Source organism: Globicephala melas, chromosome 10 (assembly GCF_963455315.2).
Source record: "Globicephala melas chromosome 10, mGloMel1.2, whole genome shotgun sequence".
NCBI classification, from domain to species: Eukaryota; Metazoa; Chordata; class Mammalia; order Artiodactyla; family Delphinidae; genus Globicephala; species Globicephala melas.
The window spans coordinates 4,200,784-4,488,040 of record NC_083323.1 but is presented as its reverse complement, the minus strand read 5'-3'; the positions used below and the strand labels follow the sequence as shown (position 1 = coordinate 4,488,040).

The 287,257-nt window shown below is 46.8% G+C and overlaps 6 protein-coding genes across 14 annotated transcripts; 4 read left to right on the top strand and 2 right to left on the bottom strand.

The window, feature by feature from the left end:
- The first annotated feature begins 28,880 nt into the window (after positions 1–28,880).
- Positions 28,881–50,286, top strand: NUP50 (nucleoporin 50). The gene is made up of 8 exons (XM_030855667.3): positions 28,881–29,288; positions 34,225–34,303; positions 36,300–36,383; positions 40,078–40,264; positions 41,293–41,958; positions 43,948–44,029; positions 45,676–45,794; positions 46,797–50,286. Exons 2-8 carry the CDS (start codon positions 34,235–34,237, stop codon positions 46,997–46,999), a joined length of 1,410 nt encoding a protein of 469 aa, XP_030711527.1. The 5' UTR covers positions 28,881–29,288; positions 34,225–34,234; the 3' UTR covers positions 47,000–50,286.
- Positions 50,287–51,660: 1,374 nt separating this feature from the next.
- Positions 51,661–96,214, bottom strand: KIAA0930 (KIAA0930 ortholog). Of its 4 annotated transcripts, none has more exons than XR_009565385.1 (11): positions 96,060–96,214; positions 68,682–68,833; positions 64,888–65,013; positions 64,710–64,787; positions 64,301–64,402; positions 62,907–63,047; positions 62,133–62,327; positions 59,207–59,369; positions 57,912–58,070; positions 57,037–57,553; positions 51,661–55,324 (listed from the first exon to the last, which is right to left on the bottom strand). XR_009565385.1 is itself a non-coding variant. In XM_060305752.1 (10 exons), the coding sequence occupies exons 1-10, from the start codon at positions 96,121–96,123 to the stop codon at positions 57,513–57,515; spliced, it is 1,221 nt and encodes a 406-aa protein (XP_060161735.1). In that variant the 5' UTR covers positions 96,124–96,214; the 3' UTR covers positions 51,661–57,512. The 4 variants fall into 4 exon arrangements, 2 of the variants coding, with proteins under 2 accessions (XP_060161735.1, XP_060161736.1); XR_009565386.1 differs by having other exon boundaries at positions 51,661–53,854; XM_060305752.1 differs by having other exon boundaries at positions 51,661–57,553.
- Positions 96,215–123,452: 27,238 nt separating this feature from the next.
- On the top strand, positions 123,453–131,207 carry UPK3A (uroplakin 3A). 2 transcript variants are annotated; one of them, XM_030855386.2, is made up of 6 exons: positions 123,453–123,504; positions 124,457–124,612; positions 125,488–125,767; positions 127,292–127,374; positions 129,248–129,380; positions 131,048–131,207. In XM_030855386.2, exons 1-6 carry the CDS (start codon positions 123,453–123,455, stop codon positions 131,205–131,207), a joined length of 864 nt encoding a protein of 287 aa, XP_030711246.2. The 2 variants fall into 2 exon arrangements, with proteins under 2 accessions (XP_030711246.2, XP_030711247.1); XM_030855387.2 differs by lacking the exons at positions 125,488–125,767; positions 127,292–127,374.
- A 5,810-nt stretch (positions 131,208–137,017) lies between these two features.
- On the top strand, positions 137,018–164,063 carry FAM118A (family with sequence similarity 118 member A). Of its 5 annotated transcripts, none has more exons than XM_060305775.1 (9): positions 137,018–137,139; positions 147,869–147,995; positions 148,779–149,034; positions 152,123–152,344; positions 154,105–154,233; positions 155,415–155,700; positions 157,255–157,287; positions 159,153–159,236; positions 162,867–164,063. In XM_060305775.1, exons 2-9 carry the CDS (start codon positions 147,949–147,951, stop codon positions 162,884–162,886), a joined length of 1,077 nt encoding a protein of 358 aa, XP_060161758.1. In that variant the 5' UTR covers positions 137,018–137,139; positions 147,869–147,948; the 3' UTR covers positions 162,887–164,063. The 5 variants fall into 5 exon arrangements, with proteins under 5 accessions (XP_060161758.1, XP_030711524.1, XP_030711523.1 ...); XM_030855664.2 differs by lacking the exon at positions 137,018–137,139 and adding an exon at positions 137,722–138,005 and having other exon boundaries at positions 148,782–149,034; XM_030855663.2 differs by lacking the exon at positions 137,018–137,139 and adding an exon at positions 137,722–138,005.
- A 2,734-nt stretch (positions 164,064–166,797) lies between these two features.
- SMC1B (structural maintenance of chromosomes 1B) lies at positions 166,798–252,318 on the bottom strand. Its single transcript, XM_030855651.2, has 25 exons — positions 252,210–252,318; positions 233,888–234,076; positions 230,687–230,799; positions 230,393–230,596; positions 227,065–227,303; positions 225,107–225,365; positions 224,028–224,168; positions 214,383–214,465; positions 213,583–213,790; positions 210,835–211,020; positions 208,917–209,096; positions 202,649–202,795; positions 192,256–192,393; positions 191,843–191,959; positions 190,295–190,401; positions 183,926–184,067; positions 182,919–183,064; positions 181,002–181,155; positions 177,305–177,403; positions 175,298–175,454; positions 174,644–174,798; positions 173,503–173,654; positions 171,397–171,466; positions 168,248–168,358; positions 166,798–166,890 (listed from the first exon to the last, which is right to left on the bottom strand). Exons 1-25 carry the CDS (start codon positions 252,316–252,318, stop codon positions 166,798–166,800), a joined length of 3,699 nt encoding a protein of 1,232 aa, XP_030711511.1.
- A 342-nt stretch (positions 252,319–252,660) lies between these two features.
- Positions 252,661–263,110, top strand: RIBC2 (RIB43A domain with coiled-coils 2). The gene is made up of 7 exons (XM_030855385.2): positions 252,661–252,774; positions 253,575–253,656; positions 256,424–256,768; positions 257,802–257,920; positions 259,220–259,447; positions 261,671–261,837; positions 262,985–263,110. Exons 1-7 carry the CDS (start codon positions 252,661–252,663, stop codon positions 263,061–263,063), a joined length of 1,134 nt encoding a protein of 377 aa, XP_030711245.1. The 3' UTR covers positions 263,064–263,110.
- Positions 263,111–287,257: the final 24,147 nt, after the last annotated feature.

Genomic DNA, 287,257 nt, shown 5'->3' with positions numbered 1-287,257 from the left:
ACACGATCATCTCAACAAACACAGAAAAGGCATTTGACAAAATTTACTTTTTTATAAAGATGTTTGGCAAACTGAGAATAGAAAGGAACTTCCTCAACTTGATAAAAGTATCAGTGAAAAACCCACAGTTACATCACTCTTAATGATGAAAGGCTGAATCCCCCTAGAATTCCCTCAGGGTCAGGAACAAAACTGGGATGTTTTCCCTTGCTACTTCCTTTCAACATTTTTACTAGAAGTTCCAGGCAGGGAAATTAGGCAATAAAAAGAAATAAAAGCCATTCAGATTAGAAATGAAAGGGTATGGGACTTCCCTGGTGGTCCAGTGGTAAAGAATCCGCCTTACAATGCAGGGGATGCGGGTTCAATCCCTGGTCAGGGAACTAAGACCCCACATGCCAGGGGGCAACTAAGCCCGTGCACCGCAACTACTGAGCTCATGTGCCTCAACTAGAGAGCCCGTGTGCCGCAAACTACAGAGCCCAAGCGCTCTGAAACCCACACGCCACAACTACAGAGCCCATGCATCCTGGAGTCTGAGCACCACAACTAGAGAGAAGCCAGCGCACCACAACAAAGGGCCCACACGCTGCAACTCAAGATCCCTCATGCCTCAATGAAGATCCCGCGTGCTGCAACGAAGACCCGACACAGCCAGAAATAAATTAAATAATTATTTAATTTATTAAATCAAATAATAATTATTATTAATAATTTAAAATTATTATTTATTTATTAAATAAATAAATTATTATTTATTTGATTTATTTTTGGCTGTGTTGGGTCTTCGTTGCAGCACGTGGGCTTTTTTCTGGTTGTGGCAAGCGGGGGCTACACTTCATTGCGGTGCGAGGGCTTCTCATCGTGGTGGCTTCTCTTATTGCAGAGCACGGGCTCTAGGAGTGTGAGCTTCAGCAGTTGTGGCACATGAGCTCAGCAGTTGCAGCTTGTGGGTTCTAGAGTGCACGCTCAGTAGTTGTCGTGCACGGGCTTAGTTGCTCCACAGCATGTGGCATCTTCCCAGACCAGGGCTCGAACCTGTGTCCCCTGCATTGACAGGAGGATTCTTAACTACTGCACCACCAGGGAAGCCCAATAAATCTTTTTTTTCTTTTTTTAAAAAAAAAAGAAATGAAATGAAAGGGTAGAACTATTTGTATTCACAAACACGATCTTATATGTAGAAAATCCTAAGGAATCCACAAAAACTATTAGAACTAATAAACAAGTTCAGCAAAGCTACGGTATACGAGACGACTGTACAAAAGTCTACTGTATATCTATACACTACCAGTGAAAAATCTGAAAATGAGACAAAGACAATTGCAATTACAACAGCATCAATAAGAATAAAATCCTTAGGAAGAAACTTAACAAAAGACGTGTAAGGCTTGAACACTTCAAACTATGTAACATTGTTGGAAGAAATTAGAGAAGAGCTAAATAAATGGAAAATCAGCCGTACTCATGGATTGGAAGACTTAATACTATTAGAATGGCAACAGTCCCCATCCACAGAGTCAGCGGAATCCCTATCCAAAGTCCAGCTGGTGTAGAGGAAGACAGACAGCCGGGTGCTAAAGCCGCGCCAAGGGAAATGACTGGAATGCTGCTCGATGAAAGCAACAAGAAGGGGAAGTGATGGGAGCATAGTAGGTGATTAGTAAATGACCAATGAGTGAATGAATGAATACATGAAATCTTCTCTAGCTGCTTCGTGTAGCTCTTGCTGCATAACAACCACCCCAAAACTTATTGGCTTGAAACAATAACTATTTCTTTGTTTCTCATGGTCTGGGATTAACTAGAGCTCAGCTGAACAGTTCTTCTGCCAGGCTCCCTTGGCGTCTCTGATGGAGGCAGCTGCTGTCAGACGGCAGCAGGGGCTGAAACCTCTGCTGTGGCTTTTCCCATGTGTCCAGTGCCATGGCTGGGACAACCGGAAGGCTGGGTGGGCTCATCTGGGGCTCCCTCCTTCTCCTGTCAGTCCGTCTGTCTGTCTGTCTCTCCCTCTCTCCCCTTGTAGCCTCAGGGCTTCCGCCTCTCAAAGTGGCTTCTTCACATGGTCTCTCTGGGTAACTGGGCTTTTTACATGGCAGCTCAGGGCTCCCAAAAGTGCAAAAACATCTTTAAGGCTTAGACCCAGAATTGGTGCAGCATCCCTTGGGCCCCGCTGTATCGGTTAAAGTGAGTCACAGGGCCAGAGTGGGAGGGGCCCAGGCAGGGGGTGACTTCCAGGCGTGGGGTCCGTCGGAGCCATTGCTGGGACAAGCCACCACACCAGGCTCAATGTCAGTCCCCCAATCCCAACCACACCAGGCCCCTCTTTTTGCTACTTCTATCACCATCTTTATCAAAAGTAAACATCCACCTATAGCTAAGTACGTTTCACACACAAAAATAAATTGTCATGAGCCTCGCAGTCAGCATGATAAATGCCAAGCCGAGAATCCTGGGCCACCTCGATCCAGCAGCATCATTCTCGGAACCTCAGCACTCCTGCAGGTGCGAGAAGACAGAAATACAACATAGTTTGCCCATCTCATCCCCTCACGTGTCATAAGAACTTCAATAAAATAACGTAGCTAGCATTTCCCTGGCGGTCCAGTGGTTATGACTCCAGGCTTCCACTGCAGGGGGTGCGGGTTTGATCCCTGGTCAGGGAACTAAGATCCCATGTGCCGCGTGGTGCAGCCAAAAACAAACAAACAAACACAACAAAACAAACAATGTGGGTGAAGAATCTTTGGAAAAGCTTAGAGGACTGCACAGGTAGGTATTATGTGAAAAGAAAGTATATGAATATGTTAGCTCTGCATCTTCCTTTTTTAAAAGCCCATTTCTTTGGAGGGTCTGGCCCTCGAGGAGGATGCTGATTTATACACTGTCATGTTACTGTAAATATGAGAAGCTACAGGCTCTCATCAGCTGATTTAATGGGGTTCTTCTGTGCTGACGGCTGTTTATTTTTCTCAGTCCTTTTTGCTGCCATCAAGTCACCCTGCGTGAATACTGAATAAGTATTCGACCTCACTCTTGGGTTTGGTCTTCATGACTTAATGGGAAGCGTGGACAGACTCTGTCTCCAAAAGGAGACTTTTCTGAATCAACTACAACCACCCGTGGTCGCTGAGATAATTATTCAAGGAACAGCCTATTTACAAGGCAATCAGAACTGTACTTTAGGCTACGCTCGGAGGCAAAACAAAACAAAACAAGACAAAACAAAAAACTTTCTTGCTCAGGACACCATCATTACAGGGCTTAACAGGGAAAAATCTCAGGTTACAGGAAATAGACTTTTGATGTAGATTAATAAGAATAGTCATCTGAGATGCTCATGTATAAATAAACACAGTAAAAACCATGAATTCTTCTCATGACAGTTGTCACTCCACGACCAAAGATTTTCTGTCCTCTGGATGCTTGATTTGACTTAGTTTTTGCATAACAAACCCAAGGGTCTGTTTCTGAAAAATATCTATCTCCTGGGATTCAAGGGCCCTGAAAACATTGACCAATTTGGAAGACAGGTGTGGAGAGAGAAGTGTCAATGGACTGATGTATAGTGGCATCCTGAGAAGCCTCGAGATTCTCAGTAATTCTGGGAGAATGTTTCCTCAAGTGGTAGAATGGGGCTGCTCTCAAATGAAATGGCCATCCAGGCAGTAGATGCGTGTGCATCCCATGTAGTCCTCTGTCACCGTTCCCCAGACGGTACAGCAGCTTCCGAGCTCAGCTTCCTCTGTCACTCGTCTTATACTGCTCTTCAAGGCTGTTCACAGTCTGGCCTTTGCTGGTTCATGGGGCAAAAATAAAATGTTCCCCCGGGAATCCAGAGATAAGAGAAATGAGGCCGCTCTCCAAGATGTACCCTTGAACCCTTGGACGACGATAACACGAAGGATCTGCAGGAGCGATCAGGGGATTTCTAGAAATGTGAGACCCAAGATTTTGGAATATCCCCCCAAACTCCAATGGAGAAGTCCGGGCAGTGGTGTGCTGGTAAACGTTTAACAATGGGCTCTCTGGGAAGAAGTCCTGATCTGTAATATTTACAGCTTCCATGGCGTCAATGCTCCACCACGGCCAATGCAAGCTACTAACTCAAAATAATTGGCTGCAGATTCGGGAAGAGACACGCCCAGTAAGTTCTTGCAGGCCAGTACGAGCTGGCTTCAGCACAGCCCGAGTTCTCAGAGAGACGGGACTCGAATGTTGAGTGTAAGTTACTGAGCAGAAACCAAGTTAATCACATTTTACCCTGAAAATTCTGAAGGAATTCTGTGCAAACTAAAAGCATGGTGCGCATAGAAAAGAGAGAAACGGGGAGACCAAGGAGTCAATCAATGGTGCCTCCAGGGACAGGGTGCCAGTTCTAGGGCTTGAGCCACCCACCACGGAGCAGCCAGCCCTTGTCAGGCTGACCGCACTGGACTGGAAACATGCAACTCTACCCCCACCAGAATCTGATTCCACACTCATCAAGAACTTTCTGATGAAGATCTGTCTGTCCAGGGAGGGGAAGGCATGGGCTGCTGAGCAAGTGCCTTACGGAACAGTTTTATTTCTCATTTATTGTCAATTAAGTGACAAACTGGGATTGTAAAACATGTCTCCATTCACAATCTTTTATCACATCCTCACTGCTTTGGTGGCAGTGGTCTTCAGTGTGTCCCCAGCACCTTGAGACTGCCGGAAGCTCTGGGCAGCACTTCTGCCTCTGGGCTCCATGCCACGAATCATCAGTGCCCTGAAGGGAGAGGCAGAGACCATACCCTGGTTGCTTTGGTTACTCACCAACGCCTTCAAACAGGTGTCTGGTATTTTATCCAGCTCTTATGATTGCTCATGGTAGGAAGGTTGGGCTGTTATAAGTACCCTTCGTAGCCAGAAGTGGGACCCCCTGAAAACACCCCTTTCCATGTTTGATGACGTTTACCCATATTTCAAGATCCTGTTGAAAGGATACCTCCTCTTATTTCTACCCAGGAAGAATGGCTGCCTCGGGAGCTGCCAACAATAGCTACTCGCTCCCATTGTCCAAGGAAGGGAAGGGAAGCTGCCGTGGTGTGCTGACTTCTTCCAGCCGTGGGGAATTTCTCTTCGACTCCGTGGCAGCAGGTAGAGGGGATGAGGAACCTAGCAACAGGACCTGCCTTCAAAGTCAAGGTCCAAAAACGGGGTGGCCTCTGCTCTCCTGACATTTAGCTGCTCGAAATTAGACTGCGATCCGTATCAATGTTGCCACATGCCACGGGACACTGTGCTTCCTGACAGACGTGGACACGTTAATTAAGACAGCAAACGCTTGCACAGTGAAAAGGCAGCTCCAGGGTGCTTTCAACATGCAGACACTCAGGGGGAGTGGAAGAAATGACAGCTAGGAATCAGAGGCTCACAAAGGAGCAGCTCTATGAAAGACCATCACGTGGATTAGTGGAAGGCAACCAACAGCCTAACCACCGTCTGACTACCGGCTCCACTGATGAATGTGTTATTGTGAGAATGGTGATGCTTGCAAGGAGGTCTAAACGGTCTTACATTTTCAGAAATAACATAAAGATCATACGTCTGCTCAACATTCTTTTATAAACTCAAAGCATAGGATCCATTTTTTAAAAATCTTAGCGCAGTTGATGACTGGGCACCTTTTCCTTAGACTCTTTGGTACTGACAAAGGCGATACACAGCTTTAAAGGACTCCAAAAATGAAGAGTGATCATTCGCTGCTGTGATTATTCCCATCTGGTTTGATCTCGTTCTTTACTATTTTATACTTTCTCATTTTGAAGCTCTGCAGCTGTCCTTTGTAGGTTTGCGAGAACGATTTGCAAAGCTTTGGAAACGTTTACCTCATTTCCAATCCTAATTCCCTACATAATTCTGGGGCCTATTGCTCGCGGGACCCCTTGGGTTCCCCCATAGTCTTTGGGATGTACTATGCACAGCACGGGGAAGGAAGGCATGGGAGGAAACACTCCTTTGCTCTCTTGAAATGAGCATCCCTGCTTTGGGTGAGAGGAGCAAACTCAACACTGGTTGTGCTTTCCACGATTTTGCAGATAAATGTCCAAAGCGGCGGGGTTGGGACTTCCCTGGCGGTCCAGTGGTTAAGACTTTGCCTCCCAATGCAGGGGGTGTGGGTTCCATCTCTGGTAGGGGAGCTAGGATGCCTCACGGCCGGAAAACCAGGAACATAAAATCAGAGCAATAGTGTAACAAATTCAATACAGACTTTAAAAAATGGGCCACATCAAAAAAATCTTAAAAAAAAAAAAAAGACAAAGCTACTGGGTTGCCTTCCACTCTGGGAGCACTCCCTTACTGCTGAAAGAAACAAGGGAAGGTAGCTTCCTGGAAATAACAGGAGTGATGAGTAGCTGTTCTCTTAGGATAATGAAGCACATCGACCACTCTGTCATCCTTCTGCTGGACCGGACTTCAGCAAAGGCATCTTCCCGTCTGGCTAGTGAGCCTGACGTGGTTACCAGCCCATGCTGGCTGAAAGGCAGCTTCTCAGAGGCCAAGAAACATGGCTTTACCTATCCCTTTGTTTGGGTGATGGACGTCGGGTGACTGTTAAATATATAAATTATGAGAGAGGCATTGTTCTGACCAATAAAATAACGCCAGGGGCTTCCCCAAGCTACCTTGTGCTAGTTTAATCCACATACGGCTGCACAATGCCAAAAGTATCCCACTTTAAGCAAAATTTCTTATGATATTCAACCAAAGCATGTCTTTTAATATACAAAGAGTCAGTCAGGGATGCCTTTAAACAGCCAGCTCAACTCCACAATCCATCTAAGGTACATCTAAAGGTAGTAAACATCCAATTCAACATACAGATCTGTGGAAACAAGTGAGAGTCCCTGATTAAGAGCAGTTACTTACTATACAAATCATTCCTAAAGAAATGCCCGCTCTTGGAGGGTTTATGTTCTAAGTTGGCAAAGGGGAGGACAGAACATCATTTCCTTTATTTCCCCTCTGCTTCCTTGATGTGAAATTGTATGAAAGGGAATAGCTGTTTGTTGGAGTGAGGGGTGTGGTTATAAAAGAAGGCTCAAGTATGAGAAAAGAGTAGTGTGCCCTCTTGCAGCAAAGAGGATGGAGGAGCCCTGCAAGAGGTTTCTAGTCCAGCAAAAAGTTGTCCTGACACACTCCCACCAAAAATCCCAAAGTTCTAGATTAAATGTAAAAAGCGTCCTCTTAAATGCATGACTGGGCTTATGAAAAAGCAAAGGAAATTCTCAGATGCTAAAAACAAAGCAGGAACAGGGGTGCTGGGAGGAGAACCAGCCCTGAGGCCTGAGGCCAGCCCTGAGGCATCCTGTGTCAACTGTGGGAAAGAAGAGCTTCAGTTTTAGAAGACTAGTCTCAGGTGCGCACAAGGTGGGCATTTCCATCAGAAACCACTGAAAGTGTGAGCAAGAAAGAATCTGCCCTGAAAAGGGGTCAGTGAGGAAATGAGTCTGTCTCAGCTTCAACTCTGGGTGGAGGGGGAACGGCTGCCCTGAAAAATCTTAGCAGCAAACCAGTCCTCACACAGGTTTGTGGCTTCAGTTAACACTACTACCTGCATGGCCAGAAAAACGTCAAACTGAGAATTTCATCCAAAGTGGTCCCAGGTTGGTGGTGTACTCAGGAGCCTGACAGAATCAAACTAAAATCTTCACCCTCAAGCAAGTCCTCAAAGAATTCCCAGTGACAAGGCTTCAAGGATCTTGAACTTCTGATCAAAACACACACACACACACACACACACACACACACACACACACACACACAAAGATATAAGTCTCCATGAGAGAGAATGAGCAGATACAACATAGACTAGCAAAAGCTCCAGGTTTTGAAAATTATCAGTTACAAAACAGAAAAAAGTATATCCAACACAGTTAAAGAGAAAATTGAAAATATGAATAAAAATGAGAAACTATACAGAAAAAGACCATGCAGATTTGAAAAAGAATCAATTAAAACTTACAGAAATAAAAAGCATAAAACTTGAAATTAAAAACTCTATCAATCTGTTAAACAGCTCGTTAGACATAGGTGGAGAAATACTTAGTGAACAGGATGATACATCTAAAGAAATTACACAGAATACAATACAGACAGAAATAAAGATGGAAAATATAAGAAGTTGAGAAACAAGGAAGAGGGTCCAGAAGATGACAGAAGAATAGGGAAGAGAAAGTAGTTGATAATTTTCTTAATTTAATTAAAGAAATGAATTCTCAGATTTGAGATTCTCAGTGAATTCTAACCTGGGTTGTTTTTTTCTTTTAATCCATACTTTGAAATATCACTGTGAAACTGCAGAATACAAAAGACAAAAAGGTCTTTTCACCAAGTGTGAAAACAGAGGCCACTTGTAAAGGGACAATAATTAGACTGACAGCTGACTTCTGAACAGCAATAATATTGATAAAAGACAGAAGCCAGTGGAATGCTATCTTCTGAAAAAATAAATAACAGGATTGTACATAGTACGAAACCATCTCTCAAGAACAAGGACAAAATTAATTCAAACAAAATTGAGAAAGTTTTCCAGAAATATATCCTGTCAAAAGGAACAAATAAAAGATAATTTCAAGGGACCTCCCTGGTGGCGCAGTGGTTAAGAATCCGCCTGCCAATGCAGGGGACATGGGTTCGATCCCTGGTCCGGGAGGATCCCACATGCCACGGAGCAACTAAGCCCATGCGCCACAACTACTAAGCCTGCACTCTAGAGCCCGCGAACCACAACTACTGAGCCCACGTGCTGCAACTACTGAAGCCCATGCACCTAGAGCCCATGCTATGCAACAGGAGAAGCCGCTGCAATGGGAAGCCACACACTGCAACGAAGAGTAGCCGCTGCTCACCACAACTAGAGAAAACCCATGTGCAGCCAAAATAAATAAATTAATTAATTAATTAAAAAAAAAAAGGATAACTTCAAGAAGAAGGACAGTTATCCCAGAAGGAAAGTCTGAGATACAAGGAGTAAAGGTGAGCAAAGAGTATGGCAAATACTGAGGAAACCTTAACAAATTACTGTATAAAATAATAACAAAAATAACAATAACAGAAATTTGTTAAGGTTTTAAAGATCCCAATAAAAAGCATTTCCTTTCCATATATGGATTATGAATGGATTGTAAAACAAGAACGTACAAGAAGGCAGAGAGAAGGACAAAATTTTGCTTTTATTACCAACGAAACTAATGTTGGGAAATGTAGCTTACATCTGCAGGCAAATACATCTCATAATATTGAACCCTAGAATTAGGCCAACTTACCCAGCCAGTCACAGGCAGTTCCAGGTCTCCACAGCTGCACCCTCACCCTCCCTTCTGCCAAGTACATGGGAACCTGCCTCTGTAAGACTTACAGCTTGGAGGAAAAGAATCATATGTGTTCTTCCTGAAAACAACTCCCTCTCAAGAAAAGACAAGGCTACACATGCCTAGTTTCCCTTCCAAATTCACCCATTAGTTTAAGTCAGGCAGAGAAAGGCTAGAAGTGTCATGCTAGTGAATCTCTGTACACATAGAGGGAAACAGAAGGAGTAATGAATAAACCATACTACCGTACAATAAAGACTAATGTCAGAGAGAGAGGGGTAAAGCTAAAACACTCAACAACAACAAAAACACATAAGCTAAAAGGGAGGTGCCTGGAGTTAAAATGTTATAAGGTCCTTATATTATTTGGAAGGAAGCTAAATTTATTAAACTTAGACTTCAGAAAGTTAAATGTGCCTGTTAAAGTATTTCAAGGCTAAGTATTAAAAGAATAAAAACAAAGTTTACCCCTTTACAACAGCAGAAGGAAAATAATGGAATGAAAAAATAAACGAATTCCCAAGGATTTAAGAAAAGAGAATTTATTAATTTAAAAAGGAGGACAAATAGAAAACATAAAATAACATGCCATAATTAACTCTATACTAATTACAACAACAAATATGAGTGGACTAAACATTCTCATTAAAAGACAAGGATTGTCAGATTAGATATGAAAAGAAAAATTAATAATTTGTTGTTTCCAAGAAACTCACATAAAACATTAGGTCACAGAAAGGTTGAAAGTCAAGAATACAAAAATATGTACCACACAAATATTTACCAAAAGAAAACTCTATGTGTTAGTCAGAAAAATACAACTTTCATTTTAAAAATTACTATAAAACCCACGAGATGTCACTTTACACTCATGAGAATGCCTACTATCAAAAAAAAAAATCCGGAAAATAGAAGTGTTGGTGAGGGTGTGGATAAGTTGAACCCTTAGTACATTGCTTGTGATAATATAAAATGGTGCTGCCACTGTGGAAAACAGTATGGCAGTTACTCAAAAAATTAACTGGAATTACCATATGATCCAGCAGTTCCACTTCTGGGTCTATACAAAAAAAACCCCCAAAAACCTGAAAGCAGGGATTTGAACAGATATTTGTACACCCATGTTCATAGCAGCATTACTGACAACAGTCAAAACGTAGAAGCAACCAAAGTGTCCATGAGCAAATTAATGGGCAAACAAAATGTGGTCTATACATATAATGGAATATTATTCCACCTGAGAAAGGAAGGAAATTCTGACACATGCTACAAGATGGATGAACCTGGAAGATATTATGCTAGGCAAAATAAGCCAGACACAACAGGACAAATACTGTATGATCCCACTACATGAGGTACCTAGAGCAGTCAAATTCACAGAGACAGAAAGTAGAATGGTGGTTCCCAGGAGCTAAAGGGAGGGAGAAAAGGGGAATTATTGTTTAATGGTGACAGAGTTTCAGTTTTGCAAGATGAAAAAGTTCTGGAGATAAATGGTAGTGATGGTTGCAGAACAATGTACTTATGTCACTGACGTCTATACTCAAAAATGATAAAAATGGTAAATTTTATGTTATGTATGTTTAACTACTATGAAACAAGAAAGAAAATTGCTACAGATAGAGAGCTAATTTGGGAAGTTAAACACAAAGACGGAACAATTCTAAATTTGTGTGCATCTAGTAATATAGCTTCTAAAGATACAAAGCAAAAACTAAAATAATTACAAGGAGAAATTCACAAGTCAACCACCACATTTGGGAGATTCTAACATATCTTTTTCCATGACTGAATAAGCAAAGGAAAAATCCAGTAGAGAGATTCTATAGTTGAAAATCAAAATTAACAAACCTGAACTAAGGGACATATACAGAACAGTATACTCCGGAATACGCTCTCACATACACAGGCAGGAAACAGCTTCCGCTGTTTAAATATTATATTTAAAATAAGGCAATAACAATATATATTAATATAAATAGATAATTCTCTTTTTCATAAGGATAAAAACCCATCCACAAAATCTATATATTACTCTCCAGTCCTTCATACTTAAACATTCAATACAGTTCAACTTAATGTTCTATTTGTTCAAAACTATTAAATTTTTAAAAAAACTATACTAAGGTGTTTATAAAATGCTATAATAGCTCCTTGGAGACATGGTTGACTCTAGGGCTTGGGCAGAGAAAATAGGAGATAACCCTGGAGCATCTTGTAGTGCCAGAAAGAAAGGAAGTGTTCGAAAACAAATGCGGCACGTGGAACAAAAGAAAGCATGTGGTGTTGGATTACAACAAAAGTATAAAATAAATAGATATGAGTGCACACTGATATAAATAAATGATTGAATACAAAAAGGGGGAAGGAGAGACAAATCTTCCTTTCAGAAGGATTCCAAATAATATATGTAGATACTCCCCCCATAAAGAGGCGGCGCTTCACTTCCTAACCCCACCCCTTTGAGGATGACCTTAATGACTCTGTCCCAAAGAACAGAGCATTGGAAGAGGAAAACAGTAACTTCACAGTGGAAATGTCCGGCAGACACCACCTCAACCAAGTGATCAAATTTAACATCACAGTATTGTCATGTTGAAATCATGTACCTCTGAAATCATGGGAAAAGGAGGGCTTTTCATCTCTGTTTTGTATTCACCCCCAAAATCCCAAACACCAGTCTAAACATGAGGAAAACATCAGAGAGATTCGAATTGACGGATATCTACAAAATACTTGACCAGTACTCCTAACTGACTAAGTAATGACAAACAAGAACTATCACAGACCAGAGGAGACCAAGGGCCCATGACAGGTCGATGCAACATGGGATCCTTCATCGGATCCCGGAGCAGAAAAAGGATGCTAGTGAGAAAATGGTGAAATAGGAATAAAGTCTAGAGTATAGTTAATAGTAACGTACCAATGTTAATCTCTTAGTGGTAACAAGTGTGTCATGGTTATATGAGATGTAAGATTAGGGAAACTGGGGAAAGGGGATGAGTGAACTCTATTATCTTTGTAACTTTTCTATAAATCTAAAATTATTGCAAAATTTAAAGTTTATTTTTAAAAAATTTTATAATCTAATATTGTAGTATCAACTAGTAAACTGGTTTACATCTTTTTTTTTTTTTTTTTGCGCTACGCGGGCCTCTCACTGTTGTGGCCTCTCCCGTTGCGGAGCACAGGCTCCGGACGCGCAGGCTCAGCGGCCATGGCTCACAGCCCCAGCCGCTCCGTGGCATGTGGGATCTTCCCAGACCGGGGCACGAACCCGTGTCCCCTGCATCGGCAGGCGGACTCTCAACCACTGTGCCACCAAGGAAGCCCTGGTTTACATCTTAAATACATGTATTGTACAAAAGAAAAATTTCCAAAACTCCACTTGGCTAATTCCATGCAAATTAACACAAGGGAAGAAGTTGGTGGGGAAAGTGAAAATAAGATAACACTGAGTTTCACAAAATACTTTTATCTAAATAAAACAACAGTCAATTCTGAATAATCTTCCAGGTAAAGCTTTCCCAATTAGTAACCAAGCTGAATTTTTCTGTGTAAGAACTTCACTGTATGTCCCAATCTGCTCTTCCTCCCCCTCCCTGTCCAGTTCACTGATGTTTAGAAGTGGACATAGCTTGCCCTTTCAGAACTATCCGTGCCTTTGTTTTTGCAATTTCCTCTGTCTAATGCCATTCTGCTGCCCCTTCCCCACCTACCAGGTCCTTGTGTCTCCTTCAAGGTCCAGCCTACATATTCCCTCATCGATTTATTCATGACTTAGGAGGCTTTTGCAATAGTCCGGGTAGAAATGTTGGTGGCCTGGGCCAAGGTAATCATGGAGGTGGTGAGGAATGGCCTGTGCTCGAGCTCTCCAGAGAAACACCCAAGAAGATGTGTATAGTTCTCTGGTTGTCTAGTAGCCGGGGTTCACGAGTCCAGGAGTTAAGGGGTGGGAATGGCATCATTTACTATTACCCCTAGGGTCCTACTAGCAGAGATTTTTGCTTCCTATACCCGTGACCTATGTTCAGCTGGCTTTGAGGTCTTAGTTCCAAAGGGAGGACATGCTTCTACCAGTAGATGCAACAATGATTCCACTGAACGGAAGTTAAGACTGCCACCCAGTCTCTGAATTGACAGGCAAATAAGGGAGTTGCTGTGCTGGCTGGGGTGATTGACCCTGATCACCAAGGGGAAATTGGGTGTGTCTGGAATACGGGAGGTCACTTAGGGCATCTCTTAGTATTATCACGCCCTGTGATAAAAGCTGATGGAAAACTACAACAATCCAATTCAAGCAGGACTACTAATGGCCCAGACCCTCAGGAATGACAGTTTGGGTCCCCCCACCAGGCAGAGAACCACAACAAGCTAAGTGCTTGCTGAGGGCAAAGGAAATACAGAATGGGTAGTAGAAGAAGGTACTTAAAAATACCAATGACAGCCACGTGAAGAGTTACAGAAATGAGGACTGTGGCCGTCATGAGCATTTCTTCTTTCTCCAGAGAGGGATTTACTATAAGGAAATGGCTCACACAATTATGGAGACTGGCAAGTTCAAAATCTGCAGGGTAGGCCTGCAGGCTGGAGACCCAGGGAAGAGCTGATGTTGCAACTCAAGCCCAAAGGCCACCTGCAGGCAGAACTCCCTCTCCCTTGGGGGAGGTCAATCTTTTCCTTAAGGTCTTCAACTGATTGGATGAGGCCCACCCACATTAAGAAGGGTAATCTGCTTTATTCAAAATCAATTTATTTAAATGTTAATCTCATCTAAAAAAATGCCTTCACAGCAACATCTAGACTAGTGTTTGACCAAATACCTGGGTACCATTAGCCAAACTGACACATTAACCATCACGTGGTCAGATGGCGGATGTGCATAATTTGGAGAGCCAATGGGATGCATCTGCTGATTATATGTGGGGCCTGAGAGAAGGACAGGTTTTCTACAAATAGAGTTGCCACATGATCCAGCAGTCCCACTGCCAGGCACACACCCAGACAAAAATATAATTCGAAAAGGTACATGCACCCCAATGTTCATAGCAGCACTATTTACAATAGTCAAGACTTGGAAACAATGTAAACGTCCACTGACAGATGAATGGATAAAAATGATGTAGTATATATATACAATGGACTATTAGCCATAAAAAAGAATGAAATAATGCCATTGGCAGCAACATGGATGGGCCTAGAGATTATCATACCAAGCAAAGTAAGTCAGAAAGAGAAAGACAAATACCACATGATATCATTTATATATAGAATCTAAAATACAACACAAATGAACCTGTCTAAGAAACAGAAACAGACTCACAGACATAGAGAAGAGACTTGTGGTTGCCAAGGGGGAGAGGGTGGGGGAGGGAAGGATTGGGAGTTTGGGATTAGCAGATGCAAACTATTATATACTGAATGGATAAACAACAAGTACAGGGAACTATATTCAACAGCCTTTGAAAAACCATAATGGAAAAGAATATATATATGTATAACTGAGTCACTTTACTGTACAGCAGAAATTAACACAACATTGTAAATCAACTAAACTTCAATAACATTTTTAAAAAATAAAAAATAAATCAAGAAGGAGAGGTTTTTTCCCAAATACCTGGGGTTATGGAGATACCATTAACTGAGATGGGGAGACTGCAGGGGGCAGTAGACAAGGAGGTAGAGTCAAAGATGGAGATCAGGCTTTGGGGGTTCAGCCTTTGAAATCTGACATCCAGATAGAGATGTTGTGTAAGCAACTGGATATATGGAGCTGGAGTTCAGGGTAGAGGTTCAGGCTGGAAATTAGAGTCTCATATCATCATCTCTGTGAGCCTTTTGTAAGATTTCCCACACAGATTCCTAAATTAAAACAAGTCCTTTGTGCCCCAGTTTGGGATGCAGAAAGGAACTATAATTAAAAAACCAAGAAGGATTAAAACATAGAGAGGCCAGCTTTACAGAAGAAGCAGAGGGTTAACAGGCTGGATTATAAAGGTTGACAGGAACGTGCCAGCTGAAGCGATGCCAGAAGGAAAGTTAATGAATTGCCTTCGCTGAAAAGATGAGAATGACATTAAACCAGGATTGCCCTGGAAAACTGGTGATAGCTGGGCGCCTGGCATTCTGGCGAGTTGCTTTCCTGAGACGTGATTTATGAACAAGGGCCAGCACGTGATGTTGTCATGAAAAGCACACCCTCCAGAGTGGTTTCTCTGGGTTTTCATTTCAGTCCCACAATTTCTTTTAACCTAGAACGAGTAATTTAACTTCTCTGCACCTCTGTTCCTTCGGCTGTTAGATCAGAATCACATGGCTGCTCACTTCCTGGGCTGTTCTGAGAACTCAGCGCTATGACTGCGTGGCCCGGAGTCCATGCTCCATGAACATTAGCTCTGATCATGGTTACCTGTCTCCCCCACTTCTCTCTGACTCCAAGAGAGCCTTAGATTCGCTCTCACTTACCTCACCAGCTCATAGCCTAGTGTCTGGGAACAAGTATTTGTGGAGTTGAATTGATCAGAAAAGTGGCACCTTCCATAGCATGAAGGACGGCACTGTCACTACCCAGACTCACCTGTGCCCGCGAACATCCTCTCCTCCTTCCCTCCTGCTCTCCTGGGTTAAGCACCCCCGTGTGCCCTGGGTCCCAGCCCCTCTCACCTTCTCAAGAACTGCATTCTATTATCCGCCTCTCTTCTTTATTTTCAGCCTCTTCTTAGATCATTCCGCTCTGCATGTTAACATGCTCGGGACTCTTCTACTTTGAAAGACATTTAAAAAAATCACCCCTCCACCCCACTGCCCTCTCTGGCTATTTCCTGATCTCTGAGCTTCAGTTCTCAGCCAAACCTCTGTAAAGTAATGTACAGTGTCTCCGCTCCTCATTTCTCAAACCACTGCAAAGGGCTTCTACTCAAACTTCCCTTCTCCAAAATGGCTTCCTGCAGGGTCACCAATGACCAATGATTTTGCTAGATCCAGTAGATATTGTACAATCTTCATCTTACTTAACCTTTCAGCACATTCAAGACCCCTAACCATTCCCTCTTTCTTGAAATATTAGACACCTTCCCCTAGTTTTCTTCTTATATTTCGAGTTGACCGTCCTCAGCATCCCAGGCTGGCTCACCATCCAACTAGTGGTTTTTAATACAATGGAACTCCTCAAGAACACGCCTTCCTATATACAATGGAATACTACTCAGCCATAAAAAAGAATGAAATAGGGACTTCCCTGGTGGCACAGTGGATAAGAATCTGCCTGCCAATTCAGGGGACACGGGTTCGAGCCCTGGTCCAGGAAGAGCCCACTTGCCACGGAGCAACTAGGCCCATGCACCACAACTGCTGAGCCTATGCTCTAGAGCCCGTGAGCCACAACTACTGAAGGCCGTGTGCCTAGAGCCCATGCTCTGCAACAAGAGAAGCCCCTGCTCGCCCCAACTAGAGAACGCCCACGCGCATCAACAAAGACCCAACGCAGACAAAAATAAATAAAATTAAATCTTAAAAAAAAAAAAGAAAAAGAACTAAATAATGCCATTTGCAGCAATATGGATGGACCTAGAGATTATCATACTAAGTGAAGTAAATCAGACAAAGACAAGTATCATATGATATCAGTTATATGTGGAATCTAATAAAAATGATACAAATGAACTTATTTACAAAACAGAAACCGACTCACAGATCTTGCAATCAAACTTGTGGTTACCAAAGGGGAAACATGGGGGGACGTGATAAATTACGTCCCAGGAGACTGGGATTAACATATACCCACTAGTATATATAGAATAGATAACTAATAAGAACCTACTGTATAGGGGACTCTACTCAATACTCTGTAATGGCCTATATGGGAAAGGAATCTAAAAAAGACTGGATATACGTATATGTATAACTGATTCACTTCGCTGCACACCTGAAACTAACACAACATTGTAAGTCAACTATACTCCAATAAAATTTGGAGGAGAAGGGGCAGTGGGGTCCCGGCCAGTGGGGTCCCCCTCGCTTGTCTGTTCTGGGTCCTCCTCCAGGGCTCCTCCTTTCAAGGCCTCTGTATAGTGTCCTCGGGGGGCAGGGACAAAGCTCCACAGGCTGTGGGGTTTGCACAATGGACACTTATTCTCTCACAGTCTGGAGGCCAGAATCCGAGATCAAGGTGTGCACAGGGCAGGTTCCTTCTGCGGGCTCCGAGGGAGGCAGTTCCAGGCCTCTCCCCTGGTTTCTGGGGGTCTGCTGGCCATCTGGGGTGTTCACTGGCTTGAAGACTTATCTCCCTGATCTCTGCTCCATCTTCATGTGGCCTGCCTTCTCGCTGTGTACCTGTGTCCAAATTTCCTCTTTATATGGACGCCAGTCGTGTTCGATTAGGGGCTCACCCTACTCCAGTGTGACTGCATCTTAACTAATTACATCTGCGGCAACCCTATTCCCAAATAAGGTCACATTCGGAGCTCCTGGGGGTTAGGACTTCACCGTGAACTTTGAGGAGATGTCATCCAAAGCTCCCTGTTAGGAGTCTTTATGTCCCCCACCCGCCCACTCAGACCTCCCCTCACTGGTCCAGAGGGGTAGACTTCTGCTCTTCCCCCAGGAGGGGGTACTGAATGCCGCCCATCACTCACTGCTCCCTTCTTTCACTGGCAGGACCAGCAACGAGAGGACAGAGGACACTGGGCCTCATCTACCAGATGACGTTAATTCCTTCTCCCTCAGACCGCCGCTCTCCCCGCGCTGAACAAATCAGACCAGGCTGTGCTGGGTGCTGCCCCTCTGCCTGTGATGGGAGAGTCAGGGTTATGGTGGGAGGTGGGTCCACCAGCTCCAGTCCAGCGGCACCTGGAACTCTGCTCTTCCCAGGCTACTGGGCACTTGCGTGGCCCGTTAATAAAGCTGATACGTACCTTGGTTTTCAGTGGCTCCTTGTGACTCTGTTTCTCAGTTGGTTAGAATCTGACACATTTATTACTCAGTATATATTTAACGAATGGATTAAGCCTTGCTTTGAATACAAATGAGTGTCCGTGCATGCATGAGATTCCAGGGAAGCAGGCAGAGGAGAAAAGCGAGGCAGGAAGGGGGGGAAGGAGAAGAGAGGGAACACTAAGTATTTACCCCACACCTGGAATCCCCAGGAACCTGCAAGGCCTTAGAAATCACCTGCCTTATGGCTTTAGACACCAAGACTTTAAACTGTGATCGTAACACCCTCATCATGGCAGACCTCCCCGGCCTCAGGAGCTTCAGGGCTCTCACTCAAAACTGACCACGGCTTTCCCAGACTAGCTTTCATTTCCTCAACCTTGAGGGTCAGAATCGCCCAGCACCTCTCATCTTTTCCTCCGTCCCATCAAGGTCAGCAACGCTATCATAAACCAAGGACTGCTGTCTTTTCGCACCTGCTCTTTCGTAGTGAACTAAATCTACCCCGTCACACACACACACATCTCTCAGAATCGGAAGAAGAAAATAATCCTAAATAATCACTCCTAAAAGGAGTGTGAAAGAACTTTTTAAACTTCCTTTATAAATCACATTCCTTTCAGAGGGAGCCTCAGATACCTTCTGAGAGAGTGGGATATAAAGTAACTCAAGGAAAACTTTTTAATAACAGATTCTCCCAAATTTTTCTGAGGAAAGAAATGAGTATTTGTGAACAGTGTACAAAATGCCCAGAAATATGCAGGAGCCCTTTGTCTCAATGCTATGTGATCTCCCCAGCAACCCTTGGAAGCAGACAGTGGTGCCCCGTTTAAGAGCTGGATAAAATAATAAAAAGGGACTTGGGGAGATCAAGTGACTTCACTGTTAAGTGATAAAGTTGGAATGTGGGCTTAGCTCTGCCTCATGTTTTCAAGTGCATTGGGCTTTTCCCACTCTAGGAAAATTTCCTCAGCCCCATTTCCACGCAGACTCTGGTTAATAAACGTGTGTCACAGAAAGTCCTGGCCACAGCCTCGAAAAGAAAAGAGGGGTGTCGTTATATCAGCTCCACCTTCTCTGCCCACGGCTTCACAAAGAAGATGGCTTAATATGAGCGTAACGCTTTCGGCGAGAGTTATTCTACAGGAATGCAGGAAAGGCAAGGGCTGTCCATCCTTCACGTCTCTGGTATAGAATTAGAATGGTCCTCAGTGTCTCCTGCCCCCTCCAACGTAACATCCTCACTGAGAGAAAATTAAGGCCAAATGATTCTGGCCCAACATGAGTTTAGTGTCAAAGGAAGAGGACTTCGTTATATGAGACTCACGCTGACACTGTACTCATAGTAACAGGACAGAGTCCAGGCTGCAGAAACAAAGAGACTCTAACATAAAGGACAGTGTCTTAAAGAAAAGCTGATTGCCTTACCGCATAACAGGCCCAAGGTCCAGATGGTGAGCCAGGCCCTTTCCAGCTTGTTGCCGTGCTGGCTGCGGGCACGGTCTTCCTCCCGAGGTCAAAGCTGGGTGGTGAGCACATTCACGTTCCAGCTTGTGAGGAGGGAAAAGAGCTGCATTCCGGGCTGGGGCTCGTTGTCTATGTGGAAGATGACCTAGAAGTTGCACCATCGTCTCCGTGTGCATCCCTGCATTTGGGCACAAGGCCACACCAGCAACAAAGGAGACGGGCAGGGCCATCTCTCGCTGAGCCCCACGGCAGTCCATTCCTGCGGAAGACGGGGGAGCAGATTGTGGTGGCCAGCTAGCAAACTCTGCCGTGGTAACAGTCACAGCCCGCAGCTGTGCTCGGCTTCCCAGCTGTTAGTGCTTTCATACCCACCACTTCGTGTAATCGAGCAATGAACCTCTGAGTAGGTAACATGTACCTCATGTTATACATGAGAAGATGGGGCCAAAGGGTTAAGGGACTGGGGTAAGGTCTAAAAGTAGAGGGGGTTTTTTTTGTTGTTTTTTTGCGGTACGCGTGCCTCTCACTTTTGCGGCCTCTCCCGTTGCGGAGCACAGGCTCCGGACGCGCAGGCTCAGCGGCCATGGCCCACGGGCCCAGCCACTCCACGGCATGTGGGATCTTCCCGGACTGGGGCACGAACCCGTGTCCCCTGCATCGGCAGGTGGACTCTCAACCACTGCGCCACCAGGGAAGCCCTAACCGTGGAGTTTTAAAAGCATGATGAGAATGGACCCGTATGGTAGAGTCGAAAAGCAAAGCCTGTTCAGTTTGTTTTAGCCACATTTATTCAGCAATTAATAAGAACCACAGAACTGAGAAACAGGAAGGGAGGGTGGATCCGTGGCCTCAAAGGCTTCATGGCAGCTGGGAGAGTGAAACAGTATTCTCATACTGTGTGGTCATGAGGATTGCAGGACAGAAAGACCGACAGTGACATCCAAGGACAGAGGGGATCATTAGTACAGCAAAGACATTGGTGGTTTCTGGAGAGTAACAAAAACTAAATGCTTTTCCTACCGTGAGTGGGAGAAACAGTAACTCTAAAAGTCTCCAGTAGAAAATGGAGAAGAAGGGTGTTCACTGAGGAAAACTAAGGTAGTCAGAAGGAATTATGACTCTCTTACGCCCTGGCCTTATATTCTCCCATCCTACCTTTTATTCCAGCCAGTGCTGGTGCATCCTGCATGTGTACCCTGATGCAGGTGTACGCTGATGCAGGTATACCCTGATGCAGGTATACCCTGATGCAGGTGTATCCTGATGCTCCTGGCCACACTTCTGACCCAGGCATCTCTGGCGTTCTGCCCCAGGGTTGCCCTGACACTACAGTGCAGGACGCCTGCAGGAATCTGCCCAAAATTCATGCATCCACAGGCAAGAAGGCCTTGGCCATGGGGCGCAGCACCAACAGACAACTGCTCCCTCTCTGTCCCAGGTAGCACCGTCTGAGGCACATTCTACACACTGCTAGGTGGTACCGGAGGACCAAGCCTGTGATGGTTAATTTTATATGTCAGTTTGGAGAGCTTTTTGGATGAGATCAACATGAAAATGGTGAACTTTGGGTGAAGCAGAGTGCCCTCCACAGTATGGGTGGGCCCCATCCAATCAGTTGAAGTCTTAAAGGGAACAGGGACTGAACTCCCTGAAGCAGGAGGAGTTCTCCAGCACGACGCCCTCAGACTTTGTCTGCACCATCAGCTCTCCGGGGTCTCGAGCCCGCCGGCCAACGCTGCAGATTTTGGATTTCCCAGCCCCCATAATCGTGCGAGCCAATTCCTTATAGTAAATCTCTTGGTTCTAGTTCTCTGGAGAACCTGGTGAAGACAGAGCCCCAGCACCAGCTTGAGAATGCACTCTTGTATTGGTTTTCCTTTTTCCCTGTTATACTCCCCCAGTCTCTGGAATCACTCACTTTCCCCAATCAATTAGGTATGTGCATGCCCCTGTCCAGGCTTGCTTTCAGGGGGCTCCTCAGCCAGGATACAATGTTTGCATATGTATTCCTGAGGGTAATCGGTATACAAGCACATTTATAGCTCAAAGAGAGCCTTACGTGTTTGCTATTTCCCAGCATCACAAGACCTAGGACCCTGGCTGGGATGCTGAAGTGTGTTGGAACGAATGCTGCCGTGCTTCCCACCTCCCCAGGGAGACGGTGCTGCCCCCACCAAAGCACAGTATCTTTTGTGTGCCCTGCGTTGCTCAGCGTTTGGGAAGTGTGCAAAAGATGCTTGCTGCGCTGGACTGAATATTGTATTTTAAAATTTGCCTATGTGTTGTCATGATGTAGATACACTGTGCACCTGTTACTGTTCACATTGTATTATTTGATGAATCCAAATACAAAGGATTCGGCTGATAACTTCAGCTCTAGCATCACGTGGGCATGGATTCAAGCCTCCGTGCCTCCGCTAAGGGGCTGTGGCACAGCATGATCACTCTATAAAGAAATATACGTAAATTTTTCTGCTGAGAGAAATACATGTCCACCTATAATTACCTTCCCAGCTAAATGTCGATACAACAATGAGGAAGAGAAGAGGTTTGTTTTCTTCTGAAGAGCCTAAAAGAATACCACTATAAAGATTTTCACTGAAAGAAATACTACGGCATTTATTTCAGAAAGAAAAGATTTGAAAAAGAGATGTAAGAAAAAATGGTAGCAAAGTAATTCGTAACTAACTACGTGGCGACTCTAAATCAGCACCGACTGTTTAAAAACAACAGCAATAGTAAATAATTTGAAGAATATAAAAATGAGCTGGGGCTTCCCTGGTGGCGCAGTGGTTGAGAGTCTGCCTGCCGATGCAGGGGACACGGGTTTGTGCCCCGGTCCGGGAGGATCCAACATGCCGCAGAGCGGCTGAACCCGTGAGTCATGGCCGCTGAGCCTGCGCGTCTGGAGCCTGTGCTTCGCAACGGGAGAGGCCACAGCAGTGAGAAGCCCGCGTACCGCAAAAAAAAAAAAGAAAAAAAAAAGAGCTGTAAGTAAAATGATAGACGATAATGATATATAAGACAGGAGTGGGTATGTATTTGGATTAAAGCATTTAAAAGTCTTGGATTTGGACTTCCCTCGTGGCGCAGTGGTTGAGAATTCACCTGCCAATGCAGGGGACCTGGGTTCGAGCCCTGGCCCGGGAAGATCCCACATGCCGCTGAGCAACTAAGCCCACGCGCCACAACTACTAAGCCTGCGCTCTACAGCCCATGAGCCACAACTACTGAGCCCGTGTGCTGCAACTACTGAAGCCTGCATGCCTAGAGCCCGTGCTCTGCAAGAAGAGAAGCCACTGCAGTGAGAAGCCTGCACACCACAACGCATAGTCCCTGCTCGCCGCAACTACAGAAAGCCCACGTGCAGCAATGAAGACCCAACACAGCCAAAAATAAATAAATAAAATAAATAAATTTTTTTAAAAACAGATGCCAGAGAGAGATCTCTTTCCTTCTTTCTCTTGCTCTCTCTCCTTCTGCAGCACACCACACATCAAGGAAATGCCATGTGAGGACTTAGTGAGAAGGCGGCCATCTACAAGCCTCAAGAGACTTCTCAACTGGAACCCTACTAGGGCTTGATCTGGGATTTCCAACCTCCAGAATTGTGAGAAAATAAATGTGTGTAATTTAAGCCACCCAGCTCATTTTGTTACGGCAGCCTGAGCAGACAGATACACCACATTTGGCTCTAGACAGATGATGATGAATCAGACAAAGCCCTATGCTTTAGGGGCACACTGTCTACCAAGAAGAGACATCTCATGAAAATACATGATGAGTGCTTCCACCTCGGCCTGGGAGATCTGAAAGGCTCCATAGAGCACACATTTGAGCCAGGTTTTCAAAGAGGCCCGACCAGGAGAAGAAACAGCAATCCAGGCAGAGAGAACCCCCAGCAAGGTCCAAGAGACTTCAAAAGGCAGATGAATTTGGTGAACACTGAGAGGCTGGGGGGTATAGAGGGCATGACAGGGAACGCTGGAAGAGGCTGAAAAGATAGAGTGGGGCAAGATGTGAAGGTCCCTGAGGGCCAAAACCAAAGACTTTAAATTTCAATATAAGAAAATAGTTATGGGGGCTTCCCTGGTGGCGCAGTGGTTGAGAGTCCGCCTGCTGATGCAGGGGACACGGGTTCGTGCCCCAGTCCGGGAGGATCCCACATGCCGCGGGGCGGCTGGGCCCGTGAGCCATGGCCGCTGAGCCTGTGCATCCGGAGCCTGTGCTCCGCAGCGGGAGAGGCCACAACAGTGAGAGGCCCGCGTACCGCAAAAAAAAAAAAAAAAAAAAAAAAAGATAACAGCTCTAGAAAATTTAGCCATTAGTTTTCCTTTTGCATTGAAGCCTGAAATATGAAAATACAAGTCAATGGACTGCAACCTCCAGGACAAAATAAGTCAGGCATTGCACAAAGTCTCAGGAGAATCCAGCTGAATCCCAGTTTAACATTAATTTTTAATTTTGAAGCTAACTGTGTTGACATTGAGAAAAATGTAGTCTAGAACCTAGGAAAAGGCACAGGGATTCTCTGACCCATAAGTAACGTTTCAAAGAGCCTACTGGAAATCATAAGTCTAACTCATCATAAAACTGCTCCAGCTATAACATCACAGTTCTTTGCTTTTAGCTGGAATAACAAGAACCTGGTGAGATTATATTAGTTATGGTAAGGAGGCAAAAACCTCCGCATGTTGGTTACATTTCTGATTAGTAAAGGGAAACTGAATTATCATTTCACAAATACAATCTTTGATAGTAAACAAAATCTTTTAGAACAAGAATCCTATTCGAAAAAAATAATTAAAATCCTTTCAGTGTCTGAGGAGGGAAAACCTCCAAGGAACTTAAAAACAGGGGCTACTGTCTTAATAATAATGATCCATTTATACCGAGCCCTTACTGTGTGCCTTACATCAATGTTCTCCTTTAACGCTCACAACTCCATGAAGGCACTATTACCTTCAGCTTACAGATGAGGAAACTGAGCTCAGAGTTCAATAGCTTGTCTGAGGACACCCAACTGGTATGAGACATGTTTAAGAATCAAACTCAGGGCTTCCATGGTGGCAGCAGTGGTAAGAATCCGCCTGCCAATGCAGGGGACATGGGTTCGAGCCCTGGTCCGGGAAGATCCCACATGCCGTGGAGCAACTAAGCCCATGAGCCACGACTACTGAGCCTGCACTCTAGGGCCCACGAGCCACAACTACTGAAGCCCACGTGCCACGCTACTGAAGCCCACGCGCCTAGAGCCCGTGCTCCACAAGGAGAAGCCACGACAAATGAGAAGTCCGTGCACCGCAATGAAGAGTAGCCCCTGCTCTCTGCAGCTAGAGAAAACCCGCACACAGCAACGAAGACCCAACACAGCCAAAAATAAATAAATAAGTAAATAAATTAATTGATTAAAAAAAAAGAATCAAACTCAGGACAATTAACTCCAAAGCTTGTTCTTAATCACCATATTTCCTATTTTATTCATCTTCGTTCCTTCACTCGGTTGGATAACCTTTGCCTGCCCAACAACTAAAGGAGGCGGACTTTCCACTAGGTTCAAACTCGAGCAAGAGTCTGGGAGGAAAACAAGACTCTTGGTGCCTGTTAATACACACATCACCCACCAGACATCTGGCTCTCAGACCAGGTCTGGGGGAATGCGAATCTTCCAAGAACTCTGTGCATTCCTGGGGCACAACTATTGAAGAATTCCATGCTCTGTGATCTGGTAATGCTAACCCCAAATTCTTCATTCTGCTGCCTTTAGGACTTACCTTCTCTTGACTGTGGAGGTCGTTTTATCAGTATTCAACACCAAACTCACGAAGAACTGAAGAACAGGAAGAGAAAAGCAGTATACAACATTCTTTAAGGCAGTGCATGCTATCTGCCCATCTGTCCTAACCTTTTTTTCCTGTTCTTTAGGTACAACCTACTCTAGGACAGGGCACAGATATTGGTCAACAAATGACCCAAAATAAAGAGAACAGTGCAATTGCATTTCTGGATTCAAAGAGGTCACTTCAAACACAAAAGAGGTACCGATTTCTATTAGTTGGGATCTTCAGCCGGACCACTCCATGACAGCAGCCCCACTGCTGGGCTGATGATAGAAAAACACTTCCTTTTTCAATTCCTTAATATTAGGAGCACAGTGTGGTCCTATAGGCTTCCTGTTGTTGGATGTTTTCTGTTAAGTCCAAACAGAGAATGATTCCAATCTCAAGGTTCTCCACCTGAAACAAAGGCCAGGACACAGCTGGAATTCAACAAATGTTATCTTCCCATTTTCTTCATTAGGGTAAACTAGGCTTGAATTATCTGAGACGTTTGTGACTTGATCACAGTGGCAAAGCTGACACAATGGTGGTTCCCGTCATGGAACTCAAGCAGGAGAAAGGAATGCAAGATTACATTGCCATGAACTCATTCTGAATTAGGTTAAGAAGGGAAACTGATGCGTCTGGTTACTTATTGACTTAACGTAAAGATGAAAGTGACCTAACCTGGCAACCATAAAAATCCTCAGAGGTTAAGCAAATTCAAAGAGATTTTTGAAAGGTAGATTTCAGAAAAAAACTCGCTAATGCTCTTGGAGGACTATTTCGTAAAATGAATGACAAATGGAAGCTGAATTCAGTGGAGGTAGGGGTTGCATACAGACTGCCTTCATTCTCCTGAGTTATAGCCTGTTTAAAGCTGCCATTTTAGTAGAGCACTAAAGTCCACCACAGTTTTGTGCAAGTCAGCTAAAGTGCTATTGTGCTATTATATGCATAAGTCTTTATTTGCATTAGAAAGGCATCAATTATCTCATACTACAATATGTAATTAAGAAATAAATGTACCAGCTCAGCCTTACAAGATAAATAATAGATTACTGCAAGAATTAAAGTTGTGATTTTAACTAGCCACATTTCAATGTTGACTACAAGAAAGCCTAGCGCTACCTAAGCTGGGTCCTTTATGTAGTAAGGACCAGATATTATATAGCAAGTTGTCTAGTAATCACACTTGCCTGTGAAAAACAAAAATTACCATTCAGTTTCTAAGGCACTAATAAGTTTGGAATGAATGAGTTTCACACAGACAGAACCAAACATGAAGATTCACAAACTACTAGTCAGAAGGGAACCCAGAAATATCTGGGATAATGTCTCTCAGTGAAGAAAAATAAAAGGGGTTCATTCATTTGGTAACTAGTTGAATGCATAGCATGTACTAAGGATGGTTAGGCAGGAGGTGAGGCTGGGGGTTGGGAGGTGGAATATGGAGAAATGTGGCTGGTGAGGTTTAAGTGGTAAGGACTTAGAACAGCCAGTGTGACGTGTGGGAAAGCTGACCTGGGACAGCTGGAGGAGATGAGGGGCCACTTGTAACATCTGTGGAGTGTCCAGCAGTAGGCATTCCATGATTGTTGAAATGAACGATGGGCTGGAAGAGAGACCTGGGCTCTGGCCCTAGCTCTGCCACTAACCAACTGCATAGCTTTGCCAAGTCATGTATCATCCCGAAGGGTATTATGTCTCTTTTTGTAGGAAAAAAAACAAAAAAAAAACCACTTAAGAGCATGCCTCTGGAGATCTCTCTTTCTGTAATACACTGTCAGTCAACATTCTCTGACTAGTCATACGTACAGTTCGCACTCCATCCAATTTACAAGGACGGTGTGAAAGATACACAATAATACAGTTCCCTGGCTGGGTATTTATCACGTACATCCTCAGAAAAAGAACAAACACCTGGCAACAACTGTTTTGAATGTCTCATCCTAGGAGAAGTAAACATAATAGGGGTCACCTTTGTTCTTCTTTAAAGCCTTATGATGTGTAATCTAGTACATAGACAAGCAGTCTTTAACACGCTAGTCAGTCCATGGATAGGCTTTTAGGGAGGACTCACAAACACCCTGAAATTATGTGCAAACTGCTTTCCTACATGAATGTATGCACAAACTTTCTTTGCATTTTCAAGTAATCCATAAACCCTTCCTCCCAAAAGAGGTTAATAACCACTGCTCTAAGAATGTTTCTTTTATTTATTTATTCATTTATTTATTTTTATTTTGGGCCGTGTTGGGTCTTCGTTGCTGCGCGCAGGCTTTCTCTAGTTGCGGCGAGTGGAGCACGGGCTCTTGGCGCGCGGGTTTCAGGAGGTGTGGCGCGTGGGCTCAGTAGTTGCGGCTCACGGGCTCTAGAGCGCAGGCTCAGTAGTTGTGGCGCACAGGCTTAGTTGCTCCACGGCACGTGGGATCTTCCCCGACCAGGCCTCGACCCCGTGTCCCCTGCACTGGCAGGCGGATTCTTAACCACTGCGCCACCAGTAAAGTCCCAGAATGTTCTTTTTCTGAGGCAACTTTCCTGATGCGTTAATAATGGGTCAAATTCCCATAATGTCCTATTAACCGTTAGGCAAGGAGAGTTAAAGTTGAACCGCTTTGTACAGCTTAATCTATTAATGTACGTGATATCTGAGACGCTATACTGTAGTACTCAAATAAAAACACACGAACACAAATCCTGACACTGGACACATGTATTAGTCCCAGTTTTAAAATGTGTTTGCAGACTTCATCTTCGTTGACCCCGACTAGGTGTGCAAATGGCAAGTTACTTGGCCTCTAGGGAACCCACCACGGAAAACAAATACAAGGTGGCCGTGGAACGGCGGACGTGTCCGGTTTTCTCATCCACGCCCGCGGCCGTCCCTCCCGGCTCCGCAATCCCAGGACTTCCGAGCATCCGCAGCCGGCGCGTCGCGGACCCCCGGCGCCGAGTCCCGCCGTGACGCTACCCGAATTCACTCACGTCTCTGGGAGTCACGGCCTATCTCTCCTCAGCCCTCCAGCACCATACACGGACACCACGAGCCCCGGCCACACTGCCTGACTGACCCCGCTCTCCCTGGCGCCTCGCGACTCCCAGCCGCGCCCACCACCAGCAGCGACCGGCAAGCGGACGTCTCAAACGCTTACGGCCGCCGACACGTGACCAACGCGCGCTAAACCCTGCCGCCGGCACCCGTTGCCCTACAGGCCGGCGCGTGGAGTGCGCGCATGCGCGCGCGCATGCGTGAGAGGGGAGCGCTCCGGCGGCCGTTTTTTTAAAGCAGTTGGGCGCATGCGCTGCGTGACGCCCCGCTGCCGCCGTAGGAGGAGCTGCAAACCAAGGCTCCGGCGCACTTGCGTAGTAGCCAGACGCGGGCGTTTCTTTCCTCCCTTTTTTTCGAATTGGTCGTGAGGGGTAGATTCGAGTTAGAAAATGGCGGCGTGGGGCGTGTGGGCCGCCGTTCTCCCAACTGTTTCCTGCTGAACGGACGGCTCTCCCCCTCACTGCCCAACGCAGAGAGACGAGGTCCCCGAGGGACATGGTGTTTGAGTCTCAGGGCTTGCCGACCACCGAATCCTTCGAGGCTCTCAGAGCACCGGAAGCGACCGGGCGCCGCTTCAGACCCGAGCGCCGCGGCCGCGACCTCGTACCTGCTCGCCGCTACGCACCCGGGCTTCGCCGCACCCACAACCCAGCGAGGGCCGCGGCTGCCGCCGGCGAGGTGAGAGGCGGGCGGGCGGCGCGGTAGGGGCGGGGGCCGAGCGCGGAAGCCGGGGTGCGGGGCCCGGGTCTGGGAGGAGGAAGCCGGGATCCGGGTGCGGGACCCGGGCCTGGAATGGGGACCCTGGGAGGGAGGAGCTGGGTGCGGGCCCGACTTGGGTAAGGCCCGCCCGGGCTCAGGGCCCCTGCGGCCCTGGTGGAGGCAGGAGCCGGAGCGGGCAGGGACCGTCCTGGCGAGGCCCCCTCGGTTTATTTCCTAGCGGTTCCTCTCGGTACTCGTTTCTTTCTTTTAGCTCCTTCCACCACCTCCTTGGTCTGGCTTCACTTTCTTATTGCAGTCTCAGGCCACTGATCACCCGTTAGGCTGTCCAGTTAAGAAGCAGTGTTAGAGGGCTTCCCTGGTGGCGGTTGAGAGTCCGCCTGCCGATGCAGGGGACACGGGTTCGTGCCCCGGTCCGGGAGGATCCCACATGCCGCGGAGCGGCTGGGCCCGTGAGCCATGGCCGCTGAGCCTGCGCGTCCGGAGCCTGTGCTCCGCAACGGGAGGGGCCACAGCAGTGAGAGGCCCGCGTACTGCAAAAAAAAAAAAAGAAGCAGTGTTAGAGATTTCGTTTTTCCTTAGCGTTTCAGCCTCCGGGGTCCGGCCCCATGTTCCCTTTTTCCTCCGGGCATCACACCGTCGAGTATGTTCAAATCTGTTTCCATCTTAAAACTGATGTGGACTGAAGTTAAACCCCAAGGGTGGGGCAGCACCAGGTGGTAGAGATCGCATACCTCACTATGTCGGGCACAAATAACGTTTTCTCCAATTACCAAAAGTTTCAATTTGCTATCACAAGGTATGTTTCATACCTAGTAATCATTTCATAATTTGGTGCCTTTTAAACCACAAGCCCACATGTTTTTTAAGTTCTTCGTAATAGCACATAAGACTCTAGGTGCCAGACTTTGTGTTAAGTACTTTACAGGGATTTTTTTTCCTTTTTCTCTTCTGGCATAAAAAGAAGATTATTTTCTGAAGTATCATGCTTTGAAATAAAATATGGATTTGGTGACGTATTTTTTAAAGCCAGACTCATAATTCAGGTTAATTCTTTTCCCACACTACAGCTTTTAAGTTAGGAGAAGTAGTATTTTGTAGCCCTTGCTTCTAACAAAACTTGTTCCTTTAATAATATTTATTGAGTCCTTCCTCTGTTCCAGGCACTGTTCTAAACTAAGCTTTTTGTGTATCTCATTTAAATTTCACAACACCTCCCTGTTCTACAAATGAAGAAACTGAGGCACAAAAATTAAATAAAATTTGCCCAAGGTCTCCAGCAACAAAATGGCAAACCTGTATTCTAGCATTTTATAGTATTTTCTCAAATACATCGTGCCGCAGATCTCTGATTCTGCAACAGCCGGACCGTCAGCCATTGGGGGGGGCGGGTGGGGGAGTGGATTTGAGGTACATGAGTGAGTGAAACAAAGATACCTGCCCCTCTGGTTAGTCATTGATGGGATAAATATGGTGGAACAAGAAGCAGCTACATTAATTTAGGTTGTTTCAGTATGCCAGTTGTCTCTTCAGTTGTGGGTGTGAGTTAGGTGTTACAGTTTTACGCTTGTCACAGGTTTTGCAGTTTCACCTCCACCCCTTTTTGCCAGTTAATCTTAATACCTATTAAGTTATTAAGTTAATAGTTGATAGCAAAAAAATGCCTGTTTCAGATTCTCCCCTCTTCCGCCCTCTGGTGGAGGTGCTAGTTACTGAGTAGGAAAATGGCCCAAAAGAATCCATACAGAGACCTGGCCTCTGAACAGTTCAAGTTTAGTAAGGATTTATGTGGAAGGGTACCTTGTTTGTTTTCTGGATGACAAAGATTAATAGCAAAATTTGACCAAGTGTTTGGGAGGGAGGCATTAAAAAAGAGGATTTGCAGGTAATGAATGAAAATTACGTTAATTCTCATTTATGTTTTAGAATTTGGGACTTTAAAACCATTTATTCTGTAATCAGAAAGAAGCACTTGTAAAAGAAACATTGAGAGATTATTAGCAGAGTATTAAAAGCTGACAGGCCCTCTGTGATTACCTACCAGGGGGTCAGATTGTGGAGGACTTTGGAATGCCAGCATTTGAATTTTATTTTATAGATACTAACATGCAGTGGGTGATGTGTAAGTTTGTTCTTTTTTTTTTTTTGGCTGTGCTGCTGGGTCTTCGTTTCTCTGCGACGGCTTTCTCTAGTTGCGGCAAGCGGGGGCCACTCTTCATCACGGTGCGCGGCCTCACTATCGTGGCCTCTCCTGTTGTGGAGCACGGGCTCCAGACGCTCAGGCTCAGTAGTTGTGGCTCACGGGCCTAGTTGCTCCGTGGCATGTGGGATCCTCCCAGACCAGGGCTCGAACCCGTGTCCCCTGTATTGGCAGGCAGACTCTCAACCACTGCGCCACCAGATAAGCCCCCTGGCAGGAGTTCTTTAGACCCAACCGAGTTGTCAGTTACTTGCCGCGCAGTCTTAATTTGGATGTTTGGTGGTCATCTGGGTGGATCTTTTCAAGTCCGAAGAGATAGAGCAATAGGAGAATGAGCAAGACTGAGGGGGAAAAGCCTTGGCCTCAGTGCGCTTCTTCACGGCCAGAGAACCGGTCTCTGACAGATCCTGCAGGCGACGTCAGCTGCCACTTAACGGGCTACTCGAATCTCCATGGCTCAGGATAAGGCCCAGCCTCCCTTCAGAGGGGAGCCATAGCCCAGTAGGTGGATCGAGATTATGGCCTTGGAGGCCCTGCACTGGGTGCCGGAAAAGATGTTGCAGCAAAGAGAGTGGGGTGCGAGAGGATGGTCGCATCCCAAGTCATGTCTGCGTCCCTGGGATGGCCGCCCAGTGTGGGTTCTTGGCTTTGTGCAGGCAAGAATTCAAGAGCAAGACACAGTAGAGTGAAAGAAGGTTTATTCAGGGAGAAACACACTCCATAGACAGAGTGTGGGCCATCTTGGAAGGCAAGAGGCCTGTTGTGTAAGTTTGTATCTTAATGACCAGGAGGTTCTAGAAACTTACTCTGGTGGGTTGTGGTGTTGAGGGCAAAGGAGACTGGGGAAGGACTATAGGAAGGAAGCTAGGCTGGTTTTCAGGAATGCTGGCTAGTGTTCCAAACTAATCGATAAATTCCTGGGCAAGGTAAGTAGCAGAGGAAATGGAGTTTTTTGGTCCATTTAACTGGTAAGTTAGGGAAGAATCCAGCACAACACTCACAGTGGAGCTCTCCATTGATTGTTTCTGTTTTTAATAGCAAAGGATTTATGATCTTAGGATCACAAAATAAATTGGAAATTTTAAGGGATGGATACAAGTACCCACCTTGAATAAGTGCTCGTAGAGATAATACTGTCAATCCCTGACTCTTATTCCTCCCCGTAACACCATGGTTTTTAAGGAGTTGAACTGATGGCTTTTTTTTGTTTTATAAATTTATTTTATTTTTATTTTTAGCTGTGTTGGTCTTCGTTGCTGTGTGCAGGCTTTCTCTGGTTGCGGCGAGTGGGGGCTACTCTTCATTGCGGTGCCCGGGCTTCTCATTGTGGTGGCTTCTCTTGTTGTGGAGCACGGGCTCTAGGCGTGTGGGCTCAGTAGTTGTGGCTTGCGGGCTGTAGAGCGCAGGCTCAGTAGTTGTGGCTCACGGGCTGTAGAGCGCAGGCTCAGTAGTTGTGGCGCACAGGCTTAGTTGCTCCGCGGCATGTGGGATCTTCCCGGACCAGGGCTCGAACCCTTGTCTCCTGCATTGGCAGGTGGATTCTTAACCACTGCGCCACCAGGGAAGCCCTGATGGCTTATTTTTGAAGAGTTAAAAATTCTAGGAATGTTAACACATCCATATTAATCATATTTTAAACTTTTAAATGATGTCCTAGCTTAGAAATATGCAATTTGGGGTAATTAAATGTTCAATCTTGGGAAATAGATTACTGTCAACTTGTTTGTAGCCTAAAAATGAATAGAGATCTTCCTCAACATATGTTGGGGTTTCGTCACAATAAACCCATGGTAAGATGAAAATACTGTAAGTCGAAAATGCATTTAATACACCTACCCTACCGAACATCATAGCTCAGCCTACCTTAAATGTACTCAGAACACTTACATTAGCCTACAGTTGGGCAAAATCATCTAACATAAAGACTGTTTTATAGTAGTGTTGAATATCTCGTAATTTATTGAGTAGTGTACTGAAAATGAAAAACAGAACGACTGTATGGGTACAGAATGGTTGTAAGTGTATCGATTGTGATGGCGTGGCCGGCTGACTGGAAGCTGGGGCTTGCTGCCGCTGGCCAGCATCACAAGAGAATATCATACCGCCTATTGTTAGCCTGAGAAAAGATCAAAATCTGAAAGAAGGTTTCTACTCAATGCGTATTGCTTTCACACCATTGTAAACTTGAAAACTTGCAAGGCGAACCATTGTGTCAGGGACCGTCTGTACTCATGTTGGGAAGGTAATTCCAATACCTTCTTCAAATTCTTAACTAAGGTTGTACTTTATCATCCTTAAGAGAATTTTAAATATTAAAAATGTCTTGCTGTAGCAAGACTCTGTGTAAGTATAAGTTGCATGGAATAAGTTAGTTAAGTATTTGTTGGTTATTATTCAGTTCTTTAGATTTCTGATTTTTAAAAATCAGTGTTTCATTGTAATTTTTTCAAATGCAGTTGATTTAGTATATTGTTCACTGTGCCTTAGAGGACCTCACTGCCTCCTCCAGTAATCTTTATTGGATTCGTGACACTAGGAGCCCCACAGTGCTACAGAGTTCTCGTTAAAGCAGTGCCCACTGGTATCAGGAATGTTTTTATCTCATTTCATGCTAGAGTGAATTTTTAAAATTCTTTGTAAGAGTTAAATCATATTCTAGAAAAGTAAACTTACTACTTCTAATCTTTTTGCTTTTAGGTTCGAAAAAATGGCCAAAAGAATTGCCGAGAAGGAACTGACGGATAGGAATTGGGATCAAGAAGATGAAGCAGAAGAGGTAAGAAATAATTTCCCTAAGAATGATTTCCTTCTACTTCCAAATTTAAATTCATTTTGGGATTCCTCGTGAAGACTCTGGTAAAATTAAAAGGCCTTTTTAAGAACATCCAGAACTGGAAATAGTCTGGTTTCTTACGATCTGTACTTAGTCTAGAAATTGATGACATTTGGGTGTGCTTTTCCATTAGCAACTGTTCCCTAAATACTCTGCTCCTTTGTAGAAGCACCTTCCTCCTGAATTTCATGTAGCATTTCATTGGAGCATTCTAAACCCATGGTTTTAGCCCAGATTGAAGGGTGAGTGAACGATCTAGTCATAAACAGCCAGCACTAAGCACGTAAACTTAGTGCCAGCACTCAAACTTGAAAAGTGGTTCACCACCACTGTCTTAGTCTGCCATGCTCACAGTTTTAGATTTTAGAAGATTGAGGTCGCCTCCCTTACTGTAATGTAATGCTTCTTGGAGGCCCATTTTATTTCATATTCTTAAGACACTCCCCATCCCCCACCCCCCAACAATTGCGTTAATAGGAATAGAATTTAGATGGCCTAGTTTCTTTCCTAACAAAATAAAAATGGTCTTCCCTGAGGAAATCTTTTAATTTTTGTCTTACAAAGAATAGAACACAGCTGCATTTCTAAAGTGCCTCATCAGCAGTGTGATACTCCCAGGCCAGTTCACTAAGGAAATCTGCACGAAGTTAGCCTTTCCAGTTAGTAGACGTGTGCTAGGTTACAAAATAGGCGTATATTTTCAAGAGTTTGCAAAAGTGTTTCCAAGATAATTCTTAGGCTGCTGTTCTCCTTTTTTCTCAATCTGTTTCCTAATATTAATATTTTTTCCCTTACAAATATGTGTACTGGTATGTTTGGGGAAACCAAAATCACAAGTATGGGCTTTTAAAAGAGCTTTTAACAATTCTGACTGACTTGGTACTTTTTAAGCAAGTCTTTGGTAACTTTAGTTCTTTCCAGGTTTTAGGCCCAGTTACATTCTGGGCCTACCATATAATGATTTGTTTTGACATTAAAATACTTCAGGAATGAAAAAACTTCCATTTGGACAGATTCTAATGAAATGAGTGTGGAAGGACATTACATTTAATTTGGGTCAGGTGTAGCCAAATGGTCCCTTCTGTGGGTGTAGAGATCTCTTTAAGTTTAGCATTATCTGAAATAAGTACAGATGAGAACTTTTTACAGAAAATATTTTATGCCATTCCTCCAGGGTAAAAAGAAGGGTTGAAGTAAAGCGAAAGGTTTTCAGCAGGTTTCCAACAGGTTACTTAGAGTCCCAGTCTCAGTGGTGTTCTGGATCATGGGCAAATGGGCGAAGCTCTTCTTTAAAATAATATGTATTATGAACATAAAATTTATGTTTAAAAACCATAGCTGTAAGAGATTAGATTTGGGCATCTGGGTAATGTCTTTGACTATGTTTGACATATTCGAAGAATTGATCATGAACAGCTTTGCGCCAAAGTTTTGACGATCTTGGTCTTCTTAGAACTTTGATGTATGCGCTCTTGTCTCTGAATTGTGATAAAGTCTGGATTTGTAGTTTCTGGAAGGTTTCTGATTCACCTGACTAGCATTGGAATTCACAAGATACTAGACGTAAACTTTAACGTGCCCTCTCCATAATTTGTGTTACTTAAAAAGCAGAAGAAGGCTTCCCTGGTGGCGCAGTGGTTGAGAGTCCGCCTGCCGATGCAGGGGACACGAGTTCGTGCCCCGGTCCGGGAAGATCCCACATGCCGCGGAGTGGCTGGGCCCGTGAGCCATGGTCGCTGAGCCTGTATGTCCGGAGCCTGTGCTCTGCAACAGGAGACGCCACAGCAGTGAGAGGCCTGCGTACCGGAAAAAAAAACCAAACCAAAATAAAAAGAAACCAGAAGATATTGATCAGTTTGTCTGGTCTAGCTTTTTTGTTCAGCATTTTATCTCCTTTTTGGCCTTATCTTGTTGCTGATTAATTTGTACACTCCTGCAGGTGGGAACATTCTCGGTGGCCAGTGAGGAAGTCTTGAAGAATAGAGCCATAAAGAAAGCAAAGCGGAGGAATGTTGGATTTGAAGTGAGTGTTTTCTTACAGCTTCTGGTATTAAATGCTAACTTCATTTCTGAGCTGCAGAGTGTTTCCACCTCTGGGAGCAGTCAGATGAATAAATGCTTTTATTTTAATTACTGTCTTTTATGTAATCTATCAAGAATGTCTTTTTTTTTAATACATATAATGATTTTTCATTGTTAAGTTCATTATTACAAGATATTGAGTATAATTCCCTGTGTTGTACAGCAATTCCTTGGTTGGTTATCTATTTAATATATAGTAGTGTTGTATATATGTTAATCCCAAACTCGTAATTTATCCCTCCCCCCACCTTTCCCCTTTGGTAACCATAAGTTTGTTTTCTAAGTCTGTGAGTCATATTTCTGTTTTGTAGGGAAGTTCATTTGTATCATTGTTTTAGATTCCATATATAAGCGATATCATATTTGTCTTTCTCTGTTTGGCTTACTTCACTTACTGTGATATTCTCTAGGTCCATCCATGTTGCTGCAAATGGTATTATTTCATTCTTTTTTATGGCTGAGTAACATTCCATTGTGTATACATATACCACATCTTTATCCAGTCATCTGTCAGTGGACATTAGGGTTGCTTCCCTGTCTTGACTCTTGTAAAGAGTGCTGCAGTGAACATTAGGGTACAAGTATCTTTTCGAATTATATCAATAGTTTTGTCCGGATATGTGCCGAGGAGTGGGATTGTATGGTAGTTTTTAGTTTTTTTAAGTAACCTCCATACTGTTCGCCATAGTGGCTGCACAAATTTACATTCCCGCCAGCAGTGTAGGAGGGTTCCTTTTTCTCCACATTCTCCAGCATTTATTACTTGTAGACTTTTTGATGGTGGCCATTCTGACCGGCGTGAGGTGATACGTCATTGTATTGATAGTTTTGATTTGCATTTGTCTAATAATTAGCGATGTTGAACATTTTTTTATGTGCCTGTTGGCCATCTGTATGTCTTCTTTGGGGAAATGTCTGTTTAGATCTTATGCCCATTTTTTTATTGGGTTGTTAATAAATGCTTTTTTAAATGCCTAGTGCACCAAGAATTTGTGAAAATCCTTGGTGTAGACCATGGGAGATAGAAAAAGATAATAAATATAAGATCTGGGACTTCCCTGGTGGCACAGTGGTTAAGAATCCACCTGCCAGTGCAGGAGACACAGGTTCCAGCCCTGGTCCGGGAAGATCCCACATGCCACAGAGCAGCTAAGCCCATGCACCACAACTACCAAGCCTGCGCTCCAGAGCACGCGAGCCACAACCACTGAGCCCATGTGCCACAACTACTGAAGCCCACATGCCTAGAGCCCATGCTCCACAACAAGAGAAGCCCGCGCACCGCAGCAGAGTAGCCCCCGCTCACCACAACTAAAGGAAGCCCACGCACAGCAACAAAGACCCAACTCAGCCAAAAATAAATAAAATAAAATAAATAAATTTATATTAAAGAAGAAAAAATAAATAAATAAGTAAGTAAATAAATAAGAGATCTGTACCTTAAAGGGAACTTATCCAATTGCAGAAATAAGATACAGATGTAGACAAATTTGAGTTGAGTGACAGTATGAAGAGGGAAAAGAGTATAGCAGTAGGAAACAGGGGAAGTGGGTGTTGGAAGTAAGAAAGGAAAATGCAGGATATTCTCAGAGTGTTGTCTGCTCCCTAGGCTCGAGCTGTGGGTAGGCTGATACCTTTGAGAATAATAGAAGCGTCGCCCATTTTGTGTTTCCTTCTAGTGTAATATGGTATATTAAAATGTTTCATTCCTGTGTTCCGAAGGATAAAAGATGAGTTATAACTCGTGAACTGAAATCATGTGGTCAGTATTCAGCCATCACTCCTTGTTTAATAACTCTTCCCCAGTACAGTCCTCATCCCTCAAATAAATTCCAGACACGTGAGTGCTGTCCTGGTGACCTGGACATCTGTTGTCAGGCAGGAGAGGCTGGTTTGAACATCTTGGGTGGCATCCTCAGAATAAACCTATGGAACTGCATGTTCTGTGGTGGCTCTGTTCAGTTTTTCTTTATTCCGAGTTCTTTTCTGGCCTGATTTCATTCTTGAGACTGGCGACTGGCTGGATGGAGGTGTTGAGCCAAGTTACATTTGGTGGCTCTTTCATGAAGAAGATACCGGGGGGAGGGACAGCTTCATTAGGGAGGAGGTGATCGATTTTGTTTTAGAAATGTATTTCGGGACTTCCCTGGCAGTCTGGTGGTTAAGACTCCGCCTCTCAATTCAGGGGGTGCAGGTTCGAGCCCTGGTCGGGGAACTAAGATCCCACACGCCTCCAGGTGTGGCCAAAAAAATAAATAAATTGCACATCTTTTTTTTAACTTTTTAGTTTATATTGGGGTATAGCAAATTAACAATATTGTGACAGTTTCAAGTGCACAGCAAAGCGACTCACCCCATATCCATGTATCCATTCTCCCCCAAACTCTCCTGCCATCTGGGCTGCCATGCACATCTCTTAAAAAAAAAAGAAAAATGTATTTCAAGGGCCTGTGGTACATCCAAGTGGAGTTCTCTAGGAGACCACTAGGTGTACTGATTGGCCACTCAGAACAGGAAGTGGCGTAAGAGGTGGGTGCAGCTCTGAGAAATTTCCCCATCAAGGAGGTTGAAGCCAGGGGAAATGAGAAGAGGTCTAAGAGTGCAAACTCATGATGAAGAACGAGATGCCTAGGGGAGACAGGCTCAAGGAGGGACGGGCCAGCTGTGGACAAGTGACAGTGAAGAGGCAGAAACAGTGCAGACCACAGCCCAGGGGCAGAGAGCAGCGTTAGAATTTCATAAGGCATGCCAAACATTTCCAGAGCATCTTGGGTTAGAGATGGGAGAGAGCTACCAACAGCAGGATAGGTCTGCGAGAAAGACCTTGCTAAAGAAAGCAGAGAAAACCTTGGGAATAAAATGTTGCCTCTGGGGCACCCTGGCGCAGTAGTTGAGAGTCCGCCTGCCGATGCAGGGGACGCGGGATCGTGCCCCGGTCCGGGAAGATCCCACATGCCGCGGAGCGGCTGGGCCCGTGAGCTATGGCCACTGAGCCTGCGCGTCTGGAGCCTGTGCTCCGCAAAGGGAGAGGCCACAACAGTGAGAGGCCCGCCTACCGCAAAAAAAAAATGTTGCCTCTGGATTTCTCAACTAACGGAAAATCTAGAATTGGGACTCAGTCAACTTTGCAAGTTTCTGTATACTGAAAGCAGGCTGAAAGCAACAAAAGTTCTTAGGAAATTATAAGTAGTGGGTAAAGTACTTTTAGTTAACCTCACTTGATGTTTCTACAACTTCCTTAGGCAAAGGGTCTTTGAGTAGTATATGAAAAATCTTTCATTTGGGGTTTAGTTGTGTTGAGAATGTGTTTTTAGTTACAGTTCTGTGCCTCGGTGGTGAGTCCATCAATTTATTTGAATTAGTCTTTTTAACCTTTTATATCCTAAATATATTTTAAAAAATTATTTCACTGTAAATTACATGTATTCTTCCTGTTTTAGGAAGGCAGCTTCGGGCTGCAAAGCTGTCACGAGTAAAATCCATGTTCTGTTTCTGCTTGTGCTGGTAGTTTCCTTTAATGCTGGTTGCATAAGGATTCTGGGTACTGTTTAGCCAAGATAATACTGTCGTTCACTTGCTTATTTGGAGACAAAAAAGTAGAGTTATCTAACGTGTGCTCTTCCTTTATATTTCAGTCTGATGGTGGAGGGGCCTTTAAAGACTTCAAAGGTTTGGTCATACCTTCTGGAGGAGGAGGGTTTTCTGGGTTTGGTAATGGCGCTGAAGGGAAGCCTTTGGAAGGACTGTCAAACGGAAACAGCATCACTAGTGCCCCTCCCTTCTCCAGTGCAAGGACAGCGACCGAGACCAAGGCCACCTTTGGTGAGTAGGTTCTTCTCCCCCGAGTCACATCTGTGTAAAGATGATCTATGAAAAATAACTTTCAAAGATGTTTTTCTTGTACTTTTTCTGGGTCCTGAGGCTGTATGAGCAAAAACAGGGTAATGGTGAAAGGGATGGAAATTAGGGAGCTTTTGGCTCTTTACAGAGTAACTGAGTAGAGCACAGGCCAAAATAGACGTGGGTTCTGTTCTCAGTTCTGCCAGTTACCAGCTCTTGTGTGACCTCGGTGAAGTTCCTTAACCTTTGAGCCTCCAAATCTTCAACTGTGAAATGAGAATGACCTCAGAATCAACCTAAGGGTCAAAGGAGAAAAAGAAGCTCTTAGCAGACCCTCTGTAAAGGCCTCCCATCCCACCCCCTCATTCATTATAAATGTACCAAGAATTTCCTGTGTGCCACATACCTTACTGTTCCCAGTCTAGATTTATTTTGCCCAGGACATGTTGATTGCCTAATCCTGTTTTGAGGGGATTGGTCAAGAAGTCTTGGGATTAACAACAGAGAATGGGATCATGGGTTAAAATCTTTGGTTCTTAGAAATGATCCTGACTCATTGGATCATACTTAGCTAGTTATTCTAAGAGTATATACTGTTTCATTTAAATTAGGCAGAATGTTTAGTGTGATTAAGATAAGTACTTTCTATTAAGATTTTAACTGCATTAATATATGTTCCTCCTTACAACCTTGGGGATTAAGTTTTGTACTAACATAGTATTTTGACAGTTTTAGGTAAAAAAAGCCATCCTTTTGAAGGAAGAGATTATTTTAAAATTATAGCGGTTTAATGCAAGCATGTAAAAAATAGATATATTCATATATATGATGTTTGACTTGATTTTTGTAATAACTAGTTTCCAAATACTATATGTGCACATACTTCTTGAACTGTCACAAAAATGGGATACAGTAAAAGCACAAAATACGAAGACAGAGTGGTGTGAAAATCAAGATGACTTAACTAAATCAGCTTCTGAATAAATTCTTAAAACTGTAATTTCCTGTAGGGTCTGTTGCTGTAAATGGCCCTACCTCCTTGGTCGATAAAAAGATTTCAAATCCCAAAACTAATGGCGACAGTCAGCAGCCTGCCTCCTCTGGCCTTACCTCCAGTGCCGCCCGCCACAGGAATGCCTATCATAAGCAGTTGGCGGCCTTAAACTGCTCTGTTCGGGATTGGATTGTGAAGCACGTGAACACGAACCCGCTCTGTGATCTGACACCTATCTTTAAAGACTATGAGAAATATTTAGCAAGCATCGAACAGCAACATGGGAACAGTGGCAGCAGTAATTCTGAAGGTGAAACCAACAAAGTATCAGTTGAAACACAGCCTCCTTCCCTGTTTGGTTCAACAGAATTACAGCAAGAGTCAACATTTTTGTTTCACGGCAACAAAACTGAGGATACATCTGAAAAGAAGGTGGAGGCTGTGTCTGAAAAGAACAAGGACCCGTCACTAGGAGCAACAAGTGCCTCATTTAATTTCGGCAAGAAAATTGATAGTTCTGTTTTGGGCTCCTTAAACTCTGGCCCCTTGACTGGATTTTCATTTTCTTCTGGAAACTCCAGTTTATTTGGCAAAGATATTACCCAGAGTAAACCAGTTTCTTCACCATTTTCCACTAAAACGTTGGAGAGCCGAGCAGAAGGTGGCGGCAGCGACTGCAAAGGTAAACACAGAGTCAGCCCTGGAAGTCTTCTAGGTTTGTGGGAGTTCTGTATTTGGTGGGAAAAGTGTAGCCTTGTGCACGAGGTGGATCTGGATTCGCGTCACAACTCCATCATTTCCCCGACGTGAGTGTGATCCCGGACAGAGTTGATAAACTCCTTTGAGTCTGTCTCCTTATTCGTGAAATGGAGTAAGACCAATTTGGTAGGGTTATTTTAAGGATTAAGAGTATGAAAATAAAAATAATATAAAAACACCTGGCACAGTGACTTTGAAAATTATCAAATACTTGGCTTTCCATTAAAAAAATTGTATTTTATTGAAAAATTCATGATGGACGTTCACTGAATTGTTTGTTTTTAAGAGATTTGCTTATAAATAAATTCACACGGCAAAACCATACTCTACTCTAAAAAAGGTAGACTTCATAGCTGTGGGGGAACAAATTGACAGTGTTTTCCCAAGATGTGTCTGGATTGCAGCCACCTTTCTAGAAGTTTCTGTGGTGTGTCATGTTAGTGCCCCAAACCAGGCCTTAATCCCAGCCCCTCCACTCCCTATGTGGTTCTTAGCTCCCTGAAAAGAGGGGTTGTATCATAATCCCTCTTCACCACATGGTGGTTGTGAACAAACCGTGTGTATGTAGGCTCTTACTTATAAGCAGTTAAAAGTACGTCTCTCAGGCATCGGCATATTGATCCTCAAGAAGGAAAACTGCAGTTGCCAGTGGGCCGTTAAATACTATGTTTTCCTACCTGGAGGGAAACTCTCCTTATGTTGCCTTGCCCTCCTCACCTGTATCCTCAGGTAAGGGCCCTCCAGGGCAAAGCATAGAATAAAGAAGTCCCCTCTTCTCTGCCCTAAATACGACAGAGGGAGAGTCTGTCATAGTCACAGGGGCTCTGCCGCTTGTGGAAGGGATGTCGAGTTTGAATTAAGCCTCCGTCTCAGCAGGATGCCCCTCCACAAAGCACTTACTCCTTATCTTGCGGTTAACACATCTTACGCACAGGAAGACTTGGAGAGCTTGTTAAAATAACAGATGCCTGGGGCTTCCCTGGTGGCGCAGTGGTTGAGAGTCCGCCTGCCGATGCAGGGGACACGGGTTCGTGCCCCGGTCGGGGAAGATCCCACATGCCGCGGAGCGGCTGGGCCCGTGAGCCATGGCCGCTGAGCCTGCGCGTCCGGAGCCTGTGCTCCGCAACGGGAGAGGCCACAACAGTGAGAGGCCCACGTACCAAAAAAAAAGATGCCCGGGCCCCACGCTGGAGGGCCTAACTCAGGAGTGCCTTCTTAAAATCGAAATGAGCTTGTGACCTGAATTGTTTGAGCACCGGAACTGTTTTTCTTAGTCGCTAGTCAGTTTTATGCAGTTGCCTTCTCTTTAAGGGGATTGTAATTTGTGTCCAGCAGCGACTTAGCTCTCCCCTGAGGTTGAGGCACTGGAGTGAAGGGAAGTGCTGTTGGACTCAGCCCGGGAGGGTGCCCGTGGTACCAGCATGTCCAGGGGCGTGGTGGCCCAGACAGAGCTTAAGTTGCTTACAGTTGGCTTTGGACTAATTGCTCTGACAACTTGTCCTGTAAAGTTGTTATTTTCTCCATTGTCTTTGGTCATTGCTCTCATTGGTTATTCCTTGGCGTGATGCAGCTACAGTCACAGGAGCATTCGGGGATGAAAGTGTTGGAAGCCCATCTGAGATTTTTATTTCCCAGTGGGTAATCTGAGTATATGAGAGTGTTGACTGACTGTTTTCCTGTGTGAGTTTGCCTGTTCACTGAATACAAGCACAGACACTTGGATTCAAAGGCTTTCTGCAGAAATCCAGTGAGTGCCTCCTTATCCCCGCCCCCACACGATTAGATTGTGTTTCAGTTTCTGTATCAGCTTACATGGAATTTGTAGGTTGGGGGGGTAGGTAACGAACTTCTTTTGTCACATTTTCAAGCTCTTGATTTGACTCTTACTGAGTTAGTGTTGTTTTTATAAAAGGTGGAGACGAAGAAGAGAGTGATGAGCCCCCCAAAGTAGTAGTTACTGAAGTAAAAGAAGAAGATGCTTTTTACTCCAAAAAGTAAGTAACGGTCACGGGAATTCCACTTTTCAAAGACGTGGAAGGAGGCTTCTGGCTGGAGAGCGCAGGTGACATTGTCCCTGCAGCACTTACTGGGCGTCCCATCCTGGGCCAGGCTGTGCCCATTCTTTGAATTGGAACAAGGAAGAATTCTTAGCCTGTTTATTTAAAAATAACCGACTCTAAAAATTTCCTGCTGGGCGTATCCTACTCTTTTCTGTTAGTTTAGCTCTCTTCTGCTTTTCAGGTGCTTTAGAGACAGTCTTTTCTTTTTGATCTTCCTGCCCCAGTCTCATCTCATCATTCTCTCCCTTTTTCTCCTTTCTTCTCTTCCCCTCCTCCTTCCCCTACAAAGACAGTCACCTGGTGACTGATTTGAGGTTTGGTTTTACTTCTGCTCTTAAATTAGGTGGCATCTCGGATTCCTTCCTAGAGACACATTAACCTTCGTGGATTTTCTCACAGCCAAGAAGTTCTCCACAGCAGCCACTCCTTCCCGTTAAGGATGTGTAAATACTTATCTTTCCCTCAGTCATGAGAGCTGGTTTGGGCTTTTTGTTTTTTGTTTGTCTAATGAGAGCTGCTGATTTCAGTAGAAGGCTGAAGAGAAATTTTGAATTCTCTCTCAATGAAATTCGTGCTTTTTAACAAAGATATTTACTGAAAAACATTTGTGCCCTTTTAGAAGCTTCCCTGGATGTGTTTTTCTAATACAAACATTGCAGACTTAAGTCAGCAATTTTCATAGTGTGAATCACCAAATCCTGTGGGATTCCCAAATGTTGTTTATTTTTGAGAACTTTTAAAAGAAACCAGCAATTCCTTTTGCCTGTCTAAAGATTTAATTACACAGATGAGGTAAAAGAATGACCCTGACTTGAGATTTTTTTCCTTTTTTTTTTTTTTGTGTCTACACCGCACGGCTTGTGGGATCTTAGTTCCCCGACCAGGGATTGAACCCGGGCCCCAGCAGTGAAAGCGCCGTGTCCTAACCACTGGACCGCCAGGGGATTCCCAAGGGTTTTTTTCTAATCAGAGTAAATCAAAGGAACAGGCAGTAGTTTTGATTTGTTTATTAATAACCTAAGGAGATGTGTGACAGGAGGCTGGGGAAACATTTGACAGCATTATTTTAGGCCTTGCTTAGGCATGTTTTCCAGACTTATTTCAACATCTTGGGAGATCAAAAATTGAAGGAGTCCTGAAGAGAATTCAAAAATAAGAAGTAGGAAAGGGGGGTGGTGTTTGTGTGGCAGAGTGTGTGTTCTCTATTTGTTCCTCTTCTTTAAGGACCAGGTCAGTTCTTTTGAGCTCAGGGCCGAAGGAGCACGTCAGGGAGGTGTGGGATGCTTGGCTGTGATTTTGACTGACTTTTGAGAAAAGATGGTTTCAGAAGCGTTGTTAAAGAGTTGTATAGGACCCACTGTATAATAGAAAAAAATATGGAGGGACTCCAGCCTGTCTCACCAGATTCTCTTACCTGCCTGTGTCCAGACCTGATCTGGGTCAGTAGAAGGCTCTTCCTAAGCTTCCTCTGCTGTCATTTAATAACAGACTTCCACACAAGTGTGAACAGGGGCTGTTAGAAAACTGTGACTGTCGTGACCTGTCATTGAGTGTCTGATCATACCTATTTTTCTCTGTAGGTGTAAACTATTTTACAAGAAAGACAATGAATTTAAAGAGAAGGGTGTAGGCACTCTACATTTAAAACCTACGGCTAATCAGAAGACACAGCTCTTAGTGCGGGCAGACACCAATTTAGGTGGGTATCTTTCTTTTCAGGTGGTACAAAATAATCATAATCACATAGTATGTAAAAGCCCTTTGCTGATTTAGTCGAGATTTTCAGGTATATTAATGTGTTCTTTGGAACGGAATAGAGTTTGCTCAGGCCAAATTCGTCCTGTACTTACCGATTATAGATGTAGTCGAGTAGCAGGGCAGTCGTGTATAAGAAAACCTGGATGTACTGCAAGCTGTTGCCAAGGAATAGCTGAGATGGTCTGCATTTCCCTTTGTGCTATAGGCATGTGACTAAGAAGCTACGGTAAATCGGATGGTTCAGTAAACACACAAGGGAAATCAACTGTTTAAAGGAATCCTTTCTATGTACCAAATATTCATTAACTCGTTGCTGTCCACCCTTTACCCCATCCTCCAGCTTTACCCTTAAAACAGTCCTCTGAAAGGAAGAGGTAGTGGCTGGGCTCAGGGCGGGTCTAAGGGGAAGTCGTCGGTGGTGGCAGACTACACCAGACTGTGTCCTGGAAAGAAACTTGTGTGAGTCTTCTTTCCTGTGGACTTGACCAATTTGTGATACTATCATAGCAACATCACTCTCACCCTGTGAGCGGTGCTGGCCTCCGACAGAGCCGTTTTTCTGCTGACCGTTCTCTGTTCGAATGACATAGTGAAGCCTCCACGTCATGCTGGCGTGTTTTTTCTGCAGTGCAAGAAAGCACGGTGTGTTCTAAAGCGCTGCTGGTTTAGGGCTGCTGCCATGATTGTGGGAGACTTGGGGCAGGTGTGCAGAAGGTGGGTCTTCTCGGGGAGGCCCCGTCCACTTCCTGCCAGAGGCCCACGGTCCTCTCTCGGGAACACCGTGCTGGCATCGGGCAGGGAACTGTGGCCGTCCTTAGGACATCCCTGTGGCTCCATTAAGTATAAGTTGCTCCGGTGTTTCATGTTTAGCCTGTTAGAGCTGTAGTTTCACGGAACTATAGTTTATATATTTTGATGCGTCTTTCCCTGTGTTTAAATGCAGGCAACATACTGCTAAACGTTCTCATTCCGCCCAATATGCCGTGTACTCGCACAGGGAAGAACAATGTGCTTATTGTCTGCGTTCCAAACCCACCCATCGATGAGAAAAACGCCACCACCCCAGTTACCATGTTAATTCGGGTAAAAACAAGCGAGGATGCAGATGAGCTGCACAGAATTTTACAGGAGAAAAAGGATGCCTGAACACACTTCGGCTGAGGAGTTGTTGCCAAGTTGCTGCTTCCCCACCGCCCCCTAAACTTAGTTTTCTTGTCTTCCTACTTTGACATTCTAGGGCTTATAGATAACTTAAAAGTTTTGTGAGGAAGATTAATATGGCCAATAAAACCTTTAAAGTTAAGTGTCAAGAAACTGTATTCTCCCTTCTTAAGAACTGTCTAATGTGTGAAATACATTTGAAAGGAAATTTTTGGAAGATTTTTAATGTTCATTTATTAAACTAACCACAGGTGATTTCTTAATGGACTGAAATCAGGGTATCGATTAGATTTCCCAAAGGCTTTTCCGATCCAGGGGTTTGGGGTCAGCTGCCGCCACCGGCGCGGCTTCTCACGGCGGTGTGTCCAGAAGGGAGCTTGCCTGTAGCGGTCTTCTTTCTGGCGGGCTTGGCTGATGTGTGTCCACGTGAACCGTGCTGCCGTGCTGTGGCGGAGATGTTTCTTTGCTTTATTGTGTTATTTTACAGCTGAAATGTGAGCACTGAATGTTTGCCTTCAGCTTTTTCCGTGTGGACGCTGGCCTCTAACCCCATCGGCTGCTTTACTGTGATTCTGGAACTGCTGTTTCATTTTAAGCGGAAATGAGTAGCTTGTTCTTTGGTCTTGTAGGTTTATTCATGAGGTGCTCTTACTTCTGTTTCCCCCTGGAGACAAATGGGATGGGGGGGTTGCCAGGAATGAGATTTAAAAGCACAAATTTGTAGTTTGTAGACCCTTATAGAAAAGAAAGGGTTAAAGCATACAACGAAAGGAAGAGAATATGCTCTTGGTTATTTGTCCCATGGTGAACCCTATGGATCTAAAACCTAAACTTATTAAATCATAGGGGTTTTATTACACAGGAGCCGTGTGAACTAACCAGGAAACATGCAATAAGGAAAAGGAAGAGAAAACTGTGTGTAAATGTTGCCTTTAACTTTTAGACAGCAGTGTATTCTGCATTTGATACTGAAATTTCCATTTACTTTTTAAAAAGTAAGATACTCAGTATGTCCATTTGGAAGGGAGCCATGGGTACACACATGAATACCCACTTCTCCATAGCTGTCAGGTAACTAACACTAGGGTTCTTTGAAGACTCTGGTCATATGAACTAGAGGTAAAGTTCTAAATGTCCACTTTCATTCATTCCTCATGAATCCTTAATGCTGGTACCAGATGATCCTGTTGAAAGGCTCAGGGTCCGTGCCCGAGGGCTCACATGCGTATATTCTGATCTTCAGCACGTGATGTCTCTGACTTTAAAAAAAGTCAAAATCAGTGTAGATAGTACAGCTGCTTTTATTTAAAAAGAAAAAAAGCTTTAACTTTTAGAGGTACAGGAGGCGGGGAATCCATTTTGCGATGTGTCACTCTTAAGCACCTGAGGTCAGGTAGTCGCGCCAGTGCCTCGACACCTGCTCTGCAGCTCGCTGCCCAGTGTGCGACCTCGTCCGGACACTCACAGAGGGAGGCGCTCGCTGTCTTGGGCGGGGGTGGCATCACCCCGGGTGTGGCGTGAGGTTGGGGGGAGGGGCGGTCACCTCGCTCTTTCTTTTTACAACTGGGAGTATTCATGAGGAGTTTAGTCAGCTGGTGGTGGATGCTGTTAAAGTAACCCTGGCCCTGCCCTGTTGACCTTAGGGTTATCCAGCTGCTAACGGGCTGAGGAAATAAGGGGGACAGACCTCAGCAGGTCACAGCTTAGCTGCGCGTGCTCCTGGGTCCCACCAGAAAGTAAGGCTCACACACCTCGTCGGGGACCCTTCAGTGCATCCTTCCGCTTGGTTTTGCATGCGATGCGGAATGTTCACCAAAAATGGCATGAAAGTCATGATTGGATTAACTCTTCACACCCCCATCCACCCCCCCACCCTTGGGTAAAAATAGTTTGTCTTTTTAAATTGCTGGATATGTGTGGCTTTCTTTTTCCTAACATTCCCAGCAAGTTCTTGCTAAGACTGTACTGTTACAGTGAAGATTACAGGGGGAAATGTGATGTGCCCACCGTAAGTCAAAATGTGATATTTTCTTAAAATCACTCTTACTCTTTAGGAACTTGCCAGTCTCCACTTTAATTATGTATTAGTGTAAAAGAGCCTAATACGCGTATGTGGATTTCGCTGTAAACTCTAAGTCCCGGTATTGTTACTGGGGGAGGGGCTCCTTGGCCCCTGGAGGGCTTGCCTTTTCATCCCCTGTGTAACACCTCAGTTCTGCCCTGTGGGTTTAGATTTATTTTTAGCAAATTATTAGCAATTAGGCTTTAAAATGTTTAATGTGGACTAAAATTTTTGTCTTTAGTTTGAGAATCTAGAAAGAGTGTCATAAGTGTGGCCTAAAGGGTGTATATATCTTTAATTCTAAATCAGATTGTGTTATCTCTTGACAAACACTGAGTATCCCAGTGGCCTTTTTGTTTTTAAACCGCTGTTCGTTCATCTCCTTCTGAGCATTCCCATTAAGCAAAACATTGAATGTTACGTTGTGTGTAAACGTCTGCATTGTTAGAATTACAGGCTAAAACGCGTGTCCAGTTTTTAAAGTTTAGATTGTGTTTTCCATGGAAGGACAGGTCTGTTTATGGACTGATTTTCCTTAAAAGGATTATTGTTTTACAGTTTCAATTCTAAATTGTATTTTTGATATGCTGCATGCCAAAAAATATCTACCTGTTCTGGGGTAGAGCAAAAAAAGTAACATTCTACCTTACTGTTAAGAGTTCAGAACCAGTTTCACTGAGACAGCTCTTTTGGTTTAGGTTTAAAGGTAAACAAGTTGCTTGTTTTGAGCATTTGTCAGATACCCTTATACTTCAGAACAGTCCAAATGTAGGCGCAGTGCATTTGAAGGCTTTGCAGATTTCCAGACTAAAGGGCTTTACTCCCAAACCCCTAGGATCCATTCTCGTTCTGGAAGTGAGGGCTTTTCAGTAGAAACGGATTTGTCCAGCTGGTGACGGTGAGGAGCCCGTCAAAACCTTTCTTCGCACTCGGTGTTCTGAGCACAAGGCCTCTGTGTGTCGGTGGCGGGTGGCAGTGACGGTCCAGGCTGAGGCCTCTCTGTTTGATGCGGACAGAGCTATGGCAGAGGCAGGAAACTTCTCAGCAATCACATGGATAAATTGTTTGCTTTCTATTTTAAATCGGAAATCGTTCTCTAAAATACTTGAATCGTTGGACAATGTAATCTCAGTTTGTATTAGTTTTTGAATGATCCCATTGAGGAAGTGTATCAATCCATGAAATGTGAATAAATGGAAAGTAAACAGAATCACAGTGTTTGGCACTCTCTGTGTTCCTCTGTGCTGCACGTGGCCTTAGTACGAGGCAAGCGGCAAGCCAGCCGGCGGGGGAGGCAGCATGCAGAAGCGGCGCCTAGAAGAGGTGAGGAGAGACCCGGACCCTTTTATCATCAGCGCCCTTGGGCCAGATGAGACCAATTCCAGGCCATTCAGGAATTTGTCGGATTCACGTGTTTACAAACTAGAACGGGAATAACAGATCTTACGTTGGATAATGTGCAAAGCATTGCACTAGGGGCTTTGTATATATTCTCTGTTCAGTGCTTGCAGCAAACCTTCCAGACAGGGGCTCCTGGGTGGGCTTTCCAAAGAAACTGGAGTTGAGGCAGGCGAGGTTTCTCCCACAAGTGGAGTTGGGATCTGTGTCCAGGAGGACATTTAAAAACTAAGGATCAAAATGAAGGAAGAAATGTATTTTAAGTTTATGTTACTTTAAGTTTTTGGTGATTTAGAAAATCACTCTTAAGGCATTAACAGATTACATTGTAATATACCTTTGAAAGTTTTAGAATAAGGTTCATATCTTTAAAACGTTTCTGAGTTATTCAGCACTCAGCTGGTTTTTAAGAGGTGTCTCCTGGTAAAGAAAATATTATAAAGACTGAGTTACCCATCAAAATATTTTTCTTGAACTGACAACATCTGACGGAAACTGCTGAAGACACTAAGCGGGTAGGTACTGTGTAGAGGAGTGCATCTCCACTGCGCTGAATGGCCGGGCTGGAGCAGTGGGTCTGCAGTGTGGTCCGTGGGGGCGGCAGCGGCAACACCCAGGGACCTGTTAGAGATGCCAGCTCTGGGGCCCCACCCTACACCCACCCAGCCAGATCCTCGGGCAGGGGCCCAGGCATGTGTTCTGGTTTTTATTGAGGTATAATTCACATACTATAGAATTCACCCTTTTAACGTGCACAGTTCAGCTGTTTTTACTAGATTCAGAGTTGTGCAACCATCACCACCATCTAATTCCAGAATATTTCATCACCAGCCGTCTGGGTTTTAACAGGTGTTTCTGACACAAGTCAAATTTGAGCACAACTGGGCTACATCTGTGCTCTCTTATGACTTGTTTAAAGATAATCTATGAAACACCCTTTGGGCACATATTTCAGGAGGAAACTGATTATCACAGTTGCCAGGAACTATGCCAGCCTTTGTACGTGTCTCCAGCTTCACTGCATCTGGGAAGGTGGGTGGTGATTCTACTCTACAGTTCACAAAACCCTAAGGAGGTGCAGCTTGTCGAGGGGACAGAGCCACGCGGGCTCCCTCCAGTGTGACCTGAAGGTATGTATGTGCCCATTGAAGGACTGTGCTTCACTGGTTTCTGAAATTGGCTAAAATCCTTTAAACAAAATTGTTTATTTAAATTATAATCACTAAAGTTTACTAAAAACCATGGTATTTCAAACTGAGCAGTCTAATTGTTTTATTAAAGTCAGGTTCCAGGATGAAAGACCCTTAACCCACAAATAGGAAGGAAGTATCTTGTTAATAAGCCTGTTGGCTTACGTGGAGGCCAAGTCAGGAGGGAATTTAATGTTGCTGTGGGCAAAAGCAAAGACATCTTTTGTTTAATCATCCCCAGAACAAATATTTTTCCTTCCTCATATAAATTTTCCAGCTGTTCTGTCATTTTAACAATCGAGCACGAAGTACAGCATGTTTACACATCCAACACGTATATATACAGTGAACCGTGTTATTGTCTGGAGTCAGTTACTTTACACTTACCCCTTCTGCCGGTATAAAATTCCCAAAGGTCTTCCCTTCCAGTCAACATGTTTTTCCTAAGCCAGGGCATGACAGTAGTTCCTAGAAGTGCATCTAGGTCAGAATAAAAACGCAAACAGCAGCATAGCCCTCAAGAGTAAGCAGTGAACAGGAATGCAGTTACTGCAGGTATAGCTTCCAGGGTACAGACTGTCTCCCCACCTCTACTAATCAGGTGACTGTCTTAAAAGGACCTCCTCACTATTAACAACAAGGGGGCTGATGTGGGTGAGAAGGAAGTCACCTTTTTCACCTACTAAACTGCCTCCTTTCTAGGTGCTGTCTGTACGCCTTCCGAAGGACAGGCCACCCTTGGTGACGCCAGTTCAGAGAATCCTGGCTCCGGTGTTTCTGAGAGAGATGTGCTGTGATGACCTTTACTCTATTTCTAGATTTGTGGAAGTGTCCCTCGCAGACTGCCCCCCTTTTTGTTGTCATTTTCTATAACCTTCTACAGTGTCTTAGGCCTTACTTGTGCCCATCACCCTATGACGTAAGAGTGCACCTGACCACAGAAAGAAAAAGCCCACTGCCTGAGCAGTGCTTCCACCTGCAGGAACCGGAGTAGGAGGCTCTGGCAGAGTCAGCCTGAGGGGCTGTGAGCATCCTCGGTGTCAACCCGATGAACCGGGGCTGGGAGGCAACAGCCAGCCACGGTCCAAAGCCACCTTCCAGAAGACCAGTAGCTCATGCGAAGCCTGCCAGAACAGGAACTTGGGACTCCTTTTATTCTAGTCACTTTCCCACTTCTCCCAGGGCCTTTGCAGAGGTTCTCTGGCAAAGGCTTGGGAATTTTATAACTGACTTCACAGGGGCTGAGAGAGCTGACCCTGAAACAATCTCTGGTTTCATTTTGCAAATACAGCGTCTGACCAAACTGTAGCTGCTGGCTTCCAGACCCCTCGCTGACGCCCGGGCCTGCCAGAGCCAGGGTGTGAAAGCTCCAAAGGAAGTTTAAGACACCTCGGGGGGGAAATTAAGGTTCAATCAGTAAATTAGCACACTGCTGTAATATCTGTAATCTGAAACACCCACTGGAGAAAAAAACAGGTACAGATTCATCAGAGAAGAAATAAATAATACCCAACATGCAAATCAACTTTCAAAAGAAATGCAAAATCATAAAGCCCAGCTAGCAGCCGAACACAAACAACTGCTTAGAAATTATTTCTGTTGTATGTGGAAGATGGTTAATCCAGAAGCTGTTGACGGAGCTTATGGAAACAGCACTGCCAGCTAGATCCTAATATAGCCAATGTATGCCGTCCTGGTGTTTCTGCTAAAATATATTTTGTAGAAATCATTTTAGTTAGGCCTCAAAGTAGTGAAAAATCTCAACAGGTTTTCTTCGTAGGTTTACATATTCTCACACACAGAACTCGTTTGGAGACCATAAAAGATTGCTATTTACACCTAAATCGTCCAACCTTCTAGGAAGTGGGGACTAAAGACGACACTGGCAGCCGCTCAGCAGCATTGGAGCGTCGCTGTTGGTTTTCATCTACTGAGCTCAGGGCTGGAACCGCAGCCACGAAGATGCCCGCCTGCCCTGGGAAGAGTAGAAAACTACACACCAACGGCTCCACGCGGCTGGCTGCCTCTGCTTCTGAGGCTCTACCCGCTGTGGACTCTGAACCCAGCCCCAGGCCACTCGGTGTTCAAGTGATTTGGCTTCTGTGCGGTGTCCCGCGAGTTGTCCAGGGCTGTCTGTTCCCGGGGCTTAGACGAAGGGCTGCAGGATTCCTTCTCCGCTGAGGATCACGTCTGTCAGTGAACAGGAACAAAGGTAAGAAGCCCCGGTGCACCCATCACCCGACTCCCGGGGGACTGCTAACGCCTCCAGAGGCTACTTCCACTCCAGGTCCAGGGCCCGATGTCGGCCAGCATCACATCCCTGTCGGAGTCTGTGTCCCATTAGGGCGGTTATCTTTTTGAAGGGAAGTAATTCTGCTGTCTGATACACAGAAGAGAGAAAGCCTGCACAGGAATAATCAATGTACTGGCAAAAGACACTTGGTTTTGTAACTAAATTCCAGCTACGTTGGAAAACTGAACAGAATTATCAGAGTGAAACCTATCACCAAGGCGCATTAAAAAGTTGACAGTTTTATAGGTAAATCTATATTTTCAAGGTAACTCTTTGAAGAATTTTGGCCAGCAATTTAAAACCCCCTCATTACAATAATGTCGAATGTTGTTCAGAAGTCAGTCGTTAGAATGTACCAACTGCATAGGGACTTCCTCTGGAATGTCTTTTAAGAAATAGTTTTCACATCATTCTTCAAAAATCTCTACTGACTAGTTTGTCTGTGATTAAAACAGCAAAAATAGGTCCTGGTTCGATTCTAGCTAGATTCTTTGGAAAAAAAATCACATCAGGAACATGCCTGTCTGCCGTTACTATCATTGACAGAAACCTAATTGATTTCTGATGATTTGTTCACAGTCCTTGAGAAGCCCAAACGTTAGCAAGGCTCTGACTCGCCAGAAAACCCACGCTATCTCCAAGTTGACTGGCTTTAGAATGTTCTGCCCTTTCTTCTCTTTGACTACTTCTCTGTTACTTAAAAATAATATCCTTCTTTTGAAATAACAAACCTCAGCTGTTTGCACAGACAACTGAAAGTTCCTTCCATCAGACATCGGAATGGAGACTAAACACTTCCTGAACCTTCGGGTGCTGAAGGAGATGGAAACAGAGAAGACACGGGTCTGATTCTAAAAAGAAGATAACTTTCTTATTAATGTCCTAAAAAGCTTAGAGGTTACAGGTTTCTTCAAAGGAAAACTGCACTTTAATTCCAATTACCGTTTAAGAGATGTTCACGCGCGTTGGCTGTCCCCTCCTTATACAAGAGACAGGCATGTTCCCAGAAAACGAAAGATGGCCCTACAGGAAGTAAGATGTGTCAACACCAGGACGCCCTGGGATGTCGGGGCCTCAGTTCTGGCCCCGTCACTTGTCACTCTGTTACTGATGTCATTTGTGACTTTGAGAAAAGCAAAACTCAGAGTAACAGCTTACTGCCTAGTTACCAAGTGCCTCTAAGCATGTTTTAAATTCAGTGTCAGAAGTAGCCTCTGGAGGATTTAAGACTGAGAAAGGTCGATTCCACGGAACGTTCGTGCATCAGTCCTGGGGCAGCACGGTGTCGAGGCTCAGTGTCGACTGGGGCCAGACGCCTGGGTTGGGCTCCTGTTGTCCCAACCTCTCGTGTGTGGCTGCTCCCTCATCTGTAAGAAGGGGGTGATGACAAGCAGCTAAACGTTTAGCACGGTGCCTGCACACGCTAGGTGCTACCTAAGTTCACGCGCTTTACCAGTGAGGCGTGATCTCTAAGACCACTGTGGCCCGCATGTCTAAGCTCTGCAAAGCACGTTCACGCGTTCCTTGCAACTGGCCCTCAGTTACCCTTCGAGGCAGAACTTTCGTTTGAGGAGGAGCCGATTTCTGGCTCCAGTGTGGGCGGACCCTTCTCGGGCTCCTCCCCTATGAGAACGGGGAGGGCGGCTGCACTGCGCATGTGCGAAACGACCTCATCCCTCCGCGGCAGATACGTTAGGACTGCATTTCTCCCAAGAACTGAGCCAGTCTTCAGACCCCAGAAGACCAGGAAGAAAAGGAGCCTGAAGGAAAAGCTGTAATTCAGCTGCCTCGGACACAGACGTGGCTGCAGAGTTGGGCTCCCCAGAGAACACTCACCCGGCACCTGGGAACACCGGGCCAGGCTCACGGCTCCCTGAGGCGCTCTCTGCTCCAACACTCTGGGGCGTGACCTGACTCTGTGCTGCGCTAAGACAGTTTTGGAACGTGAAGCTGTGCGGGGAGCTGAGATGCAGCCGAGCACGAGCCGGGCGCTGTCAGAGAACGCAAGAACGTTCGCCCCGACCCCACCACTCACCTCCCCGGCCTGGTGACCAGGGTGTGGGGTAGGGTAAGCGTCCCGATGGTCTGCCACCTGACCTGAGCTGAGCTATGCAGGAGGGCTGGCCATCTCGCCCTGACCCGGTCGTGCACCGGAACCCTGGAGACTGCGGTGAGGTAGGTGGTATCAGCCCCATCGACAGGTGGGCAAACTGAGGCAGAATGAAATGCAGTAGCTCGCTTTTAATAACAGCATACAAAATCTGGAGAAGCCCCAAAGTAGTCCCCGGTTCCCGGAGCCCAACGCAGACCCTTAGAACGCGCAGAATGGAAACAGACGGGAAAACGCGCCCCTCCTCCTCTCCGTCTTCTGCCCCAGAGGCTCTCTAACCCTAGTACACCAGGAACCCTTCAAACACTCCTGAGGACGCAAGCAAAACAGAGCAGCAGAGACCCAGCTGACGGCTTATTCCCGTGGGCAGGGGAACGCTTCTCTTATCCAGGGGGCTCACGGTTCTCAGAAGAGCGCAATGTGTCACCACAGGTGGAAACCCCTCAAGCTGGGACGGGGCCTGACAAGCCACATGGAAGCCAGTTCCCCTTTGCCTCAGTGACTGGTCTGAGAAATGGGACCAGCACGCCCATTCAAAGGAAATACGCTCTAAGAAACCAGGGAAGATGAAACACCCTATCCCCTCCCCTGGCCCCAGAGGACGGAGGTTCTGCCTGGAACCTTCCTGGGAGAACGCAGACCCCTCCTCGCCCTTTGGCAGGGACCCCACCCTTCTCCTGCCCGGCTACCAAGCACTCTCTCCTGCCCTCAGAATCCAAATTCCGCAGGCCATGCCAGCGGAGGCGCAGATGGGGTGGCTGTCTCCAAGCTGGAGGTGTGTGTGTTGGTGATGCTCTTTGGCTGGAAGCAAAGGCCATTCTGGCAGGATGGGGGCCTGTCTGGAACCGGGCACGGGGTGAGGTATTCCCAGCCCAGGGCAAAACCATCAGACGGCCGTGTTCCCCGCTCCCCGTGGAAACCCATCTACAACCAGGAGTAAACGAGGGAGGACAGACGATCGGGACTAACTTGGATGCTGAAGGTCATCGGTACAGTGTCACAAAATCTGAAACCACTGTTCCTTAAGTGCTGACAGTCTGACACACTGCGTGCCCCCAGCCAGTGGTCTCTGCCTGCCGCCTGTCGGGATGCGTACATCGGGTCCGCAGGGCTGGACTCCCTCTGGATGCTGGCTGCTCCTCTGCTCTCTCTTATGCCTCTTGGCATCTCTGGTCCTCTTTGGGTGCAGAGGGTTCTCCAGAGACGGGCTGAGGGTGCCGGGTGGGTGGGCAGGAGCAGAGCCAGCGGGGAGGAGAACGAGGCACTTCAGTTTGGGCTGGTGTTGGTGGAGCTGGCCCTGGCCCCGGGAGTCGAGTGGTCCCGCCTGGCTCCGGCTGCGGCGCTGGGTGGTCCTGGAAGACCCCAGTGACGGTGGACAGGTAGGCACTTGGCAGCACTCCCAGGACTGGGCAGGGCTGGAGGCTCCGCGTGGGCCCCGCACACGGCTAGGTCATCAGGATGGGCTTCTGCCGTACTTCCAGGATGTCTAGGGCGGCGGGGAAGACGCGGGCGGTCACACCCCCAGTGCTCCATTTACGAAGGAAGCACGCCACGTCGTTCACGGGCGTTTTCTCTTCCAACCCTCGGGTGACTGCGGTGCTGTGACCACCCTCCGTGCAGACGGGGGACGAATGGGCTTGGAGCAGCTGCACCGCCTGGCGAGGCCACGGGGAACGGGGCTCACGCGGGGACTCTGGAGCCGCTGCCCGGCACTGCCCTGCGGCCCGTCAGTGACAGCTCTGCCTCCCCCTCGACTATAACGGGGTGGGCGCCAGGGCACGGCCCAAGGGGACACCTTCAGGGGCCATGGTTTTCCCAGAGGTCCCACACAAAGTCAAAATTACCTGTTAAAATCCGGTGCAGCGGCAAAGTGACGTAGGTTAAATGTGCATAAAGAAGGAAATTCCCGTCTGTTCGGTTCAGCTTCAGCCAGGACCCGACCAGGGAGCGCCCCGTGCCGGACAGGGACCGAGACCGCAGGTTGGTGGCATTGTGCAGGTCGGCTGGAGGGGAGAAGGCCGGTCAGGCCCAGGCGGCGGGGAGAACACCTCCCATTCCAGGTGGCGCCTCCCTGGCCCAGCTCGACCCTCTGCTGGGCGCCCCATCGCCCCTTCCTGCCTATCCAGCCCAATCCTACCCCTCAGGGCCCACCCCTCTGAGCCCTCCCTGACACCCCCTTCTCTGTCCTGGACAGTCTCCTCTGTGGGGTCTGGCGCATCGCCACACTGTGTCACTTCGCTGCTCCCCTCTGGTACTGTCTGTCACTGGGAGGCCATGGGGGTGAGGCTGGGATGACCTGTCACCATCAGCCTATCTACGGGTCGCCTGGGAAGGCAGGCTGGGGGCTACGAGTGCTTTCCTGCTGGTCCGGAAGTAAGCCGAGGTGAGGAAGGCGCTCGCCCAAGCTCACTCAAGAGCAGGTTGAGGCCGGTGCCGGCGTCTCCTGGCCCTGGCCAGGGTCTCGTCCAGCAGGCCCTCTGCCTCTGGGTCCTGCCAGTCAGGACCGTTCAACGCCACAGCCCAGCTCCTCCAGATGGCTTCCCGCTGCTCTTCTGACGAACACGGACCCGCCGCCCCGCCGCACGGCTGGCTGACGGCGGGGCCCACGTGCACAGAGGCAGCAGCGGGAAGGCGCAGGCCAGCCAGGAGACACTGCACACTGAGTGGCTGAGAACCAGGGCCTCTGCGACATCCGGGCCGAGACGCCCAGCGGGCTGCCAGACAGACGGGCCCGCGGGCTCGGGGAGGGCAGGTGAGCCCTGAGGGGACCGCACGGAACAAGGAGAGACCCTGAGGGATGCCCCCCCCTACCCGGGGTTCCAGAGCGACCTGAGAAGAAAAGCCAGGGAGGGAGGTGACAGCATGTGCACGCGGACCACGGAGCTCCCCTCACCCGGCAGGCGTTTCCCCCACCCGCTCGGCCGAACAGGCAGACCAGTGATGTCGGGAAGGCTCTGAACCCCTGAAATCAGTGCAGACTGCCAGCTGTGCCTCACACGCTGAGCGCTGAGAGCGCCGGGCTGGGGGCGCCTCTCGGTGGGCCTCTGTCTGTCTGTCCATGGCTCCATCCCCGCCCGGGACCGCCGGCCCTCTAACTGTGGATGGGGGAAGGAAGCAGCTTGGGGAGGGGCAGCGTCACCTCCCCCGTCATCCTCCCGGAAGAGTTCCTCGCTGTCGTTGGCCGAGTGAGACTTCTTCATCTCCGCCATCCGGCTGCGGGGCACCTTCCTCCTGAGGGACGGGGAGAAGAAGGCGGGCCGGTGGTTGCGCTCGGGCGTTGGGGGAGTGCTGAAGGAGGTCACCTGGGAACAAGGGGCGAGTCACCAGAGCGGCCCACCGACCCGGGGTCCCAGTGCCCACCCACCTCCCGCCTCGGACGACAAGGACACCCGCCCTGCTGGGGCCCAGCGGGTGCTGGCCTCCAGCGCTGCCCCGGGAGGGACCGGGCTGCCCTCCTGCGGGCCTCGAACGCCAGTCAGAGGGTCGTCAGAGCCCAAAGCAAGCCTGGCCGCTGATGCGGCTCAAGCACCCGCCACGGCACCGAACCTTCCCAACCTCCCACAACGGGAACCGGCATCAGCCCATCTGACAAAGAGGAAACTAAGGCGGGACAGCGACCCTGACGTGCCCGAGGTCACCCAGCAGGATGGTGGCCACACCGGGTTGCAACCCAGGTCTTCTGCCCCTAAGGCCATGCTCTTCACCCTGATTTCTTCTTTTGGCTACTATGTCCCATCCCCCCTCTCTCCCAGCATCCTTTCATAGACGTGCAGTGGCCAAGCGGTCCATGCTTCCATCTCCTCCTCTCCTCTCTTCCAGCCACACTGCCAGTCACCACCCATTCTCCACACCCACTCAGGGCAGCACTAAGGACAGACAGGCACGTGACAGTGGTCCCTGCCCTCAAGGAGCTCACAGTCTGCTGGGGGCAGGAGACCCAAAAGTGACAACCACAGACCGAATGTTGTTGTTGAGACAGAAAAACGGAAGCACAGGATACAGGGGAGCACAGAGGCAAAAGGAATCAACAGCCTGGGAAATCAGGAAAGGCTTCCCGGAGGAGATGCCGCTTGAGCTGGGTCTTGAAGGACGAGTAGGAGTTCGCTAGGTGAAGAAGGGGGGGAAGGGCGTTCCAGGCAGAGGGAACGTGGCCCATCTCCTCCCTCCTCCCCATGCAAACAAGAATCTGAGGAACAAGACGAGCTGGGACTGAGACTTCGGGAGCCCCATCAGCCTCCTCGTCACGGCTCCGACATCCACCAGAGTCCCGGCGGCCGCTGGGCTCCAGACGGTCCTCCCACAAGCCAGGGAAGGTTTTTAAAAGATAAAAAACAAACACCAGAAACCACAATACACACAGAGTCTGCATTTGTCATGCGCTGGTTACAAACGACCCCTCTGGAAAAGGGAGGGGACAAGCGACAGTGAGCACAGAGGTGGAGGGGGCCCGTGCAGTCCTGGGAGGTCAGGGCCTGCCACTGACAGCTGCGTGACCCTGGCAAGCCCCTCCCCTTGACCCCAGGCCTCCCTGCTACTATGGGCCAGGGACTTTCCCAGGCACCGTCTCCTTCACCCCCGCAGCCACCCGGAGCGAGAAAGATCATCACCCCCATTTGACAGATGGAAAATCAAGGCCCGGGCAGGTCTAGTAACCGATCTGTGGTCACTCGGCAAACAAGTGGCTGGAACGGGCACCCAGGTTTGTCCAGCCCAAGCCCAGGCCACGTCTTCACAAGGGGTTTCACATACACATTCGTTAGGGCCTCAGTGGGCAATTTAGGACCAAGGAGAAGAATAAACCTCCTTATCTCGACTGTAAACCCCCTCTATTCCCAAGACAACAGAGGCCCCTGCCTGGAATTCTCACCCATCATCACAAAAAAGAGCATTTATTGTTTCTGTTCTGCTTATAAAACACATTCATTGCAGAAACTTCAAAGCAAAAAAAAGACGTACAAAGAAGGAAAACCGCCATCTGACTACCTGGAGATGTGCAAGGTGAACGTAATTTTACAGAATTAGAAGTATTTCACATATGCGCTCCCCCGCCTAAGGCGCGCCCGCAGTGATGCGTGACTTACACGCTCAGGAGCCATTTTCCCAGGCAGACCAGACGCCGCCCCCACAGCGGCTGTGACCCGAGGGCCCCATCTGATGTTCAGCGGCTCCTCTGAGCCCCCAGCACCTCGGGAGGCAGGTGTTTTCACCCCGTTTCTGGATGAGCAAACTGAGGCTCAGGAGAAGAGACCTGTCCCAGTTCACGCAAGCAGCAGCACCTGGATTCCAGCCCCCCAGCAGCCCCTCTCCTGGAGGTGCCCCCAGTACCCTGTCTTCATCCAAGACGCCCAGCTCTGAGCTGCCCCCTCTGAAGACCCAACTGGGGCAAAGCAGCCAGCGGGCTGGAGACTTTCCCCTGCCTGAGCCCTGGGGCCCCCTGGAGGCTCTGCGAATAAAGCTGCCACTGACCTCAGCTTCCCACCCCTGGGGAAGGACAGTGGCTAGAAAGAGCAGGGCTCAAAGGCTCAGTGCTGTCACACGAGAGCCATGTGATCTAGGACAGGGCAAGTACATCAGGCAAGCCTGGGTCCCCAGGCCTGCAGACCCGAAAGCTCAGGCCCACCCACGGGCTGCTGGTGGCCTCCCAGCAGTTCAGGTGCACAACACCTTGTAAACAAGTGGCCCGGGCAGAGAGAAGAGCTAGGCGACCCCAGGGTCTCTGCGCTCTCCGGCTGATGCTGCTGGGGCAGGAGGGGAGGCTGGCTCCTCCTCACCCCTGGCTCACCCTCCGGGAAGGCCGGTCACGTGCCCACACTCACCCAGCAGGTCCAATGAGGCAGGCGCCAGAACCCTGGAGACGGAGCCCCGCCACAGCGGCAGCTCAGGGCCCAGGCGCTAACCTGCTGTGCGACCCTGGGCAAGTCACTTGCCCTCTCTGAACCTCGGCCTCCTCCCCAGAAGGCTGGGGATGATGACACCTACCTCACCGGGGGCTGTAAGGATCAGGGAGACGGTGGGAAGCAGATCTGAGGGACGGGAGGCCCCTCCCCGAGCTGCGCAGCCCTTACCCGCTCGTGCATGGGCGAAGCCGGGCTGGAGTCCTCTTCGGTCCCGCAGGGGGACGTGTCACCAGTGGACACACGGCTGACCGCCATCTCGGCGTGGCCCTTGCCCTGTGGCCCCTTCATGCGCACAAACTCCATGTTGTTGTACTTGTAGAAGCCAAAGGACATCTTCTGTGCCATGCGGGCAGCCACACTCACCTGCGGACGGGTGGGAGAGGGCCTGAGTCAGGCAGGTAGGGATGCCCGCTCCCTGGGGCCACGAGCAGCCCCTGAGGACTGCCAGCCCACCTCCAGGGGGACCGAGCCCCGGCTGACCTGGGCTCGCCCACGAGGCAGGGCAGTGCCGGGGCGCTAGGGATCCCTGGCTGATGCCGCTCTCAGCCCGATGACCATGCCCCACACAGGGCCAGCACAGGCCGGGAAGAGAGCCCCAGCCCAGTGGGACCTGAGACCACCTCCCCTGTCCCTTCCTCCCAGGCTCCAGAGAGAGGACGTCCTCAGGACAGTGCTCAGCTGCGGGAGAGCGGCCCGTCCACCTGGACTCCTCTCCCCTCAGTTCAGTCTAGCAGGGGCTAATCCCAGGAGGGTCTTCCCTCGGGGGCCGGAGTGGGCCGGAGTGGGCCGAGACGTGCTGTAGAGAGCACAACACAACCGCCTAAGGGGGCTCCGGGGGGCTGCGGCGCTCCGAGGAGGGGCAGGTACAGCTCCGAGCCGGGCGAGGGCAGAAGGGGGCCTGGGGGGCGCCTGCCCCTGGGCCCTGCACCGCCCTGCACTCACGCGGTTGTCGTACACCTTCTTGAGCGCCTCGTAGCGGATGGAGCCCTGAAAGATGACCCCTTGGAACGTGTTGGATTTGTCACTGGCCACCAGCTCCACACAGACCATCTCTCCTTCGCCCACGGTCATGTCGCTGAACACCTGGGGTGGGGCGCGAGGCAGAGACGGGTTCATCGCCTGCCAGCTGCCACCACCCAGCCGCAGCCCGGCTCCCAGCCCAGCACCCTCTCACTGGCCCAGGGCGGACTGCTCAGGAACTCCCACTTTGCAGGTGGGAACGCTGAGCCACAGATGTCAGGGTATTTGCTCAAGGCCCCCCGCGGCTCCACCAAGACCAGCACAGGAAGGCGGACAGGCTACCGCGGGGCGGGGGCAGCGTCTACAAGGGGGTGGGGTTGATAACGGTGACTCTGGGACCGGAAGAGGACGCACCCGCCCTGGCCACTGGAAGGACACTGCCCCCATCACTCTTCCTCATGCCAGGGAGTTAAACGGTCCACGGGAACCGTCTGGCCCGCTTTCTGGGATCTCCTCCACCCCAGCTGTGGGCACTCGGCCCACCCGCCCCGAGCTTCACGGCTCACGTGCAGGCACCAGCTCAGGCGCCCGATGGATGGACCGCCCGACCGCCAGGGTGGCCTGCAGGGGACTCCGCACCCCGCCCCTGCTCGAGTCACTGCTCCCGGGGGCCAGCGTACAGGCCGAGCTCTGAGGTCACACAGACTGAGGTTCAAATCTCAGCTCTGCCACGGATGAGCCGTGTGAGCCTGAGATGCCTCAACACACCAATCCAATCGAGAAGAGCCCTGAAACACAGGCCCCCTTCTTCCTGAGTCCTCCCAGGACCCCGATCCACTCCGGTGGGTACCGGCACCGCTGCCAGGGCCCCGACAGGGGAGAGTGGCTGGACAGGAGCTGGCAGGGTCGCAAGTGGGAAGCAGCTGGGTCCCGGGCACCCCACATTTCCCAGTCGAGTCACCTGCCTGGGCCCCAGTTTTCCCAACCTTAAAATAGAAGCTTGGTCCACATGACTTCTAGAGCCCCAGCCATCTTGGACATCCTAGGATCCCAAGGTGTGGAGGCCCTGATTCAGAGTTTAAGGGCCATAACAATGATTCCTCCCGCCTGGGAAGCACTCTCTGTAGGCATTTACGGCGCATTTTCCCATTATTCATGAGCTCTTTGACCTTTCAACTCTGATGCCCATTTTACAGATGAGAAAACGGAGGCTCTGAGCCAGGTGAACTCACTTGCCCCGAGTCAAACAGCAGGAAGAGCGCAACCCCAGCCCAGCGCCCACCGCCTTTCTGAAGGCGTGTGAGGCCTGAGGGAAAAGCGTCTCGTATTCCCTCGTATTCCCTGATGAGGGGGAGCTAGAGGGAGACAAAGCCCACCTCCTCGAAGCTGTCGATCATGAAGAAGATGTTGGGGTAGCTGATCTTGGATTCTTCCCCTTTGCTGTCCATGGGATGTTTACTGGGGGATGCGAACACTTGCTGAAAGAAAGGAGATGCGAAGGACTGAGTGTGGCCCCGGCCCTGCACCCAGACCAGGAGCCACTCAGTGGGGTGGAGTGTGCTGCCCAAGGCACAGGTCAACGCGGTCACACTACCCAGAGCCAGGCCACGCTCAAGGCTGCCACTTGGGAAGAAGCCGTCTGGGATGACTGGTTTAGCGCTCCTGAGCAGGACATAGGCCCCCGGGGGCTGAATGGACTTCTGGAGCCGGACGCTCACTTCGGGGCAGGGAAGGCAGCAGGAGGACTTGCCTCCCAAGTAAACACGGGGCAGCCAGAGGGCTCACCTGGGATTTCTTCTTATGGACGTGGATGTCCCCGCCATCAGTTCGTGTGCACACAGCACATGTCACCATGTAGTCCAGCTGGAAGAGAGCGCAGGACGGGGGTGTGGAGGGGTCTGCTGTCCCTCAGGGCCTTCTGACAGCCCCCCTCCTGGAGCCCTGCCCCGCGGCTCCCCTGTACCTTCTGCAGGATGAGGTTCAAGCAGACGCTCTCCTCCCAGTCGATGTCAGGGTCTCCGAGGCCCGGCAGCTTCTTGGAATCCCGCCGGTACACCTCCACCTCCACCTCGGGCTCGGCCTCAGCCAGCTGCGAGGCCCAGGGCAGAAGTGAGTCCCAGCCCCACGGGGGCGTCTTCTCCCTCACCACTGCACCCGCCAGGTGCTAACACAGACATGGACTCCTTACTCCTGGGCTCTCTAGCTATGCGACCCAGAGTTCACCAAGAACTCAGCCTCCAAGGTTGTCCCTCAGGCCCTGCAGTGGGTGGGGGGGGGGGGGTCCCAGCAACCTGTGCCGCCCACGCTGCTCTCCTCACCTCACCTACAGGCGGCCCGTCCACCCATCCACCCTCCACCACTGGCCTAGCGCAGGCAGCCCTGGGGTTGCTATGGTGACCGGGTACCGCTAGGCTGCAGGGCGAGGAGGGGGCCAGAGGCAGCCCGGGCTTGCCGCAGAGAACCCGCAGCGCGCAGGCGCTTCGGTAGGGCCCGCAGCACGCCTGCCAGGGGCTTGCCTTTCCGTTCTTTTGAGCAGTGCGGGCAGAGAAGCTGCCTGGGAGCGGCTGTGTGGTCTCCTCACTCCCCCTCCCTGCCCACCTCGCACCCCCAGGCCTGCGGGATCTCCCCACATCGCTGCCCGCCGGCTGCCTTCCAAACACTACTGGCAGATGTGACATGGCCCAGCCCGGCAGGGTGCCGTCGTACGTGCGCCTGACACGCCCCTCCCGCTCTGCGTGTGCCGGTCCCTCCACACGAATGTCCTCAGTCCACTGCCGTCCCCTCTCTCTGTCCTACAACATTCCGGCCAGGTGTCACCTCCTCCTCTTTGTGGGTCCCCAGACACCCGCACTCTTCCCACCATCACAGCACCGACGGCTCCACGTGCCACTGGCCACGCTGTCTGTCCATCCCAACAGACTGCGGGCTCCCCGAGGACCGGGCCAAGTCTGAGTCATTTTGTGCTCCCAGTGCTGGGAGAGAGGCATCTGTACAGAGCTCATGGCAGGTGTTCGATGGAACATTCCAGCACGTGAACAGCTAGACTGCCACACACTCCCATGGACTCAGGCTCCCCCCCGACCTCAACAGCCCCCAACCTTCAGGAGAGCTCGCACGTGGCCCCGGGCCTCCTGCTTCAAACTCCTCAGTCCTGAGTCCAGGGTTCTTTCCCCGCGAGAAAGAGACCATCGTCTGCCCATTCCTTTCGCCTCCCTGCCCGGCCACTCTGGGAACACGCAGACCTGACCTCTCCTTGTTCCCGCCTGCCCGCCTGGAGAATTCAAGGCCAAGTCAGGCTAAGAAAACCCTCCCTGACTAGAGCCGGGGCCTCTCCAGGCACCGAAATCCAAGGCACAGCTGAGAGTCTCAGATGTGCCCAGTCCTTACTGAAGCCTCTGGTCTCCCTGCCTTTGAGAAAACACCAAGATTTTGCAAAAAAAAAAAAAAAGTCATCTGTAATCTGGACCCCAGCAGATGCCAACAGGCCGGAGAGGCGGCGGACAGAAGTCGGAGCCCACAGCCCTGCTGCCTCCCGGCTGTCTGCCCCCAGGCAGATGCGCCCTGGCTCCAGTCTCCCCGCTGGCGAACCGTGGAGGGAGCTGTGCCGAGGACAGAGGACAGCGCGCCCATCATGGGAGTCGCCAGCTCCGAGGCACCCAAGACTCTCACCGCCCTCTGCCAGGGGACTCGTGTGGTCACATCGCCCAAACCTCTGGCCCCCCAGTTGTGTGCGACGGGATGGCCTTAACCCGGCCCCCTTTTCCAGGAGAGGCTGAGCCCTAGAGAGGAGCTGACTGGACTAGGTTACAAGGCCAGTCGGGGGAGACGATGCTGGACCGGAAGGGTGGGTGTGGTGACCGGGGACCTTGGGCCAGGCTCCCGAAGGCGCTCAGCTCAGGACCTCTCCACCCACACCTGCCCCCAAATTCCACCCCTCCATCCCTCCCAGGGCTCCCCCTGCCCACACTGAGTGCGGCTCGGGTCCCACCCAGCACCAAGGCCGTGCAGGCGAGGCCTGTGCCACAGCCTCTGGTCACCAGATCCAATGGCCCGTCCCCCTCTCGTCCTGCATCCCCACGCCTGCCCACTTCTGGAGCCCCCCACCTCTCCAGCCAGTCGCTCAACGTCTCCAGCTGGTCCCTCCCACATCAGGCTGGCTCAGGGCTCTGTCCTAGGCCTCTCTGTTACTCCCCCGAGGCTCCCTCCTCTTCCCATGCCATCTTGGTGCCCATGGTCCCAAATCAGCTCCTCCCTGACCTCTCTGCTCAGTTTCACACAGGAAACCCACTGCCTGGAAGACACCGCCATCTGGATGTCCCACGGGCACCTGCGACTCAACCCGTCCAACACCTGCCCTCCTCCTGTGTCCCCTCCAGATTCACCCCGGGCCCAAGCCAGAGACCGGGCTGCCAGGCCAAGTCTTCCCTCCGCCCCACATTCAATCACCTGAAGCCCTGCTAGTTAAGCCCACTTCCTGGGCCTTCCTCGGAGTTGACCCCACCCCGACACCCCTCCCTCCGCCCGGCTCGGCGCAGCACGGCAGCTCCTCACTTCTACTCTGACGCCCCCCAGCCCTTCCCCCACCTATGCCCGAGAGCCTGCCACATGGAACTCTGACCACGTCCCCTTCGTTGGTTTGTCAGGCTCAGTGGTTTCCCAGGGCTCTGGGGATAAAACCCAAATTCTGGTCACTGCAGTTGCCACACTGTGTTGGCGCCACGCGATGCACTTCAGGGTCCCAGTGCCCACTGGCCCCAGTGACAACGCGGCCACACAGCCAGCTGCTGCAGACACCAGATGGACACCAGAGGACCCCGGCCAACCCCTGGGCCTTCCTGCATGACACGCAGCCCGGCCAGACCAGCCATGCGGCCGCCGGCATTGCAAGCCACCATGCCTCCTCTGCAGCGGGTACCAGGCCTGTCCATCTGCAGAAAACCCATCACGCGTCAGGCTCAAAGAGCAGGCACACGGCAGGGGAGGCACCAGCCCCAGGTAACAAGCCCCGGCCCGGGGCTGCAGGCCCTGCGGTGGGCACGCTGCAAAGACCTGCCTCCACGGCCCTCCCGTTTCCGTGTATTTAAAGGGAAGCAACGTGTCTCCATGTTTGGCATCCAGGCTGCTTAAACATTTTACAAAACACCAAATAAAGCTTCTGAGAAACGTGCGAAGTCTGTTCGATCAACTGCTCTACACAAACTTAGCGGACGAAACACGTGAGGCGACTCATTCCACCTGTGAGCCCTCGGCTTCCTCTTCTGTAAAGCGGGGATAATAACCCCTGCCCTGCTGGGTCGCTGGGAAGACACAACGAGATCGGGAGGCAGAGAGCTCAGCACCGTGTCGGGTGCGTGGTGAGCGCTCAGGGACTGGTAGGCACAGCATCGTCACCAAGCCGGCTCAACTGCCCGCGGCCAGGGGTCAAAATCTTTGCTCCCCCATTTATTTACTAATTATGAGATGCTGGCCAAATCACCCAGCCTCTGTCCATGTTTCCTCCAAGGTACTACAGTGATGATAATCGCTGCTTTCCAGGGTCGTGGTGAAGATTAATAATGACGTCTATCTACACAAGCCCAGCGCATCCCGCCATCAGACGCGTGTGTGGCCATCCCTGCACAGTTCCTGAAGCCTGGCAGGTGCTAAATGAACACCATGTTCCCCTCTCGACTCGCACAAGGACTGCAGGGAAGCCCCTCTCTCACACCAAGAGCAGACCTCCAGGGAGACCTGGCTGGGCCCCGAGGGGCCACTCACCTTCCGCCCGTCGACGGCACCCTCGCTGCCCACGTACGCCAGCTTCCGGCGCACGTAGAAGAGCATGTCGTCCTGCCGCGGGGCCCACTTCTCCATGAAGTAGGTAGAGAACATCCAAGTCCAGAAGACGATGCGGTCATCCTTGAAGCACCCTGCACAGGGAGGCCAGAGAGGAGTGAGGAAGGATGGGTCAACCTGGCCCCAGCCCCGTGACCTTGGCCGGGCCCGGGCCCTGTCCCCCACCCCGCCCCCGATCTGTGTTTCTGGTCAGAAAGCAGCCAGGACTCTGTGATGTTCAGAGCCCCCTTTTCCCTCACACCCCACCACGGGGCACCCAAAGAGGCTCAAGGCCACGAGACCCCCCCCCATGGCACAGTGGACTCCAGCCTGTGGATGAATCAGCGGCTTCGGTGGGGAAGGAAAGACGGACTCAGAGGGAACGTCATGGGCAGGCTGTCTGGCTGGGAGCCGGAAGGGCTTAGGAGGGGAGATCTGTCAGGCAGGCACCTCCCTCCCCCCATCCCCACCCCAGGCTGCCGCAGCTCCCACGGAGAATGCGACTTAAAGGAACAGCTGCCCCTTTGCCAACCACGCTCAGCTGCAGGCAGGAAGCAGGGAGGACGTCCACCCTGCCCTCACCCTGGCGCCACGGAGCCTTTCGGCATGCCAGACTGACTGACTGCTTTTTATTACAAACAGGATTCCTTTATGATAAATCTTTACGGTACTCTTTCCCACACAAGGAGAAAAAGCCCACAGGCTCTGGTAGGAAGGACTGAGTTTCCACTCCAGCTCTGCACTTGCCACGTGACAGCGGGCAAGCATCACAGCCTCTCTGACCCCCAGGTTTCTGGGGGTGAACACAGACTGAGACCATGGGCATGGAGAGCCCGCGCCTGGCACAGGGTGGGACCCACAAAGGCGGGTGTCTAGACAGATCCGACAAAATTCCAAGATATGCTGCAGAGCTGTTTCTTAGAAACCCAAGATATTAAATTGCTCCTGGTTTCCTTCTCTTCTCCAGAAACTACTTTACCACCGTGACTGAGCCCTCGCACTTGGGTCCTGGAAGGACCTGACCTAACCCAACCTTGGAGGCGGGAACCTGGGGGCCGCTGATGCGGGGCTCTCCCTTGTCCTCACAGGCGGTACAGGGATTGGCCAGGCCCCCTGACTTGCAGCCCATGCCCCCTCCTCCGGGGAGTCGGCCATCAGGCTCTGGAAGACTGAGCCGCAGGCAGAAAACCCCAGCCTTTGCTTACATCACCATGACCAGAGACCCAGGCTCCACACCAGCTCCTGCCCTCTGCCCTCTGCAGGGCTGCCGCGGGCAGTCTGCAGCCCGCCCACTCCCACGCCCTGCCTGGCTCCCATGTGAGGGAAACAGAAGGGGCCTCATCAGTGAGGCGTCCAGGTCAGCGAGCCTGATTAAGACAAAGGCCACCCATCAGCCTTGGCGGCCAAGGCTGGGAGAGGCCGCAGGACTGACGGCCGCATCCGCGAGCTGGCAGGCAGCAGGTGGAATGTCGCCGCCGTCGCACCGTTCTGCATCACCGCCCCGACGTTCCTGCCACACCTTTACGACCGGCGACGCCCAGTTCACGCCCCTACAGGTCCCTACAAAACTAGGCAAAGGGGCCGTGTTATTCCAAACAAAACAGGAACTCTCCCGTGACTCTGTTTACTCTCAGCTCCCTCAGCCCAAAGCCCAGCAGAAGGCCGATCAGGCGAAATGCTCAGACTGCCCACGCGACTGCTTCCTGGTCCCGCGGAGGGTACAGAAGTGACAAGCAGTGGGTCAGGTCTCCAGTCCCCACCACTTGCCACAGTGAAGTACAAGTTCACCGTCAGCGTCACTCAGGGTCAAGCGCTGCCCCCCTCGGGTGGCACTCTCTTTTTATTCTGCAAGCAGAAGGAGCCTCGTGGTACCTCGGGCACCCAGATGGCTACGATTTGTTACACATTTGCCATGTTGAGTGAGCACCAGGTAGAGCTACGTAGATCATCTCACTAAACTCTGCCTGCATTCTGTTATGTCTACTGCCCCGTTTCACAGACGCAGCTGACTCTCAAGAGGTTAAAGAGGAGGCCAAGATCACAGAGTTAGAAACCGCCAAGTCCTCAGACCTGTCAGACCCCCGCGTTGACATTCTTGGAAAATGCTGGACCCAGATAATGAATGCAAAGCGCTTAGCAGGCAGCTGGCAACCCCGGGAGCGCGATGAGGGAGGGGTTCTGGGGTTGGGGGAGGATGCAGGGTTTGCATGCGGGAGTGGAGTGCTGGAGGTGGCACAAAGTACATGCCACCGTATTCTCTAGGATTCCACGTGCCGCCAGGCCTGGCCCAGTGGGGGCCACACAAGGGGTCCCATGTCCCTGCTTTAAATGCTGAAAAATCACTTTCTTCACAGCTCATCCCGCCCAGTTAGTGAGGGAGTCTGCAGGTCCCAAGAGTCTGAAGCAGACTGCCTGCCAGTACTTCCTCCTAACACGAAGGCTCAGCTCACACAGGGGCTGCTGGCACCCAGCCCGAAGGTCACCCCGGGCCGGCTGCCGGCCCCCCCACCCCGATGGGCCACTCCCAAACAACCTCTCAGAGGGAACCAGCCCACCCCCCGTACGCTTCCAGCCCACATGGCCATCAGAAAGTCCCCCTCACTGCCAGCTCCCCACCCGGGCTGCTGCCATCACCCCTAGAATGCACTGGTTGCCCCTTCCACTCCCATCCGACAGTCTGCCCTCCACGCCACAGCCACAGGATCTTTATTTAAAGATCGTTCCCTGCCCCCCTTAGAACCTTCCCAGGGAATTCGGAGTAAAACCCAAAGTTCTGAGAAAGCTCTCCAAGACAGCCCCTCCTCGCGCTGCTCACCAGCCCTGCTGGCCTCCTCCCCCTCCGATTCTCTGCCCCAGTGCCTTTGCACAGGCGTCTCCTTCCTGTCATTCCAGCTGCAGCTTAGACGACTCTCACCTCTTTAGAGAGCCTCTCTGGACACCACATTAAACGTGGCCCGAGGGGCTTCCCTGTCACAGCACCTTGTTTTACTGCCATCATCACCACTGGTGTTTCATATCGGTTTGCTGTCTGTCCCCCACTGCATGAAAGCAGCTCAGGAGGAGGGACTTGTGTGGATGACCATCAGATTCCAGTGCCCAGAGCAGAGCCAGGCACACAGCAGGCGCTCGATAAACGCTGTGTGAATAATGGGTTGTCCCAAGTTAACGGGAAGCAGGTTCAGTGAGGTGGGTGACTTGTCCAGGTGACCACAGCAGGGACGTGGCCCAGCCACTGTCCACCTGAGGCCTGGGTGCCCCACGCAGGACACAGGGCATGGACTTGCCACTTTATTTCAGTCGCAAGGGCCCTGACTTAGAAAGATCTTCCGAAGATGCCCCAAACACCACACGACACAAGGGCTGCAGCCCCCTCACTCAGCTCGCCCAGGCTCCACAGGCAGGTGGGCCTGTCGCGTGTGCTAAGAAGACCCCTGGGCGTCCAGACAGGGCCCACCCCGACCCCGCCTTTCTGAGCACCTGCAGCCCCTGTGCGCCCGGCAGGTGCAGGTTGGGAGACCCAGCACCAACACGCTCCGAAAGGCACAGGGGGGCTAGACGTTCGCTGTCAGCTGTGGACACCACACGGATGTTATCATCAGCGTAACTACTTCAGTACCAATGACAAACTCATTGTCATTGAGTAGGAAGAAACTCTACTCTCTCAGGGAAACCCCACGCACCTGCCTCTCTCACCCATGAGGTGGGGAGAGGCCTGCTAGAACCATTGCCAGGACCAGCCGTGGGCACCACACCCAGAGACGCTGGCGGAACAGACACGCAGACCACGGCCACACCCAGGACACCCAGTTTAAAGCCAGAAGAGAAATCGCAAAGGTCAAGAGCTGCCCCCGACCCGGAGCACTCAAAATTCCCCTTATGCCCAAGAGAAGCATGGCTGAAATCAACAGGAACATGAAAACCAGCGGAGGGAAATTCACAATAAATAACTAATGTCCATGTAATAAAGAATTCACGGGGCTTCTCTGGTGGCACAGTGGTTAAGAATCCACCTGCCAATGCAGGGGACACGGGTTTGAGCCCTGGTCCGGGAAGATCCCACATGCCGCGGAGCAGCTAAGCCCACGCGCCACAACTACTGAGCCTGCGCTCTAGAGCCTGCGAGCCACAACTACTGAGCTTGCGTCTCACAACTACTGAAGCCCGTGTGCCACAACTACTGAAGCCTGCGTGCCTAGAGCCCGTGCTCCACAACAAGAGAAGCCACTGCAATGAGAAGCCCGCGCACCGCAACGAAGAGTAGCCCCCGCTCGCTGCAGCTAGAGAAAAGCCCGCGCAGCAATGAAGACCCAATGCAGCCTAAATAAATAAACAAACCAAAAAAATAAAGAATTCACATCATAGCAAGTTATGAAAGAAAATGCCTAAGAGCCCAATAGATAAACGTGTAAAACACCAAAACAGGTAATTGCCAAAAAGGAAACATAACCACTTAACAAAAATGTGGGAAAATATAAATCGCACTAGTTTTTGAAAATTCACATTGAAAGAACAAGTTGTCCTTTTTTTTTTTTTTTTTTTTTGGCCACACCCCGCAGCCTGCAGGATCTTTGTTCCCCAACCAGGGATCGAATCCGGGACCTCGGCACTGAAAGCATGAAGTCTTAACCACTGGACCACCAGGGAATTCCCCAAGTTGTCATTTTTAAGAAGGCAAATTTGGTATTTTAAAAGTACCACTTAGGACTTCTCTGGTGGTGCAGTGGTTAAGAACCTGCCTGCCAATGCAGGGGATATGGGTTCAAGCCCTGGTCCGGGAAGATCCCACATGCCGCGGAGCAACTAAGCCCGTGTGCCACAACTACTGAGCCTGTGCTCTAGAGCCCGAGAGCCACAACTACTGAGTCCACATGCCACAACTACTGAAGCCCGTGTGCCACAACTATTGAAGCCCGCATGCCTAGAGCCCGTGCTCTGCAACAAGAGAAGCCACCGCAATGAGAAGCCCACACACCACAAGGAAGAGTAACCCCCGCTCGCTGCTACGAGACAAAGCCTGCACGCAGCAACGAAGACACAACGCAGCCAAAAACAATAAATAAATGAATAAATAATTTTAAAAAAAAAGAGTGCAAAAAGAAAAAAAAAATACCACTTAGGAAAACTGGCAGATTCGACAAAGTTAAACACATATTTACCAGTGATTCAGCCATTCCCAGGTACTTGCCCAAGAGAAATGAAGCATGTGTCTGGCACAGACACTGGTATACAAGTGTTCACAGACACTTTGTCCCTAGTAAACCCAAACTGGAAACCAGGAGGAGGTACACGTGAAACATGACGTAGCCACTCAATGTTCCTGGCAATGAGAACAAACTACTGATCCGCACTGCACTACGGATAAATCTCAAAATCATCATGCTGAGTGAACGTCAGGCATAGGAAAAGCTACACCTGAAAGGCCACGTTCACATGACGCTTCAGAAAAGGTACAACTACAGTGACAGAAAGCAGACTGGTAGTTGCCCCAAAACGTTCTGTTTCTGGTGGTGCTTTCACAACCATCAAAACTCATCCAATTACTTACTTTACACGGACACAGTTTATTTTACATAAATTATACTCCAATAAAGTTGCTAAAAAGTTACGACAGCCAAAGCTGGGAAGAGTACGTTGAACTGGGAGCTCTCATATATGGCTAGAGAACAAAAATCACTCTATCCTGTGTGAGAAGCAAGTGAGCATTTTCCTGCTTCTGTGAATCTATCTTACGGAAAAGAAAAAATAGGAGTAAAGTAAATAAATGCCTTTTGCAGAAAGACATTCCCTCTGTATCAATGAGAGCAAATAATATAACAACAATAATCATAATAATAAGGAAGGAGAAAAAGAAAGTAATGTTCTGTAATTACTGACATTTAATCTAGGTAAATTATGCTGTATGTACTAAACCTAATCTCCGTCAGTCTTTTAAAAGGATGCCTATGAAGACAAGTAGGTACATGGAAATGCGTGTAATACGTCTGGTGAAAGAGCGGAAGCTCAGGCTGTACACACTGACCACAACTACACATGTCACACGCCCGAAAGGCAGGAGCTGCTCTACCTCACAGGAAATATGTTTTCTTTTTTCTTTGTTTTTACTTTTAATATGTTGTGGGTTTTTTTGTTTTTTTTTTTTTGCGGTACGCGGGCCTCTCACTGCTGTGGCCTCTCCCGTTGCGGAGCACAGGCTCCGGACGCACAGGCTCAGCGGCCACAGCTCACGGGCCCAGCCGCTCCGCGGCATGTGGGATCCTCCCGGACCGGGGCACGAACCCGTGTCCCCTGCATCGGCAGGCAGACTCTCAACCACTGCGCCACCAGGGAAGCCCTACTTTTAATATTTGTAATAGTAAGATGACACCACTTTTTCCCATGAATGTACGACTTTTGATGAATGTCATAAGGCTCATTAAAGTGAGAGGAGGGGGACAGAGAAGGGACTCCCCACCTTCAGAGGGAGGAGAGGAGGGTGGGATAGGAGACAGTCCAAGTCCAGAAGCTAGGAAGGGTCAAGGTCACAGAGAGCGTCCAGACTCGTGGAAGCAGGTACAGAGTGTGGATCTACAGCCAGACATACCTGAGTTCAGGCCCTGACTCTCCTGGCCCCCAGCCAGGTGGCCACTGCACCCCTCTGGATCCCAGGAACTCCATCTGTCAGAGGGGTCTAACCTGCCACCCTCCCAGAACCAACAGTGAGGACGGGGGGCGGGGGGAGAGGCCAGTACGAAAGTCCTTTGTAAGCCGTAAAGTTCTGTCCACGTGTACATTCGGGGGGACCCTCTGCACTGCTGCTTCGTGTGTCCCTGTCGGCAGTGTGGCTCGCGCAGATGAGGTCATGGATCCCAAACCTGCCAGTGTCCCTAAACTACGCGGTGCAGTAACTGTGTGAACAGACACATGAGGGGTAACTGGACCCTTGTGTGGCCTGTGAAATCAGTACCAGCTTTTCCCAAGACCTGTCCAGCAAGAAATTCCCTGGGTCATAAACCCTGAGAGCCGCCAGTCCAACAGAGAGCTCCCTAATCTCCGTGATTCTCTCCGGCCCTGTCTCCCTGCCATCTGGCCACAGGGGCAAGTTTCCGGACCCCTGAATCCAGTGGATGACAGACTTATGGGAGAGACGCAGCCCCAGATGCTGAGCCACTCACTGGGGCAGCACCACGGACAGCTCCACGCCCCCAGGCGGCTCCCTGCTGGGCTGTGGGCCTTACAATCTTTTCTCATAATCCATGGTAGTTATGTTCTATAAGGCAGCCACAGACACTGAATTAGCAAATACCGAGCGGCTGCTCCGAGGGAGATACAGGGCTGAGCTCCTGCAAGTCTCTGGTTACAATTTCGTCCACCGATCAACATGTATAACCTTGTCTTACGTGTTTCTGTTTAAAGACACCTTATTTAATATATAGTTGGGTTATTAACATTGAACTCCAGGACACCAGCACTGTAACTCGTGCCTGAACGAAGCTTATCTACATGTATATTCTCCATAAGGCCCATCACAGCCTTCTCTTGCTTGAGACCATACAGCACTCCAGCTCTACGCTTGGGGCCACTTTAAACAGCAAAATCACCACCAAAAAGCACAAAAATGCAAGTACATGGCACTATATAGACCACAGAAATGGTGAGTTGAAACAAGGAGGCGTGGTGTCACCTTGCTCAACCTCAGCTGGGACCGTGCACCTACCTCGGGTGACTCAGAGTTTCCCACCACTCTGCACACGTCTGCGATTAACCACAAAAGCACCAAAAAAGTACTGGCGACTTCGGGGTTATGGATAAATTTCTGTTGAGTAGGTAAATCTGTAATACAGAATCCGTGAATAATGAGGATGGGCTGTATCAGAAAAACTGGTCTCTTCCAGCTCGAAATGGGACTACGGGGATCCAGCCACCTCCCCTGCCTGCAGTGAGTGACCTGCTTTCACAAGCCACCGGCTTTGAACTTCAGAACTGGGAGAGCCCTTTATAGACTAGTGAGTCTGGGGACGCACGGAAGAAGGCACGCAGCTGTGTGAGGAGAAGAACCCGCGCCTCCCACGCCCAGCTCCGTGCTCTACAACCACCCGGCCACAGATTCTCTACCTCATTCTGCATGACACTGAATGGGGGACGTAATTGTGCCAACAGCTCAACAGCACTGACAGTGATGACGGCTCACGTTTGCCCTGCACTCTACAGTTTATAAAGCCCTTTCACCTGTTACCTCTTCATGGCAACTTGATGAGGTGGGGATAACCTCAGTTTAGTTTAAAACCTCAGTCTTTGGTTTAAAAATAAGGCAGGGCGGGCTTCCCTGGTGGCGCAGTGGTTGAGAGTCCGCCTGCCGATGCAGGGGACACGGGTTCGTGCCCCTGGTCCGGGAAGATCCCACATGCCGCGGAGCGGCTGGGCCCGTGAGCCATGGCCGCTGAGCCTGTGCTCCGCAACGGGAGAGGCCACAACAGTGACAGGCCCGCGTACCGCAAAAAAATAAATAAATAAGGCAACTGAAGCTTGGGAATCCAGTGGCTCGACAGCATCTGGGGCTCAAACCCTGCCACTCATATTCTTTCCAAGGTCCCAGATGTAGGCATATGCACCTGAGTCTTCAGCAAGTCAATCTTTTTACAGTAGTGACGTCAAAGATCACTGATCACAGATCACCATGGCAAGCATAATAATAATAGAATATTCAAATCATAGAGGGAGCAATTCTAACTAATTTGATCTATTAATTTAACATGACCCAATAGAAAATGCCAAGAGAATGTTTTAAAATAAGAACAGCCAGGAAAATTCAGAGTGATGTGGGATCCTGATTCTTATCAGATATTAAAACATACTAGAAAGCTAAATCCTCGTGTCACCATCAACACAAACTACACAACCCTTCCGCGTTGCAAACAAAAAACCCACAGACTGCTGGCTGCCTGTCCTGCCACGTGGACGAGGTCAACTTGAAGGCTGGAAAAGGGCCAGAGAGAGTGGAGATAGGAGATGGAGACAGTGGGGCCACTCAAGTCCTTAGTATTGGGCATTCCTAGTCTTCTGGAGGCTTTAGTTTTCAACTCTTCCACAGATTGTTAGCCAAAAATTTTATTTTTTTAATTTTTTTTATTGAAGTATAGTTGATTTTACAAATTTGTAAAAAATTTACAAATTTTTTTATTGAAGTATAGTTTCCGGTGTACAGCAAAGTGATTCCGTTATATATACATGTACATATATACGTGTATATATTCTTTTTCAGATTCTTTTCCTATAGGTTATTACAAATACTGAGTATAGTTCCCTGTGCTATATAGTAGGTCCTTGTTGGTTATTTTACTTTTTTAAATTTTTAAAATTTTTTAAAATTTTTAAATTATTTATCTTATTTAGTTTTGGCTACGTTGGGTCTTAGTTGAAGCACGCAGGATCTTCGTTGAGTCACGCGGGATCTTTCGTTGCGGCACGCCGGCTCTTCATTGTGGTGCATGGGCTTCTCACTAGTTGTGGCATGCGGGTTTTCTCTTCTCTAGTTGTGGCATGCAGGCTCCAGGGCGCGTGGGCTCTGTAGTTGTGGCGCGCGAGTTCCAGAGCGCGTGGGCTCTGTAGTTTACAGCACACGGGCTCTAGTTGAGGCGCGTGGGCTTAGTAGTTGAGGCGCGTGGGCTCAGTAGTTGCGGCGCGCGGGCTTAGCTGCCCCGCGGCTTGTGGGATCTTAGTTACCCGACCAGGGATCGAACCCGCGTCCCCTGTACTGGAAGGCGGATTCTTAACCACTGGACAGGGAAGCCCCTTTGTTGGTTATTTTAATAAATTTCTTATTGTCTAAGCTACCATGGATTAGTTTCTTCACTTCTAACCCTAAGAAAGAACTCAAGAGTCACCCAACTTTAAGGAAACAAACCAAAAACCCTCCCTTAATCCCATACCACCTCTAGCTACTGTCTCACCAGAAGCTGTCTCCAGGGGAAAGTTTTCAGTCCTCTCTTACTTGGACAGATATGTTAATTTACAGATCTGTTAAATTCTACCACTGATTTTCGGTTTTGGTTTTTGCTTTCCTGCAGAACTCTCTGACTTCATCTCTGCATCGTTTCACTGATTCTACCTTTAAATGTACCTGGAAGCCAACCACTTCTCACAAACCACTCTGGCACCGGGGCCAAGCACCACCATCTCCTGCCTCTATTCCTGCCCAGCTCCCTAACTGGTCCCCATGCTTGAATCAGCTCTTGCCACGCCCCTGCTCTCAATCCTCCATGAGGCTGACGTCCTCACCTCCACTTGGCTCCTTTCTCAAACACCTACCTTCTCAGGGAGGCCTCCCCAAACCACCCTGTTTAAAATTGTAAATCCAACCCAACAGTCCCTACCCCACTTCCTGCTTTATCTTTCTCCATAGCACCTATCACTCTATAGCTCATATCTTTTTTACCTATCTTCTTTGCTCTCAGTCTTTCCTGAGTACTGGAGCCAGCAAACTTTTTCTGTTAAGGTCCAGATAGAAAATAGTTTAGGCTCTGCAGACCACACGGTCCTGTCTCAACTACAAAATCACCCACAGCGATACATAAAGAAATGGGCATGGCTATGTCCCAATAAAAGTTTATTTACCAAAAGAGGCAGCAGGCTGGAGGTGGCCTGGGGCCATCGTGCGCCAGCACCTGCCTTACTAGAACATATCTCTTTTAACAGAGCATTTTCCCTCTTTGATTGTTTTGTTCACTGCTGTACACTTAGCTCCTAGAATAGTATTTGGCCTATAGGAAACAATAAATATTGGCTAATTAAGTGAATAAATGAAATGAACCGAACGATTAATGAGAGCAAGGTGGTACTGGTACACAATTAGATCAATAGAACAGAATAGAAAGTACAAAAGCAGAATGAAAATACATGGTAATTTAGTTTATATAAATATTCATCCTTCCAATCAGTAGGATGAAGACAGTTCTTCAACAGGTGGTCTTGGAACAACTGGCCAGCTGAGGAAAAAGAATAAGGTTGGGCCCCTGGTCACGTCAAAACCGATTCCAAAAAAGAAAAACTTCTGATGCCAAAAGTAAAATCATAAGAAAACCAAGTAAACCTTGAGTGAATTCTTTATTCTCTCAGAAAGGGGAAAGCCTTTCTGAGTAGAACACAAAGGCTGTCAAAGAGAAGAATGATATTAAAAAAAAAAAAAGACAAAAATTAATAAAAGAAAAACAAAAAGAATGATAGATAAATCAAACAACAGAAGAAATTTCCATAGGAAAACACCCCCATACAACAGAAACAAAGGCAAAAACAACACCACACTGGAAAAATCACGGGATCTCTTAAATGAGGGTTAATTTTCTTAACAAATAAGTTTCATACACTGCATAATAAAATGAAACAGGACGGAAAGGCAAAGGGAGATATAAACGTCTTCTAAGACAGGAAACTATGCTCAGCTTCACACAATTAGAGACATGTAAATGAAAACTGAAAAATTCTATTTTTCACCTATCAGATGTGAAAAAAATCAAAACACCTGACAACATTCCGCGCTGAAGAGGGTGTGGAGAAATGGGGACTTCGTATCAGGCAGCAGGATAAGAAACTGATGAAATCTGTTAGGAGAGAGCTGGGCAACCAAACCACAGCTGCTTCTCCCTTTGACCCAGCAGCTCCTCCCCGAGGGGTTTTTCCTACAGTCTTCCACCTCCGGTGTAAGATTCTGTAATTCCTACAGCACTGCTTACAAAGTACTGGAATGGTCCCATCAACAGGAAAGTTAACTGAATAAATGAGAGATCATTCACAGAATGGGATACCGTGTAGCTTTCAAACACGAACTGAAGCAGCTCTATCTGCACCGCTAAGGAAAGATCTCTAGGGCAAATGAAGCGAGGGGAGATATGAGGGGCTAACAATATCAGAGGTTTTATATTCATATAAAAGTGAATCGTTCATAATGGCCCAAGTGCTTGTGGGGTGAGAGGCTGGGGCACTGGGATAATGGGACCCAACCCCCGGGGCTGTTAGGAGTTTTTAATTAGTTGATACCCTCGAAGCCCAACCAGGCTGCCACTGAGCTGGGGCCCAGGGTCAGCGAGTGTTATTTACATCATTGCCAGTATTATCACGGCCTCTGGAGAGAGACCAGGGAGGAGAAAGGCGTCTTGGCCTTTTGTCTATGACTCTTCTCAGACATTTGAATTTTGTGCCCTGACCATGTTTACCTATTCCAAGAGTAACAAACATTTTTAATCACAATGCAGTTACTTGGGAAAATGCTTATGATAGAAAGCTAAAGAAAAAAGAACAGCAAAAAACAAAGAGCAGGCCACAAAACTTGTACAGAACGCTTGAAGGAAGGAAATTGCTTTTTTAAAAACATGCCTAAGAAGAAAGACTGAAAGGAAGTTGAACCCAAACGTCCACAGTGGTTAGTGTCGAGAGTGGGGGAATTACAACGTTTTCCTGTTTTTCAAACATTCTGTAGTGTATCAATAATACGCTGTGCATCGAAACAGCACCAAGGACTCACCGTGTGCCAGGCACTGTGCTAACCACCGACCATCCTCACCTCGGCTGCAGCGGGTACTTGAACCCAGCCATCCACACCTTGCTTATGCCGAAGCAAGCGTTTACCGAGTGCCACCATTCAAGGCTGGGTGCTCAGTGCTGGGTGGGACGGGGACCAGAACCCAGCACGGACCCTGCCCACCTGGCGCTGAGCGGGAGGAAGCTTTTTATCAGCAACTCACACAGACAAGCAGGACGCTGCCTCGGGAGGGTCGGGAGGGCAGGCTGTGCTCCCTGAGCCTGCACGACGGGCGCCGCGCCTCGCTGGGGCGTCAGGAGCGTGCCCTGAGGAGGGGAGTTTCCTGCTGGGGGGTGGGAAGAGCATCCAAGGTCCTCCTGGTGAGGCCGAGATGGGAAAGGGTCCAGAGCCAGGATGCCACGTGGGAGTCCGAGCTGGAAAGGACGCGACCGCACAGGGCCTCCTGGCTGGGTTGCGGGCTTTGCGTTTATCCTCAGAGGACCGGGGAGCCCTGAAGGGTTTGAGACAGAGTCTCTCTGCTGTGGGGAGAAGGAAGGGGCAGAGGTATGACCCACGGCCTGTAGATGCCCGATGCCCAGCCCGTCCAAGGGCCACCTGGGCCAAGGGTCCCGAGAGGGACCTCCTGGGAGCCGCCTCGGCTCAGCCTGGCCCCTCCCAAAGGCTGGGGGGGGGTCAACTGGCCTCTTTGGGGAGAGTCCAAGGCAGCCCTTGGCCGCTTCCGCCCCCCGGCAGCCAGGGCAGCATGAATAGGCTTCTGTGGCCCCTCAATAGGCCTTTCATCAACTCGTGCCTCTCAGTGCCCCTCATGGGCTAGAGACCCTCCCTCAGGGCACAAAAGACAAAGAAGCTGCCCAGGGAGGCCCAGGGCTGCCCTGATGAGGCACTTGGATGGAGAAGTACTGGTCAGACGGGTCCCCACGTGAGCAATCCCACAGGCCAGGCCGGTCCTCCGCTCCAGCCTAAGGGAAGCACGGGGTCTCAAGGATGGCAAGGCGGCCGGGTCAGGAGAGCCCATCACCTGCCTGGCCCCCTTCTTCTCCAGGAAATAGTCGAGCCTCCTTCCCCAGATGAGCCAGGCCGTACAGACAGCCCCTCCAGTTTGCGCTGTGGTCCCCCATGCTGCAGCCCCTCCCTCCGCCCCTGACCAAACACCCTGCGCGTCCTCAGGCCACCCCACCCCTCACCATGGAATCTTCCTGGACCGAACCACGGCGCCCTAGGCCCGTCCCAACCTAGCCTGTGCAAGTCAGCTTGGCCATCACGTCCCTGGGGCCTGTTCCCACCACCCGCCCCACGCACCTCCTCTGACCCACCTGGGCCACTTTACCTCATTTGATCTTCACAAAGACCCTGTGAGATAATGTTGCTACCTTCATTTAACTGATGAGGAAATCGAGGCTCAAGGTTTGCTTCCCTCATCTGATGTCGCACTGCTGGCACGTGGCAGAGCCAGGCCACAGCCCAGGGCTGCCTTCTAAGCCTGCCACACGAACACACTGATGTGTCCCTTCCCACCACGACAAGGCACCTCACTGGCAGGGTGACCAGGTACCCACCACAGGGCAGGGCGACCAGGTACCCACCACAGGGCAGGGCCCACAGCGGGGAGTCAGTGAATGTTGAACAAACAACCGCATGACTGCACCCCAGTTTTCCAGTTTACTCAGCGAGCACCACGGCAGCTTTGAAACCCAAAGCCACTGTCCCTTCTCACAATATGCGCAATGTTGCGAAACCCTTAAAGTGCTCCTGCGGCCCTCAGGTCACCTCCAGGAGGCCCTCGGTCCTGCTTACCCAGCAAGATCACGATGGGAGCTGGCACTGGAATCCAAGTCGGTTCAGCACCCACTCTGAGCCTGCTCCGTGCCGGGCATCACCTGAGGCCCCAGGTGCAGTGAGAAACAAACCCTGACCCTGATCTCAAGGTCACTTTCTAGGGTGGGGCTTCAGTCCCCACGGCCCACAGTTCCCCAAAGCAATCCTCTGCGTTCTCCAGAACAGCAGTGCCTGCAAACCCGCAGCCCTGTGGCCACTTCGCTCCCCACCACCTCTTCCCAGGGGGCTTCGAGCTCGCCTAAGCAGTCATCAGGCCAAAACAGGAGCTCCACATTCAAATTCCCGTCTCCTAGGAGCTCGTCACCGACATGGCCTTATTCAAACTCCTGACTCACTGCTTTGCTCTGACACATAAACGGGCCTCCAAGACGAGGTGCCGTTCTCCTGAGGGATCTTCGGGGGACACCCACACAAGGTGCCCCAGCCCCGACAGGAGCCGCCACCCAGCCACCGCGGCTCCCGCCTCCCGCCCACCCTCCCCACCTTCCTGGGCTGCGATCACCTGGTCACCGCCCTCACTGCCCTGGTCCCTGTTCCACCTCCTCCTGCCCCCGCCCCACCGCGCCACGCAGCACGAGGCGCATGACAGAAGCCCAGAAGCCTGGCCAGCACCGCAAGAGGCTCACAGCCCACCTGCTCCCACCACTGCGCCAGAGCAGATGCTGAAACCCAGCAACCCCAGGCCGTGTTGGTGCACCCATCCTGGCCCACGGACCAGGCTCAGAGCTGGGGACCAGGCACAGCTGGACCACCCCACCCAGTGAGTCCAGGCGGAAGGGACTGTCTTGCTCACCGCTGTGCCCAGCACCTACTCCTGCAGGCTTCGGGCTCCAGGCTGACGTTTACCAAGCGCTTCCAGCGGGCCAGGATGCAAAGCTGATGACACACTGCGTGAAGCTAGGATTCAAGTCCCCCCACCCCTGGCCCCTGGGCAGACCCAAAGGACACCTGCCCCTCAGGTGTTCTACCTTCAGCGTCACCTAGAGTAGTCCCTCCAAACACGCCCCCAGCCCTCCCCCAGGGGCCGCTTGTCTCATCTCTCCTCGCTCCTGGGGTCTCGGTTCCCTTGCGCAATTCCAGCTGCAGCTTCTTCGCCAGGAACGCCCACCCCCGAGCCTGTCTCCTCTTTCATTTCCCTCCTTTATTCTCGCTTCTTCTAAGACTTCCTTCTCTGTGACAACCATGGGGTGGGGTTCTTCTTCATACACTAGACCAGGGCGAAGCCACACGGAAAAAAAGGCGCCAAATGCCTCTCCCTGGAGAGATGGATGTCCAAGCGGGAAAGGGACAGGCCACAGCCTCGAGTCCAGGAGAGCTGGGCCCAGAACCCAGACTGACTACCTGGGACGCTGAACGAGGGCCTTCCCCTCTCTCAGCCTCATCTTCTTCGTCTGCCGGCGGGGGTGACACCCCCCTTCACCACAGGCTGCTATGGGAACGACCCAGTGCTGGGCCTGCAGTAACGGGGCAGCAGCCGGACTCGCAGGGAGGCTCCCAGACACGTGCCCCGCCTGAGATGACGCCATCCTCGCTCCCTGCGCGGCTCAGCAGCTCCAGCCTAAGTCGACTCCTTGGGGTTTGCCACACGGAGCGGGGGCGGGACGAGGGCTCCCAGGAGCTGAGCAAGAGCTGATGAGCCCCACGGGGTGGGCAGCTCCCTCCTCCCCGGGGCCGGAGGAAGCTGGAATGCTAGGCGCCCGCCTCCCGGCAGGGGGCGCAGTCTTGGGGACCACCCGAGGCAGCACCGGCCACCAGGTGCTGTGGATCGGTAGGACGGACCTGCAGACAAAGCTGGGGGCTCGGCGGGCATGACAGCTACAGCCCCGAGCGTGACGGTGTAGCTCTGGGTGGTGGGACAACCGGGTTCTTATTTCCATCTCTGGGCTGCAGGGTGGCGTATGCAATTCTTCCTACTTCTGCTTCTTCCTATTTCATTTCCGTTGTCCCTGAATCAGAGCACAGAGCAGCACTGACCTTCCTGAGGCGCAGTGTAGCTGGCCCTGCTTTTGTCAAGTGGCTTGGGTTAGGCAGTAATGCCTGTGGACTGCTGACCACACACCCCAGAACCACGGGCTGCGAACAGTGGTCCACGTCAACCTTCCTCTCCCCATTTTACCTAAGAGGAAACTGAGAGCTGGAAGGGGGAAGGGCTCTGCCCACAGAGACTCCCACAGGCCCCCTGGCCTTGACCCAGGGCCGTCACCTGTCACGGGCAGCCTCCGTGACACTCTCTGATGCTCTAGGTCTGGAGGCTGACCTCTGCCCGAGGTGGACGCAGGGCAGTAATCAGTCCTACTCTGCCAGGAGAACGGAGGCCCAGAGAGCTGCAGCGACTTCCCCAAAGTGACACAGCATTCAGGGAAAATTAATTTCTGAGCCTCCTCTGCCTTCTTCCCTGCTCTGTCTCTGCCCAGCGGGACCCCCCGTGAGGACGGCTCCACTCAAGGGCTACCTCCCCAAGAAATGACCACCCTCTTCACTCAACAGATACGAACCCATCGATTCATCACCCACACTCCCCTCACAGCCCCTTCCCTGGGCCTCGCTCCACCATCAGTCCCACCCTGAGCTGGCACAAGGGATGCAGAGCCAGTGCCAATGACCCTGCAGGGGACCCCAGGGGGTGAGGGAAAGGAAGTCACACACAGGAGGCTATGCAGCGTCACAGGACTGATGGCAGAAATCAGTACAGGTGCCGTCAAGAACGAAGGAGGGGGGGCCCAGCTGATCCTCTCAAGGGGTCAGGAAAGGGCCACACGGGCCCTTGAGCCGAGAACTGAGAGGTGAGGCTCCCCTGACAGATGGGGCGACAGAGTAGCAAAGTGTGGAGGAGCCCCCGAGAAGACTCACACGGCTGGGGCTTAGCTGTCAGCAGGGCCAGGTCGGAAAGGATCTTGAACTCTGACTTGTAGGCCTCAGAGGTTTCTAGGGGTGTAAGCAGCAGAGTATAACACAGTCGGGAGCGGCAGCCGTGGTGGGACGGAGGGCCAGGCGCGGAGGCTGGTGTAGTCCAGCCCACAGGTGACCCAGGTGGGGATGAGGGATGGCTCAGGGCAGACAGAACTCGGCCACAGCTGGAGGGGCAGGTGAAGAAGGGCTGACCCTTGCCCAGTCTCAGTCAGGCTGAGCTGGAGGCGACACACTCTGGGGAGACAGGTGTTCGAGGGCAGTCAGCAGTGGGGGCTGGTCCAGGGAGTGTCTGGGCTGGTCCGTGATGGGTGTGGGTGGGATCAGGGGGCGGCATGACCGGTTACCCTCTACCCACCTGCCCCTACCATCTCCCGGGGAAGCTCTCAGCCCCGGGAAGCAGGGCCAAGCCCAGTCCAGCTCTGCATCCCCGGGTGCTCAGTCGCTATGGCCTGCACGAGGGAGGCAACAGTGACTACGGTTACCTAAAAATGTACACTGAGAGAGGGGTGGAGATCGCAGAAAAGGTGAGCAATCAACTGGCACGAGGGTCTTGGGTGGCAGTGCGGCTGCAATGGTGCCCGTGAGCAACGTTCCAGAAAGAACGAGAAGGCAGAAGCCCAGGCCCGCCTCACTCGAGGTCCCCGTCACTCTGAGCCTCAACCCCCCTCTGTGAACAGGGACAAAACCCGCCCATGATTCCGCTCAGCAGCTGTGAGCACCAGTGAGGACGCGGCAGAGCCCTTTGTGAAAGTCGGGCTCTTTCCTGACGATCTTGGTAGTACACGCTCCCTGTAAAGAGTAGTTTGTACTCTGCTTTTCTCACTTGTTCTGTCCTAAGTGTTGTCCCAAGTGTAAACAGTCAAGATTCAAAGCACGTCCCAAACCAAAGCGTTTTTACACTAAAGATAAACAGCGACAGCACCTCCAACTACAGGACTAAAAATTAAGCCCCTCTCCTTTTCACTTTGCCAAGAGACATTTCTCACGTATCCACTGGTCATTCAAGGGAGGCAAAGAACATATCCTATAAAACAGGGGTCCCAACCCCCAGGCCACGGACTGCTACCGGTCCGGGCCGCACAGCAGGAGGTGAGCGGCGGGGGAGCCAGCGAAGCGCCGCCTGTATTTATGGCCGCTCCCCATCGCTAGCATTACTGCCTGAGCTCCACCTCCTGTCAGGTCAGCAGCGGCATGAGCTTCTCGCAGGAGCGTGAGCCCTACTGTGAACGTGCCTGCGAGGGATCTAGGTTGCGCACTCCTTATGAGAATCCAATGCCTGGTGATCTGAGGGGGAGCTGAGGCAGTGATGCTAGCGCCAGGGAGTGGCTGCACATACGGCTTATCGTTAGCAGGGAGGTTTGACTGCACAGAGACCGTAATAAATCAGTTGCTTGCAGACTCATATCAAAACCCTATCAGTGAGTGGCAAGTGAAAACAAGCTCAGGGCTCCCACTGATTCTGCATTACGGTGAGTTGTATCATGATTTCATTATATATTACAATGTAATAATAATAGAAATAAAGTGCACAATAAATGTAATGTGCTTGAATCATCCCCAAACCATCCCACCCCCACACTCCGGTCCATGGAAAAACTGTCTTCCACGAAACCAGTCCCTGGTGCCAAGAAGGTTGGGGACCGCTGCTTTAAAAGACTCAGGCTAACAGGGTATTTGTCTTGTATCCCATCAGACACAAGACTCCCTTTTTAGGGACTTCCCTGGTGGTCCAGTGGTTAAGACTCCACGCTCCCTATGCAGGGGACCTGGGTTCGATCCATGGTCAGGGAACTAGATCCCACGTGCCGCAACTAAGAAGCCCGCATGCCACAACTAAAAAAGATCCCACATGCCGCAACTGAGGCCCGGCGCAGCCAATTAAATAAAAATAAGTAAGTGAATATTAAAAAGGTGGTCCCTCCCAAGTGAGCTGACGCTCATCCTGCGCGGCCTGGACCGTGCAGAGGGTCCTCCCCCAGCTGGACAGCCCTTACCTCGGCCCCCAGACGCCCTGACCCCTCATCTGCAGGTTCACCAACAACCTCTCAGCTCCTGCTGCAGCCAGCTGGGCCCTGAGGGGCCTCCTTGTGCTTCTCTCCCTCCACAGCCCAGCCCGGTCACTGCACACAGAAAGTAAGGACACCCTGCCCTGCCCCCAGTGGGCCTCGATCTCTTTACCTGAACCGAGACAACAGGCGGGAGGGCCCATCGGGCATTCTGGCTCTGGTGCTCAGTCTGCCAGGGCCCTCTCGCAGCTTCACCTACCTGTCGGCACAGCAACAGCGACAGGCTGGTTGAATTCTGGATCTTTCTTGTCCATCTCGGCTCCCCCGGGATGGCTGTGACCCTGAGGATGTTCTGCTGCCCAAGCCAAAACCAGGAGGTGGGGAGCAAGCTGCCAGATCAGCCCCGACGCCAGGAGGGCGCGACGTCGGGCAGAGGGACATCACGTCCGCTCTCGGAAGAACACCTGTCCCAAAGCCGCGCAGCAGCAGCAAGAGGACGGACTGGAGGGCTGCCGATCACACCCAGCACTGTCTCCCCACCCATACCAGCCCCCGGAGGGTAAGAGCCAGGACCAAGGCCTGCACTGCACCCACAGGCAGCCTGGCACCCGTGCTGATGCGGGGGCCACCGTCTGTTGTCCCCGAGGCTGGGCGGGCAGGGGCCGCGCAGAGCTGGAAGTGAGAGGGTCTTGGAGGCGAGGAGCAGCCTGGGCCACTCAGTTCCCAGGCTTCCCCGTCCCCAGCTGCAGGACAAAGGACACCTGCCTCCCCCACTCAGCAGGCAATCCTGCAATCCCAGGGAGGAGACAGGCCTGGAGAATCACCGACCAGCGGGCAGCCGGCCCCAAGCCCCGTCTGAGGCTGGATCCTCTCTCAGCAGCTGGCACACCCGGGTGCCAGGAAGCCGCCACCCGCCACTCACCTTTCTTCCTGTTTGTACCAATGCCAATGATTCAGAACGTTTTCCATGGCACTTCCATGATAGTCCAGTCGTTAAGAATCCGCCTTCCAATGCAGGGGGTGCAGGTTCGATCCCCTGTCAGGCAACTAAGATCCCACAGGCCGTGGGGCAACTAAGCTCATGCGCCACAACTACTGAGGCCACGTGCCGCAACTACAGAGCCCGGGCGCCGCAACTACTGAGCCCACACGCCACAACTAGAGAGAAGCCCATGCGCTGCAGCAGAGGATCCCGCATGTCGCAACTAAGACTTGACACAGCCAAAAATTAAAATAAATAAATAAATAACAGAAAGTTCTCCATGAGTTTGGTAAACATCTGTCTGCCACCCGCCACATCCACCTATGGTCCTAGTCCTGCCTTGGGGGTCAGACAGCAGCCTCTAAGAAATGGCCTCCCAGGTTGGCAGCCGAAAGAAGTCATCCAAATGCAGAAAGCTTCGCACAAATGAAGAGCCCTGTTGCAAGCTATTTATAAGAGTGAAAAACTGGATCCAAGCTACGTTTCCCACAAGACAAAACCGATTAAGTAAATTATGGCACATCCACTCAACTATCCTGTATCATTTAAATAATGTTTAGAGTTTGAACAACACGGAAACGTTTTAGGAATTTTAAGTGAGAAAGCATGATTAAGAAACTTTATGCGTAGAATATCAAGTATTCTTTAAAGGGGCTTTAAAAAGATTGGAAAGCAAGATGTTGTTAACAGTGTGACTACGTGATTGGAACTATGAGTAATTTTTTTCCATTCTTTATATTTTCCAGTTTCTATATTGTACATGTAACATTTTTTATTTTATTTTATTTTTTTTTGTGGTACGCAGGCCTCTCACTGTCATGGCCTCTCCCGTTGCGGAGCACAGGCTCCGGACGCACAGGCTCAGCGGCCATGGCTCACGGGCCCAGCCGCTCCGCGGCATGTGGGATCTTCCTGGACCAGGGCACGAACCCATGTCCCCCGCATCGGCAGGCGGACTCTCAACCACTGTGCCACCAGGGAAGCCCATGTAACATTTTTTAATTGGAAAAAACTTGTCTGGGGATTTTGATGCTGTTTTTTTAACAAGCGTCCCGCTCAGGGCTTCTCTGCAGTGGCCTCATGGCTCGGCTGGTAGTCCTGAGCCCGCCCAGCCCAGTGAAGGAGGCAGATGTAAATAAGGAGCCAGCGCTGCAAGGAGGGGGCACGGCTTGTGCAAGGCCTCAGGGCAGCGGCAGAGCGGGCACTGGCGCCCAGGCCAGGGGAGGGGGCGAGGATGCCAACACAGCTGATGGCCCTCTCGCTTTGCCAAGAATCCCTGCAGCCATGACCCTCAGTCTCCTTAGAGTGCGAGGTCCAGCGTCCTCAGCGTTCTCTGGAAGGATGCAGAGTCCCTGCCTTGGGAGAGGACCACTCCGGCAGCTGCCTGGGCTGCTCCAGCCCCAGAAACGGATAGAGGCCAGAACCCACAGGCCTTAAAAATAGGCGCAGGAACCGAAAGAGACACCACTGCCACTCTAAACGGCCACACTTCCTCCTCGCGGCACTGCCCCAGAACCGGCTCTGCCTGCCTTGGGGACGGAGGGCCCCAGGGGAACCCAGAAAAACTGGCACCAGCCACTGCAAAGCAGTCTGAACTTCAGAGCTTGAATCCAACCCTAATTCCACATGCGGGCACTGGGCCAGATGTTTGTGTCCTTTATAACAACAACAGCATAGAGGGTCAACGCCGTGCCAGGGCTTGTGCTGGGTCTGTTCCTACCGCATCTCCTGCAGTCCTCACGGGGTGGCATGAGGCTGTGCGTGTCCCTTCTCAGACAATTTCCATGACCCTACAGACTTTGTTGTCTCCACTTTACAGATGAGGACCCAGAAGCTCCAAACGGTGGCGTGCTTAGGCCCCCGTTCTTCCCTTCCAGCCACACCTCCCATGAACATCCCCCGCCCACCACTACGCCCAGCTACACTGCACCGAGCAAGACAGAGGGCTGGGCCGAGCGTGCAAGGTCCTCTTCCCGATTCACAGGGTGGTGTCAGGTGCCTGGCACGTGTAGGTGTTCAGCGCAGAGGCGAGGCTCACAGGAAGGCAGTCTCCCCCGTACTCCTCTGGCTCATTCCAGAACTCTCTACAGGACGGCTACTGGCACCTGACATGCCTCGGCTGGAACCCCAGGAACCCCAGTTCTGCTACCTCCCAGTTACGTGACCTTGGGTGAGTCACTTTCCCCTCTGAAGCTTTGTTTCCTCATCTGCAAAATGGGCTTTTAACAGAACCTGCCTCCACAGGAGGTGCTGCTGCAGGTCCAGCGGGGCTGGCACACGGCACGTGAGCAGCATCCCTCGTGCTAACGGCCTCTCCAGTGCTGGCCGGTCCACGAGTCAAACACTCGCCAAGCTGCTGAAGGCCAGGCCAAGCGAACACCAAAGTCCCAGCCGGGCGCTCAGAGCCCCAAACATCGCTCCAGCCTCAACTCCCACAGCCAGGCTTCAAGCCTCCCTGCTCCTCCAGGCAAGTCCTGCCCACCCTAACCCCCTCTCAAAGGCCACGCCTGCACGAACCCCGCTGGTCGGCCAAGGTGGCTCCCTTCTCTGTGCCCCTCACAACCCCTCACACCTCGACTTGGGCCCTTCCTCAGCCCACCTCGTGCCAAGCAGCTGAGCACACCTATGGTGGCCAGGCCACACGCACCCGAGGACAGGTGTGAGGGCTTCACCCCTGCTAAGAGCCCAGACAGATGCTGCCGCTTACTGGCCATGGGGCTGGGGCATGTTACTTCACCTCTAACCCTGTGCTTCTTCACCAGGACAGAGAGAGCAGTTTAATGATACCTACCTTAAAGGATTATTTTGACGATAAAAGGAAATGGTGAATGTGAAACACTCCTTTTGTCCCACAGCACTCCAAAGAGAGAGAAAATTCCCCAGGCCACCTAAAAGGGGGCGAGGGCCCAAGAATAAACAGCTCTAAAATGCTCAGCCTTGGGGACTTCCCTGGCAGTCCAGTGGTTAGGACTTCGCGCTCTCACTGCCGAGGGCACGGGTTCAATCCCTGGTCGGGGAACTAAGATTCCGCAAGCCATCTGCAGCCATGGGAAAAAACAATACAGTAAAATAAATTGAAAAAATAAAATAAAATAAAACGCTCAGCCTAGGCAGGGCCCAAAGACAAGCAGCACGGGGAAGGCCCCTCTGCCACTCAGACCCGAGTCGTGTCCACGTGACTTGACCAAACGCCAGGGGTGTGCTGCCCCTGTTTAAGGGAGCCTGCCCACACAGCATGCATGCGCTGACATCCAGAGCCCATTAGAAGGCCCAAGCCCCAGGAGGAAGTGTCAGGCAGGCTATCTCCACCTTTGTTACAGACATCTGCATCACACAACATGTGGGCATTGGACCACCCGATTCTTCCCAACTCAGAGACTCTGGAGGCCCGCTCAGGCCGCCTCAGCCATCAGCCTGGCTCACCTGCTACCTGGAATCACAGGCAGTTTCCTGTGGATAAAACGCCAAAATCCTGCTCAAAATCCTGCACAGCCCTGGCTGCTTCCAGCAGGATTTTTACTTCAGCCAAGTCACCTGTGTATCTGACTCTCTGTCCCCTCAACTGCACCCACACCCCACGCAGCACGGATCAAGGCTGATCCCCCCACCCGGCGTGGAGCAAGTCCTCAAAAAAACGCCTCTACTGCAGAGGCCACAGCAGACAGATTCAAAAATCAGGTTGGGATCTCCAAGGTACTTTTCATCATGCAACCAAGAGACAATGCGGGCAGGGAGAAGGGCGTAGTCGCCTTCTCTCATCTCATAGACAGACACTGTTACTTAAATGATAACAGCGGGACTTCCCTGGTGGCGCAGTGGTTAAGAATCTGCCTGCCAGTGCAGGGGACACGGGTTCAAGCCCTGGTTCGGGAAGATTCCACAGGCCGCGGAGCAACTAAGCCCATGCGCCACAACTACTGAGCCTGCGCTCTAGAGCCCGTGAGCCACAACTACTGAGCCCGCATGCCACAACTACTGAAGCCCATGCGCCTAGAGCCCGTGCTCCGCAACAAGAGAAGCCACCGCAATGAGAAGCCTGCGCACTGCAACCAAGAGTAGCCCCCGCTCGCCGCAACTAAAGAAAGCCCACGCACAGCAACGAAGACCCAATGGAGCCAAAAATAAATATATAAATAAATAAATTAATTGTTTTAAAAAAGAGGGATTTCCCTGGTGGTCCAGTGGCTAAGACTCTGTGCTCCCAATGCAGGGGGCCCGGGTTCAATCCCTGGTCAGGGAACTAGATCCCACAGGCCGCAACTGAGACCCGGCGCAGCCAAATAAATAAATAAATAAATAAAAGAAATGACAACAGATTGTCCAGGGTCAAGTGTCTCCCCCAGAGGCTCCCTTATACCTTCAAAACAACCTGAGGTTAGTTCTGAACAACCTAAGCTTTAATTAAACAACAACAACAAAAATCTGGGAGGTTTAAGTTAATTCATAAATGTAACAGGTTGTCCCAGCTGCAAAGTGGAGATGAGCGGGTGACATGGTGAAAGTGCTTTGGGGAGGGCGTTCTGGGCTCACGCCTGGGTGCTCGGGCCAATCATTCTGTCCTCTCTACTTTGGGTGTGAAGTCACTGTTTAGCTTGTCCCTCCCTGAACATCACATTTCTCATCTGAAAAATGAAAGCGACGGCAACGTGAGCTCTTCTAAGGCTTTAATCTTCCAACTTCCTTGCCCGTCCACACCCTTCATTCCCCAGCCCAGAAAGTAATCCTCTCATTCATTTGCTGAGTGTGCCCTGGGGCTCTGCTCTGCATGGGCCCCGTGCTGGGCACTGAGGAGACTTAGACTTGGGCAATGCCCTGTGTGTGTATGGGGTGGGGGGGGTCACCTGCTAACTGGGGAGACAGCCACACAGACCATCACAGTGCCACCCATGGTCGTCCGTTCATCCACCAGACGCGAACCCAGTACAAAGAAAGCACAGGCAGCAGGACAGGGCAGAGGAAGGGTCCCCGGGTGGCAGCATTAGCTCTGAGGCCTGAAGGGAGACCTGCACGTGCTTGCAGGGCAGGTTAAGTATGAGGTAGCTTTCCAGGCGCAGAAAAGAGCAGAAATAAAAGTGCAGCGCATCAGAGCACTACAGGGACTGAGTTCTGAGGGGCTGGGGGTGGTAAGATGGGAAGAGCTTGTGCATGAGGGGGGACTAGAGGCAGGAGGGGAGACACAGCAATAGTGCAAGCACCAGGCTGTGCTCTTGGCCTACTGTGGGCAGGTCCCCTCCCCAGATGCAGCGCAGTAGGTGCGACAAGGCCTGGTTGGGACATTTGCGGGGACAGGCACTGGGGTCCCACTGACCGGGGTCAATCCCAGCTATACAGCTTCCTCGCAGGCTGTCCCTGGGCTAGTGTCTCGCCTCTCTGAACTTCAGGCTCCACATCGGTGAAGTGGAGATAATGTTCCTATATCTGGCAAGGTCAGTATCGAATTGACAGAGCCTGCATAAGGCACCTGGCACACACTGAGTACCCAGGAAATGCCAGGTGCTACAGCAAATTATTGTTCTTAGGGGGTGGCAGTGCAGGCTCCTGGGGGCAGGGACTGTCTAACAGGGCAGAGGGATGCTCAGGGGACAGTAGGACCGTGTTGACAGGGGAGTGAGGAGGGGTGCCCGGAGCTGCTGAGCAAACAGGGCTGAGGGGCCTGAGCAATGGTCCCTCCGACCCCTCCCCTCTCAGACACTCTGTGCCAGGTGACAGGCGGCCTGCCAGGCGGGCATGCAGCCGGGCACACAGTAGGTGCTCAATGAACATGTGCTGAATGAACAAATGAGGACCCTTCCATTTCTGCTCGAAACTAATTAGTGACGCCTTTTCAGAAGAGACCAAAGAACCTCTGTCCTCGTCCACCCCGGCCTGTAGACACCCTACCCCCACCCCCATGCTTGAGGAAAGCTTTGTTCCAGGGCAGGCTGGGCTGAGACCTGCTGAGGGGAAGTATCTTGTACCAAGTCCGCCTCCTGCAAAAAAGGAGGCCGCAAATTTATTTCCTCTCGTCTTCCAGCCTCCAGGGTGTGGCCTGCTGAGGGGCCTGGAATGCCTTGTGACCTTAGGTGGGGATGCGCTGGCTCTTTGGGACTCAGTTTCCCCAATGGTGAATGAAAGGGAGTGGGTAGGGCAGAATCTCCAAGGTTTACATTCCCTTCTCCACAAAGTGCTGTCGCCCCCTCAGACAGCCCCAGCCCAGACTGGGGATGAGGGTGGGGCTGGGGGGTGTCTGAGAACGTGGTATGAAGTCATTCCCGCAGGAAGAAGGGAGGGGTCTTTTCAGAGAGAAAACGGCCTCCTCGGGCTTTAGTCTGAACACGATCCGTCAGTAGCCATCACTTCACGCCCAGCCATGACGGAAGACCCCACCTACACCTGGAGCCCCAGGCTCTCTCAAACCACACGGGGCACCTCCACCCCACGTCACCGGCCCATCTAGGACTTAGGGCCTCCTTAGAGCAGCATCACACCCAGAGAGGCGGCCGGCCCCGCTCCCGCTGCCAAGCGGGTGGGTTCATGGGGCGACGGTCCAACAGGTCCCCAGTTAGAGCCAATGTGCAGAGAGAGCGGTGCGGGAAGACAAAGGCTTCAGGACGCCGGAGACCTGCCCTCCCGGCGAGCTGGGACGGTGGCCGGGGCAGCTGGCAGGGAGGTCTGCCCGGAGCCCACGGGGCCCCGGCCCTGCCATGTCGGGCTCCGGGTCTCCCCAGATCCAGCAGCGGCACTGAGGCCCCGGGGAGGGCTTCTTGGAGAAGGAAGAGGCCTGGCGGAGCCACGGAGGGGAAGGAGGGAGACGGGCAGACGCCCGGATGGACAGACAGAGGGAGACGCCGAGTGACCCGGGAGACAGACACACAGGGACGAGAGCGTGCCGGACCGCTCTCGGGACCAAAATCAGAGACGGAGACGCGGAGGCACAGGAAACAGCCGGACGCGGGGAGCCGGGGGCGTGAGGGGGATGCGACACGCAGGGAGCCCCAGAGACACACGCAGAGACAGAGACGCGCAGAGACACCCAGAGGCGCGCACACCCCGACGACGCGGCGGCCCCGGCCTCGACCCCGGCCGACCCCACTCACCGAGGCCGCAGACCTCGCGGCGCAGGCTGAGGCGGCCGCGCTCCTCGGCTATGGCGCGCAGCATGTGCTGCAGCGAGCGCTCCTCGGCCTCCGCGCCGCCCGCAGGTTCCGGGGAGGCGGCGGCGGCAGCGGCGGCGGCGGGGAGGGCGGGCGGCCCGGCCCGGAGCCCCGCGGGCGCGGGTGCCGAGGCGCAGGCCCAGCCCGGCGGCCGCGCGGAGGCCATGCCGGGCCCCGGCTCATCGCCTGCGCCGCGCCCGCGGGGGCCCCCGGCGCGCCCCGCCGCCCCCGCCCCGGCGCCGCCCGCCGCGAGCACCAGTGAAGCCACAATCCGCCTTTGTGCACGTCACCGCCCCCGCCGCCGCCTCCGCCGCCTCCGCCTCCTGCCGAGCCCAGTGAGGCGAGCGCACCTCCGCGTTGCCGACACTGCCCGCCCGCCTCCAGGCCGCCGCCTGCCCCGCCCCGCCTCGCCCGGCCCCGCCCCCAGGCCATCCGGACCCCGCCCCGGTAGCTGCCCGCCCCGCCCCTGCCCGCCCTCAGGCCACACCCCAGCCATCCAGGTCCCGCCACCGCCCTCAAGACCACGACCCCGATCAGCTAGACCCCGCCCCTTGCGCGTCAGGCCCCACCCCAGACCCGCCCAAGGCCACGCCCAGGTCCGCCCTCCTCTGACCTCCCGCCGCGGACCTACCGGGCTGGCTCCCTTCCCCATCCTCCAACCCCCGGTCCGCTCCGGCCCCGCCCCCCCAAGCGTCTAGCCTCCGGTGACCTCCGACTCCGGCCAAGCTTTTCCTCAAATGGCTCTCGGGATCCCGCCTCGGCCTTCGCCGGCCCCTCCACCCCTGCGCCCACTTTCTCCAGGCCCTCCCCGCAAGGCCCTCCCCAAGACCGACCTCAGCCCCTGCACGCCCTCGGGCAGTTTGGCGTCTCTGAGCTCCTCCCATCGCCCCTTCCGGGCCGTACCCCCCGCCCCCGCCCCGCCTTGCCCCGCGAGAGACTGACTTTGTCCCCTGCCCTCCCCATTGCCACCCTCCGTTTCTCCTCAGTCAAGTTGTCAGGACCGGTTTCCCCTGGGAACTTCCTCTTCAGAACCCAGAAAGAGGTCACCCTCCGCCATAAAGAGGTCTCATGGGGGGACGGTGGCAGAGCCCCTCCTGCCCCCAGACTCCTCCGCCTGGCGCAGTGCCGGGCGTTGAGAAAGGCTCTGAGCCTGTTTCCTCAGCTGTACGATGGGGTCTCGCTCCGAGTGTTAACTAGGTATGAGGGTGTTGAGGCGTGGAGAGGTATGAGGTCAGCTGGCCACATGCTCCTGATGAAGGCCAAGGTCCAGTGGGCATCCATCCGCGTGCTGGCCTCCACTGAGAGAGGAAGATCTAGGTGAGAGGCAGCTAGAGGCCCTTCCCAGACCTCAGCCCCCGTGGCCCATTTCTAAGGACCTGGGAGATGCGAATGGAGGGAGAGTGCTGAGATTTCCCAACTAGCTAAATGGCCAAGGACATCCCCCTACAGTCACACTAGCCTCCGTCCACAGACCCATCAAGGAGGGGCCTGCCTCCAGGCCCCACCCCCCTTCCCTTCTCCCCATCCTTGTAACACACGCTTCCTCATTTCCTTTGGGTCCCAGAGTCACCTCCTCTAAGAGCCTGCCCTGACCACCTTACCTAAAACACCAGCTTCCCTCTCCTCTAGCCCTTTACCCTGCTTTATTTTTCTTCACAGCGCAGCACTTACCTCCGCTGACATCCCATTATATAGCAATGTGTTCTGTTCATTGTCTGACTTCCCCACTGAGGAAGGGGTCTGTCTTCTGCACAGCTGTGTTCCCTGTGCCTGGAACATTGCCCCGCACGAAGTAGATGCCCAGTAACTACATGTGGGATGTGCAAATGAAGAATGAATGAGAGGCCTGATAGGGAAGCGGGGAAGTGGAATAGGCAGTAAGGGACTGTGGGGTATGGCAACTGCCCTGGAAGAAGAAATGGGCGGTCCGGATCGTGCTTCAGGCCTCATGGCTTGTTTTGTGTCACCAGGCCTTGCGTGCCTCAGGCCAGGGCCGGAGCCTGACACCTCTGTGTCCCCAGCACCGGGCACAGGGGAGGGGGGGGGGTTGGGAGGCTCTGTAGAGAAGTGTGGAGTGAGAGAAGTAATGAAGCCAATGACCAGCAGTGTGTGTATGTTCTCCTCTGGGCCTGCTTCTGCATCTGTGAAATGAAGACGCTGGCCTGAGGGCTATGGCCTCTGGTTCTGAGTCCGGACAGCTGGGATTCAGGCTGGTAAAATGGGAAATGGGAATGGCTGAGCAAGGGCCCAGAGGCTGGCAATTCCAGGGGTCATCTCTCTCTTTGTTTCCCCAAACTCCACCATGACCCTGCCTGCCCCACTGCCACCCGTATGCTTGTGCTCTCCCCCTTGCTGGAAATCCTTTCTTCTCCTCGGCTGTGTTCATCTTCAGGACCCACTTTCCCTGGGAAGCCTTCTGGTTAGGGCTGGTCAATGCATTTGTATTCTTATCGCTTTCACAAACTCCCTACACACACACACACACACACACACACACACACACACACACAGTTACCTCCATAGATTCTGTGCCAGAGGACCCTCATCGAATCAACGCATCCCATTTTCCCTGGCATCCAGCCCAGGACAGGTGCCAGAAAATATTCATTGAATGAATAAATGAACAGCGCTTGGGCTCTTTCCTTTTCATTCAATCATACTCCAAGTATTGACCACATAGGAATTTTTTTAATATTTATTTATTTGTTTATTTATTTGGCTGTGTCGGGTCTTAGCTGCACACTCCGGATCTTTCCTTGTGGCATGCAGGCTCTCCAGTTATTGTGCGAGGGCTCCAGAGCGTGTGGGCTCAGTAGTTGCGGCACACAGGCTTAGTTGCCCTGCGGCACTTGGGATCTTAGTTCCCCGACCAGGGATCGAACCCGCGTCCCCTGCATTGGAAGGCGGATTTTTAAGCACTGGACCACCAGGGAAGTCCCAGGAAATTTTTTAATGTCAACAAATGTTGAATAATGTTTTGGACTTGAAGTTGGCATGAGCAGGGCTTCTGGGGTCCCAGGGCACGTTCTGTTTCTTGATCTGAGTGTTGATTTACATTGGCGTGGTCAGTTTCTAAAAATCAGACTGTAACTTTTTGAGTTATGGACTTTTCTGTATATATGCAGAATGTAAAATAGCATTAAAAATAAAAAGATTTAAAATCCTTGAAAAAATTCTGGTTTAGCCATATTCCCCATGACAGTGAAAATGTTCTTTTCTGCAAAGAAGTGAAATGTGTATTTTAGAGAGACCGCTGAGGGGAAAAGAAGAATACGTAGGCAGAACAATGGCCCCCAAAGATGTCCAACCCCAATCCCTGGGATCTGTGAATATATATTACCTTACGTGGTAAAAGAGCCTTTGCAGATGTGATTAGGTTGAAGCTATTGAGATGGAGAGAGTACCCTGAATTATCCATGTTTGCCCAGTGTAATCACATACATTCTTTAAATTGGAGATTTCCTGGCCGTAGTCAAAGAGACGTGACAACAGAAGAATGATCAGATAAATGCAATGCTGCTGGTCTTGAAGGTTAAGGAAGGGGCCACAAGTCAAGGGATGCAGGCAGCTTCTAGAAGCTGGAAAAGGCTAGGAAACGGATTCCCTCCTAGAGCCTCCAGAAAGGAACACAGCCCTGCCTGCGCCTTGATTTTAACCCGATGAGTACCACCCACCCCCACTTCCTCCAGACGTATTTCTAACCCGTGGAACTATAAGATAATAAATTTGTGTTGTTCTAAGGCACTTACTTCATTAGTTTGTTATTGGCAGCAACAGAAAACCAAGACAATGGGCAAACCTGAGGTGGAGGGAATCACGTAAGCTCTCCACTCCAACGATTCCTTCCCCAAGGTTTATTTTGCAAACAGCCCTAGAGCAGCAATAAGGCAACGTTTAGCGAAAAGAAAAATCAACCACAACCGATCTGCTTTGATAGGTCTGCTTAGGTCTGTTGCTTCATTCCCCGACATCCTTGCCCCGTAGACCTGGACACCATCCTTGGGTGTATGAGGGACAACAGCTTTGATGGTTCATGTCTTTCTCTTTAAACGTTTGGGGCTGATCTCCTTCAAAGGGCCAGTGAGTGTTAGAAACAAATGCTGCCAGAGAGCTCTTCTCCCAGGCACTGGTCAGAGAAGCCGCCAGTTCCTACACGAGTGCCTGGCCGCCAAGCTCCTCTTCTCCGGGCATCGTCTACTGCCCATAGAATGGCACGTGGGGCTGGGTGATCTCTGAGAACCCCCCTGGCCATAGAAAAGACAATTTCTGGAAGTAGGTCAGGAGTAAATAGCCTCGCCTGGGGTGGATGAGCACAAGGTCCAAGGGGCAGGTTCAAAGGCTTCCTCATCCACCCTGATAATCTGTTGAAACTTTTTTGCGGTCACATGAATGTGTTGTCAGCAGCTTCCCAGCCTGACTTCCCCCCTTCTTGTGACTCAGGTTCTTGGAATTCCTGTTCCTCAGGCTTCGTTTTCATCTGGAAAATTAAATCCAACCTCCCCCAGCTCAAGACTGCAACAACTTCTCCAACACTGGGTGCTTCTCACGTGCTACCAAGGCCGAGGAGCCACCTGTGAAGGTTCAACAGCCTTCATTCTCCCCTCCTCTGACCCCTTCCACCGTCCGCCTGACACGTGAAATATCTTCTCATCCTCAGCTGTTGGCAGAAACTCTACCTTTAGCACTCCACTTTTTTTTTTTAATAGATCTCTGCTAAAATTTCCCCAGAGGGGATAACCTTAAAATTATTATTAGACACCGACACACGGGGAGAAGAAAGGATTCAGAGGTTTTGAAAGAGGGAGTGCCTGCTGGGGTTGGGGGCTGGGGAGATACATAACTAACGTTTCTTGAGGGACTGCTTTATGCCAGAAGATACACGAACGTGGACAAGAATAATCCTGAGCCCCAGAAGGCAACTGGTGTTGTCTTCTGTGTTAGGTGAGACAAGCAGAAACCAGAGGGGTTGAGTCACACTCAAAAATCACACAGCAAGTTAAACCTGGAGGCCAGATTCGAACCCTGGAAGACAGCCACCCACACACCATCTGGCATCAGCTCGTCCTTTTTCTGGTTTCAGGAGGGAAGGCCCATTGGAGGACAGACAACTGGACCCGGGGATAAGGAGGAGGGGGTGCTGTGCTAATGTGAGAGGGGTTGAAATAGGGAAAGAAATTTGATCATCGGAGGGAGACCTGGGACCACACAGTTTGAAACTGGGCAAGTCCCTTCTGCTCCAGAGCCCCGGGCCTCCCATCTGTCAATGAGGAGGCTGAACTGTAGGTCCCCTCGGGCCTGTCCAGCCCAGACATGATGTGAGGACAGGTCGGGTGAGCCCGGCAGAGAGCTGGAGAGCCTGCCCTCCTTTTCCCGGCTCTTCCAGGCCCCTGCTCTCAGAGTTCCTGCTGAAAGTTGCTTTCCTTGCCCATGAACACACAGCCTTTGTCCCCTTGGGGCGGTAGAAATTGTATTAGCAACCAACATGGTGTACTACTGCAAAATGCAAAAATAAAGTGACAAAATTAAAAAGATGCTTCGCTAAACACCTACAGGATGTGATATTACATCATCATTATTTTCAATGTGGTAATTATGAAAGTTTCACCACGGTGGAGAACTCTCAAGTAGTGAGAATTCTGAGAATTCGGGGTCATTGATAAGAAATCAGAAGTGAAGAGTTACTGGCATTTTATCTTATTTAGCAGACGTGTCTGCAGGACTTGCTATGTGTCGGGCTCTGTCTTATGACTTTACAAATGTTGACATTGGACCCCGTGACTTATAAAGGAACATCATTATCGCTTTCACAGATGAGCCAGCTAAGACCCAGAGAGGTTAGGTATCTGCTCTAAGGTCATCAAAGGCAGAGTCAAGGAACCAATTCAAGAGCAAAATTACAAAAACCGTTTCAAAATCTATTTTGGAAAAAAAATTACATTTTATAAGGGTACATTCACGTTTGGGATGATGTGAGCAGAGCCTCCAAAAGCAAGAGTGACTGAGGCCAGCAAATGCCTGAAAATGGTGCTGTCCTCCCAGACCCCAGTGTGGGCTGTGGTCCACTGGGGGGGCAGGGATGGGGTGGGGGAAGGAGAAGGGAGACAGCTCTTCTTAAACACCCAGCAATGGGCCAAGTTCATGGCGTCCAGCTCATTTAACCCCCACTCCAACTGCAGGATTGCAATTTCTTTCTTTTTTAAAAAAATTTATTTAATTAATTAATTTATTGTTATTTTTTTGCTGCGTTGGGGCTTCTCTGTGGCATGCGGGATCTTTTTGTTGCAGCGTGTGGGCTCTTTGTTGCAGTGCGTGGGCTTCTCTCTAGTTGTGGCATGCAGGTTTTCTCTCTCTAGTTGTGGCGAGCAGGCTTCAGGGTGTGTGGGCTCTGTAGTTGTGGCGAGGGGGCTTAGTTGCCCTGCAACACTGGGGGATCTTAGTTCCCCGACTAGGGATCGAACACGCGTCCCCTGCGTTGGAAGGCAGATTATTTACCACTGGACCACCAGTGAAGTCCCAGGACTGCAATTTCATCATCCCCATTTTGCAGGTGAGAAAACTGAGGCTCAGAGAGGCCAAGTGGCTTATTCACAAGGCCAGGGTGCAGCACAGCTGGGATTTGTGCCCCGGGGCCTTGAGAAGGAGGCAGTGATTGTATTCGTATACTTAGATCTCACGTCAGTGGGGATTTTTTGTTTTTGGCCACTCTGGGTGGCTTGTGGGGGTCTTAGTTCCCCAACCAGGGATCAAACCCCAGCCCTTTGCAGTGAAAGCGCGAGTCCTAACCACTGGACTGCCAGGGAATTCCTCACTTCGTCATATTGATATATTTATCTAACACCTACTTTGTGAAGGCTCATTGCAGAATGTTTAGAGCCCAATAGCTGTTCACATCCACTGCTGTCCTTTTCTGGTGGCAGTGTTGGGGACAGTGGTACATCCTGAGAGCGACAGGTAAGGGGCTGCATCAGAGAGAAAGTTTGGGCATGTTTGAAGCCCGGCCCCTGTGTAGACTCTCAACCCTTGGGGTTACAAGGTGCTTCACGATGAGACTGGGGTGGGTGTGTTAGCTTCCTGTGCCTGCCGTCACAAATGACCACAAACTGGGTGGTTTACAACAGAAATGTATTCCCTCATGGCTCTAGAGGCCAGAAATCAGAAACCACGGTGTCGTCAGGGCCGCGCTCCCTCTGAAGGGAGGATCCCTCCTGCCTCTTCCAGCCCCTGGTGGCCCCTGGTGGCTTGGGGCTGTGTCACTCTAATCTCTGCCTCCGTTGTCACATGGCTTCCACGCCTCTGCGTCTCTGTGGCTCAAATATCTCTCTACCTCCCTATTATAAGGGCACTTGACATTGGATTCAGGGCCCACCCTAAACCCAGGACGCTCTCATCTCAAGAGCCTTAACGTCACTACATCTGCAAAGACTTTTCCCCACAAAGTCACTCACATTCACAGGTTCTGGGTGGACATAACTTGGGGTGGGGGCACTGAGGGGCCACCGTTCAACCCCTTGCAGTGGCTTTTGCTACTTTTGCAGGTGAAGCGTCCATCCATTCCATCCTCTTCTTACCAGAATTTCCTCTGGGGCCCACTCAGCCCCTGTTTCAGTCCATGTGGGGTGAGCACTTGACCTGGCCCGCCTGTCAGAAAACAGCATCTCCCCGGCTACAGTGATTGGTCCAGGGCTGGTCCAGTTGGAGCCAATCCCAGGACTTGGGTTGTCTTTGCAGTGGGGCTGCCTGAAGAGAGCTTCTGACAGCCACCCGGGTAGCAGAAGGGGCGGAGAACGGAGTCCGTACAGAGGAGAGCAGGGCTGAGGGACAGGAAGGGAAGCCCAGCCTTTCAGGTAGCGGAGCCAATACCCTCCCCTTCCCACCAGAGCCAGTTGAGAGGCATTTCTGTTCTTGCTTACCCGTGGGTCTGAGGGCAGGTTCACGATGAGCCCTCGCTTAACCAAGGGGAACATTTGGATGGCATGTTGGTTGTCAGGGTCCTCCTTACCAGAGATGAACTGTAGGCCCTGAGAGGCCTGGGAACCAACCTGCTCATCACACAGATGGGGGACGGAGGCCCAGAGAGGTGGGATCTGCCTGGGGTCCCTCATGGGGTGCCCTCTGCCTAGAATGCCCTCTGACCCTCAGACTCAGCCCAGGCCCTCCCACGCTGGCTCTTCCTTGCAGACAGGCTGGCTGTCAATGAGCTTGTCTTCCTGCTTAAGGAAGACAATCTGTCCTCCTGCACTCAAAGCGGCCCTGCCGAACTGCTGCCACTGCTTGCTGACAGTGTCTTCCTTCTTGGCCATGCACCAATTCATGCGTCGTTACGGATGGAGCTCCAACCCTTCATCTTGGGGTTGGTAGTTAGGATTCAGGAGGTCTGTGGACTTGAGCGGGGAAAAAAATCACATCTTTATTCTCACAAACTCCTATCTTAAATTATCTTTCCTTTCAGTACGGTTGCAGGCTGCAGACCATAGAAATATCACAAACCGCAGTAGTATCTGCAACTTTGTCACCAGCACCCACATAGGACCCAGTAGCAGGTGAGTCAGACTTGGTTCCTGCCCTCCCGGAGCTGCCCTGGGAGCTCAGGGAGTCCCAAGCAGGGACGTGGTCTCAGACGTGAGTGTATAAGAAGGACCCTGGAGAACTGGTAGGGACTGGAGTCAGGGAGGCCAGTGAGGGGGGTGAGGCTGCTGAAAGAGGCCGGGGGAGGGCCAGGAGTCCTGGGCTGGAGTTGTCCAGTGGTAATGGGGAAGGGGAGAAGACAAAGTGCAAAGGTCATGAAGAGGTCATGATGGCAGGCCTTGGTGGCCCATGTCTCGTGCAGCCTAAGCCCCTGCCCCTCGCCCTGAGGCGCTTCCCTTCCCCAGCTTTCGGGACACCACCCGTGCCTCCACCATCAGCCCTTCCAGGCACTTTCAGAGTCCAATCCCCAAGGCTCCGTCCTGGGCCCGTCTCCTCAGGCCCCTTGGCGCTAGCCTCTTTGCACACCAGGGACTGCCCATGTTGCTTCATCTCCAGCCCTCGCCTTCCCCGGGCCCAGCAGCCTGCTTGGCAAGCTCTCTTAGATGCCTGAAGGGACACCTAGGCTGTCCCTCCGGTCTCGTCCTCCTGCAGGCCCGCCTCTCAATTGCTCAAGCCAGAAATCTAGGAGTCTTTCCAGACGTCCCACCGCCTCACTCTCCTATCTAATCCATCTGGCGATTTGAACCTCTAAACACTCTCATGCCCACCCCCCTCACACCATCGCCACTGTCACTACCCTAATCCAAGCCTGATCCTTTCACCTAAACTCTTTAACAGTGGATTTGTTGCCTGTTGCCGCGTCACAAACCATCACTAATTGAGTGGCTTGTTGTCTCACAATTGCTGTGTGTCGGAAGTTCAGGCCCAGTGCAACTGGGCTCTCTGCTGAGTCCCACAGGCTGAAATCCTGGTGTGAGCCAGGGCTGTCGTCTCATCTGAGGCTCCAGGTCCTTCCCCAAGTTCATGTTGCTGTCAGCAGGATGCATCTCCTTGCAGCTGTAGAACTCATGGAAGTCAGGCCTTCAAGGCTACAGGAGCTCATCCTCCTGACTTCCTTGTCTTTAGGGCTCCTGCTCGGAAGAGCCCCCTGATTAGGTCTGGCCCACCTCGGAAAATCTCCCTTTTGATTAACTCAACTGATTAGGGACCTTAATTACACCTGCAAAGTTCCTTTTTGCCATCTAACATAACATAATTATGGGAGCGATCTCCCATCATATCTATAAGTCTCACTCACACTCACAGGGAGAAGATTATACAAGGCTACTTGGTGGTCATTTTAGAATTTACCTGCAATGGACAGCGTCCTCATGGGCTTGCCCAGCCTGGGAGGCCTGGCCCCTCCAACCCAGCCTGGACAACCAGGGTTATCTTTTCTATCTGTCTGTCCGTCTGCGCATCTATCTATGTATCATTGATCTACCTATTTGTCTTTCCTTCTTCTTTCTTTGCTATTTTTTTTTTCTGTTTAATATGAAATATTTCAAATAAACCCCAAAGTAGAGTGACTAGTATAATGGACACTCCTTGTACCTATCACCTAATTTAAACCATTGTTAATTATCTTGCCATTTTTCTTCATTTGTCATTTTCCTTAATATTTTACAGTCAATTTCAGACATGGTGATTGTTCAATCCTAAATGTTTCAGTATGTGCCTTGATTTTAAAAAATGGATATTTTTTTCCATAACCGCAATATCATCATCATCACCCCTAATGAAATGAATAGGAATCCTCTAATCCTTTCTAAACCTCAGTCACATTTATATTTCTCTTAGAAGAATGTTCTTTGCCAGCTGGGTGTTGAGAATCAGGATCAGGGTGATCTTTCCAACATCCAAACGTGAATATGTCACTTCCCTGCTTAGCACTGTGTGCTCCCCCTGGCCCTGGGATACGGGCCCAGGTCCTGGCCTGAAGGCGGCAGGACCCATCAGGCCCCTGGGTCCCTCTCCTCACCCCGCCCTCCTGCTCACTGGCTTTCTTTCTATTTCTCAGTGAGTCATTGTCCTTCCAGCTGCGAGAGCTACACATCTGCCTTTTCCTCCACCCGGAACTTCTTTGCACCTTCCCACCCTTCCCATCCAGTTCAGCCATCATTTCTCCAGGGAAGCCCCCAGGAATCCCTGAACTAGGTCCAACTCCTGTCTCATCTGATCTCTTGGAACCCTGTTTCTTCCCTGACCCATTCCTGTGCTTGAGGGGAGCACCCACCTCAATTCACAACGACCCACTCAGGGTGTGATTTCTTGATTACTCTCTCACTCCCCCACCAGCCTGGGGCCCTGAGAGCAGGGACACGTCTGCTTACTGTCAGGTGGTGGTATAGTTCCACCACCTGTACCAGAGCCAGCATATAGTAGGTGCTCAATAAACACATTCTGAGGGAATTCCCTGGTGCTCCAGTGGTTAAGAATCTGTGCTTCCACTGCAGGGGACATGGATTCGATCCCTGGTCGGGGAGCCAAGATCCCACAAGCCATGCACTGTGGCAGAAAAACAAGAAACAAAAACAAAAGAACATACACACACACGCACTGAGTCTGTGAATGCGTGAGTGGACCAGGGTGTGGATGAGGACTGTGCCATCGTCAGAGGAGTTTGCAAGCCCCCGCTGGCCAGAGGGGCGTTGATGACAGAAGGGCGTGACCCCGAGGGACAGGGCCAGCCATAGGAGTGCAGCTACTCCGGCGGGCAGCAGGGGACAATAGCGGCCCACCGTACCCCCTCAGGACACCCAGCCCCTGCTTCTCCTGATTCCCACCACCTGAGACCCAGAGCGAGGCCGACCAGAGCTACTTCCATTCTCGCGGGCGCTTCTCCCAAAGGGAGCGATGGCTCTGGTGACGGGACTTCAGGCAGCGTGAGTGGCCAGCGGGGTCTGTGTGCCGGCCAGGGTCTCCACACTGTTCCCCCTTCAGTCCACCTCCATGTGACGGCCAGAGTGACATCCCCAGACCTGAAGTCTGATCCCGCCACCCCTGCTTCCTTCTCACATAGAATAAAACCCCAGTTCTTCGCCTCTGTCTACACAGCCCTGTGCGTGATCCGGTGCCTGCAGACCTCGCCGAGCTCTCCTAGAACCAAACCAACAGTGATGCCACAGAGAGGGGCCAGAGGCTGCCTGTGAGCAGGGGCCTCCCTCTCGGAGGAGGAGACACTGACCAGGAGATCATCTCGGGGCAGAGGGTTCTGGGCCAGGACGGAGGTGCAGCTGCAGGCCTGAGGCAGGAAGTGCCTGGCTAAGGCAGGCCAGGGGGTCTGCATGGGAGACAGAGGACAGGCAGGACCCATGGCAGTTGGATCAAAGACGGGCTTCTCTTTGGTCTGCACCATATACTAAAAATATTTGACTTAGTTGGAACAGAATTGAAAGCCCAGAAATAGACCCACACATATACAGTCGATTTATTTCATTTATTTATTTTTGGCTGCTTCGGGTCTTCATTGCTGCGCGCAGGCTTTCTCTAGTTGTGTGGAGCAGGGACTGCTCTTTGTTGCGGTGCGCAGGCTTCTCATTGTGGTGGCTTCTCTTGTTGCGGAGCACAGGCTCTAGGCACGTGGGCTTCAGTAGTTGTTGCTCACGGGCTCAGTAGCTGTGGCGCACGGGCTTAGTTGCTCTGCAGCATGTGGGATCTTCCCGGACCAGGGCTTGAACCCGTGTCCCCCGCATTGGCAGGCAGATTCCTAACCACTGCACTACCAGGGAAGCCCTGGTCGATTGATTTTTGACAGAGGTCAAAAAGCAAAGCAATTCAGTGGGGGAAAAAAAGTGTTTCAACAAATAGTGTTGGATCAATTTGGACGTTGAAAGGAATAGTTGATAAATTGGACTTAACCCAAATTTAAAATTTTTGCTCTTTGCAAACACATATCCAACAAAGGACTTGTATCTACAACGACGTTTCTCAGCCTTTTTCCACCCCTCCCTCCCTCACGGAGCCTTTTTAGGCATTTTTTTTTTCCTAATTGCCCCCATGAAATTTTAATAGCACAGATACTGCTTCTGTACTGTATGTATATATTCATGCTTTCTACATAAAAAGAACGCGATTTTTTTCACTCCCTCCCTCAGAACCAATTTTCACCCCCTTGGGGGCAATACTGCCCCCATTGAAACTGTATGATCTAGAATATAAAAAGAACTCTATGACTAGACAATAAGACAGACAAACCAATTTTCATTTAACAGGCAAAAGATTTGAATAAACCTTTCACCAAAGAAGATACAGGGATGACAAATGAGCACATGAAGAGAAGTACAACAGCGTTAGTCGTTAGGGAATGAGCTCTCATAACGAGGTAGCTCTCATAACGTCGGTAAATATTTGCAGAACTGGCCTGCATGGCTTCAGCCACATCCCTTCCCCTCTTCCCTGCCTCGGTTTCCCCGCCTCCAAGGGGGAGGAAGGCTTGATGCTTTCCAGGGGCCATGATATTCCAGGATTCCTTGAGGATGCACCTCTTCTTCACGGCTTCTCCTCAGAGCTGCTAATTACCGAGATCAGGAGCATGACTCCTTGAAGGTCCTTCCTGTGACCCAGAATTTGCCCGAAGCTCTGTGCTCTGGTGGTCCAACCAAATCCACTCTGGGGGAACTTTGGGACCCCAGGAATCTTGGGGAGTCAGGGGAATCTTTCACCTTTGACTCCTCACTATTCCTGTGCACTGAACCAATAAGAGAAACAGACCCTATTTCCCGCTGTGCTTTGGTCTCCAGGAAGCTCAAAGCACTTCTCCTTGACTTTAGAAACGATGGAGGATCTCCCGTATCTACTCCTGGGTTTGCTTCCTTTTGAGCCCTAGGGAATGAGGTGGGATGTCTAGACACACATGTCCACGTTGGGTCCTTCCTGCTGCCACACGGATGCAGCAGCAGAAGCAGGAGGGCCTGGAAGGAGTTGAGCCGCTTATCCCAGGAGAGACGGAGAAAGCCCAGGCAGCAGACGTTTCAAGTTAAGCCTTGTGCGTACCAGAATGACTTCCGCAAACCTCAGTATGTGAACATTTCTTCATCATTAATTAAAACTGTTTTACGACTGCGTTAGTATAGAGACAAATATATCAAAGTTATACGCTAAAATATTTTCCTCCTCCAAAAGCTCGTTCTCTTTCTTCTGATTTGAACAGAACTGGGATAAGTCAGCCTGATGGGTCTGGCCCATTCCCAGCACCGCCACCACCCCGCCCGGTCCCTGTCCGACCCGCGCGCGGGGCGCCGCCAGGGGGCGCCCGACACCAGCGCGCGGCCCCACTGACCGCGGGAAGGAGACAAGGGAGGGGCCAGCGCTCCGCAGGCAGGGCGGTACTCTGGGGGCTCCGGTCCATTCCCTACCGTCCCCGCTGCACCAAAAACCCACTCCGTGCACCTCATGGCCCCTCTTCTCCCTATAAGACCCAGTTGAGGTACCACCGCCTCCAGGAAGTCCTCTGGGCCTCTGGCTGGGCCAGGCACTTCCCTTGAGCTCCCAAAGCGCCCTGGGGCCCTGTCCACACTCAGTCACTGTTTCCTTCTCCCAAGACAGTGGACGGTGAGTCCTCAGGTAGGGATGGGCCTGGGTCACGTATGACCCCAGTACGGCCACTTGGGAAATGGTTTTCAGGTGAATGAGTCTGGGAGCTGGGAGGCCCACACAGCTTTCCTGGGTGGTCGGTAGTGGAGGTCCTGGCCCCCCCACCCCACGAATGCTTAGGTGGGCACAGATGCTCAGTAACTGGGCTCCTTGCCTCCAACCCCGACCCATCACCTCTGTCTGTAACTTCTGAGGACTGATTCTTCCTCTTCCAGATCGCCCTCCTAGCCAGCAGGCCGCCCTGAGCCTTCCCGCTGGGCGAGCTCTCGTATCCGACGCTCATCGCCCCGCCCCCTCCACGGCCCCACAGCAGACCCTGAGTCCCCGAGACCGCAGCGCCACGGTCTCCCCTGGACGCGGCCCCCTGTGGGCTCCTCCCTGCACTACAGCTTCCTCCTCCCTGTTTCTCACGCTTTTCACGGCCACACTTCTTGAAAGCTCTCCCCGTATTTCACCCCCTGCTCACTCTTCCGCTGCTTCCTGCATCCTGGCTAGCAGCCCCTGATCCTCTGAGCCGGCTGGCATAAGGCCCCCGCGGGACCCCACGTCACCAAGTCTAATGTGCGCTCATCAGCCCCGAGCTATGTGGCCTCTGGCAGCACATGGCACAGCTGGTCATTCTCATCCCTTGGTGTCCAGCACGCTGCACGCTCAGGATTCCGCTGCATCACCCCGAAGCGGACCGCTAGAGCAGACGCCACTCTCCTCCAGGTGCTGTATTTTGCCCAAAGCTGAAAGCCACCCAGAACTGAACTACCGTTGTATTACCCACCCGAATGGGAAGCAAAAGGGAACGTGGCAGTCGCTGTCTGTTAAGTGACTGCTTACAGGCTACACAGAGTGTGGATGACATATGCCTTAGAGCAGAGTTTCTCCAACTCAGCACAGTGGACCTTTGGGGCGGGATCACTCTTTGCTATGTGGGGCTGCCCTGTGCACTGTAGGATGTATATTGGCATTTCTGGACTCCGCCCAGTGGATGCCAGCAGCACCCCTCCCCATCACCCTGGTTGTGACAGCCAACAATGTCTCCAGACAGTGAGAGGGGTTGATTGATTTGTTTTTTGTTTTGTTTTGTTTTTTAATGAAGTATAGTTGAACTACAATGTTGTGTTAATTACTGTGGAAGCTAAGCAGGGTGGGGCCTGGTTAGTACTTGGATGGGAGGTTGATTTATTTTTAATAAATTTGTTCATGTGATCCTGGAGGCTTGGTAAGTCCAAAATCTACAGGGCAGCTGGCAGACTGGAGACTGCAGAAGAGCAACAGGGAAGAGCTGCCGTTCAAGTCCAAGGCCATCTGGAGGCAGAATTCCTTCTTGCTCAGCAGAGAGAGGTCAGTCTTTTGTTCTGTTCAGGCCTTCGACTGATTGGACGAGGCCCACCCACTTTATGGAAGGTAATCTGTTTTACTCAAAGTCCATTCAATTTAAACGTTAATCTCATCCCAAAAAACACTTTCATGGAAACATCTAGAATAATGTTTGACCAACTATCTGGCCACCGTGGTCCAGCCAACTTGACACATATAATTAACCATCACAAAGGGATGCGTAAAAAGGAACTTCTTATAAAATCCTGAACTTGATTCAGTAGTTTTCTTTTCTTTTCTCCCGTATGAATCAGGCAGAGTTCTTTTGGAACTATTTTATTGTATTGTAAGCGAAAACAACTAAGTATATACGTTCATATGATAGGAGTCAAGATTTTCAGGTAAGAACATAAGTAACAATTATAGAATCAAATAGTGTAAGTGGGAGTACTCTAATGTTGGAACTATATTGGAAATATTGACACAAACTCATGATTTGAAATAACTACATTAGCAATTATTAATGATGATATATAAATATCTTCCTTATCCCCACGTGTGAGCCAGGAGGCTCCTGGTAAACCTGGGCCATCTTGAGGAGTCACAGGGCAAGGAAGCTTTAAGGATCACTGCGGGGGCTTCCCTTGTGGCGCAGTGGTTGAGAATCAGCCTGCCAATGCAGGGGACACAGGTTCGAGCCCTGGTCCAGGAAGATCCCATGTGCCGCAGAGCAATGAAGCCCGTGTGCCACAACTACTGAGCCTGCGCTCTAGAACCCATGAGCCACAACTACTGAGCCCGTGTGCCACAACTACTGAAGCCCACGCACCTAGAGCCTATGCTCCGCAACAAGAGAAGCCACTGCAACAAGAAGCCCGTGCACCACAATGAAGAGTAGCCCCCGCTCGCCGCAACTAGAGAAAGCCCGTGTGCAGCAGCGAAGACCCAACATGGCCAAAAATAAATAAATTTAAAAAAAAAAAAAAAGATTCACTGGGGTCATGTCAAGAGGACACAAGAGCCTACTTAAAGGGCCTTCCACTGGCCACAGGTCTGGCAGTTTGAGCACTAAAAGAAGTAAATTGACTGGGCTTGATTGAAACACGTTGAATCTATGAAATACCGTGACTCCATAGTGACACATAAGATAAAAAGTTACCATAATATGCCCAGAAGGTGACCCTAATAGAATGTACTTGTGACGCTTATCATTCATTTAATTATTATATTGATAAGGAATACATTTGTTTGAAGACATTTTCCAACTGAAGGCGAAGACTCAATGGAATAATCCAATATTTCGTAATTTCCATTCAATGTAAATTGGGACTTGCTTCATAATCGTCTCTGGGGAGGGGCAAATGGGTGTGAGTATAGACAAAATAATTGACGAAAGAGCTAATACTTGTGGAAGCTGGGGGACTGGTACTGGAAATTCATTTTTCCATTGCTCTACTTTTGCAATATATTTACAATTTTCCAGGATAAAACATTATTTTAAGTCAGGAGGATGGATGGAACAAAATTGGCAAAATGCTGATCACTGATGAAGCCAAGTGATTATGTATATTCTATTCTTTCTATTTCTGTTTGTGTTTTAAATTTCCATAGCAAAAAAAAACATCTTTTCTGGGAATTCCCTGGTGGTCCAGTGGTTAGGGCTCGGTGCTTTCACTACTGGGGCCTGAGTTTGATCTCTGGTTGGGGAACTAAGATCCCGCAAGCCGCGTGGTGTGGTCGCCCTTCCCCCAAAAAGAAATCTTTTCTCAGTGTTCACATTTGATAGAGTCATACCTCATTAGAATCTAAGATTTACAAGCTAAGCTCAAAGGCTGGGGAGGACACCCTTAGGTGGTCACTGCTCCAAGGTACCTTCAGCCATTGGGCACGGGCCAGGCAAAGACCAGGTTCTCTCTGTGTGTCCCTCCCGACTCCCTTTCCATCCTTCCACCCTGCCTGCGCCCTCGGACCTCCATGGGCTGCACTGATGGGCTCCTTTCCCTCTGGTATTCTAAACCCCCCAGTGGGGTTACTTGTCTGCAGTAAGACTCTGCTAAACAAGGAAATGCCCAGGACTCATTTATTTATTTATCAAGTACTCATGATATGCACCATCTCATTTAATCCTTGCCATTGAGTCCTTGTTATATACATTAGCTTATTTAATCCTTAGAGCAGATCGTGAGGGAGAGATTAAGATCATTTGCAAATAGGACACAGCGCAAGGTACAGTCAACGTGCCCAAGGCCACAGAGACTGACAGCAGATCTGGGGGCTTGACCTGAATGCCTCCCACCCTCTGTGGGGAACTATCCCGGGACCCTCCCATCCACCCAGAAGTTCACAGAGTCATGTGCCCTAGCTTTTCAGGCCTTTTAGAGTGGTGACCATTAGAAGGGTGGGTAGGATGAAAACATGAAATAGAGAATTCATTTGACAGCTGAGGTTACTGGCAGGGTGTTCAAATTCAGGCACTGGTACCCAAAGGGCAGCGTCAGAAAAGACTGGGTTGGAACTGCTCTATATCTGTGCTGGGAGAGGCTGAGAAAGGGCCGGGGCTGCGGCCTGCGTGTCGATGGAAATGGGAGCAGAGATGGGACAGGAACACAGCCTTCTGAGATGACCCTGCTGGGGCCCGACTGGCTGGCTGCACTCAGCTCTTCCCTCCAGGCCTCAGTGTCCCCACCAGACCGCAAGGGGGTGGATTTGGATGTACTCGCAGGCCCCTGCCGGCTGGCCGGGCCGTCCTGGGGTGGATGGGACAGGAACGGGGCTGAGCGCCAGTCAGAACAGGCAGAGGCCTGGAGTCCAGGTCCCAGTGCCCGGCTGTTCGTTGCCCACGGCTTGGGGAGGCCCCACCCCGTGCCCTCCATCCATAGCTCCCATCCCTCCTGAACCCCTGAAGCACATCCTCTGCGAGGCAGAGCCGGCAGCCTGGGGCGCAGGGTCAGTTTGGGCAGGAGACTTGAAGAAAGGCACTGCAGCTGGTAACCCCTGTTTTCTCCTCTGTAAAGTGGGGGTGATGCCAGCCACCTCCCCAAGCTCCTGCAGGCATGAAGGGAAGTGATGGAAGGGGGAGGAGCCTGGGAGCTGTAAAGTGCCCCCCTTCTGCTCTCACCCTCCAGGCTCTGACCCAGACGGTTGGCCAGGGTGAGGGGCCACTGGGGAGTGACCGGGGTGCCCGTGGCCCTGTGACAGAGAGAGAACAATTCTGAGCCAACCCAGGCGTTTCAGGGCCCCCCATGCCTGCCAGCCTCCAGGTCACACAGACAAGGAGAGATTAATGTCTAATTTGGGCTCCATTCCAGAGACGGACAGACCAGTTTGTCACTGCTCAACCGGAGAAGGCTCACCTCGCCCACCACAAGGCGGGGGAGGTGGGGGGTGGGTGTGACGCCAGAGCACCCCTGACCCTCTTCTGCCCAACAGCACCCCCTTCGGCCTTGACACCGGGGCTCCAGAGAGCTCCTCCAGGACCCGTGGGTCTGACGGCCCTCAGGCCGCTGTGCCCGCACGGGACTGGGCAGCTCGCTGGCGGCGCTGGGGGATGTTAGTTACTCTCAGGTTGTAAATCAGTCCCCGCCACGCCCCTCCTGCCACCCTTCCGGTGTCACCGGGTGGGTGGGAGAAGCTGCCACTGGCTCCATAAACTCTCCGAAGCCCAGGGATGGGGCCCTCGTCAGAGAACCGGCCTCACAGACCTCAAAGTGGAGACCACGGTGGGGTGGGAAGATCACCAGAGTCTGGCCACGCCTCCGAGTGGCTGGGTGGCTTAGCCCAGCCACTCGCCCTCTCTGGGCTCCAGAGCCTCAACTGAATTATGTCTAAAACTGACATCTGGATTCCCGCTTGGCTCCAAACCTGCTCTTCCCATCGCCTTCCCCGTTCGCTTAAGGGCGACTCCATCCTTCCAGCTCCTCGGGCCAGAGCTTGGGACCACCCTGGATTCCTCCCTTACCCACACCCTACATCCAGTCCATCAGCAGCATCCTGGTGGCTCAGCCTTCAAAATACGTCCACGGTGTGAACACCCCTCCCGCCTGCCGTCATGCCAGCCGGCCGCACGCCTCGCTACAGCTCCTTCCTGGAGGGCGTCTGGTGTGAACCGAGATGAACTTGGCACCTCTCTTCTACTTATATTCATTAAAATGTTTTTTTTTACATTTTGACTTTTATTAAATAGAACATATATATATATATATATTTTTTTTTTTTTTTTTTTTTTTTTTCGGTACGTGGGCCTCTCACTGTTGTGGCCTCTCCCGTTGCGGAGCACAGGCTCCGGTCGCGCAGGCTCAGCGGCCATGGCTCACGGGCCCAGCCGCTCCACGGCATGTGGGACCTTCCCGGACCGGGGCACGAACCCGTGTCCCCTGCATCGGAAGGCGAACTCTCAACCACTGCGCCATCAGGGAAGCCCAGAACATTTTTTATTAAATAAAAAAATTTTATTACATAAAAACCAAAAACATCTCCACTAGGCTATACCAAATTATAAGGATAATTGAAAGTGCTGGTTTCCCCACACCCTCCCTACTGCTGTTATTCTTTCTTTTTTTTTTAATTTTTATTTTTGGCTGCATTGCGTCTTCGTTGCTGCGCACGGGCTTTCTCTAGTTGCGGCCAGCGGGGGATACTCTTCGTTGCGGTGCATGGGTTTCTCATTGTGGTGGCTTCTCTTGTTGCGGAGCGCGGGCTCTAGGCACACGGGCTCTAGGCATGCGGGCTTCAGTAGTTGTGGCACGTGGGCTCAGTAGTTGCGGCAGATTCTTAACCACCATGCCACCAGGGAAGTCTATCTTTTTTTTTAAATTGAAGTATAGTTCAGTTACAATGTTGTGCCAGTCTCTCCTGTACAGCAAAATTCTTTCACGGTGGCGCTTCCCTGGTGGCGCAGTGGTTGAGAATCCGCCTGCTGGTGCAGGGGACATGGGTTTGAGCCCTGGTCTGGGAGGATCACACATGCCGTGGAGCAACTAAGCCAGTGCACCACAACAACTGAGCCCGTGTGCCACAACTACTGAGCCTGCGCTCTAGAGCCCGTGAGCCACAACTAAAAGAGAAAAAAAAAAGCAACCACTGGACCACCAGTCCAGTTAAGAATCCGCCTTCCAGTGCAGGGGACACGGGTTCGATCCCTGGTCAGGGGAACTAAGATCCCACACGCCGCCTACTGAGCCCGTGCACTCTGGAGCCCATGCACCACAACTAGAGAGAAGCCTGTGTGCCACAAGGAAAGATCCTGCATGCCACAACCAAGATCCCGTGTGCCGCAACTAGGACCCAACGCAGCCAAATAAATCAATTAATTAAAAAATAATAATAATATAAATAAAAATTCTTTCACTTATTCATTCATCAAACACTGCTGGGCATGTGCCCCGTGCAGGGCATGGGAGTCACTGTAACAAAGAAGATCCTATCACAGCACGGGATGGGCTCTTACTCTGGGGTTTGAGGGAGCAAGACACATTGCCGGCATGATGTCATCATAGTAGCCATGGCGTGTGTGGAGAGCCATGCAAGGAAGCCTTCCTGGAGGAAGAGGGATTTGGGCCGGGCCTTGGAGGACAGGTGGCTTCCATGGAAGAGTGTGGAGCACAGGCACTCCAAGCAGTGGGCACAACATGTGCAAAAAGGCCTTGGGCAGCTGTCTGAGGGCAGCAGTCAAAATCAGTCTTGAGAAAACATCAGTTGTTGATATCAAAGCTGGGGGACGCTGCAAAAGGCCGCATCTGTGGAGCAACAGAGGGCAAGAGAGAGCGTGGTGAGCTTGGGGACATGCCAATGTTCAGGGGGGCTCGTGCCCCGAGTTGGGGGAGAGAGGGAAGGCGGAGAGGTTAGCAGGAGCTAACCAGCCGTGTGAGGCCTTGGATGCCGGGGTAAGAAGCTTGGACTTTATCCTGAGGACGGTCAGGGCCCCTGAAGGGTTTTACGTGAGGAAGTGACGCCCAGATTTGCATTTTAGAAATGCCACTCTGGTTTCTGGGGGAGAGGAGACCAAGGAAGAGGCAGGTCTGTGCAGTGGTTAGGGCATGGATGATGGGGTCCCACGACATGGGTTTCAAATCCTCTCCCTACTTCCTACCTGGGGGACACTGGGCATATCTGTCTGTCCTGCATAACAGCGTCAGGCACTGTGCTGGGGTTAAAGACAAGGTTCCCGCCTCCACAGAGCTTACAGTCTAACAGGCTCAACCTCTTTGAGCCTCAGTTTCCTCATCTGTAAAATGGAGGTAAGAATCATACCTGCCTGTCGGACTGGATGTGATAAATGAGTTAACGTCCTCGACACATAAGGGCAATTGTTGTTATCATGTTATTCATCCAGGCAGGAAGGCATAGACAGGGCCAAGTATGTGTGTCATGGGTGAATGCTGGAGTCCCAACCCCCAGTACTTCAGAATGTGACTGTATTTGGAGACAGGGTCTTTAAAGAGGTGATAAGGTGAAATGAGGTCATTAGGATGGTCCCTAATCCATACGACAGGCATCCTTACAAGAAGAGGCGATTAGGACACAGACACACGGAGGGAGACTATCTGAGGACACAGGGAGAAGGCGGCCACCTGCAAGCCAAGGAGAGAGGCTCAGAAGCAGCCAGATCTGCTGACACCTTGACCTCAGACTTCTAGGCTCCAGGATCGTGAGAAACTAAGTTTCTGTTGTTTAAGCCCCGCCTCCTCCCCCGCCAGCCTGTGGTATTTGTCACAGCAGCCCTAGCAAAGTAATAGCATGTGTCTGGCAGGCGGGGCAGGACCAGAAAGGAGCAGATGGAGCTGAGTCACTTGGGAGACTCGCGTGGCCAGCACGTAGTAGGCATTCAATAAATACCTGCAGAGTAAGGTTGGATTCTACCTGAGCGGGCACCGAAACGAAGGCCTCTGATGGCCTGGAGAAGGAGGGTGAAGGTCTGGAGGCTCTAACTCCCCACACTGCCCAGCACCCCAGTCATGTTCACCCCACGACCGCACTTCACGCCTCTGCTCTGCCAGAGGGCACCTTGAGTACCCCTAGTTCACTGAGAAAGAAATTAAGGCTTTGGAGAAAGAACCAGAGCCAAGGCCCTGCTGGGGCTGTTCTGCAGGATGTTGGGGGGGGGCGCGGGGAGAAGAGGCTGGGGAACGTGGAGAGAGGTGAGGGCTGCTGGGAACAACCTGGAGCGGGCGGTGGATGGGTGAGCTCCTGGGGCTGCGGTTTCTTTGTTCACATTTTATTTTGTTTCATTTTGTCTGAAAGTGACTTAATGTCACCACAGCTAAAAGCTTGGCTTCCAGGATATCTCAGATGTGGCCGAGACTAAGACCAAGTGCTCGCTGGGGTGACATTGAAAGAGAAGAACTGTGGAAACCAGCTCAGGCCTCTCCTCTGGCCCTTGGAGAAACATTTCTGGGTCAAGAATTTCCAACCTATAAACTCTCCATGTTTCAAATTCAAAGGAGGTCCGTGCAGGGCTGGGTTTGTATAACCTTTCCCATTACAGAACTTCCTGCTCTGTGGCCTCCTAGCAAGCACGTAGTCCAGGCCAGGGTTCAGAAAGATGGTCCGATGGATTGAAATACACAAACAGATTTGAAGTCAGATGGAACTGACACAGTGCTGTAGTTGATTATACTTCAAAAACAAACAAACTCATAGAAAAAGAGATCAGGTGTGTAGTTACCAGAGGTGGGGAGTGGGGCTAGGAGGAACTGGATGAACTCGATCAAAAGCTCCACACTTCCAGTTATAAGTTAAATAAGTACTAGGGTTGTAACGTACAACATGATAAATATAATGAACACTGCTGTATGTTACATATGAAAGTTGTTAAGAGAATAAATCCTAAGAGTTCTCATCACATATATATGGAATCTAAAAAAAAAAAAAGGTCTGAAGAACCTAGGGGCAGGACAGGAATAAAGACACAGACGAAGAGAATGGACTTGAGGACACGGGGAGGGGGAAGGGGAAGCTGGGACGAAGTGAGAGAGTAGCATGGGCGCATATACACTACCAGATGTAAAACAGATAGCTAGTGGGAAGCAGCCGCATAGCACAGGGAGATCAGCTCGGTGCTTTGTGACCACCTAGAGGGGTGGGAGAGGGAGGGTGGGAGGGAGACGCAAGAGGGAGGGGATATAGTTGATTCACTTTGTTATACAGCAGAAACTAACAAAGCATTGTAAAGCAATTAGACTCCAATAAAGATGTTAAAAAGAAAATTGTTTTCCTAATTCTTTAATTTTGTGTCTATGTGAGATGATAGACGTTCACTAAACTTATTGTGATAATCATTTTATGATGTACGTAAGTCAAATCATTATGCTGTACACCTTAAACTTATACAGGGCTTTATGCCAATTATATCTCAATAAAACTGGAAGTAAAATATTAAGTCAGACGGAAGACTCAGGGCCCTGGAATGGGCCTGATCAAAAAGAGGACATTTTTAAAAAATTGGTATTTGCAAAACAAATTTTTGGAATGTCCACATGGGACATTTGGGCTGAAGCGGGAGGACGCATTGGCAGGTGTCAGGGCCTCTTTGTCACCCCAGTTTCCCTCCACTGACGCCAGTATGAGTATCACCAAGGAAAACGACTCGTATCTCCTGCACTTTTCCCTTCTTCAGAATCTGCAAACAAAAGCCAGTACTTTGAAGTGGAAACTTGTTTATAAATCCAAAACGTTTTTTTGAAGAATGTTTCTGGGCCTCAGTAGATTATTATTTTAACTTTTTCCCCCAAATAGTTTCTCCATATTTGGGCAAGAGGCTAAGGATTTTTGTTTGTCTTTTCATAAGAAACTGCAGCATCTTGGAGAAGACAGTGAGACCCTGCCTGCGCTCTCTCGTGGGGGATTCCGGGCTGAGCCTCCAAGATCAGCTCTGCTGGCCTCTGACAAACTCTGGTTCATACACACACAGTCGCTGGACAAGAAATGTCAGTCCATAAAAATTCCTGGAGGAAAACCCCACCCCTTGCTCAAGAGTTCCTTATCTCGGGGCATTTTCTGTTCCCCGGAGATAAGGACCTGTTCTTCCACTCTTGGCAGGTCAGAGCTGAGAGGCCATCAAACCCCCACCCATTTTACAGAGGGGAAACTGAGGCCCTGGGAGGGGATCAGTGCGTTTGTGGCTGAGCATAGAATCTTTTTCTCCCAACGCTTTTACTTTGAAAAATGTCAAATCTATAGGAGCGTTTCAAGAAGAGTACAGTGAACATCCATACTTACCAATTGTTAACATTATGCTCCATTTGCTTTGTCTCTTATTTTCTCCCTGTTTCTCTCCTTAAATACGTGTGTGAGTTTCAGATATCACGACTGACGCCTCACCCACAATAGTCCAGCGTGCATCTCCCTCTACAGAACCACAATAAGGTGGTCACACTCAGGAAGTTCAGTGTCTAATCAATATCATTATCCAATACACATTCCGTAATTCAAATTTCTCTCTGTCATGCTAACTACCACAGTGTCCGTTAGAGATTCTTTGTTTTCACCCAAGAATTCATCAAGGGTCACTCAGTGCCTTTATACACTAGTTGTTATGTCTCCTTCAGTCTACAGCAATTCTCAGCCTTTTGTTTTGTTGTTTTGCTTTTGCTTTTGCCTTTTATGACAGTAACATTTTAAGAGCATCCAGGCAGCTGGTTTGCAGAAGATCCCTCAGTTTGAATGTGTCTGCTTGTTTGCTGTTGATTAGATTCCGGTTAGACTTTTTGGCCAGGAAATCCATAGATGATGCTCAGCCCTTCCCAGAGCCATGATGCTGGGGAGCACGTGAGGTCTGTCCGTCCCATTATTGGTGACATCAGATTTGACTGTTTCAGTAAGTTGGTGTCTATAGATTTCTGTGTATCTTTTTCCCTAAAAAATTTGACCCTATGATTTTAATGTTTTCTGAGATGATTCCTTCTTGAATCAGTTATTACCAGGCTGGTTGTAAAATGGTGATTTTTGGTTTTGTCATTCTCTCTACATTTATTCGTTGGTGTTCTTCTTTAAAGAAGAATTTTCCCTTCTCTCATAAAACGTTTTTTAAAGTATCAGTATTGGGATTTCCCTGGTGGTCCAGTGGCTAAGATTCTGTGCTTCCCACGCTGGCGGTCTGGGTTCAATCCCTGGTCAGGGAACTAGATCCCACATGCATGCCGCAACTAAGAGCCCACATGGCACAACGAAGATCGAAGACCCCACGTGTTGCAACTAAGACCTGGCTCAGCCAAATAAATAAATAAATAAATATTTTTTAAAAGTATCAGTATTGACTCATGGATTTGCATTTTATCCAATGGACTAAATATGTTACTTTGGTTATTTATTTTGTGCTCAAATTTTCCCCAATCTGACCATTGGGAGCCCTTTCAAGTCCCTTCTGTGCCATCGTTCTTCGAGAGCTTCTTTACTTTCTAAGCTCCTCTGGACTTTCCGTGCCCCAGCCCTGGAGTCGCCATCTCTCCAGGGGCCCTGGTGTGGTTTGCTGGCGGATGAGGTTTCGGGTCCAAGAGTGCTAAGTGAGCTCCTTGCAATAGGCTGTCATCCCCTCTATATCCTCTCAATAGACAGAGCTTGGGAGTCGTTTTGTTACTTTTTCATAATAATATTGCTAATTGAAAATACTCCCCCTTCCCCCACTCCAAATCCCCTTCATCCTATGGCGGGAAGCTGGGTCCTGACAACACCAGTCCTAGGGTGCCCCAAAGTTGCTTCCCAGCTGCTCTGTCTCCCACCATCACCACTGCCTCACCAGTGAGGACAAGGATCTCTTTGTCCTTAGAAGATTCTCCACCAAGGGAGCACAGGCAGGCAAGCCTGTTCCAGAGTCCCTCAGGTACAGTCCTTTTCTTCAAGTGATTATACCAGCAATGTCATACACAGATTCACTAGTTACTGTTGGGCTCCAGATTAAAATTTTCCCATGCTTTTACTTTTTGTTTTGTTTTGTTTTGTTTTGTTTGTGGTACGCGGGCCTCTCACCGTTGTGGCCCCTCCCACTGCGGAGCACAGGCTCCAGACGCGCAGGCTCAGCGGGCATGGCCCACGGGCCCAGCCGCTCTGCGGCATGCGGGATCCTCCCGGACCGGGGCACGAACCCGCGTCCCCTACATCGGCAGGCGGACTCTCAACCACTGCGCCACCAGGGAAGCCCCTCCCATCCTTTTACTTTTATTTTTAAAATGTAAAATCTAAGGTGTACTGGGAGATGTGCACGCTTCCTGATGCTGGAGGGAACCACCTGGTCCAGGTGAAGACCCCAACACTATTCTCAAAAGCTCCCCCAGGAAGCACGCCTTGAAAAGCTGATCCACCCCTTTTGAAACAGCCTTGGGCTGAGGGCAGCACTCCTGCGCTCCACCAGCCCCGGAGCCCACCTGCAGCCTTGGCGAGTCCCTGGCCTCCCGGGGCCTTGGCCTTGCGCCTGTGAACTGAAGGGCCACACCAGAGGTCTTCAGACAGCTCACAGACCCAGGACTTCCAGGTTTTCCATGACACCACTTTCACCCGTTAACCCGTTTCACCTTCACAAGAGCCCAGTGAGTGGCACGTAGTAGGGTTTCCATAAATAGAATTCCATAAAGGAATCAGCGTCCTCACTTTACAGTGTGGAAACTAAGGCTCAAAGAGGGCGTGGTTTGCCCCCAAGGTCTCATTAGGCGAGAGACATCCTGAAAGCGCCGCTCCAGCCTCGGCACACAGTAGGAGCTTCGGTCAGGGGACGGGGAAGGTCCGGCGGGGATGGATTTGTGCCCTGAGCACCTCGCGGTCCGGGGGAGCCCGGGGCGGGGTTTATGCAAATATCCCGCGAGGAGGCGGAAGATTGGCTGGCTGCGGCGGGGGCGGGGCGCGCCGGGGGCCCAGGGCGGACAGGTGAGCGGCGGGAGAGGCGCGGTGCACGCTCGCCCCCTGGACCGCCCGCCCTGTCTCAGCTTCTCTCAGGCTATGCCTCCGCTCTGGGTCCTGCTGGCCCTCGGCTGCCTACGACTTGGCGCAGGTAAACAGCGGATGAGAGGAGGGGGCTGTGCCCGGGGAGGGCGGGCAGCTGTGTCCCGGCGCGTGTCCTGCACCCTGATCCTCCTGAAGGGTCCCCAGAGGAGCCTGGATGGAAAGTGGCACCAGGAATAGGAACTTATTCCCTCCCGGAATGGGCACAGATGCCTGCTCTGTGCCAGGCCCTGTGAAGGCTCTGGGGACCCAGATATTAATAATAATAGCCAATGTTGATTAATAAGCTTCTTCTGATGGGGATTCGAGGGCTCTGTGTTGGGTGCTGCAAGAGAAACACAGGGGACTGTGGGAGAGCAGAGAAGGGACTGGACTAGACTCATGGTGATGCTTGGACTCGGGACACGGAGGGATATTTCATGTGAAGGGGCAGCATGGGCAAGTTCAGGGAGGAGAGGGGTGGCATTGTCTATCCTGGGAACCTCCCACCCATTGTCCATCGGTGTGACCGGAGCATGAGGTCAGGGGGTGTGCATGGAGGGGAGGCTGGAGACCTACGAGGCAAGGCCCAGAGCTTCAGGACCTCACTGCCCCTCCAGAGAGGCTGGACCGTGTTGGAGGGCAGTGGGGAGCCAGGAAGGGGCCCAGCAGGAGAGGGACGCAGTCAGATTTGCACGATAGAGCGCAGAGGATCGGGTAGGGCTGTTTCCTAGGGTCCAGGTGAAGAGGGTGGACTCAGACCGGGATGACGGGGTGGAGAGATGCATAGGAGGAGCAATGGGGTTCTTGGTGACTGAATGTCTGTTGGGGGGAGCGAGAGAGAAGTAGTTCAGCTGGATTTCCTGGTTCTAGTCAGGATGGCTGGGTGGGGACGGGGATGCTGCCCGTGTCTGCAGAGGTGTGTGTGTGTGTGTGTGTGTGTGTGTGCGCGCGCGCAGAGCATGCCCATGGGTGTGGACAGTTCTGCTGGGGGTCACCTTCTCGCCTCATTGCTCCTCCAGGTGTGAACCTCCAGCCCCAGCTGGCTAGTGTGACCTTCGCCACCAGCAACCCCACACTCACCACCGTGGCCTTGGAAAAGCCTCTCTGCATGTTTGACAGCCCGGTGGCCCTCCATGGCACCTACGAGGTGTACCTCTATGTCCTGGTCGACTCGGGTAAGGGTCCTGCTTCCTCTGGGCTGCTCTGAAAGGGGCTTTGAGCTGTCTGCAGGCAGGAGGGAAGGAGACAGGTAGCGGGGTGCTCCATCCCTGCAGTTAAACCACCCATTCACCTCACTGATGTGCACTGGTACCCGCCGTGTGCCAGCCCTGGGCTGGGTGATTGCGGTCCCAGACGTGCATCTGCCCTGGAGGGACATCCAGTCTAGTGGGGGGAATGATGACAGCATCCAGCACTGAGTACTTACATTGTGCTTCCTGCTTCGCACACCTTAGAGCTGATAGTTACAACCTGCCTGCAAGGTTAACTGTTAGGATGCTCATCACAGGGGCAAATAATCGGGGCTCAGAGAGGCTGAGCATCTCATGGGAGCTCCCGGAGCTGGAGAGCAAATCAGATTCTCTGGTCCTCAAGCTCAAGTCCTGCCCAAGGCTTCCCGCGGTAGTTCAAGATCGGTGTTTGGGACGGAAGCCACGCATTCGGGCTTGCTGGCTCTGCGCCAGCCCCGACCTGCTCACTGGCAGCAACCCTGGGATCTGAGAGTGGGGACCCGATGACAACCTCTTACGTTTCTAGCCAGCAGCCATTTACAGCAGCTCCTGTGGGGTCATCATTTTATTCTTTCAGCAAAAGACTGCCTACCTGCGCCCAATCCCAATGTACAGGCACTGCGAGGTATTTTCCTCCCATTTCACAGAGGGTCCAGAGAGGTAAAGTGAGTGGTCCAAGATCACCCAGCAAGTAAGGAAGAGACCCCAGGGCCCAGTACAGCACTGGCGTAGAGAGGATGCTTAGGGACGTTTGTTGAATGACTGAGTGAGTGACTAAGCTGGGGTGGCCAGGAACCTCACTCCCGGCACTGCCTCTACAGCCAGCTTCAGGAACGCCTCTGTGCAGGACAGCACCAAGGCCCCACTCAGCTCGACGTTCCAGCAAACAGAGGGAGGTAGGACAGGCCCCTACAAAGCGGCGGCCTTTGACCTGACTCCCTGCAGCGACCTGCCCAGCTTGGATGCTGTCAGGGATGTGTCCCGGGCCTCGGAGATCCTGAACGCATACCTGGTCAGGGTGGGAACCAATGGGACCTGCCTGTCTGACCCCAACTTCTGGGGCCTCTGCAACCCACCCCTGTCAGCAGCCACGGAATACAGGTGGGTGTGAATGGCTGCGGGAGAGGGGCAGGTATGCCCCAGCCCCGACATGAGGCGACCTAGAACCGGTGAAGTGTGAGAAGCCACATTTCTCCGGAGCCTACCACATGCCAGGACCGTCCCGGGTGCCATAAAGGATTCCTGGCTTCCTGGGCTCATGACCGTGCACAGGGTCCTGCGCTCAGAAGGACCCCTCTTGGCGTAATGCTCTGCCACTGCCATCTTGAAATTCTTCACTTTTAAACCAGGGGCCGCATTTTCCTTTTTACACTGGGCCCTACAAGTTATGCGCCTGGTCCTGGCGCATCACCCATGTGGCAGTTCGTTTGACAGGGAAGGAGCTGTGGTCCAGAGAGGGAAGGGGGTCACCTCGAGAAAGGCTGGGGCTCAGCGCAAAGACTTCTCCCACCTCCCTGCAGCGCGCCCTTTCGTGGCCCACCCATGAAAGGGTGCGCTTGCAGGGAGCGCACAGCGGCTCACTTTCACGCGTATTTCCTGAGCATCTTCTCTGTGCCGAGCTGGGGGCTCAGCCCTGACCCAGGGCCATGTGTCTTACCCAGTGTCAAGCCTTGATTACACTCACCGCTGTTACCATGGAGACGCCTAGGTTGGGGTCTCTGTACCCTCTAGGCCACATCTGGGGCCCAGGCCATACCTTACCTCCATCCTCTCACGGGGCTCAGCCATCCTCTGGCCTCAGCCACTGGGCAGGACCTGAGTCCTGGCTGTCCTCTCCCCCACCCTCAACCCTTACCTCTGACCTTGGTCTTAACGTGGGAAAACCTCTCCCTCCTACTTGAGCCCACCCTACCTAGGGGACACAGGGCACACATCCCAGCCTCTGGAATTCTCGTCTTCAAACCTAGAGAAGCAGGGATTAAGCAAAACACTGGATGCTACAAAGATTTTAAGGGTCTTCATTTTTTTTTAAGTGTCAGACTAGAGGCTGTTGATTTTTTTGATCTCAGAACATCCATCATTTTTAACTGAGGGTGAAGACCTAAAGTAGGCCATGGGTATTCTGTACTGTGTCACCTGATCTTCCTTTATGTTTTGTAACACTTGGTTGGGATTTTCTGCATATAAAGTTAGCCTTTATCACAGGGCATCGGGGTTGCACGTGGATAGTATTCCTTTTTTTTTTTTAAGTCGCTTTTGTGAGACCAAGGACCAGGCTGGGAATAGAGGAAGGCAAAAATGCAAGAAGGACAGATGGGTCAATACTCAGCAAATCTGCTATGTGCACAATATATACGGCAGAGAAACAGAGGGGCTCCCGGAGAGAGAGCCTAGGCTCCGACGGCTTCCTGGATGAGGTGGCATCTTAGCTGTGGAAACACGTGGGCAAAGGTGCTGCCAATGCAAAGTCCAGCAGCATCCTGTTGCCAGAGCCCCCCACCGCCTCACTGGGGCCACCTAGATCTCCATCTCCTACGAGTCCCAGCTCTGCCCCGGTCCCTCCCCCTCCCTGTGGCTGAGGCTCTCAGGATGGAGAGAAGTCATCCCTGCTCCATTTCCTTCCAGATTCAAGTATGTCCTGGTCAATATGTCCACAGGCTTGGTACAGGACCAGACCCTGTGGTCGGACCCCATCCGCACCAACCAACGTAAGTGGTGGAAGTGAGCTGGGAGTGGTCCTCAAGGGAACCCAGGGAAGCACACTCATGCTGTCACTTGGAAAAGTCTCCCCAGATACAGGCAGGTTATTGGGTTATGAGGAAAATGCATCTTAAAATAGTTTAACCCAAGACTGCATCCTCCCTCCCTCCCTCGAGGACCAGGTATCATGACAGAGGAAGGTGGAGGATTTGCAGGTGTTTGGGCTGGCCGGCTGGATGGGTGTAACTGAAGACAGAGTCAGCCGGCATTTCCAGCCCGGATGGTGCATTTGCCTCCAAAGGGCTCAGCGTTTATCCTGCATTTAGACCCTAACGAGCCCCTTGTTGAGCCCTCACGAGGACAGCATCATTATTCTGTGAGGCGGTTCCAGAGGAATCTTAGCCACAGGGGCATGAGCCCTGGAGGCAGCAGGAGTGCCATTCTCCTATGGTTTTTCTGAAATGGGGGGCCTTGCAGGCCCAGGCATCTGCCAGTGGTCCTGCCCTGTCCCCCTCAAGCCTCCATCTGAGTTCTCAACACAGATCCCAGGTTTATACGCACCTAATCATGTCTGCTGAACATTAGGGGCGGCAGAAGAGATTTCCTATGGTAATTTTGACGACCTGTGACCCTACCTTTAGAACTCTCTGGGAATTCCCTGGCAGTCCAGACTCTGCACGTTCACTTCAGCTGTCCTGGGTTCGGTCCCTGGTCGGGGGGCTAAGATCCCACAAGCTGCAGGGCACAGCCAAAAAAAACAATTCCCCTGCCACCCATGGTCATCTTATGGGCCAGTTAGGGCTCTGTGAGGTTGCCTGAGGTCACGTGGCTAGTGATGGTGGAGCTGGGCAGGCATGCATGTGGCTGGGGGCTCCTTCCTACCCTCTGCTCACCCCTCCAATGGCATGCCCATGCCTTGTGGTCCCACTGAAACAGCACTGCCCTAGGACCGAGAGTCCCAAGTTCAAGCCCAGCATCTGAGCCTCACTGCTGGGTGGGACCTCAGTTTTCCCATCTGAAAAGTGGGAAGAAGAATCCTTGCTCTGCTTCTCCAGCAGGGTTCCTTCGGGTAATCCAGATAAAAACGCCAGGCCCAGCTCTCTTGGGGCAGGCAGACAGACCTACAGGCTTGAGGCTGGAGTCTGAGTGCCCTTGAACAGGAACTCAATCTCCCTGAGCTGCAGGGAGCAATCTGCAGAACGGGGGTCTCACGGGATTTACAGGAGACAGTGGATGAAAAGTGGCCACAGCTCACAGTGGGACCTATAAATGGTTTGTCCACTTAGTTCCAAAAGGGTGACACTGGCCAGAGCAGAGGGAGGGCACAGTCCCCTGACTCCGTTAGCCTGGGGACCTTTGCTCCGCCTTTATTTTGTTTATAATCTGTATCCCATCCGTCTCGGAAGACTTGAGTCAGTTCATAATTTAAAATTATGCAAAAAGACAGTTAAAAGAGGGTGAGAGGGCTTTCCTGGTGGCGCAGTGGTTGAGAGTCCGCCTGCCGGTGCAGGGGGCACGGGTTCGTGCCCCGGTCCGGGAAGATCCCACATGCCGCGGAGCGGCTGGGCCCGTGAGCCACGGCCGCTGAGCCTGCGCGTCCGGAGCCTGTGCTCCGCAACGGGAGAGGCCACAACAGTGAGAGGCCCGTGTACCGCAAAAAAAAAAAAGAAAGAGGGTGAGAGCAGACACGCAAGAGAAAGTTGGGGAGTGGGATGTGGTAGCAAGTCAGATAATTTCACCTGAAACCCACGGAGAGGCACTGACCTGGGTCCTCGCTTCATCCCTGAGATTTTAGGCTTCCAGGGCAGGGGTCCCCTGTGCGTCCCTGGGAGGAGGCTGGGGGGTGCAGCATCTGGAGAGTAAGCAGCCTGCATCCCACAGTCGCTCCGTACTCGGCGATCGACACGTGGCCGGGCCGGCGGAGCGGGGGCATGATTGTCATCGCGTCCATCCTGGGCTCCCTGCCCTTCTTCTTGCTTATTGGCTTTGCTGGTGCCATTGTCCTCAGCCTCGTGTGAGTACCCGCCAGCTGGGGGGAGGCGCGGACAGGGCTTGGGGACACACTCCACCAGGAGGGTCTTCTAAGGTGGGGAGAGCCCGGGAACAAGAGAGCTGCCTTCCACCCTGGGTGGGGTGGGGTCTAGTGAGAGGGGAGCAGGGTCCTGAGGTGTCCAAGGTCAAGTCTTCAGCTGGGTAGGGGGTTGCTGAGCACCGGGGCTTCGTGGGCAGATCCTAGCTCTGACACAGCTGTGCGTCTTGGGCAAGTATCTTATCCTTCTACGCCTTAGTTTCCTCTTCTGGAAAATGGAGATTCTAATCAATATTATCTGCCCCATGGAGTTTCGAGGGTTAAGTAAAATATTCCCTATAGAGTCCTCAGGGCAGTACCCAGGTACTAAATGGGTATTAGCTTCTGTTGTCATTATAATTCACTCACTTGCAGTACAGATGGGGAAACTGAGGCCTGAGGGGGGAAGGGTGGCCCAGGGTCACACCACCAGGTAAAACAGAGCTGGACCAGAGCTCCTGAGTCTCCTGACGCCACTACCAACTTTGATGTGCATCTATTTAGATCAGGACTGGAGGTGTCCCATGGGGTGTCTGGAGCAGCTAATGGGGCTGCCTGGTGGGAAGACAGGAATCCACTACTCCTGGGAGCATGGAGCAGGGGGTGAATCAAGGCAGCCGCAGGTGCAGGTGCCATGAGAATCCAGAAGAGGGCAGGGCAGATCCTACCTGGAGCATCAGGGTGGACTTCCTGGAGGAAGGAACAGCAGGCACAAATTTTTATCAGGACTGGGATGAATTGAAAACTCACAGGCAGTGTGCATCTCAGCAAGAGAGGCAGGAGACCCAGGCGACTTTAAAGATGGGGGGCGAGAGGGGGGGTTGCCTGTCCCAGCGCGGGTGGAGAGAGTGGATGGAAAAGCTCCTTGGAGTAGGTGAAATTACGTGGAAAGGTAGAGATTAGTCAGGCAGGAAAAGACGTGGGGTGGGTGAAGGATGGAGTAGGGAGCGGGCAGTGAACTTAGAAATCAGATTGCCCTCTGACATTTAAGTTAAAAACACAGATAATAGATGAGGTTAGCCACCAAGAGACTGATCTGTCTGGCCAGACCTGGGAGCAGTCGGGATGTGGTGATGTCCTTCCCTCCCTTTGGGCAGCACCAAGGTCCTGTTATCTGACTTTAGCCTGCCTCTTCCATTCGTCCCTCCTACCATCCCCACCCCAGCTCCAGCTGCACACAACTTCCCACTCTTTCCCCAGACACTCCCTAGCCCTTCCTATCAAATGCCTGGAATACCTTTCTGTGCCTCCACTCTCCTCCTTTAAGGCCAGATTAACTGCCCCCTCCTCCAGGAAGCCCTCCAGTGGACTCGTCCACTCTGTCTGGTCATTGTGTGCTGTGGTCTGTCTCCCCATACAATCTTAGCTCTTTGGGGACATTTGTCCAGCTCACGGTAAGACCTGTAAATTGTTCACACAATTCCAAAAGAGTGATACTTTTCTTATCCCAGGGCCTGGCACACAGTAAGTGCTCTGGAAAGATTGGTCTATTGAATGAAGGCCTAAGGTGACCTCTGTGAAAGCAATGTCTAAGTAGAAAGGTCCCTGACCAGCTGAGGGGTTGGGGTTTGCTCTGCGCCCCTAACCCTGGCACTGTTCATCTCCTCCGTCAGGTTCATGGGCAGTGCTGACAGGGAAACAGCCCACGACTCCCAGATCACGCAGGAGGCCGTCCCCAAGTCCCTGGGGACCTCGGAGCCCTCGTACACGTCTGTGAACCGGGGGCCACCCCTGGACAGGGCCGAGGTGTATGCCAGCAAGCTCCAGGACTGAGCCCGGATGCCGCTTCTGGGCGGCCACAGTCTCCCCAAGGGGCTTGCTCAGGGGTCTGCAGGGGGCCATGTTCACACCCTGACCCCAACCAAGGCGAACACAGGGCCTGTTGGTCCAACTGCAGGAAAGCAGTTAATAAAATCTTCCCAAGATTTTGAGTTCAATAAAGACTTACAGAATGAATGAGTGAGATGCTGAATGAATGAATGAGTCGTCATTTTGAGGGTTTGCATTGTTTCTCTGGAGGGTGGGGGCAGGGGGCTAATTTTCAGTCAAAGCGAAGGTGGAGAGGGTAAGGAAATCAGGGCTGTTAGGGCACCAGGGTTGTCTGAGTCTCAGGCTCCTCCGGAAGATGGGAAATCAGCACCTCCCCTGAGGGCTTCGCGTGAGCTTTAGGGATTATTAGATGCCGTTTTGGGGTTTGCTGGCTGTGAGGTACCAGAAGCTGATCTGGGCCCAGGGTACGGCTCTGCTGGCAGCTCGTCCTGTCCCCCCCATCAACCCTGTATTCAGCTCTTTCTCTTTGGGGCTCAGTTTCCTCATCTGTAAAATGGGCTGATGTAAACAGTTAATTTCAGGGCCATGCACTTCTGGGTCCCTTCATAGCTTTCTCTGAGGACCCCACCACAGGCAGGCAAAAGAGGCTGCAGGACACAGGGGAGGGGCACCAAGTCCTCCTGGGGGACAGACGGGCTCTCCCAGTCCTGGGTCTGTGAGTCTCCGCTCAGATAACTCAATTCTGTCTTCTGAGCCAGGTAGCAAGACTGCTTTCCTTTCTGGGATGTGCAAAACAAGTCAGTCCCACTTCCCATCACTGAAAGAAGAGGTTTATCAGGGTACTTCCCCAGCGGTCCGGTGGTTAAGACTCCGTGCGTCCAGTGCAGGGGGCGCAGGTTTGATCCCTGGCTGGGGAACTAAGATCCCACATGCCAAGCGGTGTGACCAAAAAAAAAAGAAGAGGTTTGTCAGAGCAGGGTTGGTTAAAGAAAGGACGCTACCTGACAGCTGTGAAGAGCCCCAGCAGGCTGATGGGGTGCTCTCCGGGCACCAGATCACGGATGCTGAGACATGTCCAGATGCACCAGAGGGGGCCATAGCTGACAAGGCAGGAGGCCTTTGACCCCTTTGGAATGGCATTCAGGCCCCTTCTGTGCAGCACAGGGGAGAGGAGGATACACCTTCATCTTTGGGCAGCATGGGGTTGGGGGGTGAGCTTGGATTCGAAGGCAGAAGCCAAGCTGTGGCCAGCTCCAGCCAGTTCTATCCAGTCTGCAGAATAACCCAAGCTGGTGGGCGGGGGTGGGTGGGAGAGGCTGGGCTTGGCTCATGGATTCTGGGCTGGACTCAAGCTTCCCAGAAACTTCTAATTATAAATACCCACAGAAGCAATTTTTCTAGCTCACTTCTCAGATTCTGAAGGATCCTCTCCTCCCATGACTGAGCTGGCAGGGCCTTCAGAGCTGAGCTTTCCACCTCCACACCGATGCTGCTTCACCTTCCCTCCCATCTCAATCATGGTTCATCAATGAGCTGATCACTGTAGACATGCTGTGTGACTTGGGGCAAGGAAGTACCCTCTCTGGGCTCCTCTGACCTCATCTGTGCAAAGAGAGTCAGAATGTTTGTGAAGGTTGCTCCAAAACAGGTGATTTTTTCTGAGATCTAATCAATCACGAGGTGATGTCATTCAGTTAAATCCAACCAAGCCCTGAGCTCCAGGCTTGGGAAAACTCAGAGCCACCCATCCGGTCAGAGTAGAAATGCACAGAGGAATTGTCAAAGCAGAGCCCTGGACAGAGCATGGTCTGTCCTTTGACACACAGGTCAGTCCAGAAATGCTAGAAATGCTGTAAGAATCAGAGGTAGGATTCCCCTCCCCACCCAACCAGGGCTGGCATAGCCAGGAGGGCTTCCTGGAGAAGAAGGTGATTTTCTCAACTTTTCTCAACATATAACCTTTTGAGATTTTTTTTTTTTTTCTGTCAGCGTAATTCCCTTGGGGCCCATCCAAGTTGTTGCAGGTATCAACAGTGCATTCCTTTTTATTGCTGAGTAAGTGTCCCGTGATGTAAATGGACCACAGTTTGTGTATCTGTTCTCCCACTGAAGGACATTTGAGCTGTTTTCAGTTTTTAGCTGTTATGAATACAGCTGCTATGAACATTTATGTAAAGTTTTTACATGAACATAATTTTAATTTTTCTGGGGTGAATACCTGAGTGCTATTGCTGGGTTGCATGGGAAGTGCATGTTTCCTTTTTTTTTTTTAATTTATTTTTGGCTGTGTTGGGTCTTTGTTGCTGCACGCAGGCTTTCTCTAGTTGCAGTGAGCGGGGGCTACTCTTCGTTGCGGTGCTCAGGCTTCTCATTGTGGTGGCTTCTCTTGTTGCAGAGCATGGGCTCTAGGTGCGCGGGCTTCAGTAGTGGTGGCTCGTGGGCTCTAGAGTGCGGGCTCAGTAGCTGTGGTGCACGGGCTTAGTTGCTCCTCCGCACGTGGGATCTTCCTGGACCAGGGCTCGAACCCGTGTGCCCTGCATTGGCAGGCGGATTCTTAACCACTGCGCCACCAGGGAAGTACAGCACTATTTTTTATTTTAGCCATTCTGATAGGTGTGTAGTAGTTGTATGCCTTCTCAGTCCCACACGCAGTGTGAGAGTTCCAGTTCCTCCACATCTTCAGCAACACTTGGTGTGGTCAGGCTTTTAAATGCTGGCCATTCTGGTGGTGTGTAGTGGTTTTGATTTGCATTTCCCCATAATAATGTTGAACACCTTTTCAGGTCCTTATTTGCCATTCATATATTTTCCTTGATGAAACGTGTTCAAAGCTTTTGCTCAGTTTTTAAAAACTGGGTTGTTCGTTTATTATTGAGTCATGCGTTCTTAGTATATTTTAGATTGGGTCCTTAGTCAGATACGTGTTTTGCAAATTACTCCCAGGCTGTGTTTTGCCCTTTTATTTTCATAGTGGTGTCTGTCCCTGACCCAACTTCCCTTTTCTTTATAGCCTCCCCACGCCCTGACACGTGTTTTTTTTTTTTTTATAAATTTTAATAATGGTTATGTTTTTTAAAATTAATTAATTAATTTATTTTTGGCTGCATTAGCTCTTCATTGCTGTGTGCGGGCTTTCTCTAGTTGTGGCGAGCGGGAGCTGCTTTTCCTTGCAGTGCGTGGGCTGCTCATTGCAGTGGCTTCTCTTGCTGCAGAGCATGGGCCTAGGCATGTGACATGTGTTTACTGCTCATTTCCCTTCTACACCGTCAGCTCCATGAGGGCAGGGGCTATTTTCCTGCTGTGTCCTCAGCTCCTAGGAGGTATTCATGCTGGTCCCCCAGCCTTATCATGGCTGCTGGGGAGCAGGGGCCTGGATTGGTGAGCCGAGACCTCAGAGTGGCTTGTTGCAAACTTCCAGGCCAGGGGTGAGGAGGCCTGAGCTGGGGCCTGGGTGGGGGCAGACGGAACAGCAGAGAAGGAGGGCCAGAGAGGCTTCTCCAAGCTTCCCTCCTCCCTTCTCCTGCCAGCAAAGCCGTCCTGCTAGCTACACATGCCCCACCGGCTGCCCAGCACTGGCATCACAGTCCTACCTGCCAGCCTGCCCAGACATAGGTGCAGCACCAGGAGTTTCTACAGGAAATTGATGTGGGGGAAGGTAGGGGAATTCCCTGGCGATCCAGTGGTTAGAACTCCGTGCTTTTGCTGCCGGGAACTAAAATCCCACAAGCCATACGGGGCGTAGTGTGTGTTATCTACGTAGGGTGTGGTCCAGAGGTATGCACAACTCAGGCCTTTACACCCGTGCAGGGCATCTTTGTGTTATGATGTGGGTCTTTCTGTGGCAACGGAACAACAACTTCCTTTCTAGGATGGAAGGATTGTCGGCTCATCCCTGATGTCTTTTCCCTCTTCCGGGGCCCCGCCTGTGACTCTGTCCCTTTTCTCCATTCTGCCAACACCATGCCCTTTCTGTAGCCAGGGATGTCCTGCAGCGGTTCCCAGCAGTTGCCTACCCTCCAGCTTGGCCTGGTTACTGTAAGTCTTCAGTGTCTGTTTTTCAGTCTGTTAAAGGGGAATAATAATACCTACCGCGTAGGACGACTGATGGTGCGGTAAGATGCATATGGAGAGCTTAGCACGTGGCACGTGGTAGGTGCTCAATAAACAGTAGTGTAAACACGCACACAAAAGCATGTCCACGAGAGCAACTTCTGCACAGAAGTGAGTGGGGTCTGTCCAGGGAACCGAGCCTTGTGGGTTCACGCATACACATATTCACTCCTGGGTTCAGTACCCGCTGAATGAGACGTGCTCACACCCATGGGGTGGAGGCTGGGATGCGGACTCCTACACCCTGCAGTGCCCACACCATGTGACATACATCCGCACCCCAGCACCATGTCGGCTCTGTGTCTACCTGCCCCGCCACTGCCTTATCTGCTCTGAGAGTGTGCAACGCGGCCAGGTGGCAGTGCCTCCCAGTAATTTTCCACAGCTTGAGAGAAGCTGTGTCTCTCTTGGATATGGGGGAGGGGAGGGGAAGGCATTGTTTCCAAGGTGTCCCTTCTGCTGGCTTTGTCCTTGTAAGGCTGCCTGGCTGAGCTTTTGGGTGGAGGGGCTGAGACTTCCAGCCTGCACCTCGCCTGGAGCTGAAATGATTACTCTAGCTCCAACGTCCTGGCACACCCTGCCCGGGGCCCCGCTGTGCCTTGGGTCTGACCTCTGACAGCACCGAGCCCATAGGGTTCTATTTATCAAGGTCCATGCTGGGGCCTGGGGGCCTTGAGGGCAGGGGCTGTCTCCTACAGATCCAGGTGTAAGCAGATAGGTTAGGGGGTCCCCAGAGAAAAAGAACCAGGCATGGCTTTTTTTTTTTTTTTTTTTTTTTGCGGTACGCGGGCCTCTCACTGTTGCGGCCTCTCCCGTTGCGGAGCACAGGCTCCGGACGCGCAGGCTCAGCGGCCACGGCTCATGGGCCCAGCCGCTCCGTGGCATGTGGGATCTTCCCGGACCGGGGCACGAACCCGTGTCCCCTGCATCGGCAGGCGGACTCTCAACCACTGCGCCACCAGGGAAGCCCTAGTTGTGTCTTTTGACTCCACGTTCACCAAGAGGTGAACCCGGTTTTCGGGTAACACAGGTGCCCAGCACCCAGCACAGGTGCTCAGGAAGTGAATTGCACTGTGTTCCGACCCTGGGTACAGGGCATTAGGAGCTGCAGGCAGTGGTGGTTAAATGTGCCTCAGCTTCCCCATCTGGAATAATAACGATGGCGACTTCCTCACCTTGTTCCAAGAACTAAAGGAACACAGGTAAGTGCCTGGTACCACATAGGAAGCCCACCTCTGCTCCTCCTTCACTCCTGACTCACTGGCCCCCACGGTGTTCGGGGCTCTGGGGCCCCAAAAGTTCACAGGCTTTTGAAACTTACCAGCACGACTTCCCTCACGAATGGGAGGCTCCCTGTGGGCTGGGGGTGGGGTGGGGTTTGTTAGCCAACTTTAAAACCCGCGGGGGGTGGGGGTGGGGGGATGTGGGGGTGCTGAGGAGAGAGGAAATAGCCATTAACTCTGGCTTGCTTGGGCAAGGCAGGGCAGGGAGGGCGGACTCAGGAAGGACGGGAAGGCTGGCTAGAGGAAGTGGCTTTTGATCCGGTTAGGTTTTCTTCAGGGAAGGGAAGGGAAGGGCTTCCAGGGGCAGACAATGGGAGGAGGGGGCCACCAGAATAATAAGATCACTAGGGGACACTAAACCAGCTGCGTAACGCTGTGCCGAGCCCATCTATGCGCGATCTCATTTGGTTCTCTCAACCACCCCAGGAGGCGCGCACTAGCGTCACAGGTTTTACAGACGCGGAACCTGGGACACGGACGGGCGTGTGGTCACTGGGACTCACGGGATCCGAGCCCAAGCTGGTCCCATTCTCAGCTTCCGGGTGAGAGTATTTCTTGATGAGGGAAGAGCACGGGTGGACACTCACTCATTCACATTTGGGCACCGATCGTGTGCCCAGCCCCCTTTTAGCTTCTGGGTACCCAGGGATGGACACGGCGGACAAAGTCCCGGCTTTCCCGGGCAGCTGGGGAGAGACAACAAGTATACGTAATTTCTGGTAGAATTCTGAAAGAAAAGAACGCGGGGCTGGGGGAGGGGACTGGCGATTTTAGGTCCGCAGGGTCTTTGGCAAGCAGGGCGTGTTTGGAGACCCGACATTGGCCCGGGTCTGGACCCAACTCGGGTTGGAGAATAGAAGCTGTGCATGAGTGTGATGCAGGGCCTGGCTGCAGAGAGGCGCCTCCGATTGCACTTAATGGTCTCTATATCCCTGCAAAGTGCGCCCGCGCCCATTTTGCAGATGAGGAAGCTGAGAACGCGCGGTGAGCAGCTGCAGGCGGAGCGCGGACGAAGGCTTGGCCCAGAGAGAGCCCTCCGCGCACTCAACCGCGCCTGCGCCGGAGATGGGGGCGGGGCCTCCGCGGAGGGCGGGGCCGGCGGCTAGGGAGCCGTTGGTTTTGGGGCGGAACCTTCGCGCGGCGGGGGCGGGCGCACGGGGCAAGGTTTTGCCGAAACGCCGCGGCCGGCCTCCGTGGGAGTCGCGGCTGGGGGCTGCGCGTCATCTGCTCCGGCTCCGGCTCCGGCTCCGGGTGCGCGCGCCGTTCCCCCACCCGCAGACTGACTTCCGCCCGGCCTCGCCCAGCGCGAGGGGTGCGCGGCCTCCCGGAGCCCCCGGAGACTTGGACCGCTGAGCGGGAGGAGGCGGCGGGAGCGCGAGCTCCGACCAGCGTCTCGGCGGCGCCGCGGGTGAGCTGGCTGGTTGGGGAGGCCCGGGGGTGCCGGATGGAGAGCCCCTCAAGACCCCCGGCCTCTCTCGGGATCCACGGCCGCCTCAAGGACCCCAGAAGCTCGGTTCCCAAGACCCCCGTCTCACCCGCCCTCGGGAGCCCCAGCCCCCAGGACCCCTCGGGATCCGCCCCGGCCCCCGAGACCCTGTCGGAGTCCCCGGCCACCTCTGGCACCTACACCTTCAGGACTCTCGAGCCCCCAGACCCTTCAGGATTTCCCCTAAACCCCGAGACCACCTGAGGCCCTCCCGCCGTTTCAGGGCCCCGGGACCCCTTAGGATCCTCGGTTCCAGAAACCCCCCAAGATTCCCTCAGGACCCCCGAGACCGTCCCTGACGTTCCCATCCCCGGGTTCCCTGAGGCCTTCCGCGCCATCTCTCCCTAGCTCCTCCCCCGGCTCCCTGGGCCGCCGTCCCCACCCTCGGCGTCTGCCCTGCCCTCTGCCACCGGCCCCGAGGTTCAGTTGCCGTTTGCCTCCCTCTCCTTGCTGGTCTCGAGGCTGGGTTTCTCAAACCTGAGGTCCGTGGACCAATGCGGTGTCCGTGAAAGTGCTCCTGGGGGCTGGTGAATTCTTGATAATATAAAAGAAGTAGAGTCACCTGATGACCCTTTGTAACCAGGTAGGGGGTGTGATCTCAGCGCAGGCCGTGGCGTCGTGTTTACTGTTGCATTGAGGCCAGAGCAGGACTGGGTTTAATTTTCATGCTCTGCGGTGAGACTCATGGCTCCACAGAAGCGCCTAGAAAACAGATCCGATGTGGTGCAGGGTGGCCCAGCTAAGTAGGTGAGAGCCTTGGGGCGGATCAGGACGCTTTGAGCTTGTCTCCTAATTTTGTCATTCATGGAGCTAACTTTTTTTTTTTTCTTTAAATGGCTGTGGTGGGAGAGAATTGTTTGGAGGAAGCAAGACCACATGAGAGGTGGAGGTGACCTCGACCCCGGGTGGTGGCAGTGAGGACCGTGGCTTCTTCAAGCACGGCTAAGCTTCTTAAAGTCTAGACCCAAAAGACTAAGTTTACAGGAATTGGCACTGGAGCCAGAGATGACACAGTCCCTGCTCTCAGGGCCACAATGGAGGGGGATAGTTAAGCACCTAGGTAGTTTTTATATGGCCTTGAACTTAGCTGGGGTGAGGGTCAGATTCTCAGGAAGGGGTGTTATGGAGAGCTTCTTGGAGGGGAGGAAAAGTGACAGGTAATAGGTGAGCTGATTCTTGAAGGTTGAAATAAAGAAGTTTGCCAGGGGCTTCCCTGGTGGCGCAGTGGCTGAGAGTCCGCCTGCCGATGCAGGAGACGCGGGTTCGTGCCCCGGTCCGGGAGGATCCCACATGCCGTGGAGCGGCTGGGCCCGTGAGCCATGGCCGCTGAGCCTGCGCGTCCGGAGCCTGTGCTCCGCAACAGGAGAGGCCACGACAGTGAGAGGCCTGCCTACTGCAAAAAAAAAAAAAAAAAAAAAAGTTTGCCAGGGTCACTCCAGGCAAAGGGACAGTATGTGAAAAGGTAGAGAGGCAGCCACAAAGCACATGAGATTTTGGAAACCAAGAAGTGGGCTGGAGCATAGATTCATCCTGGGGGCGTGGCTGGAGATGTAATACCTCCTTAATGAGCAAGGTCCTCAGGGGTTATTAGAGGGAATCCTAAGTGGGAAGAATCCAGCTTTGTTCCCTGAGGCCCACCGTGCCCTTGGCCCTTTCTTGAATTACTGCTTCTCCCATCCCCCTGCGTGAGTGATGGTCCAGCTCCAAGCTGAAGAAAGGGGGGCGTTGTCAGTGGAGAGGAGTGAGGGAGGTGTTCTGGATAGAGGAGACCAGAATGGGGGAAACTGGGAAGCCTGGCAGAGGGCGGGGTTTCAGGCGTGGAGTGGCAAGAACGGGCTGGGCCAGGGTAGTCAGGACCAAAGCAAGAGGAGCTCCTGAAGCCTGGTGGAGGATTTGGTATTTGAAGGGAGTGGGGGGCCATCGAGGGGTTTGAGGAGGGGAGTGAAGAGGGATTTTGTGATTTTGAACAATTGCTGGGTCTGATGTGGGAGAATTGTTTGGAGGAAGCAAGACCACAGGAGAGGTGGAGGTGACCTGGACCAGGTGGTACCAGCGAGGACCTCAAGCACGGCTAAGCTTCTTAAAGTCTAGGCCCCAAAGACCTTTCCAGCTCTTTCTTGTCTCAGCCCACCGTTTTCTGCCTGGGGACTGATGCTGGGAACTTGTTAGTCCTTTTAGGGGAGGTTTTGGTCTTTTGCCCATAGGTCACCTAGGGCTTCATCAGGGTGACTGTGTGTCAGAGTGAGCCCAGCATCCACCCCGGAGGGGCACATGTGGCACAGTGGGCAGGGAGAGGAGAGGCTGGGGCTCAGAAGTGGAACCAGATCATGGAGTGTTTGGAAGCTGGGCTTGGGGGTCCTGAAGGAACTGGAAAGCCCTTGAAGGAGAGACGAGTTCAGATGTGTTGTGTCAGAAACGTCACTTTGGAGACAGGGTGGGACCAGAGGGGCTGAAACCGGAAGCAGGGTGGCTGTCAGTCCAGACAAGTTGTGAGGACTGCAAGGCATGGCGGAGGGTATGGATTAGAGATCGATCGAGAATAAATCCACAGGACTTTTGTTTGCTGAGGTCTGGACTTGGGTGAGGGGCAGGGAGACTCGCCAGGCACGATGACGCTGTACAGTAGAACTTTCTGTGATGATGAAAACGCCCTGGATCTGTGCTGTCCAGTTCACTCGGCACGTGTGGCTGTCAAGCATTTAAAACGTGACTAGTGTGACCGAGGAACTGAGTTTTAAATTTTATTTAATTTCAATTGATTAAATCCAGGAAGGATACCCATCGCGTGCACTTGGTGTAGTGGGGATCGCACTGTTGTGGGCTCTGCTGTTTTAAGTGTTACCCCTTTTAGTGTTTGCAGCAACCCTGAGGTGTAAGATATTATTCCTTTTTTACAGATGAAGGAAACACAGCTCAGAGAGACGGAATAACTCGACCCCATATTAAGTAGTACAGCTGATACTCGGTTAACTTCTAAGCCTGGACTCTTTCTGCTGGATCCTACTTCCTCCCTCAAAGAGCCTCAAGGTCTCTTTCCCAGGAGACTGAAGTCCTCTCCAGTGGTGGCTTTGTTTCCCAGCTGAGCCCTCCTTGTCTGTTCCTTATCTTATATTTGCTTGCTAAAGTTAACCGGACAGCTGCGTGGTGAGCTGCCAGCCCGGAGCGAGCAGAAAGCTCCTCTGAGCTCGTTGTCTGCCCGAGGCTTCTTGCTCCCTCTAGCATCTCCTAGTGCTGGCTGTTTCTCTTAGCATTTCTGGAAAATGAATGGAGCGAGGGAGCAGGTGAACCTGCAGATCAGCCAGACTGTGTGGCTTGGTATTTATAAAGATATGGTCGTAAAAAGAGGTACAAATGGGTACCTTACATGAAGTTTTGGGGTCACAGTGGACCAGCTGGTGCCCGGGATAGTGGCAAGATTATGGGACTTAAGCCAGGAATGAGTTTATAGCTTGTCCCCGGACTCCCTAGGGGACCTTGACCAAGTCACTGCCTCTCAGTCTCAATTTTCACATCTGTTATTTAGAGTATTTGACATCGCGGAACCTTTAAGATCCCTCCAGCTCTAAAATTCTATAATTTTAGATTTCACTGGAGGTTTACTTTCTAGAACATCTCTTATTCCTCTTGGGATGGATAAATGCTGGTGCTTCAGCATTTGGCCTCTGCATTGATACATTTTAATAAGCCATTATTGGCTTATTGTTAAGTAACGTGTCTATTTGAGCTGTGCAGCATGTCACATCTGATGAACAGGCTGTTAAGCAGTGACCACTTCAGATGTTGGCAGTGTTCCTGGTAAAATGTCAGGTATGTTTGCTTGCCCTCCTGAGCTGCACTGATGATTGGAGAAAACCTTCAAGGCTCCATTTAGCATGGTGGCTGGCCTCTTAAAAGGGTTTAATGTCAGCGTTGGCCAGGTGAGAGGTAATAAGAGCCACGTCACAGGGTTGTTGAGAGCTTTACGTGAGAACGCATGTAAGGTGCTTAGTGTTTGCCCTTGAATCTAATAGGGGCGTAGAAAGTGTCAGTAATTAATGTTGCTTTTTGAACTAAACTGTGGCCTTTAAATTTTTTATTAGTGGCGGGTTTTGTTGTTCTCTCAGTTTGAGCTTATGTGCCCAAGCAACTCTGTTTGGAGGCGCTGGTTTCAAGAAGCAAATGAGCACATTTTGACCATTACAAAATAAGGACTTTTTTCCCCCTGCAGTTTATTTTGACTGAATAAAAAGTGATTCGTTAAGTAGCATGTTTTCAAATTAAGGTTTTGTATTTCCTGTAACTTGAAGAAAACAATTCATCCTGAACATCTCTTACTAGTAATGACTGGGTTAAGTTTTACCAGAATCCAGGTTAAATGAGTATGTCATTGTGGAGAAGTAGTGTTGAGCCGAAAGCTTCCTGTTGCTGAGAGAGAGCAGCTGGCTGCTGAGGTGGTTTATAGTAATAGATAAACATCTTAAGGTTAAGTGCCTTTCAGATATTTGACTCACTCAAAATCTTCGCGACAATCAGTGATGTGGATGATGGCATTCCCATTTGACAGATATGGAAACTGAGGTTCAGAGCGATCTCGGGGCTGGGGGATATGGTGGTGTCTCCTGTCTCCAGATTCTGTATTTTCTCCACCAGAGCCCCAGGTGTTGTGGTTTCAGGGCAAGCCTCTCCTTTGCAGTTCTGGAAGCTTAATTATTCAAGGTCCATTTGTACCTTGTTTTCAGCTCAGATGAACCTACTTAGGCTAACCAAACTCGCCAGAAATACCTCTACCAACCAGACCCCAGATGATTCGTTAGTGGTTAGAAGTCTGTCAAATGTACTTGAAAACTTCCTCTTGTTGCCGAATGATTTCTGCTTCTGTGGCCCCCCCTCCCAGTTAACACCGGGAACCAGATTGCCGTGAGAAAGGCAGTTGGAGGGACTCAAGTTAGAGAAAAGGGTGAGGAGGAGGATGTTGAGGACCAGGTGTGTCAGTGGCAGTGAGCTGTAGCCCCAGGCACTCCTGCGATACTCGGATGGAGCTGGGAAGAGCTTGCTTCGTGGCGGAGGCCTGCAGACCTGCCTGGGTGTAGTCACAGGGCGACTGGTTTGGCCTCAGTTGAGGACATTCCAGTCCTTAGGAACCACACTGGCTACCGGGGTTCCATTTAATCCTAGTATTAATATTCCAGGCCTCCTGCCTCCTGTGAGTAGCAGATTTGTAAATCATTTCTTAGTGTGGGTTACTTTTGTAACGGTAGCAGAGTGTAATACCAGAGCTAGCTGTGTTGCCAGGCCTGTACATTAATCAAGTCATTTGTAGTCACAGTGACCTGACTTTTTCCACAAATTCTGGGGGCATCTTATTCCATCACTGTGGATTGGGTACAAGTGAGTTAAAAGCGAGCATTTGGAAATTTTCATGAATATTTGCGATGTCCCTGTGTAAGAGGAATATGTTTTGAGCGTATGTCCGCTGTAGGCCCCTCTTCCTTCATTGTCATCAGGGGCTGTACCACTTGGGAGCGCTCATCTCCATGCTCTTATACACCACTCAAAAGCCACGTGATTATTTACAGGAAGAAGTTAAGTTTTCTTAAGAATATCTTTGAGGATCCCACAGACTGGAAACTTCTAATTCAGGGTTTGTACGTAAGTGAAGGTGTAATTTATAATAGAAAGTGATTCGTTTTAAGTTTTTTATTATGCTACTTGTAATAAAATACTGTTCTTTTTAAAAATATATTTATTTGGCTGCACTGGGTCTTAGTTTAGGCATGCGGGATCTTTGTTGTGGCATGCGAACTCTTAGTTGCGGAATGCACTCTTAGTTGCGGAATGCACGTGGGATCTAGTTCCCCAACCAGGGATCGAACCCGGGCCCCCTGCATTGGGAGCGCGGAGTCTCAGCCACTGGACCACCAGGGAAGTCCCTAAAATACTATTATTGACAAATATTTTCTCCCTCCCCCCTCAAAACTTTATGGACCCTTTTCACTCATTGATCTGTGCTTTTTTTTTTTTTTTTTTTTGGTCTTGATACTTTTGTCTTTTTTCCCATCCCTCTGCTCTTTCTGGCTGTGTAGAATGGTGATGAGCCCTTCAAAGAACGGCCAGTTCTGTAGATCAGCACCTGGGCCTGGTTCGGCAGGACTCAGGCTGGCCTCGCTGGGGTCGCTCACGCAGTTGTGGTCATCTGGCCGCTTGCCTGGCGTTGAACGGTCCCTCGTAGCCTCGCATGCCTGTCGAGTGGACGGTGCTGGGTTGTCAGCTGGTGTGCTCTCCATCGGTGGCCGTCCAGGAGGCTAGACTGGGCTTTAGGAGGCTGAGTTCCAAGAGGACAGGCTCCAGTGTCAACATGCTTATCAAACGCTCGCTTGCTTGTTTGCCGACATCCCATTGGCCAAAGAAGTCACATGACCCAGCCCAGAGCCAGTGAGAGTGGGACTGACTGCACAAGGGCCGGGGGACCAGGAGGCATGATGGAGCGGGTCGGGGAGGTCACTGACAGTCTGGTGCAGTGGAGTTAGGGAGCTGGGGAGCGGGACTTTGTTTTGCTAGCTGTAAGTAACAAGTTTGGTGTTTGTAGTTTATTCTGTTTTGCATTAGACTCAGTTTGGTGAACATTTATTTAGTGCTGGACACTAGGGATTCAAAGGATAAGTAAGGCAGTCTCTGGCTACTCTGAAGTTCATAAAATACTCATGATCTCCGATTTTAAGCAGAAAATATCCTATTCAGACTTTTATTCATGGCTTTAAATAAAAAGGACAGGAGCTGCTGATACAAATCTGTGTTGGGGCCTGATTTTGCTTTCAGAAAATGCTGATAGGTCCTGGAAAAAAAAATGGGTTACCATGGTGACTTGGCTTTGGACCTGCAAAGTGTGGTGGCGACACGGTCACCAAGGAAGCCAAAAGGTGCCGTGTCTAAAGGTCTCTGAGGCTTTTGTTCCTGTTGTCTGGAACCTGACTGGGTTGGAGGAATGGTGTTAGGGATGTAAGCAGAGCCCCAGAGGCTTGCCCGCCTACGGGAACTTCTAGGATCGGGCACTGAGTGCTTTGGAGGGAGATCTCCTGCTTGGCCCTTGGTTTAAAAACAAGGAGAGAGTTGGGGTACTTTCTAAGTCATTGTGAGATTTGGCTCGGATAATTATGCTGCTGAAAGAACAGGAAATGAGGTAATGTCTTTCAACATGCAGTGTTATAATGAACTGTAAACGTCTAAATATGGGCAGCTGTGCAGTTCATCATTACATCGTTATTGTGTTGAGATTTAATGTAATTGGGTACTTCCTGTGTTGGCTACTTTGATCCTTAGAGACGCCCACCGGTATTAAAGCTTAGAGGCTCACCTGCCTATTGAGTCTGGAGCGTGTGCGGTTCTGTGGGAAGTGCTGCAGAGCCAGCGCCGGGCTCTCATCACGCTCGGGAGGCGAGTGAGTGCTGAGCGCTCCAGCCGGCAAACCACCAACCAGGAGCGCAAGCTATCGCCTGTTATGTACATGCTCAGCGCTTGCAGCGGTAACTTGTTCTTTTGGAAAACTTTGAAATCACTTAATTCTGGAGTTAAGTCCAGCCCACAAAAGTTTAATTTGTTCGTACCTTTTTGCAGATGTGTAAATGCAATGTGTACGTTTTCCATTTGTGTCTACCTTCGTACATATGTGGAGCATCGAAAGCAGCTGAGCAATAATTCAAAGAACTGGAGAGAGATTTTGAAAGTTCTTCACGATGGTGACAGTTTGGGGCATGTGATTCTTAAGCCATTGGTTGACCAGTGACTGTTTAAAAAATATTCTAAAATGTCTTGTAGAGCAGGATGAGGTAAAAGACTCCTTTCCAGGTGGGAAGGAGTAACTATTCTCAAGTGATGTAGATTATTTGGGGGAGCAGGATTGGGGGGCAGTTGGATTAGTCAGCCAGTAAGCATCTTGTATTAACCTTTCACACAGGCTTGAACAGGAAGGACTCTGAGTTCCGTCATGCGGTGGAAGGTTGAGAAAGGAAGTCTGCGGCCTCCTGAGCTCTGTGACTCCAGAGGTTGAATCCAGAGCATCTTTCCTATGAGAGGTTCTCAAGCTTTCAAAGCTCGGTCAGTTAGCAGGATTTCCTATCTCAAAGCTGTTAAAACTGCGGATCGATGAATAGTTAGGTCAGTCATTGACATCTCCTGGCCGGGGCCCAAGGTTGCTTATTCTCGGGATTATATAATATAGTGGAAAACTTCAATATCTATTCCTTTCCTTAGGAAATATCTAGTAGATAAAGACAGAAATGGAACAATCTGACCTTTGATCACTCAGATAGTAACTCCACAGTGGGAAGGAGTTAGGGCCGGGCACCAGCCTTGGGCAGGGGACGGGCATCAGGGAGCCGCACTTTCCTCGCCTGCAGACTGGTCTCTTAACATTTGGGGGAAGGTCACAGACACCTTTGGGAGTTTGAAGGGCGCTCTGGACCCTCTCCCATGAGCGGGGGTGGGGGGGGATGTGCACGGGCGCCTGCACAGAGTCCTCTGTGCATTTCCAGGGGATGTTCTTAGGCTCCTGTTGAGCTTTAAAATCTACAGATGCGCATAGAGTGATCAAGCCTTGTTTCCTTCCCCTGGAAAATTGTTTTTGGTGACCTAATTCTAATTGAGGGGGAAAAAAAAGATTATACATGTGAAAAGGTGGTTTTCAATGAGTGCTGGTTAGGCTGTGCAAAGCAGGCGCTTAGGTGTTCGCTGACCACTTTTCTGGAAAGCAGTTTGGCGGTAATGTGCTGAGATACTTTACAGAGTTCATGTTCTGTAACTGAGCAATTCTGCTTGTCAGAAATCTCTCCTAAATAAGTAATTTCAAAATAGACGAAAACTTTGTGCACAGAGATGGTTGTCAGAGTTACGGTAATGCGCTACATTGGGGAGGTAGGTAAAGTAAAGATAGCGTATCAGCAAGATGGAATTTCATGTGTGTTGCTGTTACACTTACATTTAGGAATAGTTTTGAATAACATAAGAGAAATGCTTCTATTAAAATGCATGGAAAAGTAGGCTATGACCTGTGGTCTCGAATGATGCAAACATTTTAAAGGAAAAAGTCTAGAGGGACTCTAGAAATGCTAACAGTCATTGCTTGTAGGTAGTAGGATTATGGGCTTTTGAATCTTTTTTTTTCTGTATATTTCCTTCTTTGCAGTAAATGTTAGGTAGAGAATTGGGGGGGGTGTGATTCTGGAAAAACGATAGAACATGGAGATAGTCTGGCAATAGAGACCTGGCTGATTCGAGAGTCGCGTTTTATGTAAGCTAAGAATTGACCTTTTACTTCGGTTATTCCCTTGGACTGGATTTCAGCACGGCCAAGGGGGGCCTGGCGTCTCCTCGGAAGACTTGCTGGGCGTGTCCTGGTCCCTCTCAGTGCACTGCTCGGTGCCCTCGAGAGCTCGGACAGGCCTGGAAACCCGTGTGTGGCTTTACTTTGTCGTGCCGTTGCGTTGCCTTCCTTCCGTGATAAGTCGTTTGTGTTCGTGTCACCTGGAAGCGGTTCTGGAGCAGAGTCATGAAGGGGCAGTGAAAACACCCAGCGCTGAACCGCTGCACCACCTGCGCTCCCTCACACTAGTTTCCCTTCATTTTCCCTCCAGTGTCGGGCTTTGCAGAATCTGGGTCTGAGACTTTGCCTGGCCTGTTAAGTCACAGAATTAGGAATGGGGGCTTAGGAACCATTTTGGGTGTATGTTCTTGTATACGATGCTTTTCAGTTATTCTAATTTAAAGAAAGCTCCAAGACCTTTGATTTTAATTCCACCTCATCTCTCTTCCAGGGTACTATTAAGAGAACGTTCATCTGGGAAGTGGAAGTTGCTTCTGACCGATTGCTTCTGAATCTCTTTAGGATTTACAGATGGATTCCGTGGAAAAGACGACAGACAGAAGTGAACAAAGATCAAGGTAAATGAAGTCAACTGCACCCTCAAACAGGTGTAAAGCTTCCATCACAAGTCTCCTTATATGTTATCTGGTACCTGGGAGGGTGAGCGAAGTGAGAACACCAGCTGGGGAGGGCGTCTCCGGGGCCAGGTAACTACCCTCTGCTCCAAAGTAAGGAACGTTCGCAGAGGCAGCTCTCTTTCTGCCCAAGGAGGCGACGGTCGCCTGGCCTCCATACCGAGCAGCAGGTGACCAGAGGGTCACGTCTAAGGCTGGGGGTGCCACGTTTCACAGGAAAGAAACCTCTGACTGGGAGTGGGCGGGTTACACTTCTGTGAAGTGACGCAGGAGAAGGGGGTGCTTGCCGGGGGGTGGGTTGCAGAGGACCAGCATTTTGCCGGGAGTTTTCTTTTCTGTCCCTGTAATCAGGGATCATTTTATCACCATAGTCTGTATTTACAAGCCCTCTGCAGTTCTAAAGGAATTTAAATTGCTGAGATTTCTTGTGCACAAATACGTATCACTTAAGCGTGTGCTCAACACTATGGGGGACTCGAGATGAATAAGACTGTCCCAAGTCCCTTAGGAATGAGGATAGAACATGTGAGATTAATACACAAAAAGAAAAAGACACAGGCTCCGTCTTGCGGTTAGTATAACTGGGGGGACGTGGCGTGTGTGTCTGTGTCCAGCACGGGCTGTGTTTGACCCGACGCCTCTCGGATGTTCCCAGACTGCATTGTTTTCTTCTTGGTTGCAGTACTTCCACACTGGCTTTCATTCTTTCCCTCCCTTGTTTTTAAGTAGAAAGTTTTTAAAAAGCCTCATCCGGAAACAGCCCCAGGAGCTGCTTCTGGTCATGGGGACGGGAGTCAGTGCCGCCGCGGCCCCAGGGATCCCCGCCCTGTGCTCGTGGAGGAGCTGCATCGAGGCCATCATCGAGGCCGCGGAGCAGCTCGAGGTGCTGCACCCCGGGGACGTGGCCGAGTTCCGCAGGAAGGTGACCAAGGACGGGGACCTGCTGGTTGTCGCCCATGACCTGATCCGGAAGATGTCCCCTGTAAGTCTTTTCACACGAGTGCGTCAGGTCTCACTGGGGACACCTTGGCTGTGGGCCATGTTGGTGAATGAGTCTAGCGTTTAGCCTTCTCCAAGCCTGCATCGTGTCTGTTTCCCACCGAGTTGGGCTGACAAGCCAGAAATCTTTCAGTTCATCAGAATATCGTCCCTTTAAACAGAGGGGCTGCCGAGCACAGTGTGGGCTCCTAAAACAGTCCTTGTTAAACAGAGCCTGGATAGGGGGCTTGTCTCAGGGAGGTCGCCGTGCTGCTCTGGGGACCAGCCTGGTGATCTCACCCTCGTTTAGCAAAGGGACAGGGCAGACAGGTCTGCATTTGGTCCAGGCAGGCCAGCTGTGTCCCTTCACATGACTGGGGCTTCCCAGACATTGTAAGATGGGAGAAGACGGAGCTTCTTTGTCTGCAGGTGGAAAGGATCTAGCAGAGGAAGAGCGGTTGGTGATACAGGGGACACTCACTGAGTGATGCCCTGGAGCCAGTGGGGCGGGTGCAGAAAGGGCTGAGCTCACACTGGTCACAGCCAGGTCGTCATGGGACAGGACGCACATAGGGAGCTGGACGTGTGGCCGAGGCCCGAGGCAGCTTTCTTTCCCTTAGGTTTGTTGAAGAAGTATAGCCGTCATCTGAGAGTTGGGGTGGGCAGATGTTGAGGGTTAACCGAGAAGAAAGCCTGAGAACTAGTACGCAGAACTTCAGCTGCTGCAGAAAGAAACCCAAAAGTACGTGGCTTGACTGTGATTGTGTTTACATTTCTCACATAAACATCTGGGTAGGCAGCCCCAGCGGAGCACAGGGGCTTGACGGTGTGGGGAACCCGGGCCCCCGTTTATGGCTCTGCCGTCTTCACCGTGCAGCCCACACCTCATGCTCAAGGTTAGCTGCCCCGACTCCTGCCGTAAATGATGTGTGCCTGCCAGCTAGTGGGAAGGAGACAGAGGAGCCGTGCGTCCTCCCTTACGGGGGCTGCCATGCAAGCCGCTCTGTTTGCATGGCATTGGCCGGAGTTGTACATGTGGCCATACGTGGCTTTAGCAGAGTCTGGGTGGCGAGGCCAGGTGCGGGTGCTGTGTTAATGGGGAGCTAGCACCATGGGGCAGGGTCTTCGTGCTGCTTGCTTTGTAAACGGAGCTCTGCGTTCCTTTGCACAGTGTCTAGGGCGGCTGCTTTCATGCTTCAGGGCAGAGTTGAGTTGAGTATTGGCAGCAGAGACCTTGTGACCTGCAAAGCCTGAAATAGTTTGCTCCCGGGCCCTTTCTAAAGGAAGTTGCTGAGCCCTGTCAGGAGAGGGAGGGGCAGAGTCGATGGACCCGCGAAGGACCCCTTGGATGAGGCCGTTCGTTCAAGTAGAGGCCAGCCAGGTGGATGCTTGTTTAGTCAAGGAGGTGAATATTTGGAGCATATCTTATTCTCCTCTTTACTTTTGTGTATTTTTGAGAACTTCCATAGAAAAAAGAGTTCAAGTGAGGCAGTCAGAATGGTTGTTTTCCTCGTGTTCAGCGGGTTGGGAACAGGTGCAGAGGAAGTGGAGAGTTGGTTTTCTCAGGGTTGGGGTTTTGCCCAAGGATTCCAGCAAAGCCAGGGAAGGGCGGGGAAGTTGAAAGCGAATTTCAGGAGTAACTGTAGTGTTACATTATGGAATCTAGGCTGCGTGATGGGAGAAGTTAGGCTGGCGGGGGAGGGAGAGACAGTGGGTCAGCGCCGTGAGTCCCAGCGGGGTGAAGTCCCCTGGGAGCCGCGGTGCTAAGAGTTGGGCAGGTGGAAGGAGAGGCTGGCCAGGGCTTCTGGAAAGGGTCCTGCTGCTGGTCATGATAAGGTTTGGGGTGTGGATGGCGGAGATGGGACAGGATCGCTGGAGGAGGGTGATGGAGGAATTTAGATATAGGAAGGATCAGCTGCGTGGATGTGAACCCAGCGTGAGCTGTGACAGCGCAGCTGGAGAGACTCGGCAGCGAGCGGATGCCACCCTCGCATCCGCCCTGGTCCGGAGTGTGCGGTGCCAGGGACGTGGGGAGCTGGTCTTCAGGGCAGAAGGAGGGGAAGGCTCACAGAAGCGCGTGATGGGAACAGCGCGGGGTCTCCAGAGCGGGGAGGGACAGGAGAGTCTCGGAAGAGGGAGCACTGAGCCCTGGGATGAGCGACCACCTGGGAGGACGTGGGGGGGCTCTGGTGGACGCTCCCGAGGCTGATGGCGGTGGTGCCGGGGGCGGGCAGGGGCCGGCAGAGGCGTTTCATGTGAACGCACGGGTCAGGCTCTACCGCCGTCCTGCTGGCCCCGGGGCAAGGTTGGCTGAGGGGCGCTCATGCTGGGAGTGCGTGAAGCATCCTCCTGGCGCCACACCCCATCTCTCTGATCCCCTTCACAGCACAGCTCTTCAGGGGCTGTTGTATCCGCTCACCTCCCCTCGGAACCCAGCCCGGCCGGGCTCCCCTGAAGCCGCCCGCTCTGGTCAAGGCCACCAGTGACCTCTGGTGCTACATCCGGGGGCCCAGTCCCACTCCTGACCCTGCTCGGTCTCTCAGCAGCATGACACGCTGTCTTTCGTCCAGTTCCCCAGAGCAGCAAGGCGGAGGAGACCAGTGCCTCTGTGGCTCCCGTGGAGGGGGAGGGAGCCCCGGTCTTCACTGTGGGCTTCAGGGCCCCGCGTGATCTGGTTCCAGGTCAGCTGTCTGGCCTCACCTGTGGCACATGCCATCAGCCCCACCTGTGCTCTGACCTCAGTGCCTGGTGCTGGCTCCTCCCCCGCTTGGACCACCCTCTCCAGAGCTGCCTCCCTCCCTCCGGCGCTCTGCTCGGAGGCCGTCCCGGGACCGCTGGCCCGTCTGTGCTCTGCCGCGCGGCAGCGAGCCCCCTTCTCTGCTGGGCTTCCCCGCAGCGTGTATCACTGCTGACGTGTTTGCACGTTACCTGCCTCCCTCCCCCAGGGTTTCAGTAAACTCTACAAGGTCAGCCATTTTCTCTTTTTTAAAAAACGACTGCATCCCTGGTGCCTAGAGTACTGTCGCCTGCCTAGGTGCTCGGTGGTGGCTGAGAGCCGGCGGTTTTGTAACTCCGGGTCCACCTCTCCGTAGCGCACGGGCGACTCCAAGCCCAGCTTCTTCCAGGACTGCCTGCTGGAGGTGTTCGACAACCTGGAGCAGCACATCCAGAGCCCGCTGGTGCTGCAGTCCATCCTCAGCCTGATGGAGAGGGGCACCATGGTGCTGACCACCAACTATGACAACCTGCTGGAGATCTTTGGGCAACAGCACAACAAGCCCATGGTGTCTCTGGATCTGAAGGACAAGACCAAGGTGCGGGCCGGCCGCCGGGCGGGAGGCGGGAGTAGAGGCGGAGGCGCAGGCATGTTTGCACTGCTGCTGTGGTGTGGCACGGGCTGTCACCTCCCAGCAGAGGGCCCCATAGGAAGGGTGCTGTCAGCTCGCGGAGGCTCCTCTCCCCGCTGGAACGAGACACGAAGGGCCTGGGACAGGGCGCTGCCGCCAGCTCCTCAGGACCCCTCGTCTGCCTGCCCCGGTTTCCGGTCTGCTTGTGTCCTGCACACCCGCAAGGGCTCTGTCATTGTAGGAGATGTGGGTGGTAAAGGCTGTGCTTCAGGAAAGCAAGATCACCTGCAGTCCTGTCGCTGTGAATTTTGGTTAATTGGCTTGTTTATTTATTAATGAACACACCGGGCTGCAGCGCACACCAAGCTTTTGTGCTGACATTTTCCCCTTAACATTATACTGTGAGCATTTTCCTATCAGACTGTCTTTAAAAGCATGGTTTTAAACGTAATTTCATTGTGAGACTAGATTATAGTTATCATTGTGAGCATATTTTCACAACTATAAATGATGCTACAGTGAAAATTCCTACACTTTTGATAAGTTCTGGAGAACTTGTTAGGGTCAAAGGGTATGACCGTTTTAAAGACAAACGATGTGAATCACCCACGTGTTCTCCAGAAAGATTTCCAGTCTACACTCCTGCAGCTGTGCGAGGGGGACTCCGTCTCCCATGTCTTGCCAGCACGAGGCGTTACTAAAAAACCTAACAAAACACATTTCTCCTGTTGGAAAGGTGCACATTTTACGCTTTTATTTCTTTTATTGCTAAGGTTGACCACAGTCTCATTGCATCGCTTGTATTTCTTGTGCGCCACGTGTGCCTGTGGATTTGTACGATCCCTGCCGGCTACGGCCGCTGCCTGTACCTGCTTCACTGCTGGTGGGCAGGGGGTCCCAGCCCCGCTCCACACGCAGGGACATCGAGGCCCGTTGTGATGCTGTCTTACTCGGGACCCGGAGAAGTGTGGGAGCTGCCCTTAGGCAGCCTGTCTCCCGGCGCTTGGCCGAGGAATTGTGACGGGGCCCCGGGCGACGCCTCAAGCGGGCCCCCCGTGACACGTGGCAGGACACCTTGCTCCCGTGTCGGAGCAGCGTGGCGCCGTCTGCGGGGCTGCTCCCTGCTGTACCGAGGGCCTCTGAAGTAAGCTGCATGTGGCAGGGAACAGAAGTGCTGGCTCAGACCTGCTCGTGGGGGGCAGGGGCGGGCGTTACTCCATTTGTCTGGGGTTGTCAGTCCGGCCCGCTGATGTGAGAGCCCGTGGCGTGGAGATAAAAGGAATATACATGATGTGCATCTTCTGTATCTTGAAATGAAGCCAGTTTAGAGCTATTTGATAAACTATTTTTTCTGTATATGTATATTTTTTCTGGGTGTACAAACATTGTATACCTAGCAGTAATTAAAATAAAACATGTGACTTAGAAGTGAAAGCCTTCATCATCTCCCTAAGCTCATCAGTCTTGACAGTGTGCTATAATCTGAGATGTTAAAGGTATTTTCTACATAACAGTGTCGGTCTCTGAAGAAGTTCTTTTCGATATGGCAGGACAGGAATAGCTAGCATTTAACACCTGAGTTTCTCTTAGGTTTAAAGATATAAACTGAAGCATCTCTTCCTGTTTCCCAGGTAGGTTTGAGAGGCCATGAGTCACTGTGGGTATTTTCCTCTTACACCTGTTTTAAATACCAGTGTTCTTCCTCTGTCTGGCTTGCGCTTTGCTAGGTCCTTCAGTGGGCTAGAGGACACATCAAATACGGAGTTCTTCACATTCACGGCTTATACACAGATCCCTGCGGGATGGTGTTGGACCTATCGGGATACAAAGACGTTACCCAAGACCCGGAAGTCATGGTACGCACATCCTGACTAGGCACTGGTCGTACCCCTGGGGCTGCGTGGCGGCCGCTAGCCAGCAGTGGCGGTGGTCTGAGCAGGTTCCTGGCCTCCAGGCCTCCTGCCCCTCGGGTCACGCCGCTGCTCTCAGCTGTCTCCAGGGCCCGGCACAGGGCCTGGCACCTTGAATAGACGCTCAGTGGACTTTCCGTGATCCTCTTACTCAGGGTTCCAGTTACGTCGCCTCAGCATGACTCACAGGCCCCTGCACGGTCTGCAGCGCTCTTCTCTGGCCACTCCTCTCTACTCATCTTTTTTCTCTGTTCATTCAGGCATCTCCTTCCCCTTCTCTATTTAGCAATCTCTTTTAGCTTTCAAAACCTAGTTTTAAAATTTCATTCTCTGTGAGGCTTGTTTGATATCCTGGACAAAATGAAGTGTGGAGAAACTGCCTGCTGGCTTTTATAAACTCGTTTATTACGGCACTTAAGAAACCACAGGTCTTCACTGATTCGCTGTTGAGCGCAGTGTCAGGCCCTCCCTCCCTCGCCCTCCGCCCTGGGCACAGGGGTGACGCCCTCACCTTGCCGCTACTGCAACTCTCTCTGAGGTGTTTGGGTGTCGGAACTGGTGATTCTCTGCGTGCCTGAGCGACCCGGCTAATAATCTTTGTTTCCCTCTACGCCCACCCCCTTGGGTCCTTGTCACTGGTCTCCTCCTCAGTTCTCCTGCCCGCGCTCCCCAAAACCCTATTCTTCCGAGGCCAGGCCCCTCTCCGCAGAGTTCCCACCTGTGATTCACTGGGACAGAGGTCAATTCCAGGGCCTTACATATGCACAGCTCGGAGCTGAAAGAAAATTTCATGCTCTTATTTTATGTTTTAATCATTTAAAATTGTACATAACTGTAGAAGATTTGAATTGAGTGACTACGCTGACAAGATGGTGGGTGGGGAGGGGTGGGCAGTAGCGCATCTGCACGGATTTGGGGACGTGGATTTGGGGCCTGGGCCGCTTGCCCTGGCTTGGAGAGGAAGGGGCTCCCTTCCTTTTGCTGCTTTTCTAACTTTGCTCCTCTGTGGCTCTTGGGAAAGGCCGGTTAGGGAGCAACGATTTAAAATCACAAATATCTACTTTACGTCGTAAGGTCTCACTCACTTTCAGATGAGCATCTCGATCTCCTCGTTGGTTCTTTCACAGGAAGTTCTTCAGAACTTGTACCGCACCAAATCCTTTCTGTTTGTGGGCTGCGGAGAGACCCTCCGTGATCAGATATTCCAGGCCCTCTTCCTTTATTCGGTGCCGGACAAGGCGGATTTGGAGCACTACATGGTTGTGCTCAAGGAGAGCGAAGACCATTTCTTTAAGCAGCAGGCAGACATGCTTCTGCGTGGGATCAAAGTCGTGTCCTACGGGGACTGCTTTGACTATTTTCCGGGGTATGTGCAAGACCTTGCCACTCAGATCTGCAAACAGCGAAGTCCAGGTATGGGATTTCTTTTTTCACTGTTCACTATACAAATCTGATAGGATTCTTCCATTTTTTCCCCCTTTTTTGTAGATATAAATTACATACCATAAAATAAAATTGAGAGGTAATTTTACATGCCATTAGATTTACCAGTCTTCTAGTTATTATTTTTCTTAACGTCTCTGTGTACTTTAAAAATAGAAGATTAGGGTTATTGGTATGACAGTAGTAGCGTATAAATAGAACGTTACCGTCAAAGCTGTGCATATAGTTGTACGCATCTGCTCGTCACAGATGACATGCCATGCTTCAGATTACCGTAACCGAGAAAGAAAACTGCCCAGCCGGCTTCATCAGCTGTGATACTGACAGCCTGAAAAATGCAGATATCTCATACCTTTATCCTGTCACTACATTTTAAAAATTAAAACACGGCAGCACAAAATGATTTCATGAAGACTTTTCTTTTTTAAATAACATCTTTTCCCTGTTCTGCTGAGTGCAACACACCTTTTAAGTAATTTTCCTTGGCCCTTTGGGGAATTGATCATCTGCCAGGAACAACCAAGAGAAGTGAGCACTTAAATTGCTCGTCTTGCCATAAGGGCAGTTCATGGCTTTGAGTTTGGTGTCATAAAACACGGATGACGGCAGACTTCAAGAGGTCTGTATTGGCTGTCATGTCACGGTAATAGGAAACCCAGACATAGCCACCCACGCAGTGGAATTGGGTTAACCACAAAGCTGCCTGCATGTGACCGGCCATGAACTTGAAGACTAGAGATAACGCGAAGATCACGGGAACCAAATGCACAGATAGTCTAGCAGTCTAGCTTCTTCCCACTAGTCCTTTTCCGAATTGCTAATAATTAGCAAGATGGACTGACTTAAGTTGCATTCACATTAATAAAAGTGTCATTAGGGTGGCAGTCTGCTTTTTTTTTACTAAGGGAAAGAGCAGGGAGCCGACACTTGCTGTGTTACACACTGCTGTGAATTTTACATCCTTGACCTTATTTCACTTTTGGTCACAGTATCCACTGCTACTAAGTAGATGATTTCAGAGCTGATGAGACAGGCTCAGAGAGTTAGTGCCCAGGTATTTTGAAGCTGGGGCTGGGGTCCTGGGCCGACAGCAGAGTGGAACATGCCTTCAGGGTGTCCCTGCGCGGGCCTGCGCGCTGGCGCTGCCGCTCCTGACCCACGGGGCCTCGCCCGGGGCTCCCGCGCCTGCCGCCGCTGGCGGGGCCTCCTGTCCCCACCCAGGCCCCCTTTTCCAGACCCTGGCAGCTGAGTGGACTTGACAGGCTGCTGGGGGCTGAAGGCCGTTTGGACTTGTAATGTGTGACCGTGTCCTTAGGGACGTCTGTACGCGTGTTCTTGAGGTGCTTCTCCTGCTGGGAGGGGCTGGTGGGTCAGCAGCAACCGCAGTCGTGGTGGCAGCTCCCCGTGCCCGGGCCGGCTCGGGGGCTTCACACGTCGGGGTTCAGCCCTCACGTCGGCCCTGGGGGTGGAGAGGAGGAAGCGCTGTGGAGTGGCCTCTGCTGACTGTTCTCCGTTCTTCCCCAGATGCCGATCGAGTGGACAGCACCACGTTGTTCGGTAAAGCACATCTTGGCTTTTGCCAGCCTGATTTTTGCCTACGGGTCCCAGTGTTTTCCTGCTCTTACTTATAAAACCATAGATGTGTTTCTCACATTGAATACTTAGCCCGTGTTGCGTCAGGACAGCCCCGCCAGAGATGATAGATGGCAACACCTGCATGACGGTCCCTTGAACTGGGAAGCAGCTCTGTCAAACGTGGGCCATCCACTGGTGCCAGGAATAATTTCCTGTCCTGGAACCAAGAGTCTGGGGGAATTAGAACAGGAGTCTACTTGTATCATACTGTTGGGTCTAAGATGTAGTTAATTTTTTTTTTTAATCGGATATAATTCCTTTACAGTGTTGTGTTAGTTTCTGCTGTATAATGAAGTGAAACAGCTCCATGTATACACATACCCCCTCCCTCTTGGCCCTCCCTCCCCCCCGCCCCCCGACCTAGGTCATCACAGAGCACCCAGCTGAGCTCCCCGTGCTGTACCGCAGGTTCCCGCTAGCTCTCTGTTTTACACGTGGTGGTGCATAATTTGACCCATCCCCTTCAGAGATTTTAATTGCAAAGGTTCTAAGTGTTGGTGTAAAATTTTCTATCTACTACGTGGTTGAAATGTCCATACTCATCTTGCAGGGCTCGACTCTGCCCATTTATGAGTTGACCAGGTACGACTGCGCTCAGAGGCTCCCGGCGTCCACCCTGGGGTGAACGTAGTGCCAGGTTTCCCCACGCTGGTCAGTCACTTGGGTTAGAAGGGGCTCTGGTCAGTGGAGCCGGAGGCCTTGCAGCCCCGGTTTCCCTGCCCCTCTCAGCAGAGCCACAGATAGAAACTTGGTAGTGCCGCACGGGCTTCAGTTAAGGAATTGTGAAACAGGCGCGCTCAGCTTTCCGTTTCTCCCTTATCTCCGTGGGAAAGGACACATTTATTTTAGCTGCGTTCTCTGACTCCCAGAGTCATCCATTTCTTTTGAAAAAAGCATTAACTTGATAGACGTCTGTAGCGTATGGTAGGGATTAGTTGGTCAGTGCTTCAGTAAAATCAGATAGGTGTTTTTTAAATTAAAACAATTTTTTAAATTGAAGTATAGTCGCTGTACAATGTTATATTTTACAGGTGTACGATATAGTGATTCACAATTTTTAAAGGTTATACTCCATTTATAGTTATTATAAAATACTGGCTATTTTCCCTGTGTTGTACAATATACCCTTGTAGCTTATTTTACACCTCATAGTTTTTACCTTTTAATCCTCTACTCCTATATTGCTCCTCCCCCCTTCCCTCTCCCCACTGGTAACCAGTGGTTTGTCCTCTATATCAGTGAGTCTGCTTTTTTGTTACTAGTTTATTATATTTTTTAGATTCCACGTGTAAGTGATACCATGCAGTCTTTGTCTGACTTATTTCACTTAGCATAATGTCCTTCAAGTCCATCCATGTTGCTGCAAATGGCAACATTTTGTTCTTTTTTTATGGCTGAGGAGTAGAATTCCACTGTATTCCAAGATGTATTCCACAACTTCCTTATCCATTCATCTGTTGATGGACACTTGCACTTTCTTCCATATCTTGGCAATTGAAATCATGCTGCTATGAACACCGGGGTGCATGTATCTTTTGCAATTAGAGTTTTTGTTTTTTTCGGATATATGCCCAGGAGTGGGATTGCTGGATCATATGGTAGTTCTATTTTTAGTTTTTGAGAAACCTCCATACTGTTCTCCACAGTGGCTGCACCAGTTTACATCCCCACCAACAGTGCAGGAGGGTTCCCTTTTCTCCACATCCTTGCCAGCATTTGTCGTTTATGTTCTTTTTGATGATAGCCATTCTTAGATAAGTTTTTTAATGAAAGTTTTCATCTTTCAGGTAATGCATGCCAGGACTGTGCAAAGAGGAAGTTAGAAGAAAATGGAATTGAAGTTTCAAAGAAACTCAGACAATCAGATACTGGTATAACGTCTTTTCTTTTTTTTAAAAAAATTATTTATTTATTTATGGCTGCGTTGGGTCTTTGTTGCTGCGCACAGGCTTTCTCTCATTGCAGCGAGTGCGGGCTTCTCATTGCGGTGGCTTCTCTTGTTGCACAGCACGGGCTCTAGGCGTGCGGGCTTCAGTAGTTGTGGCACGTGGGCTCAGTAGTTGTGGCTCGCAGGCTCTAGAGTGCAGGCTCATTAGTTGTGGCGTACGGGCTTAGCTGTTCTGCGGCATGTGGGATCTTCCTGGACCAGGGCTTGAACCCGTGTCCCCTGCGTTGGCAGGTGGATTCTTAACCACTTCGCCACCAGGGAAGCCCTGTAATGTCTTTTCTTTTTTGCAGATTGGCCTTATTTGGAGGTGGTTTCAGTCATAGTGCTTTGCTTTAATACCCCAGCCTCTTAGTGGAAGGAATGATACATAGATCATTCCAACTGCCCAGAGGTTCCTACTTTAACAATTTGTTTATTTAAGTTAGCATGTTATTGAAGAAAAACTCGCCAAGTACACAAATTGTAAGCAGCCCAGTGAGTTTTCACAAAGTGAATACACAATTGCGAAAACTCCCTGGTTACCTCCAGTTCAAGAAACGAAACGGTGTCAGGAGCCTGCCCCTGCCTGCCCCAGGCCCCATCACTTTTTAGTCACTCCCTCGCCACCCGAGGGTGACCACTATCCTGATTTATGTCCTTAGTTTCCAGAGAAAACCACTTTTAATCATGTGTTTTTTGTTACCTCTATCACTGAATGAGATTTATTTAAACTATTTAAATATTTAGTTGAACTGTTTATTTAAATAGACAATCTCTGTCACCCCTAGGAAAGGGGATCCAGCATTCCCTCCCTCTCTTTCTTCCAGGTTTCCCTAGTCTGTACTTTCTTTCTTTAAATAGTGCACTTATGTTTTCTGACCTCTCGATATGATGATGCAGCTGTAACGGCCCCTACCCTTCTCGCCTCCCCTTCCTCGTCTCACTTCCCAAAGCCCACCAGTTTTTACATCGTCAGTGTTGATCATCGTGGTCACGGACTGAGGGGAAAGAAGCCCTCCAGTTTGTCTATAGGTCGGTTCTAAAAGTTGGAAAACAATAGTTGCTTAAAAACACAGCAAGTATTTTTCCTGGTCAGCCAGCTGCGTGTTGTGTTCATGGGTCCAGTGCCGTGACTGCTGTGCCAGCTGTGGGACGTGTTCTTAGAATCAAGGTCCAGTGTGTTTCTTTCCCTAACGTTCCATTAATCACGCTCCCATTTTTGGTTGTTGCGTATTGGTGGTGTTTGTGTTGCTTTTATTTTGGGGGGAGTTTCTAGATTCTTTTCTCCTTATTGTCCCCCAAAAATCACATTTCACGTTTTTAAATGTACGTATTCTCTCAGTCATACTGCCCCTCATTTTCCGAGTCATCCCCTGACCACCTGCAGGCGTGTCACCCTGGAGCCCCCTTCCTTGCTGTCCTGGATTACCGCCCAGGTCTGCCTTCTGCCCACCGCACCCACTGCTGCCAGAACCTCCTCCGGTAGCCCCTACAGCCCCCAGCCCCCCGAGGACCGGCTCATCACTGTTGGTTGGAGCGTGGGATTCTTCATTCATGAATCCCCCTTGGAACTCCGCTGTCTTAAGCGGCCAGGTTTCCTGTTGAAGAGGGTTTGCTGCAACCCAGGTCTCTGTGATTTGTAGGTGACCTGTTCTTTCTTTTCTGGAAGCTTTTAGGATCTTCTTTTTCCTTGCTATTTAGAAACTTCATGAGGATGTGTATAGGTGAGCAAGGTTTTTATATACCTTGCTCAGTGTTTTCTTCCCTTCAGTTCTGGAATAATCGGGCTCCTCTGTTCCCTCTTCCTTCAGTCATATTAGTTGGGACCTCCTGGACTGATTTCTACTGTGTTTTCTCTAATGTCTTAATTTTCTTCAAAAACTTTCTGGAGGATTCTCAAAATATGTTCCACCCTTTTCTTTTTAATTTTGGGTGTTAAATTTTTATTTTGGGTGTTATTGTTCATTTCTGACAGCTCGTGTTTTCTGATTTAGTTTTTCTCACAGCATCTGTTGTTTTAGGACTACGGTATCTTTTCAAATCTCTAGAGATACCAGAGACTTCCCTGGTTATCTGACTACTCTGTTCCTGAAAACATTAGAATAGAGGATTTTCGGATAACAGAGTTTATTTTTTATTAGATGAGAAAACCTCAGTAAAACACTCTTAAACACCAATATAATAATCCACCAAGAATTTCGGAGGGCTATGAAGCATTTAACGTGCTACCAGTTACTTACCGAACGTTTCAGTTAGGTCCGCAGTGCATATGTTTGAGCAGTACTGTGATACTGCATTTTCCTTCTACACCACAAGGGACGTGGACTGTTGAAATAGTTTGTTATGGATGTAAAAATTCATGATAAACGTTAAACAAGTAAGCAAACATGGCAGTTTTCTCAGTGGCTGCCTGCAGAGTGGGTTGGGCCCGGTGGGAGGAGGAGACAGGTGAGGTGGTGGCTCCTGCTGGCTGGCGGTGGTGGAGGTGTGTGTTGACGAGCCTTTTGAGGGGCCGGCTGAGTTCCAACCGCGGCTGACACTGCGCCCACCCCCCTTACATTTTGTACAACTACAGTGCACATATCTTTAGAGGAAGAATTCCATTTTGATAGTATTTTGGATAAAATTCTTTGCAGACTTTTAGCAAATATTTGGATTGTGAATCCAGTAGTTAGGGACATCTGTAACTAAATAAAAAAAATAAAACTAGTGTTCTTCGAGTTGTTCCCTCCAGGACAAGAGACTCTCTTCCTCTAGTCTCCTTCCTGCTGCGTGTTTCCCCCATGTCTGGGGCTCCTCAGTTGCCTGCCGGCATTTAGGAAGAAGGTGGGCCCGGGTGACTGTGCCGCAGTCTGCCGTGGATTTGCCGTGGCTGCTGCTGCATATGCGTAGCTTTTCTGCCCCAGGCCGCCCTCTGAATTGGTGGTGTGTGTATAGGGCAGCAGGGCGGACGGCCTGGTGGACTTGGCTCCAGAGCAGTGGGCAAGCCAGTCTGTGGGCTCCTCGGGGATCCCCTGGATGCCAGCACCCACACCGGCAGCCTCCTCTCCAAGCAGGTCTGTCTGTAGAGCGCGCCCTCTGGTCTTTCTTACAGAAAGCTTTGTCCTGCTCTGCATGTGGGTGAGACCAAGGCTCTTCTCAGTGCTGCTGGCCATATGTGCAGGCTGGAGGGCTCAGAGCAGCACAGCAGGCTCCCACCTGCAGGCAGTCCCGTTGTGCACATACCCTGAACCTTCACTCTTGTCTACAAGTCAACAGGCTCCCGCCCTGTGTGTGCTGAAATTGCCCCTCACTTCCAGTCCGCTGAGAAGGGGAGAAGCACTCACATTCTCGGGTCGAGACTTCCATAGAGCTTTGCAAATCTAATGTTATCATTTACTTTGTCCTGTGGTGGTATTTATAACTCAGAAAGCCATTTTTAGACAGTGGCCACTATTTCCATTATGGAGGTATTTTCAAAGTCTTTAGCACATAAGAAAAACCATAATCAGTTTTTGAAATAAAAATCCCACGGCAGATACCTTTTTAAGGTCAACTTTAATGTTTTGGTATTCCTTTCTTTTTGTTTAAACAGATGATGCTGGAGGGTCTTGAAATCTTTAAGACCAATAAAACCTGCAACTTGAAAACCAGCCTTCTGTAACCACAGTGCCATCCCAAACGATGAGGAATGTTAGAGAACTCCACACAGGACCTCTTGATCTGAACCGTCAAATACCCCAAAAGAGCCATGCGGGTGTGTGGCCCTCAGAGGCTGGGTGAGGGAGTTAGGCGTTGTGTTGAACTGCTTGGGAGGTGACGCATACACGGCAGGTGTCCTTTGTGAGGACTGATACACAACTACCTCAGGGACCAAATCAATGGGCAGGGACATACCTGGTATTCCCGACTCCCATTTGATATGCCCTCTGTCAGGTGGTTTTTTTCTCTAATAAAAGGGGGAAAAGTAAAGACTGTCCAAGCAACAGTAGTTGCCAAAGAGAAAATAAGACACTAGACACTAGACACTTAAATTTTATAATTCTTGTGGAAACATCCGTTAGTGTAGAAAAAAAATTAGAAGTGTGTTTGTTACATTGTTAAATAGTAAAGAAGGAATGGAAACTGGAGGCCCTGAGTCCGCCAGTGAGAGCGGTGTGTTTTAAGAATGACTTGACCTGTAGGCTTCTTTGGAGTTGTGTAATTTCAGTTAGTACTTGGTCTCTAAAGAATGGCAGGTCTAACTGTTACTAAGAAGTGAAGTCTCCAGGAGCCAGAGGGCCTTTTCAGAAGCACAGGTCAGTGTCCAAGTGTGTCATGCAATGGATAACTGAGAATTTGTAAGTGGAGCACAAGACCAAGTTCTAAACTTTTAAATTCCAAGCTTTCCAAGCCTTTTTTCTATGGGTTAAGGTCCAACCTTTCTGTTCTTCTCAAAATCCTCTCCCCACAGCCCATATTAAAGGATTTGCACAGAGTGAAGTAGGCAAAACTTGCCAAGGGTCTGTAACACTTTAGACGTTGTCAGGGCAGATAGCGTGCTGAGCTGCGTGCTCGTGCCCAGGGAGTTGCTCTGTGGCCCTGGCGCTGTCCCTGCTTGGTTTCTGTGTCAAGGCTGCCTGTCTTGTAGCTCCCCACGGGTTTAGGGAAAGTGAAGCATGAAGTTGGGATGTGTAGGGAATGAGAGACAAGCCAGAGAGTTGCTTAAGACGTTTTTTGTTTTTTTTCTTTTTGAAGCATGGAAAACAAACCTTTTATGTTACTCTGGTCAGAAATAAAATTTTACCTTCAATTCTGTTTGCTCAACTTTTCTTTAGTTAGGACAAGGTATGGTATCAGGTATTTAATGAGAATTTTTACCTTGAGTTGCCACTCGGTTGTGAAACTGATTACTTGAATGTGTTTATTAAACTTTTTGAAAAGCAAACTAAGTTGGCTTTTTTAAAAAAGACACATTTATAAAGTGCAATCCGGGCAAGATACGTGAATTTGAAAGTTGGTCATACATAGGGTGTAGCAATATTACAAGCATGGAAAATGATGTGAAACAGGATATAAAACTGGAAAAGTAAAGTAGAGCCAGTTCAAGACGAGCTATGAGTGCCACGCTGAAGAATCGGAGGCCTTCTTGTTGTAATGAGTGAATATATCTAGTCAGTTCTGCTGTGATTCTTATTTTAGAATGCAAATTTATTCCAACAAGATTGATATGTTAGAAAGAAACAATCTGAGCATAACTCGCTCACTTACTTATAATTTTGCCTCTGAGAAACACTGAGTCAGGGAGTGACTAAGTATGGATTTGTTTGCTGCCTCAAGCTGGAATAGTTTTTACATTTTTAAATGGTTATATTTTAAATAATAGTTAGACACCTACGCAATAGCCTCTTTGCTTCCTCATCGAAGCCTGAAATACGTATGACTCTCTGGCCCTTAAAGAAGTTTGCTGGACCTGCTCTAGGTGAAGGCGGGAGACTGCAGCCGGCTGCACAGAGCTGCGGGGGACACGCCGCCCAGCCCTCAGCTCCCTCAGACGAGCCTTGCCCCACTCGACCTCAGCAGCAAGCTTCACCCGAGGGGTTGCCCGTCTCACAAGCCAGCGTCTGCGTGTGTTGAGGTGAAGGCCGTGTATGCTCTAGGATTTGGGAATTGCTTAACTCCTTAGTGTGTATAAAACCAGCTATTTATTAAGTTCCTGTCTTGTGTTTTGGACCCATGTGTCCCATCAGCCGGTGGCTTTCATTGTGCACTTTTGCATGGCGCCGGGGTTTTCAGGAATGTGGGTGTACTGCGTTAGAACAAAACCGTGGTCCTACTCAAGGATCACCGGCGATCCACGAGTCCAAGCAAGTTACGAGACAGAAAGAACAGGCCAGGCAGAGAAAAGGGTCTACGCTGAGCTCCGTGTCACCGAAGGGACATTTCAATGTAAAGTTGATGCCTTTCAAGGCAGGAGGCGGCGGTGATTTAGATGGTATTACCAGCACTGAAAAAAGGAACAAAGGACTAGTGGCTTCTGCTGTCTCAAGTTCTTAGAGACTAGCTGATGGAGCACAGGAAAGCAAGTTTTACCTGAAATAATGAATGTTGTTCAAAAGCGATTCCATTACTTCAGGAGGCCACTCCTTGATTAATTAATTAGCACTTGGGCCCAAAGCAGCCTTAAATACAAGACCACCAGCACCTTAGAATTTTTTAATTCCATTTTTAAATGGAAATGAAGTACTATTGAAAACTCTGCAACTTTCTTTCCTACCCCTAATAATGTACAGTGGGCCTTCCGTTTCCATGGGTTCTACATCTGTGGATTCAACCAACCTTGGATTGAAAATAGGAAAGGGGGGCTTCCCTGGTGGCGCAGTGGTTGAGAGTCCGCCTGCCGATGCAGGGGACACGGGTTTGTGCCCCGGTTCGGGAAGATCCCACATGCCGCGGAGCGGCTGGGCCCGTGAGCCATGGCCGCTGAGCCTGCGCGTCCGGAGCCTGTGCTCCGCAGAGGGAGAGGCCCGCATACCGCAAAACAAAAACAAAAACAAAAAGAAAATAGGAAAGGGAATTCCCTGGTGGTCCAGTGGTTGGTTAGGACTCCGTGCTTCCACTGCAGGGGTCACGGGTTCGATCCCTGGTTGGGGGAATAAGATCCTGCAAGCCGTGTGGTGCAGCCAAAAAAAAAAAAATAGTCGGGGGAAAAAAGATGCCAAAAATCAATACTTGGATTTGCCGCATACAGGCAACTATTTACATAGCATTTACATCGTATTAGGCATTATAAGTCATGTAGAGATGATTGAAAGTATATGACAGAATGTGCACAGGTTATATGCAAATATTATACCAATTTAAATAAGGGGCTTGAGCGTGTTGGATTTTGGCATGCGTGATGCCCACAGATAATAAGGATGACTGTTTACGTGGAGAAGTCAGTTGTTACTTGGGAAAACCTGTGTTCTTCAGTGTTTCCTTAACAGAAATTATATTCAGAAAAATTTAAATTGCATTGAAGGAGACATAATTTAATTTCACCTTAAAGTTTTGTTTCTAAAACTGTAGATGGTAGACATTTGAAATTAGACTTTTTTATTGGCATTTTCAATACTGACTTCAGTTCCTCTGAAATAATTTTCCATAAAACACAGGTTTAACACCTTAGAAACTAAGAGTTTCCCTTAAAGATTACTTAAACATACAAGGCGAGATCAGAGTAAAGATGATGCAGGATTTGAAAACTCTGGCTTTCAAAAATGGAAGTTAAAACTATGGTGGTTTCTTTTTTAAACTTTCAGAGCTAACTCACAAAAAAATACTACCTGCTGGAATGGGGCCTGGGCACTCCTTAATGGAAGTGAGCTACAGCATCTTTGCCTGGTAGCAATTAAGCTTTTTCATAAGTGACACACAGGCTGTCTAGCTTTTGCTCCAGAAGTCTGTCACTCAAGAGTGCTGTGGGGTTGAACGGCAGAGTGAGAACAGTGACTAGCCTGGGCGCTGCGTGACTCTGCTCTTACAGCACAGGGGCATTCTGCGTCCTAACGGGCCTCCTGCTGCTTTCTCTTGTCTTCAGTATCTGGATACTGAGACAGATCTAGGGTCAAAACTCGGCTGAACATGCAGTCATCATGCTGAAAGGGAGAGAAGACAGTTAAAAGTCAGTTCCTTTACTTAGGGAATAAGTGCTATTAAATGTAAAATAAGAGCCGTTAGTGAGTCTAGATTTGCATTTGAAAAGGAACCTCCTTAGAGCCACCTCAAAAGGTATTACTCTGCATTACATCAGCTTTATTTATGTCTTCTATTGATCTGGTAAAGGGTACCAGAATATGCCACCCGGAAACAGGCCTCTTTTGCATATGGATTGTTCTGAGCCAGAGGCTACTGAAAACCAGCAGATGTAGGAAAAGCTCCAAAAACCAGGCACAGGTTTTCCTTTTGTAAAGGAAGTTTACATTTATGTAAAAGATGACACCCTTTCCACTCTTAACTCTTTATCAGTGGAGAAGGCACCTCAATCTGCAGAGCAAATCTGACTGAACAGCCCTTGTTTACTGTACTTCTCCTGGTCACCTTCCCATCACTTGCCTCCCCTGCCCAGAAGCCCCAAGACTCTTCCTTATTTTAGCCTAGGATGGTATTAAGTCCAAGTTCTAGCCAGCCCTTTGAGTTACTCATTGCTGGGTGTACCCATGTGTGCACACATGATGCACATATTAATAACCTGTTTTTCTCTTGTTAATCTATCTATTGCTGGTCTAATTTACAGGGCCCCAGCCAGAGAACCTGAGTTGGGTAGGAAAAGGTTTTATCCCTCTCCTACACTGGTAATGAGAACTTCCATTTCTCTCTGGCAGCATATTTCCAGTGATCCCCTAACATTAATTAGGCACAGGAAGGGAAGTTAATTTTTATCTTAGCTTAAAGGAAAACACAGGAAGCAAAACCTAATTGTCCAAGAATTGAATGATTTGAATGAGTTGCCCTGCTCCATTAGCTCAGGTAAGTATTTTCGGTGGCTCAAGAAAGGTGTGTTTGAATTCTAGAAGTTACTATACAACTTGGAACTTGCCAATTTCTTTGGGTTTTTTTTTTCCTTGGTTAGTTTTGGAAGATAAATAGTTCCTTGTTCTACCACAATGCATTTGTTTTTGCCTACAACATTCAAACATTACAGAAATATGAAACAATATTGACAATTTATTCTAAGTTAATATGTACTATTGTTTTATAAACAATTATCATACTGTTCTGCAATTTTCGATTTTCTTTTTCACTTAAAATATATCTTAAATTTCTGTGTACTGCCATGGAAAAATATCTGAGTAGTTACTGTTAAGTCTTATTTGATTAAAAAATCATTTAAGCCTATATTTATAAACTGCAGAAATCAAACAGTATCTATAGACTTCACTAGGAACTTATAATTGTGCTGTCAGGACACTCTAAGGTGATTTTTATTCCTCTCCCCCATTTACTTATCTTTACCTCTGGATAGATGCCTATCAGTGCATCAGCTTTGCAATATAACTCCTCTTTTAGGGAAATGATGATCATCTGAAGCTGGTCCTGAGTCTGCTCTTTGATGTAACTCGATACCTGGGGGGGGAGGAGAAGGCACACATTCCATCAGTAAAGAAAGGTCTCGTCTCTCGGGGTCTGGAGGACAGTGATTCTGCCTGTCTCTGAATCTGCCCATTTTAGGTGACAAGGCGCTTACTTCCCTTCTGTTAATTCAGTAAATCCACTAAAACTGCAGAAATGGAAATAGCTCAGATTGTAAAATAAGAGGTTAGTAAAAAATATATAAACCTCATTAATTCTATACCTGAAAACTTGGAAGAATATTTTTTTAAGAATAAAGCTCTAACTTAAGATACTATCATGTGAATACGAAATCAACCTTTACAACAAGATAAAACCACCACTCAGATATTTTATGAGGGTGAAGAAGGGCTGGTATTTAAACTTCCAACTTCCTATATTGCCAACAAAGCCTCAGGGTGGGAAAAATATGGCGATTATATATGTATTCATAATCCATAATCAACTCATTTGGTTAGAGGGGAGCTCAACAGCTCCTTCAGGAGGCTTAATTCCAAGGAATGAGAATAAGAACAGATAGACTGGATAGAAATGGGTCTTGGTGAACAAACTACTCAGAATTTGGAGAATGATAAAGAACTTAGACTCAAACCACAGTTTAACAAGATACTTGCCAACTCCCTGGATCTCTCTGCAATTCCAGAGGGTGTCTTCTCCATGTGTATTGGTCCTGACTGCACGCAAGATACTAAGGGCACAAGTTCTGGAAGCAGGAATGGCAGCTCTGGTTGAGGAATGAGTCACTAGTTGAGGTGAATGATGAGAGAGGAGGGAAACGGCTTTGGGCTAAGAGGCTGAATTCATAGAAGGAACTGCTGCATTAGAGGCAATGGCAGCCACTATGATACAGGTCTTTAAAAAGTCTTGGGATATTGATAGAATGGAAGAGGAGATGGGATGCAAATACGTAAGGCATGCATTTTGCTAGGAGAGTTGCCTGTGATCAATGCTGGGCACCCTGATCACAAGAGGGACTGGAAGCGCCTTCCAAGCTGCTCATATTACATCACTGCTCATACTCAGTTCAGCAGCGGGGTGCCAGGAACGTAAATCTCAAAGGGAAACTGGAAATTAAGAGGTTTTTGATACATAGGATAGGTGCAAATAGAAAAGTCTTAAGAAAGACCTAGTATGTGAAGATGCCACTAATACGAACATCTAAATTTTGCTAGAAGATATGGATCCCTTAAATGCTACAGAGAGAAGGGGCAGTCCACAGTGATGGATCCCACCCACCCCCCAGACCACACACAAAGGGTATGGGATACAAAGTACTAAAATTAACCTTCTGAGGGGAAATTTCTCCCAAATGAGTGAGGCTATGGAGTCCAGTTAGCTGATGCAGACTGGCTGGCATTCAAGAGAGACAAATCAAGATTTTCTTTTCTTCCCGTTTTCTTCCCCCAGTAATCCTGAAGTCTCTGGTAGGTCACAGAATGTGGCTCTTGCCTGTTCTCTACAACGTTCAGGGGACTTCGGATTTGTTTTCTAACTTCTGTGGGGGTGGTGTTGATGTGCTATTCTTATGTACGCTATGACATGTTTAAAAAGCAAGGTCCGGGACTTGGCTGGTGGCGCAGTGGTTAAGAGTCCGCCTGCCAGTGCAGGGGACACGGGTTCGAGCCCTGGTCTGGGAAGATCCCACATGCCGCGGAGCAACTAAGCCCGTGCACCACAGGTACTGAGCCTGCGCTCTGGAGCCCGCAAGCCACAACTACTGAAGCCCGCACACCTAGAACCCGTGCTCCACAACAAGAGAAGCCACTGCAATGAGAAGCCCGCGCACCGCAATGAAGAGTAGCCCCCACTTGCCGAAACTAGAGAAAGCCTGAGCGCAGCAACAAAGACCCAACGCAGCCAAAAATAAATAAATAAATAAAATTTTAAAAAAAGTATAAAAAAATAGATAAGGTCCTAGAGAGGTTTGGGTTAGATGAATACAGCCTGGGAAATCTGAAAGATGACATTGTTGCCTAAAATTAGAAGTTACCACAGGCTGCAGCTCCTGAAAAATCCCCTGACTCTCCCAGGCATTACACATGAGGTTCAACAGAGTAACAAATCAGGGAGGTCAGTTTCAGAGACTCAACCTGTCAGGGTGGCACCCCAAGACTGACTACATCTCTCGGGGCTGGACTCATTAACCGAGCTCATAAGACTAAGGTATAAACCAGAATGCCAGTGTACAAATTAACAGAGATATATCTGTCAGCATGACCAGAGCAGCCTCCTTGTAAGCAGCTGTAAATGCAAAGCCCAGTCATTTCATCCATCCATTGCTGGAAATGGATGGCTCTGGAAGTAGGACCACAAACAGGGACTCTGCAGGATGGAGCTGTCCCAGCCCTGGGCAGTGACAGGCACTGCCAGTGTTTGCCGCTATCCTTTGGTCACGTGTCCATGGTCAACCCCATTCTCAGGTCAAAAATTTACAGTCAGGATGTGTGGTCTGAGAGCCTGTCTCTCAGGTGGCTTTGTGTATCTATGCACTGATCTTTAAGGCTGACTTTCAGTTGTGTCCTTAGTTCCCCCATGGTCTCAAATACTGAAAACAGTGCAAGTGTAGTAAATGACTATAAATTTTAATAAACGAAGGGGAGCAGAATTTTGAACTTTAATTCCTTTGGAATTTTATTTAGATATGTTATTTTTGGACTTTATTAAACACTAATTTGGTCCTGTTTGCCATGTGGCCTACTATTAAGGTCTGCTGCTACTACTACTACTAAGGTCTACTACTAGGTCCCAAAAACCTAGATTTAGGGAAAAGCAAGTCACCCAGTAGCAATGTTGTGGATCCAGTATAGTGATTCTCACTTGACTCCCCAGGAACTCATTAAGGGTCCCCTAAACCTTGAATGAAAGCTACTACCCTGAATCATCTTGTTTTTAGATTTTTAACTTAGAAAAATCTATTTTTAACCAGCAATTATCAAATAAACATGTTCAGGGTAAATTGCCTTCTGACTGCTGCATCATGATCCTTGAATTATAGACACTGTACTGGAAATTAAAAGCAGAAAGGAACTTACTTTGCCAATGTTAGTATTGTCCAGGGCTGCATCTACTTCATCTAAAACAAAGAATGGAGCAGGCCGAAAACTAGAAAAAAATTATAATCGCTTAAGTTACAACTTTGTTTTACAAGACTTGGAGGAGAGGACTAAGAGTATTCAGGATAAATAAATAAAACACATCCTTTTGGATGCTTTTGTCTAGGTCACCAATGACCTCTATGTCGGTAAATGCAACGCTCAATTCTCAGTTCACATCCCAGGTGACCTTTGCAGATGGTACGGTGGGGGGGGTGGGGGGTGGGGGGGCGGGGCGGGGCGGTCCTCCCCGTTCCTCTGACTTCAAGGACAAGGACATGGCCTCCGCCCGGTGCCTCACCCATTGCTCCAGGCCCCAGTCTCCTAGCAGCTCCTCCTCATCTCTCTAACTTCTTGACACTGCAGTGCCTGCGGGGCTCAGCGCTTAGAGCACTCCTCCATCTGATTAGCTCCCTTGGTGATTTCATCTGCTCTGGAGGTTTTAAGTATCTTCTATTGATAGTTCTGACCTCTCTCTTTAACCCTGGCCTCACGGGTCCAACAGCTTCCTCAACTCCATGTGGGTGTCTAGCGTGAACTCGTGCAAAATCAAACTCCTCACCTACCCCTCAAACCCATCCCTCCTGTGGTCCTCTCCAGCTTAGTGAATGGCAGCTCTTATCACTCCCGTTGATTAGGGTCCCTCCTACCCCACGCCCTGTCTGCTCCCACACTGGTCCAACCCGCCACGATCCTCCAGTCTGACTGCTACACGAGTTTCCTAATCACATTCTTCCCTTAGAATTCTCCCCTAGAACATCCATCCACGTGACTTGCTCCCTTATTTTCTTCAAATCTTTGCTCAGATACTACCTTTTCAAATAGGCCTTCCCAGAAGACTTTTAAATATTGCAAACCCTTCCCTGTTACTATCACCATTCCCTTCTTTAATTTTCTCTATAGCATCTGTCATTTTCTAATAGTCTCTATATTAGAGAATTACTTTACTAATACACCTTATTTATCATCTGTCTTCCTCAACTAAAATGAAGCATCTTTGAGACAGGGAATTTGTTTTCTTCACTGCTGTCTCTAATGTCTATTTTTGAAAAAATATTTATTTGGTTGCGGCACACGGGATCTTTAGTTGCGGCATGTGGGATCTAGTTCCCTGACCAGGGATCGAACCCAGGCCCCCTGCATTGGAAGCATGGAATCTTAGCCATTGGACCACCAAGGAAGTCCCTCTAACGTCTGTTAACACCACTCGACACACAGTAAATATTTAATAAATATCTGTTGAATAAATGGGATGGGGGTGACACCTAGTATTAGTCTTATTCTGCTAAGATTTACTTCACACAGGCTCTTGTTTAAGTTCCTGCCTCCTGTTTTTCCCAAAGTCCTCCTGCATTAATGGCATTTTCTTTTCCTTTCCTGTAATTGCCAATTCCTTTTCCTTCTTGAGACCAGTAGAAAACAGCTGTAAAACTTTTATGTTGATCTTTCTGATCATGATAATAGAGAGGCAGCATCATCTATACCTTAGTTCTTCATCTAATGCTTTGAATGTCAAAAGTTAATTGCCTTAATTTTAGCTAACATTTTTCCCCTTGCTTTATTTTACAAACGTTAAGTGTCACCATCATCAGTGGAAATGAGGAGGTTAAACATTTTTTTCAGAAGAAATACTTTAACATTCCTTACTAAATAGCAGATCTCTGAATAGGGACAAGGAAAATAATATACAAGTTAGGTGTTTTTATTTTGTTTGGCTTTGTTGTTGGTACTGTTTTTTGGCAATCCTGATTTCACATCTGGCCATTTGATACTCCTTTTTCTCCTTTATTTTCTATGAAGCTGGAATATTAGTAGCTACTGATAATAACAAATTGAATAAAAATCTGTCGAAGACTGAATTCTCTCTTAGATTTGCTGCCTAAATTGTTACAGGCCTACAGCATAACCTGACTTGTCTGGCTGAAAAAAAGTTTTGTATCACGTACGCTAAATATGACTAAAGAAAAGTAATTAACAGATCTTCTGTAGGAAGGTCTATTTGGTTTCTGCCCTGATGCAAAATCATATAGCTCACTGTGACCTTACCTGTGCACAGCAAACAGGAGAGCCAAAGCTGCCACACACTTTTCTCCCCCCGACAAATTATCCATTGGCATGAACCGTTTGCCTGGGGCCACACAGTTATAGCTAATTCCCTCCAAGTAAGGCTCTTCTGGGTTTTCTGGGCTAAGAAATGCCTGAAACACATGTTATTTATTTAGCAGCATCAGAAAAGCTATTAGTAAATTTCAACATGGAATTGCAACAGAGTTTAACTACAAAATACTCTTGGTTAGATTTTCCTCCATTTTGATGGAAAAATATCAATGCCTGTAAATAATGTATTTAGCTCTATCTATATGTAATCACAGACAGCAAGGGTGTCTGGGGCGGGGAGTAGAGGGAAAGCATTCTAACATAAAGGATAAGGCCTTCCCATCAGGCTGCCATTCAAAGCTCAGAAGCATACGCTGCAGTCTTACTAAAACAATCTTCATTCAGTTCTTTCATTGGTCCTTTCATCAAATCTTTATTGATGAATCCTGTCCTTTGGTCTTACTTTACTGAAAATAAGTTATTTTTGGTGAAAATTCTAAATATATGATTCAGGATTACCTCAGTCATAAAAGAATCCCATGAGAAAGAGGGAAAAGCAGATAGATCAGATCAGATCTACATCTTTAGTCCACATTCAAGTCCACAGTATTTGCTGTGGATGCTGATCACGGAATGGAGAGATTACAAGGGGCACATCTAGATCTGAACGCTGCCTTTAGTTCTTTCCCTCTCCTTTGTTACTCTGGGCAACTCCACAGACCCCAGATCAACCATTTTCCCCAGATCATCTACATCACCCTAACTTTACTACAGAGATGGCTCTATAAAATCAAATTAGTACAGGTGACAGAATTCCAGAACTGAAAGAGAACCTGGAAACCAAATGCTCTAACCCACTCATTTTGCAGATGAAGAAGCAGGACCAGAGAGATTCTGACTTGTCCAGGCTGGTTAGTGGTGGAATGAGTAGGACCTAGAACAGAGGTCACTGCAATGACCAATTTCCATGAGCTGACTTTGCCCGGTAAGTGGGTCATTCAGATAGTGTGGTGGCGATTTCCCACCAGAAAAAAACCACACCACCAATAACACGAAGTTCCCACTCATATTTGAGGTGAAAAATACGTACTTGGGCACTGTTGTTTCTGCAGAGCTTCTTGTAGATCTGATCAATTGCGACTGAGACGTGCTCAAAACATTGGCTGAAAAGATTGTATCTCCTTTTTTTCACCTGTTCAAACTCTTGCCTACGTATTCTGGCTTCCTTTCTGCTGGCCTCAAAAGCTAAGAGAGAATCAATGTTCTTTATTTTGGAGACCACCAAGGGCTTCTCTTATTTCACCTTTAAAGCATAAAATATTTTTTAAACTAGATTTTGAGTTTGGTTGTCTTGAGTAAAATCTACCTTCAAAACACCTCAACTATTATTAATTCCAAGAAAATGACTTAAAACTGATGAGCCCTTTTTCTGGTAGGGCTGATTTTTAAATAATAATAACAAACTCCAACAGAGTATCTAATATGCCTCTTACGCTGGTATGAAATAAGACACTATTCTAAAATAATCAATACACCTGTCTTTAAATGAAAGCAGAACGCTTTTCAAAAGGAAGGAATTAGTGATTCAGTATTAAAAGTACATTACTATAAGATAATAGAGGAAAAAAAATATATAATAAAAACAAAGGTACAATTCAGGGGGGATTATTAGTAAATGTTATAGAAATCAAAGCTCCTAACACCCATGAATATGATATTGCTAACAACTAAAGCTTAATTTCACCGTCTGTGTACTCCTGAAACTTGTCTCTGACAGTCTTTAGGTTCTCCGGGGCTCTGAGGTTTGGGGCCGCTGTCCTCAGCAGGACATCTTCCTGGGATGCTACTTGTTGCCGTAGGAGTCTAAGGTGGGCCTCAATTTCTTTATCAGATTGTAGAGCCTATTATTGGCAAAGAACAGCAATGGTTAGCATGCCGTTTAGATCCGAACTGCTAAGGTACAATAATTAGGCACAGGGCCCTTCGGGATCTGGCCCGTCTCCCTCCGCATCCACTCCTGCCCTCCTTTGCGGCCCTCTCTGAGTCTGCAGTGCGGTCAGGTCACACTGCTGTAGCTTCCTGAAGTTGGCTGTGCTCTTTCATAGCTCTAGAGTCATAGATGCTGCTCTCTTGGAACGCGCTGCACCTTCATCTTTCTTAATCTGGCTAAAAAAGTAACAATTCACATATCACTTCATTTACTCGTTCATTAAAAAATATTGATCATCTACTATGTATTAGACACTGAGGATTCAGTGATGAAAACTATTCTGTCCCTGCCCTTAAAGAGCTCACAGGGAAGTCAGACATGCAAACTGGCGTCTGCAACAGCGCGAAACCCTCCACCAGGCAAGCACAGGTATTATGGGGCAGGCAGAAGGGATCCAACCCATCTGGATGGGTAACACTTAAGCTGAAACCTAAACAATGAGCAGAACTAACTTGAGTGAAGCGAGAAGGGAAAAAGTGATGTAGGCATCACCTTCCAGGAAAATTTTCTTGACCCCCTCCCAGAGGGGTTAATTAATATCTGATAAAGGTGACATTTTAATTCATTGGGAAAAGAATTATTTAGAAGATGTTGAGTAAACTGGTTAACTTACGTACCTTTTAAAAAACAGATTCTTACCTCATACCATATATAAAGATAAATTTCAGATTAATTAAATAGGTGAGTGAAAACAAAAAAATCACTAACAGGAAGAAAATATTTATAAATATTTAGTCAGTAATGTCGTGGGGAAGGACTTTCTAAATACGAAAGCACTGAATAGACTATAAAATAGATCAGAACTTTATTCTGATTGCCAAAAGTACCACAAGTACAATGAAAAGAGCCCAACAAATGCAACAAAATGTATTAGAAACATCTGAAATTAAAAGATGTGGTAGCTACTGCTACTTGGTGTCCATTCTCCATTTCTTCCTTTCTAACAGAGCCCATGTTTGACCATCTCCCTCATACGTCCCAGGAACCCTGCTTGGTCTAAAGCTAAGTCCATCCCACCCCCAACAGTGATTGGTCAGGAATGAACATGTGACCCAATTTAGGCCACTGTGATGAGAGGACAATTGGTAGAGCTTTGTGGAAAAGCCTTTCTTCAATCTTTGGAACAGCACCACTACAAAAGGCAGTCTCTCTCTTCTCTGAGGGTTGTGGTTGGGTGGCTGGAAGGCCAAGAAAGGCTACAGTCATTTTGCCCTCATGAGAGAAGCAGCTTCAGGACGAAGTCAAAACACAAAGCAAAATATGGCTATAGGGTTAAGAGAAAGAGTGAGAGCTGCTAAATTAAAGAGACCATGAAACTGGATTCCAGGTTTGTGCTCTGTAGCTGTGAAGTATTTGTCGCCTACTGAGGGTACTGCACTGGGACACAGACAGGGCAATTCAGGATGCTGGAGTATGTTGGCTACTTTTGTCTATTTCAGGACTTCTCAAAGACTTTATTATTCATTCTGAATCTCCAAGAAGGGAATAGACTTTCAAAACACTGACAGAAACTTTTCTTCTTCGGCAAGACATTGCATGCTATTGGTGTTCTACAGAACACACAGTAAGAAACGGTGATATAAAAACTTTAAATGTTTTAAACATTTTATGTGTAACCTATTTAGACTATTTCTTAAAAAACCATTAGGAAATCTACTTTCTCCCCTAAATTTATGCTCTATCATCTAAAATTATTCTGCAGTATTTAAATATTCACTATTACCATGAGTTAGTCATGAACAACAGAAATCTTTCAATTACCTTCAAATCCTCTCTTAGAGAGCTGTAGTCTATCTCAATGGCGGCTTCTTTTTCATATATATCCATTGTTGCCTGGGTACTTTCTGCTTCAGGTCCCAACTGAAAAACATGAAGCCCTTCCCTTGTTATCTGAAATGGCGATCTCTACTCATCTGTCTGTCCCAAGGCCTCCAGTTGATTGCCACCTCATGCAGATTGAAAGTTAAAACCCTTATGTTGGCCTGCAAGGCCACGATGGTCTGGCCTCTGCTTCCCCTTTAACTTTACTTTGCGCCAGTCTTCCTGGTACTCGCTTTGCTCCCACTACACTGGCCTCCTTGAACAGACCAGGCACACGTCCACCTTAGGGCCGGCACACTGCCCTCTGCCTGGACACCCTTCCCCTAGATGTCTGCATCTCTTCATCTTCTACGTTGTCTGCTAACCAGCTGCCTTCTCTCAGGACATCCATGGCCTCTGCATCTAACATTGCAAACTCTCCTCCACCAATACTCTCTATGCCCTTCCCTGCTTTATATTTTCTTTAGCCTACAGCATCACCAAATACATAAATATTTTATCTGTTTACCATTTTGTTTCTGTGCCTATCTCTCCCCTAGCAGAATGTGAAGGAAGGGATTTTTGGCAGTTATACTCACTGCTGTGGTCTCAGTGCCTAATGCAATGCTGACAACATAGCAATATATTTCAATTTCAATATATATCACTCTGAATGGAGAGAGGAATAGGAAAGAAGGGACAAATACATGAGCACTTACTCAGCTGTAGGCTGGTCTTTGGTGTAATGCTGATACCAAAAACAAAGACTTACAAATTAAGAGAAAAAAACCCCTTTGTCACTCACTCTTTTCTAGACGTTCTCAGCTGAAACAAACCCAATAAAACTACTTTTGGAATTAAGTCTATATTTTATGTAATATATTTATGTTAAAATGGTTCACAAGGAAGTGGAACTTGAATACAACATGTAATGCTGAATCCCTGAATCTCATGGTTCCTGTTGATGTGATTCAACATCGTGTTTTTTATTAAGCTTCTATATGAGTCATCTGATGCCTTGCTATTCAAAGTGTGGTCAGTGGGCCAGCAAGAGCGGGCCTCGCCTGGGAGCCATTAGAAATTCAATCTCTTAGGAAACAAGATCCCCAGATGCTTCATGTGCACAGTATGGTTTGGGAACCAGTGATCTGGTATAGTCTTCCCCACAATAGAAGAATCTTCTATGAGAATCCTGGCAGATGTAGGTAACTTACCCTCTGTCTGCACACCTCCAATGGAAGGGAAATCTCAGGTTCTACCTTACAATGGTTGTAAGACAATGATTCCTTACAACTGTTGTAAGACAATTAATTCTATTCGGCGATCCTTGTCCAGCCCTCTGGAGAGTCACAATTTATACCTAATGCCTTTTCTGTTTTGGGCTTTATACACTACCTTGTATAGCACCCCTATCACATGGCTGCTACTAGATGTCTTGTAAAATTTTAATCAGGGAACTCCCCACTAGAGGCCCTCCCTCTTTCTAGTAGGAAGTGTTCCCTAGTAGAAGAAATCTGACTCTGTCCTAAATCCCCCAGCCCTAGTATCCCCCTTAGGACCAAAAAGAACAAGTAGGGGCCGTCCTCTATGACAGACCTTCTTCTCTTCGAGGGATAACCATATTCTCCAAGACTTCTCTTCCCAGCACGACACGGTTGGGGCCTTTTCACTATCGTGGACACTTTACTCTCAAAGAGCACCATGCTTAGCATGCGAATGCAGTGTCCCAGTGTGGCTTGATCAGCACAAAGTGGAGCAGAACTATCACTTTTTCTTTTTAGATAATGATTCACTATTAATCCAGCTTAAGGTATTAATACCTGCTTTGAAAGAGCCCACTATGAATATGAAAGTCGTTCACGCTAATAAACAAATAATTTCACACTCATGATGGGCATGTTGGAGAATACTTCTGAAAGTTCACACTAACTGAAAGAATAGGACCAAAGCAGCAGCAGGAGTACTTAACCAACAGCATTTACCTAGATGTCAGTCATTACAACTGCTTCTTCCTCTGCACTATTCTATGACGAACCTCTTCTAAAATTACACTGCCTTTTAAACAGACTTTCCATTTCTCTCTATATTATTGTGAGTACTGTTTTTCTGCTCCCATCCACTTCTGCTGTTACAGATGCCTCCCTTCCCTCTCTCTGCACCCTTAAGAGCAGACACGTGGCCCTGAATGAGCCAGAGTTCTTCCCCAGGATTCTTCTAACTGAGAGGGGGCAGGGGAGAGGTGTCTTTCCCCTCTGGTCAAAGCTGGTGGCTATAGCTGCAGCCCCACGAGGAAAGCTGATCTGAAAAAATAAAGCCAATACATACTGAGCCAGAAAGAGTTCTTGACAGTGTTCAAATTCCTGGACCGAGTCACGTATGAGACTGCCTCCATTCCAGCCCTAGCCCTTTACCTGCCTTTTCCCCCTTTAAAGCCATCTGAGTGGGGTTCAGGACACTTGTGGCCAGCAAAGGGTCTTCTCCTTTCCTTATCCTTTCCTTACCTTCTATCTGGGATGTGATCTCTGCTAAAATAGAGAAAAAAGACTTCTGGCCGAGCTGCGCAGCTTGCGGGATCTTAGTTCTCCATCCAGGGATCGAACCCCGGGGGCCCAGCAGTGAGAGCACCGAGTCCTAACCACTGGACCGCCAGGGAATTCCCAAGAAAAAGGATGTCTGAGTATATCACACCAGAATTATGCTATGAGGAGTGGTCAATATTAGCAGGAGAAAAACTGTTTTACAGTTACTTCAAATTGAAGAACTCAAAGGACTGAAGGCCTCTTCTGGAGTAGAAATTGGATGGAAATGCATGGATTTCTGACTGCGGGCAGAGCAGAAAGGGGAGGAGGGATGTGGAAGGGAGACCACAGAGATTCACTAAAGAACTCAGAGATAATCTGAGAGGTAAAAGAAATAACTATTTTCACCATCCTCTGGATTGGCTAACAGTAAGATATTCTTCCTGAACTGTATAGGCATATCTTTCTTAACATGAGTGACAGAACTAAGGGTGTATAAACTTCCAGCCAGCCTAAAGAGTACTGTGCGATACAAATGTGACGAGGAAGAAAGGAAAGAGGCAAACAGAGAAACGTCCACCGCTGGCCGACGCTGGTCTCGCCCTCTGGCTCCGTGGGGCCTGCTGTTGCCTCCCCTCCCCCACACTCTCACCACCTGGACAGACTCAGTGAGGCACGTTTCTGCTGAGAGAGAACCACCTCAGGTTGTCAGTGAAGGTGCAGAGCAAGACCCCTCCACACACCGCGGACAACGTTACCAGAGTACAGAGAAGTGCTCACGCCAGCAGGCCACTGGCACCTGGCCTGTGGCTCACACCGCCTCCCCAGCACCCCTAACTCCAACAGGTTCAAGTCTCTGACCCCTCTTGGGCATCTGTGCACAGGTAAGAGACTCTGGTCCATCCTGTGGGGCTCAAAGGACATGAATTAGCAAGAGAAATAGAACTGCACAAAATGCCCAGCCCTGTGGCATGAGGACCATCCTGCCCTTTTTCCCTCCTAGAGACGTTTTTTCTGCCCCTAAAGGAGCTTCAGAACAAGAGAAAGAATCTGCATAGATGCAACTTCACTAAGCAGCCAAAGGCCTTACATTAAGTTCCACACAACTGCACATATTTTAAAATCATTTGCTAGAATACCTCCACTTCAATGATGTCATCCAGTGACCCCAACAAAAGAATTATTTCAATGTCTTGGACTTTGCAATCAAGCAACATGTTATGTTTCTCTAACCGCTTCTGTTCCAGAGAAGTTTGAAGGATTACAACTTTTTTTTGCCATTTTCCCACTTCCCTGTAAATACACAGATATGAAAAAGTGATTATATTTTACTAATTATGTAAAGTTGCACCAAGGAAGAAAAACATGTTATAAATGTACATGAAAAAAAAAAGATTTTTTCTTATGAGTGCTGCTAAGTTGCAGAGTTAGCCCATGGATGCTTGTAATTTAAACTTCAACACTCCTGATAAAGGCCATGAATATAATTATTTAATCCAAGGGAGGATTTTCAATAATAAACATTATTACTTTAATCAGGCTAGCACCAATACAGTGCTTTCCTAGTTACCTTATTTTTGTTTTAATTAATTAATTATTTTATTTTTGGCTGGGTTGGGTCTTTGTCGCTGCACGCGGGCTTTCTCTAGTTGCGGCAAGCAGGGGCTACTCTTTGTGGCAGTGCGCAGGCTTCTCACTGCGGTGGCTTCTCTTGTTGCGGAGCACAGCCTCTAGGCACGTGGGCTCAGTAGTTGTGGCTCGCGGGCTCTAGAGCACAGGCCCAGTAGTTGCAGCACGCGGGCTCAGTAGTTGTGGCTCGCGGACTCTAGAGCACAGGCTCAGCAGTTGTGGCACGCGGGTTTAGCTGCTCCGCGGCATGTGGGATCTTCCCAGACCAGGAATAGAACCCGTGTCCCCTGCATTGGCAGGCGGATTCTTAACCACTGCGCCACCAGGGAAGCCCCACTTACCTTATTTTTAAAGCTGTACAATTTTTCAAGCTGCATTTCTCTTTCAGTATAAGTTCTACATTTTAGAACATCAAACCAAGAGAAAGAGTCTCTTAGCAAGAGAAATGTCTTACCAGTTAAGTCATTATGCACCTGACAGTCTCAACTTTTTTTACTGCCACCACTAATGTAATGCCTTCTATCTTAATGAGGGCTTGGGAGTTTTACCAGTTGAAACAAGGTGGAACTCTAAAGAGGACCCAGAAGAAGGACCAGAAATGAAATTAAATAAATTAAGAATTATATGGTTTTTAAAAGTCTGATGACAGAGATGTGGTTCTGTTTAAACTAAATACGAGTTTTAAAAAAAAATCAAGAGTAAATGAACTTATTTCCGCTCAAAAATTTTAGACAAAGAATTTTCTGGCTGTATCTTGAAATACTAAAGGTCTTTGAACATTGTGGGAAATTGTGAAATGCCAAGAGGCTGAGCAAAAACAGAGCTCATTTCATCTGATCACTTATGTTTGTGTCAGTCACACAGGAAAGCAGATGTCACTGTGGTGCAACAAGCCAGCTGACTCAAAGTGTTATTGGTCATCATCATGGCAAACATACCTGCTTATTGTGTAACAGGTACTGTTCTAAGTACCATATGAACACTCACTTATTTAATCCTTACAACTATTCTATGAGGTAGGCACTATTATTATCCCCATTTTACCGATGAGAAAACGAAGGCACAGTAAATAAGCGGCGAAACTGGGGCATGGAACCATGCAGTGTAGTTCCAGATTCTGCACCTCACCTGCTATGCTTTGTCACACAGACAGACTAGCAGGAGACTCCCCAACAGGAAGGTACTGGTGTCAAGGGGATTTAGGGAAAGGAACTCTTTATATAGGTCCATGTTTTCACCCACCAAAAGGAACTATTCACTCTAAACAACTAACCACCTCTCTTGGTTTTCCCCAAACTGCAATGCTTGATAGGTGTGATGTGGGACCAAAAGCAACAAAGGGTGTATATTCAAATAATAAGACTTCCTATAATAAAATTCAAATTGATGGTAAACATCTTTTAAACTCTGATAAACTTCTTAGTCACCTATCAACTGCCAAAAACTTCTTCCGTTCCTCTTCAATTTGAGCTTGGACTTTCTCAGTGTTGGTAATCTGAGTGACAACTGTGTCCTTAAGTTGCTGCCGTTTCTCCATGAGTTCATCCACAATTTTCAGACAATTTTCTTCAGCCTGAATGGAGATGATTTACATTGTAGATTTACCATCTTCCACATTAATAAGGTCAATAGATCATTTTATTATTAATACAACAAAACCAGCCATTCCAAGGTAAACCCCTATCCTGTAGGCTGCCTGAACCTCTACCACAGAACGTGACCCACCCTTGTTTACACTTCCGGGTAATCACTACCTACCTTTCTCTTTCACTTCGGAGTCATTTCTCAGCTTGCTGCCGTCTGACTTCTGTTTCCACTGTCAGTGAAAATGTCCTTGCTACCATGACCTCTTAATTGGCAATTTTCCAGATTCTGACCTCTTGAAATTGCCATTTTCCAGACTTTACCTTTTCGACAACTTTCCTCACTTCCTTCTCCCTCCCTCTCTGGGGCTTCTGTACCACCACCCCTTCTGGCCTCTTCATAACCTATGTGGCCTCTCCTTCCAGAACTCCATCCTCGCCCCACTGCTCTTCACTGCCTTCCTCTCTGGTTGGAGCCTCACCCACTCACATACGGATTCAATTTACTCCCCTAAACCGGCCTAGACTTCTGTTATCTACGTCCTCTCTAACTACCTGCTGGAAATTGCTATTTAGATGTCACACAGGGAAGTCATGCTCCACAGGTCCAGAATTTTCTCTCCTTAATCTCTCCTCCTATCCACCAAGTTAGAATTCAGGACTCACCGTGTCACACCCCTCCCAATATCTAATAATTCATGAAGCTGTGTGGACTGTACTTCAAGTATTTCTCAAATGTGTACCCTGCCCCCACCTTCTATCACTATTAGACTTTTTCAGGAACTCAACAAATGTTTAATCATGGAAGAAAGTGATCATTTCAATGACTTCAGCCACCCATCATTAATTACCTTCTTTAGGTTATCGATGTCTTCTCTACCTTTCTGGATAGTTTCTTTTAATGTGTTAATCTTATTCAGTTTTTTCTTCAGCTGATTGCGACTATATTCAAGTTGAACATTAAGCCGAGTATTTTGTTTCTCAAATTCTAATCTAGTATAATAAAGTCAAGCATTACAAGTGGTAAACAGAGTCCTTCAATTATTTAAACTCTTTTTTAGTTTTTATTATGGAAAATTTCAAACAAATACAAACATAAAGGGAATACTATAATGAATTCCCATATAGCTATCACCCAACTCTAATAAGTATCAGTTCATGGTCAATCTTGTTTTATCTATAATCCCACTCATCACTCCTTCCCACCACTGGATTATCTAAAGCAAATTTCAGACATCTTATAATTTCATCTATAAATATTTTAACATGTATCTCCAAAAGTGAAGTGATTTTTAATACATAACCATAAACTACTATAGGTAGAAATGATAATAACATCTTTAATACCAAAATGCTATCACTGCCAAATTTCCTGGGTCTCATTAATTAAAAAAAAACTGCATCAGGATTCATACACTGCATATGAATATGTTTCTTAAATCCTTTAAAATCTATAGTTTCCTTCCCTTATCTTTCTCTTTAAGTAACAATTCATATGTTTATTCTTATTTAATTAGCCAATCAGTCTTTTCAAATAGCTATTCATTCACAAACTCCAAACTTGGGAATTTAAGAACATGTTCCTTCCTGATGTACTTTCCTACTTTGCTAGCTTCATAAAGTCCCCACAAAGAATTCCAGCATCAAAAAGACAGTCTCTTCAACAAGCGATGCTGGAAAAACTGGACAGCTACATGTAAAAGAATGAAATTAGAACATTCTCTAACACTATATACAAAAATAAACTCAAAATGGATTAAAGGCCTAAATGTAAGACCAGAAACCATAAAACTCCTAAAGAAAAACATAGGCAGAACACTCTTTGACATAAATTGTAGCAATATTTTTTGGATCTGTCTCCTAAAGCAAAGGGAAGAAAAGCAAAAATAAACAAATGGGACCTAGTTAAACTTGAAAGCTTTCGCACAGCAAAGGAAACCACTGACAAAAGGAAAAGACAACCTACTGAATGTGAGAAAATATCTGCAAATGATATGGCTGATAAGGGGTTAATATCCAAAACATCCAAACAGCTCATACAACTCAACATCAAACAAACAACAAGATTAAAAAATTGGCAGAAGATCTGAATAGACATTTTTCCAAAGAGGAAATGCAGGTGGCCAACAAATACGTGAAAAGATGCGCAACACTGCTAATCCACAACACTGCTAATCCACAACACTGCTAATCAACAACACTGCTAATCCACAGGGCAATGCAAATCAAACCCACAATGAGCTATCACCTCACACCTGTCAGAACGGCCATCATTAAAAAGAACACAAATAGCAAATGTTGGCAAGGATGTGGAGAAAAGGGAACCCTTGTACACTGTTGTGGGAATGTAAATTGGTGTAGCCATGGTGGAAAATAATATGGAGATTTCTCAAAAAAAGAACTAAAAATAGAACTACCATATGACCCAGCAATTCCACTTCTGGGTATAAATCTGAAAAAACAAAAACTCTAATTCGAAAAGATACATGCACCCCAGTGTTCATAGCAGCATTATTTACAATTGCCAAGATATGGAAGCAAACGAAGTGTCCATCAACAAATGAATGGATAAAGAAGATGTGGTTTATATATACAATGGAATATTACTCAGCCATAAAACAGAACAAAATTTTGCCATTTGCAGCAACATGGATGGACTTGGAGGGTATTATGCTAAGTGAAATAAGTCAGACAGAAAAAGACAAATAGTGTATAATATCACTTATATGTGGAATCTAAAAAATACAACAAACTAGTGAATATAACAAAAAAGAAGCAGACTCATAGATATAGAGAAGAAACTAGTAGTTACCAGTGGGGAGAGGAAAGGGGGGAGGAGCAATATAGGGGGAGGGGACTGAGAGGTGCAAATTAGTAGTTATAAAATAAGCTACAAGGATATATTGTATAACACAGGGAATATAGCCAACATTTTATAAAAACTACAAATGGAGTATAACCTTTAAAAATTATGAATCACTATATTATATACCTATAACATATAATATTGTACATCAACTATAACTCAATAAAAAAGCCGTATCTCTAAAAAGAAGAATTTCAATATCAACTGTAGCTCATACTTTCTCCACCCACTCTCCCTCACATAGCCTGCTAATATAATCATTCATTTAAGAAACATTTTAAAGCACTAATTGTATCAGATACTGTGCTAAATACTAGTAATACAAAGGCAACAACAATAATGATAAAAACAAAGAGTCATATTTAATGAGAGGTTACTATATGCCAGACACCGTTATAAATGCTTTTACATGAATTAACTCACTTAAGTTATATGACTCTCTGAAGTTGGTAATACCACTATCCCTATTTAACAGTTGGGGAGACCAAGGCACAGAGAGTTAAGTATCTTGCCCAAGGCTACCCACTTAGGAAGTGCTGGAGCCAGGCATGACACACTCAGGCAAGGGCCAAAGAATCCCTGCTCTTAATCACTGACCATGCTGCTTGTACGAGTGGTTAAGAACAAACCCTTCAGGGGTTTATTTCTGCTGCAGGAGGCAGACGCACAGGCTGTGTGCGAGTGGAACACTTCTTCACTTGGCTCCAGGATACCACTTTGGCTTTCGTCTCCCCTCACTGGCTGCTCCTTTAATAGTTCCTTCTTAACTCCTCAACTTGCTTACATAGCCTAGGATCTCTTCTCTCTTCTATCTACATTCATTCCCTTGGTGATCTTATCCAGTCACATGACTTTGAGTACCATCTGCATACTGACAATCCCCAAATTTATATTTCCAGCCTGGACCTCTCCCATGAATTCCTAACTTGTATGTTCAACTGTCTACTCTACTACACCTTCAATTGGATGTCACAGGCACCTCAAACTTAATACTTGGGATACATAATGGATAAGCTACTGTAAGTAATAAGAGGCATTAGCAAAGTTATCAGATGTTAGATAATTTAAAATTTGATACCATTTTTCTAAACCAGTAGAAGGCAACTAGGAAAATATCATAAAAATAGATACTAGTCATAAGAGGAAAAAAACTACAAAATATCTAGAAATTAAGAACACACAAGATCTTTATGGAAAAAACTTTAAAATTTTAATAAAGGATAGAGATGATTAGAATAAATGAAGATATATTCTATGTTCTTAGATGAGAGGACTTAATATTTTGAAGATGATCTCCCCAAATAAATCTATAAATCCAAAGCAATCTCAATCAGAGTTCCAGTTGTATTTTTATGATTGATTGGCAGAACTCCTTAGCAAGAAACTATATTGAAGTTCAAGCAGACTACAGAACAAGGAATATGACAGGGATAAAAAGGGGCATTTTATAAAGATAAAGGGATTAATTCAGCAAAAAGACATAATGATCCCAAATATATATGCACCTAATCACAAGGTTTTAAAATACATGAAGTTTAACTGACAGAACTGGAAGAAGAGAATGAGAGATCCAAAAGTACTTAGAAATTTCAACACTCCTCTCTTAGGAAATGCTAGACCAACTAGACAGAGAATCAGTAAGTACACAGAAGACCTAGCAACACCAATCAACTTGACCTAAGCGCCACTCAGAAAACACTCCACCCAAAAGCACAATGCATATTCATTTCAAGTGTACATGGAACATTTACTAAGATACAATACATGCCATGCTATCAAATAAGTATCAATCAATTTAAAAGGATTTAAATAATGCAAAATATATTCCTTACCACAATGGAATTATTAAAATAAAAATCAGTACCAGAAACATATCTAAATCCTCCCCCCACCACAACAATTTCTATTAAATTAAATAACGCTTCTAAACACCCCATAGGTCACAGAAAGAAACCACAAAGGATATTAGAAAATACCTTGAATGGAATGAAAATGAAATAAAACATACCAGAAGCAGTGGGATGCAGCTTAAGCGGTACTTAGAGGGAAATAAACAGCTTACATGAAAAGAAGAAAAGTGTAAAATAAATAAAGCAAGCTTCTACCTTAAAAAGCAAGAAAAAGAAGAGTAAATTAAACCCAAAATAAGTAGAAGGAAGGAAACAATGTAGTTAAGAACAGAAATCAACAACACAGAAACAGATAAACCATAGAGAAAACCAATGAAGCCAAGAGCTGGTCTTAGAAAGGATCCAAGGATCCAAAGGACCTCGAGCTAGACATCAAGAAGAAAAAAGACAAGACAAACTAGCAATATCAGGAATGAAAGAAGGCACATCAGTACAGATCCTACATAAATTGAAAAGAATAAAAAGGAAATATTAATAACTTTGTTAATAAATGTGATAACTCACATGAAATGCACAAATATTCCTTCCAACACACAAACTACCAAAACTCACTCAAGAAAAAAGATATCCTGAATAGCCCTGTATCTAATAAGGAAACTGATTTTGTAATTTAAAAATCTCCCATAAAGAAAGGTGGGTAGCCCAAGTGGCTTCACTTGAAAAATTTACCAAACTTTTAGGAAAGAAATAATATAAAAACTCTCCATGAGAAAACTCTCCATGAGAAAACTCCATTTTATGAGTCTGGCATTACCCTGATACAAAAATGTGACAAAGACATTGCAAGAAAAGAAAACTATAGGGCAATACTCTCATGAATATAGATACAAAAATCCTTAACAAAATTTTAGCAAATCAATCCAAAATATTTGAAAAGGATACTACAGCATGACCCAGTGGGCTTCACCCAAGGTATGCTAAGTTGGTTTAACATTCTAAAATCAATCAGTGTAATTCACCATATTAATAAGCTACCCCCCCAAAATAAAACCCAACCATACAATTATCCCAAAAGATAGCAGAAAAAGTATTTGACAAAATTCAACACTCATTCACGATAAAAAATTTCAGCAAACTAGAAACAGAAGGGAACGTCCTCAATCTGCTAAAGGGCACCTTGAAGTTAATGTCATACCTAAACGTTACAGACCTAATGCTTTGCCCCTAAGGCTGGGAATAAGGCAGGATGTCCACTCTCACCACTTTTATTCAGTACTGTACTGGAGGGCCTTGCTAGTGCAATAAGACAAGAAAATAGAAGGCATACTAATTGGAAAGGAACATATAAACATGTATGTGTATGTATATTTTCCCCCTTATTGTCATTTGTCTTCTCATTTTCTTCAAGATGCTTTTGCCATGCAAAAATTGTTTTTAAATTTCTATACATTTGCAGTTTATCAATCTTTTCTTTTATGGCTTCTGGGGTCTGTCATACTGAAAGATCTTCCCTAATCTGAGATTATTTTTTTAAATTTTCTTATGACTTATTCTAGTAATATTTTTATGCTTTCATTTTATTTACATTAAAATATTTGATTCAGCTGGAATTAAATCTGAGTCTAAGGAATGATGTAGGGATTCAAGCAGGTTTTTTTCCAGGATGCTAACAAATGTATTCCAACTGAGTTACTGAAAAGTGTATCTTTTCTCCACTGATGAAATGCACCTTTATTTTAAATCAAATTTCCCTTATAGATCTGAGTATATTTCTGGACTCTGTGAGCCAGTACCTCAAGATTTAATTAAGATAGCTTTATACTATGTTTTAAAATCTGGGAGTTCTAGTCCTTTCTCATTACCTTTTTCATATTTTTCTTAACTAGTTCTGAATGTGAACTCTAGAATCACCTTATCCAGTTAAAAAAAATCTTGTCCATACATGTATTGAGATGATATTTAAAGTACACTATAGATTAAATTAGGGAATACCAACTTCTTTACAACATTGAGTCTTCCTATGAAAGAACTAGTTTGCCTTTCCTTTTAATTCACATTTCTGTATATAATTCTCAGTCTTGTTTGAAGGTTTCTTTATATATTGCTTTCACATCTTAGTTTATTTATAAGTAGTAAGTATTTTACCTTTTCCCTCTCTACTATAATTGGGATATTTTCACCTAATATATTGTCTCCCTGGTAGTTTGTTTATAGAAAGGCTACACAATTTCATCCATATATGGATATTTACAGAAAACTAAATAAATTTTAATAACCACTGTGTAATTATTTCCCCATTCTCTTATTTTGTATATTTGTGCTTTCTCTCTTTAAAAAATTGTGGAATAAAAGAATTAGATCTCTTTATTAAAATAGGAATGATTACTAGCTATTTCTTGACAAACTGAAATGAAGACTACCTCTGGCAAATTCCTTTAAATTATGAAATAATAGTTACATTTATATAAGAGTAACTGCTTACCAACATCTTTTAATAAAAATACCTTTTTTGATCAATTTCTTGTTGCTGTTTAACATGTCTGTTCTCATATTCACGAATATTTTCTACACCAATTTCTTCACAGAAGTGTTGAAAAATATCATCTTCAACCTTTTAAATTATTTTAAACCAAGTGGTTTAATAATTAATTTTAAGAAAATACATAGACAATGCTTAAATCTACGTTTTTCCCACCAAGATTTTCCTGGATTAGGCCAAAGACTAATCCCAACAAGCATCACTGTACTCTGAAAAGTCAGTGCTTTCTCTTTCTTTAACTCCATAAACTACGCTTACCTATTTTCAAATTTCTTATTCTGAAAACTAAGTAAGAAAGCTCATAGCTGGCCTTTTAAGTGTTTTGCCCCTATGAAGTGTTTAATACAAAATCGGAAGTATTTCATTCACCAAAATATAACATGCTACATAAATACATAAAATATTCTTTATATTTGAGTAATACTTTATATTTGAGTAATACTCTTTATATTTGAGTATATTTGAGTCTTAAGCAGTGTAAAACCAAGAGGACTGAAGCATAGAATTAAGACTCAAAACACCTGGAACAACTAGAATGAGCCGTATCTAACAAAATAACATTTAACATTAATATTTTTAAAGCCCTGCATTTATGTACTATTATAGGATAAGAGAGACTTGTTTTAACAACAGGACATGTTAAAAAACTTTCAGATTTCAGTTTAATATAAATTAAATATGAAAGTGATATGACTGACACAACAGTAAGCTATAAATTGTATAAGTAGATAATCCAAGCCATGGAAAGTTATAGTTCTATGTGCAGAGTTCCAGGGTACTCTGAACTGGTCAGATAGTATTTTTACATTATTTTTTGTTCTGGGCATTGACAAATAACAGAGTACCCAAAGGCTGGTTACCAGAATTGGTCTTAGATCCATAGTAAATGTAAATAACTAGGGAATTAGGGGTATTTAACCTGGAAAAGAGATAATTAAGGGGCAACATAAGTGTAGTTTCAAATCATGTGGTAAAAGGCAGAACCAGAGGCAATGGGTGAAAGTTATTGAGCGATGGTGTGACAAACAACTTTTTAAGGATTAGGGATAAGCAACAGCGGAATGAATTAAACCAGAAAGTGTCTGTCACTTTATAAGCAGAGGATAGATGATCATATCTTTGGTGCCCCAGAGCCAAGCAACTGTGCCTGGCATATAATAAATGTTCAAGAAAAAATTACTGAGTAAATACACAACCTTAAAAGATGACACAAATGACAAAGTTCTTTCCTTCTTGGTGTTAAGGGCAGTGAGAGAAAGAAAGTGGCTGCAAATTTTACAATGGACAAGGAGAGGCTGGAGAGCTGAAGAGAATAACCATGTATACTAGTCATTTTCTCTTGAGATTAGCAATAGTGGTTCTCAAAAAAACACAAGGAAATTAATTTGGCAAACCAATAGAACTTAGCATTTATCAAACTTTGCTTTAGCACATATTGAAGAAGCCCTAAATTTGGTATCTGGTCTAGAACTATATTCCACATGCCATTTAGTAATAATATATCATTCATAACCTTATGTATCTTTCCTTCAAATTCCTCAATTCTTCGTTGCCGTTGTTTGATTCCTTCACTCAACATAGTACATTGAGACTCAATATTTAGCAGTTCACTTTGTAGCTGAGATTGTTCCTGATTACAAAAGAGAAAAAAATGTCTTTTTAACATGGCCATTTTAGCTTTATATAGTGAAGCCAAAAACATGATAGGTATCTTTCAGAATAAAAGAGAATCTGTGAGATAAGGTAAATTCAGGTACAACTGGATAACAACATTAACAACCATAAAAATAAAGTAACTTAAAGAACTATAATATACCTCAATCATGGGGAAAAGTATAAAAACTACATGGTGCTTTATAAATGTAATTCCTGAAATTCTATGTCCTGGTTCTAATTTCCATCAAATTTTATGTAAGTCTATGTTACCTGGTAAAAAGCAGCAAGGTGCTTCTTTTTAATTATTTCTAGTTCACTTTGCGAATATTTGAGTCGTGTATGAGTTCCTTGTACTAGAGTCTGTATTTGTTTCAAATCTGCTTCCTTGCGAAGTGTCTTCATTAAATCCTAAAAAGGAAGGGAAATATAAAAATATTTTATAACAGACAACACTTTTACTTTTCACAGTGCTTTCATATGACATAATTCACTGCTTTTTACATATAACCGCATCCACACTCCACCTGCCCTTCTTCTGATACTGGGCAATTAAGTACATAAGTCATCTGGAGTAACCAAGATGCCATACAACATCCTCAAAAACCTAACTATCTTCCTAACAGGAAATGGGCATGAAGATGAGGAATGGGGAGTGCATGTTCCACCCAAGGCACAAAAATGGCATAAATGAGATCATATGATATGTGTTGCCTTGTTTTTAGTGCATCCTTGTCTTGCCTCATCCATTTCCTTCTCCCTTCACCCACCCTATTACTCAACCAAATTAACTTGCTAGTATATGTTCTTCTGTGTTTTTACTCCAAGTCCGTATATGAAAACGTGTATACATACTCACCTATATATGTTGTTTTTTTCAGTCTTGTTTTACAAATTTGGAATCACATTAAACATGCTTTTCTGCCTCCTGCTTTTCTCATTCAGTTACTCACAAAGGTCAACTGATAAAGCTCTAAATTCACTCTTTTAATGGCTGTGTATTATTCCACAGTGTGACTGTAACAAAATTACAGTCTCGTAATGATGAGCATTCACTTGGTTTCCAGGTTTTTGCCAACACAAACAGTGCCGCAATAACATACTTGTATGTATACCCTTAAATATTGGTGTTTTTATTTCCATGCAATAGATTCCCCAGAGTGAGCTTAATGGGTCAAAGGTATTCATGTTTTTATTATACTAGCTGGTACCAACTGCTTTCCCAAAGGCTACAATTCACATTTCTATAAATAACGTTATGAGTATGTGTTTCTTTACAACTCTACCAGCATATACATTTTCCCCAAGTCTTACTGATATGTCTGAAGTAACACTAATTTAATTTGTGTTCCCCTGAGTACTATATTCTATATTGAGCATTTTTTCATGTTTACTAGCCATATGGATTTCTTCTATGAACTGACTACTCTTATCCTTTGCCCAGATGTTTCTATCATGTCTTTTTCAAGTCATTTATAGAGTTCTCTGATACTGCAGAACCTATAGTCTTCATTTTAAACTTAAAAAAAAATGTATCCTCATTTAAAATATTTTTTAATTCAAATTTTCAATCTATCTGGAATTTATTTTTATATGTCGTATTATGGGGCACAAAATTACTTTCCCTAGATGTGCCAATACCATTTACTAAATAATCTAACCTTTTCCCACCAAACTAAAACATCATTTTAGTTGTATATTAAATTATCACATACACTGGGCCCTATTCCTGAAGTCCTTATTCTTTTTCATTAATCTGCCCATTCCTATGCCAATACCACCTCAGCTTGGTTACAATGGCTTTTCATAGTATTCTGTATGCTGGTAACATACAATACTACCACAAGTTCTACCACACTCTCTTTTATTATACCTATTTTTTGACTAGTCTCAGGAAATTCTTCCTTTGTAAGAATTAGAGGATCATTTTATCAAATAAAAAATTCTTGGTTTTATATATATATATATATCTTTTATTTTTTTTAACTGCATTTTGTCTTTGGTGCTGCGTGGGCTTTTCTCTAGTTGCGCGAGCAGGGGCTACTCTTTGTTGCGGTGTGCAGGCTTCTCATCGCGGTGGCTTCTCTTGTTGCGGAGCACGGGCTCTAGAGCGCAGGCTCAGCAGTTGTGGCGCACGGGCTTAGCTGCTCCGCGGCATGTGGATCCTCCTGGACCAAGGATCGAACCGGTGTCCCCTGCATTGGCAGGCCAGGGAAGTCCTCTTGGTAATTTAAAAAATTTTTTTTATTTATTTACTTATTGATTTTTGGCCGCGTTGGGTCTTCATTGCTATGCCTGGGCTTTCTCTAGTTGCGGCAAGCAGGGGCTACACTTCGTTGCGGTGTGTGGGCTTCTTATTGCTGTGGCTTCTCTTGTTGCAGAGCACAGGCTTTACGTGCGTGGGCTTCAGTAGTTGCAGCACGTGGGCTCTGTAGTTGTGGCTCACCGGCTTAGTTGCTCTGCAGCATGTGGGATTTTCCCAGACCAGGGATTGATCCTGTGTCCCCTGCACTGTCAGGCGGATTCTTAACCACTGCACCATCAGGGAAGTCCCCCTCTTGGTTATATATATATATATATATATATATATTTTAAAGGAAGCACACTCTCCTTATGACTTTTGAGTGGTCTGTTCTCCTTTTTTTAAAATAATTAATTAATTAATTAATTTATGGCTATGTTGGGTCTTCGTTTCTGTGCGAGGGCTTTCTCTACTTGCAGCAAGTGGGGGCCGCTCTTCATCGCGGTGCGCTGGCCTCTCACTATCGCGGCCTCTCTTGTTGCGGAGCACAGGCTCCAGACGCACAGGCTCAGAAATTGTGGCTCATGGGCCTAGTTGCTCCGCGGCATGTGGGATCCTCCCAGACCAGGGATAGAACCCGTGTCCCCTGCATTGGCAGGCAGATTCTCAACCACTGCGCCACCAGGGAAGCCCTCTTGGTAATATTTTAATTGAACTTGCATTGAAGTTATATTAATTGGAGGACTTCTAACCCAAGAATATAGTATGTCTTTCCTTTCAGTTGTTTTGTCCTTCAATAAGATTTATTTTTCTAATAGTTACTGTGCCTTTATACTTATCTTTATTCCTACTGTGAGCAGGAATTCCTATTCCTATTATTCCCTTTTTAGATGCTTTTTGATAGTATAGAGAAAAACTACACAGTTTTGTTTATTTATATAGCCCTTCCATTATCTTATTAAATCTAGTAGTTTTTAAACTACAGTCTTATTATCAGCAAAGAGTCAATTTTTCTCTTCTTTTCAAAAATTTATACAAATTATTTCATTTTGTGACTATATTTAATATAACTTCTAAGATCATGTTAAATAATAACAGTGATAGCCCATATCTCTACTTCCTGATTTTAACTAAAACAGTTTTTATGTTTTACCATTTAGCAATTATTTCTGTTAGTTTTGGGTAAGAGCTATTTTTTATTTTATTGAAGTGATTTCCACCAATTACTCTTCTACTTAGAATTTCAATTAGGACTAGCTGCTGAACTTTATCAAATGCCTTTTTATGTATGATCATATGATTTTTCTCCTGCCTTTAATTTGTTAATGTAATGGATTATGTTGATCGATCACTTAATACTGAAATACCCATGTATTCTTAGAAAAAATTCCATTCAGCAGATGTATTTTTCTTTTACTACATTGCTAAATTCTCTATAGTAATATTTAATTTAGAAATTACATATTTATACTCACAAGGGAAGCCAGTCTTTAGTTTTATTTTTTGTAGTATCTTTATAATATTTGATATTAAAGTTATACTGGGGCTTCCCTGGTGGCGCAGTGGTTAAGAATCTGCGGACCAATGCGGGGGACACAGGTTCAAGCCCTGATCCGGGAAGATCCCATATGCTGTGGAGCAACTAAGCCCATGCGCCACAACTACTGAGTGTGCACTCTAGAGCCTGCGAGCCACAACTACTGAGCCCATGCGCCACAGCTACGCACCTAGAGTCCATGTTCCACAACAAGAGAAGCCACCGCAATGAGAAGCCCACATACCGCAACAAAAGCGAAGAGTAGCCCCTGCTCGCCGCAACTACAGAAGGCCCACATGCAGCAATGAAGACCCAACGCAGCCAAAAGTAATAAATAAATAATAAATTTATATTTAAAAAAGTTATACTACCTTTAGTAAATAAACTGAGAAGTTTCCATCTTTTTCTATGATCTAGAACGGCTTATGTAACATTAGAATTATATTAGACAGAACTGAGCTATAAACCCATCTGGTCCCAGTCTTTTTCTTCTTTAATTGTGGCAAAATATACATAAAATTTACCATCTTTATCATTTTAAAGTGTACAGTTCAATAGTGTTTAAGCACATTTTCATTGCTGTGCAACCAATTTCCAGAACTCTTTTCACCTTGCAAAACTTAAAACTAGACCCATGAAACAACTCCCCATTCTAATCCCCCAGGCCCTGGCAACCATCATTCTACTTTTCTGTCTCTATGAATGAGACTACTCTAGGTACCTCATATAAGTAGTAGAATCATACAGTATTTGTCCTTTTGTGACTTGCTTATTTCACATAGCTAACATCTTCAAGAGTCATCCATTTTGTAGCATGTGTTAGAATTTCCTCCCTTTTTAAGGCTGAATAATATTCCATTATATGTAGAGACCATATTTTGTTTATCCATTCATCTGCTGATGAACACTTGGGTTGCTTCTACTTTTTGGCTATTGTGAATAATGCTGTTATAAACATGGGTGTACAGGTATTATTCCAGACCCTGCTTTCAATTCCTTGGGGTATATACCCAGAAGCAGAATTGCTGGATCATACAATAATTCTATTTTTAATTTCCTGAGTAGCCACCACACTGTTTTCCATAGCTGCTGCACTATTTTATATTCCTGGAGTCTTTTTTCAATGAGAGATCATTCAACTAACCATGGCTTAAAAAAATGTGTTTTTTTTTTTTTTTCTCACACAAAAGCAGTCTACAGTGATGCAGCTCCTCAACAATGGCATCAACTTTCAGCTTCTTAATACAATGGTTTTTATACTCAAGCTTGCTGTTTCTTGGTGCCAAACTGCTGCTGCATCTCCAAGCCTCTTGAATGCGTTCCAGTCAGGAAGAAGAAAATGCAAAAGATAATACCAACATTCCCATTTATATCTCCAAACCTGCCACAGGGCCACCACTAGCTACAAGGAAAGTTGGGAAATCAAGTTGCTTTAGTTTTTTATGATTCTACAATAGAGGCAAGCAAGGAAGGAAAAGGTTGTGGATAGGTACTGGGCCAACCAACTACACCACTGCCTGCCACTGCCTCATTTTTCAAATGTTCCACTTTTTTTCTGGTCGATCTTGGCAATTTTTATTTTTCTGAACATCATCCTTACAGATTTTCAATTTTTTTTACTATATAATTATTTGCTTGTAAGATTCTCTTAAAATTATTTTAATTTTCTCATTCCTGATCTGTACATGATTACTTCTAACTTTTCTTCCCTTCATTGGAGTTGCAAAGAGTTTATCTATTTTATTAGCCTTTCAAAAGAACCAGCTTTAGATTCATTTTTCCCTTTTCTATTTGGAGTTTTCTATTTAGTTAATTGCAGCTTTAAAAATTTCCGTTATTGCTGTTTATTTTGTGGTGGTTCTAATTTCTTAAAGTAATAAATTACCCTATATTTCATCTTTCTTCTTTAATAATGAAGGTATTTTCCTTTTGATGTAGCTTTACTGTATCTCAAAGATTTTGTATTCACCATTTTCAAGACATTTTGTAACTTTCTTCTTGATTGCTTGTTTGATCCCCAAACTATCTACAAGTACGTTTCTGAATTTTTATGTAGACAAAGATTTTTTTGGTCACTATTTCTATTTCATTAAATTATGATCAAGATGACGTATAAAAATCTCTACTTTAAAAAAACTATTGAAGTTTCCATTGTGGACAAGCATATGATCAGTTTTTAGTGTTTCATAGTTATTTTAAATAATATCTCACATTTATTGAGCACTTATTGTTTTGCAAAGTTTACATTAACCTACTTAATCCTCTTAACAATGCTATGAAATAGGTACTATTATTATCCCCATTATTATTGATGAGAAAATTAAAGCATAAAAGCATTTAAGTAACTTACTCAGAGTCACACTGCTAATAAGTGTTAGAAATAGAATCTGGATTTAAGCTTATTGATTGTATTACCAATTCCTCTAAGTTACTGTTTTCGTCTACTAGATCTGTCCAGTTTTGAAAGACATACAGTGAAATGTTTCACTATAATTTCATTTTTATTAACTATCCTTGCTTTAAATATTTAGGTACTATGTGCTGCAAAGAGGTTTAAAATGGAAATCTTGTTTTTTAATATATAATGTCCTTCTTTATTCAATTCATTCAATAAATATTTATTGAAAGCTTACTATAGGTGAGGATTTTTAACCTTAAAGTTCACATTGTCTGATATTGTCACTCCTGTTCTTTTTTGTTTGCATTTGCCAGGTGTTCATCCCATAATTTTCAACATTCAATTTTAAGACAATTTCTTACAAATGACATTTAGCTGAGTTTTGCCTTATTTTAAGCTATGATGATCTTGGTCTTTTAATGGGAAACTTAAATCCACTCATGTTTACTGTAATGACTAATAAACAAAAATTTTATTTCCTCCATCTTACTTTTTATCTTTTATTCTTTTCATGCATTATTTTTGTTATTTGTTCCTGTGTTAGTGTACTTTTAAACACTCTAGTCCCACCAAGATACAATCTTTAGAATATTCTTACTTCTTCATCTCCTCACAGATAAGACCTCTGGAACATATTTACTTCTGTCTCCATCTCTAGTTCCCAGGTTTTGCTGAGTTAGTTTAGCACTATTCATTTATTGTAATTAGGTCTGTTCTAATCCATGTGTTGCTTAGAGTACTTTCTCTGGTATTTTTGTCACATGGAGTATGTGCATGACATTATCTCTGAATCTGCTTATCTGCAGATTCCTGAAAGGTAAATGATATCTTGGGATGTAGCCCTTTTCCCTCAGTTGCCTATAGCTGTTATTCCAGTCTCATCTAGTTTTGTAGTCGGATACGAGCTTGATTTAAAAAAAAAAAAAACACAAGGAATATTTTTTAAAGGGGGGTGGCGTATTTTCGTATTTTAGCCTTGCCTCTAAAACCTAGGACTTCTGTATTAATGTGTGGCTTTTCTCATTAAACCTACATGGAACTGCGTGTGTCCTTTCAATTGGTAAATTAAGGTGGATCCTCAGTTAGAGACATTTCTTCTTTTTTGTTTAATTATTTCCTCTCCTCTGTGCTCCCTTTCCTCTTTCTGAAACTTATTATTCTCTTAAAGTCTCTATTTTTCTCATGATTTCCTTAGCTTTGTGATTCTTCCCCCTCATTGAGATACTGTTCCACTTGGTCTTCCAGGTTATTAATTTGGTTCTCAATAATGGCAAATAATACATTTATTAGTGCCAGAAAGTCTTTTTTTGTGTGTGGGGACAGAGAGAGGGTTGACACTACGTTGCATTTCCTTACTGCTACTTTTTTGTTCAAGTGTTGATGGCTCCTGGAACACCTCAAATGCATTTGTGCATTTCTTTCCCTACTGAGGATCAGGTCTGGGTATTAAGGTATCCTAAATGGCAGCTGCCCCACAAGCAGTCTCTACACCCAAAGGCCAGCAATTACAACAGAAAACTGTCAGTGTCCCACTCTGAGACGGAGGAAAAGACGTCTCTCTGGTCTCTTTGGCCTCTCCCAAACTCAGGAATAGGGAGGCCACAACCTACTAATATTTAGCTTCATGGGGTTCAAGACTACGCATATTCACATGGGACAAATATTTAACCTCCCCCCAGGATTCCCCTATGTCCTGATTCTTCTCCCAGCACTCTTCAAACATCAACAGAAGCCCTGCATCAGCTTTTCTTGGTGGCCTCCCCCAGAACCCAAGACATCATTTGCACCCAACTCCCCACTAGGTTCAGGTGAGACACACAGGTAAAGAGCTTAGTATAAACATGGATAGGAAGCCAGATTCATTTCAAGTTGCCACCTTCCTAGAACTTTCTCTGTGCCTAGGCCTAAATTTGTAAAATCTTTAGAAGCTGAATATTTATTTATATATCTTACTTAGATCAAAACATAATTTGCAGTCTTATGCTTACAGAGAAAGATTAAAATTAGCGGAGTAACCTTGCCAGAATATCTCCTTGAATCAAAAACTGGTCATTTGTATACACAAAGGAAGAAAGCTAAATAGGAAAAATAAATAATCTAAAAGCATTCTACTGACTTAGTATCTGTTAAGGTTGACATTTCAAGTTAAGTGTGTGTGTGGGATTACAATATTCAACAAATGATACTTTGGAAGGAAGCATTATTGAATTTCTTTTGTCATTTTCAGAAAGAATAAGGTCTTTCTGAGCATGACACTGAAATCCAGAAATTATAAAAGATTAATAAATTTGGCTACATAAAGATTAAAAATACATGTATGATAAAACAAGGTCAAATGTCAAACAGATACTGAATGGCAAAAAGGAATAAACTTTTGATACACACAATATGAATTTCAAAAGCACTAGGTTAAATGAAGAAAGCATAACACAAAAGACTACTTACTGTATGATTCCATTTATATGAAATTCTAAGTCAGAAAAAGCTACAATGATAGAAAGTAGATTGGGTTGCCAGGGTCCAGAGGGTCCAGGGGGTACAAAGGAGCCCAAAGGAATTTTGGGGGGGTTATGGAAATGTTCTATATCATGATTTTGGTGGTGGTTACACGACTACATACATTTGTCAAAACTTATTGAATCATACACTTAAAATTGGTGACTTATTGTATATAAATTACATTTCAATATAGCCGACAAAAAAAGTTGAATAGAGAATATATTTCTGGGGCTTCCCTGGTGGTGCAGTGGTTGAGAGTCCGCCTGCCGATGCAGGGGACACGGGTCCAGGAGGATCCCACATGCCGCGGAGCGGTTGGGCCCGTGAGCCATGGCCGCTGGGCCTGCGCGTCCGGAGCCTGTGCTCCGCAACGGGAGAGGCCATGGCAGTGAGAGGCCCGCGTACCGCAAAAAAAAAAAAATGGGGAAAATATATTTATAACATGAAATACTGAAACATGAACATGAATATATTTACAACATACATGACTAAAGGGTAATTTATTTATAATACAAATAATTCTTAAAGTAGGTAATAAAATAACAAATACCTAATAGAAAAACATGCACAGGAAATAAATAAGAATTTCACAGAAGAGGACTTCCCTAGTGGCGCAGTGGTTAAGATCCACCTGCCAATGCCTGGGACATGGGTTCCAGCCCTGGTCCGGGAAGATGCCACATGCCATGGAGCAACTAAGCCCAGGCGCCACAACTACTGAGTCTGCGCTCTAGAGCCTGCGAGCCACAACTACTGATCCCGTGTGCCACAACTACTGAAGCCCACGTGCCTAGAGCCTGCGCTCTGGAACAAGAGAAGCCACTGCAGTGAGAAGCCTGCGTACTGCAATGAAGAGTAGCCCCCGCTCGCTGCAACTAGAGAAAGCCCGCACGCAGCAACGAAGACCCAACATAGCCAAAAATAAATAAATAAACAAATAAGTTTATTTTAAAAAAAAGTTCACAGAAGAAAAAAATTACAAAGAACCAATAAATACATGAGTCAATGCTCAACCTCAGTTATTAAGAATTGCATATTCAAACAATTAGATTACACTTTTTTCTTTACCAGATTGGCAAAGATTAAAATATTTGTTAGTATCTAGTGTTGCAATCTAGGAACATACACACTCTACTACAGGTTTCTTTTGATGGGAACTTAGCTGTATCTATCAACATTTTAAATACACACATCCTTAGACCCAGAAATTCCACATGTAGGAAATCATCTTAGAGGTACAAGTAAAGATATAACAACAAACATTTATATAATGCTTAGATTTTTGCCAGGCATTGTTTTAAGTATTTTACCTGGAATATCTGATTTAATCTTTAAAATAATTCTACAAGGAAGGTCCTTTTATTATCCCCATTTTACAGATGGGAAATTAAGGTACAAAGGGGCAAGGTAAGTTGCCTAAGGTCATACTGCTGCTGGTAAGTGGCAGAGTCAGGATTCAAACTCAGGCAGTGTGGCTATAGGATTTATATTCTTAGGCACTGTGTTATTTTCCCTCTCTAAAGAAAGTTTAATGCTGCATCATTTGTAATAGCAAAAACCAAATGTCCATTTTTAGACTCTGGTTAAATAAGCAAAATCTATATAATGAAACGCCAGGCAGGATTCATTAAAAATAAAATGGTTCTCTATATGCTAAAATGAAAACATGTCCACGTTATGGTATTCAGTGAAAAAGCTTGCTGCAAACACCATCAATAGCAAAAGTCCATAATAAAACAAATCAGAAAAATAACACATATGCTTGCATACACAGAGTACATTTCTGGAGGTTATGTATCAAACTGTGTTTAACAAATACCACTGAGATGTAAGGATGGGTAAGGGAAAGATTTTTATTTTTTACTTTATTCCATTCTGCATAATTTGAATCTTTTAAACTATAGGCATGGTACTTTTATTACCCAAGAAATTAGCTTAAAAACACAATTACTCTACTTGGTATTCTACAATTTTTACAACATGGATTTACCTTTAATTCTTGGATTAGCTGAGTTCTCCTGTCTCTTAAATTCTTTAATTCTTTCTCATCCCAGCATCTAGCCTTGTATTTTAAGTCACTTGACCCTCCAGAGATGACTCCAGATTTTAAAAATAACGTTCCATCAAGAGCTACTGTCTGTAAAAATTAAAAATATTTTACCTTGGAGAAATGTACATAAAGATAAAAACAGAACGTAATATGACAACTTTCACAGCTGAGACTTTGTAGATGAGAAAAACTACTTACTGAACTCCACTAATAAGATAACTAGCTTACGAGGGACACCAGCCAACAAACTCAAATACAAAACCCTGTTTTGCTAAGGCCCAAACAATTCTAGGCAACAAATTAGCAGCAATTTAAAAATTTCAAAATAAAATTATATATTAGTTCTAAACATATTCAATATTGAGAAGAAAAAACCAGGAGTATTTGTATTTAATATCTCATAGTTTGTATTATATAATACTGTATTTTAAAGAATCTGACATCACATGTCAAAGACATACTAAGAAAACAGCCTTAGTTACTTTAGGATATCAAAAATATCACATTCTCTAAAATGAATATGAAACTGGGACCAAGAAAAAAACTTAAATGGAGTCAAAGGTATAAAATAGCTTAAAGTTTATAGCCCTATGAGTAACCATATGCTTTATAGAATAAATGAAAGCAATTCTCAGTGTTCTGCGAATGTTTCTAATCAATTAGTCAAAGCAGAGGAGACAGGCTGTGGAGGACTAAAACCACGTAATGTGAACTAATTTTAAAAAAAGCTGACAGGAATCTCATTCATTCCTGCATTCAGTCAAACATTCTCTTTGTGGCTGCTGTGTTTGAAACATTCTATACTGGGGACTGGAGTGACCAAAAGGGAGTGAAATATGGTACTGACCCTTAGGGAGTCATGCTGGTAGGAAAAAGAAACATATAAACATATCAGTACAATGTAAAGTATGAGACAATAAAAACACAGAGTAATCTGGAAGCTTAAAACTTGGGTGCTCCAACCCAGCCTGGAAGGTTCACAGAAGGCTTCCAGTGGAGTTGAAGGCGTTCACTGTATCTTATCAGAGGTACTAGTTAGAAGTACATTAATTATATTTAACAGAAAACTTAGTTTATTTCTCTCTTGCAATTACAGAGGTAAACATTCCAGCGTATGTATGGTGGTTGCATAGTTAACAAAAAAAGACTCCTATAATATTGCTCTACCATCCTTAGTACTTGGATTACTCCTCAAGGGAGACAGGCTTCTTATTTTCTGGAAGGCCCTGGGGGCTCCCTCCCCTCCCAACGGTTAGCTTGGCAATGAGTTTTCTCATCAGGTCTGAACTTTGGAAGGACACTAGATCTCTACTGGATACCAACAGCCATGGCATGGAAACTGAACTCCTGTAGATAAGCTCTGGTTGGTCTGGAAAGCAGCTTCCCTGACCAGGAAGCCCACTGTTACGTGATCAGCTTACTCCTCCGACCTCCCCATAAAAATATAAAGTGGTATGGAGGCAGCTTCCCCCTCCTGGAACACTTTTAGCTCACGCTGTTTCTGCCTGGCCAAAGCCCACCTCTGTGGAATGAAAGCTGAGGAAATACACAGGCTCCACTGCTTCTCTGCTTTTAAGTTGTTCTAAATAAAGCTTACTTTACATCTACAGTGTGTCACTAGTGATGTGTGTGTCAGTGTTTCTTTTATGACAATCTCAAGTCATTTTGTAGTCCAAGACGACTCCTAGAGCTCTAGCTATGTGTCTGTATTTCAAGAAAGAAGGGAAAGAATGAGGCTGGTAGACAGGGCAGATCACAGAGTTCTCAGTATGTCATCACAGGAAGAATGTGGATCAAATACAAATGAGGACTGATGGGGCTTGTGGAGGGGGCTGGGGGATTAGCACTGAACAGTCTAACAGCAAACAGGAGAGTGAAATGGTCAGATATGAACTTTAAGTACACCAATCTGGCAAGTATCTAGAAAATGGGGTGGTCCAAGTGAAGCCAGAGGTGATGGTATGAAATCAGCCAATACCTACAGTGAAGAAAAGGAAAAAGATTTGAGAAATATTTAGGTGGTATAATCAGAAAACCTTGGGAACTGTAGAGGTTACAAGGAAATCCATGAGGAGAAAACAGAATTTCATTGGTTAGAATAGTGGTACTAAGAATTGAAGAATACAGGAGAGGGATCAAGATCTAGAAAGAAGAACCTGAGTGTAGTTTTATACATGATGATTTTATAGTGCTTGTGGGCTAATAGTTTACTTATTTATAATGTATATCTTGACTATTTCCTAAAAGAAATTATTCTTTTATAGATTATAATAAAGATTATTATAATAAATATAAATATACAATAAGATAGCTACAAATAATAATTAGAAATAACACATTATACTAGGTGAAAAAAGAACAAAGTATAAATAATTTAGACTCTGATGAGAAATCAGTAAATTCGATCAAATAAGTAGGAAGAAGAAAAATTATTCAATATATGATGTAGGGACCGGTAATTAACCATTTAGGGGGAAAAAGCTAATACTTACATCTAATAATACATATTAAAATGAATTCTAGATTAAATTAAAATATAAAAGTGATACGATTAAAAAAAGTGAAGTTAAGTAAATATATTTTGATCTCATAGTAAAGACTCAATTATACATACACCAATACCTATAAAGGTTAAGAGTAATATAGTTGATTATCAAATATATGGCATATATACCACAATACTCAGTAGATCTTTCTAGGGTATGGTTGCCAGACTTAGCAAATAGGAATACAGGATGCCCAGGTAAATTTGAATTTCACATAAACAACAAATAACTTTTAAATGTATGTCCAAACATTTTATCTGGCAACTCTATTCTAGAGGACATGTTAGGGATGGTTATTTTCCTTTTTGAGCTCTTTTTCCCAAAATGAACATTTATTAACTTGTGTTTCCGATATGTAAAAGCCAAATGTAACACAAAGGAAAAAAATCCATGGGCTGGCTTGGAGAGAAGAGAGAGAAGTGTATTGAGAACTTTGAGCTAAGAATCTGTCATAATACACATGGTGTTCTAATGCCAACTCTCTCTTCCCAGCCATACTTGGGCAAGTCAACTTCCTGTCTCAGAGCAGAGGGACAAACGGTGTTCTGAGATTCTTTTTACTTTCATTGCTTCGTTGGCTGCTGCTGTTGTCATGGCAACCATTTACCATACTGTGCTTGACAGAGTGCATTTATGCTATTCAATTCTATGTTTCAACCCCGTGAGGTAAATATGATTTCCATTTTATAGATTGGGGCTTAAAGATATTAAGAAACTTGCCTAAAGTCATACACAGGGACTAAAATTCCTAAACCAAAAGTTGGTCAAACATCTATGTCCATGTTCTTTTTTTTTTTAATGTCCATATTCTCAATAACCACCATGTTATAGACCTTCAATTCTAAAAATGCAATGGGCAACAATTCATAGAATTACAGGGGTTTTTTTTGATAGTTTCTAGGTTTATTAAAATAATTTACTTCTTCTAAAAGTAAATTTAGTATCAAATAACCTATTTACATTTGATTTACAATCAAATTCCTATTCTGGAAGGACTATAATTTCTATTTCCAGCCTGCAAATTCCTTAACTTATAGCTTACAGTGGTTGCTCAGTGCAGTAATCCTATGCCTACTTTGGAGGTTGCATTCCTGAAAAAATACCACGGCTGGCACAACTGGGATCTTATATAAAACAAGGAGTTGGAGGAATTTTTAAATAGCATTAAATAAAAGTTCCAGAGAACATGGCTTAGGAAAAGGAGAAATTTTTTGGCATTAAAAATTTGCCCTGAGGGCTAACCAATCATTCCACTGAGCCAGCTTCAACTGTTTCAAGAAATACTGTTTCAGTGTTACAAGTAGATCCTCCATAATTTTTGTGTTATGCAGATTATACCTAGTTTTTAAGTTGCCTTTCACTGATATGGAAAATAATATACTTTAACCTTTGCTTTTATTTCTGAATGGGTAAAATATTCATGAGTTCAAAATCCAAAAAATACAAGAGTAAAGAGTAAGAAATCTCCCTGGCATTGCTAGACACCACCACCCAGTTATCCTCCCCAGAGGTAATCGATGCTGTCAATTTCTTATGTATTCTTCCAGAAATATTTTTGCATAAACAAACACACACATATATCTCTTCTTTCCCCATTTTTTACATAAATGGTAACATACTACACTCTAGTCTACTTATTACTTTTTTTTTAACTGAATGTATCTTGGAGATTGTCTGACACTTGTATATAAAGAGCTTCATTCTTATTTAAGGTTGCATAGTGTCCCATTCTATGAACGTATTATAATTTTATTGAACATAGTCTTGTGCAAATTGTTTCCAATTTTGCTTGCTACATACAGTGGTTCGATGAAAAACTCTTTATATATATCATTTCATATACATGTGTATGTAACGTTCTGAAGAAGTACAACTGCTAGAATTGCCCTTCACAGAGCTGGTACAAATTCACACACCCACAGCAGTGAATGCAAGGGTCTCTTTCCCCATAAAGTGTTATCAAACTTTTTTATGTTGATCAATCTCACAGGTGAAAATAGTATTTCAGTGTAGTTTTAATGGGCATTTCCCATATTTGGGGGGTTTTTTTGTCGTTTTTTTGGTCACGCACATGGCATGCAGGAGCTTAGTTACCTGACCAGGGATCTAAGCCGCGCCACCCACTCCCCACCCTGGCAGTGGAAGAACAGGATCGTAACCCCTGAACCACCAGGGAACTCCCTATCCAAATGTTTTATGCATCCTAAAACACAGAGAATATTCTTCAAGTGGAATAACAGTAATAGGAAGAAGATAAGACTCCCTGGAATATACTTAATGTAAAAATATGACAAATAAACCTGATTAAAATTTTGAAATAACGATAAGAACAAAATACAGCCTCAAGGGGTAAGGCATGTTACTGTGGACAAGATATAATCCATAAATATATGTTGAATGAAGGAAGGGTTAAACACAATCGTATTTTCATGTGACTTCTTTAAATTGACCACACAAATCTTCAAAAATCAATTTTACAAATATTCAAAAATCAATTTTACCATAGTTAATTAGGTAGCAAAATAAGGAAGATACTGTAGTCGCTCACTTATTACACCTGCTTAAATTTAATATGTAGAAATCAATGACAGTGATTACTAAGACAGTGATCACATTATCATTAAGATAATTATAGATATAACTACTAAAATGTATGAGAAGTTAATCATATTAGACAAGTCAATACATTTAATACTGGAAATTCCTATCCTTCATAAGAATAGCCCAAACCCCCCCACTTTGTGTTAATTTGCGATTCTGGACATTCCAGATCAAATACGTAAAATGACTAGTAAATAAAAAATGACTATCACTTTTTGAGAGCTATTTCCTAGGCACTATAAAAGCATTTTGCATGTTATTACTTATTTTAATCCTATAACTCTATGAAATAAGTACTATTATTTCCCCAAATTTAGATGAACAAACTAAAATTAGAGGTTTAGAAACTTGCCTAAAGTCACATAATTAATTACTAAGTAGTATCACTGGTCTTACGCCATAGTTTATGCCCTGAGGCATTGTGTTACATTTCATCACAGATGTAGTTTTAAGAAAAACTATGTCAGATAATTCGAAGAATTTAATACTGCTTAACTAAATACAAACTCTATTTCAATTGACAGTAAAACAATATTTTTAAAACCAAAATTACTCCCTTGAGAGACTGGTATCTAGTAACCTCGTTTCAATTGTGCTGTTTCTACAACTTCAAAATGTGTTAAAACCTTGAATGTGTAAAAGGACAGTTAATATCTCCATTGAGCTATGGAAGAATTAACCCAGAATGTAAAATAAGCACCTAAAATCTTTTCTGGTATTCAGAAACACACGTATCATATATGTAAGTACAGGGAAAATCTGAGATTCGACAGGGGCATTTATTGTATATAGAGTAAAAAAAAATTAAGAGCTTTAGGCTCTCACTACAGTAAATCTAACGTCCAAAATATGATTTATGATTTGGGGAAGTATTAGAGAAATTAATTTTTTGAAAACTGAACATTATAAAAACTACTGAAGCCATTAACATCTTAGGTTCTATTTTAGTTTCCCCTACATAAGAGAACATATGAAAGCATATATAGATATTTGTGTGTGTAATATGTTAGTCTTATAAATACTGCTTCAAATTATCCGAAAGTACAATCTAAGCCTCTTACTTTCCGTCTTTCAGGTCCATTGAAGGCAATATGCCTTGCTTCTTCCACAGTCTCACAGACAAGGCCATTTCCACACACAAACTGAATTACTTTCTTCAGCTGAGGAAACTGAGTCTTTATGACATCAATCGCCATTTTACAGCCTTTAATCTCCCGTAATCTTTCATTGATTGGTTTGATCTAAACGGTTTAAAATATACTTGATATATTAGGTGTATTAAAATAAAAACCAAACACTCAGTACATTCTTTTTCAAAGAATATACATAAGCATGAAAGCAAATGATTAGTAGTATGTACTTATACACAATAAAAGTTTGACAAGAACCTGATGAACAATATCCCACCTTTGGCTTGTGTAATATTTTTTAAAAATACACTTCATCAAAAGCCAGAAGATATAATTTCTAGATTCAACTCTGTCACTAACTAGTTGGGATAAAGCAATAGATGAGAAGCCCTTCATGCTCTCAAAATCATAAAATCTAGTGGGAGATAATACCCATTTACATACTTTCAAAAGAGTGGCACAACAGCATGGAACTCAGAAAATCATTTTAGGCTTAAATGATCAGGAAAGCTTTTACATCTTCTTTGACATGACTTTTAAGTTGGATCGATAAAGAGATCAAAAGATGTCTGCAATATATTACTGAAAAACAGCAAGTATAATTTCATTTTTGTAAAACAAAACAAAGGGAAAACCCTATATACAACCAAAATATGTGTGTGTGTGTGTATATATATATATATATACATATATATATATACACACACACATATATATACACACACATATATATATGGAGCATATATTTATATAAATTTGTATGGATGGAAGCAATCTAAAATAGTTGTGATAAAGGAATTGAGCACTGAGATGAGGGAGGAGTATTTCCTTTATATTTGATACACTTCTGTATTATATTTTTAAAAAATGAGTGTGCCTTGAAAAAACTCTTAAGCATGAAATACATAAAACAGAATTTTAACAGGCAGATGAACTAGGTTAAATAGTTTTAGTGGGCAGAAGGTATAAACAAAAGTGTGAAACTACAAAAGGCCAAGTCTGAACCATTAATACCCAGTTAGCATTTGCTGAGCCCCTCCTCTGTGCCAGGCACTGTGCTAGGTGTACTACATGTAGTGATTCCTTGCAAAAATACAATAAGGTAAGGACTAATTCCTCCACTTCACAGATGATGAAACTGACACTCAGAAAAGTTAAGGACAAATCAGTGAGAACTAATTAGAAGGAGGGCTACCATTTAAACTCAGGTCAGTCCAACTCTAGGGCATGTGCTCCTAACCACTATGCACACTGCCTGCAGTTCAGGGACTTGAAAGCTGGACCAAGTAGAACATTTTCTTTATTAAGCAATGAAAAGATCACTGAAGGATATCAGCTGTGATAATGATGGAGTTTCTGCCTCAGGAATTTAAACTTTGGATGCTCTAAGGCCTTTCAATACATACCTCAAGGTTCAAAATTTGGCTTGCTCCACACCAAGAGCTGACATGTATATTTACTGGACCACATATTTACAACTGAGACTCTGGGTTGGCATTTCACCGACAGAACATATGTCTTATCCATCTCCTATACTTTGCTATAGGACAAAATAAATTGCTGGCCAGTAGGCAGAGTGGTGCACTGCTAGAGCAATGTCCTTGAAATCACCAGGGTAAATTATGGCAAAACTAGATTAGGAAGAAATGATATGAAGGCAAGAAAGATAGCACCCACTTGATACTATTCTTTGCCTGCCAATACATTAACACCAGCCATTTGAATGAATGACTAACTGGCATCCAACTTACGATTTTTTCAATCACTACCATAGTCTCAGGCAATAAAGACACACTTTAAAAGACAGAATTATATCACTACTAAATACTAAGGATTATAAATTACTTACATCAAGGTAATCTAAAGCAAGGAATGTCTCAGGTTCAGCTCTTTCCTCCTTCAGAAATCGAATACAATCTTTTGCTACCTTTTCAGAGGCTACAACAATGGCAAACATGTACCGACCAAGAAGTTTAGTAACAGCCAGCTGGTATTTCTTATGTATAGGATGACACAGGTCAAGCAGTCTTCCAAACTTAGCAGGTTTCAAAAAAGGAGAGAAAAACAAATACATTAATGAGGAACATATAATTCATTGTTTTCTAATGTAACAAAGCAGCATAGACCAAAAACTAATTTTCTAAATTATAAACATGATAATTTAAGTCTCATTCAAATGGAAATAAATTTCATTATGAAATATCCATTTAGGTGTGTCACACTTCATTCAACAAAAGAGTAATAAGGAGGGATTAGTCATACCAAGGTATTAAAATATTTTACAAAGCTAGCAATTAAATAGTATTCATTCATTCCCTTATTTATTAAATAAGAAACTGCTGAGGCACCTACTACATGAAGGCACTGAGCCACAAACCGGGTAAACACGCCTGAGTAAAACATCCTCTCTGACCTCACAGAGCTTTCAGACTAGTAGGGAAGGAAGATATAAATAATCAATAATTGCATGCATGTACAAAGTAGAGTTATAACAGGCACTGTGATTAAGCACAGAGAGCTCTGAGAATATGTACCAGAGACGAGGTTGACCTGAGAAGCCAGGGAAGGCTTCCCACGGAGAAGTGTTTTTGGGGATCTGAAGACCGGTCAAGAACCAGACTGAAGTTCAAAAAGTCTATTAAATGTCACAATGCCAACCGTCCTGTACCAATGCTCCCTAGAATGTCTGCAGATTCAATTTTACATCTTTAGACTCTTTCTTCAATGTTAGGTTCTACTTCGAAATACCAATTTCTTCATGATAGATCATCATTGTCTTTAATATTTATTACCTTGGTCTTTGTTCTTCTCAATTTACCTATGATTAACTCAAGCCTTACTTCTAGGTCAGTAATTTGATTTTCAGCTATGTAATCCATTCCTTGTTATTTGCAATTTATTATTAGTTCAGCAGTGTTTGTTCTTGATTTGTCTCCTTAGCTCTACATTTTTCTTTTTATTTTATTCCGTTTTAGCTCATATTTGAACCTGATTTTATGAATTCAAGTTCTTATTAAATTGTCCACAGCACAGAACACTTATGGGGGATTTTGTCCTGTAACCTTCTTCCACAAGGCTCTTTGACTTCTAAAAGCCTTTTAAATTATTCTTTCTTTTTATTATTATATGTACCTATAGATGCCATATCGATTCTCTTCACCTTCCCTATATTTAATGTGGGCAGCTCTGGGCAAAGCTTTTATTTTCTGTGACGGATAATTTTTTTGATTGTCTCACCTAAAATTGAGATGGTTATCTCCTCTGAGCAACAGATGATGGACCAAGTATTTTTTGTTCTATATTCTAAGTATTTTCTGATCTATTTCCCATCATCTAAGGGCTTAGACGGCAGGGGTAAGAGAGCTGTGCTAAGGCTGTGCATATGCTTTACTTGAATACCTGAGTTTTGTTCTTTCTTCTCAGTTTTTAATTAATATCCCATACCAAGGTTTCTCTCCTTGGGGGAAGAGAACAAATCCCATTTTTGGGGAGAGGGTTTTGATTTGGCTTCTCAATTTAACAAGGAGCCCTAGAGCCTTCACTTCCATCTAAGAGAAGCAGAGGTCCATGTTCTCCGATTCTATTTTAGTGATAATTTTTACTCTAAAGGAAACAAACATATGAGTTTGCTTCTTTCTAGATTAAGGGATAATAAGTGAGAATTCTCAGGAATTAATCGATGTATCAGTTTGCCTTCTGCATAATTAAGAACAAGCAATGCTATACTTCAATCTTTTTAAAGAAATTCTGGACTATTACCATTTTCTGAAGGTTATAGCATGATGTATGAGCCCCTTTCCTCTTTTGGTTGTTGAACTAGTTTCTCACTAGTTTTTGTCATTCTCCTTAGTATTAGGGGAAGAATTCTGTGACCCAGCCTTATTCCTCCATCATTGTCTAGAAGTTAAGACTAACACTTAAGAGTCAGAAAGGCAAAAAGGATGCTGTAAAGGAAACGAAGATGGGAGGCCAGAGAGACAGGAGGAAAACCAACAGAGTGTAGTATCATGGAGGCCAATGGACAGGTGTTTCCAAAGAGTGCAAGCGGTTAACACAGGGTACACTGGTGTCAGTGACAAGAGAGTGAGATGCCAGACCCCAATTCCGAAGGAAACAATTCTGTGAGGCTGACTCCCCAAGCAACAGGTTAGTAGATATTGCTGTACTGGGGCTAATGAAATACACTAGTAATACTGGATAGCAGTCACATTTGGAGAATAAAAATTCACTGTTTCAAAAGTATGCCAACAATGTCTACTGAAAAAAATATTTAAAAAAACCTGAAATCATGAAGAAATGAGGTTTGAGGACATGTGTCTATGGGCGACAGACTATTTCATGCACCTGTGTCCTTTGGGGATGTTGGCCATACCTGGACTTTCTGGGTAATGTGTTCATGTTAATGTTTCTCCCCAATAATTACTTATCTATAGACATTACTGGGAGTTATTTACATTTTACCTCAGTTATTTACTATTATGTTTTAAATATAAATAATAAAACACAAAACTTATAGATTTCTGAAATAACATTACTTCCTATTAATGGCAAAATTTTAATCCCAAATAAGAAAGCTTAGCCTTTTTATTTCAATTACCACAGAATCTGGGTGAAGTCTTTTAAGGTGTTCCAGAACCTCTGCTCTCTTTTGCTGACGTTTTCCCTCATGGTTATCAATTCCAGCATTCTGCAGTTCACTTCTAATAAGATTCAGCTCTTCATTAACTTCAGACATTCTTGATTTTGTCTTTTCAATTTCATCCACTAGGGTTTCCTCTTGCTGTTTTTTCTCTTTCAAGAAATTCCTACACAACAGTAACAATAATACATTATACAGCAAAAAGAAAACCCAAAATTTAGGAATTACAAGATACAGTATACTCTAGTCTGGCATTGCAGGGGAATGGAATAATGCTCTATCAATTTTAAACGATGAAAAATACAATATAATAAACTTAGCACCAAACATGGACAAAAGATATTTTAATCATTCTTTCTTGATCCAAAAGATACATATTTCTGGATTCTGAAAAAGAAAGGATAGGTCACTATAACCAGAGAAATCATCATAAGCTTAATGGTAAGTGAATGCCAATTAAAAAGAAATTCTTCGTGGTAGAATACTTAGGTGGTGCTAGCTTTCATGACATACATTTATTATAAAATATCGATACCAAAAGAGAGTTTTAAGTTTCACCACTGTTAAACATTTATATTTTCAGAACTTAAACCTTAGTGGTCAAGGATAATTTTTAATTATCTACAATGAAATAAAAAAACAATGGAGGACAAAGACATTATGATACAGTGGAAGTATTCATCTGATGACTATACTACAAATATCGAGACCCCTGAGATACAAGAAAGCTGCAAGGAATTTGTTTTTACTATACTTACATGCATGTTTTTATATACTCCTCCAACTTCTCTATTCGCTTTTTATGATCTTCTATTTGTTCTTTTATTTGTTTTAGATTTCCCTAAAATAGGAAATGAAATCTGAAATCAATTACAGCAAATCCAAACAAAATTGATTACTTTTCACTATATGCCCAGAACTTACTATAACAGCATACATTTTTCTAAATTTGAAATATATATAACCACATGAAAATTCTTATAAGAGCACATTTTAACTTTGAAAAGGCAATATGGTACAGAGCTTTGAGGTTTCAAGGCTCAGGGTTCAAATCCTGGCTCCATCATTTATGTCCTGGCTGGAGATACCTGATCTCCAGCAAGTTTACTTTGGTAACTTCAAACCCCAGGGAGATTATTTTCAAATATCTATATACAGTTCTTATCTCTCTCTCAAACTAACTCATTCAATAAATATTTATTCACTGCCTACCATGTGCTAGGAACTACAGATATAATAATGAACAAGACAGAGTCCCTGCTCTCAAGGACTAAGGTTTGGTGGGAGAAACAGACAAATAAGTAATTCCAACAGAGTGGCTCAGTACTATAATTGTATAGGAATCTCTGAGGCAGCTATAGGCTTGTGGAAGGAGGGCTTCATGCTCCACATTCACCTTATCACCAAGTCCAAGGATTGTGGTCGTCTCCAATTTGTTTCTCACCTTTAACATTCTCCCTGTCTCATGCATCCTGCACATGATAGCAAGATTAATCTGTCTTACTCCATTACTAAGTGATCTAAAACCAGGAGTGTACAAAAGTAAAAAACACAATTCTTTTTCAGTATACAACAGCAAAAAAGAGAAGAAATACCAGTTTTCAAGTGGTAAAGGATAAAATATACCATGAAGTTAATGACCTCATTTTACTCATTTATCACAGAAATTCACCGAACAAACATCTACTATGCTAGGTGCCAACAGCTATAAAAATGATTAAGATACAATTCCTTTTCTCCAGGGACTCCCACATTTTGAAATTAGAGTCCCCATATTGAAATTCTGTTATCTCACTTAAGAATTCCATTCAGGCTTCCCTGGTGGTCCAGTGGTTAAGAATCCGCTTGCCAATGCAGGGGACAAGGGTTCAAGCCCTGGTCTGGGAATATCCCACATGCCGCGGAGCAACTAAGCCCATGTGCCACAACTACTGAACCTGCATGCCTAGAGCCCGTGCTCCACAACAAGAGAAGCCACCGCAATAAGAAGCCCGTGCACCGCAGTGAAGAGTTGCCCCCACTCACTGCAACTAGGGAAAGCCTGCGTGCAGCAATGAAGACCCAATGCAGCCAAAAATAAATAAATAAAATAAATAAAATTTAAAAAGAAGAATTCCATTCAAAGAGACAGGAACAAGATTAGCTAACATCAAGGACCAAGTTTAGTCAACTGGAAACACCTGCCTCTGCCTTTACTCTGGCCAGTCCCAGGGCTTGTGTCAGGGCCTGGATGCTCCGTTGGACACGTCATGGGGGATAATCAGACTGCCTTGACACCAGGCATTCTGGATTCAAGATGCCAGCTGATCATGCCAGTTGTCTAGAAAAACCAACCCCTGCCCAGCCCCTAGTGATCTTGGATCTGTGGAAAGTTATAGCCCTTTCCACCTGGGAACCACCAGTCCTGTGGGAAACCAAGTATGAGTACAGAGTTTTTCATCTCTTTCCACCCTGATATGTTATTTCTTCTGTCAGTGTTTTTCTATTCAAAAGACAACAGAGATTCAATCAACACTTACCGACATCTACCAAGTACATGGGACTTACAATAGGACACTATTACGAATCCTGCCTTTAAAAAGCTTCCAGCCTAATAGAGCTATACCATTAACTGTACTTTTCCTCCAATCTGATAAAAGCCCTTAGACAGAAACAGATTAAGAACAATGGGTGATTAGATGAGGAAGAAACTATTTTTCAGGGTTTTTTTTTGGTGGGGTGGGTAGAAAAGGCAAACCAGGGAAGACTTTGTGGTGTGGGTAACTATTGAATTGAACATGTAATGATGAGTAGGTTTTTCAAAAATTAGCATGCACAGAGGCAAAAATGTGCAATGAGAAATCAGTGTATAATTTTATAATGTGATACAAATTATACCAGTGTTTTAAAAGTAATTACTGATATGTTATACATTTTTCTCCTTCCACAAAATGTCCTCTCTTCTACTCATATGATTATCAATATATAAGTATATTATCATATACTACCCTTCATATTTGTTTGTATTTTCATCTGCTAACTCACAAAGAGACTACAATGAGAGGCATACAGTGTAGGATTAAGAAGGTTCATTCTGGAGACAAAGTGTTTAGAATCAAATCCCAGTTCCTCCACTTACTAGTTCAGTCAAGTTAACTATCTCGTGCCTTGATTCCTTCATTTTTAAAATTCATTAATCCAACAAATACTTATTATCTGCTCTAGATCAGGAACTATTCTAGGTGCTTGAGATGTACCAGCGAACAAAACAAACATCCCTGCTCTTGTGCAGTTTACATTCTAGAGAGGGACAGTAGACAAACAATATGCAAATTAAACAGTATGTTAGGAGATAAACACTGGGAAAAACAGAGCTAGGGTAAGGGGAGCAGAAGTGCACTGGGGACTACAATTTTAAATAGGGTAGTCAGGGTAGTAGGTCTCATTGAGAAGGCAACATTTGAGCAAAGACTTACAGGACATGAGAGTGTTAAAAATTAAAAAATGTAGGGAAAGCATGTTCCAAGCAGAGGAATAGCCAGTGCAAAGGCCCTAAGGCAGAAACATGTCTGATACGTTCCAGGAGGCCATTACAGCTAGACCACAGAGAACAAGAGAACAGAAAAACAGGAGGTTTGAGAGGTAAATTGGGGTGGAAGGGGCAAGAAGATCATGTAAGTCTATGTAGGGCACTCCAGGACTTTGACTTAAACTTTATGTGCAAGGGGAAGTCACTAGAGGACTTCAAAAAGAGCAAGTTTCATGATCTGATTTAGATATTAAAAGCATCACTCTGGCTGCTGTGCTGAGACTATTATGAAGGAGACACAAGAGAGAAAACTTTCAGGCTACTACACTGATCTAAACAAAAAACAAAAAGATGGTGGCTTGGACCATGGTGGTAGCAATAGAAATGGAGAGAAGTGGTAAGATTTTTGGTATGCTTTGAAGGTGGAGCCAACACAATTTCCTAAAAGAGTAAAAGATGGACTCCAAGATTTTTGACCTCATCAACCAGTAAGACTGACTTGTCATCATCAGAGATTGGAAAGACTATGTTTGGGGTGCATTTGGGTGTGAGCAGAAGTTCAGTTTGGGACTTAAGTTTAAGATATCTATTCAATACCCAGAATGAAGATGATGAGGAAGCAGCTGGATATATGAGGTTGTGAGCTAGAAATACAAACTTGGGAGTCATCAACAGATGGTATTTAAAGCTATAAGAATACAGAGGGTATGGCCAAGGTGGAGGAGTAGGAAAACCCTGAATTCACCTCCTTCCATGAGCATACCAAAATTACAACTACTTATAGAGTAACTATGAGAAAAACCTGAAGACTATCAGAAATGATTTGCCACAAAAAAAGATATAAAGAAGGAACCACGAGACAGGTGAGCAGGGCAGAGACGTGGTACAGTCAGGACCAATACCACCGGGTTGGGGACTCATTAACAGAAGAAATATGACGATCGTAGAGGTTCTCCCCAAAGAGCAAGGGGTCAGAGCCCCACATCGGGCTCCCCAGCCCGGGGGTTCTGCACCAGGAAGGTGAGCCCCCAGAACGTCTGGCTTTGAAAATGAGCAGGGTTTACATACCAGAGAGCCAGAGGACTGTGGGAAACAGAGACTCTCTACTCTTAAAGGGTACATGCAAAATCTCATATGCTCTAAGTCCCAGCACAGAGGCAGTAGTTTGAAAGCAGCCTGGGTCAGATCCACTTGCTGATCTTGGAGAACCTCCTGGAGAGGCAGAAGGCAACTGGGATTCTTCCTGGGGACACAGATGCTAGTGGCAGCCATCTGGGGGAGCTCATTCTATTGTGATGACACCAGTGCTGGCAAGCACTGTTTTGGAATCCTCCCTCTGGCCTAAAACTGCCCACCAGCAGGCCTGCACTGGTCATGTGGGGTCCAGGCCCCACCCACCAGCGGTCAGCAGCAGCCCTGGGCCCTCCCAAGCTGTGCAGCCAGCCATGCAGGACCTGGCCTCACCTATCAGTGGGCCAGTAGCAGCTCTGTGCCCTTTAGGCCGCACAGCCAACCACATGGAAGCCTATCTCACCCTCCAGCAGCCGCAACCACTGCACAAAGTAGGGCCTTGCAGCCAACAGGGCCAGGGGCCTGCCCCACCTACAGCATGCCCAAGTAGTTACCTCCTTGCCAACAGAAGGGTGCATGCAGCCCACACAGGGGGCACCAGAGGGGAGTGTGCTGCTGGGCCCCACAGGACATCTCCTACGTAAGGCTACTTCTCTAAGATTAGGAAGTAAAAACAACCTACCTAAAACAGAGAAATATACACAGAGAATTAGGTAAAATGAGAGGACAGGGGAGTATGCTCCAAATAAAGGATTAAGACAAAACCTCAGGGGACTTCCCTGGTGGCGCAATGGTTAAGACTCTGCGCTCCCAATGCAGGGGGCCCGGGTTCGATCCCTGGTCAGGAAACTAGATCCCACATGCATGCCGCAACTAAGAGTTCACATGCCATAACTAAGGAGCCTGCCTGCCGCAACTAAGGAGTCTGCCTGCTGCAACAAAGGAGCCCACGTGCCGCAACTAAGGAGCTGGCGAGCTGCAACTAAGGAGCCCTCAAGACACAACTAAGGAGCCCATGTGCTGCAACTAAGGAGCCCACATTCTGCAACTAAGGAGACTGCAAGCAGCAACTAAGACCCAGCACAACCAAATAAATAAATAAATATTTTTTTTATAGAAAGACAAAACCTCAGAAAAAGAACTAAAGGAAATAAAGAGGAGCAATCCACCCCATAAAGATTCTCCAAGGTAATGATCGTAAAGATGCTCACCAAAATAGGCAGAAGAATGGGCAAACACAATGAGAATTTCAACAAAGAGTTAGCAAGTATAACAAAGAACCAAACAGATTAAGAATACAATAACTGAAATAAAAAGTTCACTAGGGGACTTCCCTAGTGGTGCAGTGGTTAAAAATCCGCCTGCCAATGCAGGGGCCACGGATTTGATCCCTGGTCCGGGAAGATCCCAGGTCTGGGAAGATCCCAAATACTGCAGAGCAACGAAGGCCATGCGCCACAACTACTGAAGCCCACGTGCCCTAGAGCCCATGTGCTGCAACTACTGAGCCCGTGTGCTGTAACTACTGAAGCCCATGTGCCTAGAGAAGCCACTGCAACGAGAAGCCCACACACTGCAATGAAGAGTAGCCCCTGCTCACTGCAACTAGAGAAAGCCCATGTGCAGTAATGAAGACCCAATGCAGCCAAAAATAAATTAAAAAAAAAAAAGTTCACTAGACGGAATCAACAGAAGATTAGATGAAACAGAGAAATAGATCAGCAATCTGGAAGACAGAGTACTGGAAACTGCCCAAGCAGAACAGAAAAAAGAATTTTAAAAAATGAGCATAGTTTAACAGACCCCTGGGACAATATCAAGTGTACTAACATTAGCATTACAGGGGTCCCAGAAGGAGAAGAGAGAGCAAAAGGGGCAGAGAACTTATTTGAAGAAATAATAGCTTAAAACTTCCCTAACCTGGGGAAACAAACAAACATCCAGGTCCAGGAAACACAGAGAGTCCTAAATAAGATGAACCCAAAGAGATCCATACCAAGACACTTTATAATTAAAATGGCAAAAATTAAAGATAAAGAGAGATTCTTAAAAGCAGCAAAAGAAAAGCAACTAGTTATGTATAAGGAAACTCCCATAAGACTATGAGCTGACTTTCCAGCAGAAACTTTGCAGACCAGATGGGAGTAGCACAATATACTCTAAGTGATGAAAGGGAAAAACCTACAACCAAAACTCTACCAGGCAAGGCTATCATGCAAATTTGAAAGAGTGAGAATGAGTTTTACAGACAAGCAAGCAAAAGCTAAGAGCTCAGCACCACTGAACTGGCTTTATAAGAAATGTTAAAGGGACTTTTCAAAATGGAAAAGAAAAGGATACAACTAGAAATCTGAAAATTATGGAAAGAAAAATCTCACTGGTAAAGGCAAACCTACAGTAAAGGTAGTAGATAAACCACTTATAAAGCTAGTAGGAAGGTTAAAAGACAAAAGCAGTAAAACCATCTGTAACCACAATAAGTAGTTAAAGGATATACAAAACAAAAAGATGTAAAATATGATGTCAAAAGCATTAAACTTGGGACTTCCCTGGTGGCGCAGCGGTTAAGAATCTGCCTGCCAATGCAGGGGACACAGGTTCGAGCCCTAGTCTGGGAAGATCCCACATGCCACAGAGCAACTAAGCCTGTGCGCCACAACTACTGAGCCTGTGCTCTACAGTCCACGAGCCACAACTACTAAAGTCCACGTGCCTAGAGCCTGTGCTCTGCAACAAGAGAAGCCACCGCAGTCAGAAGCCTGTACACAGCAATGAAGAGCAGCCCCCGCTCACCACAACTAGAGAAAGCCCACGCGCAGCAATGAAGACCTGACGCAGCCATAAATAAATAAATAAATTTATTTATTTAAAAACAAAAAAACACATTAAACTTGGGCTTCCCTGGTGGCGCAGTGGTTGAGAGTCCGCCTGCCGATGCAGGAGACATGGGTTCGTGCCCCGGTCTGGGAAGATCCCACATGCCGTGGAGAGGCTGGGCCCGTGAGCCATGGCCGCTGAGCCTGCACGTCTGGAGCCTGTGCTCCGCAACAGGAGAGGCCACAACAGTGAGAGGCCCGCATACCGTAAAAAAAAAAAAAAAAAAAAATTAAACTTAAAGAGGGAGTAAAAATGTGAGGTTGTTAGAATGAATGGAACTTAAGATATCAAAATAATCATATGTATATATGAATCATATATATTATGTGTTACATATGACATAACATGTTCATATATTATATATGAACCTCACGGTAACCACAAACCAAAAGCCTATGACAGATACACACAAAAAAAGAGGAAAGGAATCCAAATATAACACTAAAAATAGTCATGAAATCACAAGGGAAGAGGACAAAAGATGAAAGGAATAAAAGATAATTACAAAGTGACCCAAAAACAATGAACAAAATGGCAATGAGTACATACCTATCAGTAATTACTTTAAATGTAAATGGACTAAATGCTCCAATCAAAAGACATGGAGTTACTGAATGAATTTTTAAAAAATGTATACGCTGCCTACAGGAGACTCACTTCAGATCTAGCGACACACACAGACTGAAAGTGAGGGGATGGAATAAGGTACTCCATGCAAATGGAAACAAAAAGAAAGCTGAGGTGGCAATACTTATATCAGATAAAACAGTCTTTAAAACAATGATGGGCATTATTATATAATGATAAAGGGATCAAACCAACAAGAAGATATAACAATTTTAAGTATATATGTGCCCAACATAGGAGCACCTAAATACATAAAGCAAATATTAACAGAGACATAAAGGGAGAAATTGACAGATACACAAAAACAGGAGGAGACTTCAACACTCCAGTTACATCAATGGACAATTCATCCAGACAGAAAATCAATAAGGAAACACTGGCCTTAAACAGCACATTAGATCAGATGAAATTAATAGATATATATATGACATTTCATGCCCAAACAGCAAAATAAACATTCTTTTCAAGTGCACTTAGAACATTCCCCAGGATAGATTGGATGCTAGGCCACAAAGCAAGTCGCAATACATTTAAGAAAACTAAAATCATACCAAGAATCTTTTCTAACCACAACAGAGACTAGAAATCAACTACAAGGAAAAAACTGCCCAAAACACAAATATGTGGAGACTAAACAATTACTACTAAACAACCAATGGATTGATGAAGAAATCAAAGAAGAAATTAGCAAAAACACCAAGACAAATGAAAATACAATGATCCAAAATCTACGGAATGCAGCAAAAGCAGTTCTAAGAGGGAAGTTTATAGTGACCTAAACTGAGGTAGCAGCTTTGAATGGGAGAAGATGTTTGCAATCAATATATATGATAAGGGGTTAACATCCAAAACATAGAAAGAACTCATACAACTCCACATAAAAAAAAAAGACCTGGACTTCCCTGGTGGCGTAGTGATTAAGAATCTGCCTGCCAATGCAGGCGACACAGGTTCGCTCCCTGGTCCGGGAAGATCCCACGTGCTGTGGAGCAACTAAACCCATGTGCCACAACTACTGAGCCTGCACTCTAGAGCCCACAAGCCACAACTACTGAGCCCACATGCCACAACTACTGAAGCCCGCACCCCTAGAGCCCGTGCTCCGCAACGAGAAGCCACTGCAGTGAGAAGCCCGTGCACCGCAATGAAGAGTAGCCTCCGCTTGCTGCAACTAGAGAAAGCCTGCACGCAGCAAAGACCCAATGCAGCCAAAAATAAATAAAATAAAATAAGTTTATAAAAAAAGAAAGACCTAATTAAAAAATGGGCAGGGTATCTGAATAGACATTTTTCCAAGGAAGACATATAGACAGCCAGCAGGCACATGAAAAGATGCTCAACATCACTAGTCAGCAGGAAATGCAAGTCAAAACCACAATGAGGTATCACCTCACCCCTGTCAGAATGGCTATTACAAAGAAAACAATAACAAGTGCTGGCAAGGATGTGGAGAAAAGTGAACTCTCTTACTGCTGGTGGGAATGTAAATTGGTGCAGCCACTATGGAAAACCTTATGGAGATTTCTCACAAAATTAAAAATTGAACTACCTTATGATCCAGCAATACCACTCCTGAATACTTATGCAAAGAAAACAAATACAATAATTAAAAAAGATATATGCACTCCCATGTTCACTGCAGTACTTTTTACAATAGCCAAGATATGGAAGCAACCTAAGTATCCATCAATAGATGAATGGATAAAGATGTGGTATATTATATATACAGTGGAATGTTACTCAGCCATAAAAAATGACATACCTATCCTCATTGTTCAAATTAAGAAATCAAAGTTCAGAGAAGTGAAATGATTTATTTATACCAGCACAGGTCAGTGACAGGACAAGACTGGATGGAAGCCAGGTCTGCCTTACTCTAAGGCAGAACACTGTAATGCTGTCTTGGTACTTACCTCTCATGTAGACTATTAAGCTCCTCTTGGGCTATGTCCTTAATGTTTCCAAATGACTTTTCACCTACATTATGATACTTGTTTTTTTCCTTTATCCCTCCTCCTAACCTCACTGGACTAACCTACATGTAAGAATAGACAATATCATCTGCCCACACCTATCATTATACAGGTGCACATAAAATGCTTACTGACTATATGAATGAAGACACTGTCTGTTTATATCTTAGACCATGAAAGAGCACCTAAATGATACAATACTAAGCAGTCTAACAGGTAATCCAGAAAATTTAATTAATTCCTTATATCTGATGTAAATTCATTTATATACTGAAAAACCAATACAAAAAAGGGAATAAAATTTCATGAAAAATAATTCTAAGTCATTACTGCCCAAACCAAGGTACCTGAGCTTCCCCATGCCTCCTCTTTTCAAATGCCAGTCTTTCTTCATCAGCCTTTTGTTCCCAGTGCAGCTTTTCCAATTGTTGGGTCATTATAGCCACTTTCTTTCTTACTTGTTCCTTAAGTTCTTTGTATTGATCCAGCTGTATAAAGAGCATTTAAACATTGCTAACTCACTTAAAGAAGCATGAGAGGAAATTCTTTATATGCTATCCTTCACTAGCTGATAATTAAACTTATCAAAATTATGTTTTATATAAATTAGGCCATAATTAGCCATTTTCTCTGGCTAAGATAGCATGAACGTAAAATGAACGTCTTCTTATTTAAAACTGTTTAGATAGATCAATAAGGTATTCAAAACCAACTCTATAAGGTCTCTGTAAGAAATTCTTAAAAGAGAAAGAGCATTAAAACTCATTAAAATTCTTAAAAAAGTTCAGAGAAAATTGTGTATTTTTCTATTTATACAGTCACAATTATTTTAGTATATATATTGTGATATAAGGTTATTATAAAATTAATGAAAGAGATAAATGACAAATTTAGTTGAGGGAATATTTGAAAACTCAATTATAAATTTTTGGATATCTACTATTGACTTATAATTAAATCTTATGTACTAAATGGATATTAATCACTTAACATTTTAAATAATCTTAAGGAATCAATTTCCCTTTTGTCAATTAAGTGATCATGTTTCTTCACAGCCATATATTATCTGACTTTTAAGTTTTTACAATATTCATGAGGAAAAAAATGATTACCTTAAAAACATAAGAATATAATTTAATTACCTTTTATTACAAAATGATACCATGTAACCTTGGTTGAAGTATTTCCTATGACTTTAATTAACTCATAAATGTTATAATGTCGTCTAATTTTATGAAGGAAAAATAGCCTACTGTAAAGATTAGATTCTACAATAGGCTGAAAAATTTAAATCCTCATTAATTTAAATTCTGAGGAAAATCTCCTAAAATATCAGAAAGAGAGGTCATCCTTTAATTTTTTTCTAATTAAAAGGAAAAGCTGAAACAATAGAAACAAATGATTTCCCATATGTCAACTTTTTCACCTGACTGGCTTCTAGTTCAATGTCTCGCCCTTTACGTAAAATTTCTTCCTCAATCTGCTTTTCAAAACTTCTCCATGCACCATCTAAATCAACCAGCTCTGTCTCTAAGGCCTTTATGTCATCTTCCTGTTTAGAACATTGTTTTTCACTGTCCTTTATTGATTTCTTAGCCACATCTAACTTCTTGAGGTGGTGAGAAGTGTTTTCTTTAGCTTTAATGTATTGAGGCCTCTTCTGATTTAAAAGTGCTTCAAGAGATCTAAAAAGAAAAATAAAGTTTGCTTTAAAGGAAATTTAATTTTATAGTATATAAAGGGAAGAAGTTCTTTTGATCAAATTATACATTTAAAAAGAAACGATAAAAATTGACTTTCAGAGACTATAAGCGGATCAGTGGTTACCAGATGGCGGGGGAGAACCAAATAGGTGAAGCATAGGGGAATTATTTTTTTTAAATACATTTATTTATTTACTTATTTTTTGGCTACATTGGGTCTTCATTGCTGTGCTCGGGCTTCCTCTAGTTGCGCGAGTGGAGGCTACTCTGTTGCAGTGTGCAGGCTTCTAATTGCGGTGGCCTCTCTTTGTTGTAGAGCATAGGCTCTAGGCACGCGGGCTCCAGCAGTTGTGGCTCGTGGGCTCTAGAGCACAGGCTCAGTAGTTGTGGCTCACAGGCTTACTTGCTCCGCAGCATGTGGGACCTTCCTGGATCAGGGCTCGAACCTGTGTCCCCTGCGTTGGCAGGCGATTCTTAACCACTGCGCCACCAGGGAAGTCCCAGGGGAATTTTTTAAGAGTGATAAACTACTCTGTATGATACTGTAGTGGTGGACATATGACATCATGCATTTGTGAAAACTTACAGAAATTTACAGCACCAGGAGTGAATCTTAATGTATCAAATTAAAAAAAAAATCATTTAGGAGGCCGAGGGGTCCTAGACAGAATGTAGAATGTGACAAAAGAATCTAACTGTATTACAAATGTATGAAACAACCTTATTGAAGAGGGTGGGGGGAAACGTGCTAACCTAAGTAACTCTGGAAATGAGTAGAGGCCACAAAACTAAAAGCAAAAGGGATTGTACATAAGCCTTGTACTCTAGTTGATAAAGTTGCTTCCCACAAGGATATGGGTTAATAATTCTTATATTGCCATACACGATTACTGGAATTGAACAATTAAGCAAATGGATGGGAGACTGTGGAACCCAGATTTCTTACTGTTGGAATAGGTGGTTACAGATAAGCAAGAAAAGGTCAACATCAATAATGATATGGGACTTCTCTGGTGGTCCAGTGGTTAAGACTCTGCACTCCCAATGCAGGGGCATGCGTTTGATCCCTGATTGGGGAACTAAGATCCTATATGCCGCGTGGTGCAGCCAAAACAAACAAACAAAAATAATAATGATGTCATGCTGATACTATGATATCTTAGATAGATGATATGTCATATAACATATATGATATATATTTTTTAAGTTTTGGTATAGCCACTTTATTTATTTATTGTCCACATCATGCAGCTTGTGGGATTTTAGTTCCCTGACCAGGGATCGAACGGGGCCCTCAGCAGTGAGAGTGCAGTCGTAACCACTGGACCACCAGGGAATTCCTCATATATGATATTTGACATCCCTGATATAATATGATGATAACGGCATTTTACCTCTGTGGTCTTCTTCCCCCAAACCCATAAACGCTAATTATGAGAAAACTAACAGACAAATCCTAATTGAGATACTAAAAATATAAGATGTTATAAGTGAGAGAAATTGAGTGTGGGGAATATGGGAACTCTCTGTACTATCTTTAGAATTTTTTCTGTATATCTAAAAGTATTTCAAAGTAAAAAAGTTTACTTAAAAGATCAACTTTCAAAGTGTCACTTATATTTTTATATTTTCTATCAATCTACATAAAATCCAACTGTTAATAACTATTTTGAAAACTCACTTTAATTCTTTTTCTGTTTGTTGCAGTTGTCTGCTTAACATTCCATGTTCCTTCTTCTTGGCTTTAACTGTGTTTTCATGACTAGAAAGAGACTCTTTTGTGACACTCAAATCCTTATTCACACGCTCTAACTCACTGTTTAGAAAAGAAATTTTTTTCTCATTGTGATACAGTTGGAAAAGCTGCAGTTGTATCTTGCTTTTTTTCAGTTCTTCAAGGAGACTCTGGTAACGTTCTGCCTATAAAACAGTACAATTCAACAACAGTTAAAAGGGAGTATATTTTACATTGACCTTTCATAAACTCAACTAGAGTGCCAACAAATGATCGCTAATGAATTTTTATTTTCATCATTAACAAATGTCATTCTTGCCAAAAGTACCATTATTTGGAGAAGGCTTCTGCATATGCTTCTACAATAAACCAGTAAAGGACTTTATTTATTTTCTAAAATTTCTTTCTTTCTTTATTTTTGGCTGAGTTGGGTCTTTGTTGTGGTGCACGGGCTTCTCATCTCGGTGGCTTCTCTTGTTGTGGAGCACAGGCTCTAGGCATGCGGGCTTCAGTAGTTGAGGCTCACGGGCTCTAGAGCTCAGGCTCAGAAGTTGTGGCGCATGGGCTTAGTTGCTCCGTGGCATGTGGGATCTTCCCGGACCAGGACACGAACCTGTGTCCCCTGAACTGGCAGGCGGATTCTTAACCGCTGCGCCACCAGGGAAGCCCAGTAAAGGATTTTATATTCATGCACTCAGTGGTATGGTAGTAAGAACCATGAAGGGCCACCCACTAACCGAGTCCTGTCCCATTTTTGTCTTGACCTCAGAGTTTGGCAAGCATGTCTGACATCAGCTTCCTCATTTTTAAACTGAAGGAAGTTATATGACTTTTAAGGTCCCCAGAGACTTTAAATTCAATGATTCCAGGTAAAATTCCTTCTATAGGATGTAATTTTTTCTAGGAATAGAACTAATAGGACTATTTTAAAGTTCTAAGTTATATGTGAGATGGAAGAATTTCTTTAGTATTTGTGCTATTAATAAAGAAATAAAGGAAAGTGCTGCCTTAAGAGGAAAGCTCTTAATCAATGAAATATTCCAAGTACTGGGTAAACGGTCATCTGCCAGGATGTTGTAAAAAATAACTGGGAAGGTGGACTACTCTAACTGTCCTTATAATTTTTAAAGGTCTTCAATTCTACACTGCTGTAAGCTGTTTGAGTATATTATGCATACTATAGTTTGACTTTCACTTAACACCACCCCTTTCTACTGACAAAACCAAGGACATACACATACATACAAAAATGTGAAGAAAACAGAGAAACATCACTAATAAGGAACACATCCACTTTTCATTTATTTCTTCAAATATTTATTAATTGCCTATTGTGTGCCAAGCCCTCTTCTATGTACTGGAAATATAGTAGAAAACAAGATCGAAACAGTCTCTGCTCTTGTAAGTTTATAATCTAGTTATTTTAATGGGGCAGGGAGGGAAGAAGAGGAGTCAGAGATGAAATAAGCAAACAAATAATACACAAGATAATTTCATACAGCAAAATATGCTACAAAATAGGGACTTCCCTGGTGGTCCAGTGGGTAAGACTCCATGCTCCCAATGCAGGGGGCTCAGGTTCGATCTCTGGTCGGGGAACTAGATTCCGAATGCATGCCGCAACTAAGAAGTCCACGTGCCACAGCTTAAAAAAAAAAAAAGATCCTACATGCCGCAACTAAGACTCGGTGCAGCCAAAATAAATAAATAATAAATCTTAAAAAAAAATGCTACAAAAGAAACAAAATAGAGTAATGCAATAGTACCAGGGAAGGGATGCTAATTTAGACTGGGGGCGTGGACAGCAAATGCCTGCCTGAGTAAATGGCTTTTTTATGAAAACTTGAATGAGAGTACCAGCCATGTAAAAATCAGGTGTACAACTATCTAGGGAGAGGAAATAGCAAAAGCTCCAGGATAGAAGGGAGCATGGTGTTTCCAATAAATAATAAAGGTCAGTGTGGTAGGAGAGTAGAGGAAGTTAAAGCTTCAGCGGTGAACAAGGGGCAGATCAGCAGGCTGGAAAGGGAGACTAGATTCTCAGTGCAATAGGAAGCACTGCTCTCGAAGAGATTTTATGCAAGACAAAATCTGATTTGTATTTGAAAAAGATTACTCTAAAGGCAAACAGTTATCAACAATATACAAGGCACTACATTAGACATTGTGAAGGGCACCAAGAACTACCACAGAGGGACTTTCCTGGTGGCGCAGTGGTTGGGAATCCGCCTGCTAATGCAGGGGACACGGGTTTGAGCCCTGGTCCAGGAAGCCCCCACATGCCGCGGGGCAACTAACCCCACGAGCCACAACTATTGAAGCCCACGCACCTTGAGCCCTTGCCCCACAGCAAGAGAAGCCTGCGCACTGCAACGCAGAGTAGCCCCCGCTCGCCACAACTAGAGAAAGCCTGAGCGCAGCAACGAAGACCCAACGCAGGCAAAAAATTAATTAATTAATTTAAAAAAAAAAAAAGAAAGAACTACCACAGAATGGCATTCACAAAGTGTGGCTATGGCCTCCTAGAGTTTTACAGTTTCACGCTTTAACGAAACCCCTGAGGTCAAAACTAGTTTCATAATAATACTCAGATTTTATTTGCCTTTTTCACTGTGTTGGCATCTGCACTGATGCTGTAAAAGCCAATGGAGGGTAAAGCTGCTAGGTCTTAACACAAATAAGATTTAATACAGAAGCAGATATGAGAATTCATCTGTCTTCTATTAAGCCAGATATTAAGGAGATTATAAAAAGGTAAAACAATACCACTCTTCTAATTATTTGGTTTTAGAAAACTCAGTTATTTTTCATAAAAATATGTTACTTATGTTAATATGAAATGAGTTTATTATTATTTTTACACTAATCATTAAAATATATTTTTTAAATGTCTCAGTTTTAATTTTAAATACAATACATATAAATAGACACAACCCACATGAACAGAAACTCTTCGGGGTCCTCAATAATTTTTAAAGTATAAGAGGACAAGATCCAAAAGTTTGAGAGCCTCTGCAATGTGAGATATAAATCCCTCAAGTTTAATTTTAGTTGGGAAAATCAGACATCTTTGCAGTGCAGGTTGTCCTGCCTATTTGGGAGAAAAAACCCGAACAGTGGAAAATACATCAAAAAGTTTATCTCTGATGAATAATGGGCTTTATTTGTCTTATGTTATTAAAAGAATCTTTTTAGTAACCCCACACCAATACCTACAATTCTAACACAAAGTTTTTGTATCCAACACTTAATTAGTTACATCATGACACCTTACCTCTTCCTTCTCTAATTTTGCATGTTTACGCTCTGCAGCTACATTTTTTTTCTTATTAAAATTAAACTGTGCATCTTCTTCGGCTTTCTGTAACTTTCTTTTCTTTTCCTCATATTCTCCTATAAGCTCTCCTGAAGTGCTGATTTCCTCAAAAAACTGCGTTCTTTCTTTGGGTTTTTTCAGTGAAATTGACTCCACAGTTCCCTTTTAAAAATAGTTAAGCACACCAACATATAAAATATAATGATATATTTTCAAAATCATGAATAAAATAAAATACTACAAGCTATTTACCTGAAAAACTAGACAGTTCCGTGCTTTGACTATTATGCCTATCTTTTCTAACTCTGTGATATAAGCAGAACGACTCACAGGACTATCATTAAAACAATATTCTGAGCATCCCCCTAAAATAAAAGAATAAAGGCTGTTATAGGAAGTATAAATACCAGACATATATCAACAACTACTGAAAGCTTAATAAAATTTTTTTCTTACTGAAATAGCCAGTTATGCAATAATATACATGTTAGTAAATGCATTTAATCAGTCAACAAATATTGAGTGTCTACTACATGCCAAGGAGTGCTCTACAGCAGTGAACAGAACAGATGTCTGACCTCAAGGAGCTTATATCCTAATAATGGAGACAGACAAAAATGAGATATGTAAGTAAAATGACTATCATGCGAGGAAGTGTTAAGTGCTAAGGAGTAAAGTAGAGGTAGGAAGGGGGTGTGGTAGTCTCTGTGTAGGGGAAAGAGGCATTGCAATTTTAAATAGGATGCTGGAACGGTCTGAATGTTTGTGTCCCCACTAAATTCATATGATGAAATCCTAACCCCAAAGGTGATGGTGTTAGAAGGTGAGGCCTTTGGGAGGTGATTAGGTCATGACAGAGGAGCCCTCATGAATGGTATTAGTGTGCTTATAAAAAGATCCTACAAGGCTCCCTAGTCCCATCCACATGTGAGGATACAATGAAAAGTCTGCACAGAAGAGAGCCTTCATCCAACCATGCTGGCACCCTAAGCTTGTATTTTTAGTCCCCAGAACTGTGAGAAATAACTTTCTATAGTTTATAAGCTAAGAAGTCTGTGGTATCTTATTATAATAATGGACTAAGACAGATGAGCTGGGAAGAAGAACAAAGCTGGAGGCATCACACTTCCTGATCTGAAGTTACATTACAAAGCCACAGTAATCAAAGCAGTGTGGTATTGTCATAAAAACATACAGAACAATGGAATAGAATAGAGAGACCAGAAAGAAATCTAAGCATCTACAGTTAACTGATCTTCAACAAAGGTGCCAAGAACACACAATGGGGAAAAGACAGTCTCTTCAATAAATAGTGTTGGGAAAACTGGATATCCACATGCAGAAGAATAAAATTGGACCCTTATACAAAATGGACACCATACACAAAAATTAACTCAAAATGGATTAAAGACGTAAATGTAATACCTGAAACTATGAAACTACTAAAAGAAAACATAGGGAAAAAGCTTCCTGACATTGCTCTGGGCAACGATTTTTTTGGATATGATACCAAAAGCACAAGCAACAAAAGCAAAAATAGACAAGTGGAATTGTATCAAACTGAAAAGCTTCTACACAGCAAGGGAATCAATCAACAGAGTGCAAAAGGTAACCTACAGAATGGGAGAAAATATTTTGGAACCACTTATCTGACAGGGGTTAATATCCAAAATGAATAAGGAATTCATATAACTCAACAGCAAAAAACCAAATAACCCAATTTAAAAATGGGCAAAGAACCTGAATAGATATTTCTCAAAAGTTGACATACAGATGGCAAACAGGTATGTTAAAGGGTGCTCAATAGTAGGAATCACCAGCAAAATGCAAATCAAAACCAGAATGAGATATCACCTCACACCTATTAGAATCAAAAAGACAAAAGACAAGTGTTGGTAGGATGTGAAGAAAAGGGAACCCTTGACTATTGTTGGTGGGAATATAAATTGGTACAGTCACTATGGAAAACAGTATGAAGATTCCTAAAAGAATTAAAAATAGAACTACCTTATGAGCCAGAAATCCCACTTCTGAGCATATATACAAAAAAAATGAAATCTGTACCTTGAAGAGTTATTTGCACTCCTATGTTCATTGCAACATTATTCACAATAACTAAGATATGGAAACAACCTAAATGTCTTTCAATGGATGGCTGGATACAGAAAATGTAGGAATATTATTCAGCCTTAAAAAAGAAGGAAATCCTGCCATTTGTGACATCATGGATGAACCTGGAGGACATTATGGTAGCGAAATAAGCCACATACAGAAAGACAAGTATTGAATGATCTCATCTATATGTGGAATCTAAAACAGTTAAACTCATAGAAGCAGAGAGAAGAATGGTGGTTGCCAGGGGCTTGGGGGAGGGGGAAATGGGGAGATGCGGGTCAAGAGGTACAAAGTTTCACTTACGCAAGATGAGTAAGTTCTGGAGATCTAAGTATAGCAATGTGACTATGGTTAACAATACTGTATAGTATAGTTCAAATTTGCTAGGAGGGTAGATCTTAAGTGTTCACACACACACACACACACACACACAGAAAATAGTAACCGTGTGAGGTGATACATATGTTAATTAGCTTGATTGTGGCGATTATTTCACAATGTATATTAAAACATCAAGTTATACAATTTGAACATATACAATTTTTATTTGTCAATTATACCTCAATAAAGATGGGAAAAAATAAATTTATGATGGTTTATTAAGTAAATAGAGTAAGCTAGGGACTCTGACTGAGATGGAGATTTTTGATAAAAAAACTCCAAGAAAGTGAGAAAAGTAACCAATGAAAATATCTAAGTGATAAAGTGGTGAAATACTTAAATTATGCACTAAGGTATATGTACATAATAATAAGTATTTCTAAAATTATCTGTGATTGAAGTTGAGGAAAGTTAATAAGAGTATTTATACATTAGAACATTAGAACCATGTTGTAGTGGCAGACTGAAAACAACAAAAAACAAAACCAAGAAACGTCTACTTACAGAGGCTCTGTAAACTCCCACATAAATAGAAAAAATATATATACATAACTCTCAATCTTGTTTACTCAGGAAATACAGGGATTCATGAATAAATCATAACAAAATACAAAGTCAAACATTTCACACAATTTGCTTTTTGGTGGTAGGAAAAACTTCCCAAACAAACCAAAAATACGCATTTAGTTAGTTCATCACTAGGAAAACCAGAGATAAACGTAAACAAAGAACCTCAGGAAGGACTTTTATGACATCACTGTAAACAAAGAACCTCAGGAAGGACTTTTATGACATCACCGTCTTTGAGGTAGACTCCCTCCTTCATTTTAACGGAATAACCAGGGAGAAAAATGCTACTTGACAGTAGGGGAATTCGAATAAATATGTCTGCTTAAAGAAAAGTCCGGTGTAGAATCAAACAGGTTCTATTACTTGCTACCCAAGATAAAAAAATACCTCGGATAGTCCTTGCAAATGTTTTCTCTTCTCCACTTTCTTCCACGTATACAATTTTTACACTTGCAGAAGAAGAAACAGGTTTTCCAATATGTGCTCCATGAATAAGTTCTTGAATAGTTTTCACTCTTAAATTAGCTATTTTTTCTCCCATTACAAAACTAAGTGCATCCATTACATTAGATTTTCCTGGGGAAGGAGAGAAAAAGTTATTTATTCTTAATGATGAAAAACCTTGCCCAGAGCCAAAGAAACCGGGCTACCAAGGGCCAATACACGTATCTAAATAGTACTGTCTTTTTTGTATTCAAAAGGCATGTGACGGAACAATTTTATGTAGATAACTGGTTTCTATGTAGCTATGGTAGAGTATTAAGTTATCTAAATGTAAGGATCTATACATGGATCTAAGCCCCAGCTCTCTCCCGCTATTAAGTATCATACCATGGCAAATCACTTAACTTCTCTGAATTTCAGTTATCCCCACTTTATAAAGTGTCCCCACTTTATAAGTGTCACATATTTTTAAAAAATGGCTACCTCCAGGATTTTCCCAAAGGCTAGACTAGGGTTGCTAGAACATTTATGATTGGTATGTGCTGGTAGTGCAGAAAAGTTATATAGCATGTCCAAGCTTGCTATCTGCTGAAAGTCCTGCTTACAAGGTTAGCTGGCATCATGGGATTGGGATTTGGATTCTGTGAGGGTTTCCACCACTTTCTGATAAGAATGTTGCACTGTGCCTAAACTGTTTATATAAACAATATGATTTATGCTGAATACTTGCTTTCTTTGTAGGGGTCTGGAATTTTGGTATGTGCTAGGCAGAGGTGCTTATGTGACCATTTCCCAATAAAAACCCTAGGGGTTGAGTCTTTAATGAGGTTCTTTGGTAAACAACATCTCACAATGTGTTGTCACAACTCGTTGCTGGAGGAATTAAGCCTGTCCTGTGTGACTCCACTGCGGGAGGATTCATGGAACCTTGCACCTGGTTTCCTCAGAGTTCCTCATGTGCCTTTTCCCTTTGCTGAGTTTGCTTTGTTTCCTTTTGCTGTTATGAGTAACAGTCCTGGGTACAACTATATGCTGAGTCCTGGGAGTCCTCCTAGTGAAACTGGGGGTAGTCTTGGGGACTCCCAACTCAAATGGCAAACTGTTCTCCAACCATGAGCCGATAGTTTAAGACAATTTCCAAGGTGCAATGTCATTTCAGCTACTACCATCTGTACGTAATTTTCTTTCTTTTTCACATTCGTTCCCTCATATCCACAAGCAGTTTAAATTTCTAGTGCCCAAAGCAGGGAAAGTAACATAAACAAGAGAATACTGCCAATCACTGGAAATATGGCTTAGTTTTAGAAGTTCATGATCTTTCTAGAAAGAACTAGAAGTGGTTAAAAATGCTGCAAATGTATTTAACTAAGTCTCAGTTAACTAACAGGTATGAAACATGGCTTTTTTGGGTTAACTGATAATCTGCAGATTGAGAGCTATTGTAAGATGGTTACATATATAGGACCAAACAAACAATTGAATTATTAAGTCTGACAGTAACAGAATTAAACAGAAACTGGTTTTGGTCAATCCTTATTGAAAGTCTGCCTAAAATAAACACTTCCCCATCCAAATTCATTCATTACATTAATTCTTTTGTGTGCTAGGTCATAAGGATACAGTAAAAGAACAAGAGAGATACAACTCTGTCTAATGAATGTTATAATCTATTAAGAAAGTCAAACAATAAACAAAAAAGAATTATATATTATAAGTATCATGAGGAAACAAACTGAGTGATGAAATAGAGGGTAACTGGGAGAGGTAACTTCAGATAGGATGGTCAGGAAACATTTGTTAAGTGCCTAGCTTAACAACCACCTGTTGGCAAAAATGAATGAATTAATGAACCAAGTTAAGTTTTGTAATGGTCAGAGCAGGAACCTCTGCTATAAATAATTCAAAACCAACATCAGGAAAATAATAATTCTGGAAGAGTTACCTTTTAGACTATCATCACTTGATGAAGATGAACCAAATATTCAAAGACATAAAAATTACAGTATCACTCTCCCATCTCAAAACCTCAATATTTGCCACTCATTTGCCCTCTTAGCAACAGCTGGTAAGTCCCTTTTATTTTTTAATTAATTAAGTAATTTATTTTTGCGTGTTGGGTCTTCGTTTCTGTGCGAGGGCTTTCTCTAGTTGTGGCAAGCGGGGGCCACTCTTCATCGCGGTGCATGGGCCTCTCACTATCGCGGCCTCTCTTGTTGCAGAGCACAGGCTCCAGACGCGCAGGCTCAGTAGTTGTGGCTCACGGGCCTAGTTGCTCCGCGGCATGTGGGATCCTCCCAGACCAGGGCTCAAACCTGTGTCCCCTGCATTAGCAGGCAGACTCTCAACCACTGCGCCACCAGGGAAGTCCCATAAGTTCCTTTTTGATTTCAGCTCTGCATATCTCTTCCAATCTGCTCCTTCTTTACCATCCTTCTAGCTATTTAAGTACTCCTTACTCCCAAAAGCCTCCTAGCTGGACTCAACCTTCACTCTCTTGCCTCTTCAAATGCATTCATTCATTCTACAAACATTTATAGAACACCTATTAATCAGGCATTCTCCTAAGTACTCAGGCTAAAAAGAAACAGTATGTAGAATTTTCCCCTAAGGTACTTACAGTGGGGAATATGATCAATTTTTATTGAACCCCATTTTGTGCCAGACACTCCACATCTATTATTTTATTCAGTCTTTGCAATAATCCTATGAGATAGATATTTAATTTGCATTTCATAAGTAAAAAAGCAGAGGCTCAAAGTCAAACAAATCATGTTTTGGGGTTAGGCGTCTGATTCCAAAATCTATACTCTTCCCACTAAAAGGAGGAAATTATAACTTACTATATAGTAAGTTCTAAGATAAAATTAACACAAAGAACTATGAAGCATTTAAGAGAAGCACTAACGACTGGAGACTCTGAGTAGACTCTGCAGGAGATAATTCTGGGCTAAGTTTTAAAGAGTAAGTAGAAGTTTGGGGAGGCAGTGCTGAAGGTAAACATAACCACTCCAGGAAAAGATGATAGCTTGATCATTAGTACAAATGGGAAAGCAAGGTACCATTCCAGTGAGAAAAGGGTAAGTAATAATACAGAGGTGGAGCAAAGCTTACAAGGTTGGAAATGATAAGAGAGAAATAAACTTCATGCTGAAGATTATTTGAAGCCATAAAGGATTTTAGGAATAGCAGTGACGTTTTCAGATACATTTTATAAGGATTTCTAAGATAACAACCCACCAGAAAAATGGGCAAAGAACATAAAAGGGCAATTCAGAGAAACAGAAATACAAAAGGCCCTTAACCATATGAAAAGACACTTGAGCTCAGTCATAATAAGAGAAATGTAAATTAAAACTGTTTTGACTACCATTTCTCACTTACTAGACTGGCAAAAATCCAAAATTTTGAAAACATATTCTTAAACAGGACCTCTCATTAAATGACTGTTGGGAGTACAAAATGGTACAACCACTATGGGGGTGATTTGGCAATAGCTACTAAATTATAACTTAGCTCTTGAACCAGCAATTCCACTTCTGGAAATCTATCTCCCTGATACATGTGCAAAACTACACAATGGCAAATACACAATTATACAATTATAAGTCATTTCTAACAGAAGTAGATTGGAAACAACTTAAGTGTCCAAAAATTAAAGGACCACTTGAAATAACTATGTAGCCACACAATGGAGAATTACACAGCAACAAGAGAACAGAAGAGGAAGTGGGAAATGAAAAAAGAAAAGTACATAACAGCATATATAGCAAAAAACCAAATACGAACTTTTACTTAAAGAAAAAGTGTGGGGTTGGGAATAACAATACACACATATTTCCTAGCATTTGCATAAAGAAACACTGAAGGATAATCAAGAAATTAATGGTTATGTATAGAAGGTGAAGAAGAGCGGGACACAGAAACTGAGTTGGACCCCTTCTGTTTGCCTCACCCTGCTTCTGCCTTTATCCACAAGCTCTCATGCCTTTGAGCTTCTAGTTGGATTTGGCCAATGGAGAGCCCTGGCAGGAGGGAAGAAGGGAAAAGAGTGAGGTCAGGGTATTTACTTCCCTATTTTCCTCTGTAAGGTGGCTTCTGACTTGCTGTGCCCTTCAACACCAGGTCACTGGCTTTTTGAAGCTCCTTGTGGGTTCCTTCCTCTCTGAGCCTTGGGGTGGCAGCAGCTCCACTGCTGCTAGCTGTGTGATCCCTCTATTCATTGGGATTCCTCTACAGCCTTCCCACACCTTTGTAATTAGCCCCTTTGTAAATAAGTCTTCCTCAAACTGTCCTAATTTGAGTGTGCCACTTGTTTCCTGTTGGGACCCTGACAGATACAGGGGTAGAAGCAAGATTTCTGTGTATACTTTTCCATAGAGTTTTGACCTTTAAAGTATGTATATGCATTCCTGATTTTTAAAAAAAAAACCTAAATTGAAAAAATCCCATAAATGAAAACAATCACAAACAAGTAAACTTAACTGAATATTAAATTGGTAACACAGGCATACTGAGAAATGATTTATTTCAAGGGACTTCAGATCACAGAATTCTGACTGTACGTTCTTAGTAGGATCCATTCTAAGAACCAAAATGAAGTACAAAGGAATTTCAAATTTCCTTCAGTTGCTTTATCATTTATAATGTTATGGTGGTTTAAGACAGTTTTCTTTACATTTTAAGTTAAAGCAAATAAGTAATTATATTAGTCATATTAGGAAATAAGATTTTCAGAGTAAGAAAAAATATTCACAATGACGAAAAGCAAGAAACAGTGAAAACACAGTTAAAAGTGAATGGAGGGACTTCCCTCGTGGTGCAGTGGTTAAGAATCCACCTGCCAATGCAGGGGACACGGGTTCGAGCCCTGCTCCGGGAAGATCCCACATGCCGTGGAGCAACTAAGCCCGTGCGCCACAACTACTTAGCCTGCGCTCTAGAGCCCGCGAGCCACAACTACTGAGCCCGCATGCCACAACTACCGAGCCCACGCACCTAGAGCGCCTGTGCTCCGCAACAAGAGAAGCCACTGCAATGAGAAGCCCGCGCACCACAACGAAGAGTAGCCCCTGCTTGCCACAACTAGAGAAAGCCTGCGCACAGCAACGAAGACCCAATGCAGCCTAATTAATTAATTAATTTTTTTTTAAAGTGAATGGAAAAATATCAGCATGAACTCAAATTTTAAAAATTACTGTAACATGAAAAGATGTTCAAAATCATATTAGTAATTAGGAAAAAGCAAATCAAAACTATAATGAAATATCACTTCACATCAACTAGGATGGCTAAAAGAAATCACACAAACAGTAACAAACAACTGCTGGTGAAGATGTGGAGAAATCTGAACCCTTGTTCATTGACAATGGAAATGTAAAGCCAGACACAAAGCGCCACATATCGTATGATTCCATTTATATGAAATGTCCAGAACAGGCAAATCCATAGTGACAGAAAGTAGATTAGTGGTTGCCAGGGACTGGGTAGAGAGGAGATAATGGGGAATGATTACTAATGGGTACAAGGTTTCTGTTTGGGATAATGAAAATATTCTAGAATTAGATAGTGATGATGGTTATACAACTCTATGAATATACTAAACATCACTGAAGTGTACACTTTAAAAGGATGAATTTTATGATATGCAAATGACATTTCAATAAAGCTGTTATTATAAAAAAAAAAAACAAATCTGAAAAAGCACTTTATGCATTTTCTAGCCCCATCCTCTGAAATGACCCAGAACCACTGTTACCCAAAGGCACTGAATATTCTAGTTCCCAGATGGCGGTCTTTAATACCTTAACTTCTAAAAAAAACCAGAAATCATTGGAGAAGTGGCTAATTCCAAGTCTGAGGCAGAGAAAACTGAAGATAAGCCTGAAAACTGGGACATCTTACGTTAGAAAGCAAGGAAGCTTTCAAATATTAATGAGGTCATGACCAAAGGACACAGGAGGCAGCTTGAAGGAGCTCCCACTGATTAAAGTTATGAAAATCTGAGCATCAAAAAGAATGATTTTGGTGGATTAAAAACACAGTGTACCGGGCTTCCCTGGTGGCACAGTGGTTAAGAACCTGCCTGCCAATGCAAAGGACACGGGTTCGAGCCCTGGCTTGGGAAGATCCCACATGCCGCAGAGCAACTAAGCCCGTGCGCCACAACTACTGAGCCTGAGATCTAGAGCCCGCAAGCCACAACTACTGAGCCCACATGCCACAACTACTGAAGCCTGTGTGCCTAGAGCCCGTGCTCCGCACAAGAGAAGCCACGACAATGAGAAGCCTGCACACTGCAACAAAGAGTAGCCCGCACTCACCACAACTAGAGAAAGCCTGCGCACAGCAATGACGACCCAACACAGCTAAAAATAAATAAATTTATAAAAAAACAAAACAAAACACACTGCACCAATGAAAATCTAGGTGTCCTTTTTTTTTTCTTTTTTAACAGTATCCACCTTGTGAGCTGCTCAGTTTTCTCTGCTTCTCCTTGCTCAAGAGTAGGACAGAAGCGAATACATCTGTGAAGCAAAATGAGTGTCTTCAGCTGAGCAGGCAGCAAGAAAGGGAGGATCACTTGGGAAGTTCTTCAATGCCTGATTAAGCTGTGCCAAGTTCAGAAATAGTTTGCTGACCCCTGCTCTAGACTCAGAAATGGAATGTTGCATAGATGACCAGAGAGAAAAATAATAGGATTTAAAAGAAAGGTGAAGACAGCAGAAGCAAGAACAACTACAATCCTGCAGCCTGTGGAACAAAAACCACATTCACAGAAAGATAGACAAGATGAAAAGGCAGAGGGCTATGTACCAGATGAAGGAACAAGATAAAACCCCAGAAAAACAACTAAATGAAGTGGAGATAGGCAACCTTCCAGAAAAAGAATTCAGAATAATGATAGTGAAGATGATCCAGGACCTTGGAAAAAGAATGGAGGCAAAGATCAAGAAGATGGAAGAAATGTTTAACAAAGACCTAGAAGAATTAAAGAACAAACAAACAGAGATGAACAATACAATAACTGAAATGAAAAATACACTAGAAGGAATCAATAGCAGAATAACTGAGGCAGAAGAACAGATAGGTGACCTGGAAGACAGAATGGTGGAATTCACTGCTGCGGAACAGAATAAAGAAAAAAGAATGACAAGAAATGAAGACAGCCTAAGAGACCTCTGGGACAACATTAAACGCAACAACATTCACATTATAGGGTCGCAGAAGGAGAAGAGAGAGAGAAAGGACCTGAGAAAATATTTGAAGAGATTATAGTTGAAAACTTCCCTAACGTGGGAAAGGAAATAGCCACCCAAGTCCAGGAAGCACAGAGAGTCCCATACAGGATAAACCCAAGGAGAAACATGCCAAGACACATAGTAATCAAATTGGCAAAAATTATGGCAAAAATTAAAGACAAAGAAAAATTATTGAAAGCAGCAAGGGAAATACGACAAATAACATACAAGGGAACTCCCATAAGGTTAACAGCTGATTTCTCAGCAGAAACTCTACAAGCCAGAAGGAAGAAGCATGATATACTTAAAGTGATGACAGGCAAGAACCTACAACCAAGATTACTCTACCCGGCAAGGATCTCATTCAGATTCAATGGAGAAATCAAAAGTTTTACAGACAAGCAAAAGCTAAGAGAATTCAGCACCACGAAAGCAGCTCTACAACAAATGCTAAAGGAACTTCTCTAAGTGGGAAACACAAGAGAAGAAAAGGACCTACAGAAACAAACCCAAAACAATTAAGAAAATGGTCTTAGGAACATACGTATCGATAATTACCTTAAACATGAATGGATTAAATGCTCCAACCAAAAGACACAGGCTTGCTGAATGGATAAAAAAACAAGACAGCATATATATGCTGTCTACAAGAGACCCACTTCAGACCTAGGGACACATACAGACTGAAAGTGAGGGGATGGAAAAAGATATTCCATGCAAATGGAAATCAAAAGAAAGCTGGAGTAGCAATACTCATATCAGATAAAATAGACTTTAAAGAATGTTACAAGAGACAAGGAAGGACACTACATAATGATCAAGGGATCAATCCAAGAAGAAGATATAACAATTATAAATATATATGCACCCAACATAGGAGCACCTCAATACATAAGGCAACTGCTAACAGCTATAAAAGAGGAAATCGACAGCAACACAATAATAGTAGGGGACTTTAAAACCTCACTTATACCAATGGACAGATCATCCAAAATGAAAATAAATAAGGAAACAGAAGCTTTAAATGACACAATAGACCAGATAGATTTAACTGATATTTATGACATTCCATCCAAAAACAGCAGATTACACTTTCTTCTCAAGTGCGCACAGAACATTCTCCAGGACATATCATATCTTGGGTCACAATTCAAGCCTCAGTAAATTTAAGAAAATTGAAATCATATCAAGCATCTTTTCTGACCACAACACTATGAGATTAGAAATGAATTACAGGGAAAAAAACGTAAAAAACACAAACACATGGAGGCTAAACAATACGTTACTAAATAACCAAGAGATCACTGAAGAAATCAAAGAGGAAATCAAAAAATACCTAGAGACAAATGACAATGAAAACATGATGATCCAAAACCTATGGGATGCAGCAAAAGCAGTTCTAAGAGGGAAGTTTATAGCTATACAAGACTACCTCAAGAAACAAGAAAAATCTCAAATAAACAATCTACCCTTACACCTAAAGGAACCAGAGAAAGAAGAACAAACAAAACCCAAAGTTAGCAGAAGGAAAGAAATCATAAAGATCAGAGCAGAAATAAATGAAATAGAAACAAAGAAAACAATAGCAAAGATGAATAAAACTAAAAGCTGGTTCTTTGAGAAGATAAACAAAATTGATAAACCATTAGCCAGACTCATCAAGAAAAAGAGGGAGAGGACTCAAATCAATAAAATTAGAAATGAAAAAGGAGAAGTTACAACAGACACCGCAGAAATACAAAGCATCCTAAGAGACTACTACAAGCAACTCTATGCCAATAAAATGGACAACCTAGAAGAAATGGACAAATTCTTAGAAAGGTATAACCTTCCAAGACTGAACCGGGAAGAAATAGAAAATATGAACAGGCCAATCACAAGTAATGAAATTGAAACTGTGATTAAAAATCTTCCAACAAACAAAAGTCCAGGACCAGATGGCTTCACAGGTGAATTCTATCAAACATTTAAAGAAGAGCTAACATCCATCCTTCTCAAACTCTTCCAAAAAATTGCAGAGGAACACTCCCAAACTCATTCTATGAGGCCACCATCACCCTGATACCAAAACCAGACAAAGATATGACAAAAAAAGAAAATTACAGACCAATATCACTGATGAATATAGATGCAAAAATCCTCAACAAAATACTAGCAAACAGAATCCAATAGCACATTAAAAGGATCATACACCATGATCAAGTGGGATTTATCCCAGGGATGCAAGGATTCTTTGATATATGCAAATCAATCAATGTGATACACCATATTCACAAACTGAAGAATAAAAACCATATGATCATCTCAATAGATGCAGAAAAAGCTTTTGACAAAATTCAACACCCATTTATGATAAAAAACTCTCCAGAAAGTGGGCAAAGAGGGAACCTACCTCAACATAATAAAGGTCATATACTACAAACCCACAGCAAACATCATTCTCAATGGTGAAAAACTGAAAGCATTTCCTCTAAGATCAGGAACAAGACAAGGATGTCTACTCTCACCACTATTATTCAATATAGTTTTGGAAATCCTAGCCACGGCAATCAGAGAAGAAAAAGAAATAAAAGGAATACAAATTGGAAAAGAAGTAAAACTGTCACTGTTTGCAGATGACATGATACTATACATAGAGAATCCTAAAGATGCCACTGATTAGAGCTAATCAATGAATTTGGTAAAGCTGCAGGATACAAAATTAATGCACAGAAATCTCTTGCATTCCTATACACAAATGATTAAAAATCTGAAAGAGAAATTAAGGAAACACTCCCATTTACCACTGTAACAAAAAGAATAAAATACCTAGGAATAAACCTACCTAGGGAGACAAAAGACCTGTATGCAGAAAACTATAAGACACCGATGAAAGAAATTAAAGATGATACCAACAGATGGAGAGATATATACCATGTGCTTGGATCAGAAGAATCAATATTGTGAAAATGACTATACTACCCAAAGCAATCTACAGATTCAATGCAATCCCTATCAAATTACCAATGGCATTTTTTATGGAACTAGAACAAAAAAATTCTTAAAATTTGTATGGAGACACAAAAGACCCCGAATAGCCAAAGCAATCTTGAGGGAAAAAAATGGAGCTGGAGGAATCAGACTCCCTGACTTCAAACTATACTACACAAAGCTACAGTAATCAAGACAATATGGTACTGGCACAAAAACAGAAACACAGATCAATGGAACAAGATAGAAAGCCCAGAGATAAACCCATACACCTATGGTCAACTAATCTATGACAAAGGAGGCAAGGATATACAATGGAGAAAAGACGGTCCCTTCAATAAGAGGTGCTGGGAAAACTGGACAGCTACATGTAAAAGAATGAAATTAGAACACTCCCTAACACCGTACACAAAAATAAACTCAAAAAGAATTAGAGACCTAAATATAAGACCGGACACTATAGAACTCTTAGAGGAAAACATAGGAAGAACACTCTTTGACATAAATCACAGCAAGATCTTTTTTGATCCACCTCCTAGAGTAGTGGAAATAAAAACAAAAATAAACAAATGGGACCTAATGAAACTTCAAAGCTTTTGCACAGCAAAGGAAATCATAAACAAGACAAAAAACCCTCAGAATGGGAGAAAATGTTTGCAAACGAATCAACGGACAAAGGACAAAGGATTAATCTCCAAAATATATAAACAGCTCATGCAGCTCCATATTAAAAAACCAAACAACCCAATCCAAAAATGGGCAGAAGACCTAAATAGACATTTCTCCAACGAAGACATACAGATGGCCAAGAAGCACATGAAAAGCTGCTCAACATCACTAATTATTAGAGAAATGCAAATCAAAACTACAATGAGGTATCACCTCACACCAGTTAGAATGGGCTTCATCAAAAAATGTACAAACAACATATGCTGGAGAGGGTGTGGAGAAAAGGGAACCCTCTTGCACTGTTGGTGGGAATGTAAATTGATACAGCCACTATGGAGAACAATATGGAGGTTCCTTAGAAAACTAAAAATACAATTACCATATGATCCAGCAATCCCACTACTGGGCATATACCCAGAGAAAACCATAATTCAAAAAGACACATGCACCCCAATGTCCATTGCAGCACTATTTACAATAGCCAGGTCATGGAAGCAACCTAAATGCCCATCAACAGAAGAATGGATAAAGATGTGGTACATATATACAATGGAATATTACTCACCCATAAAAAGGAACGAAATGGGGTCACTTGTTGAGACGTGGATGGATCTAGAGACTGTCATATAAAGTGAAATAAGTCAGAAAGAGAAAAACAAATATCGTATATTAACGCATATATGTGGAACCTAGAAGAATGGTACACATGAACCGGTCTGCAGGGCAGAAATTGAGACACAGATGTAGAGAACAAACGTATGGACACCAAGGGGGTAAAGCGGCAGCGGAGGGGTGTGGTGGTGGTGTGATGAACTGGGCGATTGGGATTGACATGTATACACTGATGTGTATAAAATTGATGACTAATAAGAACCTGCTGTATAAAAAAGTAAATAATATAAAATTCAAAAAAAATAAAATAAAATAAAAGGTGAAAACAAAATCCATGTGTCCATAATGATACCAACAACAAAAAAAGAAAAACTCACTTTCACTATTTGCCCTATTAAAACTCTTTTCTGGGCTTCCCTGGTGGCGCAGTGGTTGAGAGTCCGCCTGCCGATGCAGGGGACGCGGGTTCGTGCCCCGGTCCGGGAAGATCCCACGTGCCGCGGAGCGGCTGGGCCCGTGAGCCATGGCCGCTGAGCCTGCGCGTCCGGAGCCTGTGCCCCGCAACAGGAGAGGCCACAACAGTGAGAGGACCGCGTACCGCAAAAAACCCCCAAAACTCTTTTCTTTGAAAATACCAAATAAAAGGGGCACGCATTTATTCTGATTTTACAGTGCAAACTGCATTTTACGTTAATCAAATAACCCCAATTAATGAAATAAAACTTTTTTTTTAAATATGGGAATATCATCCAATGAATGTAGAAAGCATGACACGATTAGAAAAACCTGGTTTTGCAAACCTGAATGAAATACTGGCTCAGGCAAGATTATTAATTGGCATTAAAACCATTTGAGTAAATGGTTGATAGAGAATATTTGTATAATGCCAAAGAAACACTAGAACACTAGGCTAGAGAGAAAGGTTACAGCTAACTGTATAATGGAGAGATCACTGTCACCACCCTAATCCAGGAGTCAATCTTAGCATCACCAGATATTATGTGATATAAGGTAATGTGAAGTACACACTACCACCTAAAATGAAGTCTAGCCAAAAATCTTTAATTTCAAACCATCAACTTTTTAGACATCTTCCAGTTCAAAAAAATAGAGGGGATAGAGGAACAAACTAAACTACATCATAAGGAAGCAATCAGACACATCTAAACATTCTATGGAAAAACGTTTTCAACCTTTTCAATGAGTCTGTTATAAATTAAAAAAAGAACTATGCTAAATTAATAGAGATCTAAGGGATATAACAATCAGATGCAATATGTGATTCTGGGATGGAAAATGGTTTGGTCAAAGAACACTATGGAGTAAACTGAGGAAATGTGAATTTGAGCTGTGCATCAGATGAAATGCACTAAGAAAGGTGAGGATAATTGTCTGAAAAGAGTGAGTTATACAACAGTATGTATTGTATAACCTCATTTTCATTAAAAAAAAAGTTTGCAAGGAAAAAGATCTACATGGACATGTCCTAAGGTATTACAATAGTACTGTCTGGATTGTGGGAATATGTTTTTACTTTTTTACTCGTTTATTTTCTAATTTTTTACAATTCATATATAGTGCTTTTGTAAATAAAATATTATTTTTAAGAATTCAGCTGCCATTCTGGATTATCTAAAATGTTTTTTTAAAATAACATTTTTATCCTGATTAGAACAGTAAACCATTCAATGTAGGGTTTTGGAAAACAGAAAAGTATTTTAAAAATCACCTGAAAAATCACACCATCTGGAAAAAAACTATTGATGGAAATGGATAGTGAATTTTGTCAAATGCTTTTTCCTCAAAAAACTAAAATGAATCTTCTTTCTTGAAGGAACAAATGAAGATTACTGTGGCAGCAGTGTGCCACATGGATTAAAGTAGGGTAAGACCAGAGGTTGGGAATTTAGCTAAAAGGTGACTGCATTAATCCAAGGAAGAAATGATGAGTGTGAAATAAAGTGATAGCAGCGGCAACAGAGGGAAGAGGACAAGGTTATTAAGGAGGCAGGACTGGAATGATGGGTAATGTATTGGCTGTGACAGGGAGAATTTATCAAGGATGATGGAGAATTTATTAAGGTAGCAGCCATATGAAACCCTGTGAGAAAGGCATTCTAAGTCCAAGGAACAGAAAATGCTAAAACCCAGAAATAGCAATGAGCTTGGCCTGTGTAAGGAAAGCTAAAAAAGCAATTCTGACCAGAGAACAGTAAATGTGGAGGAAGAGAATATTTGAGAAGAGAAACATACAGGGGTCAGATTATAAAGGGCTTTGTGGATCATGGTAAGAAATATGGATGTTACTCCAAGTGCAGTGAGAATGCACTGCACAGAGACAAAAAAGGAAGCAGAAGGACCTGTTAGGAGATTATAGCGATAGTCCAAATGAGAGCTCTAGCAGCTTCAACTGTAATAGTGAAGAGTGGCAAGAAACAATTGGATTCTGGATGCATTTCAGAGGTAGAGTCATTAAGATTTATAGGCGACTGGATGAGGAAAGTGGGGTGTAGAAGGTAAAAGGAGGAATCAAGAATTACTCTGGCTTTCTGTCTGAATAAATGAGTAAATTGTGCCCTTTACTGAGCTGGTAAAGACCTAAGAAGGAACAGGTTTGTTGTTTGGTAGTGGTGGGGGAGAGGAAATTAACTACTCTTCCTGATTATATTGTTTTAGGTGGCTACTAGAAATAGGAAACTAAATGCTAAATATTATAGGCTGGAAATATAATTTGGAAAGTCAGTAGCTTAAGGATGGGACTGGATAAGACCACCTGGGGAAAGGAGGGAGAGATGAAATGTGGTCTACCTTGCCTCCTTGACAGCAAGGCCTTCCCATGACCAACTTCTTTTAAAACACCCCCAGCATTTACTATTCCCCTCCCTTGTTTCTCTTTAAAACTTAACACTTTAGGGGCTTCCGTGGTGGCGCAGTGTTTAAGAATCCGCCTGCCAACGCAGGGGACACGGGTTTGAGCCCTGGGCCGGGAAGATCCCACATGCCGCCGAGCAACTAAGCCCGTGCACCACAGCTACTGAGCCTGTGCTCTAGAGCCCGGGAGCCACAACTACTGAGCCCACGGGCTGCAACTACTGAATCCCGTGTGCCTAGAGCCCGTGCTCCGCAACAAGAGAAGCCACCGCAGTGAGAAGCCTGCGCATCGCAACGAAGAGCAGCCCCTGCTCGCCGCAACTAGAGAAAAGCCCGCACACAGCAACGAAGACCCAACGCAGCCAAAAATAAATAAATTTATAAAAAATAAATAAAACCCTCCCAAAAAAACCCTTAACACTTTAATATTCTATATACTTTTCATATTTAGTTTGTTGTCTGTCTCTCTGCACTTGAATGTCAGTTCTATACAGGCAGGAATTTTTATATCATGTTCACTGATGAATCCCCAACAAGCTAGAACAGTGCATGACACACAGTAGGCACTCAATTACTTTTAAATGAATGAAATACTGCTGAAATGTCAAACAGGATGAGGACAGGGAACTAACCGCTGACTTTTATAAGATATAGCTCAACAGTGACCTAGATAAGTGTCATTTCAGTAGACTTTGAGGCTGAGAACTGAATCAAGGCGGCTGAGAAGAGAATGGAACTACAGACAATGGTTTCAGAGAGTTTTGCTGTACTGATAAAAAAAAAAAATGGGGCAATAGCCTAAGGAGACAGTGAGGTTCAAGGGATTTCCCCCCAAGCATTTCATCATAAAATTTTCAAACATACAAGAAAGTTGAAATAATTTCATAGTAAAAATCCATATATTCACCACTAAATTCTATAATTAACATTGTACTATACTTGCTTTTCACACATCAACTGATCCTCGATGTCCTGAGAGTGTTCATAAGGCATGTATGTATTTATGCCAATGAAAATTATCCAATAAGGGAGAAAGATACAATTCAAGAGAGAAAGATAATAATTACAAAAGCAAAGAACTGAGGAGGGGACAGGATCCAAAGCACAAGTGGAGAGGATGGCCTTAGATAGACTCAGGCACCCTTGTGGTAGTTCACTGATAAAAATCCTTCAAAGTCTAACTTCTTTTTCCAGAAAGTTAAATATAAACTCTTCACTCTGGCAAGGACTTATCCAACAGAATTCCATTATATCCCACAACTTCCCTAAATATGCCCTATATTCTGGCCAATTTGGACTATTACCTGCCCCACAAATAGACTTTCACAAACCCCTGGAAAAATACTCTTTATGCTTTGAGCCCAGGTCAAATGCCAACTCCTCTAGAAAACCTTTCCTAATCTTCACCTCTTCCTGCTCAAAACTCCCCAAATCAGATGTTGTATTTTTCTTGTTTAAAGTTTCATAAACAGTGTTACCTGGCTTTCTATTTCAATTAATGTGTCATTTTCTTATACTCCCTATACCTTCAGAGCAGGAGCTGTCTTAATCTACACACCTTCTTTTGCTCCTAACATTATATATAGGCAACAACCATTTATTTGCTGCATCTGAGTGGAAAACACGAATGTTAAAATTTAAAATGAAAAATTTCTGCTACCTATAAAAAGCCCCAAATTAGATTTTATTGAAAACAAACAAGGGACTTCCCTGGTGGTCCAGTGGTTAAGGCTCCATGCTTCCAATGCAGGGGGTGTGGGTTCGATCCCTGGTTGGGAAACTGAGATCCCACGTGCCATGTGGCGTGGCCAAAAAATTGAAAAAGTAAAAAAATTAAAAAATAAATAGATAAAAACAAACAAATGAGAACATGTCAAGTTTTGGCAGGCGGTGACAATAGAAAATTATTACAAAAAGTATGACTAACTAAATTAAAGTATAACAGGAAATGAGCATGATGGGAAATTATCAATTGGTTTAACAAATTCTATCTGAATGTGCCAGTAATTCTGTAAGATTTTTAAAAATGATGATCTACCAACAAGTGCTCAAATGAACACAAATAGAATATCATCCATTAAATCGGTCATGGATAAGTACTATATTGAGTTTGGGCCTTCATATAGCAAAAAGAATGTTAACACTTTAGGCAAAATTGAAAAATAAGTAAACCAGAAATTTCTGTTGTGGACAGATGGTATTGAAGACACTGCTGAAATGATCCACAATGGCTTTACCCGGTTCTAAGCATAGTCTCTAGGATACCAGTGATTCTCTAGAGGGGAGTTGAGCTTCCAGGGCATGTGGATCTAGGGAGAGCAAGAGGATTTGTAAAGGCATTTTCACAATCACGTTAAGATATGTTATTAATCACAAAAAGTATTTTTAAATTAGGAAAAGAAATATTATTTTGAAACTCGTTTGGCACTAGGTTAAACAAGTTCAAAGCACCATTTTCACAGGATCTTGAATGGTAATGGGCAAATAGTTCAAGTGGACTAAACGATGTTCAAGAGTCTGTGCAGATACTCATTCCAAGTATTGCACTGTTTGGAGTTGCAAAATGTAACTGAGCAACCCTTCACATAATCACCAGTTAAAAGGTGAAAATCCCCTGGTGGTGGGCTCAGCAACTTCCCAATAAAAGAGTGGAGAAGATTAGTTAGGGTAACAGTGCAGGAGTGATTCCAGTAATTATTTTTTTCAATGTTTTCTGATAACAGAATAAAATGAAAATGAGGAAATATATTACACAGAAGAGGCAAGGAAATCTTCAAATACGTGAACGCATCTAAGCTCAGGTATTCTTTCGCATATACTAAGTGCGAAAGAAAACCTTCAACAGCAGCTGTTTTATAAGGCGACAGAAATTTCACAATAGTTTCACAGTAATTATATTCCAGATTTGATGTGCGGGGAAAACACACATTCAAGTGTCCTATTCATGTCTGTCAAATAAATTGAGTTAGAGGCTAAGAAAGGAAAGCTGGGCTAAGAGAGCCAAACTGGAGACTCCAGGTTTCAGAAGGCTCTCAAGGTCACGATCATTTTAGGCCCTACTCCACCTGCCCTGCTCATTACCCCAGCTTCCCATCATGGAGCCAAAGGGAGCCTGGCCAGGCCCCAACTCCAGTTCAGACTCTGCCCCTTACTGGGCAACCTTGGAAACTCATCTGGCCCCTCTGAACCTCAGTCTTCTCCACTGTAAAATGGGGATCATAGCCATTTGTGAGGATTAAACAAAAAGAGCGGGGCCAGGAACTCAGGAATAAGCTCAACAAACGCGGCCATTTTCACAGTATTCCTGCGAAGCTTCCTTGGATCCAAATGGTTGTTCGGGCTCCTTGGAACCAATGACTTCCTCTCGATCTCGCTCCCACTTAATCTTTTTGGATGAGAAAGGGAAGGGGATGGAGAGGAGAGGTGACCAAAGCTGAGGGCCGAAGAAGCCCACGGGGTGGGGGGGCAGGGCGGGGGTAGGAGAGGAGGGTCCAGGGTGGAACCTCTCGGGTGGGGGGTGGGGCGGGGGTCTGGCCCCTGGGGGTGTTGTCGGAGGGCCGGGGGTCCGGGGCCGAGGGCGAGGCTCAGGCCCCTGGGGGTGTTGTCGGAGGGCCGGGGGTCCGGGGCCGAGGGCGAAGCTCAGGCCCCTGGGGGTGTTGTCCGAGGGCCGGGGGTCCGGGGCCGAGGGCTAGTGTCAACCTAGGGTGGACGGCAAGCAACTCCCTGCCACCTCCAACCCGCCCTGGGCGGTGTCTGAGGGTCGCCTCCCACCCCATCCCCCGTCCCCGGGGTGGACAGCGAGGGTCGAGCCCGAGTCCAGGCCGCGAGGCCACCCTCACGTCCCCTCAGGCGGGAAGAGGCCCGGGCGACCACGGCAGGTGTGGACGTTCTAGGTCCCAAGTTACCGGAGCCGTTGGGGCCAATGATGCAGGTGAACCTCCTGAAGGGGCCTATAACCTGGCGGCCCCGCCACGACTTAAAGTTCTCCACAAGCAGCACCTCCAAACGGCCCATGGCTGCGCCCTCCGCGCCTCTGCCGCGTCCTCACACGCCGGCCAGAAAAGAGCGGGAAGGGCCTTGCGCCGTCTCGCGAGAGGAAAACGAGAACACGAGCGAGCCCTGCGCTGTTTCTTAGCAACCGGAGTTGTTTTTGTTTCCGAGGAAACTGGGTCTCCTCGCCTCTGGCGCGGTGGGTAAAGGCCGGACTGAGAACCTCTGGAGCAGGCTCAGATCCCACCAGCCCAATCTCCTAGGGAGCCAGGCTCGCTTGGCTTGAGCTTGTTTTATGTTTGTTGTCTTTTCTTTTAATCTCGCATGTTTTAAAAACCTCTTAGAATTTCTTGGCGATTCACAGTCATGGAGGTAGCGCAGCTCAAGGACCTGGAGGAGAACTTCGGCCTGGCCAAAAGGAGATATGAGGAGCTGCGCAGGCAGAAACGGATCTTCAATGCCAGGAACAGGATCATCGGGGTGAGACCCTCCAGCCCGGAAGGGAAAGGGGCCAGGAGGGAATGTGGAGGAGCGGCTGGGGGCGAGCGAGGCAGGCGGCGGGAAACAAGAGGTGATGAACCCTTGGAATGAAACTTTTGATCCAGGCACAGCTGCAGACGGCTCCAGGCTTTGCCGGGAAGATTTGTTCCATGTATTAACTTTGCTGAGGATGGAGGAGACCTTAACAGACCAAATAATGCTCCCTGTCCCTTGTCAGACAGGCAAATTGAGTCCTGCAGCGGGGAGAGAGCTTGCCTGGAGTTAACGGCCAAAGACTGGAACGTGATTCTCCTCTCTCTGAGCCGGATTTTCTACATTGCCAGGAATTCCCTCCAGTCCGTTCATTTGACAAATGCCAGTGGAGTTCCTATTTTGTGGCAAGCCTGAGCTGGGCCCAGGAGATGAGGAGCAAGGGAATACTTGACCTTGCAGAGTTCATAGCCCAGAGTGGAGGAGGCAGGCATTAAAATGGTCACATTATAATGCAGTGGAGTCAGTGCTGTGAAGGAGGCGAGCAAAGGCTGCCAGGGAGCACCAACTGGGGCTGGGAGAGGAAATCAGAGAGGACTCCCCAGAGGAGGTGATGCCTAAACAGTGTTCTGAGGATGAGGATCTATTGACTGAGAAGGGGAGAAGGAAGCTCTAGGGAAATTTAAGACAGGCTGAAGAACCAGCTATAAGCAAAAGCATCCGGGTATGACAAGATTTGACTTACAGTAGGATTGTTATCAACTGAATCAAATTATCTGGCTCTAATTCCCTTTGTTTTCCTTTCCCAGGGAGACACAGAAGCCTGGGATGTTCAGGTTTGTGACCAGAAGATAAAAGAAGCAACTGAGAAAGCTAGACAGGAAGCCTTTGGTGAGCATTCCCTGAATGGCCATCTAGCGGTTCAGGGCTGTGTGCCTTCCGACCCCAGTTCACATTTCCTCACATATGTAAAAACTTGCAATTTTCATGCTCTTCCTCTTTTTAAAACTTCACAATTTCTTGTGCTCAATTAGCTTAATGCACTGATGCTTCCTCACTTAAAAGAAAAGCAGCTACTGAATTCTATGTGAGCTGTAGGAAATATATTGTGAGGATAAATGTATGTTTTTCTCTGTTTTCTTAAAAAACTGGGTATGAAAAACTTTAAACACACACATTTTCTGCCAAAAAGTTCAAGACCTTCTACCGGGGACAGCTGTTTACAGTAGACAACACACACTTCTGAGCTCATACCCCGAGCTGACTCAGAACCAGATATGGTTCAAATAATAGTGTTCCGGCTCTTCGATCAAATACTCAAATAGTATTCCTTTTCCCCCATCATGTCTAGCAATTTCTTTTAAAGCACTGTAAAGATTTTTTAAATAGAAAAAAGCAGGGTACAAAATTGTATATACAGTGGGTTATCAATTAAGTTTAAATACATATATAAATATATATGTTTTAAAATACATAAAAATATGCTTAGAAAAAGACAGAAAGGAAATATACCAAAATGTCAGCAGTGGTAAAGCTGGAGTGATGGCATGATGAGTGAAATTGATTTTCTTCTTTATACTGTTTCATATTTTCTAAACCTTTTACCTTTTAAAATTCTAGCTTAAAGTAATTCAAACCTGTGATAAACCATAATGGAAAAGAATATGAAAAAGAATATATGTATGTATAACCTCTGTATATAGCAGAGGCTAACACAACATTGTAAGTCAACTATACTTCAATAAATTTTTTGTTTAAAAAAGTAATTCAAACGTACAAAAATGACGTGACAGACATATACATACCCACCACCAGACAAGATATGAACATTTTGCCAAACTGGATTTAGATATCTTAAGCATGCTTTTTGAAAATTAAATGTTATACAGACATAGCTAAAGCTCTCCCCCACCTTACCATTTTCCTCTTCTTCCCTTCTCAGAGGTGTGATCATTCCCATGCATGTTTCTGTACTTGTACTATTTAGGTATGTACATCCATGACAATGTAAAATTTGTGTGTTTTAAAATTTTACATAAATGATGTTATATTGAATGTATCCTTTTGCAACATTTAAAAAATTCAACAGTTTATTTTTGGAATTTATAGGTGATCTACATACAGAATATTCATTTTAATTGCTTTATGATATTTTGTCATATGAATTTTAACCACAATTTCTTTATTCCTCTACTGGTGACTGATTTAGATTTTTTCCAGTTTTTTAATGACTGTCCTGCATTATGTCCCAATGCTCATGTTCCTGGTGTACCTAGAAATGGAATTGATAGGTCATAGTATATGTATGTTTTCAGTTTTACAGGATGTTGGCAAATTGCTTTCCAAAGTTATAAAAGTGTACCAAGTTACATTCCCACAAGCAGTAAACGAGAAATCTTTGTTTCCCCACATCCTTACTAATACCTGCTATTATTTGCATTTGAAGTGTTTCTCCAATTCATTGGATGTTTCCCATCTTGTAAGGTTGATGATCTTTTCACAAGTTTATTGATCATTCAGGTTTCTTTATATTGATTTGCCTTTTCCTCTCCTTGGCCCCCTTTTTGGTTAGGCTGTTTATTGTTTTTTTTTTTAAGTTGATTTGTAGGTGCTTTTTAAATATTCAGAATACTAATCCTTTAATGGTTGTGTTAAGTTTTTGGAAGGTTGGATTACTTTTAGAATCACTAAAAATCATTTTTTAAGTGGATTTGATCTTGGAGAGGCAGCAGTGAGTGGTGGCGTGAAGCAAGATCTTAATTCCCTGCCCTGGAATTGAACCTGGGGAGCTTGGATGAAAAGCAGGAATCCTAGTCACCACACCCCCTAGCTCTTGCCCCCAGTGAAAAATGCATTTCTCACGGAGGCAAAAACTGTAAAAACAGTTACAAAGTTTATTATTAGAGACACAGCACAACAAGTGGGAGAGCATACAGAGAAACAGTTTGCTTAGTTAAGACAGAAGCAGGGCAGAGATGCACACGGGGAGAGAAAGGGTGTGGGTGTCCCCCCTAATGAGGAGGGGCCCAGTAAAGAGGTGGTGACGTCATTCATATAGGGCAGTTCTTCCGGGTCTGTTTACCTTTGGCCAATCATCTGGCTTCTTTTTCCACACGTGACCTGCCCTAGGACCCTCCCCAACATGCGTGCGCAAATTTTTTTGCAAGATGGTATTTCAGCCCAGAGGCCTATGGGACGGCCTTAGCATCACCTGTTATGGAGTGGTGCCCCCTCCTTTTTTGACCCCCAAGGAGCCTTTCTGCGCATGTGCAATGTCTCCCTTGCCCCAAGGATGGGAAATATGTGACCTTTTGATCCTTTACCCAAACAAGGGTTAGCCCCTCTCTGCTCCTGCCACGACTGTTATCTTCGGGCGTCCTCAGGAGACAAAGCCTGGCTATTTACCTCGTTTCTGTTGTTACTTCCATTTCGGAGAGCAAACAGGAGGCTGATTTTAAATGTCTAACCTGGAGCCCATCTATGTCCTAATGCAAACAGGAGACTAGTTGTTAGTGTCTGGCCCAAAGCCCACTTTTTCCTGCTCCATGAAATGTACACGGGAGGCCAGCTGTAAAGGCCTAGCTTGGGACCCATCTATCTCCTGCCTCAGATTCAAATTTATGTCTTTCCTCTGAATCGTAAGCTGTATCTCTTCTAGCTGCTGAAATGAGGCAAAATGACAAGATCGCATGCATATCAGAAGACCGGGAAAGGAGAGATAGGAAAAATCTCTGTAAAGCTATCAATGATTTCCAACAGAGCTTTCAGAAGCCAGAAACTCGCCGTGAATTTGACCTCTCCGACCCCCTAGCCCTTAAGAAAGATCTTCCAGCCCGGCAGTCAGATAATGATGCTCGGAATACAGTATCAGGAATGCAGAAATTCATGGGAGAGGATTTAAACTTCTATCAGAGGAAGAAATTCCAAGAGGAACAAAACAGGGAATGGTCCTTGCAACAGCAAAGGGAATGGAAGATGGCCCGCGCCAACCAAAAATGCGCAGGTAATGGAACAAAAAAGACAAATGGGTCTCAATACTTCCTTCAACAAAACAATCCCCCCCCCTTTTTTTTTTCTTGTTTCATTTTGTCTTTTAAGTCTCACTAATATGTTACTTTGGCCACGTGGCCAAAGAAAGAAACATGAGAACCCGGGTTCCAGGATTTAAGCATCTTCAGCCACGTGCTCATCACGCAGGAAACACCTTCTGAGCTTGTGCTCTGTCCGGGCCCCAGTGGGATGCTGGAGTTCAGGGTAACTCAGCATCGCTCCCGGCCCTCAGTGTGTGGGCAAGACATAGGTCCAGCCTATATCAGTTCGTGTCCAGTAAGAAACTCTGATCATCCCCTGAACCTGACCGTCCACCTCCATCAATGGGAGCTCTGTTCCTCTAGTTGCCCAGGCCCAAACCCAAGTCATCTTGACTCCTTCCTTTCCCTCAAATGCCACACGCAGTCCAGCAGCAAGTCATCCCAAATTCCAACCACCTTCACCATGTCCTCCACTACCACTCTGGACTAAGCAGTCAGCATCTCCCAACTGGATCACTGCAGTAACCTCTAACTGGTCTCCCTGCTTCTGCCCTAGTCTCTCTATAGTCTTTTCTCAACCCAGCAGCCAGAATGATCCCATTAAAAGTTAAGCTGGATCCTTTGCTCAAAACCAATACCTTCTCATTTTACTCAATAAAAACCAAATTTATTTCAAGGACCAACAAGTCTGACCTTACCTCCTGCGATGCTGCCCTCTAAACCCCTCTCCCCGGGTTCCACGGCAGACATTACCAATCCACAGCAGACATTACCAATCCACAGCAGACATTACCAGGCCACAGTGGTGATTGCTAAGACTGCCAGGCACCCATCTAAGAGCTTTACTTGAATTGACTCATGTCAATCTCCCACAGACTTCCGATACACCCCCTTTCTTTGGATGGGGCCGTGATGAGAAACAGTTACTCCGCAGGGTGCTCTGCACATCTCGGAAGGATCTCCGGGCAGGCACGCAAGGTTTGATTGCGTTTTGCTTCCTTCCAGAGGATCTCTACCTGAAGACAAGGTTGCAGTTTGACGAAACAGCCAAGCATTTACAGAATCTGGAAAGCACCACCAGAAGGGCGGTTTGTACAGCTGTGAAAGAATTCAACAAGAACCAGGTGTATACCCCAGGCTCTGTCTGGAGGGGAAGACAAACACACAGCCACCTCCCCGGCGTGCCCCAGCCTCCTTGACTCATCAATGATAGCAATTCTTTTTTTTTTTTTGTGGTACGCGGGCCTCCCACTGTTGTGGCCTCTCCCGTTGCGGAGCACAGGCTCCGGACGCGCAGGCTCAGCGGCCACGGCTCACGGGCCCAGCCGCTCCGCGGCATGTGGGATCTTCCCGGACTGGGGCACGAACCCGTGTCCCCTGCATCGGCAGGCGGACTCTCAACCACTGCGCCACCAGGGAAGCCCGGCAATTCTTTTTAATCCCTGCAACAATCGGCTGCTCTTATTTTTTTTTTTTTTTTTTTCGGCTGCTCTTATTAGTCACTGTGTTCAACAACCCTTTCAGAGGGGCGTGATTAACCCAATTTAACCGATAAAGAAACGGGCTCAGAGTGGGGAACTGACTTTCTTTGGGATGCCCAAGTACTAATCTGAGCTGCTTTGGCAGATTCAAATACTGGACTTCCAAATACCGCAAGTCCAGTATTCAAATCCCAGCCTGTCCAGCTGCAAGGCGTGGGCTTATGTAACGTAGTTCAGCTGGCCTCCTTGTGAGCACCTGCTGTGTGTGGGCACCTCAAAAAGTGCCCTGTCCATTCATTACTAAAGAGAACTGGTAACACTGACAAATGTCTCTCAATCCGTCTCTTGACTTTACGGAGAAATAACTGCAGCCCAGAGAGGGGAGGTGACTTGCTCCAGGTCACACAGCCAGGGCCCGTTCCCTCCACCCATCATCCTCATGTGAATAGGGATTTGGCCAGGAATTTATTTGTCCCTGGGGCTGAGGTTGCGGGCAGTGGGAGCACCTTTTAGAAATCACCACTGCTGTGAATCACTTGGTTGGCTGTTCTTTGTGGCCTGCCGCCGTCCAAGGGTGACCAGGACCACACGGAGGGGTACACAGCCCTGTCCTGGGGTGGGTGAGGCCAAGCCCAGGGGAGATGGCAGCCTAACAGGGGGAGGCAGCTCCCTGCTTTGGCAAATCACTGCAGACAAAGACGTGCAGCAGTTATGCACACGACCAACAGGTAGTGGTCCCCTGAGCCCAGTCCACTCACCCAGCATCTCCCAGGCAGCTGGGGGTCTGAGGGCCTCCCCACATCCATGCCTGACAAGCGCCCCCATCCCCGGTGCCCTTGAGCACATTCTTCCTTCAAGGGCCCCAAGTGAGACTTGTCAGCCCGTGCCTCAGTCCCACCGGGGTCGCTCAGAGCATCTCCCTTAATATCTTGCCCTGAGCAGGCCTTGGAGTCAGCGGAAAAGAAAATCCAACAGAAAAAACAGGACCAAGAGGACAACCTGGCCGAGATCTCCAACCTGCTGCGTGGGGACCTGCTCTCGGAGAACCCCCAGCAGGCAGCCAGCTCCTTCGGGCCCCATCGCGTGGTCCACAACCGCTGGAAGGGCATGAGCCGGGAGCAGCTGGAGCACATCCGCCTGGTTCAGAAACAGCAAGTCCAGGAGAAGCTGGTGCCTGTCCCCCGCAAGCCCTCAGATGGGGCCCTGTGCTCCCTGCCACCTTCCTCAAGCATCTAGTTATAGCTACTGTCTCGCTCGGCCCTAGAAGCTGCCCTCAAGGAGTCTGTGTTCTAGTGAGAGGAGGACAAGTGCTAGGGAGGGCAGGAGGCTGGGGAAGGGGCTGAGATTGCTGGGCATGAGGAGGGTCATCAGGGGACCAATGGCTCTGGAACAAAGGGCTGAAGGTGCAGAGGGAGCCTTGCACGTGTCTGCGGAAAGGACGATCAGGCGGGGTGAAGAGCAAGGGCAAAGGCCTTGAGGAAGGGCCGTCTTGACGTGTTCAGAGAAGGAGGCATCTGGTGGCTGGAGTGGAGGGAGGGGAGAGGGTGGGATGAGGTCCAAGAGGCGGAGGGTTGAGGGCCTGGCAGGCCACTGGGGAAGACTTTGCCTTTTTTGTGACCGAAATGGGGAGCTCTGGCGGGTTCTGAGCAGAGGAGAGACAGGATCTCACAGTTGATCCCTCCCGCCGCTGTGTTGAAGGTGGACTTAGGGGGATAAGGCAGGAAGGAGAGAGATCACTGGGGAGGCTGATGGTCGAGGTCAGAGATGGTGCTGTCTGAGGCCAGGGCGCTGGCAGCAGTGGTGCTGAGAAGTGGTCGGATTCTGGATGTATTTGGAAGTTAGAGCCAACAGAATTGGCTGAAGGGTTTGGCATGGCATATGAGAGACAGAGGAGTTAAGGATTACTCCAGGCATCCTGGCCTGAGCAACGAGAAGGAAGGAGTTGGCACTTACAGAGATGGGAAGATGGTGGTAGGAACAAGTCCAGGAGGGAAGTTCATGGGAGAATGGAAATCACAAGCACAATTTTGGATATGTTGTGTGCAATGTTCTTTAGATATCTATGTCTGCTAGGATTCAGCTGAAAATCCCAAATAACACCATCTTAAAGAAAATAGAACTTTATCTCTTGCATGTAGACTAAATCCTTAAGAAAACAGCCCAGGGCTGGTATGGCAGCTCCACGACCATTGACTAAAGTTCTGCCATCCTCATCACCTGGTTCCCACCTCTTAGTGCAAGATGGCTGCTTGAGCTCCAGTCATCATATGCATATTCCAGCTGGCAGGAAGAAGGAAGGGGTAAGAACGCTAAGGACACTTCCTAGAAGTTTCACAAGACATTTCCACTTATATTTCGTCGGACAACTCAGTCACTAGGTTGCCCCAAACTATAAAGAAGAAATGTAGTATTTATTCCAGGCAGTGAAGTGCTGGTGATTCTTTTATTAAGAAAGAAGGAAAAATGGCTACTGGTGGACAAGTTATATTTTCTGACACAACTTCCAAGTAAAGTCCAGCAGGCAGCTGGATGTAGAGTCTGGGGCTCAGAATGAGATCTGGGCTGGAGACATAAACAGGAAGTCATCACTGCACTGAGTGTATTTAAAGCAGCGAACCTGGAGATCACAAAGGGAGTGAGCGTAGACAGAGGGACCCTCCCCTCCCACCCCCATCATTTATAAAGAGCAAAGCGGCCTGAAAGGGAGCAGCCAGAGAGGTAGGAGGGATACAAGCAGTGGTGAATTCAGAGGGAGCGTGGGAACCCCTGGGTCAAACGCCACTGCCGGGCTGCCGACTGGATGCCGGACCCAGCACTGGGCAGTCACCTCTTTGGTGGAGGGGTGGCAGCCTGTCTAATGGGCTGGAGAGAGAACAGGCAGGAGGGCCAGGAGACAGCAAGTGCAGACGATACTTTCAAGGCACTCTGCTGTAAAGAGCACAGAGAAATTCACCCCCAAGATCCTGAGCCATTGTCCTGGGGTGGGGCTGTGGCATCAGCACATTCTAGAAGTGACCAGAGGACCCCAGTGACCAGCCAGGTGGTGCCACTGCCCACTGGTAGCATCCCAGATGCAGAGGACCTGACACCCATGGGCCCTGCTTATGGAGCCCTGGGCTGGGAACCACTGTTGGAACTGAGACTCTGCTGTCCCTTCAGGCTCAGAGGACCAGCCAAGGCCTCCCAAGAGGGGGAATCACCTGGGCCACCAGCATGATGACAGGTGGGGGGGGGGGTCTCCTCTGATTTCCGGCATGACGTTGCTCACCTACCTGCCCCCTTCTGGGCCTCAGTTTCTCCATCTGTAAAATGAAAGGCCGGCTCCTCGAGACAATCCCCTTGGGGCTCTTGTGCTGGGGACAGGCGGTGGCGAGTCACCTCTCCTCTCTCCAGAGGCTCCAGGAAGAAGAGCGCCAGCGAGACATGGATTGGGACCGGCAGAGGGTCCAGCGGGCTCGCGCCGCCTTGCTGCTTGAGCGACAGCAGCAGTGCCAACGGCGTGACCTGCGCAGAGCCCTGGACTGCAACAACCTCAGCCTGGCCAAGGAGCAGCTTTCGCAGTCAGTGCCAGGCGGGGGCCTGGGCGGGAGCGGGGAGATGGGGGTACGGGTGGGGAGGGCAGGCAGAGGGGGCTGGGATCAGGTTAGGGTCAAGGGGGGCAGGTGGGAATTGGGGGCATCATCGAGGGAATCAGGCTCGGGGAAGGCGGGGGTAGGCGCTGGCCGTGCAGGGCCCATAGAGTAGGCACCGTCCTTTCCTGGACCCCTGGCTCACCCTCCTTGAATCCTTCCCACCCAAGGGCTCAGGACCCTTGGGGTGTATTTCACCAGAGGCCCTGTAGCAGCAGTGGTTGGGGCTATAGCATAGCCTCCTGGTAAAGAGAAGGGGAAGAAGGACTCAGAGCTAAGAAGCCAGAAATTAAGTGCGAGGAAACCATTGGTCCCCGCGCAGACCAGGGATTGAGATTCCTTTGTGCCCTCAACCTGTAAACACCCCTCCTTGGACGGTCCTCACCTGGGCACTGGCGGACCCCAGCAGGCTCGGACACGGGTGCTGGTGATGGAGTACACGGAGGCCACCAGGAGTCCCAGGGGAGGGCACCGGGTGGGCTTCCGGGAGGAGGCTGCTTGGCTCAGACGTGGGGGAGGACAGTGCCAGCTGCCCACTGCAGGGAGGGCTCTCCGGGGAGAGGAAGGGGCTCCTGGGCACAAGTCTGGAGCCTCTTCTTCATTTCAGAAAGGCCCCAGGAGTAGTTCAGAGTTCCAGCTACAGAAGATGTCAAATGCAGATCAGTAGGTGAATTTGTCACTAAAAAAACCCCAACCCATTATTTATTTACTTATTTATCTATCTATTCATCAAGCTCTGGCTTGAACTCGGAGGGGATCCACCAGTATTTTTTCCAATGTCTGTTTATCGGTGGGTCCATCATTGGGGGCCTAAATAAGGAGAATTAAGAGAGAATCTCACAGAAATCAAATGGGATGAGCAAATGTCTTAACAATCATGGAATTCTAAGATATCCCCACATTTCACGTGCGCAGGTCGCTAAACTAATCAGCAGTGATGCAATGCCCCCTTCCTCCCCCTTTAGCTCGTAGGGCTGGAATGCACTCTGTATCCTGGGGTTAACACACCAGTTAAACAGTAGAATGTTTAGGAAGTCAGGCATTTGCTGATTTCTTTTTCTCCTTGTTTTATTATCAGGAAAAAATATATGAAGGAAATCTGTACAAATCATCTCACAGAAGATTATTTCGCACAATTCAATACAAGAAGTCGATAATGAAAAAGGCACCTTCTTTCCCTCTGAATCGTTTACCTATAAAGGGCAGTAACCTTGAAGAGTCCCATGTGTTAAAAAAAAAAAAAAAAAAGGCGCTCTTTGGTCCATAAGTACTGTTGAACTTAATTTTTCCACCGTACACAAAACTTGATTAAACCCCTTCCTGTATTTCTATGAGGAGCATTAGTGTCCGTTCAACTCAGCTCAGACTATTTCTAGAGCAGCTCTGGTGCTGTAGATACAGGGAAGAAAGCCTGCGTATTAGACGCTAGGTTCACCTGGTGCAATCGCCAATACTCAGGGGCATCATTTTAACCGCTTCACGTGGAATTAACAAATTTGGTTCTCACAGCAGCCCGGGGTGGGTATTTTTATTACTCGCATTCTCCAGGTGAAGAGCCTGAGCTATAGACACGTTAAGTGACTTGCCCAAGGTCACGCTGACGGGACGTGGTGGACCTGGTGTCTGGCTCTCAACCACTTCTCTCTCCTGGCTCCCAGTAACATGACCCAAAACACGAGTGGCCAAAAAGGCACAAGTTTATTTCCTCCTCTCGTCAGAGCCCCAGCTGAGCAGTGCTCCCTCATTGCTCTGCCATCTAGCATCCTGCGGTCCCGGAACGCTGTTCCAGCTCCCACCAACCTATCACATTCAGGCCAGCAGGCAGGAGAAAACGGGAAGAAAAGGGGTCGGTGAACGCAGCACAGCAGCAAGGCCGTGGATCCGGAAGTGTACATTTCACCTCTGCTCACACCCTATTGGCCAGAATTTAGTCATGTGACCATGCCTCGCTGCGGTGGAGGCTGGGGAGCCTTGCTGGCTAACCACGTGACAGGCAATAATTCCGCAATGGTATAAAAGATGGAAGAGCACAGAGTTGGGGACGACTAGCAGTCTGCAGAGTCTTGAACCGTGCTTTGGAATTTGCCAGTAGGGAGGTGAAGGGAGGCAACTTACACGGGGGGAGGGGGAGAGTCTGTCCAGCAGTAACGGGGTCACTAGCTCCCAGGCCCAGATGACTGGGTCCCGACCAGTTACCTCTACCTTCATCCGTGTAGGCTTCTTGCAGGACCATATGCGTCTGGCCAGTGACAAGTGGCAGCTCTCGGTGGCACTTCATCATTAGCCAAGGTGGAGCTGGATACGCCAGTGCTAGCTGCTTAGCCCACATCCCTCTTCTAAACACAGTGCCTCTTTCTCCCCAGCTGGAAACCCTTCACTGAGCCTGAGCATTGGCAGGGTGTTCCCAGGTGGATCAGCTGGAGCTGAACATCCTTTAGAGAAGCATGTTGAGGGTGTATAGTTTCCTGGAAACTATCACAACAAAGTACCACACGTTGGGGAGCTTAAACAAAAAATGTACAGTTCCTCCCAGCTCTGGAGGCCAGAATCCGAGACCAAGGTGTCGACAGGGCTGGTTCCTTCTGAGGGCCTTGCAGGAGAACCTGTTCTGGGCCTGTCTCCCGGCTTCTGGAGGTTTGCTGATGACCTTTGGTGTTCCATCACCCACATCTATGCCTTCACCTTCACATGGCATTCTCATCCCCTGTGTGTCTGCGTCCCAATTTTCCCTGTTCATAAGGACACTAGCCATATTTGATTAGGGTTCAGCTTAATGACTTTACCTAAACTATATCTACAATGACCTTATTTATAAGATCACATTCTGAGGTACGGGAAGTTAGGAATCCAATATACCTTCTGGGGGGGTGGAAGGGCACAATTCAACCCTTGATGGGGGAAATGCAGAGGGGCACCTGCCCGCTTGCTTCCCAGGATAATCCCACTGAGAATGTTGTTGCCCAGGCTGAACAAGCCACGCTTCGGGGAGGGCCCTGGATGAGCGACACCCTGTGCAGATTGTTAATCCTCCTGCAGTTGGGCAGGGAGATAAAGTGAGTGATGGGAGGTGATGTCAGTTCATTCAGTGCACATCGAGTGCTCTTCAAATCCTGGACGCTGTGCCAGGCCCTGGGCTAGGATCTCTCACCGTCTAGTGGGAGACCCATTTATGGAAGTAGGTCCTTGCACAGGAGTGGGAGGTGGAATCATACACCAGGCTGCTGGGCACAGGCTAGGAGGGCGATGGCGCTAGAAGGACCCTGCAGTCGTCAGTAATACCAGTTATATGCCTGGAATCACAGGCCCAAAGTGGGGAGGCTTGCTTTGACTCTGAATTTCGCATCTTTTTTTTAAAATTAATTTTTATTGGAGTATAGTTGCTTCACAATGTTGTGCTTCTGCTGCACAGCAAAGTGAATCAGCTACATATACATATATACCCTCTTCTTTGGATTTCCTTCCCATTTAGGTCACCACAGAGCATTGAGTAGAGTTGAATTTCGCATCATTATAAAAAATATTCCGAAAGGAAGGCGAGGCGCGAAACCCGGACATTTGCTTGCTTTAAGTGCGCCCTCTGCTGGTGACCAGCAGCACAACACATTCCCCGTGGTTCTCAGGCAGGAAAATGAATGAACCCCAGGGATTAATTCAACTACCGCATCCCAGGCCCAGTGTTGGGTAGGTTGTTGCAACACCCGTGCACCCCTGGATGTTGTGATTGCCGTCCTGCCGAGAGAAGACAAAAGAAGGGAGGTTGAGTAACTTGCCTCCACCTGGAAGGCAGAGCCAGGTTCCCGGTGTGGGACCCTCTCCGTGGCTCCTCTGAATGGCCCCATTACGATTTTACAGACACACACACTCCAGAGGGTTTTGTTTTGTTTCTTGGTTTTTCACTTTTTCCCCGAACATTTATTATGAAAAATGTCACACATACAGAAAAATTGAAATCATTATACGATACACTCACACACCTACTACCTAGATTCTACAATTAATATTTTGCCAATATTTGCTTCATTGTCTATCTCTCCACAAACTGGCTTTTAAAAATTCCAGTTATCAGGGAGGGGGAAGGGCAAACTGAGACGAAGTGAGAGAGTGGCATGGACATATATACACTATAAATAAAATAGATAGCTAGTGGGAAGCAGCTGCATAGCACAGGGAGATCACCTCAGTGCTTTGTAACCACCTAGAGGGGTGGGATAGGGAGGGTGGGAGGGAGACACAAGAGGGAGGGGACATGGGGATATATGTATACATATAGCTGATTCACTTTGTTATAAAAAAGAAGCTAACACACCATTGTAAAGCAATTATACTCCAATAAAGATGTTTAAAAAAAAGAATATTTGATCTAATAAAATCACTCTGAACTTAAAATATCTATTAAAAAATTAAAAATATTAAAATTCCCGTTATATGATGCTTACAAAAGACACATCTAAAACAAAACAGCACAGAAAAGTTAAAATAAGAGGATTCAAAAGTCATTTGACTTTATCCAAATAAGTTGAAAACCTATGTCCACACAAAACCCTGCACATGAATATTTACAGCGGCTTTATTCATACTTGCCAAAACTTGGAAACAGCCAAGATGTCCTTCAGCAGAGGAATGGATAAACAAACAGCAGTCCAGCCATACAGTGGAATATTATTCTTTGCTCAAAAGAAGTGAACTATCAAGCCATGAAAAGACACGGAGGAACCGTAAATGCATATCACTGAGTGATAGAAGCCAATCTGAGAAGGCTGCAGACTGTACGATTCCAACTTTATGACGTTCTGGAAAAGGCTAAGCTGTGAAGACAGTAAAAAGATCAATGTATGCCAGGGATTTGGGGTGGGGGGTGGGGTGGGGTGTGGGTGGTAAATAAAGGGAGCACAGAGGATTTTTAGGGCAGCAAAACTATTCTGTATGATGCTACGATGGTGGATACAGGTCATTATACATTTGTCTAAACCCATAGAACGTACGACACAAAACGCAAACCCTAACTATGGACTTGAGTTGATAATGATGTATCACTATTGACTCATTAATTTACACAAATGTGCTACACTAAAGCTAGGTGTTAGTAACATGGGAAACTGGGGAGGGGGGAAGTAGGTATATGGGAAGTCTCTGAACTTTCCACTCAATTTTTCTGTAAACCTAAAAAATAAAGTCTCATTTATAAGAAATTAGACTCTAAAAACTAAAGTCTAATTTATAAAAAAAGAAGAAGCTATGGAATACAGAAATGCTGTCACGGAGGTGCTGACACAGAGGGGGAAGGTCTAGTACATGTTGGGAATTAGGAGCAAAAGAAATATTAAACTAAATGCACGAAATATACAGTGCAGCCTTGTCTAGACACCGTGTTGTATCTGGTAATTTTTGTGCCAATAAACGACATCAGAATTAAAAAAAAAATAGAAGACGACATAAAATAGCTAGGAAGGGGAAAAAAGTCACTTGCACATTGTTCTTTATCTTCATTCTGAGTTCAAGTTCTAGTGTTCAGAGTGATGGAGGGAAAAACTGAAAAAGGAAGGATTAGCCCTATGCTAAATAATTCAAGGATTCTCCTTTGTAGCCTCTGTGTTACTCCTGGCCTTGCCAGTCTGTTCTAGTTGAGTATGTGGAGACTGAATTCATTTGCAGACTAAGGGGTATAATCCTAGAACCGAATTCCTTTGTCTGTCCTCTTATCCCTACTTTACAGATGGCCCAACAGAGAGCAAGCACACGCAGCGTTTCACGATTGCATACTGTAGAAGTGAGCTGTGCACCTTTATTCCTCTCTAGGGCCCACTGCCTCCTTCGTCCTAGTATCTGTTTGTAGATGGTGTTGTACAACCAAGAGCCTTTGTAGAATCAAGACCCTGGACGCTGCATAGTATCTTAATGGCAAATACGAATATTTAAATCCTGGGTCATTGTTTCACCAATAGGACATCTTTACTGATGAAGTCATATAAACAGAAATTGCACACAACACAGTGTGTGTGTTCAATAGTGTGTACCTTTGCACACATCAGAAACTTCGTTTTGGTTCTCAATGTTTTTACTAGTATCTTTCCCTGCCTATTTTCTTTGGACTGCCCTCCTTTAGGAAAACCTAGCAAAATTATGTTACTATTACTAGTCACTGCTCAAGGGTCAGCGCTTCTGACTTTGCTAAAGGGTAGATTGACTAAAGGAATAATTTGGAAACGTTTTTTATTTGTCAGTGCCTCCTTACCTGTTCAGACTTCCTGTGTATAACTTGTCCAGCAGTTTGTACCCTCTAGTAACTGTGGTCCAAATGAAGATAAAATTTTAATTGGTTCTTGCCCACACCATTTCATGCAGAACTTGGCCGTTTCGTATCATCCGGTCTTCCAAGATTCTCACTCCAGAGTTTTTAATAAGCATCTTCTACGGGAAAAGCATATATCCTCAGCAGAAGGGACTGGTACGAAATCATTTGACGCAATTATTTTTAAAACTTTTGGCGAATCTTCCCGCCCCTGCTGAGTGTTTTTCTCTTGCTTTTGTCTGTTTTCCAAATATGCAAATTGCAGCACACGTATCCAATTTTACACATTTCACATAGTTAGAGTGTAAAACGTTCCTCCATAATCTTTGACAGCCCAGTTATGCTTACGCCACACTCCTTTGGCTTCCAAATATCCCCCATTATAGGAACGGTTCCTGCTAATCCAACACCTACTATGTGCCAGGCAGGAACTCAGTGAAGTGTGTTACATGGAATATCAGCTCGTCTCGACAACCGCATGATCGCTGTTTATCCTGGTTTTACACATGAGGAAGCTGAAGAGCAGAGAAGTCCTCAACTTGCTGGAGGTCAAACAGCTAGTAATGGGGGGAGCTGGTTTCAAACCCAGATAAGCTGAATCACCATCAGTCTCCCTACCCTTAGTGTTCCCTACCACCCTTGCTACTGTAATGGGGAAGAACCTTTGTGTTCTATTACAAGTTCATCACTAAAGGGATGTTGCCTATAAGCTTAAATTATACATGGTGGCCCATCTCTGGGAACCCTGCCTCCCAGGTAATGAGCGTTAAGCTAAAATACCTTTGTTTAGCTCACAGGAAACCTCCAGAGCGGGCCCACCTGTGAATGACTGCAGGGAGGAAGAAATGAACACCTCCTCTCCGGAGGCTGATGGGAACCAGGAAATGCTTGACTTTACCCCACTCCCCTTTTCGTATAAAAGGAGCCTGAATTCTAACTCAGGCAAGATGGGTCTTTGGGACATGAGTCCACCGTCTTCTCAATACGCTGGCTTTTCAAACAAAGTTGCTACTCCCTGTCCCAACAACTTGTCTCTCAATATATTGGCCCATCAAGCCAGTATGAGCTTGGACTTGGTAACACTACCAGCCAGCCCCATTTCATGGACACAGAGCTCCGTAGCCTCAAGACGTCACCTCCCTCTCTCCAGTTCTACCTGCCTAATAACCTCTGACATCTACATGCTGCATTGTAGACAAGTGTCACTGACATAATGTCATTGGATCCTTGCAACCAACTTGTGAGATAGGCAGTTGTCTATTACTTTGATTCACAGTTAAGGAGACTGAGGTTTAGAGAGATCAATAATGTCACAGCATGAGAAGAGAAGAGCAGGGATCCAAACCCGGGTCATGCTGACTCCTGCTTTAGTGCTCAGGCCATCTAGCCACAGAGAGGCCCAGCTCAAGCACACAAACCCCACAGACTGAGGTGGTGCTTTTGTCCCGGGCACCTGGCCTAACTTTTGTCTTTGTTGAAGAGTAAACAGTGCGTCATGTTGTATTCAGTGCTTTGGTCTACCTCCCACTTCAGAATGGATACTGCAGGCAGGCTGCATCTGTGACAAGCACTATGCTAAGTACCTTCCTTTTACAGATCTTGGTTCCTTGCAACAATCCTCAGAGGTCAGGATTATCGTCCCCATTCTTCACAGATTTCTGCTTCCAGAGGAATGATGTGTACGGCAGATTAAATATCCTAAAAAGTCCGTCCACTACAATTCAGCTAGATCCTGAACAAGTTACAGCCAGCATTTTATATGCATTGCTGAGCTCACAAGAGGGTAAATGAAACCATGAAAAAGTTACACACACACAAGAAGGAACAATGGACTGAAACCAGAACAGTGAACGGTAACGAAAAAAAGAAGCTGGGGCTGCCCTGGTGGCAAAGACTGATAACAGAAACCCAAGTTCTGGGGACTAATAATCAGAAGGAAGATGAGAAACCCTCGTAAAGGGTGAGCGTCAACATTGAAACCTCAGCATTAATCTGAAAACTTGGAAGGTGGCTACACTCTTAGGGATAGAGAGATTGCTAGAGACCAGTGAGTCTTCCCTGTGGCTGAGACAGTGATAGTGATGACGGTGGTGATGACGATGATGGTGATAAGATGATGGTGATGGTGGTGATGATGGTGGCGTTGCTGGTGATGATGATGGTGATGCTGGTGATGATGGTTGGTGATGATGGTGATAGTGTTGATGATGGTGGTCTTTGAGAATTCACACCCGTATGCTCACTCTTTTTTTTTTTTTTTCCACTCCTAGGTATATGCCCAAGAGAAGTAGAAACATGCCCATACAAAAACTTGTACATGGGACCTCCCTGGCAGTCCAATGGTTAAGACCTTGTGCTCCCGATGCAGGGGTTGAGGGTTCAGTCCCTGGTCCGGGAACTAAGATTCTGCATGCTGCACGGTGCAGCCAGAAAAAACAAAAAAAAACACCAAAAAATCCTTGTACATGAATGCTCAGAGCAGCCTTATTCACAATAACCAAAAACTGAAAACAACCCAAATGTCCATTGACAACGAAATGAGTAAACAAAACGTGTGTGTGTATACATACAACAGAATATTTGTCCATAAAGAGGAATAAAGTCCTGTGAAACGCCACAATGCGGATGAACCTTGAAAACAGTACGCTAGGTGAAAGGATCCAGACACAAAGGGCCACACTTTGTCATTCCATCTGTATGAACTTTCCAGAATACACAAATCCATAGAGACAGAAAGTAGATTAGTGTTCTGCCAGGAACTAAAGGGTTTTGGAGTGATGAAAATGTTATGAAGCTAAATAGTGGTGAAGGTTCCACAACTCTGAATATATTAAAACCCGCTGAGTTGTACATTTTTCAAGGGTGAATATTATGGTATGTGAATTATATCTCAGTGTTTCAAAAGCCCATGAGATACCATTACATAGGCACTAGAATGGCTAAAGTTAAAAAAAAACAAACAACCATACCAAATGATGACCATGATACAGAGCAACTAGAACTTTAATCCATTATTGGTGGAAAAGAGGCAGTTTTCACAAAATGAACCATAAACATTTAAAGCTAACATTTAACTCTACATTTAACCATATAGTTAACATCTAACAAAGTAACCATACATTTACCCTATGACCAACTATTCCAAGAGAAATGAAAACATATGTCCACAAGAAGACGTTTACAGAAGTGTCCGTAGCATCTTTATTCATAATAGCCCCAAACTGGAATCAACAAAAATGTCTGTCGCCAGGTGATCAGATAAACAAATGTGACACCCATACCACTCACCGATTAAAAGAAACAAATTACTAATATACCCAACAAAATGGATGAATCAGAACTGTAGTCAGAAACATTGTAGCAGGCCCCAAAAAGTACACGAATACAATTGTCTATACGTGAAGTTCTACAGTGCGCAGAAGTATTCTGTGTTTGCCTAGGTCAGGGGAGGGGCGTTGGCTGCAAAGGGCACGAGGCAATTTTTTTTTGAATGATGGAAATGTAAAGAAAAAAGCACCAAGACCCCACTTCACCCCAGCCCCCAGCCAGACAGCAAAAGCAGGGGCCTTAACACACCTGCTACCAGACAGTGGGAAACGAGCTGGCTGCCAGCTGCCCATGCTGAAGTCCACCAGCAGGTGGCGTTTCTGCCTCGCATGCACCAGCCCTCCGCAGGGCCCCGACCCCCGGCCGCCTCGTTTCCCCGTGTGCCTCTGGTCTCTCCAGGCAGGTAGACGGGGCTGCTCTGGAGGCTGTGGGTGTAACGGGCTGCGACAGCCACTTTACAGCATCGGCGCACTGAGGCGGTGACGGGTCCCCATGCTTCTCTCCTGGTCACAGGCAGGTACATGGCGGGGCGGGGTGGTGGGGAGTATGGAGCTGGCGCCTCGGGTACATTTTCCAAACGAGGCGTCTTCCTGATCGTGTGCGATGTGTCCACATGACGTTAAGACATTGATGAAAGGATTTGGAAGGAGCCTAGTGAGAGCAAGACGGAGCTACACGGAGGAAGCACTTGCAGGGTGGGGCCTCCCTCTGCGCTTTCCACAACCACGCAGAGGCCCCGCCGTTGCCCCCAGGTTCACGCTGCCCCATCTTGGAAACTAGCCACCCCTCTGCCCAGGGCCGGCCAAGCTGGTTTTGCCCATCCTGTGGCTGTTAGGTCTGCCTTCCTTCTTTTCCTTCTTTTTTTAAAAAATATATTTATTTATTTATTTTTGGCTGCGTTGGGTCTTCGTTGCGGTGCGCGGGCTTCTCATTGCGGTGGCTTCTCTTGTTGCGGAGCACAGGCTCTAGGTGCGCGGGCTTCAGTACATGTGGCAAGTGGGCTCAGTAGTTGTGGCTCGCGGGCCCTAGAGCGCAGGCTCAGTAGCTGTGGTGCACGGGCTTAGTTGCTCCGCGGCATGTGGGATCTTCCCGGACCAGGGCTGGAACCCCTGTGTCCCCTGCACTGGCAGGCGGATTCTTAACCACTGCGCCACCAGCGCAGTCCCTGCCTTCCTTCTTTCCTTTTGCCAAGCGAGGGATGAATCCAGTGCCTCCGTGGCCAATTCCCAGTGCTGGTTATGGCCCCAGAATGTGGACATGGATAGAGATGTGGGAAAATGGAATGCCTGTGATTTCACGGCTCTTTGCTTTTTACCAGAAGTTCTAGAAAGCTTTCAAAACACACTTGTTTTAACAGCGCCCAAAGAGACTTCAACCCCATCGTCCACGATTGTTGGGGACGGAACATTCCAGAGCCCATTGGAGAAAGAAGCAGCCGGGCCCATCTCCTCCACAGCAGGCTGAGCCGTGAACTCATCACCCCGTAAGGTTCCCATTGAGGCTCCTGGGCTCAACAGATACGCCTTTGTTGGCTGGATGTCCAGTGGGAATTCAAGGAGGCTGAGCACAGGCCTGACGGCCATCTGGGCCTCCCTGGGATGACAGCAGGATCCAACCAGCCACCACGAAGTCTCTCACTCAAGGTCACTCTGTCCTTGGCTTGCTCACATGGGAAGTGACCCAGAATGGCCTTTCGGCTCCAGACCCACCACTGATGGCCCCAATTTCCTCATCCCCAACTCAAATTCATGCCCAGGGAGTCTGATTAGACCAGGACATCCTTTCAAATCAGCAGTGCGGAGGTCAAGGCCCCATCTCTGGTCCCCATCACTGTGGCCAGGGGGACATGGCTCAGAGTTAACCAGAGGCCCAGAGGGCAGTGGGTTTGCAACAACAATAAACACGCCCAGCAAAATATAACGGCATCCATGGCTGCTGCTCTGTGAGGTCAGCACAACACTGGCACAGCCTATATTCGGTGATTAAAACCTTCATGAAACTAGTGTATTATTGCTAGTTTTATTTCCCAGTTGAGGAACCGAGACTCAGAGAATGGGACTGACTTTCCCAAGGTCCTGGAGCCAGTTACACGTGGGGCCAGGCATTGACCCCCAAGTCCCACAGGCTGAACCCCCGACAGAGTGCCCGGAAGTATGATTAGCAGAACCCCAGAAACTGGAGATGGGGGACAGCTTGCCAACGTATCTCTCTAGCCCGACCTTGGCCCTGAATCCCAGGCTCAGCATCAAATGCCGACTTGATAGCTTCAACTGGCTGTCTAACAGACGGTCAGAATGAATGTGTCCAAGCAGCTCTATCCCAAACTTGTTCCTTCACACTCTTTTTCAGTTCAGTCAATGGCAATCCTATTCTTCCAACTGCTCAGGCCAAAAAGGATGGATTCATCCCTGGATTTTCTCTTTCTCACATCCCACGTCCAATGCTGTCAGCAAATCCTGTTGGCTGGACTTCAAAGTATATGAACAATCTGACTGCTTCTTACCACCTTCATGGCCAACCCCTTGTCCAAGCCCTTATCTCCTCACTGGTACCCCTGCTTCTCCCCTTGTCTGCACATTCCTTCTCAACACAATAGCCCCAGAAACCAAGGGAGAATGCAAGTCAGACTGTCTGTCTGTCCTTTCACTCAAACCCTCCCGTGGCTCCCAGCTCACTCAGAGTGGAGCCAGTTGTCTCTGAGCCCCATCTGACCCCGTTGTCTGCGGTCTCTCCCACCTCCTCTCCTGCGCACGCCCCCGCCCCCTTGTTCACTCTGCTCCGCCGTCCTCACTTCCCTGCTCCCCACTGAGCATGCCAATTACACTCCTGCCTCAGGGCCTTTGCACCGGCTATTCCCTCAGTTTAAAATCCTCTTTCTCGGAGTATCCCTGTGGCCAACTGTATCACTTCCTTAGGGACTCATCTCAAGAGTTACCTTCTCAGTGAGGCCCTTTCCTGCCCCCTAAGTAAAAGGGCAACACCCCTCCTCCATGGCGCCTCCCTCCTCTCCTGCTTTATTTTTCTCCATGGCATATATCACCTGATGTGTATATTGACCCCCCGCCGCTAAAATGTACGTTCCTAAAGGGCAGGGACTTGACTTTATTCGCTACTGTTCCCGGATCCTTGAACGGTACATGACATGTATTTGTTGAATGAGATTGATGATGTGTGGGGCGTGAGTTTCATAGCCTGAGCCTGAGCAGGTCCACCCAGTGTTCTGACATACTCAGGACACGTCTAGAGAGCAAGTGGGTGAACCCACCGGGGTCTTGTTTGTGTGATGATTGAGGAGTTGCTGGGGAAAATCTCAGTGTGGGGAAAATGACAGTCCAGGCACACGGTGTTTCCTAATCATAGTGGCTTGGTTGATAACAGAGAGATCCGCGGCTCAGTTCCGCGGCGCTCCTGTTAGAGATCCGGGGGATGGCACTGGAAGTCCAAGGACCAGCATTCCTGGGAGCCACAGGGAGTACCAGGCAGCATGTCCCTACAGTGGTCCCTGAGAGGTGCCCCAAGGGGACAGAGAGCCTAACCAGCGAGGCCTGGGTGTGGAAATGTGGCACCCACTTGCTGGGGGCGATAGGGCCAAGAGGCCAGCACAACACGACCCTCATGCTCATATCCCAACCCTGGTAACTCACGGATTAATGCCGAAAGCCTCTTCTGGCAGATTCAAAGTCACATTTTGTAAGGGGGAGAGCCGTTCATTCATCTGATGCTTGTGTATCAAGAGCCTGTAATATGCCAGGCACAGTGCTAGGCCCTGGGCTGCAGCCGTTACCAAGATGTGTAGGCTAACGAGGGGACGGAAATAAACAAGCAAATCAGTACGCAGACAAGATCAACAAAAGCAGACAGAAATGCTACCGAGAATATGGCTGTGAGAGCCACTTTGTTCTGTGCAGCATTTTTGATGGTGACTTGGATGGAGCTCCAAAATGTATGCTTCTCAGTTCTCCAGGGGATTAGAGTCAGAACCAGGACCGACACAATCAGCAGGATGGAATGTAGCCGTGACAGGTTGTCGAGATCTGGAATCAGGCCCCGAAATCAATTACACAAACTCGGAATGTCATAGTCGACAGAGTGTGAGAAAAGGATTTGGAGGGATTTGTTGACTACAAGTCAAGGATGGTGTAGCTGTTCACTCACTCATTCACTCAGCAAATTCTGAGTGGATGACTATGGTGCCAGGTACCGTTCTGGGCCATGAAAGGACAAAACAAAACAAGTTCCTGTCCTTATGGAGGTTACATTCTGGTGGGAGGAAAGACAATCAACAAGTGAATCTGTGGTTGTAGGTGGTGATGGGTGCTGACGAGCAGGGAAGGAAAGGCGGAGGGAGTGTGAATTTGGGGAGAAGCTCTGCGATTTTAGGTTGGGTGACCGGGATAACTGAGCTCCCGGGGAAGCAGATGCTGATTTGGGGATTCGCGTGGGGGTATTTATTGGGGAGGACAGTTGGAATCCACATAGGCAGGAGGAAGGGAAGGAAGCAGGATTGGGCTTTGGGAGGAGTTGAGCTGTGACTGAAGCCGAAGAACTCAGCCAGCGCCCCATGGAGTTCTGGACACAGATGAGCCTTCAGAATTGTCTCAAATCCCCCATGTTCACCAGCATCGGATGAGGCTGCCTTGGAAGGATGCATGTGCTTGAACAGGAGGTTTTCTTCAGCTGAGACAGTCCTCAAAGGGGCTGAGAGCCGAGGGCACCTCCCAGCAGCCAGGGGACAAGTCCTTCGCTCCTGAAGAGGGGTCAGGACCGCACGTCACAGTGCCCACTACCCCAGGGAAGGCTTCAGCAAGAAGAAGACATTGACAGAAGAACCTGAAGGTGTGAGGACCAAAACCTTTCCAGGCAGAGGGAACAGCAAGCACACAGGTCCTGAGGAGGGACGATGCTTGGGTGGTCCAGGAGGCTGGCGTGGCTGGAGCACAGTGGGGGAGGGGGAGGGGTGGGGGGAGCTGGATTCTCAGTGACGGTCCAGGTTGCAAGGACTGTGACTTCTACTGGGAGTCAGACTGGTGCCTCTGGAGGGTTTTTAGCGAGGAACAGTTTGACCTGCATGTTGAATGGCTTCTCTGGCTGCTGTGGTGAGACAAGCATGGCGGGGGGGTGGGGCGGGCAATGATGAAGCTGGGAGCCGATCAGGGAGCCCGCGGTAATGATCCAGGCAGGCGACGATGGTAGCTTGGACCCAGGTGAAGCAGCAGACGTGGAGTGAAGTGACATGCCTCTGGACAAATTTAGAGATGGAGCAAATAGACATGATGACAGATCGGAAGAGGGGTCAAGGGTGATGCCAAGGTTTGGGAATCGAGTAACTGTTTGAAGGAGTTTCTGTTACCAAAATGGATGCCTTCCTCCAAAAGGATGTTGGGCTGAGCCTACCAGGAGAGGCCTGCACTGGGCATTAAAGAGTCAATCCTATAGAGAAGAGGCTTGTGGTTGCCAAGGGGGAAGGGGGGTGGGGGAGGGAAGGATTGGTAGTTTGGAATTACCAGGTGCAAACTGGTGTATATAGGATGGATAAACAACAAGGTCCTACTGTATAGCACAGGGAACTATATTCAAAGTCCTGGGATAAACCATAATGGAAAAGAATATGAAAAGGAATGTATATACAGGTATAACTGAGCCACTTAGCTGTACAGCAGTAATTAACACTACATAGTAAATCAGCTACACTTCAATTAATCAAAAAAAAAAGAGTTAGTCCTTTTTCAAACCCTCCCCTCCATGCAGGAGACGCTGGGCGACAGGTGGTTTAACCGATCAGGCGGGCAGGCTGTGCGCACAGAGGGACCTCACGTAGCTGAGGAGCTGAGACAGACCCCGCTGGCCAGCTGAGGGCTCCTTTCCTCTGAGACACACACTTCAGGAAGGGCACTGACAAATTAACGCATTAAACAGCAAGACCGGTGACAGATCTAATGGTGATTGTAATTTTGTTTTAATTAATTAATTATCTATTTACTTATTTGGCTGAGTTGGGTCTTCGTTGCTGCGCGTGGGCTTTCTCTAGTTGTGGCGAGCAGGGGCTACTCTTTGTTGCGGTGCGCGGGCTTCTCATTGCGGTGGCTTCTCTTGTTGCGGAGCACGGGCTCTAGTCGTGTGGGCTTCAGTAGTTGTGGCACACGGGCTCAGTAGTTGTGGCTCGTGGGCTCTAGAGCACAGGCTCAGTAGTTGTGGTGCATGGGCTTAGTTGCTCCGCGGCATGCGGGATCTTCCCGGACCAGGGCTCAAATCTGTGTCCCCTGCATTGGCAGGCGGATTCTTAACCACTGTGCCACCAGGGAAGCCCAGTGATTGTAATTTCGAAGTAGCCACAGCCATTAATTGATGACAGGTCACAGGGGCTACTAACACTCCTCTGGAAGCTCTGTGCCTTCATGGTGGAAGGAAACGCCACATTTCAGTTATAGGTTGGTTGAAATAAAGAGGTAACTTTTCCCCATCCTCTTTTATGGAACCCCCTCCACCCTTTCCAAGGATCTCTCAGGCATCTGTGGGCCCAGGTCAAGAACCCCTGGAGGGCACCCATTTTGCTGATGAGATGAACAAACTGGGGCTCCGAGAGGTGAAGGGATTTGCTCAAAGCCAGGCAGTACTGAGCCGGGATGGGCATCTGCGCTGTGTGGTCCCAAAGCCCACTTTGGATTCCGCCATCCATCTGTATATTGGAGATAAACCTGCTCACCTTGCTGGGCTGATGGGCAGAGGCCTGGTGCACAGAGGCTTCCGTAAACTGCCGCTCCTGGACCCCATGACACCACGATGCGGTGGAGGGCAGACAGTGAGAATGGGCTCTGGGTGCTCGAGCCGCAGCTGGCAGCATCCTGGATGATTTCAGGCTGTTCTCGGGGAGCCCAGTCCTCTCTCCTGGGCTGGGTGGGTGGGGCAGGGGACTGGCTGGTCCCTGGGGCACCACACGGGGAGGAAGAGAGGCTTCCCTTGACTCAGACCTGCTAAGCAAGCAAACCTCCTAAGTGGGACGGGATTGGATCAGTCTCTCGATTCTGTTCATGTGGCCATGTGCACGGGACGAACAGCACGGGAGATGTGGAAAGGAAGGACGGGTACCGGGATCCAGGCTCCCTTCACGTGGTATTAGCGGCACGTGGTCCATCTCTTTTGCCCCCTGAGCCGCGCATGGTGCGGCCACAATTGCACTGAGGCCCCGGAGGGTCCTGGAGGTTCCCAGGGCTGAGGCTGACCCCTCTCAGCCTGGGTGCCCCTGGGAGACCCGATGGAGACCTGCTGTCTAACAGAGACTAAGTCTCGGGCACTGGGGAGAATCAGGGGCTACAGAGGGAGGAGCAGAGTCCTGGGGCCGGTGGGAAGACAAAGGGGCATGCTGGCGTCCTTGGACCCAGGTTCAGCCTCTGTCATGTCACACGGCTTCACCTCTGTGAGGCTCAGTTTCCCCAGCTGTAGAGTGGGTTCAGAACACGACCTATGTCTCAGGGTTCCCGAAAGGAATAAGCAGATGAATGTTCGTGAAGGCCCATCCCACCCACCCCCGGCTCACCGTTGGCTCAGAAACAGGAACAGTCAGTAATTGGGCCGCGGGGTCACATTCCTTAGGCTCAAATACCAGCTCTGCCTCCCACTAGCCGTGGGCCCTTGGAAAAATGGCCGAGTCACCATGACTGCAAGATGAGGATAATAAGCATATCATCGTCCCAGAATTGTTGTGGGAATTAAACGAGATAATTTGTTAAAGTGCTTGGCACGTAAGAAGTACTTCATAAATTTTAGCTATTACTACATAAAAAATATACTTTGGGGATAACCAGGACTCACGAACGAGGAGCCCTCTACTAATTACCGATGCTTGAGGGGACCCCAAACCACTAATATAGAATTTGACACAGGAAAGATAAAGTTCTCCATTAAAGTTCAAAACATCAGTTCCGCATAAATATGTTTCCATTTCTGACTTACAGAAGCTTCCTTTCCCTGTAATTTAAGCCCTCGGAACCTTTGAAAGGAAATGTCAAATGAGAAAACCTAGCATGTCCTGACTTACGGTATTCAGCTGTTTCTTTTTTCAGTCAACAAACCCTTAGTGAGCATTGTCTGTGTGCCTGGATGTGTGTCGGGTCAGGAGACACCAAGGGGAAAGGCCCATGCCTAATTCACCATCTAAGGCCCTAGGACATTCCTGATTGAAGGTTCAGATGAACGGCCTGAAATTTACCAAAGGGCTGGCTTTCTTCCACCCAGAAACACACTGGAAAGTGGATATTCTAGAGCAGTTATCCAACAACCATTTCTTGGAATCGTAAATGTCTGAGAGTTGCTGCAGTACTTTAGATTATCTTGTTTTCTTTATCCATCGAAGCCAAGATTTTTAATGCTACATCTGTGTGAGTATCTTTTGATAATAAGAACCAAATGTTGTCGGTGGAAATGACTGGAAATTACACTTAGGATCAGAATGTGGGGTTTTAGATTCCCACTTGGAAGGCAGTGCTGAGAAACAAACACACAAGACGTTTTCCCTATAAATCACCTCGGGATGTTGCAACACTCTTCTATCCAGGCATCAGGAAGACTGGGATGAAGTGGATGGGGGGAAGGCATCACCAGCTGGTAGTAAATACCCCACAGCCCAGATTACGCCTCCAGCACCCACCTCCAGCTTTTCTCGTCTGCCACTAGAGCTCGCCACCTGGATGTCCACATGCATCTCAAACTCAACACGTCCAAACTGAACTCATCATTCTCTCCAGAACTGCTCTGCTATATTCAGATTCCACACTGATGAAAGGCACCACCTCGTCCTGGGCAGGAAAGCTGGGAATCATTCCCCGTCTCCCCCATCCACCGCCCATGCTGCTCTCACATCAATCAAGTGCTGGCCCTTTGCTCTCTGATTTGGTCCCCTCTTCCCCAGCCCCCTGGTCCCTGTCCTGGTTTGGGGTCCTCCTCCAGAGTCTGGAGCATTGCAGCAGCCTCTCCTTGTCCACCTCTGACAGCCACTCCCTACCCCTCCAGCCAAAGTGATCTTTGGAGAAACCCACATAGATTCCATTTGGCCATGGCCTTTTTTGAGAACTGAACTGGAGTGCAAATCCATCGGTTTCTCCACTTGAACCCCACCTTCCAAGAAAAATGTAAATAACAACAATATCAACCCATACCTAGGATTTAACACAAGAGGGGACCTTCCAGAAACTGCCCTGAGACTAGGACACCCTGGGGGAGACTGTACCCCTTCTTCCGGTCCACCACATCCTGGATAATGGAACTGATGGTCTGGTGGCAGGATTCTGGCACATGGAGATGACCCAGATGCCGTCCCTGCCAGGTGGGGCTCCAGGATGGGTAGTTAGGAATGACTGAAAGGAAAGTTTCCAGAAGGAGGGAGCAGAGAGGGGCAGGGCCAGCTTGAGAAAATCTTGAGCCTTGAAAAGGCCAAAAGGATGGACCAATGCCTGTGGTCTGGGGAAGCTGCCAGTGCCTTAGCAGGACAGCAGACGGGCAGTGCTGGGCATCGGACAGATGAGGCATGCCGCAAGCTCTCCCGCACCCCCTTTCCAATTCTTAATAGCCTTTCACCTGGGCTTTGCGTTTGGAACTCACGGTGCGGGGCACAGATGACCCTGGCCCAACCCCCCCCCTCACCTAGAACTGGCACCTTGGGACTGGACCAGTGTCTCCGAGTGCTGGGAGGCCACCTGTTGCAGCCTCAGGGGGCTCTGATGAACAACAAACTTGGATGCGTTTGCTCCTTTGCTTTGTTCTTAGAAGGCAGCTAGGAACTAAATATTTTCCGGGGGAGTGCATATCCCCATTTCCCTAACCGGCTTCTACCAGTCTGCCCAAGACACCCAAAGGACAAACCTAACGAGCTCAGTGTGGTTTTTTTTTTTTTTTTTTTTTTTTTGCGGTATGCGGGCCTCTCACTCTTGTGGCCTCTCCCGTTGCGGAGCACAGGCTCCGGACGCGCAGGCTCAGCGGCCATGGCTCACGGGCCCAGCCGCTCCGCGGCATGTGGGATCTTCCCGGACCGGGGCACGAACCTGCGTCCCCTGCATCGGCAGGCGGACTCTCAACCACTGCGCCACCAGGGAAGCCCTGGTAGAATCTTCATAGTAGCTAACGCTTGCTGCATCTGTGCCGTATCCTAAGCATTTTGCTTGGATTATTTCATTGAATCCTGTCAAAGGCTTGTGGGCTGCACACTATGATTACACCTATTTGCGCGTGAGAAATCGAGGCCCTACTCAGCTAAGTCGCTGGCCCAAGATCGCACAGCCAGTCAACAGTGGAGCCAGGCTTTGAACCTGATGTTGGCACCCGCAGATGTTTGCTGATAGAGCACTCGGATGCATTATTTAATCGGATGCCAGACAGCTCCCACCACCCAGCAGCTCCCACCCATCCAAACCCCGCCCTCCCCATGCCACACCTCGTTTGGATTCAGCACTGAAGGGCCTTTCTGCAGCTATAAATGGATATCTGGAAGGGGAAGTCCCCACTGTCCACTCATTTAATATAAACGGACCCACCACCCACCCTTTCCAAACGGCTGATGCCACAGCGGCTCCCGACCGGTGGTCAGCTCTGGGGTCATCAATTTCTTGGTCACCCACGGAACACTCCAGCTTTTCAGCGAGTTCACGATAAATGCTGTGGGGTTTTCCTCTGGGAGGGCAGGCGCGGGCTCCGGGCACAGACGGGTCACAGGACTGACAGCAGGGTGGCCCCCCGCAGAGGAGGCCGTCCCAGGGGGTCCCCTTCCAGCCACCCCGACCAGAGTTGCGGCCTCCTCTTCGGAGCCGGGCGTAATTGGTTCTGCATGGTGTTGTTATGGCTTATGTGGGAATCAGAGCAAAAGAATTCGGCGGGGAAGGCCGCTGTTGGGGACCACATGGCGACTCCCGGCGGATGTCTCCGATAACCTGTTCCCAATTAGGGGCTTGGGGGGCTCCAGGCCTCCCATATGTTTGTGAAGCGATTTGACCAAATTCTGCCTCAAAATTGGTCAAAGGGGAAGGCCCTTTGTGGAGCCGTGTTCATCTTTTCCTTTTTAAGTTTTTCTCTTTTTTTTTGGCCACACCAGGTGGCTTGTGAGATCTTACTTCCCCAACCAGGTGAGAAAGAACCAGGTTTCCCAGTCGGGCCGCTCTACTGGATTTTATGGGAAGGGTTGGAAAATTGTTAAGCTTTGTCCCTCTGCATTGGACGGTGCCCAGAAGTCAGGTGGACACACTGACACTCCGTCAGCTGGAGCTTCCAGATGTGCCTGGCCACCTGGATTCAAGAAAGAGCTAGCTGGGAAATTTGGGAAGAACCAGCATTTTCTTCCCCGGTTTGGGCACCATTTTTGCCATCTACAAAAATACACTTTTCTATATTTAGGTGGTGCTATTAACAGGACTCTCTGTCTCTTTTTCCCTCAAGAATGTTTCTCGGTTTGTTTTTGTCATTTCATATTTTTTCCCTACCACCTGGGGAAATCATCAAGCACTCACATTCCTGAAGCAACCTTTCCCACTGCTAGCTAATTAAAATAAACCTCTGTCCAGATTTCGACGTTCATATTTTAGGTATCGGTGGAAAGTATTCATGCATGTTTCCCCCACCTTGGATGGACGGCACGTTGCTGGCATTTCTGGGGTGTCTGCTCTGTGCCAGGCACCATGCTAGTTGCCATCTGCGTGTTTGTTCATGTCAGGCTCTTGTCTACCCTGTGCAGGGGAGCTGTTAGCATCACACCATGTTCTAGATGACAAAGCCGAGCCCTAGGGGGTCAAGCCGCAGCCACAGGGGCTTGGGGACACTGAGATCTGAACACAGGTTTATTTGACTCTAAGTTCTGTGTTGAACATGACGCACAGGCTGGGGCTGGAGGAGATACATGCTGGGAACGTTCACTTCTGAAGTTCTGTGGGTTCTCCTTTAATGTGGAATTCCATGAGCCTCTAACTGACCCTGGTCAGCCTCTAACTGACCCCTCCATGGAAGGGGCCTTGACCTGGGGGAATCAAGGGGGCAGACCTCCCTCCCAATTTGCCCCCGCCCCCAACACCACTCTGAGATGCCTCTTCGCTTCCAGCCCTCACCCCAAATGGCAGCACCTCTCCAGGGGGACCGCAGGACATCAGGCACGAATCAGGAAAAGCCCCCAGCCCCTTCTCCCAATGCAGGGCTTGGCAAATTGGAAAAGGGTGTCGGCTGGCTCTCTGGATGGGTGTGGTCCCGTGTCCAGGCACACGGCTTGGCCACCTTGCAGGGGGCGGTGCCCAAGCCACCATTCACCCCTTGGCCTGGCGTCCGTGTGCAGTAAACAGCTTCACACTGCGCAGCACTGACTTTCCTTAGCAAGGAGGCCATCAACACAAGTGCGCAGGCCATGTGCTCCTGAGCCTGCCATCCCGGGCCTGACGAACAATGACAACAGTGACACGACAAGAAAATAGGTCATGCCGATCTGTAGCTACGATGCATGTGCCGGGCACGAGGCTAAGCATGTCTGGTTGTATTAACTCGTTTAATCTGCACCACAGCCCCATGAGGTACGTTCTATTATTGTCCCCATTTGAGAGATGGGGAAACTGAGGTTGTCATTTGAAAATACAAGGACCATGAGGTCAAGCTTCTTTAAAAAAAAAAAATCTGGGAATTCCCTAGTGGTCCAGTGGTCAGGACTCTGCACTTTCACTGCCGAGGGCACAGATTGGATCCCTGGTCGGGGAGCTAAGATCCCACAAGCTGCGTGGTGCGGCCAAAAACAAAGAATGAATGAATAAATAAGTAAATAAATACACAAATCTGACCCGATCACTCCACTCAATCCTCTGGGCATCCATCCGTATAACCTCAGAGCAGGTGGGTATGGCTCCAAAGCCCTCCATGGTCAGCCTCCTGCCTGTCCCTGCAGCCACGTCTGCTCTTGGGCGCCCCTACGTACTCTGCTCCAGAGGTACCGTAACCTCCCACCCCGTACGAGACATTTGCCTAGGCTGTCGGTCTCACCCGGTCTGCCTGGCAAATATCTCTTGTTCACCTTTCATCGGTGGTTTTGGTCTCTTTTCAGGAGCAGCTCCCTCCTTCCTTCCTCTGGGTCCTGCCGCTCTCACTGCATACCTCCGTCACGGTCCACCTCCTGCAGTCGAGCGTGGGTCCTAGGAGACAGGTGTGGCTGCTGTGAGCAGGGTCTGGCTGTGAGTGTTAGGGAAGGGCCCTGTCCCTCTCTTCTCCGCCCCTGACCAGCATTCCGGGTTAGGCTCCCATCGGTGATTCAAACCACGAGCCTAACATTTGTGTCAATAGCATCTTTCTACATCTGATAGTTGCAAGATTCTAGCCTGTCTCTTTTCATACTTGTTTGGTGCCCCTGGTGCTTGTGTCCTGGGTGTGTGTGAAATGAGCCTGCCGAGGCCTGGGGAGAAAGCATGCAGGCACATAAATCTTGCGGACGTTCCATTCATTTCAGTGAACCCAGAGGCCACGTTCTTGGCAAAGCACCCAGGGAAGGCCTGGTGGGGGGATGCTTGGTGAGCACGGGGCCTCAGCCTCCCACTTCCTCCTAGGAGATGTTTTCTGGTTAATGGTGACAGCAGTCTGAGTCCAGGGTGGGGGGATTTCTGAGTTGAGAGGAGCCCAGAGTAGGGACCTCTTACACTCCTAAGCACCTCACTCTGAAATTACAGCACGATTGCCTTCTGTGGCTGCAAAACGTGTGAACTGGTGTAACGCCCAAGTCCCTGGTGTGATTTCTGAATACCACAGGAGTGTGGCATCCTGGGAAGCAACGTCTGGGTGGCACCCACACGCAGGACGCTGTAGCCACCGAGCGCTCACCCAGCGGTGGCCACGTGTGGTCGTGCTCATTGGGGCTACAGCTCCTGAGAAACACTGAACTTGGCAGTTCTGCCTATTTCGTGGCTAGTGGGTGGGAGCAGGGAGGGGGCGGGGCTGAAGAGATGGAAGGAAGTTAATGGATTTAAGAGCTATTTAGGAGTCCAAGTGCCCAGGTGTGGCCGTGGACCACTGTGGAAGACACAGAGGAGAAGGATTTGGAGGAATCTTCAGCTTCTTCCTGGCTTGGGCAGTTGCCTGGTGGACGTGTTTTTCACAGAGGAGGGAGCACAGGAGGCAAGCCAGGTGGGGTGAAAGTGTGCGTATCGGTCTGCTAGGGCTGTCACCACCAAGTTCTACAGACTGGGGGGCTTAAACAACAGACATTTGTTGTCTTACGATTCTGGAAGCTGGAAGTCCAAAGTCAAGGTAGCAGCAGGGGTGGTTCCTTCTGAGGCCTCTCTCCTTGCCTTACAGATGGGCATCTTCTTCTTGTGTCCTCACACGTCATCCCTCTGTGTCTGTGTCCTAATCTACTCTTCTTATAAGGATGCCTGTCATATTGGGTTAAGGTCCACCCTAATGACCTTCTTTTAACTGAATCACCTCTCCAAGTGCAGTCACATTTTTTTAAAGGTAAATGAATTATTTTTTCTTTTTAAAAAAATTTTATTTATTTTTGGCTGCACTGGGTCTTCGTTGCTGCGTGCAGGCTTTCTCTAGTTGCTGCGAGCACAGGCTACTCTCTGTTGCAGCGTGCGGGCTTCTCATTGCAATACCTTCTCTTGTTGCAGAGCACGGGCTCTAGGCGCTCAGGCTTCAGTAGTTGTGGCACACGGGCTCAGTAGTTGTGGCTCGTGGGCTCTAGATCGCGGGCTCAGTAGATGTGGCGCACGGGCTTAGTTGCTCCGCAGCATGTGGGATCTTCCCGGACCAGGGATTGAACCTGTGTCCCTGAATTGGCAGGCGGATTCTTAACCACTGTGCCACCAGGGATGTCCCTGCGGTCACATTCTGAGGTACCGAGGATTAGAACTTCAACAGATGCATCTTGGGAAGATACAATTCAGCCCATAACAGCATGCATATAGTTTTAAACAGGTTGAGTCCTGAGGACCACGCAGACACCCAAGCCATGTTGGATGTGTCCTTCTGGCTTGAGAGGGAAGGGCTTGGCTGGAGCTGTGAATTTGGGGGTGGGTGGCAAGGAGATGGTAATTGGGGCCACAGGAGAGGAGGAATTGGTCCAGGAGAGAGAGTAGAGGGAGATGAGAGGAGATTCAGGACCAGCCATCCAGGAACCCAACATGGGAAGGGCCGTGGCCGATGGGACTGGAGAAGATCCAGGGGAGAGTGGAGTCCCAGAAGGGACCCCAAGGAAGGGATTGCTTCAAGGAAGAGGGTGTGGCTGTCGTTTTGAACAGCAAGTGCTCTTTTTTCTATCTGACACTCGTTCTGTTTCGTGTCTCCCACAAGGCGGCAGACAGCTTGGGGCAGGGGCTTAGTTTTGCTTTTATCCAAGCCCGCTCCCACCCTCGACTCACCCCAGGGCCTGGTTCAGGAATAGAATAAAACTTGAAGTATGGAAATATTCATTTCCAGTTTTCCTTAGGCAGGTGTGAGTTTCTGTTTTCGTGAAATCAGTCTACTCCTGGGAGTTAAAGGTGGATAAACGTGTCCTCTAGTGGCAAGAGGCTCGTGTCCCCCCCCCCCCCCACTAAGGCAATCTCGTGGCAGCAAATGACCGTGAGCTAAAATGAAACACCCAGATGTGCTGTTCGACTTGGAAGGTGGGGGGGGAAAATCCTGGCTGTGCTCGCTGTGGCTTTGTTTGGCCTTTAAACATTGATTGGTCAAAGTGAATGATGCTTTCCAGATGCTCCAGTTTCCCCCAGCCAGGAGTCCGGCTGGCCAGCT

What these genes read in the sequence shown, in the direction of transcription:
- NUP50 (XM_030855667.3), top strand. Translation starts at nt 34,235, where the DNA reads ATGGCCAAAAGAATTGCCGAGAAGGAACTGACGGATAGGAATTGGGAT. An exon ending in GATGCTTTTTACTCCAAAAA is followed by an intron (nt 44,030 to 45,675) that starts GTAAGTAACGGT and finishes TTTTCTCTGTAG; the next exon opens with GTGTAAACTATTTTACAAGA. An exon ending in GCGGGCAGACACCAATTTAG is followed by an intron (nt 45,795 to 46,796) that starts GTGGGTATCTTT and finishes GTTTAAATGCAG; the next exon opens with GCAACATACTGCTAAACGTT.
- KIAA0930 (XM_060305753.1), bottom strand. Translation starts at nt 96,123, where the DNA reads ATGCTGCGCGCCATAGCCGAGGAGCGCGGCCGCCTCAGCCTGCGCCGC. An exon ending in CCGCGAGGTCTGCGGCCTCG is followed by an intron (nt 68,834 to 96,059) that starts GTGAGTGGGGTC and finishes CTCCCTGTGCAG; the next exon opens with GGTGCTTCAAGGATGACCGC. An exon ending in GCTGCACCGGATTTTAACAG is followed by an intron (nt 53,855 to 57,911) that starts GTAATTTTGACT and finishes GTTCACTGACAG; the next exon opens with ACGTGATCCTCAGCGGAGAA.
- UPK3A (XM_030855386.2), top strand. Translation starts at nt 123,453, where the DNA reads ATGCCTCCGCTCTGGGTCCTGCTGGCCCTCGGCTGCCTACGACTTGGC. An exon ending in CTATGTCCTGGTCGACTCGG is followed by an intron (nt 124,613 to 125,487) that starts GTAAGGGTCCTG and finishes CTGCCTCTACAG; the next exon opens with CCAGCTTCAGGAACGCCTCT. An exon ending in GCCATTGTCCTCAGCCTCGT is followed by an intron (nt 129,381 to 131,047) that starts GTGAGTACCCGC and finishes CTCCTCCGTCAG; the next exon opens with GTTCATGGGCAGTGCTGACA.
- FAM118A (XM_060305775.1), top strand. Translation starts at nt 147,949, where the DNA reads ATGGATTCCGTGGAAAAGACGACAGACAGAAGTGAACAAAGATCAAG. An exon ending in CCCAAGACCCGGAAGTCATG is followed by an intron (nt 154,234 to 155,414) that starts GTACGCACATCC and finishes GTTCTTTCACAG; the next exon opens with GAAGTTCTTCAGAACTTGTA. An exon ending in CTGCAAACAGCGAAGTCCAG is followed by an intron (nt 155,701 to 157,254) that starts GTATGGGATTTC and finishes GTTCTTCCCCAG; the next exon opens with ATGCCGATCGAGTGGACAGC.
- SMC1B (XM_030855651.2), bottom strand. Translation starts at nt 252,318, where the DNA reads ATGGGCCGTTTGGAGGTGCTGCTTGTGGAGAACTTTAAGTCGTGGCGG. An exon ending in GGAACTGTCTAGTTTTTCAG is followed by an intron (nt 230,597 to 230,686) that starts GTAAATAGCTTG and finishes TATTTTTAAAAG; the next exon opens with GGAACTGTGGAGTCAATTTC. An exon ending in ATGACATCATTGAAGTGGAG is followed by an intron (nt 177,404 to 181,001) that starts GTATTCTAGCAA and finishes CATGTTTTTCAG; the next exon opens with TTGGGACCTGAAGCAGAAAG.
- RIBC2 (XM_030855385.2), top strand. Translation starts at nt 252,661, where the DNA reads ATGGAGGTAGCGCAGCTCAAGGACCTGGAGGAGAACTTCGGCCTGGCC. An exon ending in CCAGGAACAGGATCATCGGG is followed by an intron (nt 252,775 to 253,574) that starts GTGAGACCCTCC and finishes TTCCTTTCCCAG; the next exon opens with GGAGACACAGAAGCCTGGGA. An exon ending in AAGAATTCAACAAGAACCAG is followed by an intron (nt 257,921 to 259,219) that starts GTGTATACCCCA and finishes TGCCCTGAGCAG; the next exon opens with GCCTTGGAGTCAGCGGAAAA.